The sequence below is a fragment of the Elephas maximus genome, chromosome 11 (assembly GCF_024166365.1).
Source record: "Elephas maximus indicus isolate mEleMax1 chromosome 11, mEleMax1 primary haplotype, whole genome shotgun sequence".
NCBI lineage: Eukaryota > Metazoa > Chordata > Mammalia > Proboscidea > Elephantidae > Elephas > Elephas maximus.
This window is the reverse complement of record NC_064829.1, coordinates 104068692-104341432: the sequence shown is the minus strand read 5'-3', so window position 1 is coordinate 104341432 and position 272741 is coordinate 104068692. Positions and strand designations below refer to the sequence as shown.

At 48.2% G+C, this 272741-nt stretch overlaps 8 protein-coding genes, 1 long non-coding RNA gene and 1 other non-coding gene across 19 annotated transcripts; 4 read left to right on the top strand and 6 right to left on the bottom strand.

Annotated features, from left to right (window-relative positions):
- Positions 1–3970: 3970 nt before the first annotated feature.
- On the bottom strand, positions 3971–23113 carry PPP1R13L (protein phosphatase 1 regulatory subunit 13 like). 4 transcript variants are annotated; one of them, XM_049900033.1, is made up of 13 exons: positions 22942–23113; positions 15713–15789; positions 15469–15611; positions 14585–15095; positions 14396–14494; positions 14213–14304; positions 13483–13981; positions 11353–11810; positions 7868–7999; positions 7642–7775; positions 7367–7533; positions 5496–5695; positions 3971–4555 (listed from the first exon to the last, which is right to left on the bottom strand). In XM_049900033.1, exons 2-13 carry the CDS (start codon positions 15765–15767, stop codon positions 4517–4519), a joined length of 2529 nt encoding a protein of 842 aa, XP_049755990.1. In that variant the 5' UTR covers positions 15768–15789; positions 22942–23113; the 3' UTR covers positions 3971–4516. The 4 variants fall into 4 exon arrangements, with proteins under 4 accessions (XP_049755990.1, XP_049755992.1, XP_049755989.1 ...); XM_049900035.1 differs by lacking the exon at positions 22942–23113 and adding an exon at positions 21541–22146 and having other exon boundaries at positions 14585–15092; XM_049900032.1 differs by lacking the exon at positions 22942–23113 and adding an exon at positions 21541–22145.
- A 159-nt stretch (positions 23114–23272) lies between these two features.
- Positions 23273–25463, top strand: POLR1G (RNA polymerase I subunit G). Its single transcript, XM_049900046.1, has 3 exons — positions 23273–23358; positions 23732–23873; positions 24047–25463. Exons 1-3 carry the CDS (start codon positions 23337–23339, stop codon positions 25461–25463), a joined length of 1581 nt encoding a protein of 526 aa, XP_049756003.1. The 5' UTR covers positions 23273–23336.
- Positions 25464–25561: 98 nt separating this feature from the next.
- Positions 25562–39894, bottom strand: ERCC1 (ERCC excision repair 1, endonuclease non-catalytic subunit). 3 transcript variants are annotated; one of them, XM_049900050.1, is made up of 10 exons: positions 39497–39894; positions 38875–38986; positions 37079–37294; positions 32737–32840; positions 31196–31295; positions 29255–29331; positions 27879–27978; positions 26285–26356; positions 26013–26081; positions 25562–25673 (listed from the first exon to the last, which is right to left on the bottom strand). In XM_049900050.1, exons 1-10 carry the CDS (start codon positions 39745–39747, stop codon positions 25620–25622), a joined length of 1155 nt encoding a protein of 384 aa, XP_049756007.1. In that variant the 5' UTR covers positions 39748–39894; the 3' UTR covers positions 25562–25619. The 3 variants fall into 3 exon arrangements, with proteins under 3 accessions (XP_049756007.1, XP_049756009.1, XP_049756008.1); XM_049900052.1 differs by lacking the exon at positions 39497–39894 and adding an exon at positions 39362–39486; XM_049900051.1 differs by lacking the exon at positions 37079–37294 and having other exon boundaries at positions 39497–39893.
- Positions 39895–103485: 63591 nt separating this feature from the next.
- On the top strand, positions 103486–108522 carry FOSB (FosB proto-oncogene, AP-1 transcription factor subunit). Its single transcript, XM_049900054.1, has 4 exons — positions 103486–104163; positions 106114–106434; positions 106681–106788; positions 107782–108522. The coding sequence occupies exons 1-4, from the start codon at positions 104038–104040 to the stop codon at positions 108241–108243; spliced, it is 1017 nt and encodes a 338-aa protein (XP_049756011.1). The 5' UTR covers positions 103486–104037; the 3' UTR covers positions 108244–108522.
- Positions 108523–117851: 9329 nt separating this feature from the next.
- TRNASTOP-UCA (transfer RNA opal suppressor (anticodon UCA)) lies at positions 117852–117938 on the bottom strand. Its single transcript has one exon. It is a non-coding gene; the product is annotated as a tRNA-Sec (tRNA).
- A 9207-nt stretch (positions 117939–127145) lies between these two features.
- On the bottom strand, positions 127146–137444 carry RTN2 (reticulon 2). The gene is made up of 10 exons (XM_049901530.1): positions 137277–137444; positions 135620–135664; positions 135026–135496; positions 134660–134917; positions 131741–131948; positions 131219–131357; positions 131013–131082; positions 130844–130890; positions 127995–128053; positions 127146–127639 (listed from the first exon to the last, which is right to left on the bottom strand). Exons 1-10 carry the CDS (start codon positions 137308–137310, stop codon positions 127558–127560), a joined length of 1413 nt encoding a protein of 470 aa, XP_049757487.1. The 5' UTR covers positions 137311–137444; the 3' UTR covers positions 127146–127557.
- A 13857-nt stretch (positions 137445–151301) lies between these two features.
- Positions 151302–165427, top strand: VASP (vasodilator stimulated phosphoprotein). 4 transcript variants are annotated; one of them, XM_049899989.1, is made up of 13 exons: positions 151302–151633; positions 158454–158625; positions 158707–158872; positions 160980–161064; positions 161562–161617; positions 161735–161976; positions 162093–162187; positions 163136–163187; positions 163339–163372; positions 163594–163639; positions 163787–163877; positions 164398–164455; positions 164573–165427. In XM_049899989.1, the coding sequence occupies exons 1-13, from the start codon at positions 151629–151631 to the stop codon at positions 164608–164610; spliced, it is 1140 nt and encodes a 379-aa protein (XP_049755946.1). In that variant the 5' UTR covers positions 151302–151628; the 3' UTR covers positions 164611–165427. The 4 variants fall into 4 exon arrangements, with proteins under 4 accessions (XP_049755946.1, XP_049755944.1, XP_049755943.1 ...); XM_049899987.1 differs by having other exon boundaries at positions 163336–163372; XM_049899986.1 differs by having other exon boundaries at positions 151303–151633; positions 162090–162187.
- A 696-nt stretch (positions 165428–166123) lies between these two features.
- LOC126085046 (optic atrophy 3 protein-like) lies at positions 166124–214696 on the bottom strand. Of its 2 annotated transcripts, XM_049899993.1 has the most exons (3): positions 179194–179499; positions 169495–171389; positions 166124–167800 (listed from the first exon to the last, which is right to left on the bottom strand). In XM_049899993.1, exon 3 carries the CDS (start codon positions 167781–167783, stop codon positions 167286–167288), a length of 498 nt encoding a protein of 165 aa, XP_049755950.1. In that variant the 5' UTR covers positions 167784–167800; positions 169495–171389; positions 179194–179499; the 3' UTR covers positions 166124–167285. The 2 variants fall into 2 exon arrangements, with proteins under 2 accessions (XP_049755950.1, XP_049755951.1); XM_049899994.1 differs by lacking the exons at positions 169495–171389; positions 179194–179499 and adding an exon at positions 213455–214696.
- On the top strand, positions 167680–177248 carry LOC126085047 (uncharacterized). The gene is made up of 3 exons (XR_007519164.1): positions 167680–167752; positions 168656–168817; positions 177160–177248. It is a non-coding gene; the product is annotated as an uncharacterized LOC126085047 (long non-coding RNA).
- Positions 214697–217480: 2784 nt separating the features above from the next.
- Positions 217481–272235, bottom strand: LOC126085045 (optic atrophy 3 protein-like). The gene is made up of 2 exons (XM_049899992.1): positions 271329–272235; positions 217481–218432 (listed from the first exon to the last, which is right to left on the bottom strand). Exons 1-2 carry the CDS (start codon positions 271630–271632, stop codon positions 217996–217998), a joined length of 741 nt encoding a protein of 246 aa, XP_049755949.1. The 5' UTR covers positions 271633–272235; the 3' UTR covers positions 217481–217995.
- Positions 272236–272741: the final 506 nt, after the last annotated feature.

Below are 272741 nucleotides of genomic sequence, written 5' to 3'. Positions count from 1 at the left end.
GGTCTTCCTTCTTTTCACTGACCCTTTACTTTACCAAGCACCATATCATTCTTCAGGTACTGGTCCCTCCAGATAACATCTCCAAAGTATATGAGACACAGTCTCGCCATTCTTGCTTCTAATGAGCCTTCTGGCTGTAGGAAACTAAAGTACCTCTGTTGTGTAAGAGATGGATCAGACTAGACTAAACATACAGAATAAAAGAAACCCAGAAGAAAAAGACATAATACAGGAAACAGAAGAAACCTATGAAACAAAAGCATCTATAATAATGCTTTTTAAACATGCTTAGCAAGTTAAAAAACGATAGTGCATCAATAAAACAAAAATCGGAGGCTATGAAAAATGAATAATGAAAGAACAAGAGAAAATTGTTAGGAATTAAAAATAATAATAGCTGAAATGAAAATTTTAATAGAAGAGTTGCCAGATAAAGTCAGGTAAATTTCCTAGAGAACAGGGAACAATTGACAAAAAAAAGGCAAATAGTAGTGAAAAGATAAGAAAATTGGAGGATCAAATCAGAAGGTCCAACATTCAAACAGGAGTTCTAGTAAAAAAGGAGTAAGAGATCAGATTTTCTGGAGCCACAGAGGCTGTATGAACCCCTGAAACTGAGATAAGCTTTAAACCTTAAAAAAAAAAATAACCTGAATTATTCTTAAGCCAAACAATGGTTTAGCTTAACTAGTAAAGAATGGGAAACCCTGGTTGCATAGTGGTTAAGAGCTATGGCTGCTAACCAAAAGGTTGGCAGTTTGAATTCACCAAGCACCCCTTGGAAACCCTATGGAACAGTTCTACTCTGTCCTTTAGGGTCTCTATGAGTCGGAATCGACGCAAAAGCAACAGGTTTGATTTTTTTTGGTAGTAAGAATGTCTGCCTTGAGTATTATGGTCTTTAAGATCTATCTATATGCGATCACATTGACAACAGCAATGCGAAAGATTAGACAGAAAATTGGGGGGGCAGTGAGTTTATATTAAGGGAGGAGGAACAACTCGGAAAAGGAGGATGAGAATGGTTGCACAACTCAAATATAATCAATGTAACTGAATTGTACATGTAGAAATTATTCCATTTGTGTGTGTTCTGCTGTGTATATTCTCAAGAACAACAGAAAAATGAATTATTAAAAACACATAAGTAAAAGTCTTAAAAAAAAAAAAAAAAGAACAAGAAAATGAAGGGGAAATAATTAACACAGAAATAAACAAGAAAATTTTCCAGAACCAAAGGACATGAGTCTCCACATTGAAAAAATAGACTAAGGGTCAGGATGATTAATGAATAAAGACTACACCAAGGCATAACACCATGAAATCTCAGAACTAGATAAAGAGAGAAGACCCCCAAAACCTCCAGAAAAAGAATAGATCAAATGTAAGTTCAAAGGAGAGAAGGATAGAAAAATTTTTCAGGGAAAGTGACAGATACCCCTTGTTATCCAAACTTACATTCCAATTCAGAAACTAAATAGATTTGAATCATAGGAATATTTTATATTTTCCACTTAGAATTTTATATCCAGCCAAACTATAATAAAATGTGAGGGTAGAATGAAGATATATTTAGTTGTGCAAAAACATTTACTTCCCCTTCGCCCTTTTAAGGGAACTACTGGACGATCCGAACAACCGATATGCTCCAGCAAAACAAGGACTCAACTAAGAAAGACAAATGGGATCCAGGAAATAGGATTCAATTTAGGGAAGTCCTAGAATGGAGTCTTGGTGGCATTAGTGGTTAAGAGCTCAGCTGCTAACTCAGCAGTTCAAATCCACCAGCAGCTCCTTGGAAACCCTATAGGGCAGTTCTACTCTGTCCTATAAGGGTTGCTGTGTGTTGGAATTGACTCAATGGCAATGGGTTTGGTTTTTTTAGGCTTACTCTAACCCATTCTTTGTTGTTGTTAGGTACTGTCGAGTCAGTTCCAACTCATAGGACCCTATAGGACAGAGTAGAACTGTCCCATAGGGTTTCCAAGGAGTGGCTGGCTGACAGAGTCGAACTGATGACCTTCTGTTTAGCAGCTGAATGCTTAACCACTGCAGCACCAGGGCCCCGAAGTAAGCCCAGAGAGCAGCTAATTCAGATTCAAGCAGGATAAAAAACCCCACTGCCGTCGAGTCGATTCCGACTCATAGCGACCCTATAGGACAGAGTAGAAGTGCACCATAGAGATTCCAAGGAGCACCTGGCAGATGGATAAAAAAAAAAAAAAAAAAGATGGATAGAGGGCTTCAAAAGGGAGGAAAACAAAACACAACCTTGAATGTATTGTTAAGAGTAAGACAGATCCTAAAGAACATTTGAAAAGTATTAAGAACAGACGCATAAAAAATTGAGAAGTGACAAAGGTAGTTATTAACTCTAGGAAGCATAAACATTTGTATCAGAGAAAATTCTAGTACACTAACTGACTCTGCAGAGAAAGATACTGACATTATCATAATTTTTAACTTTATCCATTGAAATAAAAATTATGATTTTGTTGGAGTAAGGGGGAGTGGAACGAGCATAATAGAGCTAAAGCTTTACCTTCAATACTAGGAAGTCAGTAAAGAATTTCTAAAATTGGTAAATCAATAAATAGCAATGTCATCATATTATTTAGAAACAAGGAAGCAAATAGCAGAAGAAACAGCTGAAGCAGTTGAAAAAGATGGCCTCTGTGGAGCAGATTGGGGAGCAGGGATGGTGGCAATAGATACGCTGTACTTTTTTTTTAATATTATTCCCTTGTACTTTTTTTTTTTTTTACTATTTTTTGTTTTTAAAGTGTATTCATGAAAACTAACTGATGATTATAGAAGTCAGAATTTTTTTCTGTGGTGGTGGTGGGGCGTGTTTCGACAGGAAATGGGCACAATGGAGATTCTGGATTCAGGAAATGTTCTAATTCAGCAGTATCCGGTAGAACTTTCTGAGAGGATGGAAATTTCTTTATCTTCACAGTCCAACCACAGTAGCCATGTGGTTATTGAGCACTTGAACTGTCACTAGGGGACTGAGGAACGGATTTTTTCATTTTGTTTAATTTCAATTAATTGAAATAGCCACAGAGGCTGGTGACTATCATATTGGACATCGCAAGTCTAGACAATGACAATGCTGCAGCTTTACAATTTATCAAAAAATATACAAAAGAGATGCGGACTTGTGAATTGTCAAAGATATTCAAAGAAAAAACCCACTGCTGTCGAGTGGATTCCGACTCATAGCGACCCTACAGGGCAAAATAGAACTGCCCCATAGAGTTTCCAAGAAGTGCCTGGCAGATTCAAACCGCCAGCCTCTTGGTTAGCAGCCATAGCGCTTAACCACTACGCCACTAGAGTTTCCATCCCAAGAAAGGTTTATGAAATAGAAGATGAAAGTGGGGTAGAAGCAAAGGAAAAATCACTGTTCAGGGCCCCATCTTCAACAAGTTCGCATGGATATCCTGTGGAGAAAGCCCTCCTGAAGATGAGCACACAGTCCAACACTTCAAAACACACAAGGAAACAATCCATCATGAGTGAGCATTAGCAGACACACAGACCATAGGATTAGACACCTCTAAATTTCAGATAGAATTATCAGACACATAATAAAAAATAACTAGGCTTTAAAAAATGCTTAGAGACATAAAAAAAAAAAGAACCCAAAGCATGAAAAAAGGTCAAGACACTGGGGATGGCTGAAGAGTAACCCTGTGCAGTCGAGTCGATTCCGACTCATAGCGACCCTATAGCACAGAGTAGAATTGCCCCACAGAGCTTCCAAGGAGCGCCTGGTGGATTCAAACTGCCGACCCTTTGGTTAGCAGCCATAGCACTTACCCACTACGCCACCAGGAGTAAGGATTGGACATATGTGACAGAACTCACTTAGAAAGGGGTAATTTTAGATTGGTTTGCCAAAAATAATAAAAATGACCGTTTATGGAATCAGAACAAAATTAAAAGAGAAGGAAGCCAATTTCTGTGCAAACTACCTTTATTTATAAAGAAAAAGTTTCCCATTTTGTTATAAACATTAAACCAGAGCTGTGTGAAGGCACTTAACTAGGGGGAGGTGAGGCAGAATCCTAGGGGAGGCCAGTGGGTCTCATTCAGTCTCCAAAGCTGCTGGAAGAGGTGGGGTCGGAGGTGACTCCCAGGGAAATGGAGCGGCAATGGCCCATCCCAGGCTCAGCTGAAATTGTGAGGTGGCTTGCTTTGAGGAGCAGTGGCAGCAAGAGTGAGAGGCACTTTGGACGGGGCCTGATTTGGCAAATGGGGGTTCTCCTGAGCCCCTGGGCGATTCCTAGCCCCGCCTCGACCTCCCGTAGCTAAGGCAGATCCCTAAACTTAAGGCTGAGTTCTCCCACATCCCCCCTGGGCTTCCAGGAGAGCAGAGAACTGGTGGCGAGGACTGCGCCCCCTACTGGGCTGGGAGGCGTAGAGCTGCAGCAGTAGTGGAGGGGGAGGTCAGGAGCGAAGGCAGGGCTACTTCCTCCAGTGTCCCTTGGAAAAATGTACTTCTCTCCCGCTAGACCTTATTCCTCTGAGACTTCACCCTGGGGAAGAGCTGCGGAGACAGGAACTTCAGACAGACGCCAGGAGCTCCCACGCCTCAACCCACCCCAACTTTAATGGAATTTCCTAATTCCACCCTCAAGTATGTGGACTGTCTCTAACCTCCCCCCCCATCCCTTCCTAAGGGACTCTTTCAGCATCTTCCAAACCACTTGGGAACCCTCAATTCCCAACACCTCCAAGCACCAGGTGGAACCTTCCAATCACCAGCCCCATTACCAAAGGGACTATTCCCAGTTGTCCCCAGGGCCATAAAGGCCACACCCACCTCTCCCTACTAACACTGCTGTCTGTTTGGGTCTCATTTCCACCTATCGCCAAATTAAAAGAATCTCCCCTCCCAGGAATATAATAGAATCTTCTTGGTCTCCTCTCCTCCACCCTTCTTCAATCCTACCATCATCATTTCAACAATGAGTTCTTTCATACTCTGTCCAAAGTGCTGTAATAAAATCTTCCTCACCACCATGCCCGTTATTTCACAATTCTTTAACTTTTCCTATCACTTCTAATCACTAAAACGAGACTCTTCTTGGTAGTTGCCCATGGTTAAAATGGATTCTTCTTTAAATTCCCCATCAACATGACCAGGGATGATAATCAAAATAATTGATTGGGCACTGACCAAGTAAATAACCAGGGAGCAGTACTGGTTACATACCCCACAAAATATACCCCCCGCCCCGCACAAGTGCCAGTCTTGTAATGGACTTTTCCTCCCCTGCCCTCCTAATGGACTCTCCCTTACTTCCCCCATTACTATCATGGGCTTTTCCTTGTCTCCCCACAATCAATAATGGACCCTTCCGATTTTCTTCATCACTCTAAAGACCTGGTTTCCTCTAGCCCCATTTTTACTGTGGGACCTTCTCCTTCCCAAATGGTCTCCCCATCGTCCATCAGGAGGTTCCCTATATCTCCTCTGGGCTCACCCCAAAGTAGTTACGGGGCACGTAGCCCTCTTGGCCGTGCAGTGTGGCCCACCACCAGTCGTTCTCCTCCGGCCCGTCCTTCCGCAGCACGGTGACCGAGTCGCCCTCGCGGAAGGACAGCTCGTCTCCGAATTCCGCGCTGTAGTCCCAGAGTGCGTACACCGTTCCGTTGTGCATCAATCCCATGCTCTGCTCCACGTCTGAAAGATGCCGGATCATGAGCGCCAGGAACCTCTGGGGACAAGGGGCACTCTGGGGCAGGGACAGGTCCCACAGGTCAGACCTGTTCGGGGGCTGGGGGAGGTACCACCTGGAAGGTTGTACGTGTCCTGTCTGGGGAGTCAGACCTGGCGGCAGATACCGGGACAGGAATTCTCTAGCATGCGACCACATTGGGGTGCATCAAGCTGGGCCATCAACAGTTTAGGCAGGGTCAGTGGCCCCCATTCCCCTCTTGTAGGTTTTTAAATTCCCATGTCGCCCCCAGAGGTATAGTTCTCTGCTCCCGGCTTAGGTGGTACAGTCCCCACAGAGGCTCCAACCCTTTCTTCTGATGGTACAGTCCACACTACCTTCCCCTTCCCCTATATGGTCCCATCAGCACCCTTTCCAGGTGGTGCAACTGGCCGTGCTCAAGTGATAGTCTTCACAGAGGATGTCATTCCTTCTTCAGTTGGTACAGCCCACCCTAACCTCCCCACTAAAGTGGTACAGTCTCCAACAAGGATTTAGCCCCCTTTCGAGATGGTATAGTCCGCCATGCCCCCCCCCCTTTAGTGGTTCAGTCCACTGACTTCCAGTCTCTCCTCCCCTCCCTTCCTGGTGCGTTGTCCAATCTCTGCTTCACCCTCAAAGAACCCTCCTCATCCGAGGCAGGTAACTGTTGCAGTGGAGATTCCGACTCGTACCGACCCTCAGAGGCCAAATCTCATAGGCTTCACCCACCTGTGACAAAGGTGTAATGGGCCAACTCCCTCCCAAAAGGTTCCACCCTTCCCCCTTTCGGTGAATGATCTACCTCCTGCCCGAGTGTACAGTCCCTGTCTGCCCCTGCTCACCTGTGCCACAGGCGTTACAGCGGTTCCAGACTGAACTCCCAAATACCTAACCCTCTGTCCCACCCTCAGGTCCTACAGCCCGACGTCCTCCAACTTTCTGTGAAGTCCCTATCCCCCGCTGAATGGTACAACTTGCCTCTCCAGGTGTGTAGTACAGACCCTCTGCACACCCTCAGGGTACAGCCCACCCTGCCCTCCCATTAGGAAACCAGGTGGCTCAGTATCATGCCTGCACTTCCTTAGGTGATGTAGCTTGCCCCTGGAGACACATGGTACAGCCCCATGTCTTCCCTACAAGTGGAACAGCGACCTCCTGTCTGCTCACCTGCAAGGTGTGTGGTACTGTCTCTCCCACAGGCGACAGAGCCCACCTGCCCAGCCCTGTGTCAGGTAGATGGTATAGTTGCAACAGCCAACTCCCCACCCCCACGGGTGAGAGCGCAGATGAATAGCACAATCTCCATGACCACTCTTCTTCCACAGGTGTCCAGGTCACATGGCACAACCCCAAGTCCCTCTCTCTCAAAAGTAGCAGTCCGCCGCCCCCCACCCCGCTTGCACTTTCCAGGTGGGCAGCCCTCCTCTCCTCCACTATCCCGCCAAGTGAATGGCACAGCCCCCACAGGTGACACAACTGGAGCCCGCCGCCCCCCACCGCACTTGGTGAGTGGTTGGTTCAGACCCCCAAGGCCTCCCTCCTCCTCACGGGTGCAGGCTGCCGGCCCTCCCCCACCTGCACACCCCTCTGCTGGACGGTCCAGTCCCCATGCTCCCCTCCCCGCTTCCGAGAAACGCCCCGGCTCTGCTTCGCACCTGCCAGGTACGTGGCGCAGTCGGTGTAGCCCTCACGGTAGGGGTCGCACTTCTCGATAGCGGTGGCGCCGTCACTGAGCGTGGTGGCGAAGATGGCTGCGCCGTGCTGCACCAGCGCCGTGCAGATGGCTGTGTCGTTGCACGACGCTGCGCAGTGCAATGGTGTCCTGTGCGTGGGTGGCAGGAATGAGAGACCATGCGCGGCAACGGGAGTCCAACCCTCTGCGCCGTCCTCGCCCACGCCCACCCCATGCGGGTCTGGGGTTTGAACTCACCACCCATGGCTGTCTGGAGAGTTGACGTTGGCGCCCGCGGCAATGAGGAAGTCCACGATGGGGTAGTTGGCGCCGCAGATGGCATTGTGCAGGGCCGTGATGCCCTCCTCATTGGGCTGGCTCGGGTCGTTCATCTGCACGAGGTTGGGCAGGGGGCGCTCAGTCCTGCGGCTGCCCCTGCGCTCGTCCCGCCACCCCCAAGCCCAGGCAGCGGGGCAGAGCTCACCTCCTTCACCGCCTGCTGCACTATGTCCAGCTCCCCTGTCAGCGCCGCGTCCAGCAGCAGCACCAGTGGGTTGAGGCGCGCGCGGCGGGCCTTGCGAGGGGAGCCCGCCTTCCGCAGCACCGAGCGCATCTCCTGGAGACAGGGCGGGGGTTCAGCGACTGGGTGGGGGGTGTTAGTATACCCATTACCTAGAGGGGAGAAACAGAGGCCCAGGGACTGGGCGGCTACTGCCCCTGACCACCCAGATAGACAAGGGCAGGGCTGGGACTCGAACCCACACAGGGAGGTCCAGAGTGGTGAGAGTGGTGGTGGTGGGGGGGGGGGTGCCTCAGTTCCCCTACAGCCTCTGGTTCACTACAATGATCAGGGAATGCGGTGACTTTGGATTCTTGAGCCCTGAGCCCTGAGAGGAAGCTGGGAGACCACCGAGTTGATGGCGAAGTAATTCTCTGCCTTCCAGGTGGTGATTGTGGAAGCTAGTTATTTAATTCACACAGGGTCATTTCTTTGAGAAGAAATACATGATATGAAGCACATGTGAAAAAGATTGCTGTTGGTGTGTGCCATCGAGTGGATTCGGACTCACAGCTACTCCACAGGACAGAGTAGAACTGCCCCATAGGGTTTCCCAGGCTGTAATCTTTACTGGAGCAGAGGGCCAAGTCTTTTCTCCCAAGGAACAACTGGTGGGTTTGAACCTCCAACCTTTCCGTTAGCAGCCAAGTGCTCAACCATTGTGCCACCAAGGCTACTGACAAAATATTACTAAGCATCAATTCCAGATGTTTGGAATATGAATATTTATCACATTATTCCTTGCTCTTTTTTATTTTTTTCAGTTCTCCCCCTGCAAGATTCATTTATTCTGAGTATGTAGAGTTTGCAATTCTGGCCTTGACTGTCTCCAGAATTTCACGATTCTGGAATTCAGAGATCCTAAGAGCTGCAGCTGCTGATTCCAAGATTCTCGGAGGTTCAGTCATCCGGGTGTTCAGTATACTGTGATTCTATAAATTCTAAGTGGTGCCATTTCAAATTGCTGAGGGTCCAGAGCTTGACAATCCTGAGGTCCTATGATTGAGAGCTTTAAGTTTTACAGATAGAATTTCATTCCAAAAGATGGACAGGATACATTCAAAATGTTAACCATGGCTCTCTCTAAGTATTGTGATTGTGTCCTCTTCATTCTACCTTTGTCTATTTCTCCCAAGTTTTGTACAGTGTTTGTGTATTCCTTTAAAGTGAAAATGTTAATTAAATATAATTCTGTATATTTAACATGGTGCACTAATCTTTTTTGATTTGTATGACTCAAATTACAAGATTCTATACTTCTCAGGTTTGGTGACTTCAAGTACTAGTAATAACCAGGGTCCATGATAAAACAAAAGTTGCTATTGAGTCCCTTCTTACTCATGGCAAACCCATGCGTGTCACAGTAGACCTGTGCTCCATAGGGTTTTCAATGGCTGATTTTTCAGTAAATTGCCAGGCCTTTCTTCTGAGGTACCTCTGGGTAGACTTGAATCTCTAATCTTCCAGTTAGAAGCTGAGTACGTTAACCCTTTGCACCACCCAGGGACTCCAAAGTCCATGATACTAACTTTATAATTCTAAGATCCTATTATTCAAACCCTAAGTACACTCGGATTCTGAAATTTGACCATTCGGACATTGTGGTGCCAGGATTTAATTCCTAAATTCTGTGATTTTTCAAGTTTCTTTGTGCCCAGGATGTGTGAGTCTACCATGAGGCAACTCTACCATTTCAAAATGTTGTCATTTTCCTGTTCCTAATGTCAAGATCCTGACCCTCAACATTCCTTGGCTCCTCCGTCAGAAGAGCCCGGAATCAGATATTTTGGGGTAACCACATGGCTCCAACTTCTCCTCTGTCCACACACATCTGTGTTCAGGATTATTCCAGGTGCCTGCATACACCCACACCCCTCTCCTTGGCCAAGTTCTGGATCAATATCATCGGGAGACCATCCACTAACTGCCAATCAAATGATAACAACAATGACAGCAGCTAGCAGTTATGATGTACCAAACACTATTCGAAGCACTTTAACCAGCTGCCAGTCAATTGATTCTGATTCTCAGCAACTCTATAGGATAGACTAGAACCGCTCCATAAGGTTTCAAGACTGTAAATCCTTATGGAAGCAGACTGCTACATCTTTAAGAAGCCAAGCGCTTAACCATTGCACCACCAGGGCTCCTAGGTACTTTAACTATCTTTATAAATTTAATCATCACAGGAACCCCATGAGGTGGGTACTGTTATTCTCATCCCCACTTCACAGATGCGGAACCTGAGGCCCAGAGAGGCTAAGCGTCTTTCTTAAGGTTGCACAGCTAATAAGTGGTGCAGAGCTGAGATCTGAATCTAGACAGACAAGCTCTGCAGCTGCTGCGCTTTGCCACGACACTCACGGCCTCAGGGACCAGATTTGCTCTTGAAAATTTAAACAGCAGAGGTTTGCAGTGGATTCAGAGACAGCATGGGTTTGAACTAAGAAGTTATTTTGAGTTGGGGCTGGGTGGGGCTTTTTTAGCCATAGGCTTCCTGAGGGGTAAGAGGACAGAGCGGATGGATAGGTGGATAGATAAACAGATAGATAAATTAGATAGAGGAGACAGCAAATCCACAGAGAGGTAGACACTAGAGACCATCTGGCTCCCAGAGAAAGGGAGACGGTAACTGCTTTGATTCCAGATTCCAGAATAATCCCAAGATTCATTTCCAGGTTGTGAGACTGAGATTCCAGAAGGGATGTCCAGGTGGGCAGGTTATTGAAGAGAAGGAGCACAGAAAGTCTCCAGGTGGATGCCCCTCCATACATTCTCCCCTTCTGAACACAGGCACACCTAGTTGAAGACCACATTTCCAGCCTCCCTTGCAGCTAGATTCCTGGCCAGTGGGTTGGAGGCAGAAGTGATGTCTGCAATTCCCAGGTTCTGCCCTAAAACAGGACCACTTCCTCTTCTCTCCCTCTTCTTGGCTAGAATGCAGGCTTGGTGGGAGCCATCGTGGGCCATGAAGGCATGGTAACCCCCAAGGAATGGTGGAACCCCAGGTAAACAGAGCCTGAGTCCTGACTCCATAAAGCTGTCTACCAGCCCTGGACTGCTTACTCCTGGACACTTGCTCAAAAGAGAAATAAACTTCTATCTCACTAAACTGAAAAAACCAAACCCATTGCTGTTGGGTCAGTTCCAGCTCACAGCGACCCCAAGTGTTAGAGTAGGACTGCTCCCTAGGATTTTCTTGGGTGTAATCTTTAAGGAAGCAGATCACCAGGTCTTTCTTCCATGGTGCTGCTGGATGGGTTCGAACTGCCAACCTTTAGGTTATCAGTAGAGTACAAACTGTTTGCACCAACATCTCATTAAAACCATAGCATTTTGGGGTCTCTTTGTTACAGCAGCTGGATCCATATGCAGACTAATATACCCCAGGGTCTTTCTGTATTACTTACCATGTTCTGTGGCTGCTCTGGTGGGCTGCTCTGGGGTGGGGCTGGGGGTGGGATGGAAGCTGGTAGGGCAGGGGCTGGGGGCCCTGCCCTGGCCTCAGATCCCTCAATGATGGCAGACAGCTCAGGCTCCGGCCCCCCAGGCCCTGGCCCCTGACGATGGAAAAGACGGCTAATGATCTGCTGGTACTGCTTCTTGTGGGTCGGGGGCAGGGCCACGGCGGGGCTCTGCTCCATGGAGCCCCTACGTTTGAGGGGCCGTGGGATCTCTGCCAGCACCCGAGCCACCTCCTCCAGCTCAGGCACCGACTGCGCCTCGGGTGGCAGTGCTGGCTGCAGCCGCGTAGGGCTGAGGGGCCGTGTTAGGGTGCCTTCATCCACATCGCCAGCCTCCAGCACCGGCGTCAGGAGCCCCTCCAGCTCCGGCTCAGGCTCCAGCTCGGCAGAGGGCTTGGGGGAGCCTAGCAGGAACAAGAGCCCCATCAGAGGAGACCCCCTCCCCCCCCACCAAGGCTCCTTCTCCACAACTTCCAGGACCTGCAAACAGCACCTGACTTGCTATGCGACCTCAGAGCAGTTCCCTACCCTCTCCGGGCTACACTTACCTGAGCTGTGAATAATATAAAATGACCGCACCTCCCGTTTATCCAACAGTTAGCCCGTGCCTGGCATTTGACATGCCTGTCTTATTGAAGTCTTCCCACTACCTTGTGAGGTAGACACCGCTATCATCACCATATTACGGAAACGGAAACTGAGTCTCAGAGAGGGCAAGTCAGTTGACCAAAGCCACACAGCTGGGATCTTAATTCAGTCCTGACTCCAGAATCTGTGCTCCTACCAGCCAGGACAGACTTGACTTTCTAAGATTCCAAGAAAACTCCTGCTGGGACTGGAATTCTGACAGGCGGTGGTCTTGCTCCTCTGTCTTATTCCCTTCCAGAAATTCTTCTAAAGCATAATAGTAATAAATATTACTCATTTTTACTGGTAATATTATTACACGGTATTAAAATCAAACCAACCAAACCCACTGCTGTTGAATTTGATTCCGACTCATAACAACCCTATAGGACAGAGTAGAACTACCCCCATAAGGTTTCCAAGACTGTAAATCATTATGGAAGCAGACTGCCACATCTTTCTTCTGTGGAGTGGCTGGTGGGTTCGAACTGCCAACCTTTCAGCTGAGCACTTAACCACTGTACCAACAGGCGTCCTTATACAATATTAGTACCAGGTATTAGTAATATTATTACTATTATTAGTAATAGTAACATAATAATATTATATTACTAATATTGTTTATGGGAGCCCTGGTGGTGTAGTGGTTAAGAGCTCAGCTGCTAACCAAAAAGTCAGCAGTTCAAATTCACCAGCCGCTTCTTGGAAATCCTATGGGGCAGTTCTACCCTGTTCTATAGGGTCATTATGAATCGATATCAACTCAATGGCACCTAATAGCAGCAATGAAATATTGTTTATATTATTAGTAAAATAAATATTAATATTAATAATAGTCACTGTCTATACATTAACTCATTGAATCCCCACCACAAGCCTATAAAGCAGATAGCATCAATTTTTTTTCATAGATGAAAAAACTGAGACTCAGAGAGGTTAAGAAATTTATCCCGAGTCACACAGCAAGCCAATGGTGAAGAGGGGCTCAAATCCACTCTCCTTGACTCCAGGTCCTTTACTTGTAACACCACTGATCTTGCACCAAAATACATTAATTATTATTAACAAATATGATAGCTGTTGAGGGCTTACTATGCATCTGGTGCCATCTTAAGGACTTTATATGGATTAAATCATCTAATACAATATTCCAATCAGACAGGTTCTATTGTTACTCTCCTTTTACACTTAAGGCAACTGAGGCTCAGAGAGGTTAAGTGACTTGCCTAAGGTCACACAGCCTGGAGCTAGGCAGTCTGGCTCCAGTGTTCATGCTTAACCACCATGCTCTCCCTGAAACCTGAGCAAATTTCCAAGCTCTTGCGACCTCTCTCTCTGCAGGGACAGTGCCTGGAAAAGGAGTTGGGCCCTGACGGCTCCCCCACCTGGTCTGCCCCCCCATTTGTCCTCCCATCGCCCAGTCACATGGAATCCCTATTGTTGACTCACCTTCACTCACAGGGGGCCAGGTCTGTTGTGGGATTTGGGGGACTGGGGCAGGGGGTTGGGGCTGAGGCTGAGATTGTGGCTGGTGCTGAGGCTGTGGTTGAGGCTGGAGCTGCAGTTGGGGCTGTGGCTGTGGTTGGGACTGGGGGGGACACTGGGGCTGAGGGGGAGGCTGGGACTGGGGGGGCAGCTTAGGCAGGAGGGCCCGGTTGAACATGGGGGAGCCAGGAAGCGTGGCCCTGCTGGCCCCATGCTCCCAGAAGGCATTCTGCAGCTTGAATATCATGCTGAGGGGGATGGGGCGGTGGCGGGGAGCACTGCGGGGTTGGGGGCTGGAAGGGGGCATAGGGATGCGGCTGACGGGCTGCCAGCTTCGGGGCAAAGTGCCTGCAGACCCCGAGGAGCCCAGAGAGCGGCGGTAGCTGCCCACATCCGAACGCCTGTCGTTGGCCAAAGGGGACACTTTGTAATTCCGGGGCAGGGTGGCGCTGGTGAGATTGTCCTGGGGGGAGAGAAGGAGGGAAGAGATTCAGGCGGGAGGAAGATGAGAATAAGGAAAGGATAAGGGAAGAGAGGAAAGCTGGAGGGACTGAGGGCAAGGAAAAAAGGCCTGGGAGGGGGTGGGAGTCCAGGAGACTGTGAAGCAGCCAGGCGAGGGAGACTGGCCCTGACACCCCTTTATCCGTTTCCCATCCCCCAGTTCCCCCCTCCCCCCACTCCCTACCCCCGTCACCTTGCTAGTGGTCCCCAACCCATCCAGGCTGCTCTCTCTCCAGGGCAACAGCTGCAGGCTGGGTGAGGCGGGCCGGGCGAAGACGTCCAAGCCTGCAAGGCGGGGGGATCCTTAGGGTCTGGGGTTGCCACCCCTACTGCCCTCCCTCCCTCCCCCCGCCCCCGCCAGCTTCCCAGCGCTCACGTTCATAGCTGGCGGTCTGCGAAGGCTTCTTCTCATACGCCACGTCCAGGTCGGACTCGTTCCAGGCTTTGGGGGGCCGCCGGCGCAGCGTCAGGTCGTCTGGGAAGAGGGTCCCAATGAGGACGAGGGAGGAGCTGGACCCGGTCCGCACCCTGCACGCGGCTCCCGGCGTCCCACCCCTGCGCTCACCTTGAGCTCGCAAAGGCGGAGCGAAGGCGCTGCCACCGGCGCCCAGCAGGGGGCTCCCGAATGCCGCCTGTGTGTCGTAGGCAGTGGCAGGGGGGCGCGGTGATGGCCCGCGCTCAGGGAAGAACGCCTGGGGCCCCTCCGCCAGAGGGCTGCCACGCGGGGAGCCGGCGCGGCCCAGGAAATCGAAGGGCGTGGGGGGACCCTGCTGGCGCAACGGGCCCGGACTGGGCCGCGGGGAGGGCGCGCGACCCAGGGAACCGCCTGTGCCCTCGAAGGCGCGCTGCCGGGGCGAGGGCGCGCGGTCCAAGGTGCCATAGGCTTCCGGCTGCAGGTAGATTTGGGTGCGCGGCGACGATGGCCGGCCCTTGGGGGACAGCTGGCTGTAGAGCAGCAGGGCCGGGGCACTCTCGGAGCGTCCGAATGAGGTGTCTCCACCGTCGGTGGCCGCCTTCCTGGGGGACCCGCGGCTGCCAAAGGGCTCGGGGACCGGGCTGGAGCTGTACCGGGACTGCTGTGGGAAGACCAGGCCATGGAGGGGCAAAAGGAAACATTAGGAGAGAGGTCGGTAGAGGGTCAAAAAGGTCACCGAAGGTCAACTCAAGGGACTCGGACCCCAGCTGGAGATTCAGAGAGCCCAGGTGAGGGATGTTGGGGAGAGCCCTGAAATCAGAGTTGAGGCTAGCCCATGCACTACCTTTGTGCAGCTTAGGGAAAGACCCCTTTCCTTCTAGGGGTCCTGATTGTCCTCTCATGTGTCTTTGAAAAGCCCCACAACCTGCACAACCGTATGTGACAGCCTTGCTTGAAATCCAGGCCTCTAGCCAAGGGTGTGGGGAGAAGCTGGCTTTGGGGGCCAGAGTGGGGACCAAGGCGGGCAGGCTCACCCTAGAAGGGGCTCCAGTCTGGGGGCCAGGAGGTGCCTGTGAGTCCGACCATAGCGACTCCAGCTGCTTGGTCAGTTCGTCTACCTTGGCCGCAGCGGTGTCCAGCTCCATCTGCTTCAAGTCCATGTGCTTCATGGCCAGCGCTGGAGACCAGTTTGGGGGGGGTAAGGGCGGGGCCTCCTTCAGGGCTCCGCCCCTGCACCTGAAGGCCCCGCCCCAGCAAGCCCCGCCCCCTTCAGCTCACACTGGAAGTTCAGGTCCAGAAGGTTCCGTGCGCTCTGGAACGCCTCGCTGTCCATGGTGCCGGCCGGAGCGGGACGCCTGTGGGGGGGGAGGAGCCTTCTCAAACTCCGCCCCTCCAAACCCTGCGGGCAAGGAACCTGGGGCCGAGAAGCGGGACTTGTCCCGCGGAGAGGCCAGCATCTTTACACTCCTTGTTCCTTCTACTGGAAGAACCTTGCCCCTCCCTTCGCTTCCCGGCTAGGAATTGCCAACTCCTTCAACGCGCAGTTCACACACCACCTAGAAGTCCCATTTTCTCCTACAAGGCTCTGAACAACTCACTCTCTTTACTTGGCTCCTGGTTCATCTCTTTATCTCAGCTCTAATAAGGCTTATAAAAGCCAAACCAAACCCATTGGCATCCAGTCCATTCTGACTCTGCGACCCTACGGGACAGAGCAGAACTGCCCCGCAGATTTTCCAAGGAGAGGCTAGTGGATTGGAACTATTGATCACCTGCTATTTGCCAGGCATTATAGTTGAACCTGTTGTTGTTAGGTGCCTCACGTAGATTTTGACTCATAGGGACCCCATGTGACAGGGTAGAACCGCCCTCACAGGGTTTTCCAGGCTGTAATGTTTACGGGAGCAGACTGCCAAGTCTTTCTCCCAGGGAGCGGCTGGGTGGGTTAGAACCTGCAGCCTCTCAGTTAGTCACAGGGCTCCTTATAGTTAGCCTAGGATGTAATAATAATTAGCTATCAATTATTGAATGCCTACTCTGGACCAGGAAACCCTGGTGGTGTAGTGGTTAAGTGCTACGGCTGCTAACCAAAGGGTCAACAGTCTGAATCTGCCAGGCACTCCTTGGAAACTCTATGGGGCAGTTCTATTCTGTCCTATAGGGTCACTATGAGTCAGAATCGACTCGACGGCACTGGGTTTTGTTTGTTTGTTTGTTTAGTCTGGACCAGACACTGGGCTAGATGCTGGGGATATTTTTTTAAATAATAAAAATGATCACCATTCATTGAAGGCCCACTGCCTTCTAGAATTGTGCACCAAATACTTCATGCAATAGTCAAAACCACCTTAAAAAACCAACTGCCATCAAGTCGATTCTGACTCACAGCAACCCCGTGTGTGTCAGAGCAGAACTGTGCTCCACAGGGTTTTCGGCGGCTGAGTTTTTTGGAAGTAGATCACCAGGCCTTCCTTTCAAGGTGCCTCTGGGTGGACTTGAACCTCCAACTTTTCGGTTAGCAGCCAAGCATGTTAACCATTCCCACCACCCATGGACACCCAAAACCACATTAGGAGGCAAGAAAGTAAGGCTCAGAAGCATGTTGAAGGTCACCTGGTAAGAAGCCATTGGTGCTGGGCTTCATACCCAAATCTTATTTGTTATTCTGGGTCATCTCCACCAGACTGGGGTGGTCCCAGAGAGGAGAAACCGCTCAAATTCCTCTCCCCAGCATCCCTACCCAGGCATGTCTGACACAAACCTAGTGTTAGCAGGAGGATCAGGGAGTAGCCAGGGCAGATGAGTGGCTGTGGTCACTGGCCCAGTGGGAGGGGACCAGGACAGCAGGAACCAGTCAGACCAGTGCTATCCCCATTCTAGCTTCTGCACCTGCCATCCCTGCCACCTCCAGCTGTACCAACTGGTTAGCTTTGGTGATGCAGGCATGGGCAGCAGGGCGGGCTGGGACATGCTAACACTATCCTCTGTCTGGGATGTCACGGGAACAGAACCTATTGGGACTGGTGGCTCCTCCGGGTGTGTTGGGAGTGTGTGACCTTGGGTGAGGAGTCCCCTCCATTCCTCAGGCCTCAGTTTCCCCAGCTGTGAAAGGAGAAGGCAAACAAGCTCTTCTCAGAGGCCCCTGCAATCTCTATGAGGGCTCGATTCTGAAGCTGTAAGAACCTTGAAACTGTGAAGAAAGTTCTAAAAACCAAAAAAAAAAATTCCAATTCATAGTGATCCCATGTGTTACAGGGTAGAACTATTCTATAGGGTTTTCTTGGCTGTAGTCTTTAAGGAAGCAGATCGCCAGCCCTTTCTTCCACAGTGCAGCTGGGTGAGTTCAAACCTCCAACCTTTAAGTTAGTAAAACCAAATCAGATCAAACTCATTGCCACTGAGTCAATTCCAACTCATAGCGACCCTACAGTAGAGTGAAAATCATTTTCACCACCACCCAAACCAAAAACACCCAAACCCACTGCCGTCAAGTGGATTCCGACTCATAGCAGCCCTATAGAGCTGAGCAGAACTGCCCCATAAGGTTTCCAAGGAATGGCTGCTGGATCCAAACTGCTGACCTTTTAGTTAGCCGCCCAGCTCTTAACCACTGTGCCATCAGGGCTCCATTTCACCATCCAGAAATGCCTAATTAAAGTTCTACAGAGCCTAAAATCCTCAGGTTGCTTCTATGGTCGCAAAGTTCTGAGTTCAAGATTCTATTTTTGGAACGTTCTAGAATTCTCTGATTTGGCTATTCCAGAGTCCTAAGTCTTTGTGCACCACCTTCTATCTATTCCAGGCTTCCACTGTCCTCCTCACGGGCCTAGGTGGATGTGTGGTATATAGTGCAGTGAATAAACACAAACAACGGAGTCAGACTTCCAGGGTTTAAATCTGGCCACACCACCTTCCAACCCTAGCAAGAGCCTTAACGTTTGTCCCTCAGTTTCCTGATCTGTAAAAGGGGGATAAATAAGAATCCACCTCACAGGACTTTTGTGAGGATCCAACTGGCCAGAAGGTGCAGGAGAAACTCAGAGCTCTGAGAATCGAGGCCTCAGAATCGAAACTCCGGCCTTTTAGATTCTCAGAAAGAGATACACAGGAAACGCTCTGTGCCTGATAAAACATTAAAATGAACAAGTCTATGCAGCCTCCAATGCCAGCATTCCAGCAGCGGCTGGTTCTTTGGGGGATTTCACGATTCCCAAATTTTTAAGATTCTCAGATTCCAGGCTGACGTCCTCTGGCTCTAAGGAAATGCCAGCCCTGGGCGTGGGGCCGGTCCGGGGGCTCGTGCGCGAGGAGGGGGCGTCCCCGGGTCACGGCCCGACCCCGGGCCGGGCGGTGCCTGAGCTCAGGCCCCTGGAATGCGCTGCGGGCCCAGACAGGTGCGGCACATCCTGCGCCGGTGGAGCGGGACCGGGCGGGGCGTGGGGGCGGTGCCGGACACACCTCTGTTCACAGGCCCCTACCCCCGCCCTCCACCCACAGGTCTCCTCCCCCGGGCTCCCCTCCAACTCCAGCTCTCCCTCCCCTCTACCTCTCCTTTTTCCTTATCTCCTGAACCTCAGCCAGGTTCTTTAGCGCTAAGGTTTCTGAGGTCTTCCTGAAGGAATCACCCTCTGTAGGAGCTGGGTCAGAGCGCCAGGCAAGGCTGGAACACAGAATCTTATAGCTCTGTTGGGGCCGACGGGCCCTGGAACAGATCCCATCCTTGCTGGGACTTGGTTTCCAGTCTGCAGGACGTCTGTGGCTGTATGTGGAAAAGACAAGGGTCTTCCCCTCTCTCAGCCTCCACCTTGGGCTAGTTATTTAGCTTCTCCGTGCCTCCCTCAGTCTCCTCCTGTGTATGAATTAATACCTTCACCTCAAAGAGTTGTGAGGTTTGTGCGACAGAATGTATGTGCTGGGTTTAGAACAGTGCAGGGAATGAAATAAACCTCACACATCTAAAAACCTGTTGCCGTGGACTCATTCCGACTCTTGCTGTTGTTAGGTGCCCTCGAGTAGATTCCTATAGAACAAAGTAGAACTGCCCCATAGGGTTTCCAAGGAGCAGCTGGTGGATTCGAACTGCCGACCTTTTGGTTAGAACCTGGGCTCTTAACCACTGTACCACCAGGGCTCCTTCCGACTCACAGACTTGTAGGGACCCTATAGAACAGAGCAGAACTGCCCCATAGGATTTCCAAGGCTGTAATCTTTCTGGAAGCGCGGACTGCCACATCTTTCTCCTGAGGGGCGGCTGGTGAGTTCCTTCGACCTTTGGGTTAGCAGCCTAGCATTTAACCGCTGCGCTCCTCAAAGCTCACACGTATAGAATTATTGCCTGCCTTCCTCGCCTGTACATTAAGCTTACACAGGATCTGGCACAGAAGGGGGGCTCAAGACCCAAAACATTTATTGTTCTCCCAAAAGACACCTTCACCTTTTTCTGAGATTCTAAAAGTCCGGAGTTTTGACTCCTTGAGTCTCTACTGCTGGCAGATCCTGGGATCTCAGTGCCCCTAATTCCCCCTGTACCTCCCTGAGTTTTGGCCCAGTGATCACCCCCAATAACTTAGGGATGGGGCAGGGAAGATTCCAGATAGGGGGAAGTGGAAGTCCAGGGTGTGGGCTGTGCCTGCTCTCCGGCCTCAGTTTCCCCACCAGAGCAGGGAGGAGTCAGTTCCTGGGGTTAGCAAACCTTAATCATGGTGGACTGTTGGGCAGTTGCCTGAGATGTCGCCTCTGGGCAATGGGAACCATCTTGTCTACCTCTTGGAAACTCATGCCAGCCCAGAGCCTGGCACACCCTGAGCCCTGGCTTGGCAGCCACAGTTATTGTTTTTAATTTCATCTCAGACTATCACCAACTGCCCTTCAAGCCCAGATACTAGGAAGTGCACTGTCTCATCCAAATCTCCTGCCTCTTCCACCCCCTAGTTTAATCCTCCGCATGACACAGAGATGAGGGTGGAGAGAAGGGGCAAACAGAGGGAGGTGCCGGGTCCTGCCCTCCCCCAGCCTCAAGGACAAATAGACACCTCCAGAATTAGCCTCTATCCCTCCCTTATCTCCCACACTACCTCAGGTCAGACAGAGGGGGGTGGAGGTGACATTTCTCACCTCAGGGTCAGGGCAAGGAGCCCTGGGAGGGAGGTTAGTCAGAAAATCTGGTGGGAGTGGATGGAGTTCCGACCACCAGAGAGGAGCAGAAGGGAGGATGCCAAATCCAGACCCCTAACACTGCTGCCTGTGTGAGCGCTCTAAGCCTCAGTTTACCCCTTCCTCTCCGTGTAATGTGTAAGTGCCCAGCCAGACAAGCCTCTCCGAATCCAACTCCGTGTTCTGGAATTCTGCCCTGGGTTCCAGAACGCCCCCTGCAAACCCCATATATTTCCCACTCCCCATGGGGCAATAGGAGGCCCCCGCCCCCGCCAGGGGGCGCCTTGGGGCGGAGGTCCCTCCTCTGGTTAGGCAGGTCTGACGCCCCAGTTAATGACATGTTGGGGTTCGCGCTGCGGCACAGAGGAGGCTGGAGAGCTGCCTTGGCCCGCCCCCCCGTCCCCACCACCAGGCCGGGAAATGGGGGGGGGGGCGCCAGGACACAGCCTTTGAGAGAGATCCCGTGTCCTTGTCCCCTTGAATCTCTGAGACCCAGGCTCCTCTATTTCCACTCACCCCTAATTCTGATGGGGGATCTAAAGACTCAGCAGAGAAGACAGCTGGAGGGCGGGCAGGGATGCCCGCCCGTTCTGGAGCCCCAAGAGTCCAGACCTTCCAATTCTGCCTAAGGTTCAGGCATCCAAGACCCCATTTCTACCCCAGGACTCAGGCTTCCGAGCGCCTCTCACTCCTGGGACTCAGGAATCCCAGCTCCAACGTCTCCCCAGGACCAAGTCGTCCAAGCCTAACATTCTGATAACTCAGGCATCCGAATCCCCTTTCCTTCCACCCAGTAAACCAGGCGTGCGAGTTCTCGCCTTACAGGGACCCAGGTGTCTGCGTACCCCCAATTCCGCCCCAGGACCCGGAGTCCGAGTCCCCTCCCAGTCCTCCCAGGAACCCAAGCGTCTGGCTCCTCTTGGGCCGCTGGACCCCAGGGGAGTGGAACTCACGGATCCGGGGCAGATCCTGGCACCGGGGGACTTCCTCCGGCTCCGGCTGCGGGGAGCGGAGGACGGGGCGGGGCGGGAGTGGGGAACAGGTTAGACGACGTGACTCAGGCTGGAGGGAGGCGGGTCAGGGAGGGGAGTGGGAGCTGGGGTCGCCTCGAGCACCTTGGGACTTGTAGTCCCGGAGGGACAGGTCACAAACTGAAATGTTTCCATTTGGATTCAGCTGGAGTCCATTTCACAGATAGGAAGGGCGAGGCCGAGAGGCCGAGAGCGACCTGGCCAGGGAGAGACAGGAGCGGAGGGCTGAGTCCTACTTCCCTGTGGCTGCAGGAGTTAAGACTCCCGAGCCCCTGTCCCATCCCTAAACCGGTCTCAGTTTCATTCTCCTGAGTGAAGGTCTGGACGCCACCAAAGGAGTAGAAAAAAGGTTGAAAGCTGAGGGAAGCTCACGTGCCCCGCCTCTAAGGCGAGAAAGAGGGCCTGCTAAATCAGTATTCCTTTAGGCCTCTGGGTCTCAATCTCCGCGTCGGTAAAAAAAAGGGCGGGTTGGATAGCACAGCAACGGCGCCCAGAGTGGGAAGCTGGGACTACAATTCCCAGCAGTGTCCGCGACGGACGTAAGGCACGCCCGCCTCAGGTCCTCTGGGAGTTGTAGTCCCAGAGCCCCCATGGGCAGCTCCCCGGTGTTTCGCCCACGCGCGGGAACTGTCTGGAGATTCCGGGCGAAGGAAGCGCCTTCCCGTCCTCTGACCCTCCCTGCGCTCTGGGAGTCTGCCCCCGCCCTGGGGAGGAGGGGGGCGCCCCAATTCTAAAGTAGGATCCGAAATCTCAGCAGAGGGGGCGGGGAGCGACGCTGACACACCGGCCAGGAATGCAGTCGGGTCACCCTGTTTAGCCACCGTCCCGCGGCTCCGCCCGCCGCTCCAGGCGACGCGGTCCCCGTGGGAAGGGGCGTGAGCGGCTGCCCCAAACCCACGTGCACATGGCGCTGTTTACACGGGACCCGGGACAGGTAGAGGGCGCTGGTCAGGGTTTCTACACCCTTCCCAAAGCCGTCGAGAATGTCCCCACGCTCAAGACTAAATCCTCGGGGGCATCTAAGGGTCTCATTTGATCCGCAAGCCCCGCCTCTCAACCGCACGGCCCCACGCGTGTCAGGCTCCCAGGTATGGAGGCTCCGCCCCGGATCCCAGGCTCCACCCCCGGCTCGTCCTTCCCTAGTGTTTCCCGCTCCCTGGAGCCTGAAGGCCCCGCCCCTGGCTGGTACTTTCACACCCTCGGAAGGGATTACCCCCCCATTCCTTCATTTTCCCACCTCCCCCATTCAAGCTCTGAATTTCCGAGACACCTCAGAGAGGGTTTCTAACGCTGGAAAACATTCTCTCTTAACAGGACTCTTACCTGTCCCTTTAAGAATTCCGACTAATCGGTCTTCTTGTCTCTTTAAGTCCTATCAGTGCAGCTACCCCTTTAAGGCGACGTTGGGGCAAACCATGTCTGAGGGACGGTAGGAAGAGGACTGCTGGGAGTGAGACTCGGACTCCCTCAGACAGGGGAACCAGCCGCCTTCGGGAGCACATCTTCAAGAAAAGACATTTATTCGGTTATCTGCTCTGCAGAGATGGGAATTTCCCCCAGCTCTACTCATGGAACAAGCAGACTCCGAGCGACGCCCCCCGCGCGCCTGCGCCACATGGGCGCTCCCGGGCCAGGCCACACCCCTTCGGTTCCACGTGGTCGGCGGCGGGGCTCGAGCTGCCCTAGCCGCTTGATCTGCGTGCGATAAGGGTCTCGGAATGGCGGACGCCGAGTCTGGCGGTGAGCGACCGCGGGGCGAGTTGATGGGGCGCCGAGGGTGGACTGGCGGGAGGAGAAAGGGACATCCAGGAGAGTTAGGGAGGAGAAAAGCAACTCTGGAGACAGGAATGGTGGAAAGAGCTTATCCCTGGGGAGGTGAGGGGTTCCGAGAGAGGGTGTCTTAGGGGCAAAACCAACAGTGAGAAGGGGCCCCCGGGGGCTGGATCGGTGGAGATAAGGACGCCCCTGGGTGACAGGCAAGCTGTTAGAGGGGAAATCAGGTGAGGGGATACGGGCATTCGAAAGATCAGGGCCAGTGGGCCGAGAGACAAGTCCTGGAGGACCAGACCAGTAGGAAAGTGCCAACAGACCCCCACTTTCTCTTCTCCCGCAGGTGCTGCTCGGTTCTCTTGTCCCCCCAACTTTGCCGCAATGCCCCCAACCTCAGAGCTCCCTCGTTTTTCCTTGGAGGCTCTGACGGGCCCAGATACGGAACTGTGGCTCATCCGAGCCCCTGCAGACTTCACCCCAGACTGGTGAGCGGTCCCACCCACGTCCGGGGACTATTCCCCATCCCACAGGCTGAGCTTGGGGGCGGAGTTTAGAGGGGCGTTCCTGAGGCACCTCGGAATGCTGCTTCTAGTCTCCTTTTCCCTTTCCCACCAAAAGAACCTGACCTACCCTCTGCTCTCCCCTTTCCTCCCTGCAGCCTCAATGGGCGGCTCGTGCCTCTCTCTGGCTCCCGGATTGTGAAGGGCAAGTTGGCAGGCAAGCGGCACCGCTACCGGGTCCTCAGCACCAGCGGCCCCCAGGCTGGAGAAGCCACCTTGCTGGCCCCCTCTCCCGAGGCAGATGGTGGACTGATGTGTGCCCCTGCTCCCCAGGGCTGCCTAAGGATCTTCGAAGGACCTCAAGAATCCCTGTCAGGGACCCCTCTGCACCCTATTCCGGCCAGTCCCCCACCCCAGATCCCCGCTGGCCTGAAGCCTCGGTTCTGTGCCTTTGGAGGCAGCCCTCCGGTCACAGGGCCTGGGTCAGCCTTGGCCGGGAAGACATCGGCTTCTGGGAAGAGGAAAAAGAAAAGGCAGGTGCCAGAGGTCTCAGTCCCTCAGGAGGCAGTGAATGGGCACAGGTCCCTGGAGGGGGACATAACTGCGGGGTCCCCAGAGATGAGTGTGGGGAAGAAGCAGCAGCAGCTGAAAGAACTGGAGGTGATGGAGCCACTAGCAACAGAGCCCGAAGCTGAGGTGATGGAGCCCCTGGAAGTGCCGTTCCCGTCCACTACCAAGAGGAGGAAGGAGCTCAGAGGGGCAGAAGTGGTCAAACTAGAAATGGGGATGCCAGAGCCAGAAGAAAAGACAGTGGAGCTGGAACTTGTGGTTAAAACGGAGCCTCTGGAAGAGGCAGTCCCATCCCCCACCAAGAAGAGGAAGAGGCCGAAGGGGACAGAAGGGATAGAGCCAGAGGAGGGGATGACAGTTGATGGTCCACTGCAGGTAAAGGTGGAGCCACAAGAGGGAGCCACCCCACTGCCCTCCATGAGGAAGAGGAAAAAAGCAAAGGAGTACAAAATGATGATGGAGCCAGGGACTGAGGCTGTGGAGCCTGAGGTAAGACCTGCGGAGCTCCACAGCGAGATGATGGAGCCTGAACTGTCGGATGACGTTGAGCCTCCAGCCGAGGCAGCTCCTCTGGCCGAGGCAGCTCTGGCATCTGCGAAAAAGAAGAGGAAGAAAGAAAAGTGGCAGAAAGTGACAATGGAGCCAGGGGCAGAGCCACAAGGCGAGGTGGTGGCACCTGAGCTGCCAGGTGACAATGAGCCTCAGGTGGCTCTGGCATCCACCAAGAAGAGGAAGAAAGAAAGAGGGCATAAGGTGATGGGGCCAGGGACTGAGATGTCTGAGCCCCAAGGGCAGATGGTGGAGCCTGGGCTGCAAGATGAGGGTGAGTCTGAGATCCAGGCAGCTCTGGCATCTACCAAAAAGAAGAAGAAGCGGGGCCAGGAGAGTGGGGGGCCAGAGATGGTGCCCCAGGAGAAGATGCTAGAACCACTGCTGAATTTGGAGTCTGGGGAGGTGGCCACAGGACAGGAGAAGCGGAAGTACCTGCAGCAGGATCCTATGTAGTCTCTCCCCCAGGGAGACTGACGACTGCAACCAGGATGAGCTGAAGGTGGCCCACGGGCCCAAGGACGAACCCCCTTCCCAGCCACACCCAGCAGGAGCCTGGAACGGGCAAATACTTTATTATTATGACACCTGGGGCGTCCTTGGCAGCCGGGATCACTGGGGTGCTTTCAGGAAGGGCTCATGTAAGACATCAAACAGCCTCCGGGCCTGGGTGGGAGGGAAAGAGGGAAACGAGAACCCAGTTATTAAACAAGCTATTTGTTTGGTACATCTGGAGAGTGGGAACGTTTGTTTGCACCATTTTTCTCTCCCAGCTAGGAGGGGCCCTGGGGGCTAAGAGAAGTAGCCCCATCTGGAGTCTATCCCAGACTGGCTGCATAAAGCTGGGCTGCCCTTCCTGCCCCCCCGCCCCGGGCCTCAGTTTTCCTCATCTGTAGAATGGCTACCTTGGGTTTTCCAGCACCTTAGGACTTTGGCGTCTAAGGTCTTATGTATTTGGGGTCCCTATGTACCCGAACCCCTCAAGCCCATTCCGAACACTCTTACCTTCTGGGGCCCCAGGCCTGGGCACAAGGCCAGATCTTCCCATGATGCAGCGATGAGCTGTTCCAGAGACTGAGGAAGGTGGGAGCGAGGCGTCAGGGAAGGTGAACACAAAACTTAACCCTGCCCCAGCTGATCAGGGGCCTAAGATATTCCTGGGGGAAGCGGGGGCTGGGATCGAGTGGGAAAGTGGAAGGAAATTGGGTGGAGGGGGCACTTCCTAGAAAAGGCCAGGGGCTAAAAATGCGTATAGAGGCAGGGGAGTCGCTCCTTACCCCAAAAGTAGCCAGGAGGGTCTGACTGTCTGTTTTGTTGACTGACTTCACCGTGGTCAGACATTCAGTCACCTGGAAGGGCGGGGGAGATAAGTACATTGGCAGAGAGAAGGAATGAGCCCACGAGGGGCAGGGCTGGCTCACTGCTGGGTCCCCAGACTGCCCAGCATAGAGAAACTACCCAGTAAATTTTTTTTTAACTGACTAAACAATCATCTCAGAGGGATTCCCTGATCCCCAACTAGCTGAGGGGGTGTTGGTCACATGGTAAGGTAAATACTGTTGACCTTGAGGCACTGGTTGTGCCCAGGGGGAGACAGCCTCAGGATTGGACCTGGGTTCAAAACCACTCGTTCACTGTAAGATGCAGGGCATAGAAGCTGATCTCTCTGGTACCTTCCTCAAGTGCATTAAGAAGGCCACCCGACCCACAGTGGGTGAAAACAAATCATGCAATGATGGCCAACGTGGACCGTATGTGATGACCTCAGTTCTGTTCTCAGCCCTGCCAGTCCCTGGCTGTGTGACACTGGATGAATGCCTTCATCTTTCTTCCTCCCCCCAGACAGGCTTTCACAGCGATGGACTGTAGACCAGGTGGCTGAGCTGATGTGCCTAGCACAAAGCAAGAGCTTCAGCTGTGGGAGCTGGTGATACAAGGCCTGATGGTATCTAGCTGCCATGTTAGTGCTCCCTGGAAGAACCCCCATGAAAGGCATCGATGAAGTGTCCCTCACCATGACTCCGTCACTGGAGCCCAGATTCAATTCATTCAGTAAGCACTCCTGAGCACCCATGGGGACACAGTAGTAGGTCCCAGTCCAGTAGGGGAGACAGACCTGTCCCCAGACAGTGAGGACCCACAGTGGATGGGGCTGGGATAGGGGAGTTAAGGGGGCTGTGGGACCCAAGGGGGGAACACCTGACCCAGCCTGAGGTCAGGGAGGGCTTCCTGGAGGAGTGGGCATCCAAGCTGAGGTGAGGGATGGAAACAGACAGGTAATCAGCTGGGCAGAGGGAACAGAATGGGCAAATGGCCGGAGGAGCAAGGTAGGTGTGGAAGGATAGTGTAACCAGTGTAAGTAAGGCTGCAAGGGCGCTGAGGAGAATGGGGCTGGCTAGACAGACACCAGTTGCTGTCAAGTTGATTCTGACTCATGGTGACCCTGGTGTTGCAGAGTAGAACTGTGTTCCAAAGGGTTTTCAAGGTTGTAACCTTTCAGAAACAGATTGCCAGGCCTTTCTTCCAAGGTACCTCTGGTGGGTTCGAACCTCCAACCTTTCGGTGAATAGTTGGGCATGTAACTGTTTGAGCCACCAAGGACTCCTGCTAGACAGGTAGAGCATGGTGGGAAGCTTGGGCTTTTGCTAAGGGCACTGGGGAGCCATGGAAGGGTTTAGAGCAGGGGAAGACATGCCAGGTTTGCGCTCAGGAAGAGCCCTCTGGCTGCAATGTGAGCATGAGGCTGGAGAAGAACAGCCTGGGGAATGAATGGACATGACCTGAGAACAGAATGGAAGCTCAACCACCCAGGAGCTGGGGGGAGACCCAGCAGGGTTGTCAGGTGCCTGGGAGAGAGGTGGGCAGCCTCACCCGGGAGACAAAGTCCTGCTCCAGCTTCTCCATTAGCAAGTCCGCCGGCTTCTGCTCGTAGGCCTTGTAGGTTTCCAGGTACCGCCCAGCCTCCTCAGGGCTGGGGTGAGAGGACATGGGTCAGCCGGGGTGAAGGGTAAGAGGGTGTCATGTTTGAGATCAACTTCATTACTCACTGCCATCAAGTCAATAATGACTCAGCGACCCTATAGGACAGAGTAGAACTGTCCCGTAGGGTTTCCAAGGAGTGGCTGGTGGATTCGAACTGCTGACCTTTTGATTAGTAGCCATAGCTCTTAACTACTACGCCACTGGGGCTCCAATAGTTTCATTACAATCATGATTCCTGGTGCTAAAAGTTCCAAACTCTAATGTACAGAAAAATGAACGTTCTCAGCCCTCCCTTCCCCCAAACACCCCTGGGGTAACCTCTGCCAGCTTATCTTTATACCTCTTTTCCAGCTAATAGGGGTCCGGACAGGCCCTGCTTCCCGCCTGAGTGAGACTTGTGTGCCGTCGATTCCGACCCATTTGACATGAGGCAAATAATTTTCCTCTTGGGGCTCAGTTTCTTAGTTTGTCACTTGTCTTTTAACTTTGTAGTATCTTTTACTATCCAGAAGTTTTAAAATTTTTTAAATTTTCTCAAATCAGTCATCTTTTTCCTTTATGGCTTCTGGATTTTGTGTCTTGCTTTGAAAGACCTTTCCTGCCCCATGATGCTAAAATACATCCTCCCGTAAGATTTCTTACAATACTTACGGTAGTCTTTATGTTTAAAGCTGTAATTTGTCAGGATTCAATTTTGCTGATGGTGTGAGGTAGGGATGTATTTTTTTCCAAATGGAAGCCCAACCTAAATAATCCAGAAATCTAGATGTGGAATTAATTATTCAGCCAGATTCATGCCTAACTCAAAAGTGCCTTGTATTGTACGGTCCTGGGAATTTTATCTAAGTCACCTGCTTTTGTGCCTATACCCTTATAAGAAAGCTATTTAAAAAAAAAAAAAAAAGAACAGTTGCTGCCAAGTTGATTCTGACTCATGGCGACTCCACGTGTGTCATAGTAGAAGTGTGCTCCATAGGGTTTTCAATGGCTGTGACATTTTGGAAGTAGACTGCAGGCCTGTCTTCTGAGGCACCTCTGGGTGGATTTGAACCACCAACCTTTCTGTTAATAGCTGAGCACTTAACTGTTTGTGCCACTCAGAGACTCCATAAGAAAGGTATTATGACCCCATTTTACAGATGGGAAAACTGAGGCCCAGAGAGAGGCAGTGCCGGGCCCAGGGTCACAGAGGGAGTTCATGGAAAGAGAAAGAGGAATGATTCATGACAGAGCCTGAATTGGGGGAGATGGGGACTCCATCTCACCTCCAGGCAAGGATCAGGGTGCAGTCTGCCAGGATGCACATCTTAGCCAGCTCTTTGAGGGCCTGCTGAGGGTCTTTCTGGAAAAGAAGAAGAAAATTGGAATTAGAGACCTGAGAGAAAGCAAGGAATAAACTGTCTTGAAGACACAGTAGCTTAGGATGCCAAGAGCCTTTCACTCAGCACACACTCCCTGAGCCCTTAGTGGGTGCTCAGCCTGTGCTGGGGGGTGACTGACACAGTCCTGGCCCTGCCGTCCCAGAACTCAATCCAGTGGGAAGACAGGCAAACCCATCCCCAGACAGTGATGCCCCAGAGTGGGCAGGGCTAAGACGAGGGAGTGCCTGAGTCAGCCTGGGGGATCAGGGAGGGCATCCTGGAGAAGGAGACATCTGAGCTGAGTCCTGAAGGAAAATGAGGAGTAAGGGAGGAAAAGGACAGCAAAAAAGGGAATTCCATGCATAGGGAACAATATGTGCAAAGGATGGGAGGGGATAGAGGTCTTGAGGAATTCACTCCATATGGGATTGTTGTTGCTGTTGCCACCCAGTTGATTCCAACTCATGGCCGCTCCATGTGTGCAGAGTAAAACCGCTCCATAGAGTTTTCAAGGCTATGACATTTTGGAAGCAGATCGCCAGGCCTGTCTTCCGAGGTGCCTGCCAACCTTCGAACTGCCAGCCTTTCAGCTAGTAGTCGAGTGCTGAACTGTTTGCACCACCCAGGGACTCCCCATATGGGATGGAGGTTGTGAAATGAAAGAGTGATTGCTTGGAAGCTTAGAGATGAGCCTGCAGGGGTGGGTGGGGGTCAGGTCAGGTAAGGCCATGGTGGGAAAGGGAGCTTTCTCCTAAGGGCACTAGGGAGCCATAAAAAGTTTTTGAGCAGGGGAGTTGGATCTGTGCTTTAGGAAGATGTTCTGGCTGCTGTAAGGATGGAAGGGATTGCAGCTGGAGGCCCTAAGACCAGGGAGGAAGCTGGGGAACCCAGACAGGAGAGGAGGGGGTCTGGATGGGGCAAGGGCTGTGCAGACAGAGAAGATGAAGCAGATTCAAGAGATATTTAGGTGGTGAAGGGATAGGACTAGTTGAAGGGGGTATAGGGAAAGAACAGACGGATAATTTTACTCTCCTGCCGCCTTCCAGCACTGGTGTCTTGGTGACCTGTGTCAATCTCAGATGTGCAAAATGGGTTCTCACTGAGGTTTTAACTTGCATTTCTCCTTGGAAGGGATTAAACAGGAAGTAATGTAGTCCCCACCACCCATCTGTCACTTTGCTATACTATGTGTAGCAATGCTGCTGGAACTTATACCTCTGGTGTTTCAAATACCATCAAAGTAACCTATGGTGACCGGGTTTCAGCAGAGTTTCCAGACTAAGACTAGGAAGAAAGGCTTGGTGATCTACTTCCAAAAACTAGCCAATGAAATCCTTATGCATCACAACAGAACACTGTCGATATAGTGTTAGAAGATAAGCCCCCTAGGTTGGAATAAAACTGAGCAAGAGCTGCCTCCTCAAAGTAGACCCACTGCCACTGAGTCAATTCTGACTCACAGCAACCCTACAGGACAGAGTAGAACAGCCCCTAGGGTTTCCGAGGCTGTAATCTTTGCAGAAGCAGACTGCCACATCTTTTTCCTGCAGTGCAGTTGCTGGGTTCAAACCGCCAACCTATTGGTTAGCAGCCATGCGCTTAACCACTGTGCCACCAAGGCTCCTTCCTCAAAGTAGAGTTTACCTTAATGACATGGATGGAGTCAAGCATACCAATGATCATGAGGATGGCATGGAATCTGGCAGTATTTTGTTCTGTTGTACCTGGGGGCTCCATGAGTTGAAGCCAACCAAGAACTTAGTCCACTCTGCTACCTCCAAGCCCCAAAATCCCCATTTCACAGATGGAAACAATGAGGCCTGCTGGGAAGTGACCCCTGCTTACCACGTCCACCTGGACGAGCAGGACCCGCAGGGCGAAGTTCTTCCCCAGGCTCTGCAGCCGCTGGTGGATGTAGTCTGGGTGGAGGTTGTGGTAGCGGAGGCTGCCAGGGACAGGGGAGAGGGAGAGATAGGGCGGTCTCAGTCTCCCCGAGAGCCTGGAAGCCCTTCTCCGCCCTCAGCAGAATTCAGAAGGCTCAGACTCCAGCAGCCACAGCATAGCAAAGGCGGAAAAACTTGCTGGAATCTGAGGTTGAGAGAGGTTAAGTGACTGGCCCACGATCACCCTTCCAGGAAGTGGCACAGCGGGGATTTGAACTGAGGGCAGCCTGGCCCTGGTTCCCTGAAGGTTGGACTCCTGGGTTCGTCACTGAGGAGAAGAGACTTGGGCTTCACGTAGAGACCAGGAGCTGGGTTCCAGTGTATGTGGACTGAGGGCCGCTACACAGCTGGTCTTGGAAAACAGGGCCTGGCCAGGACCAGGCCTGCCTGCCTTGGCCTCAGAAGGTGCTGGCAGGGAGGGGGAGGGGTGGCTCCTCTACCTGGGTAACTAGGGGTCATCTCTGCCCAGTGGCCTCCAGGTGAAGGGCAGGAATTGAGAAGTTTCACTTCCCCATCTGACCCTATTTGGAAAGGAACCTCTGGGGCTTGAGGGGCAGGGGAACTTGTTTACCTGCGGCAAGGTTGGAAAGATCCTGGTTCTCTTTGACCCCAGCCTTGGATGTCTGGGACATGAGTCACTCAGTCCCCTCCTCCCTCAGACCCAGGAGTCTGGGATCCCAGCCCCTTCCTCCCTCAGACCCAGGAGTCCAGGCCCCCAGCCCCTTCCTCCTTCAAAACCAGGAGTCCAGGCTCCCAGCCCCTCCTCTCTCAGACCCAGGAGTCCCAGCCCCCAGCTCCCTCCTCCCTCACACCCAGGAGTCTGGGATCCCAGCCCCTTCCTCCCTCAGACCCAGGAGTCCAGGCCCCCAGCCCCTTCCTCCTTCAAAACCAGGAGTCCAGGCTCCCAGCCCCTCCTTTCTCAGACCCAGGAGTCCCAGCCCCCAGCTCCCTCCTCCCTCACACCCAGGAGTCCAGGCCCCAGCCCCTTCTTCCCTCAGACCCAGGACTCCAGACTCCCAGCCCCTCCTCTCTCAGACCCAGGAGTCCAGGCCCCCAGCCCCTCCTCTCTCAGACCTAGGAGTCCAGGCCCCCAGCCCCCTCCTCCCTCAGACCCAGGAGTCCAGGTCCTCAGCCCCCTCCTCGCTCAGACCCAGGAGTCCAGGTCCTCAGCCCCCTCCTCCCTCAGACCCAGGAGTCCAGGTCCTCAGCCCCCTCCTCCCTCAGACCCAGGAGTCCAGGTCCTCAGCCCCCTTGTCTCTCAGAACCCAGCTTTTGTTGCTCCAGACACCTCCAGGCCAAGATCCTCTTCTTCCCACATAGCCCCACACCTAGGCCCAGAGCTAGCACGAGTTCTTCTATGGGACAGCCTAGAACAGCAGAGCACTATACTCCCCAGCCTGGTTGGAAGCCCTTCCTGGAAGGTAGGGCAGCCCCAGAGCTCACCTGAGGAAGAGAGCACAGGTGCTGTGGCCCAGCACGTAGTCCGGGACCACGTCGCCAAATTCCCAGGGCACATTGCGCACAAACTTCAGCACTGGGTTGCCCCTCTAGGGAAGGAGGGAGAAGGTTAGTCCCCACCACAACCTCTTCCAACACCTCTCCGCCCCTCTCCACCCTGGGCCTGGGTCTTCTCCAGCTTCTCTTCCCTCCTCTTCCCAGCCTGGAATGTCCCAGGTCCTGGAAACCCTCCCCGACCCTCCAGCTCTGGGGTTTTACTAAAGCACTCCCAGGTCTGTCTCCAGCTGGCCGCCAACATATGAAACTGAAATCCTAACCCTTGTGCCTGTGGATGTGATCCCATCTGGAAATAGGGTCTTTCTTTTGTCATGTTAATAAGATCAAACCAATGCAAGGTGGGTCCTAAACCTAATCACTTCTGAGTTATAAAAAGAGGCACAGACACAGGTGGAAGACACCATGCGAAGACAGACACACAGGTAGATGCATCTATACGGCTGGGAGCTCCAAGGACTGCCAGCTACTGGAGGCTGAAATGGAGTCCCTGGGTGGTGCAGGTGGTTAACGTACTCGCCTGCTAACTGAAAAACTGCAGGTTCGTGTCCACCCAAATGCACCTTGTAAGAAAGGTCTGATAATCTACTTTCAAAAAACCGGCCACTGGAAACTCTGTGGAGCATAGTTCTACAATGACACACATGAGGTCGCCATGAGTCGGAGTGAACTCCACAGTAACTGGTTTTGTTTGTTTTTGCCAGATGATTTTGATATGTGCTGAAGTTTGAGAAGTATTGATTTCACTCATTTAAATCTTCACAATGACGCTACAAGGTGGATCCTCTTTTTTTTAGTAACAACTTTATTGAGATAGTTCGCATACGGTACAATTCACTCATTTAAAGTGTGTAATTCAATGGTTTTTAATATAATTACTGTGCAGCTAAGGGGCCCTGGTGGCACAATGGTTAAGTACTCAGCCACTAACTGAAAGATCAGCAGTTTGAACCCACCAGCTGTTCCGAGGGAGAAAAGACCTGGCAATCTGCTCCCGTAAAGATTTACAGCACAAAAAGATAGAAACTACCTAAGTGCCCATCAGCAGATGAACAGATAAATTATGGTACATACACTGAATGGAATACCGTGCAATAAATAATGATGACTCCACGAAAGATCTCACTACGTGGATGAATCTGGAGGGCGTCATGCTAAGTGAAATAGGTCAATCACAAAAGGACTAATATTGCATGAGACCCACAATCACAAAAACTCAAGAAAAAGTTTACACACAGGAAAAAAACAATCTTTGATTGTCGCAAGGGAGGGGATTTCCTCTCCCCACTCCTCCCCTAACTAGATAGTAGACAAGTGTTAACTTGGGTGAAGGGAAGGACAACACACAATATAGGGAAAGTCAACACAACTTGACCAAGGGAAAATCATAGAAGCTTCCTAGACACATCTAAACACCTTGAAGGACAGAGTTACTGGAGCTGAAGGCTGGGTACCATAGTCTTGGGGACACCTAGGTTAACTGGCATAATATAGTTCATAAAATGTTCAACATCCTACTTTGGTAAGTAGCATCTGGGGGGGTGATGTGTGAACGGACATCTAAGATACATCTACTGGTCCCATCCTGTCCAGAACAAAGGAGAATGAAAGAAACCAAAGACACAAGGAAAATATTAGCCCAAAGGGCTAATGGACCACATAAACCATAGCCTCCACCAGCCAGAGCCCAGAAGAACCAGATGGTGCCCAGCTACCACACAGAATACTCTGACAGGGATCACAATAGAGGGTCCCAGACAGAGTGGGAGAAAAATGTAGAACAAAATTCAAATTAACAAAAAAAGACCAGACTTACTGGTCTGACAAAGACTGGAGGAACACCCAAGACTATGGCTCCTGGACATTCTACTAACTCAGAGCTGAAGCCACTCCCGAGGTCCACCTTTCAGCCAAAGATTAGAGAAGCCTACAAAACAAAGAATGACAAACACATGAGGAATGTGCTTCTTAGTTCAATCAAGTAGACCAGACCAAATGGGCAACACCTGCCCAAAAGCAAGCAGAAGGCAGAAAGAGACAGGAAAATTGGATGAATGGACATGGGGAATCTGGTGTGGAAAAGGGGAGAGTGCTGACGCATCGTGGGGATTGCAACCAATGTCGCAAAACAATTTGTGTATAAATTTTTGAGTGAGAAACTAATTTGCACTGTAAACTTTTACCTAAAGCACCATGAAAAAAAAAAAAAAAAAGATTACGGCCTAGAAAACCCAATGGGGCAGTTCCATTCTGTTCCATAGGGTTGTTATGAGTCAGAATCGACTCAATGGCACACAACACCATTGTGCGAATCAGTTCAGGGAAACTAAAATCACCCACTTCTGACGCAAAATTGTGTCGTGGATAACAGATCCCACTCCACATGCCAACTGAGTCCTGTAGAAATCCCAGCTTCCCTTCCCTGTTCAGTTCAGACCAGCTGCCCACACTGCCCTTCTCTCTCTCATCCTCAGCCACCTGGGGCTAGGTCAGCAAGTACCAGCCACAAGCTCAGAGGTCCACATGACTCCCTCTGCTTCAGACCAGTTAGCCCCCACTCCTCTTTTAGCATCCTATAATTCAATGTAAAGACTCATATAGGTCACAGGAAACACCATACCTGTGATAACAGCTTTAATATAACAATAAAGGATAGAAATGAAGAGATGCATAGGGCAAGCTTCCAGAGGGATCCCAACATGGATCTTCCACGTCCCAAGGGGATGCACTACCCTCCTGAGAGCACATGTTCACTCTTACCAACCAGGAAGCTCCATCTGAGCCTTAGGGTTCAGGGCTCTTATCGGCCTTACTAGGTGGCCATGTCAGATTATATCATGCCTCCACGTGAAGCTTAGTCAGCCTCGGGCCCCCAGGTGGTGCCTCATGGTCTGGTCAGCCCCCCACTCATTAGCCTCACGTGTTGGTCTGGCTCAAAAGAACAGAGAGCAAAGGCCAAATGGCCTTCTGCAAGGTGATTCCAAACCTCGTAGTCAGAGTTGTGCCATCATCACCACAATTTTGGAACATTTCATCAACTCAAAAAGAAACCCCACACCCTTTAGCAGTCACTCCCCATCCCATAACCCCCTGGCAACCACTAATTTACATTCTGTTTCTATGGATTTGCTTATTCTTAACAGTTCATATACATGAAATCATACGATATATGACCTCTTGTGTCTGGCTTCTTTCACTTGGCATCATGATTTCAAGGTTCATCCACATTGCAGCATGTATCAGTACTTCATTCCTTTTTATTGTCATATAATATTCCATCATATGGCTATAACACATTTTATTCATCCATTCAAGAGCTGACAGACATTTGAGGTTTTTCACTTTGGGACTTCGTGAATAATGCTGCTATAAATGTTTGTGTATAAATTTTTGTGCGAGCATCCGTTCTCATTTCTCTTGGGTATATACCTAAGAGTGGAATTACTGGGTCATATGGTAACTCTGTGTTTCATCCTTTAAGGAGCTGCCACACTGTTTTCCAAAGCTGCTGCCCCATTTTACAATCCCACCAGCAGTGTATGAGGGTTGCAATTTCTCCACGTTCTCATCCACATTTGCTATTGTCTGACTTTTTGATTCTAGCCATCCCACTAGGTGTGAAGTAGTATCTCACTATGGTTTTGATTTGCATTTCCCTGCTGACCAGTGACATTGAGAATTTTTTCATGTGCTTGGGTCCCAGTATATAATCTTTGTACATTGCCTCTTCTCTCCACTAGAATGCCAGCTCCATCTGTGGCAGGGATTTATTCACTCTATCCCCTAGAATGAAAGCACTCTATGCTTTCATTCACTCTATCCCCTAGAGCCTAGAACAGCACCCAGTACCCTCTGTCAATATTTGTGGACTAAATAAATGGATGAATCCCCACTTAAAGATGACCAAACCACAAGATAACCCAAGGCACAGATGGGTTAATTCACTTGTCCAAAATCACATAGCTACTGTGTGTCCGAGCAGGTATTCAAATTCAGATCTGTGTTTAATAGATAGTTTTTGAATGAATGAACAACAATCCTGAGGACAGAAAATATAGCTGCACAAACACAGTCATCTCCCCCACCCCCGCCACAAGAATACCTGGGGTACCCTCAACCTACACACAGCTCTTGTATGAATGAATGAATGAATGGCACTGCATTAGCTAAGTAGGTAGAACTCACATCCCCTTCCACTGCCCAACAGAACCATCCCTATATGGTGTTTCCTCCCAGAATCCTCAAAGCCCCACTTCTCCATCCCCCTCCTCACCTGCCGGGGGCTGACAATGATGCTATTGGATTTTGCCCCTGGTTTGGGGGCCTGGTTGGGAGTTTCTCCTGCCGGGGCATCTGACCCTGTGAGGCACGTGACTGCAGCCCTTCCTGGAGGCCCCGAGATGGTGTACTCAGCATATGTCTGAGGGTTTTCCTGGGCTGGGGTCTCCACAGTGGGAAGGCTCCGTGTGGATTTGAATAAGGGCTTGGCCTGTAGGGACACGGAGGTGGATGAGTGGGGTGTTTATGGCCTGGGGAAGTGGCATGGGAGCCCTTCCCCACTCATCAGTGTCAGCCCACCTTCCATCCTCCCAATGCACCTTCCAGAGGCAAAACTATAAAAGGGCTGGGAACTCAAAATCTGAATCCACCCACTTCTCCCCACCTCTTCAGCTTCCACCCCATCTCAGCCACCATCGTCTCCAATCTGGACCACTGTAGTCACCACCTCAGCAAGCTCCCTGCCTCTACCCCTACCCCTGCTGGCACATTCCACACATACAGCCAAGGGGATCTCTCCTTTGCTCACAGCCCTCCCGTGGCCCTGGCCTCAGAGTAAAAGCCAAAGCTGTCACCATGGCCCAGGAGACTCTAGAAGACCCATCCCTGCCCCCTTGTCTCTGGGGCTTCACCTCCTACCATTTCCCCCTCCTTTTCTCCAGCCCCACGCATTGGCTTCCTTGCTGTGCTCAAACTTGTCAGGTATCTCTGACCTCAGGGCCTTTGCACTGGCTATTCTCTCTCCTCTCAGATGTCTGCATGGCTCACTCCTTCACCTCCTTCATGTCTCTACCAAAATGTCATCTTCCTGTCTAAGGTAGCCCCTCTCCCCCATACACCCTATATCCTTGGCCCAGTTTCTTTTTTTCTTCATAGTCTATAGGTGGCAGCCAAAACCAGGGCTTTGAACCAGTTCGAACTGGTTCATTCATCATCAATGAAGCGAAACCAGAACAGACTCAAAATTTAAAAACCTGAGTTATCTGGAAACATAACCAGAATGGGAAAAATTACAAGTCAAAGCCCTGGAATGGGAGACTTGGAAGAGCCATAGTGAGCCCCTTCAGCAGCCTGATGTGTGATACTGGATTATTGCGAGGACTGAGGAGCGTGGTGATACGCATTCAAAGTGGCCTGGCTGGCCGCCATCTTTTAGCGGGGCACCGTTGTTTCTGACTCTGCACAAAATCCTTCGGGCAAGAGATTTGGTTGCTATGCAATGAGTGTGCTGCTATTTTCTAAGAGGAAGATAAAGTTTCTAGCAGGGCTTCAACCCAGAATTTTCCCATACCAGTTATGATTCCAGTTGACCCAAATTTTAAAATTCAGGTCTGTTCCCGTGTCAGTCCCTCAGCCATTACTGAACCGGGAAGAACCAGTTGGAAGCCCTGGCCAAAACTCTGCTCCAGCAGAATGTTTTCCTGCAGGAATGAGATTTCAGAATTACCAGCCCCTGCAATTTATCAAAAGATGTCAGAAGTGCAGAATTTTCTTTTTAAACTGCAAAACCTTCCAGTTCTTAAATGTCAGCAACATCACAGTGCTGGCTACATAAAACACAACCCAGGACCACCCCACTGGCTGCCAGTTTGCGGCCTTTGCTTTAGCCCTTTCTGAGATCCACCTTGCCATTTTACAGGTGGGGAAAGTGAGGCCTCCAGAGGGCAAAGGATTGTTTGCCCCAGGCAATTCAGGCCCCAACACCTCCTAATCCACACGGGGCTCCACAGACCTCTTCCTGTACTCTTGCCTTCCACCCTGCCTCCCAATGGTCCCATCTCCTCGTCCTACCCCAGAAGGAGGGACCTCATCGTCGTCCAGTGGTATGACGAACTTCTTCCTTTGGGGCGGCCCTGGGGGCTGTGACACCCCCTCCTCATCCTTCCCAGGGTCCATCTGGGATCTGAGAAGGAAGACGTGTCAAAGGGAGAGAACGAGACCTCAGTATCTGCATTCCCATCTCCTACCAGGGACCCTCACTCACAGCCATCTCTCGCCCCCAAAAAAACCCAAGGTTCCAAAGTGTCAAGTCCCAAACACCCCAATTTCTACAAAGCCCCGCCCAGCGCATCGATCCTCCACCTTCTGCTCGCCCAGTCCCTTACGGGCCACACATCCCATTCGCCCCGCCCCTCGAGGGCCCCTAAACTCTATTCGCCCCGCCTCCGGGGTCCTCGGGTTCTACTCTCTCCGCCCTCCCCCGCGGTCCCCCGCCTTCCATTCGACCGGCTCCTCACCGTCCCCAACACCCCGTTAGCCCGGTCCCAGGACGCCCCACCTGGACGCCCCCCCCGCGCCCAGTCTTGTCCATTTCTCAGACTGCGCAGCGATTGGCTTCCGCGGCCATCAATCGCCACCTCGCGGGCTCCACCTCTCTCTCCAGCCTCGCGGTCTCACAGCGGCGAGCACTAACCTCTTGGTTCCGAGGCCACCGGGAAAATATCGGCGGGGAATCGAGGCCTCCCGCGGCCGGGGCGGCCAGCGCGGCCCCAGGATCACCGAACTTCCGGCCTCTCTGGCCCTCAAGCTTCCCGAAGCGGTTGAGCACGGAGAGGGGCGGTCCCTGCGCAGCTCTCTATGGTCTTGGAGGACTGCGGAGGCTTGAGGAGTAGATCTGTGGCCCCCAGAGTGTCTGGCTTCCAAGCAGTCCAATTTCAATGTCATTATTGAGCGCCTTTTGTGTGCCTCGGCTCCGGGCAGACCTCAGGGGAGTAGAGGTGGTGGGAGCTCAAACTAGGGCCCTTCTCTCAGTACAGAGAGACTTGAGTTTGACTCCTGGCTCTGCCATTGACTTGGCCTCAGTTTCCCCATTCATTCATTTATTCCACACATATTCCCAGAGCGCTTCCTCTGTGTCTGGCCCTGTGCGGGGCGGGGCTAGTGAAACGTGAGTGATCAACAACAGCCCCCGCCTTCCTTCCGGGGCTCTCCGTCCTGTGGGAGAGTCCCCAAAGAGTGACGGCCCGGAGTGGGCAGGGCTGGGTTGGGGGAGCCCAGAGGGCTGTAGGACCCAGGGCGGCGCCTGACCCAGCCTCAGGTTAGGAGGGGCTTCCTGGAGGAAAGGACATCTGAGCAGAGGCCTGGTTGATGAGTTACTATTAGTCATTTCCTGAATTCGGAATAGTAATCACACTGTTCTAGCTTGCAACTGTCTGATTACTAAGGAGAGGGAGCATATTTTTTTGAATTTATTGGTCTTTTATCTTCTGTGAATTGCTTGCTCATATCCTTTGCCCATTTTTTAAATGAGGTTGTGTGCCTTTTTTTATTGCTACTAATTTGCAGGAGTACTTTATGAATTCCGGATTCTAATTCTTAGTCAGTCACATGTGCAGCAAATATTTCCTCCTAGTTTGTACTTTGTGTTTTAAATTTATTTATTTTTGTCACACAGACGTTCTTAGTGTTTATTTGCACCTATTTATCAATCTCTTCCGTCCTGACTTTTGCTTTTTGGTGTGTTAAGAGGCTTTCTGGGGCCACAAAAGATGGACCCTGATAGAACGGGAGAAAAACACTGAACAAGACTCAGGTTCATTAAATGCCCAGACTTACTGGACCAGTTGAGACTAGAAGACTCCCTGAAACTATCGCCCTGAGATAACTCTTTAAACCTTGAACCAAAACTATCCCCTGAGGTCACCTTTTAGTGAAATAACAGATTTGCACACAAAATCAAGGATATTACCTGTGAGTATAGTACTCCATTCAAAAACCTGTATGAGACCAAAAGGTCAACAATTACTCTAAAACAAAAACGAGAAGATAAGGGCACAGGGAAACTAGAGCACTGGAAATGGAACACCCAGAGCGCAATTAAAGAAAATGTTGACACATTGTGAAAAATGTAACTAATGTCACTGAACAATTTGTGTACAAATTGTCATATGTGAACCTAATTTGCTGTGTAAACTTTCACTGAAAACACAATAAAATATTATTTAAAAAAAAGAGGCCTTCTTGCCAGCATAGCAGAGGCAGGGGTTTGGGGACCATGGTTTCAGGGGACATCTAAGTCAATTGGCTTAATAAAATCTATTAAGAAAACATTCTGCATCCCACTTTGGAGAATGGCGTCTGGGGTTTTTAATGCTAGCAAGCAGCCATCTAAGATGCATCAATTGGTCTCAACCCACCTAGAGCAAAGGAGAATGAAGGATACCAAAGACACAAGGTAATTATGAGCCCAAGAGAAAGAAAGGGCCACATAAATCAGAGACTACATCAGCCTGAGACCAGAAGAACTAGATGGTGCCTGGCCACAACCAATGATTGCCCTGACAGGGAACACAACGGAGAACCCCTGAGGGAGCAGGAGAGCAGTGGGATGCAGACCTCAAATTCTCATAAAAAGGTCAGACTTAATGGTCTGACTGGGGCTAGAAGGACCCAGGAGATCATGGTCCCCAGACCTTCTGTTAGCCCAAGACAGGAACCATTCCCAAAGCCAACTCTTCAGACAGGAGTTGGACTGGACTATAGGATAGAAAATGACACCAGTGAGAAGTGAGCTTCTTGGATCAAGTATACACATCAGACTATGTGGGCAGCTCCTGTCTGGAGAGGAGATGAGAGGGCAGAGGGGGTCAGAAGCTGGCAGAATGGACACGAAAAGTGAGAGTGGCAGGAAGGAGTGTGCTGTCTCATTAGGGGGAGAGCAACTAGGAGTATATAGCAAGGTGTATATAAATTTTTGTATGAGAGACTGACTTGATTTGTAAACTTTCACTTAAAGCACAATAAAAATTTTAAAAAAGAGGCCTTCTTGGGCTAACATGTTGATGTACATTGAGTCTGCTCTTTTCGGCAAAGCAGTTGATGGGAATGTCACTCTTACTTAAGATCCTGGTGAAGAACCAGATGGTAACCGGTGGAAAACCAGCACGAGTTTAAAGAGCCTGCAATGGCTGCTCTCTAGGAGCTCAATTAAGTCCAGGTATTGATCATCAATATATTATCTCCCATCTCTGATCAAAAGGAGGGAATGATTTAGGAGTTAATATTGGAGCCATTATTCCCTGTCCTAAAATGTGACCCAGCTGGAGCTGGATTCACAAGGACTCTCAAGGACACATCAACTGGGCCCTGAGGTATAAAGACAATACCTAGGACAATCTTGGAAAACATCTTTTAGGAAAAATTTCACAACTCACAAAACACAGCACAAAAGACCTACATACTTTCCACTATTATCTTTTTCTATTGGTACTTAGTGAATAGTAAGATTTGTTGGCCCCATGAGGACCCTCCTGACTGTTGTTACTGAAACCCATACCAATGATTATTAAGAAAGACAATTCAAGATGTAGGATTATGGTGATCTGGCAGTTTCTAGCCAATCTATGAAAAGGTAAAGCTTTCAATATTTTTTCCCTTTTGTACTGTTAATATATAGATGACTGTAACATTCCTCCTTAGACTCAGGCACACATGGCTCTAGCAGCATGCTTGTCCGTTTCCCACTTTTGCCTTTTTGAATACATGCCGAATAAAACGTCTCTTTTTGTTTAAAAAAAAAAGGCCTTCTGCATTCCAAAGTCATAAACACGTATTCCTACCGTTTCTTTTAATATTTTCCTAATTTTAATTTTAAGGTTTCTGTCTTTAATCCAGATGAGATTTAGTTTTGAAGATGCACTAAAGTCGGAATTCATGATGGGTGTAACCAAATGTGTCACAATACTGTTTATTTAAAAAAAAATCTTTTCCCCACTGTTTTGATATTTTACATTTATCACGTACCAAATTCCCATATATAAACAGATCTATTTCTGGCATTTCTATCATGTTCCAGTGATCTCTTTATCCATTCCTTGCATCCATGACACACTGTTTAATTGTTTTATCTTCATATGTTTTGATAACACATAAGGCAAGTCTTCTCTCTCCCCTCCCCCAGTTGAGTTTCAAATCTCTTTACTATTCTTGCAAATTTTCTCTTCTGGATGGATTTTAGCATCTGCTTTTTGAGTTCCATGAAAAGTCCTGACTAAGATCAGAATTAAATTGGATTAATTTCAAGAGAATTGAACTTGTTTTCATATCCATGAATATGGTATTTCTCTCCATTTATTCTGGCTTTATTACTAGCTGATAGTAAAAGTTTTTTCTAATTGATATTTATTTCTACAATTGGTTCATGAGTACCCTCTCTATTACTTTTTACAACCCTCTTCTTCCTCTTGAATTCATTTTACTTCTTTCTGGAGTACATTCCTTACTAATTTACAGGGAGCTCTGGTGGCATGACAGTTAATCACTAGGCTGCTAACAAAAAGGCCAGCAGTTCGAACCACCAGCCTGCTTGTGGGATAAAAGATCAGATGACCTTACTCCCATAAAGATTACAGACTAGGAAACTCTGAGGGACAATTCTACTTTGTCTTATAGGTCTCTGTGAGTCGGAATTGACTCAATGGCACACAACAACATCAGTGGATAGTAACTCTCTGAGTCTTACCCATCTGAAAATGTCTTTATGTCACCCTCACACTTGGAATCTAGAATTCTGGGTTCCTAGCTATTTTTCTTCCAAAGTTAGAAGATGCTTCTCGCCAGTCTTCCCAATCCCACCTCCACTGATGGGAAGTCTTCAGTCTCAGCACTGGGTGTAACTTTTTCCTGTAGTCATTTACAAAGTGTGACCTTGGACCAGTAACTAAGCTTCTCTGTGGATCAATTTGCGAATCTCTAAAATTGGGATAACAATAGCACAAATGTTAAGAGGATTAAATGGGGTAACATATGCAAAAAGCTTAAAATTGTACCTGGCTCACCCATACCCATTACTGTTGATTCCAACTTATAGTGACCCTATAGGGCAGCGTAGAACTGCCCCCAAAGGGTTTCCAAGGAGCACCTGGTGGATTCGAACTGCTGACCTTTTGATTAGCAGCCACAGCTCTTAACCACTGCGCCCACCACACAGTGGGGCTATATTAATCAACCAAAAACAAACCAATTGTCATGAGTCGATTCTGACACGTGGTAACCCCACATGTTGCAGAGTAGAGCAGCAATCCACAGGGTTTTTTAAAAGCTGTGACCTTTCCTAAGCAGACTGCCAGGGCTTTCTTCCGAGGGGCCCCTGAATAGGTTCGAACCACCAACCTGCCAACCTTTTTTAGTAATCAAGTGCTTAATCATTTGGATCATCCAGGGACTCCCAGGGCTATATTGTTGTTGTTGGGTACTGCCCAGTTGATTCCGACTCAAAGTGACCCCATGTGACAAAGTAGTACTGCCCCATAGGGTTTTCTAGGCTGTAGCCTTTACAGGAGCAGATCACCAGGTCTTTTCTCCTGTGGAGTACTGGGTGAGTTCAACCCACTAATCCTTATGTTAGCAGCCAAGTGCTTAACCATTGAGCACCGGGGTCCCCACAGGGCCATCTTAATCTGTTGCTATCGACTCTTTTCTGACTCATAGTCATGACAGGGTAAAACTGCACCATAGATTTTCCAAGGCTGTAATCTTTACTGCTACATCTTTCTCCCACAGAGCAGCTGGTGAGTTCGAACCTCTGGCCTTTCGGTTGGCAGCTGAGCTCTTAACCACTGTACCACCAGGGCCCCTTAGGGCTATATTAGGGTTTGTCAAATAAACTCTAGTCCTGGGCAGGCAGGGTTTGGAGCTGTTGTGGCCAGCACTGTATCGCAGTTCCCCAACACAGGTCCCAGCACCCAGGAGGGGCTACGGAACAGGTGTTGTGTGAATGAGCAACGAAGTCAAGCCCTATGGCAAGCAATTTCACCACTGTGAGCCTCAATTTCTCCATCTCTAACTGCTAGGGTCCTGAGGATTCAATGAGACTGTATACGCTAGAGTAGAGGCCCGTCTTGAAATGGGCTTCTTTCACTCATTCCTTGAACAACTGTGTATTGAGTACCTACTATGTGCCAGGGGACACAGCTCTGAGAATAACAGCTGGTGCCACGGGGGAGACAGATAACAACAAAGAAATAAACACACAAATAAGAGGAAATCATGTGTGCTATGGAGAGTAAACACTGATGTGAAGTGACTGGGCGGGGGTGGAGATCACAAGGTCACAGGAAGGAAGGCTTTATAAACTATAATAACAATAAATAATGACCATCAACTAAAAATAGAGGGAGCACTTATGGGCTAAGCTCATTTGATAGATGAGGGAACCGAGGCCCCAGAGACACAGAAAGAAGGACCATGGAAATGTCGTGTCCCTGAATCCAAGGGCAGAGAGCGTTTCTAGAAGGAGACTGACTCAGGTAGAAAGGCGTGACTCAGTTTCTCCCTTCCAAAACCTAACTCAGTTTCTCCTTTCGGGAATGCAATTGCCAGACTTAAACCTGAGACTCCTGCCTTGTCCGGCAGGGGGCGTCGTCGCCCCACAATAGGATTGGGGGGAGCTGGTGTGCCACGGCGGCGCTGCCAGCACCCGTGGGGGCAAGACCCAAAGAAAGTGACGGGTGGCCCCTTTCCCTCTCTCAGCCTGTTTCCCGGCCGCAAAAGTGCAGCAAAGGCCCCGCCGCCTGAGGTTAATGTAGCTCTGAGCGTGTTCACATTTTAAGGAGGGGAAAAAAAAAAAGTTGCCCTCCGTTCTGCATTATTTCCAAGAGTGCTTTCTACGCTTAGTTCCAGAATTGAACCTTGGCATCCTGGAGTCGAATTTCCACGCTCCCAGAATTGCGAGTTCAAATCTTCCCGCTGTCCTGCAGCCTACTTCCAAACGCCCCAAGTTCAAATTCCAGCCGCGGCCTAAACTTCCCAGGCGATTACCGAACTCTGGTCCTGTTCCACACCCAAACCTGCCCCGGGTCCCAACTTCGAGTCCCTTATGCGTCCCGGAAGAGGGGGTTGGAGATGGAGGACTCGGAGACCCGGAATCCCAATTCCGCCCCAGAGGTTCTAGGCCGGGGTGTGTGTGTTGCGAGGGCGGGGGGACCCGGAGCGGCCGGGCGGAAGGCTCTGGAAGCGCGGGGCGCTGCCGGGGGCGCGGTGACCAGGCGGCGTCCCCACCCACCTCTAAACTTAGCCGCGGTGACGCGCAGCCTGGCGATCGCGGCTGGACCGGGGACGCAGGGGGGCCCGAGCCAAGGGGGGCGGCTTGGCTAGGCGAGCCGCTATTTATAGAGCCCGGAGCCCGAAATAGCGCCAAGCCAAGCGGCCGGGATGACGCGGGAGCCGCCGGGGGCTGACTCACCCGGCCCGGAGCGCAGGCCCCGGGATGGGGGGCAGTGGAGGTGCTGGGCCTTGGCCCGGCGCCCTCCCGGACACCTCTTCTGTTGGGACGTCCCAAGTCTCCACCCGGCAGGCTGTGGCTGGATATGCTGCAAAAAGGAGGATCTGCAGCATGAGGGACTAAGGTGGGATCACAGGTGGGACTTTCCCCAAATAGCCCCGGAACCCAGAAACTATTTGTACAAGAAGAGGGTTTGGGAAGGTGGGGAGATAAACCAGATATGCATACTTGTTTCTCATCAGCAACAGGACGGAGGCCTTTTGGAGGCAGGGGAATGGACACAATGGCCCTGAGTAGTTGCTGGTCCGCGTGCCCCCCTCTGTACTTGCCATGACCCCCATGCATGCTGTTCTTTCCCTGGAATCCCCTTCCCTGCCTTCTCAGTCTTGAAAATTTGTGTCTCTTTAGGGACCTGGTGCTGAGGGTCAATTCTCACTGCCACCGAGTAGATTCCAACTTATAAAGACCCTGCAGGACAGAGTAGAACTGCCCCATAGGGTTTCCAAGGCTGTAATCTTTATGGAAGGAGACTTGGTGGTGCAGTGGTTAAGCACTCGGCTGCTAAGCAAAAGATTTGCCATTCGAACCCAAAAGCCGCTCTGTGGGAGAAAGATGTGGCAGTCTGCTTCATAAAGGTTACAGCTTTAGAAGCCCTATGGGGCAGTTCTATTTCTATAGGGTTGCTATGAGTCAGAAGCGACAGGATGGTAGTGGGTTTTTTTTTTTGTTAATCTTTATGGGAGACAATGCCCTACTGCTATTCATTAGGTTTTCACTGGCTAATACTTTTCAGTAGACTGCCGGGTCCTTCTTCCTAATCTGTCTTAGTCCGGAAGCTCAGCTGAAACCTGTCCTCCGTGGGTGACCCTACTGGTCTCTAAATACCGGTGGCATAGCTTCCAACATCACAGCAACACGCAAGGCCCCACAATACAACAAACTGACAGGCACGTGGGGGTAAATAATCCGCAAATAATCCGAGAAGCCGGACTATATGAAGAAGAACGAGACATCAGGATTGGAGGAAGACTCATTAACAACCTGCATTATGCAGATGACACAACCTTTCTTGCTGAAAGTGAAGAGGACTTGAAGCACTTACTAATGAAGATCAAAGACCACAGGCTTCAGTATGGATTGCACCTCAACATAAAGAAAACAAAAATCCTCACACCTGGACCAATGAGCAACATCATGACAAATGGAGAAAACACTGAAGTTGTCAAGGATTTCATTTGACTTGGATCCACAATCAACAGCCATGGAAGCAGCAGTCAAGAAATGAAAAGACGGATTGCATTGGGCAAATCTGCTGCAAAGGGCCTCTTCAAAGTATTGAAGAGCAAAGATGTCACCCTGAAGACTAAGGTGCGCCTGACCCAAGCCATGGTATTTTCAATCACATCATACGCATGTGAAAGCTGGACAATGAATAAGGAAGACCGAAGAAGAGTTGACACCTTTGAATTGTGGTGTTGGCGAAGAATATTGAATATACCACGGACTGCCAAAAGAACGAGCAAATCTGTCTTTGGAAGAAGTACAACCAGAATGCTCCTTAGAAGCAAGGATGGCGAGACTGTGTCTTACATATTTTGGACATGTTGTCAGGAGGGATCAGTCTCTAGAGAAGGACATCATGCTTGGCAAAGTACAGGGTCAGTGGAAAAGAGGAAGACCCTCAACGAGGTGGATTGACACAGTGGCTGCAACAATGGGCTCAAGCGTAACGATTGTAAGGATGGCGCGGGACCGGGCAGTGTTTAGTTATGTTGTGCATAGGGTCGCTATGAGACAGAACCGACTCGATGGCACCTAACAACAACAACAACAACAACTTTATGGAAACAGACTGCCACATCTTGGCAGTGGGTTTTTTTTTTTTTTTTTGAGGGGGGCGGTTAATCTTTATGAAAGCTGACTGCCACATCTTTCTCCCACCAAGAGGCTGGTGTGTTCTAACCACCAACCTTTTGGTTAGCAGCTGAGCTCTTTAACCACTGCCCATCAGGGCTCCTTGGTGCTGACATTAGTCCCTCATAAGTAAAACCTCTGACCTATGAGACTGTGAGCCTCATGAGGGCAGGTGCCAGCCTGTCCCAGTCTTTAATGTGTCTCCAGCACTGCCCAGCACAAGGCAGGCCTCAGGAGAAATTAATTGTGTGAATAAAAGGTCCTGGTAATAAAATAAATGGCATTTCCCAAATTACAACAGCAAATGTTTATTCTATGCTGCAGTGCCAGGCACAGCTCTGAGATTATCTCCTATGGGCCTCACCACAGGCTACAAGCAGGGGCTTTTATTGTTTTCATCATCACCATCCCCGTGGCAGAGATGAAGCAACCAAGGCTCAGAGAGGCTTTAAGTGTCCAAGTTCATCCTGCAGTAGGGCCAGAGCTAGCTCTTGAACCTGGGTTGCTGGGCTCCAGAGCCATTCAGCTCCCAGGTTATGGCTTCATGGGTCCCATGGAACCCAAAGCTAGGCAGTGGTTCTCCAACTGTGGTCTTTGGAACCCTGAGAGGTTCTCCAGCACACTCCCAAAAGGTCTAAAATGTCCAAATTGTTATTATTATTATAAAATACATCTGCCTTTTCCACTGTCATTCTCTTCAGTCTATGCAGTATAGGCCGCATGCTATCACAACAGACTGAGCACAGGAGCAGATAGGGGATCCTGCTGTCTTCCCTTAAGCTGAATACTGAAGAGATTTGCAAAATGTGAACCAATGTCTCTCTTCTCTCTAAATGCTTTTGTTGTTGGTTTGGAAAATATGGTTATTTTTTGTTAAAAATACATGACTAATGTGAACAAGAAATGGGTTCCTCGTTGTCATTTTAAAACAAGGTAATAAGTAAATATCTTTTAAATGTCTCAGTAATTCTGGATACCGTAAATATCAATAGATATAACCTATATCACCAAAAACTCTTGGGGATCTTCAGTAATTTTTGAGACTATGCTGGCATCTCCTGCGTGGAGGGGAGATGTGTGGGTAGAGGGGCTTAGAAGCTGGCAAAATGGACGCAAAAAGAGAGAGTGGAAGGAGGGGGCGGGCTGTCTCATTGTGGGAAGAGTAATTGGGAGTATGTAGTAAGGTGTATATAAGTTTTTATGTGAGAGACTGATTGATTTGTAAACTTTCACTTAAAGCACGATAAAAATTACTAAAAAAATTTTTTTTGTTGTGGTGAATAATAACCAAAAAATAAATAAATAAATGCCATTTGAACCATTTTAAGTGTACAGTTCAGTGACATTAATTACATTCACCAGGCTGTACAACCATCACCACTGACTTCCAAAAGTTTTACATCAACCCGAACAGAAACTCAGTACCCCTTCAGCAAATCATTTTTAAGAGTGCAAGGAGCCCTGCAACCAAATAGTTTGAGAATCACTGAAATAAAAATCATACAAACTTGGGCTAAGTGCTACCAAGGACAAGAATGTGGGGGTAGGAGGTAGGAGAGGAGGGCAGGCTTCTCTGGAGGAAGAGCCTTTAAGAAGAGTCCTTCTGAGACCATGTGAAAAATGGCTTGGTGGAGGCATCTGACTGCCTTGTCTAACTTCTCCAAGGGAAAGGAGAATCAGGAGCAGTAACCCAAGGCTGATGACTATGAGGCAGAGGTCAGACATGCCTCCTCTCTCCGCCATCTTTACCAATTCTGACACCAGCCGTCCTTCCCACGGCACTCTCTACTTCTCTGCTGGGCTCGATAATTCATTGCAGTGGCCACACAGAACTCCCAGACCATACTCATGACTGTGGGGTTTATTAGGGAAGTAACAGGTTACAATTCAGGTTCAGGAACATTCAGGATACAATTCTCCCATCAGGACAGCCTCTTCCTGGCCTATGCCACAAGCACACCTCCTCTGGCCCTTGGCCTCTTGGTGCCTCGGCCTGGCCTCTACCCTGCTTGGGCAAGCGTTACAAAGCACTTTTAGCTCTGCCAATAAGTGCCCAGAGGCACCCCACTCGACCAATAAGCCTCCACTGAAGGCGCTCAGCTTTAGCTCCATGGCTCAGCAAACCTAGCTCCGCCAAGTACTTGAAGGCACCCTACTCCATCAACAAGGCTTCTGCCCGAAGACACTCAGCTTTCTTGCTCCATGGGCCAGGAAGCCCACCACCCCATCTCATGCCAGTCTTCTGGTTATGTTGCTGCCGTTTCCCTGCCACCACTTCTTACTGTCTTCAGTGTTACAGCCCCCTCACTCTCTCTTGGTCTCCTGGTTCCAGGAGCTTCTCAGCACAAGGATCCTGGGTCCAAAGGACCAGCTCTACTCCTGGCTCTTCTTTCTTGATCCTCTCCTCCTGCCTCTGAGATGGCTCATTTTTTTTTTAATAATTTTTATTGTGCTTTAAGTGAAAGTTTACAAGTCAGTCTCTCACATATAAACTTACATACACCTTACTACATACTCCCATTTACTCTCCCCCTAATGAGTCAGCCCACACCCTCCATCCAGTCTCTCCTTTCATGACCGTTTTGCCAGTTTCTAACCCTCTCTACCCTCCCGTCTCCTCTCCAGACAGGAGATGCCAACACAGTCTCAAGTGTCCACCTGATACAGGTAGCTCACTCTTCATCAGCATCTCTCTCCAACCCATTGTCCAGTCCCTTCCATGTCTGATGAGTTGTCTTCGGGGATGGTTCCTACCCTGGGCCAACAGAAGGTTTGGGGACCATGACTGCCGGGATTCTTTTAGTCTCAGTCAGACCATTAAGTCTGGTCTTTGTATGAGAATTTGGAGTCTGCATCCCACTGTTCTCCTGCTCTCTCAGGGGTTCTCTGTTGTGCTCCCTGTCAGGGCAATCATTGGTTGTGGCTGGGCACCATCTAGTTCTTCTGGTCTCAGGATGATGTAAGTCTCTAGTTCATGTGGCCCTTTCTGTCTCTTGGGGTCATAATTATCTTGTGACCTTGGTGTTCTTCATTCTCCTTTGATCCAGGTGGGTTGAGACCAATTGATGCATCTTAGATGGCCGCTTGTTAGCATTTAAGACCCCAGATGAAATGGCTCATTTTAAGTGTAGTGGGATAAGAAAACTGACCAATCCCTTTGTTAGGGTTCCATAGACCTTGTTTGCATGGTTCCATCCCAACACGGGTGCCATGTACCTTATTTGCATTATTAGTAAGCTATCCAATCCCCTTGGTGGGCCAAAATTACCTTATTTGTATACTCCCACCCAATCACTTGGGTGGGAGTTAGCAGGAATATGACAAGAAAGGCCATATAAAATTGATCCATCCTACTGAAGACTAGAAAAACTAGATGGGGCTCAGCTACCATTAACGATCTTTTCGATCAGGCCCACAACAGATGGATCCTGATGCAAGGGGAGGAAATTGTGAAACAAAACTCAAATTCTTAAAAAGTCCAGACTTAACTGTACCAGTGAAGACTAGAAGATATTTCTCGAGGTCACTTTTTAGCTAAATAACAGATTGGTTCATAAAATATTACCCGCGAGTACTGTGCAACTTTAAAAAATCATCCATATGAAACGAAATGGTCAACAATTACTTCAGAGCAAAAATGAAAGGGTAAGGGGAGAGGGAAACCAGATTACTGGAAGCAAAACATCCAGAATGAAATTAATGACAATGTTGACACATTGTAAAAAATGTAACCAATGTCACTGAACAATTTGTGTAGTGAAATGGGAACCTAATTTGTGTGTAACCGTTCACTGAAAACACAATAAAATATTAAAAAATTTTATTAAAAAAAAATAAGAGAGAGGTCTTCTGTATCCTCTTTTTATATTTCTGGAAACCCTGGTGACATAGCGGTTGAGAGCTACAGCTGCTAACCAAAAGGTCAGCAGTTCAAATCCACCAGGTGCTCCTTGGAAACCCTATGGGGCAGTTCTACTCTGTCTTATAGGGTCACTTTGAGTCAAAACTGACTTGACGGCAATGGGTTGGGTCAGGTCGGGTCTGTATCCCAAGGTCATAAACACGTGTTACTGCCATTATTTTTAATATTTTCCTCATTTTGATTTTATGTTTCTGTCTTTAATCCATAGGAGATTTATTTTTGAAGATGCACTAAAGTAGGAATTCATGATGGATGTAACCATGTCACAATACCATTTATTTAAAAAACCAATCTTTTCCTCACTGTTTTGATATTCTACGTTTATCATGTACCAAATTTCCATATATAAACAGGTCTCTTCCTAAAGGATGACTGGGAATCTGCTTAGGTGATGGAAGAGAGATTCTAAGGCAGAGGAAAAAAGGAAAAGGCATGTGCAAAGGCCCTGTGGTAGGAAATTGCTTGGTGAGTTTGAGACACATAAAGAAGGCCCATGTGGCTAGAGGAGAGGGATTGGGGACAGAGTGGCAACAAATGAGGCTGGTTAACCAAAGGACCAACTCATGTAGGGCCTCGAAGTTCATGGTGTGTATTTTGAGTTTTATTCTGAGTGGAGAATGGGCTATAGGTGGGCAAGGAAGGATGAAGGAAGCCCAGCGAGAGAGTGACTGCAGTCATCTGGGGGAGAACAGACGGTAGCCTGGATTAGGGTGATGTTAGTGGTGATGGGGAGGTAAGAAGAATGGTTAGGTTTGAGGGACTGGTTGAATGAAGGTACTGTGAACCAAAGGAGAAGCGGACTAGGGAAGAAGGTCATGAATTCTGACTGAGTCTTGAAGGTTTGAACCAATCTTTGAGAACATCTGGTGCAGATGTTGAGTAGGCAGGAGGGAGCCCTGGGCTCAGGATTGAAAACAGAGTCATCAGTGTATTTACAGGTAGTATTTTTTTTTTTTTTTTATGTTTTTTTTTTTTTTTTTTTTTATAATAACTTTTATTAAGCTTCAAGTGAACGTTTACAAATCCAATCAGTCTGTCACATATAAGTTTACATACATCTCACTCCCTACTCCCACTTACTCTCCCCGTCTTGAGTCAGCCCTTTCAGTCTCTCCTTTCTTGACCATTTTGCCGGCTTCCCTCTCTCTCTATCCTCCCATCCCCCCTCCAGACAAGAGTTGCCAACACAATCTCAAGTGTACACCTGATATAATTAGCTCACTCTTCATCAGCGTCTCTCTCCCACCCGCTGACCAGTCCCTTTCATGTCTGATGAGTTGTCTTCGGGGATGGTTCCTGTCCTGTGTCAACAGAAGGTCTGGAGAGCATGACCGCCGGGATTCCTCCAGTCTCAGTCAGACCATTAAGTTTGGTCTTCATATGAGAATTTGGGGTCTGCATCCCACTGCTCTCCTGCTCCCTCAGGGGTCCTCTGCTGAGCTCCCTGTCAGGGCAGTCATCGATTGTGGCCGGGCACCAACTAGTTCTTCTGGTCTCAGGATGATGTAGGTCTCTGGTTCATGTGGCCCTTTCTGTCTCTTGGGCTCTTAGTTGTCATGTGGGCTTGGTGTTCTTCATTTTCCTTTGCTCCAGGTGGGTTGAGACCAATTGCTGCATCTTAGATGGCTGCTTGTTAGCATTTAAGACCCCAGACGCCACATTTCAAAGTGGGATGCAGAATGATTTCATAATAGAATTATTTTGCCAATTGACTTAGAAGTCCCCGCAAACCATGTTCCCCAGACCCCCGCGCTTGCTCCGCTGAGCTTTGAAGCATTCATTTTATCCCGGAAACTTCTTTGCTTTTGGTCCAGTCCAATTGAGCTGACCTTCCATGTATTGAGTGTTGTCTTTCCCTTCACCTAAAGCAGTTCTTATCTACTGATTAATCAATAAAAAACCCCCTCCCACCCTCCCTCCCTCCCCCCCTCGTAACCACAAAAGTATGTGTTCTTCTCAGGTTTACTATTTCTCAAGATCTTATAATAGTGGTCTTATACAGTATTTGTCCTTTTGCCTCTGACTCATTTCGCTCAGCATAATGCCTTCCAGGTTCCTCCATGTTATGAAATGTTTCAGAGATTCGTCACTGTTCTTTATCGATGCGTAGTATTCCATTGTGTGAATATACCACAATTTATTTACCCATTCATCCGTTGATGGACACCTTGGTTGCTTCCAACTTTTTGCTATTGTAAACAGAGCTGCAATAAACATGGGTGTGCATATATCTGTTTGTATGAAGGCTCTTGTATCTCTAGGGTATATTCCGAGGAGTGGGATTTCTGGGTTGTATGGTAGTTCTATTTCTAACTGTTTAAGATAACGCCAGATAGATTTCCAAAGTGGTTGTACCATTTTACATTCCCACCAGCAGTGTATGAGAGTTCCAATCTCTCCGCAGCCTCTCCAACATTTATTATTTTGTGTTTTTTGGATTAATGCCAGCCTTGCTGGTGTGAGATGGAATCTCATCGTAGTTTTAATTTGCATTTCTCTAATGGCTAATGATCGAGAGCATTTTCTCATGTATCTGTTGGCTGCCTGAATATCTTCTTCAGAGAAATGTGTGTTCATATCCTTTGCCCACTTCTTGATTGGGTTGTTTGTCTTTTTGTGGTTGAGTTTTGACAGAATCATGTAGATTTTAGAGATCAGGCGCTGGTCGGAGATGTCATAGCTGAAAATTCTTTCCCAATCTGTAGGTGGTCTTTTTACTCTTTTGGTGAAGTCTTTAGATGAGCATAGGTGTTTGATTTTTAGGAGCTCCCAGTTATCGGGTTTCTCTTCATCATTTTTGGTAATGTTTTGTATTCTGTTTATACCATGTATTAGGGCTCCTAGGGTTGTCCCAGTTTTTTCTTCCATGATCTTTATCGTTTTAGTCTTTATGTTTAGGTCTTTGATCCACTTGGAGTTAGTTTTTGTGCATGGTGTGAGGTATGGGTCCTGTTTCATTTTTTTGCAAATGGATATCCAGTTATGCCAGCACCATTTGTTAAAAAGGCTGTCTTTTCCCCAGTTAATTGACACTGGTCCTTTGTCAAATATCAGCTGCTCATACGTGGATGGATCTATGTCTGGGTTCTCAATTCTGTTCCATTGGTCTATGTGTCTGTTGTTGTACCAATACCAGGCTGTTTTGACTACTGTGGCTGTATAATAGGTTCTGAAGTCAGGTAAGGTGAGGCCTCCCACTTTCTTCTTCTTTTTCAGTAGTGCTTTGCTTATCCGGGGCTTCTTTCCCTTCCATATGAAATTGGTGATTTGTTTCTCTATCCCCTTAAAATATGACATTGGAATTTGGATCGGAAGTGCGTTAAATGTATAGATGGCTTTTGGTAGAATAGACATTTTTACTATGTTAAGTCTTCCTATCCATGAGCAAGGTATGTTTTTCCACTTAAGTATGTCCTTTTGAATTTCTTGTAGTAGAGCTTTGTAGTTTTCTTTGTATAGGTCTTTTACATCCTTGGTAAGATTTATTCCTAAGTATCTTATCTTCTTGGGGGCTACCGTGAATGGTATTGATTTGGTTATTTCCTCTTCGGTGTTCTTTTTGTTGATGTAGAGGAATCCAAGTGATTTTTGTATGTTTATTTTATAACCTGAGACTCTGCCAAACTCTTCTATTAGTTTCAGTAGTTTTCTGGAGGATTCCTTAGGGTTTTCTGTGTATATAATCATGTCATCTGCAAATAGTGATAACTTTACTTCTTCCTTGCCAATCCGGATACCTTTTATTTCTTTGTCTAGCCTGATTGCCCTGGCTAAGACTTCCAACACGATGTTGAATAAGAGCGGTGATAAAGGGCATCCTTGTCTGGTTCCCGTTCTCAAGGGAAATGCTTTCAGGTTCTCTCCATTTAGAGTGATATTGGCTGTTGGCTTTGCATAGATGCCCTTTATTATGTTGAGGAATTTTCCTTCAATTCCTATTTTGGTAAGAGTTTTTATCATAAATGGGTGTTGGACTTTGTCAAATGCCTTTTCTGCATCAATTGATAAGATCATGTGGTTTTTGTCTTTTGTTTTATTTATGTGATGGATTACATTAATGGTTTTTCTGATATTAAACCAGCCTTGCATACCTGGTATAAATCCCACTTGATCAGGGTGAATTATTTTTTTGATGTGTTGTTGGATTCTATTGGCTAGAATTTTGTTGAGGATTTTTGCATCAATGTTCATGAGGGATATAGGTCTATAATTTTCTTTTTTTGTAATGTCTTTACCTGGTTTTGGTATCAGGGAGATGGTGGCTTCATAGAATGAGTTGGGTAGTATTCCGTCATTTTCTATGCTTTGGAATACCTTTAGTAGTAGTGGTGTTAACTCTTCTCTGAAAATTTGGTAGAACTCTGCAGTGAAGCCGTCCGGGCCAGGACTTTTTTTTGTTGGGAGTTTTTTGATTACCGTTTCAATCTCTTTTTTTGTTATGGGTCTATTTAGTTGTTCTGCTTCTGAATGTGTTAGTTTAGGTAGGTAGTGTTTTTCAAGGAATTCATCCATTTCTTCTAGGTTTTCAAATTTGTTAGAGTACAATTTTTCATAATAATCTGAAATGATTCTTTTAATTTCATTTGGTTCTGTTGTGATGTGGTCCTTCTCATTTCTTATTCGGGTTATTTGTTTCCTTTCCTGTATTTCTTTAGTCAGTCTAGCCAATGGTTTATCAATTTTGTTAATTTTTTCAAAGAACCAGCTTTTGGCTTTGTTAATTCTTTCAATTGTTTTTCTGTTCTCTAATTCATTTAGTTCAGCTCTAACTTTTATTATTTGTTTTCTTCTGGTGCCTGATGGATTCTTTTGTTGCTCACTTTCTATTTGTTCAAGTTGTAGGGACAGTTCTCTGATTTTGGCTCTTTCTTCTTTTTGTATGTGTGCATTTATTGATATAAATTGACCTCTGAGCACTGCTTTTGCTGTGTCCCAGAGGTTTTGATAGGAAGTATTTTCATTCTCGTTGCTTTCTATGAATTTCCTTATTCCCTCCTTGATGTCTTCTATAACCCAGTCTTTTTTCAGGAGGGTATTGTTCATTTTCCAAGTATTTGATTTCTTTTCCCTCGTTCTTCTGTTATTGATCTCTAGTTTTATTGCCTTGTGGTCTGAGAAGATGCTTTGTAATATTTCGATGTTTTGGACTCTGCAAAGGTTTGTTTTATGACCTAATATGTGGTCTATTCTAGAGAATGTTCCATGTGCGCTAGAAAAAAAAGTATATTTTGCAGCAGTTGGGTGGAGAGTTCTGTATAAGTCAATGAGGTCAAGTTGGTTGATTGTTGTAATTAGATCTTCCGTGTCTCTGTTGAGCTTCTTACTGGATGTCCTGTCCTTCTCCGAAAGTGGTGTGTTGAAGTCTCCTACTATAATTGTGGAGGTATCTATCTCGCTTTTCAGTTCTGTTAAAATTTGATTTATATATCTTGCAGCCCTGTCATTGGGTGCGTAAATATTTAATATGGTTATGTCTTCCTGATCAATTGTCCCTTTTATCATTATATAGTGTCCTTCTTTATCCTTTGTGGTGGATTTAAGTCTAAAGTCTATTTTGTCAGAAATTAATATTGCTACTCCTCTTCTTTTTTGCTTATTGTTTGCTTGATATACTTTTTTCCATCCTTTGAGTTTTAGTTTGTTTGTGTCTCTAAGTCTAAGGTGTGTCTCTTGTAGGCAGCATATAGATGGATCGTGTTTCTTTATCCAGTCTGTGACTCTCTGTCTCTTTATTGGTGCATTTAGTCCATTTACATTCAGGGTAATTATAGATAAATAAGTTTTTAGTGCTGTCATTTTGATGCCTTTTTATGTGTGTTGTTGACAATTTCATTTTTCCACATACTTTTTTGTGCTGAGGCGTTTTTCTTAGTAAATTGTGAGATCCTCACTTTCATAGTGTTTGACTTTATGTTAGTTGAGTCGTTACGTTTTTCTTGGTTTTTGTCTTGAGTTATAGAATTGTTATACCTTTTTGTGGTTACCTCATTATATACCCCTATTTTTCTAAGTAAAAACCTAACTTGTATTGTTCTATATCGCCTTGTATCACTCTCCATATGGCAGTTCAATGCCTCCTGTATTTAGTCCCTCTTTTTGATTATTGTGATCTTTTACCTATTGACTTCCATGATTCCCTGTTATGTGTATTTTTTTTTTTAATTAATCTTAATTTGTTTGTTTTTGTGATTTCCCTATTTGAGTTGATATCAGGACGTTCTGTTTTGTGACCTTGTGTTGTGCTGATATCTGATATTATTGGTTCTCTGACCAAACAATATCCTTTAGTATTTCTTGTAGCTTTGGTTTGGTTTTTGCAAATTCTCTAAACTTGTGTTTGTCTGTAAATATCTTAATTTCGCCTTCATATTTCAGAGAGAGTTTTGCTGGATATATGATCCTTGGTTGGCAGTTCTTCTCCTTCAGTGTTCTGTATATGTCGTCCCATTCCCTTCTTGCCTGCATGGTTTCTGCTGAGTAGTCAGAACATATTCTTATTGATTCTCCCTTGAAGGAAACCTTTCTTTTCTCCCTGGCTGCTTTTAAAATTTTCTGTTTATCTTTGGTTTTGGTGAGTTTGATGATAATATGTCTTGGTGTTTTTCTTTTTGGATCAATCTTAAATGGGGTTCGATGAGCATCTTGGATAGATATCCTTTCGTCTTTCATGATGTCAGGGAAGTTTTCTGTCAGAAGTTCTTCAACTATTTTCTCTGTGTTTTCTGTCCCCCCTCCCTGTTCTGGGACTCCAATCACCCGCAGGTTATCCTTCTTGATAGAGTCCCACATAATTCTTAGGGTTTCTTCATTTTTTTTAATTCTTTTATCTGATTTTTTTTCAGCTATGTTGGTGTTGATTCCCTGGTCCTCCAGATGTCCCAGTCTACATTCTAATTGCTCGAGTCTGCTCCTCTGACTTCCTAGTGTGTTGTCTAATTCTGTTATTTTATTGTTAATCTTTTGGATTTCTACATGTTGTCTCTCTATGGATTCTTGCAACTTATTAATTTTTCCAGTATGTTCTTGAATAATCTTTTTGAGTTCTTCAACAGTTTTATCAGTGTGTTCCTTGGCTTTTTCTGCAGATATCCTAATTTCATTTGTGATATCATTAAGCATTCTGTAAATTAGTTTTTTATATTCTGTATCTGATAATTCCAAAATTGTATCTTCATTTGGGAAAGATTTTGATTCTTTTGTTTGGGGAGTTGGAGAAGCTGTCACGGTCTGCTTCTTTAAGTGGTTTGATATGGATTGTTGTCTCCGAGCCATCACTGGGAAACTAGTTTTTCCAGAAAATCCGCTAAAAAAAAACTGCAGTCAGATCCCTATCAGAGTTCTCCCTCTGGCTCAGGCTATTCAGATGTTAATGAAGCCGCCTGGGGAGGGTGGGGGAGGGAACAGAGAGATAGGAGAGTAGCACCTCAGAATATAGCCAGAGTTGCTTGTCTTGCTTGGAATGACTATTATATCTGAGATTCCCGCGGGCGCGTCGCCTATGTGTGCTGTCTGTGTGGAGATTGCCCCCGGGGGGTCTGGCCCGCTGGAGTCACGGTCAGATCCTCCGCTTCCAGCCCCACGCCCAGCGTCAAGGCTCCCCTACTGGGACGGTGCACTCTCGACTCCAAAATCAGTCGCTGCCTCCCGGGGACTTCTCGTCCCTCCAGCCGCGTGGCCGTGCCGCCCCCGTGAACCAGGTGGGCCCCCTCCCGGGGTTAGTTCAGATGGGTGGAGTAGCTCCCCGTGCTTGTGCCGCGACCGAGTGTCCCGGCTGGAACGCTGTTCTCCCCGCTCCAATACCAGTCGCTGCCTCCCGGGGACTTCTCCTACCGGCTGCGTCTCACGCCGCCCGCGCGACCCGGATGGTCACCTTCCCGGGGTTAGTTCAGGGGGTGGAGCAACTCTCCGTGTTTATGGCGTACCTGCGTGGAGTCCAAATCCCTGCGGGACGGTTCCCCGGCTCGGATGCTGCTCTTTCTGCTCCAAGATCAGTCACTGCCTCCCGGGGACTTCTCCTACCAGCTGCGTCCCACGCCGCCCGTGGAACCGGCTAGTCCCCCTCCCGGGGTTAGTTCAGGGGGGTGGAGCAGGTCTCTGTGCTTGTGCCGTACCTGACTGGTATGCTGGCTCCAGGCTCTGGAAACAATCGCTGCTTCCCCGTATTAGTTCGTTGTCCGTCTCTAAATCGGTGTTTGTTGTTCAGGGTTCGTAGATTGTTATGTATGTGATCGATTCACTTGTTTTTCCGTGTCTTTGTTGTAAGAGGGATCCGAGGTAGCGTCTGCCTAGTCCGCCATCTTGGCTCCGCCTCCCTACAGGTAGTATTTTTTCTAATTTATTTACTCCGTATTTTCTATTATAATGTCTAGTTGACTAATGCTATTAAACAGAGTTCCTGGGTGGCACAAATAGTTGTTGGACTACTAACTGAAAGATTGGCAGTTCAAACCCACCCAGAAATGTCTCGGAAGACAGGCCTGGCAATCTGCTTCTGAAAGTTCACAGCCTTGAAAACCCCGTGGAGCACAGTTCTACTCTGCACACCTGGGGCGCCATGAGGCAGAACTGAGTCAATGGCAACTAACAACAGCGATGGTACTAAATTTTGTGGCTTAATCCTCTAACAGGCAAAATGGCCACTTTCTCCTGTTGAAATAGTTTGTCGATTCAGTTTTTCCTTATGATCCAAATAGCAGTGTTATGTCTTGCCTCCCAGTCTTTTCATCTCGTTTATTTTTCTTGTCTTATAGCATTTGCAAACACTTCCAGGACTATTAAATGGTGCTGGTGATGGATTCTTATTTAATCTTCGTCAAACTGTGTCATTACTGACACCAACTGCATAGCAGTTCTTCCTCTGACCCCAGCAACCCAGTGCTTGGTCACATCTCATAAGTTAAAAACAATCCATCCTTCAGACTGCCAAATAGATAGATGCCAGCCTCAAGTTTGAGAGTTCACACTACACCCTCACTTCTTACCTACTGGCTACAAATCTGGGGTTTTCATGTACCCCTTCAGAATGCCAGTCACAAGTTCAGGGGTCCCCCCAGGTTCCCTCAATTCTGACCTGTTGGCTCCCAATATTCCTCTGAGTTTGATTAATTCATTGTAATGACTCACAGAACTCATGGAAAGTGCTATACTTATAATACAGCTTTATTATAGCAAAAAAAAAAGATACAAATTGAAGAGACACAGAGGGCGAGGTCTGGGAGGGTTTCCAATGCATAGCTTCCATGTCCCAAAGGACACGCTGTCTTCCCACGTGCATGGATGACTTTCATCAACCAGGAAGCCCTTGGAGTGTCCGTGTCTAGAGTCTTTACTGGCACCATTACTTGGTCACGGAGCCCTGGTGGTGCAGTAGTTAAGCATTCGGCTGCTAACCAAAAGGCCAGTGGTTCAATCCCACCAGCCACTTCACGGGAGAAAGACATGGCGGTCTGCTTCCATAAAGATTACAGCCTTGAAAACCCTACGGGGCAGTTCTACTCTATCCTATATGGTCTCTGTGAATCGGAATCAATTCGACAACATGGGTTTTTTTAGCTTTGTCATGATTGATTGAATCAGCCCCCCTCCTCCCCTGAAGTCAGCTGATACCAGGCCACGTGAAGGTCTTTCTGGTCAGGCCAGCCCCCACCTGTTAGCACAAACCCTCAGGTATGAGTTAGCTATCTAGATAACAGAGGCATTTCAAATACTCAGGAAATATCAAGAGTTTCGTGTTCTCTTTCAGGACGCAAGGACAAAGGCCAAATTACCTGAGGTGAAGTAATTCTTTGCCTCACAAACACTCTGAGATGACTTACCACATTATCCGAATTATACACAGGGGGAAACTGAGGTACAGAGAGTTTAATTTCTTGCCCAAGGCCACACAGCAAGTAAGCAGCCAAACCAGGACTCCAGACAAAGCTTGTGTTCTCAACTACTGATGGAAAAGAAAGCTCAAAAAACCTTCTGTGTTTTCTAACAGGCAAAATACCCTGCAAGTTTCCACAGTGATGCCTGGAGTTTGGGTAAGGGGCTGAGAGTCTGAGATACTGTTCCACTCAGCCCTCTCTGTGCCTCAATTGCCTCTTCTATGAGGGAAGAGTGGAAGACACAGGCACCCAAACAGATTGCATTAGTTTCCTGTGGCTGCCGTAACAAATTACCACAGACTGGGTGGCTTATATATAATGGAAATTTATTCCCTCACAGTTCTGGAGGCCAGAAGTCTGAAATCAAGGTGGTGACAGGGCCTTGCTCCCTCCAGAGACGCTAGGGGAGAATCTTTCCTTGCCACTTCCAGGTTCTGTGGCCCCAGGCATTCCTTGGCTTGTAGCTGCATCACTCTAATCTCTGCCCCAACTTTACATGACCTTCTCCATATGCATCTATGTTTCTTACAAGGACACTTGTAATTGGATTTAGGGTCCACCTGAATAATCCAGGGTGATCTCATCTCAAGATCCTCAACTTAATTACATCTTCCAAGACCCTTTTTCCAAATAAGTTTACATTCACAGGTTCTGACTGGGTATATCTTTGGTTAGGGGAGGCACCACTCAACCCACTAAAAAAAAAAAAAAAAAAAAATTGCCATTGAGTTGATTCCAACTTATAGCGACCTATAGAATAGAGTAGAACTGCCCCCTAGGGTTCCAAGGAGTGGCTGGTAGATTCAACCTGCCGACCTTTGGGTTAGCAGCCAAGCTCTTAACTACTGTACCACCAGGGCTACATTCAACCCACGACACAGATCCAAAGAGAAAAGAGAGAAAAGGAAAATAGGTGGCAGAGTTTAGACTAGCAGGGTGGTCTGAAGGTTTGCGATAGCTCATGGTGATGGTTGATTTTATGTGTCAGCTTGGCTCGGCTGTGGTTCCCAGTGGTTTGGCCAAACACTAGTCTAGTTGCTATACCGTAACGTAATGTAAAGTAAGGTAATGTGATGTCATGTAACATGAAGTAACAACGCAAGGTAATGTAAAGTAATACAAAGTAATTCGATCATCTTCCATAATGTAATCTAAAGTAATGTAATCAATCAGCTTGAAAATGGAGTTTCCCTAGGGTGAGTTCTGTTGCCAGACTATAAATGGATATTTTGGCAGAACTCGAGTTCTCTCTCTCCACTCTGCGCCCTTCCTGTCACCTGACTATGAATCTTGGGACACAAGCCTGCGGGAGTCTCCAGCCTGCCACCTGACCTATAGATGAGGAGTAGGCTCCAGTGTAGAATGTTGGCACACACACACTTACAAACCAGAGTGGTCTATGCACCCTACGCATGTCTGTGAGAAGGTGTTTGTGTGCTCTGTTCCGTTGTCCCTGTGTTGTCCTGGGCACCTTCCACATGGAGAATGGAACAGCTTTAAAGGAATTCCTCATTCGTCAACTGCTAACCTGGAGTTGAGAAATTTTCTCTTTCACAATACTGTCAGGGGCTCTGCTGACACCTTGATTTTTTTTTCTTTTTTTCTAATTGTACTTTAGATGAAGGTTTACAGAGCAAATTAGTTTCTAATTAAACAATTAATATACGTATTGTTTTGTGACATTGGTTGCCAACACTGCGACGAGTCAACACTTCCCCCTTCTCTACTTGGGTTCCCCATTACCATGTTTTCTGTCCCCTCCTGCCTTCTCATCCTCACCTCTGGGCTGGTGTGCCCATTTAGTCTTGTTTTGTTTTATGGGCCTGTCTAATCTTTGGCTGAAGGGTGAGCCTCAGGAGTAACTTCAGTACTGAGGTAAAATGGTGTCCAGGGGTCGTACTCTCAGGGTTTCTCCAGTCTCTGTCAGACTAGTAAGTCTGGTCTTTTTTTGTGAGTTAGAATTTTGTTCTACATTTTTCTCTAGCTCTGTCCGGAACCCTCTATTGTGATCCCTGCCAGAGCAGTTGGTCGTGGTTGCCGGGCACCATCTAGTTGTGCTTGACTCAGTCTGGTGGAGCCTGTGGTAGTTTTGGTCCATTAGTCCTTTGGACTAATCTTTCACTTGTGCCTTTGGTTTTCTCCATTCTCCCTTGCGGGAGACCAGTGGAGTACCTTAGATGGCTGCTCACAACCTTTAAGACCCCAGATGCTACACACCAAAGCAGGATGTAGAACATTTTCTTTAAACTGTTATGCCAATTGAGCTCGATGTCCCCCGAGACCATGGTCTCCAGCCCTCAGCCCAGTAATTTGGTCCCTCAGGGAGTTTAGAGGTGACACCTTGATTTCTGCCAGTGAAACTGATTTCAGAATTCTGGCCTCCAGAGCTATAAGAGAATAAATGTACATTTTTAATAGACTTTATTTGTTGGAGAAGTTTTAGATTTGCAGGAAAATTGTGCAGAATGGAGGGTTCCCGTAGTGTCCCTCTCCCCACTGCCTGCTGCTTCTATTATTAAAAGGTTGAACTTGTGTGGTTACATTGGTTATAACTGATGAACCAATACTAATACGTTGTTAGTAACTAACTGGTTGCCTTCCAGTAGATTCAGACTCATGGTGACCCCATGTGTGTCAAAGTAGAATGGTGCTCCGCTGAGTTTTCGGTGGTTGATTTTTTGGAAGTAAGTTGCCAGGTCTTTCTTCTGAGGCACCTCTGGGTGGACTCAAACTGCCAACCTTTCAGTTAGCAGCTGAGCGCCTTAACTGTTTGCACCACCCAGGGACTCATTATTAACTAAAGTCCATAGTTTACATTAGGTTTCACTCTGTTGTACAGTCTCGTGGGGTTTGACAAATGTTTAATGTCATTTGTCCACCATTGCAATATCACATGGAACAGTTTTATTGCCTTTAAAATGCCCTGGGTTCCACCTATTCATCCCTCCTCTTTCCCACTAAGTCCCAGAGAACTACTGATCTTTTCACTGTCTCTATGGTTTTGCGAGCAGGGTTCGTGAAAAGGAGGAAGACCCTTAACGAGATGGATTGACCCAGTGGCTGCAACAATGGGCTCAAGCACAAAAACGATTATGAGGACGGTGCAGGACCGGGCAGTGTTTCGTTCTGTTGTACATCAGGTCACTATGAGTTGGAACTGACTTGATGGCACCTAAAAACAATAATAGTTTTGCCTTTTCCAGAATGTCATATAGTACATATTTTTTTCAGACTGGCTTCTTTCACTTAGCAATATGCATGTAAGCTCCTTCTATGTCTTTTTGTGGCTTAAGAGCTCTTTTTTCTTTTTTTAATAACTTGTTTTATTTTTGTTGTGGTTGAAAATATATACAGCAGAGCATAAACCAACAATTTCTACATGTACAATTCAGTGACATTGACTACATTCTTCAAGTTGTGCCACCATCATCATCCTCCTTTTCTGAGTTGTTCCTCCTCCCTGCCCCCTAAGCTTCCTATCTAATTTTTCAAGTTGCCATTGTCAATGTGACCCCATAGAAATAGTTCTTAAAAGAGCACAGTGCCCACAGCAGACATTCTTTACCTATAAGCTACACTACTGTTAGGCTTTAAGAAGACTTCAGGGGGATAAAAGTTCATGTCATTTTATCTCCAAAAAATACTCCACTGTATGGATGTACCACAGTTTCACTGGCCAATTTTTTTTTCAGAAATAGATTGTCAGGTCCTTCTTCCGAGTCTGTCTTAGTCTGGAAGCTCTGCTGAAGATAATTCAAAAATGGCTGCAGCAGTACATCGACCCGGAACTGCCAGAAATTCAAGACGAATTCAGAAAAGGACATGGAACAAAGGATATCATCGCTGATGTCAAATGGATCTTGGCGGAAACCAGAGAATACCGGAAAGATGTTTACCTGTGTTTTATTGACTATGCAAAGGCATTCAACTGTGTGGATCATAACAAATTTTGGATAACATTTCAAAGAATGCGAATTCCAGAACACTTAACTGTCCTCATGAGGAACCTGTACATAGACCAAGAGGCGGTTGTTTGATCAGAACAAAGGGATACTGCATAGTTTAAAATCAGAAAATGCATGGGTCAAGGTTGTATCCTTCCACCATTCTTAGTCTGTATGCTGAGTAAATAATCCCAGAAGCTGGACTGTAAGAAGAAGAACGAGGCATCAGGATTAGAGGAAGACTCATTAACCACCTGCAATATGCAGATGATACAACCTTGCTTGCTGAAAGTGAAGAAGACTTGAAACACTTACTGATAAAAACCAAATTACACCTCAACTTAAAGAAAACAAAAATCCTCACAACTGGACCAATGAGCAACATCATGAAAAATGGAGAAAAGATTGAACTTGTCAAGGATTTCGTTTTACTTGGATCCACAATCAACAGCCATGGAAGCAGCAGTCAAGAAATCAAACAATGTGTTGCCTTGGGCAAATCTGCTACAAAAGACCTCTTAAAGTGTTAAAAACTAAAAATGTCACTTTGAGGACTAAGGTGCACCTGACCCAAGGGGAAAAAAAAATTTTTTTTTTCATAGGCATGTGAAAGCTGGATAAGGAGTAAGAAAGACCAAAGCAGAATAACAGCCATGGAAGCAGCAGTCAAGAAATCAAACAATGTGTTGCCTTGGGCAAATCTGCTACAAAAGATCTCTTAAAGTGTTAAAAACTAAAAATGTCACTTTGAGGACTAAGGTGCACCTGACCCAAGGGAAAAAAAAAATTTTTTTTCATAGGCATGTGAAAGCTGGATAAGGAGTCAGAAAGACCAAAGAAGAATTGATGCATTTGAATTATGATGTCGGTAAAGAATAGTGAGTATCCCATGGACTTGCAGAATAATGAATAAATCTGTCTTAGAAGAACTACAGCCAGAACATTCCTTAGAAGCAAGGATAGCAAAATTTTGTTTTATGTACTTTGGACATGTTATCAGGCTGGACCAGTCTCTGGAGAAGGACATCATGCTTGGTCAAGTAGAGGTTCAGTGAAAAAGAGGAAGACCCCCAACGAGATGTATTGACACAGTGGCTGCAGCAATGGGCTCAAACACAGCAACAACTGTGAGGAGTGCGCAGGACTGGGCAGTGTTTCGTTCTGTTGTGCATAGGGTTGCTACGAGTTGGAATAGACTTGACGGCACCTAACACCACCACCACCACCACAGTTTTGCCTATTGAAGGACATTTCTGTTGCTTTCAATTTTTGGCAAGGATCAGTAAAGCTGCTATAAATTTTCATGTTGGGTTTTTCTGAGGATATTTATTTTCAGTTCACTTGGAGTGTGATTCCTGGATGCAATGGTAAGCCTATGGTCAGCTCTGTAAGAAAACGCCCGACTGTCTTCCAAAGTGGCATTCACCCCAGCAATGAACAAGAGTTCCTGTTGCTCCACATCCTCATCAGCATTTGATGTTGTCAGTGTTTTGTATTTTAACTATTCTAATGAGTATATGGAGTCCCTGAGAGGTGCATACGGTTAAGCACTCAGCTGCTCAGAGGCCTCTCAGAAGAAAGCCCTGGCAATCTGCTTCCAAAAGATCACAGCCATTGAAAATCCTATGGAGCACAGCTCTACTCTGAAACATGTGAGGTCACCATGAGTTAGAGTCAACTCAATGGCAACTTTTTTTTTAATAGGTACATAGTGGTATCTCATTGTTTTAACTTGGAATTCTCTTATGATACGTAGTGCTGAGCATCTTTTCACGTGCTTATTTGCCACCTTCTCTGTTGACTGTGGTGGTTAGTGTTATGTGTCAACTTGGCTAGGCTATGGTTCTCAGACACTATGTAATCATCCTCCATTTTGTGATCTGATGTGAACAGCCAATCAGTTGGAAGAGGAGGGTCCTTGGGGGTGTGGCCTGTACCCAATATACAAATGGATGTTCTGGCAAAGTTGGCTCTCTCCACCCTACAATCTTCTCAGCACCTGACCTCCAGTTCTTGGGATGTAAGACAGCAGAGGCCTCCAGCCTGTTGCCTGACCTGCAGGTTTTGGGTTCATCAGCCCCTGCAGCCACGTAAGCCAGCAGAGGTCGTCAGCCGGTCCTCTGACCCACAGGTTTTGGACTTCCCGGCCCCCACAATTGCGTGAGCCATTTCCTTGAAGAAAATTTCTCTCTCTTTCTCTAGATGCTTCACTGGTTTTGCTCCTAGAGAATCTAGACTAAGACAATAAGAATGGTATTTGTTTGAAGCCACCAATTCGGGGTAATTTGTTACAGCAGCCACAGGAAATGAATACAATGGAGAAAAGATTTAAACAGGCCCTTCACAAAAGAGCTTCATAAAAGGCAACGTTCACCCAGCACCTACTGTGTGCCAGGCCTCGTTCTAAGTGTTCAACATATATTAACTCATGTAACCCTCACAAGGAATCCCAGAGTGGTGCAAACCTTTAAGCCTTCGACCACTAACTGAAAGGTTGGTGGTTTGAATCCATCCAGAGGCACCGCGGAAGAAAGGCCTGGTGGTCTGCTTCCAAAAGAACACGGCCATGAAAACCCTACAGCTCTACTACTCCGCACAGGTGGAGTCCTCATGAGCTCAAATTGACTCCGCGACAACTGGTTTCATTTTGTTTTGTTTTTTGCTTGTTTTAACCCTGGAGGAGCCCTGGTGGCCCCGTCGTTAAGTGCTCTGCTGCTAACCGAAAGGTCAGCGGTTCAAATCCACCAGCAGCTCTGCAGTTGAAAGATGTGGCAATCTGCTTCTGTAAAGATTACAGCCTCGGAAACCCTGTGGGAGAGTTCTACTCTGTCCTACAGGGTTGCCATCAGTCAGATTCGACTTGACCACAAGTTTCAACTGGACAGGTTTCAACCCTCACAAAAGTCCTATGCGGTAAGTCTTTTGGGGGATTTCCCTTTTACGGATGAGTGAACCAAGGCACAGAGAGGTTGGATGTCCACAGCTTGGAGTTTCAGAGCTGACACTTGAGCCCAGGCAGTGCGTGGTCTCAACCCTGTACCATGCTGCCTCGCGGAGGCACATTGGTGAATGCTGTTAGGTCCGGGCTTCGAGGAGGACGCATCGTCCATTGCTGCACTGTCCAACGTGAGATGCGACGTAAGTACAAAATGCACGCTGGATTTAGGAGACTTCGTGCAACAAAAAGAATGTAAATTGTCTCATTAATCATTACTAATATTGAGTACGGAAATCCTGGTGGTGTAGTGGTTAAGAGCTACAGCTGCAAACCAAAAGGCTGGCAGTTCGAATCCATCAGGCTTTCCTTGGAAACTCTATGGGGCAGTTCTACTCTGTCCTACAGGGTTATTAGAGTCAGAATCGACTCCACGGCAGTGGATAATATTGAGTACATATCAAATAATCATATATCTTGGCTTATTGGGTTAAATAAAAATTACTTTCACCTGTTTTTCTTTTTTGATTTTTTTTTTTCATTTCTCATACAAAAATTCATACACATATTGTTTTGTAACATTAGTTGCAATTCCCACAATATGACAGCACACTCCCCCCTTTCACTCCGGCTTCCTTGTGTTCCTGTCCCTTCCTGCCTTCTCATCCTGCCTCTGGACAGGAGCCCCCCACTTAGTCTCCTGTATCTGATTGACACCTGTTTCTTTTTATGTTTTTTTATGCAGCTACCAGAAAATTTAAAATTATACAGGTGTCTCACATCATATTTATCGTGGACAGTGCTGGTCCAAGGAATTGTCCACCAGGATGTTCTCCCTCTGGGAGGGCAGCAGGAGCTGGGGTGTGATTTTGGTCTGGGGCCACCAACCCTCGGGATCTCTCATGTTGTTCTAGAGCAATTCACATGAGAAATATATGCTCAAGCAAAGCGACTGATACTTGCGTCGAAAACGTGGCCCCTAACGAGATGGAGAAACAGACCACCAACTTCATATGGAAAGGAAAGATGCCCTGGAAAAGTAAAGCATTACTGAAGAAAATAACAAAGTGGGAGGCCTCACACTACCTGGTTTTAGAACCTATTATACCGCCATGGTAGTCAAAACAGCCTGGTACATAGACCGAGGGAACAGAATTGAGAATTCAGAGGTAAATTCATCCCCCTATGAGCAGCTGACATTTGACAAAGCCCCAAAGTTCACCAAATGTTTAACAAATGGTGCTGGCATAACTGGGATATCCATCTGCAAAAAAATGAAACAAGACCCATACCTCACACCATGTGTAAAAACTAACTCTAAATGGATCAAAGACCTAAATATAAAATCTAAAATGATAAAGATCATGGAAGAAAAAATAGGGACAACATTAGGAGCCCTAATACATGGCATAAACACAATACAGACCATAACTACAGACCATAACTAACGATGCACAAACACCAGAAGAGAAACTAGATAACTGGAAGCTCCTTAAAATCAAACACTTAGGCTCATTGAAAGACTTCACCAAAAGAGTAAAAAGACAACCAACAGACTAGGAAAAAAAATTTGGCTGCAGCATATCAGAAAAGAATCTAATCTCTAAAATCTACATGATACTGCAACACCTCAACAACAAAAAGACCAATAACCCAATTAAAAAGTGGGCAAAGGATATGAACAGACACTTAACCAAAGAAGATATTCAGGAGGCTAACAGATACATGAGGAAATGCTCACAATCATTAGCCGTTAGAGAAATGCAAATCAAAACTACAATGAGATTCCATCTCACCCCGACAAAGCTGGCATTAATCCAAAAAACACAAAATAATAAATGTTGGAGAGGTTGTGGAGAGACTGGAACACTCATGCACTGCCAGTGGGAATGTCAAATGGTACAACCACTTTGGAAATCGATTTGGCACTTCCTTAAAAAGCTAGAAATAGAAGTACCATACCATCCAGCAATTCCATTCCTTGGACTATATCCTAGAGAAATAAGAGCCATCAAACAAATAGATACATGCACACCCATGTACCTTGCAGCAATGTACACAATAGCAAAAAGATGGAAACAACTTAGGTGCCCAACCACAGATGAATAGATAAAAAAATTATGGTACATACACACAATGGAATACTACGCAATGATAAAGAACAATGATGAATGCACAAAACATCTCACAACATGGATGAACCTGGAAGGCATTATGCTGAGTGAAATTAGTCAGTCACAAAAGGACAGATATTGTATGAGACCACTATTATAAGAATTCAAGAAAAGGTTTAAACACAGATGAAAACATTCTTTGATGGTTACGATGGTGGGGAGGGAGGGAGAGAGGTATTCACTAACTAGATAGTAGACAAGAATTATCTTAGGTGAAGGGAAGGACAACACACAATACAGGGGAAGTCAGCACAACTGGACTAAACCAAAAGCTAAGAAGTTTCCTGAATACAACCACTTTGAGGAACAGAGTAGCAGGGCTTGGGGTCTGGGGACCACGGTTTCAGGGGACTTCTAGGTCAACTGGCATAACAAAGTGTATTAAGAAAATGTTCTGCATCCCACTTGGGTGAGTGGCATCTGGGGTCTTAAAAGCGTGCGAGTAGCCATTTAAGATGCATCAATTGGTCCCAACCCACATGGAACAAAGGAAAATGAAGAACACCAAAGACTCAAGGAAAATATTAGCCCAAGAGACAAAAGGGCCGCATAAAACCACAGACTCCATCAGCCTGAGACCAGAAGAACTAGATGGTGCCCAGCTACCACCAATGACCACCCTGACAGGGAACAAAACAGAGTCCCTGACAGAACAGGAGAAAAGTGGGCTGCAGAACCCAAATTTAGGCAAGAAGACCAGACTTAATGGTCTGAGTGAGACTGGAGGAACCCCTGAAGCCATGGCCCCAGGAAGCTGTTAACCCAGAACTAAAACCATTCCCAAAGCTCACTCTTCAGACAAAGATTAGACTGGACTATAAAACATAAAATAATACTTGTGAAGGGTGTGCCTCTTAGTTCAAGCAGATACTTGAGACCAGATTGGTGGCTCCTGTTTGGAGGCAGGATGAGAAGGCAGAAAGGGACATGAGCTGGTTGGAGGGACACGGGAAACCCAGAGTGGAAAGGGGGAGTGTGCTATCACATTATAGGGATTGCGAATAGTGTCACGTAACAATATGTGTGTAAATTTTTGTATGAGAAATTAACTTGAGCTCTAAACTTTCACCTAAATCACAATTAAAAAAAAAAAATGTGGCCCCTAGAAAAATGCAGAACAGAATTTCAAATTCTCATGAAATCCAGACTTTCTGGAGCCATGAAGGGTGAATGAAACCCCAAAACTATTGCCCTGAGATAATCTTTAAATCTTAAACCAGAAATGTCCCCTGAAGTCTTCTTAAAACCGAACAGTGGTCAAGCTTAACTAGTAAAGAATGTCTGCCTTGAGCATTGTGTTCTTTTAAGGACTATCTATGTGGGATCAAATTAACAACAGAAACTGGGAAGGTTAGATAGGGAGCTTAGGGGGCAGTGAGTTTATGTTAATGGGGGACAAACAACTCAGAAAAGGAGGGTGAGAATGGCTGCACAACTTGAAGAATGTAATCAGTGTCATTGAATTGCACATGTACAAACTCTTGTGGATAAAAATGTGAACCTTTTTAAAAGATGCTCTGAACACCCTGCCCCCCCATGCCCTGAGGAGGAGACTGCTTACCTGAGAGAGGCCACAGTGCCACACAGAGAATTTTGGGGCCACCCTGTATACGGCGGTTATTTTTTATTTATAAACTATACACATGTGGGACTCCAATTTATGTGTGACTCCAAGAACTTCTGGTTGACATAAACAGTTAAGTGCTCAGCTACTAACCAAAAGGTTGGCGGTTCAAACTCACTCAGAGGGGCCTCTGAAGAAAGGCCTGGTGATCCAGTTCAGAAAGGTCACAGCCGTGACACCCTCACAGAGCACAGTTCCACTCTGACACACGGGGCGTCGCCATGAGTCCCAGTTCACTCAACAGAACTGTTTGCTTTGGTGATTCTACTGAGAATGCCTTAAAACAAAAAGCTTAAAAAACTGAGATGAGTAATAAACATAACTAGACAAGCCAGGCTGCAGTGAGGTCGTGAGTTCAAATCCCGGCTCCGTCCCCTCCTTGGCAGTGATTCCTTGGGTAAGTTATTTGCTGCGGTGCAGTGAATTACCTAATTTGGCCCTTCTAGCGCCATAGTTTTTGTAACTCTCACCAAACGATTGAATGGGACCATGCAAATAAGGTGTATGGAGCCATAATGAGGGGATTGGTCAGCTTTGCCATCCCACTAGGCTTAAAATGAGCCACCCCAGAGGTGGGAAGGGGGATCTCACCACCACCAGTGAAGAAGAGCCTGGAGTGGAGTATGTCCTTTGGACCTAGGATCCCTGCGCTGAGAATTTCCTACATCCAGGAGACAGAGAGAGCTGTACCACTGGAGACAGTGAGAAATGGCGAAAAGCAGCAGCTGAGAAACAGCGACAGCAAAGGCAGCAGAACCAAGAGACCAACAGGAAGTGGCAGGGTGGAATTCCTGGCCCAGGGAGTGAGAAAGCTGAGAACTTTCAGGCAGGAGGCTTGCTGGCAGAGTAGGGTGCCTCCGAGCATCGCAGAGCTAAAGAGCTTTGTAACACTTGCTGGAGCAGGGCAGAGGCCTAAGGCCAGAGAGAGGCGTGCCTTCGGGCACGGCTGAGAAGAGGCTGTCCTGATGGAAGAACTGTATCCTCAGTGTTCCTGAGCCTGAACTGTAACCCGTTCCTTCCCTAATAAACCCCATAATAGTGAGTATGGTCTGTGAGTTCTGTGTGGCCATTGCAATGAATTATCAAACCCAGCAGAGAAGTAGAGGGTGTCGTGGGAGCGCTGGTTGGTGTCAGAATTGGTAAAAAGGTTGGAAGGTGGAGGAGACATGTCTGACCTCTGCCTCATAGCAATCAGCCTTGGGCTGATGTTGATCTTGATTCTCCGTCCTGCCCCACCCCCACCCCCGCCCCCGTGAAGTTAGAGGAAGTCCGACACCCCCACTGGGCCAGTTTTACAGTTGGCCTTGCTGAGCCTCAGTTGCTCCATCCAGAAACTGGGGGCGTTTGTCCCTGTCCCCTGGGGTTGTTGGGAGAAAGGCATGGAAAGAGACTGTGGAAGGAAAAGACTTAGGATATTGCCTGGGAGACAATGAGTGCCCAACACACGTGAATTGGTGTCCTTGAGGGAGGGACAGACACCAGGTTTCTTGCAAGGAGGGGGCCCAGCTTAGGTGGATGGGATCAGAGAAGGTCTCTCGGGGGAGGCGATGGTTGAGTGGGACCTTGAAGGACAGGGGAATGTTCACTAGGTGGATGTCTTACTTATCTAGTGCTGCTGTAACAGAAACATCACAAGTGGGTGGCTTTAATAAATGGAAATTTGTTTTCTCACAGGTTAGGGGGCTAAAAGTTTGAATTCAGGGTGCCGGCTCTAGGGAAGGCTTTCCTTCTCTGTTGGCTCTGGGAAAAGTTCCTTGTATCTTTTCAGCTTCTTCCTTGGCAATCTTCACGTGGCTTGGCATCTATCTTCCCCCATCTCTGCCCCCCTTAATCTGCTCCTTTCATGTGTCAAAAGAGATCGACTCAGAACACACCCTACACTAATACTGCCTCAAAAACATAACTAACATAACAACACCCATTACGTTATAGCCAAAGGTGTAACAGCAACAACAAAAACCTTTGCAGTTGAGTCAATTGAGATTCATAGCAACCCTATAGGACAGAGTAGCACTGCCCTATAGGGTTTCCAAGGCTGTAATCTTTACGGAAGCAGACTGCCACCTCTCCCAGGGAGCGGCTGGAGGGTTAAAGCCGAGCATTTTAACCACTATGCCACCAAGGCTCCTTAACCACAGGTATTGTTGTTGTTAGGTGTCGTGGAGTCGATTCCGACTCATAGCGACCCCATGTACCACAGAACAAAACACTGCCCGGTCCTGCACCATCCTTAAAATCGTTGTTATGCTCGAGCCCATTGTCGTGGCCACTGTGTCAACCCATCTCTTTGAGGGTCTTCCTCTTTTCCGCTGACCCTGTCCTCTGCCAAGCATGATGTCCTTCTCCAGGGACTGATCCCTCCTGACAACATCTCCAAAGTATGTAAGACGCAGTCTCGCCATCCTTGCTTCTAAGGAGCATTCTGGTTGTACTTCTACCAAGACAGATTTGTTCGTTCTTTTGGCAGTCCGTGGTATATTCAATATTCTTCGCCAATACCACAATTCAAAGTCGTCAATTCTTCTTCGGTCTTCCCTATTCATTATCCAGCTTTTACATGCCTATTATGTGACTGAAAATACCATGGCTTGGGTCAGGTGCACCTTAGTCTTCAAGGTGACATCTTTGCTTTTCGACACTTTAAAGCAAGTTCAAGTTGAAACTGAAGAAAATCAGAGCAAGTCCACGAGAGCCAAGGTACAACCTTGAGTATATCCCACCTGAATTTAGAGACCATCTCAAGAATAGATTTGATGCATTGAACACTAATGAAAGAAGACCAAACAAGTTGTGGAAGGACATCATACATGAAGAAAGCAAGAGGTCATTGAAAAAACAGGAAAGACCAAGAAGATGTCAAAGGAGACTCTGAAACTGGCTCTCAAATGTCAAGCTGCTAAAGCAGCTGAACAGAAGATTTCAAAGGGTTGCTCGAGAAGACAAAGTAAAGTATTATAATGACATGTGCAAAGAGCTGGAGATAGAAAACCAAAAGGGAAGAACACGCTTGGTGTTTCTCAAGCTGAACTGAAGCCACAGGTATGAGGGCTAGGATTTACAACACATAGTTTTGGAGACACAATTCAATCTATAACAGTGGGAAAGAGTAGGAAAGGCATTCCGGCCAGAGGAATGCAATGTTCAAGGTCAAGGGTCATGCCAGAACATGGAAAAGACCAGCAGTCTGGGCACTGCCTGCAGGTAAAGTAAATGTGCTTTGGGGAAAAGGAGGCAGGAGATGAGCTTGAACGCAGCAGCAGCGTTCAGGCTGTGTAGGGCCTTGTAGTTCAGCCATCTGGAGCACTGGGGAGCCATAGCAGGTTCTGGGCAGGGGAGGCACCTGACAAGGGCAGCTTTGTGGTTTAGAAAGATCCCTCTGGCTTCTGGGTGTAGAGTGGATAGGAGGGGACGGGACTGAGAAAGGAGACCAGGGAGGAGGCTGGGGCAGGATGGGGTGTATGTGGAAGGGGATTCGAGTAGGCAGCTGGACCAGGGTAGGGTCTCAGCGAGGGGGAGGAGGGAGAATATGTGAATCTTTAAAAGTCACCATAGAGTGGGAGGTAAGGGGAGGGAGTCATTGAGGATGAGGTCCAGGCCTCTGGCCCAGGTGGCGGGTCGACAGCGGGACCATGCCTGAGCTGAGCACCCAGGAGGAAGTACAGGTGTGCAAGGAAGCTGTTCAGGTCAGGGTGAAATCCTGTAAGGCATCCAGGGGGAAGTGTCCGAGAGGTTGCTGGACACCCAGGTCCAGAGCAAAGGAGAGCTGGTGGGGTGAGACTGGAGATCATTAGCACTCAGATGGGGCGGAAGTCCTGACAGTGGGGGAAGGTGGAGGGTGCGGTAAGGTAACCTCACCAGCAGCTAGGGGGGATTGTAGAAGATGGTCCTGCCCAGGAAAGCTGCCTGTGTACCCAGCTTCTTTACTTAGCCCATGCCTGGTGACATGGAGACGAGCAGACCCAGAGCGTGCTCAGCCAGTGGGGGAGCCTGGTTGCACACATTGGAAGGCGTGAATAGTCCCAAGCAGTCCATGTGTGCACGTGGGGGCACGGTGTGTGATGAACAGGGGACTAAAGAGGAGACAGCGATCCATTCCCAAGAACTACGGGCCGTGGGTACTATCAGGGCCAGTTCCTAGAGGACTTGGAGAGGGACAGTGAATTAAGCAGGAGTCTCTCAGCTGCAGGTAATGGAAACTCAATACAAACTGGTTTAGAGAGTACTGGCTCACCTAAGAAAGAATCGAGGGGTAACATTGACTCGGTGGCAACGAGTGCTGGTATTATTTTTTTAAAAAAAATAGTAATCAATGCTATTATTGCCAATGATGAACAGTATCTATATGCTGGGAGGTAATGAACTCCCCGGCACAGGAGGCAACCAAGCTGAAGTTGAACAATGACTCAGTAGAAGCTCATGCAATCTACACTCTGCAAGCTTGACTCCCTCCTGATTCCTCTCCAGGCTTCTGTCTCCAGATCTACGAAATGGGATGGGGGATTGAATGAGGCCAGAAGGTCATTTGTTAAGGTTAAGCATGCCTCGGAGGAGGAGACCTTCCCTGACCACTCTGACCAAAACCAGCTGCCGCCGAGTTGATTCCAACTTACAGTGACCTCACGTGTGTCAGAGTAAAATTATGCTCCCCAGAATTTTCAATTGTGTGTCATAGGATTTTCAAGTAGATCACTAGGCCTTTCTTGTGAGGCACCTTTCAGTGAGTGACCAGGTGTGTCAACTGTTTGCACCACCCAGAGACCCACTCTAACCAAAGTATCTCCTTTATTTTAATAAATCATCCTATTTTGGAGTCCTGGTGATGCAGTGGGTAAGAACTCAGCTGCTAACGGAAAGGTCGGGAGTTGGAATCCACCAGTTGCTCCTTGGAAACCCTGTGGGACAATTCTACTCTGACCTATGGGGTCGCTATGAGTTTTTCGGAATCAACTCGAGGGCAAGGGAGTCATCCTATTTTTTTTTTTTCTTACAGTGCTTACCACAGTCTGAACTCATTTATTTTTGGTTTGTCTCCCCCACTAGCATGTCGGCCCCATGGGGTCAGGAATCTCTGTCTGTCTTGTTCACTGCAGTGTCCCCATCACCTAGCACCATGCCTGGCAGGCAGTAGGCTCTTAATAAGTATTTGTGGAATGACTTAATAAATACTGCTAATAAAAACAAATAGTATCTCGTTTTCTGAGAGGTCCTCATTAAGGGAGGTGTCCAAGATGAAGTTGAATGATAGCGTCTTGCAATTCATGCTGCAAGGCCAGGACCCAGTTCCTCTTCCAGCCTCAGTTTCCTCGTTTATAAAATGGGAGCGGGGAGATGGACTCCTCGCCCAGCCCCTGCCTGCGATCCCCGAGGAGGCCACCAGGGGGCGCAGGGCCCCTGCCCAAAAGTCCGCCATCAGTCGGAGCCAGATGGACGCGTCTCGAGGTTCCTAGAATATTCTCAGCCCCGCCGGCTTCCAGGCTTCCAGAAACCAAGGAGGCTTGATCGGGTGCGGGGTGTCCAGGGCCCCGGGTCTGGGCTTCTCGCCGTCAGGGGGGCGGGAGAGAGGTGATTCAGGCGCGCGCGCGCCCGGTCCCCCAGTTCTTGCGAGGGGGCGCGCACGGCCTCGGGAACCCGCGCGGCGCCGAGTCCATTTTTACCAGAGCGCCGCTAAAAATAGTCGCCGCGCTAGGAGCCCAGCCTGAAATAGCGGCCCCCAGATAAGGCAGGACGACTCAGCGCTTCCGGGGAGCGGAAAGGGGAGGGCGGAGGGGGGAGAGAGGCTGGGCTCAGGCCGGGGCCAAGCGGGCCACGACCGTCCCCACCCCACCCCCAGCCACACTCCCCCATCTGAGACCCCCCCATCCTCCCAACCTGACCTCCACCCTAACACCAGCCACACGCCATCTCTCCTCTCCCCCACATTCTGTCCTTCCCCATCTCCTGTTCCCCACCTCGTCCTCAGATTCGCCCCCATCCCTAACCATAATCCCCCGTTTCCCCATCCGAACTTCATTTTTATCCTTGCCTTCCCAGCTATGTCTCCCTCCACCTGGTGTTCATCCATACCCCCACCCACCCATCCCCTAGACTTGGCCTATTCTCCCTCCTCACCTACAGCTTCAGTCCTGTATTTTTCCGAATCTGACCCCATTCTCAGTCCTCAAGCCCAACCTCTTGGCGGGAGGCGTGGGTCACCGTGGGCAGAAGGAGACCGGAAAGCACAGGGCTGAGGGTGAGGCTCTGGCTCCCTGCCTTGTGTCTGCAGTGCACTTAGGGGTGGACTTAGGTCTGGGTCGGGTGAGGAAGGGGGACTAAGTCTGGGCCAACATCAGAGCTCATCCTGCCACCAAGGTTGGGGTTCAGGCCAGGCCAGAGGCGGGTCTTCTGTCACCGAAGTTGGGGGCCTCTGTGTCACCGGGATCAGGGCTCAGCCTGGGACCCACTGCTTTGTTCCCCAAACATAACTCCACTAAGATTCTCCCCCCTCCCTGCCCCCCTTGCAAGTCAGGGATTAGATAGAAGTGCCCCAGGCTGTGGGAGCAGCCAGACCCTGCTGTCTCTGGACCTAGGAGACACTTGGTTCTCCGCACTTGGCTCTCCTAATAGCTCTTCCCATTCTGAAACCCTGTGTCTCGACTTTTTCAGTACCTTCTCTTGGGCCACATTTTCGAGAAGTTCAAAGGCAGCACTGCCAGCATCTTCTGATCTCTGAAATATTACAGGATAAAGGAATTGCCCTGTTCCTCGGGCCCCGGGATGCAGAGCTGGGGCTGGTGCAGTAGGCAAATGGTTCTATGACAATTCAGGCAGAACCGCTTGGCTCTGCGTGGGAAGCAGGCTCGAGTGGCAGTTAGGGCCCTGCCCCGGAGGACACCATGTGCCAGCCAGGTGCCCAGTTATTGACGTTGTCTGGATGGCTGGAGGACTCAACCACCAGGCAAGAGACTGACCTGGAGGATCATTTAGGGCAAGATGAGCAATGTGCTTGGAATCAAGGGATTATGAAACTGGAAAAATCAGCAAGGACCAGACTACACAGGGCCTCACAGACCATGATAAGGTCTGGGCTTTTCCCCCAAAAGACACTAGGGAACTGTGGCAGATTCTGAGCTGGGGAGGGACAGGGGCAGGTTTATGCTTCAGTGTGACCTCTCTGACTCCTTGTGGAGGCATACTGGGCTGCGGGGAGAGGAGGCGCCTAGGCCTAGGGAGGAGAGTGAGGAGGTTTGAGAGACAGGAGGCAGACGGAGGCCCTGGTTGGTGCAAACGGTTAACCTGCTCAGCTGCTAACCAAAAGGTTGGAGGTTCAAGTCCACCCAGAGGGGCCTTGGAAGAAAGGCCTGGCAATCTACTTCTGAAAATTCAGCCGTGGAAAACCCTGTGGAGTACAGTTCTACTCCGACATACATGGGGCTGCCAGGAGTCAGAGTCAACTTGATGGTAACTTTTTTTTATTTTTCTAGGAGGCAGGAAGGACCAGACTTGGCAGCTAAGAGGCTGGGGGGCACTGAGGATGAGACCAGTTCTCTGACCAGGTGTTGGAGTGGATGGTTAGGTCATCTCTGAGCTGAGACCCAGGAGGAGGAAGGATCAGGTTGGGGGAGGAGGGGTGGGAAGAGGATGCCCAGATCAGTTTGGAAGCCCATCCAGAGATGGTAATTTTTGAATTAAAAAAAATTTATTTTTGGGAAATCTTTTGGTATATTCCAAAAGGTGTACCTTGCAAAAATAAGTTTTTCTTCTCCCTCTGGCCCCTACTTTTTCTTCTCACTGTGAACTACAGTGAAACCTGTGAGAGCCGAAACTTGATGGGACTGCCTTGTTTTTCTGGGTCTTGCAAGTTTTCTGCCTCTGACAGGGTGCAGTCTTACCACTTTTCTGTCGCTCGTTTTGAGGGAAAATATTTGTGCTTTCCGCCTCTGACAGGTTTCTGCCCTTACACAGCTTCCGGGTTTCACAGGTTTTACTGTATTATGTATCTTTCGCGAGATAATCTGTGCAGACACAAATCGACGTCTGCATAGTTTGAGTACATAAATGAAAGCAGAGCATACTCTCGGTTCTGTATTTTGCTTTATTTGAGATAAGAATATACAAAGTGTTGAATCTGGGTGATAGGTACGTGGGGCCTCACTGTACCTCATCTGGTGTAGCTTTGAAACCTTTTTCTAACAACAAAAAAATCAGCCCCTCAATGTCTTGCGTGTCAGTGACCAATAGGATTCACTGAGCTCTCACAAAGCCGCCAGCCAAATCACTCACCAACCAGCGTGTGAGCCAGGCACCATTGCAATGCCCATTTTAGAGAAGGGAAGACAGGTTTGGAGAGGTGCGGAAATGTGTGCTTGTGAGGGACACCTGGTTTTGAAGCCTTTTCAAAGTTGCAGGCAGGGAGTGAATGAAATCAGAGAGCGCGGGTTCAGCAGACCAGGGGAACTGGTGGGGGGCTTCCAGGAAGGCTGCCTGGAGGAGGAGTGAGAGTAACCATGAAGGTACCTTCCAGAACTTTCTTTTTTTTTCAAATTATTTTATTTTTTGTTAGGAGCCCTGGTGGTGCAGTGATTAAACACTCAGCTCCTAACCAAAAGTTCGGCAGTTTGAACCCACCAGTCGCTCCTCTGGAGAAAGATGTGGCTGGCAGTCTGCTTCCATAAAAATTTGCAGCCTTGGAAACCCTGTGGGGTAGTGGCTATGAAAAAAAAAAAGTTTCTTTTTAATTATTTTTTGTTGAAAATGTATTTTGATACTCCAGCAATTTCTACACATCAGAACTTTCTGATGAAGGGCTTGGTTGCAGTAAATCACCCACCTCAGGAGGCTGAGGGACCCCCAGCAGCCGGGCAGCACCCCCTCTTCAGTCCCACAAAACCTGAGGTGTTTATGGGAGGAGAATGAAGCTTCCTGATGACACCTCAGGGACACAGTGACAGCACAGCCAGCTGCTATGACGTCGGGGTGATTCGCCAAACTGACTGTCAGGAATGACATCTCTAGTCATGCCCCTGGTGGGGGGGGACTAGATAGGAAGTGACAGGCCATGGGGGGTGGAATGCAGTCATCCAGAGAGCAAGGACATGGGAGCTGGGCGGTGTGTTCTGCCCTGTGCACTGGGGAAGGGTCCCCCAGAAGGCTCATGTGAGGATCCACCTTCTCTGGAACTTCGTTTGCCATGGGGTCAGTCTGCGCTTGGAATCAGGGGTGTGCCCAGAGGCTGTGGGGATCAGGGACTGTCTTTTGTTCACTGCTGTGTCCCCATTGTGCCCTGGTGGGTGGTGCAGTGGTTAAGCACTTGGCGGCTAACCTAAAGGTTCGCTGTTCAACCCACCAGCTGCTCCACCAGCAGGAAGCTGTGGCAGTGTGCTTTGGTAAAGATTCAGTCTTTGAAGCCCTAAGGGGCAGTTCTACCCTGTGCTATAGGGTCCTTATGAGTCAGAATTGACTCAATGTCAATGGCTTTGGTTTGGTGTCTCCATCACCTAGGACAGTAACAGGGACACAGCAGATGCTCAGTGTAGCTTTGCTGAATTAATGAATCAAATGAAAGGGGTCAACACCGTGGGAGACTGAGTTTACCCTCTTGGCTAACAGCCCTGGCCACTGGGCTGTCTCAGGCAATGGTGTCGCTAGGGCTACCCCACCTTACTCTGGGTCTCAGATCCCACAGTTTCTCCACTGGGGTAGAGGGTAGAGGGTGAACAAAAAAAAGGTCCTCGGACGGACTCTGCCACCCTCTGACATCACACAGCCGATGGGGCATCCCGACCCATCCCCCTCCCCAGGGACCGGGCGCCGGAGAAATCCGGGAGTCCCGACTCGGCCCCTCCCCCGGGTGCAGGGCGGGCCCGGCCACGTTACATAACCAGACTCCGGGTCCCAAGAGACGTTTCCGGATGTCCTGACCGGCCGGGGACAGTGGGCGGGGACAGCCTGTCCCGCCAGGAGGCTGGAAGTGGCAAGGGCAACCCCTCCTCTGATTCACCCCTGCTTCCTGCCCATTTCAGCTTCCTGCTCCCCAGGGATCCTTATCTCTGGCTCCCACAAACTCTCTACACTCACCCCTCTCCTGTACCCCCACAATCCAGCTCCTTCCCCCACCAGCAAATAGCCTTCCTCTCACCCTGCCCCCAGTTAGGCTTCACAAGCTCCCCAAACTCCCTGCCCTCACTTCCATCACTTGTAATTCCCAAATTCCCTAAACTTCTAGTTTCCCATATGGGTCTTCACTCTCTTGTCCCAGGGTCCCCTCTTCTGGCCCCCTCAAGTGACCCCTCACTATCCTGCCCTGACCTCCCTGTTGCCTCCATGGGCTCCCCCAATATCTCATTCTTCCCAAAACCCCTTCCCATCCCCCTCAAACTGCCTCCTAAGATACTCTAAATACTCTTAGATGTTAGGCATCAAAAGAGTCGATTAGTACTTATAGTGACCCCACATGACAGAGTAGATTTGCCCCACAGGGGCAGGGAACTGCCAGAAATTGAGGCCTACTTGGAACTAGAAATATCATTGCTGATTTCAGATGGATCTTGGCTGAAAGCAGCGAATATCAGAAAGATGTTTACCTGTGTTTTATTGATTATGCAAAGGCATTCAACCGTGTGGATCATAACAAATTATGGATAACATTGCAGAGAATGGGAATTCTAGAGCAGTTAATTGTGCCCATGAGGAACCTGTACATAGATCAAGAGGCAGTCGTTCCAACAGAACAAGAGGATATAGTGTGGTTTAAAATCAGGAAAGGTGTGTGTCAGGGTTGTATCCTTTCACCATACCTATCCTATCTGTATGGTAAGCAAATAATCTGAGAAGCTGGACTATATGAAGAAGAACGGGCCATCAGGATCGGAGGAGGACTTGTTAACAACCCGCAATATGCAGATGACACAACCTTGCTTGCTGAAAGTGAAAAGAACTTGAAGCACTTACTATGAAGATCAAAGACCACAGCCTTTGTATGGATTACATTTCAACATAAAACAAAAATCTTTACAACTGGACCAATAAACAGCACATGATAAACAGAAGGTTGAAGTTGTCAAAGATTTCAGTTTACTTGGATCCACAATCAACGCCATGGAAGCAACAGTCAAGAAATCAAATGACGTGTTGCATTGGGCAGAGCCCTGGCTGTGCAGTGGTTAAGAGCTTGGCTACTAACCAAAATGTTCGCAGTTCAAATCCACGAAGCTGCTCTTTGGGAACCCTGTTGGGCAATTCTACTCTGTCCTATAGGGCTGCTATAGGGTCACTGTGAGTTGGCATCGACTTGATGGTAACGGGTTTGGGTTTTTTGGTTGCATTGGGCAAATCTGCTGCAAAAGAACTCTTAAAAGTGTTAAAAAGCAAAGAGTCACCTTGAGGACTAAGGTGGGCCTGACCCAAAGCCATGGTATTTTCTTTCACCATGTGCACATGGAAGGTGGACAATGAATAAGGAAGACTGAAGAAGAATTGATGTATTTGAATTAGGGTCTTGGTGAAGAACATTGAGTATACCACAGACTACCCTAAGAACAAACAAATCTGTCTTGGAAGAAGTACAGCCGGAAAGCTCCTTAGAAGCAAGGATGGTGAGACGTGCCTCAGGTACTTTGGTCATGTTATCACGGGGGATCAGTTCCTGGAGAAGGAGGACATCATGCTTGGTAAAGTACAGTGTCAGTGAAAACGAGGAAGACCCTCAAGGAGAAGGATTGACACAGTGGCTGCAACAATGGGCTCAAACATAGCAACACTTGTGAGGATGGCGCAGGCCTGGGCAGTGTTCCTTTCTATTGTACATAGGGTTGCTATGAATCAGAACCGACTATATGGCACCTAACAACAACAATCTTTAGGGAGCAGGTCTTTCTCCAGGGGAGCTCTTGGGTGGGTTGCAACCACTAACCTTTCAGTTAGCAGTCCCATGCTTAAGCGGTTGTGCCACCGCTTCTCCATAAATCCTGTTTATTGTCCCCTAATCCTAGAATCCCAACCCCAATGCTCCCTCCTGTCTCCTCTCTCTCTCTCTCACGCACACACACACACACACTCACTCACTCACTCACACACTCTCTCTCTCTCCCCTCAAAACAGCGCTCCTCCCTCGGGCCCTCCGGGCACCCAGGCCCGGGGCAGCCCCGCTGGCTCCCACGCCCAGCACGGGTTCCCAGGCCGCCCCCCCGCGGTGGCCCAGAGACCCAGTTTGCGGCGGCAAAACATTGGTCTCCGGGCAACAGGCCCCGCCCCGGCCGGGCGCCCGAGCCAGCCGGCCACGTGGGGGCAGGGCGGGCGCTGGCGGCGGGGCCAGACTGTGCGCGGAGCCAGGTCGGCCACCCAGCCCGGCCTTGGCCTTTCCTTCTGGAGGCCGGGAGGGCGGGGAGACCCAAAGAAACATGGCAACACCGAGATTCAGGGCCCCAAGCAAGAAACCCGAAGATACTCGTGGAGGCTGAAGCCGAGATAGGGAGCTGTAGGGGACCCCGAGATAAGGAGAGACTACGCGATAAAGCCAGGAAGGGGCCCAGAAATCAACACGGAGATAGCGAGATTAAACAAACACACGCCCCAGGCCCTCGGGGACGCCCTTGATGGCAGAATCATCTGCCTCCGGAGGCGTCAGGGCCTTCGTGCTTCTGTCACAGAAACTTCCCCCTCTGACTCTCAGTTTCCGTATCTGTAAAATGGGGATATCCTTAGACAGCGCTTAGCAAATAGCGGTGTTGTGATGATGCGGTGATTTCGCAGACCCGTGGCTTATGTCATTGAGCGTTCATTGATTGAACGACTGTTTACTGGGCACCTACTATGTGCTAGGAAACCCTGGTGATGTAGTGGTTAAGCTCTACAGCTGCTAACCCAAACGGTCGGCAATTTAAATCCACCAGGCGCTCCTTGGAAACTCTATAGGGTCGTGACTGGAGGGCAGCGGGTTTGTTTGTTTACCACATGCTAAAGGAGCCCGCGCAGTGGTTAAAGCGCTGGGCTGCTAGCGGAAATGTGGGTGGTTCGAACCCACCAGCTGCTCTGCAGAAGATTTACAGGCTTGGAAACCCTATAAGGCAGTTCTACTCTCTCCTATAGGATCACCATGAGTCGGAACCAACCCGATGACAGTGGGTTTTGATTTTGGGTTAGTATGTGCTAGACACTGTGGTAATCGCTGGGTATATATAACAGTGAGCAAGACAGCCATCTCTGTCCTCCTGGAGCTCACACGGGTGGAGGGTCAACAATAAATAAACATAAATGAGCAAATTAAGCAGGTTATATAGTACATTGCAGGAGTTTCTGGGTGGCACGAATGGTTAAGAGCTGGGCTACAAATTGAAAAATTGGTATGAATCCACCCAGAGGTGCCTTGGAAGAAAGGCCTGGCAATCTGCTTCTGAAAAACCAGCCATTGAAAACCCTGTGGAGCACAGTTCTACTCTGAAACACATGGGGTCGTCATGAGCTGGAATCCACTTTACTGGCAACTGGTTAGGTTTTTATAGTACATTGGAAGGTAGTAAGTGCAAGGAAGAGAGGGAGTGTTGGGGTTGCCCTTTTAAATAGGTTGGTCAGGGAAGGCCTACACGCAAAGACCAGAAATTGATGAGGGTGAGGTTGTGCAGATAAGGACATCCCAGTCAAGAGCGAACACCAAGTGCAAAGGTCTTAAGATGGAAATATGTCTGGCATGTTGGAGGAATAGAGAGAAGGCCAGTGTGGCTGGGGCACAAAGAACAGGGCGGGGAGTGGCAGGAGATGAGGTCAGGGCAGGCTCAGATGTCGCAGGGCATTATGGGCCATACGAAGTCCCTGGGTGATGCAAATGTTTAAACGCTTGCCTATTAGCTGAAAGGTTGGTTGTTCAAATCCACCCAGAGGTACCACGAAAGAAAGGCCTGCTGATCTGCTTCCAAAAGGTCACAGCCTTGAAAACCCTATGGAGCAGTTTCACTCTGTACACATGGGGTCGCCGTGAGTTGGAATCACTTCAATGGCAACTGGTTTTCATTTTTTTCAGTGGCCTGGTGAATTCTTTGACTTTTATTCTGAGTGAATCGGCAGCTATGGGAGCCAAAAAGATACATGGTGTGATTTAGATTTTAACAGGATCCCTCTGGCTACACGTGGGGAATAGACTTTGGGGGCCAAGCGTGAAGGCGGGGGAGGGGGAGACCAGTGAGGAGCCGACTGCAATGGCGGAGGCAAGAGGTGGTGGTAACAGACTTGGGGGGTAGCAGGGATCAGATTCTGGAGGTGTCTGAACTTAGAGTGGGCAGGGTGTGCTGACAATAGGTGGCAGCAGTACTGTTCTATTAGGTGGTGCTCACACCATTCCCACAGAAGTCGTTGTCATTCCCATTTCAAGGATGCAGAAACTGAGGCCCAAAGGGGTCACTTAACTTGACCCAGAACTCACAGGTCAATCTGGTGCCTTTCTTTTAGTATGGCTGTTCCCAAGTCCACACGCCCAGACGCGAGCCCCTCTGTATGCCCCAGGACCCCGGGAATGGTACCCTTCTCAGCCACACCCAGTGGCTGAGGAAAGTGTGGTAGCCCAACAGGAAGAATGCTGTCTGACAAGTTGTCAGACAGGCACGCAGTCACCCATGCTGGCCCAGGACACATGCTTAGAAACAGGCAGGCACACGCAGACGGGATCCACCCAGAACCTCCCGGCCCAGCATCTGCCTCCCATAGTGGCTGGAGGGAGACACACCCAGTCACAGCACTGGACCCGGCACACCCCAGAGCTGCCTGCAGTGACCTGTTAAACATAGTTACACACACACCCACAGACAGGTACATGGCCTTCCTGGCACTGGGGGGAGGGGGAGTGCATTTTCAGGGGGTGCACAGAAAACACAATTTCTGTCTCTTTATGTCTGTGTTGTCTCTACCTCTGCCTTGCTAACTTTGTCTCTCTCTGACCCTACCCGCACCCCCAGCCCTGTCTCTCTTCCTCTTCCACACTCAGGATCCTCTACTCACAGTGAAATGACACTCGTCCCTCACAGTGTGACTCTGTAAAACCTCACTTATTATGCAGCATCAGAATCTGGCACCGGGACAAGTGTGTGGAGGCCCCAGGCCAGCAGCTCTGGCTGGCTGCTCAAAATCACCCAGGGAACAGGTCACAAATCCTGATCCCTGCAGCTCCTGTCTGAGACTCTGTAGTTCCAGTAATACTCATAGCGCCTGAAGCCCTCTCCCTTTAGGAGGAGGAGAGAGAATCACTGTCAAGGTCAGCTCAAAGCTGATTCCTGTGAGGTGGAAGTCAGACATATCTCCACTCTCCAGCCTTTTTACCAATTCTGACACCACCAGTCCCTCCTAGGCACTCTCTACTTCTTGGCTGGGTTTGATAATCCATTGCAGTGGCCACACAGAACTCACAGACCATACTTACAGTTAAGTGGTTTATTAAGTTTATTGAGGAAGTAACAGGCTACAGCTCAGGATCAGGAAGCCTGTAGGCAAAGTCTGAAAGGCTCCTCCCAGGTGCAGATCACATCCCTCCTTTCTTCAGTGCAGAACGGCTTTCTCTGCTGTGCAAGCAAGCAAGCCCTTCTCTCTGCTGTGTAGGCCCCATCTCAGCCATGCAGGCCTCCTCTCGGCCCCCTCAGGGTAGGCTTCCACCCTTAAAAGCTCCCTGGTGATGGGACCTGTGTCTGCTCACACTAGCATATCCACCTAATTTTGCAAAAAGGGAAGGGCAGCGGCCCAGAGAGCAAAGAGCCCACCCCAACGTCACACAGCAGACAGCTACAAGCCAGGGGTGCTTGCTGCCCAGATCCTCCTTGGAATCCTTTTGGGGACAAGTTTGTGGCAGAGGGAGTGTTAAATTAAAGAACAAAAGAGAATCACAGAGTGAAATAAGCCAGTCGCTAAAGGACAAATACTGTATGATCCCACTTAAATTATTTAGAATAGGCAAGTGTGTAGAGACCAAAATGTATTAGTGATCACCTGGGGTGAGTGGGAGGAAGGGGAAAAGGAGGACTCAAATCTTAGGGGACACTAAGCTTCTGTTAACGGAAATGGAAAAATTTGAGACTGGTTAAGGGTGATGGCTGAACAACACGATGACCATAATTAATGTCACTGAACTGTACATGTGATGATTGTTGAAATGTCCAATATTTTGTTAAACATGTACTTACCACAGGCAGCACAAACAGTTAAGCGCTCAACTACGAACCTAAAGGTTGGTGTTTCAAACCCACCCAGAGGCACCACGAAAGACAGGTCTGGCTATCCACTTCTGTAAAAATAACATCCTGGAAAACCATGTAGAGCAGTTCTACTCTGAAACCCACGAGGTGGCCATGAGTTGGAATCGACTTGACAGCAAAAAAAAAAAAAAATTTTTACCACAATTAGAGAATCACACACACACACACACGGACTCAGAAATGGACAAAGATTCATGCTATAGAGACTGAGAAACAGAAAGAGAGACCCACAAAAGGACTTGGGGGAACAGAGGCAGAGAGTTACAGAGACACTCAGAGATTGTGAGACAGAGCCAGAGAAGAAAAGATACAGGTCAGAAAGGTGTAGAGAGAGACAGAAACACAAGGAAGAGTCAGAGACCGAAATAGATAGCCAGGCATTCAGGGATATAGAGAGACCTCCATGAAGGGAGCATTTTCCTTTGAATGAGACAGTAGATAAATACACGTGGCCCACACTTGATAAGCCCTATTTTCTACAAGCAGCGAGTGCCACAGTTTGGTAATGACATGCTTACCAAGCCAGGTCCCCTCCCTAGCCCGAGATGTAGGATGCACATTAAACACGTTTATATAACTTGCCCTCTGTGCAGAATCTAGGAGCTTTACATAACGTAGCTTCGTGAGTCACAGTACAGACATGGGGCACTGACCCGACAAGCCCAGCAAGAGGGGACCCCCGCCCAAGAACCCCTACCTGCAAGCGACCCTGTGAGGTGCAAGGGATTGTGGATTTCACTGAGGAGAAAGCTGAGTCTGAGAAGACAGGTAATTTCCCTGGTGTCACACAGCCAGGATGCAGCAGAACCAGGATTCCCACCACATCTTCCTGACCCAAGAGCCTTCCTATCCCAAGACACCAAGAAGGACAGTGTCCGCCAGCACTTGATGACACATCACGTGCTCCTTTACTCAGAATAGAGGAAATAATAAAAACACCAGTAATAACGCAACAGCCCCGTGCAGTGAGTGCTTGACACTGCAGTAAGCACTTTACAAACAGATATTTCAAAACCCAGTGAGATAGGAACAGAACTGGTTATTAAATAGCATAATGATGTCTGTTATGTTTGGAGCACTTAAGTGCTTTACCGGACTTCTTACAGTCACAACCCTGGAGGTAAGTGATGTTATCACTTGCGTTTCACAAAGGAAACAGGCTCACAAAGAAAGGAAGTCAGGGGGCAAGGTCACAGAGAGGGTACCTGAACTCAGGTCTCTCCGTGCCCCCCCAAACCCGTGTACGTGCTCAAAAGCGTGCTTAGGCATAAGTGCAATGAATATAACAATAACATCTCAAATACCAACAGCTCCCACCTCATATTCTTTCTCGGCCCCAGGGGACCTAACCCAGCCTCCAATCCCCCAAATCTCCCCGATGCCTGGGGAGCGACTCTCTCCTCTCCAGCAGAGCCTCGCTCGCGGCGCAGCAGGGGTCGCCTCTGATTTAAAAAAAAAAAAGGCTCCTGCCCCTTTAAGAGAGCGAACAGTCAGCCCGGGTTGCCCGGCAGCGCCGCGGCGGTTGCCGGGCAACGTCAACAAACGGTGCGGCCGCCCTCTCCGCGCGTTTCCCCCCCCCCGCCCGCTCAGACGCGGTGACGTGCCAGGCTGTGGAACGCCGTCGCCTAGCAACGCAAGGGTGTTTGTCCCGGGCCAGCCGCGCGGCCGCATAGGACGCAACCAGGACCGGCCCGGGCGGACAGACTGGCCGACCGGGAGCCCGCGGGGGTGGGGGGGAAGGGGCCTGCGGTGATGAGGGCGGGGGAGAACCAGGTCTCCAAATTACCGGTTTCCCTTTAGACAGCCGCCGTCTGCTTGTGTCCCGCTCCTCCTGTCTGACCTGGGACGCCTCCGCTCGGGTATCTGTCCGTCTGCGCCCCCTCCTCCCCGGCATATCTGTCTGTCCAGCGCCTCCTGCGCCGCGGTCGTCTCATATCCCTCAATCAAACCCATAGCCGCCGACCTTTGAGTTAGCTGAGCGCTTAAACACTGCACCACCAGGGGTCCACCTCCAAACAATAACAACCAAAATAGATACAAGCGCACTTCTCTGGTTTGTTCCTTTGCCTTATACTCCCAGCTATCTGGGTGCACTGTTGCACCTGGGGCCCCAGCCAGTGGAGATAGACGCACAGTGAAGAACCTGTACTCTCACACTCACACACACACAGACACACGCACACTCGCGCGCGCACACACACACGTGGAGCCACAGCACTAGAGCTCCTCCCCCTTCCCGCAACCTCTCTTTTCCTCTTCCCGCGGATCCTCTTGCCTGTCTTTCCTAGCCTCTTCCATCACACAGGCAGCCCCGCGGTCATTCTGTCCCGTGTCTGGGCAGTTGTCCACAGCTGGGAGGTTCGAATAACTCATCCCCAACACACACCCTCAACACCCCCCATCCAGTAGCTTCATGTGACCAGGGCTGGGGCGAATCTCAGAGGAGGGAAAGGAAATGGGGTGTGCAACAGTGCGAATGGATGTGACTGTAGGTGAGTGACTCCACCAGTGACAGTGTGCACATCTGGTATTTCCTGTGAGGGCTTCCCCTGTGTGTGAGAGCAACTGCTGGACTGAGCAAGTGATTTCAGCGATTGGCATTAACGTGTCTGGATGTATGGGTCTTTGTAGCCCTGCCGACTGTGTGTACTTGTGTGTACTTATGATTCCCTGAATATGGGCATCTATGTGAACAACCAGCGTGTAAGTACCTATGGATTTGTATGGTTTTGAATCTAGCTGTACATTTCTGAGCTCTGTGTGTGTGTGTAGTTCTGGGTCTCTGCAGCGTGGTAATTTATGTGAAACTGTGAGGCTGTGAAAGTAACACAGTTTGTACTCAACTACTAACCTGAAGTCTGGCAGTTTGAAATCACCCAGCAGCGCCATGAAAGAAAGGCCTGGTAACCAACCTGCTTCCGTAAAGATCACAGGCAAGAAAACCCTATGGAGCAGTTCTACTCTGTAACACACGGGGTGGCCATGAGTCGGAATCGACTCGATTCAACCCAACGGGTTTGGTTTATGAGGCTGTATCTGTGTATGTGTGTGGTTCTGTGTCTGGCTGTGCCTCTTTGGGAGTATGTGTGACTCTCTGTGTGTGTTTCCGGATCTCTGTGTATGATCATTGATGTGTAACCATGAGGGTACCTGTGTTTGTGTGTAGATTTTCTCTCAGTTTCCTCCACAGCATTGATCACAATTTCTAATTATACATGTATTTGTTTATTGTCTGTCTCCCCCACTGGACTATGAGCCCAGTGAAGGCAGGGCCCAGGGCTGTCTTGGTCATCACTGAGTTCCCAGCACTGCCCAACATGCAGTAGGACCTTAGTAGTTATTTGTTGAGTAAATGGATTAATAACTTTTATGTGTTCCCATGCTGAGCACACATGTGTGCCCATCACAGTGCCTGGCATGTAGCAGCACCTCAGTCAATATTTGTGGGCTTGAACTGTGTGGATCTCTCTGTATTAGCATTAAGACCTCTCTGTACCTCTGTTTTTCTTGTCTGTAAAATGGGGATCCTAACTGTACCCACTATCGAGCTATTGAGGGGAGTAAATGAACTCATACAGAGAGCATTTTGAACAATGCCTGACACAAATAAACATTTACAAAATACTAGTTTGGAGTGACACCAGCATTATTACAGTAAAACCTGCGAGAGACAGAACTCTACAGGATTACTGTGCTTTTCCAGGTCTCGCAAGTTTTCTGCCTCCAATGGGATGCGGTCACCACTTTTCTATCGCTATTTTGTGGAAAATATTTTAGTTTTCCTTCTCTGACAGGTTCCCGCCCTACACAGGTTCCGGCTTTCACAGGTTTTGCTGTATTTCTTACATGCCTGTGCCCATATGCTTGTGTCCAAAATCCAGGTTATGGGCTCAGGCTTTAGCTGTGTGCTACTGAGACAGTGGCTTCTTCTTTCTGAGCCTGTTTCCTTCTTATAAAATGGGCATGATAATAGGCCGCCTCCAGGGGCGACTGTGGCTATTCGAAGCTGTATCTGTAAATTCTAAACCTAATGTAAGCGCGAAATGAGCACGCAGCCTCTACAAGGCCAAACCACCATCATCACGCCAGGAGTTCAGGTTCTGGGGAAGGTTGACAAGGGGCGGCCTGGTGTGTGTTGGGGGTGGGCAGTGGAGCTTTCAGTGTTGTTCAAATCACTCAACCAGACTGGGAACGCCAAAGTCAAAGGAGGAAGAGAGAGAGCTCCTGCTGAAGCAGGCTGGCTGGAGGTCAGACTCCAGAAAGGACTTCCCCCAAGGACTGTTTGGAGCCTGGGGATTTAAAGAAGCTGGAGCTCTTTGGAGAGCTGCCTGGAGGAACAGAAACCAGTTTGAGTCTTTCAGGCTGGTGGAATACTAACCATAATAATAAAAACACTCAATGTGTAGATTCTGATAGAAGCTTTGTGACGAATTCTGTCTTTTCTACTCTGTGCCCAGGTCTCGGATGTCCGGAACAGAGGGGCAGCTGAGTAAATATGTTCGATGGTTGATTGAATGAATGAATTCTACCCCATAACAACCTGTGAGTCCTGGGGAAGGTCTGGTGGGCTGCCAGGACTGGCTGGGGCCCTAGGCCCTGGAACCCACCTCCAGCCTGTCCCCCTGCCTTCAGCCCTGCTGTTCCCACAGTTCCTGGCTGCAGAGGGCGTGGAGGGGGCTGGGAAGAGAGCTTCAGGCGGCTGGCCCGCGCCAGAAGCCCTGGTCAGATGCCCGGAGTGTCTACGAGAAGGAGTGAGGTAGCTCAGGCGACTGAGTCACCTCGGAGAAACCCCGGGCCGCATACCTGGCCCCTGACATCACCCGGTCAGGGCACCCCCAGGCGGCCCAGACAAGTGGACTGAATCACAGGCGGAATTCAGCCACCACGGCGCGGGCACGTGGCCCGCTGTCACCCCCACGACACCCCCGCGTGGCCGTCTGGCTTCAGGGGCCGGGCAGGCCGTGGAGGGGTCAGCGAGGAGGGACGGGGCCTGAGTCAGCCCGGTGGCTGCAGCCGGAGACCACCCCGCCATGGGTGTGCTCGTGGTGCAGGCAGGAGAAAGTGTGAGAGGAAGCCGGTGTGGGTGTGACCGGGAGGCTGTGGGTTGTGGGCAGAGGCTGGGTGACGGGTTGGCTGTGGGATGAGGTCTGGGTGTTTGCGCAGAGAGCCTCAGAGGCACAAGACAGCAGGTCAGAGAAGGACAGAATGGCCAGACAAAGCGCACGTAATGCTCACGCAAGGACGTTCGTGGGCACACTCAGAACCTCTGAGTGGGGAGCCCCTGCTCTGTTCACCCCAGGACTCTGGAACCCCACTGCCTGGTTGGCAGCCGGTTCTCACTCTGCATCAGCTTGCAAGTTGGCCAGGTTCTTTAAGGGCTCCAGGCCTCAGTTTTCTCATCTGTTCAGTCCGGGTAACCATTATTGCTGTAATGAGGAGCACTGGTGGGGCAATAGTTAAGCACTGGGCTGCTAATGAAAGGTTGGCAGTTCAAACCCATCCAGAGGCTCCGCTGAAGAAAGGCCTGGTGATCTTTTATAAAGATTGCAGCCCAAGAAACCCTACGGGGCACTTCTGCCCTGTACTACTGGGTCTCTATGAGTCTCCGTCAATCCCAGGGCACTGCACAACAATAACATTAACATTGCTATAATAGGAGTCCCTGGGTGGCACAAACAGTTAAGTGCTGGACTACTAACCAAAAGGTTGGCGGTTCGAACCCACCCAGAGGCACCTCAGAAGAGAGGCCTGGTGATCTGCTTCCGAAAGGTCACAGCCTTGGAAACCCTGTGGAGCACTTCCACTCTGCGCACATCTGATCGCCATGAGTCGGAATTAACTCCATGGCAGCTGACAATATTGCTGTGATACTTTCTGCCAGGCACTATTCTGGGCGTTTTTTGTATTAACTCATTTACTCCTCAAAACAACCCCAGGAGAGAGGTGCGGTTGTCATCCCCACTTTACAGAGGAGGGAATGGAAGCTCAGAGAAGTTACTTGCCCAGACTCACACAGCTAGTGCCATCCTTTCAGTGTTACTGGGAGGGTTAAACGACAAGAACAAAACACATGTGAACTGCAGAGTGTCACTACTGGTTAGTTCTCAAATGACAGACACCTATTATTATTTCTGTTGTTAGTTGTCGTGGAGTCAGTTCCAACTCATGGCGACCCCATGTGTGCAGAGTAGAGCTTTCAGAAACAGATCACCAGGCCTGTCTTCCGAGGTGACTCTGGGTGGGTTTGAATCACCAGCCTTGTGGCGAGTAGTTGAACACTTAATGGTTTGCACCACCCAGGTATTCCTTTATTATTATTACTATTACTGATATTATATTCATCCTTAAATCCAGCTGGGAAGGTCTCCACAGTAGTCACCCCCTACCACCTTAGTCTGCTCCTTCCTCTTAGCTTCCCATAGTCCTTCCTGCCTCCTCTTCTCTGGTCCTGCATGTCCACATTAGGGAGAGCATGTTCATGGGGATTCCTTCCTTATCTGAATCTTCTCAGGATTTGACTAGATGGCTGTCTAGACTCACCTCCACCTGGAAGCCCTCTGGGCTTGCTTCAGCCTCACTGAGCACTCCCACCCTGCCCCAATGTCTGGAGTCAAGTGGTGTCACATGGTGTGGGTCTGAGTTGGGGGTTGATGAGAGCCTGATCCCCACAGTGAGGGAGTCAACAGGACCCCAGACCCAGGGCCTGAAATAAGCCTAAAGTGGACAGTATCCTCTGCTTAGCTCTGGGTCTGTGTCTGTGTGTGCATCTGAGTATGTCTGCTTTGCTCTGTGTCTGTGTGTCTGCATACGTGAAACTGTGTGTGTGAAAGAAAGAGAGAGAGAGACAGTGTGGTCCTGAGCGTGTGTGGGAGAGAGACTACGCAGTGGTGTGAGCCAGCTGTGTGATTCGGTGTACTGGGCGCATAGCAATGCCTTGTTCTGTAGGTTTTTATACAACTCAGCAAATCTGTGGGTCTGTAGAGGCTCTTTGTGCCTGTGTGACTGTGGGTGGACCTCCGCACAAACGTCTGTGCTGATATTGAAGAAATTCTGTGAGTCCACAGCTCTAGGGGTAAAACTGTGGCCATTGGAGTGCCTGGCTCAGCCAGTTTGTGTGTGGAGAGTTGTGTGTCTTTGAAGACAGACAAAGATGTGAGCTTGTCAGTGTCTGTGTGTGATTTGGTGCATGTTTGTGTGTGCCTACCTCTGTGGTATGTATATACATTGTGTGTGTTATTGTGTGCGTGTGCATCATTATCCGTGTGTCTGTGCAGACAAAGGTGTGTCTGTCAGTATCTGTGTGGTTAGGTGTGTATGTACGCATGCGTGTGGTGTGTATGTACAACTGTATGTGTAGCTCTGTCTTTGTTGCTGGTTACTGTTGAGTAGGCTCTGACTCATGTCCACCCTATGCATGCCGGAGTAGAACTGCTCCATAGGGTTTTCAAGGCTGTGAACTTTTGGAAGCAGCTTGCCAGGCCTTCCTTCTGAGGCACCTCTGGGTGGATTTGAACCACTGACCTTTCGGTTAGTAGTCAACCGCTTAACTGTTTGTGCCACCCAGGGACTCCTTAGGTACAGCTCTGTGTACGCTATTGGTGTTTGCATAGTCGTGTGTGTGTGCCTATAAAGGTGAAATGTGTGTGCCTGGTGATATCTGAAAACTGGTGTGTGTGTGTACTCTGTCTGCATGTGTGTCCGTCTGTCTGTCTCCACAGTTTGGGTTCTGTAAACTAAACTTCCTTTTTTCCACCCCTGATAAACATGTCTGCCCCCCAGGAAAACCCACTGACCTCAGCCAAGTATTGCCCCAGCCTACCTTGGGACCAGATGGGAATAACAGGCCTACAGATTGTTCATCAGCACTTGGAGTCAGGCCCCAACACGTAGGCACAGCCTTTCTGTCTATCAGCCACTCTGTCTGTAACATCTTCTGCCCTCAGCCAATGCAACGGCAAAGGAACAGTGGCTCTCAGTGTTTACGAATGAAGGAATATATGAGGATTCATTTACTCAATAAATATTTATTGAACACCTTTGTATGCCTTGGTGAATCAGTTTGTTCTTGGCTACTAACCTAAAGGTTGGATGTTCAAATCCACCCAGCAGCACCATGGAAGAAAGCCCTGGCAAACTGCTTCCATAAAACCTTATGGAGCAGTTCTGCTCTGTCACATGGGGTCACCATGAATCAGAACCAACTCGATGGCAGTGGCTTTTGCATGCCTGGCACTGTGGTGGGGACACAGTGGAGACCAGGACAATTATAGCACAGCTTGCAGGGGGCTCACAGGCCAGTGGGAGAGAAAGACCCATCCCCAGACAGTGATGAATTGACCCAGCCTGGAGGTCAGAGAGGGCTTCCCGGAGGAGGGGACACAGAAGCTGAGACCTGGAGGAGGAGGGTATGAGCCAGAGGACGTGAAAGGAAGAGTGCTCCAGGCAGAGAGAAGAGTAGGTAGAGAGGCTTGAAGACAAGAGGGAGAAGCCGTGTTGCTCAGGAATGTGAGGAGAGTGGGGTGAGATGAGACTGGGGCAGTAGGCATGAGACAGGTCATGCCAGGCCACATGGGCCATGGGGAGGAGTTTGGATGCAGAATGCAGGAATATATGGAGGATCAAGCTGACAGTCCCCAGTCTGGACCACTCTGCTATTCTGAAGCTCCACGGAGACGCCCTCCATTTGGGCTCCTGGATTGCTCAGTGGGGAGCTGGCCTGTCCAGCCAGTAACGCTCACTATTCAAACTGGGCCCTGAGGAGGCATGTTAAATCCACCTGGCCCTACTTAAATAGGCGTTCCACCAAAGAAGATACGCAAATGGCCAACAAGCACACAAAAACATGTTCGACATCATTAGTCGTTCGGGAAATGCACGTCAAAACCATAAGGAGACACCACTTCACATCCACTAGGATGGCTACAATCAGAGAAACAGAAAATAACAAGTACTGGCGAGGATGTGGAGAAATCGGGACCCTCATCCGTTGCTGGTGGGATTGTGAAATGGTGCAGCTGCTGTGGGAAAGGGCTTGCTAGTTCCTCCAAAAGTTAAACATAGAATGACCCTCTGACTCAGCAAGCCCACTCCTAGGTGTATAACCAATAGAATTGAAAGCAGGAATGCAAGAGATATTTGCCCACCAATGTTCATAGCAGCACTCTTTACAAAAGCCAAAAGGTGGAAACAACCCAAGTGTCCATCGACAGATGAATGGGTCAGCAAAATGTGGTACATACGTATACTGGAATATTATTCAGCCATAAAGAGAAATTGAGTCTTGATACATGCTATGAGTTGGATGAACCTTGAAAATATTATGCTGAGTGAAATAAGTCAGTCACGAAAGGACAAATATTGCATGATCCTATTTATATGAAATATTTAAAATATTTCTAATATTAAAATGTATAGAGACCAAGGTTACCAGGGGTGGGAAAGAGGAGGAAAAGTGGACTCTAGGAGGTACTGAATTCTTGTTAATGGCAGTGAAATAATTTGGAAATGAAGAAGGGTGATGGTTGTACCACATGATGACCATAACCAGTATGACTGAATGGTACACGTGAAAAATATTGAAATGGCAATTGTTTTGTTATACATTTTTACCACAATAAAAAAGAGGTCACAGTCACGACAACAGGACACACCCACGCCCACACCTGCACACACATGCTCGCCCCCTCCTGTCACCCTCAGAAACGCTCACAGGCCCTGCTCCTCCCAGGATGATCCTAGGAGCCGCAGGCTGGGTGTCACCAGGAGCTTGTTGCAAGCACAGACGACTGCACTGGAAATTGCATTCTAACTGGGTGATTCCTGTGCACGTTAGCAGTTTAGAAGCACTCCTCACAGGCTTACCCTCCCTGTGCCTCAGTTTCCTCTTCTGCGCAATGGGGATATCACAGAACCCACTCATGGGGCTGGCGTGAGGATTAACAGAGATAATGTGTGTAAAGGCACTAAGCAGAATGCCCAGCATACAGCAAGTGCTTAATAAGCATTTGCTTTCGACGGCCTCCTCCTCCTCCTCCTTTTTATTTTTTAATTTCTCTGCCTCAAAGGACTTTCAGAAACCACGACCTTCAACCTTCCTTCTCTACACACAGGGAAACTGAGGAACAGAGAAGCAGGGGTTTTGCCAAGGGAAGGATGGGAGGATGTGCTGAGGCCTGCCTTTAGCGGCGTCTGCCTGGGGCTGTTTCCAGGATGTTCTGAGCAAGCACAGCACAGCCCTCCCTACACTGCCACCCCACCCGCCAGCCTGTGGGAGCAGGAGGCTGAGCCCCTCCCCATGCAGAGCCAAGGTCTGGGGAGCCAGGGCACAGGGTACTGCCCCTCCCTAACCCCACTCAAGTCCTCCTCCTCCTGGAAGCCCTCGCGATTGAGTGCCACAGAGACATGCTTGCCTTGCCCATGTTCTGTGGGCAGGTCTGCATTTAAGGGCGAGTCTCTGTGTGTGTGCGTGTGTGTGTGTGTGTGTGTGTAGCCCTGGTGGCACAGTGGTTAAAAGCTATGCCTGCTAACCAAAAGCTGGCAGTTCAAAGCCACCAGCTGCTCCTTGGAACCCTATGGAACGGTTCTACTGTTCTATAGGGTCACTATTAGTCAGAATTGACTTGAAATCAACGGGCTTATGGTGTGTGTGCAGCAGTGTGTGTGTGAGTGGTTGGGAGAGTGTGTGCTCGTGTCTGTGCATTTGACGGAGACTGGGTGTGTGAGAGTGTGTGAGTGTGGAAGTGTCTGTGTGTGCATATGACTGTGTGTATGTCAGTGTGTGCATTTGAGAAAGACTATGAGTATGACAGTGTGAGTGAATGTGTGTGCATTTGAGGGAGTCTGTGTGTGTGAACGAGCAAGTGTATGTGTGAGTGAGGAGAGTGTGTGAGAGTGTATGTGAGTATGTGTGTGAGTGAGTGTATGTGTCTCCAAAGCCAACCTTCCCCTTAGGCTCAGGAGGCACATGCCCATGATAGTTTTAGGGTCTGGTGGAAATGTTTGATTTCCTTTAAAAAAAGAAAAAAACGACTGAACTTTTAGGCAAAGACAATGTAGCAATATATATAACATTAATATATTCATCACTGTAGCAAAAAAAAAAAAAGGATGTTTTATGGCTGAAGAGGCCCACAAAGGCAAGCGCGCCCAGGGCCCATGCAAGTCACAACGCGGTCTGGTGTGTCTTTGCCTCTGCGCGATGTCTCATAGGGTCTATGTTTTAATAAAAACCAAGGCTTTGTTTTAATATAAAACTAAGCACCTACAATGTGCCAGGAATGTTCCAGGAGTTTTACTGATGTTGTTCTTCGTTGCTGTTGAGTCAGCTCCAACTGACGGCGTCCTTATGTACCACAGAACAGAACGCTGCTGTCCTGCACCACCTTCACCATTGTCGGCATGCTTGAATCTGTCGTTGCCCTCTAACCTGGGAGGCTCAACCACCAGCGCTGTATCAGACAATATTCTACTGTGGTCCATGAGGTTTTCATTGGCTACTTTTCAGAAGTAGGTCACCAGGCCTTTCTTCCCAGGCTGTCTTAGTCTGGAAGCTCCACTGAAACTTGTCCACCATGGGTGACCCTGCTGGTATTTGATATATTGGTGACAGAGCTTCCAGCATCATAGCAACACGCAAGCCACCACAGTACAAACTGATGGATGAGTAGTGATTAGTGATGTTAACCTCATGTAACCCTCCTACCAGCCCAATGACTGGGCATTATTCCTGCCCTGCTTTTCCAGGTAAGGAAACTGAGACTCCAGGCATCAAGTTCACCCAGCTTCTAAGTGACAAGGCCGGCGCTAAAGTCCAACAAGCTGGTTTCTGGGTTTACCCATGTGGGGTAAATGGCCAGTGTGTCCCTGAGCATGTGTGAATACGTGGACATAGATAAACTCATTGAATCAATACTCTAAAGCACAAGTTCTGGAGCCCAACACCTTGTATGCTTATCCCAGCTCTATCACTTTCTTGCTGTGTGACTCTGGGCAAGTGACTTCCCCTCTCTGTGCCTCTGTTTCTTGGCCTGTGAAATAGTTCTGACCTCATAGGCACACTGTGAAAATTAGGAAAGCTAATATAAAGCTCTCCAGAAGAAGTCACTCTTGTTATTGTCACATGAAGGGCTGTAAGCATGGTTGCCTCTACAGAACGTGTGGTTGTTGGCCTGGTGTGTGTCTGTGACTGTCTCCATCTCTGGGAGTTGCAGATGTGTGTGTGAACATATGCGTACATGTACATGTGTGCTAAAGGTCTGTGTGTGTGATGTGCGTTACATGTATTTCTCCTTGTATGTGTGGATGTGTGTGATGTGGGTCATGTGGACGTCTCCGAGTGTGTGGATGTTCACGATGTTTGTTGTAACTATGTGTCGGTGTATGCTTCTCCACGTGGGTGTGCATCTGTGAAGCTGTTTCTCCCTGTGACCGAGTGTGTTGCTGCTTGTGGGGCAATGTCTGAGTGCCCATGTGTGTGACCTGTGGGCCTGTGAGTGGCTGTGTGGATAGATGTGACACCTATGTCAGTCTGTGAAGGTCTCTGGGCGGCCAGGGTAGGTATTTGGGTTTCTCTGACTATATCTCCCACTGTAGAGTGGGAGAGGAAACGAGGGGCTTGGATGAGACTGGGGGATCATGGGTCACTCCCTGTCTGATGCTGGGGCTAAGTCACTGGCTGATGGTGGCTACGGTCATTCCCTAGTACCTGTCCCTCCCTCCCAACTGGTGGTAGACAGAGGGGGTGGAGGAGGAGTGTAGAGGGAAGGATTTCATCCGGAAACTTCAACCTCCTCTATTGCCCACCTTGTCCCTCCACCCTTTTACTCCCCACAAAAATGGGGCTGGGAACCCAGATTCCTGGGAATCAGGAGCCACCATCTCCTCCCCCTCTGCCTCAGACCTGCGGTGTGACCCTGAGCCAAGTGTCTCCCTCTCTGGGCCTATGGGATTCCACAATTTTAAAGTGCTTGGGGGACTGTGCCTAGCTCTGTGTTGGGAGGGACGTGCCAGGGACTCAGGTTTTTGTCCACAGCTGGAGGCACCCCTCCCAGGGGATGACTAAGAATTCAGTATTGTGGCATCAGAAATACCAGACACTTGAGCCCCATTTCCTAACTGGGTGTCTTCAGGTAAGCGGTCTCAACCCTCTGAGGCTAGGTTACAGTGTACACACTGCGAATAGTCAGGAACGGGTTTACAGACCCCAGCAAAAGGAGCCATTATCATTTAAACAACCCAAGGCCCTGGTTTTCCCGGAAGTTTCATTGAGCCAGGCCACTCTCAGGGATCCAGAAAGAGGTTAGCAAGGGCTCTGGAGTTTGACAATTCCGAGTTTGAGTTTCTCGCGATGCAATATTGAATAAATCATTTAACCTCTTTCCCTGTATCGTTTTCCTCTTTTATAAAATGAAGATTTTCGCCCTCAACCTTCGAAAGCTGTTTTAAGAATTGTAGATCTTGTATTGAAAGGCTTACCTTAGCACAGGACCTTGTACTTGGTCAGTGCTCAATACATAACATGAATAATACCAATTACTATCACGGTGAAATCTGGGAAAGCCCTAACTCCACTCGACCGCCTTGTTTTTCCGGGTCTGGAAAGTTTTCCGCCTTTGGCAGGGTGCAGTCTGACCACGTTCCTGTCGCTCCTTTTAGTGAACATTTGAGTTTTCCTTCTCTGACAGGTTTCCACCTTACACAGGTTCCGGGTTTCACAGGTTTTACTGTTTTATTTTTAATTCCCTCCACATTTTTTTCTGTCTCCAGAATGGATTATAAAGCGAGGAGAGGTCCAAACACCACCAGCAGGGAAGCTTCACCTTAAACTCTTTGCCCAGCTAAGAAAACTGAAGCACAGAGAGAGGAAATATTTCCTAAGCTTGCACAGCGGGTCCGGGCAGAAGCTGGGACGAGCCTCGGCACTCCACCCGCCACCTCCACTTTCACCCAGAGCATCACAGACCCTCCCACTGGGTTCGAGACTCAGTTTCCCCACCTACGTGACTACACAACACTAGCCAGTGTCTTTTTGTGGAGTGGGGGCGCTGCAGTAGTCGAGAGAATGGGAAGAGGGACCCCCCCCCAGAGGTAAGGAGGACCTGCCAGCTGGGGTCTTCCCGGCAGGGGTCAGCAGGGCCTTCCTCCAGCAAGGTTAATCGCCTATTAATACCAGCCCCCGGGCAGCGTGGCACTGCGCAGGCGCGGGTGGGATCCGCAGGCGCGCGGGGTGTGCGCGCGAGCGAGCGAGGGATTCCCTCTGACGTCATTGCTAGGATACCAAACAAACACTCAGCCGGCGCGGCCGAGCTCCTTATATGGCTAATTGCGTCACAGGAACTCCGGGGAGGCGGGGTCGGAATCCCCTCCTGCCGTGCGCCCGGGAACGCGGCCCCAGAGACCCCCGGGGCCACGAAGATCATTCAGATAGCCGGGTCGAGGCTAGGGCAGACCTCTGGCCGGAGGACGCTGGGGTCGGTTGAGCGGGGCCGGAGATTTTAGGAAGTTTGTGGCGCGGGGTGGGGGTGACGTAAGCAGGGGGGCGGGTCCCGGGCATATAAATACAGGCTGGCGGCACAGGGCTTCATTCATAAGTCTGAGAGCTACGGCCACCGTGGGGACACGCGGAACCGGGACTGGGGACTTGAGTGTTGTGGTTCTTCTTCTTGGGAGCTGTGATATCCGGTTTATTATTTTTTTTTCCGAAGAGAAAGTTTTTGGACGAATTCTTCTAGATAATTCTTCATTTTGTTTTGGAGGAGCGAATTACTTTTTCGTCTTCTTCATTGTCCCCCCTCCCCCGTGGGACCTGGCCGACGCGTGGAGGAGACCGCACCCGAAGCGGATTCTGTAAACCGGGACAGCACTTTCCGCCGCTGGGGGAGCGGCCCCCCACGCCCCTGGGTCCTCCAGAGCCTGAACTTTCGGGAGTCACAGAGGCATCCTGTGGGGCCTGGGCACAGCGGAGAAGCTGCACAGAAACTTTGCCTTTGTTGGAGCGGGACGCTGCCCCTTCCCAAGCTTCTCCGCGCAGCGCACTTTGGAGACGCGCTCGGCTCACCTCGGACTCGCACCTTTCTTCCCCACCCGGCTATAGCCTTGGCTTCCCGGCGACCCCAGCGTGGTCACAGGGCCCCCCCTGTGCCCAGGGAAATGTTCCAGGCTTTCCCCGGAGACTACGACTCCGGCTCCCGGTGCAGCTCCTCGCCCTCCGCCGAGTCTCAGTATCTGTCTTCGGTGGATTCCTTTGGCAGTCCACCCACCGCCGCCGCCTCCCAGGTAAGTTCTAGAGAGTTTGGGGTGCTGGTTTGTGGGCTTTTTTTTTAAGTCAAGGGTAGAGCGAGACATGCCCCCCCCCCAAATAAAAACGCGCCAAAACCCACGATCTGAAAGGGAAGGATCTGAAAGGGAATAGGCTGGAAGAGCGGTTTGCAAACTGCGGAGTCGAAAGATGTTTGCAATTGGTTGTGTGTATGTGGAGCGCGGGGAGGGAAAGTATTGGGGTAAGCTTAAGGAGGGGGAGGGAGGATGCGCCGCTCAGTGCAACGTGTATGCGGTAGCAGGGCTGAGAACTTTTAGTCTCTGGGACTGCCTCCAGCTCAGGCCCCCAAACCGAGGTTGGCGCGGTTAGGCAGGTGGGGAAAACCCCGGGGAAGCTTCCAGTAGCCCCCTCCCCTTTCCTCCTCCTTCAGAGCGCCGACTCCCGGCGCTCGCTCGCCCTCCACCCAGCGGGAAAGCGGGCCTCGAACCCTCGGCCGCGCTGCCTCCGCCTCCTGCGCGGAGACGTAACGGGGGACCCGTGCGTAACGGCTGACGCGCTGGAATCCTCCGTCTGACGCGGGGCACGCACGGCGCGCGGCGCCCCCTTCGCCCGCCCCGCCCCTGACGTCCCGGGAGCGTTCTATTTTGGAACGCCGGGGCCACGTTGCTAAGGGAGGGGGCAGTCTGGCGTTCCGATTGGCTGCTGCGGCGCCGGCTTTGGCCAATCAGCTTCCCCTTCCTATTTGTAGGATGCAGTTTCCTTCCCCGGCTCGGTCCCCGGGCCCCGTCGTTCCTAGGAGCTAGGGTCTCTTTTACGGACTTCTCGAGGCAGAGCGAAGGGGTTCCTGTCGCGACTGGAAAGACTTCTGAGACCCGATGGGTCCGCGAGGACCTTGCGGGGATTTGGTGTCCTCGGCTTTCAGGGGCGGGGGGTGTCTGTGTGTGTGGCGGAGTTTCTTCGAGAGACATGGTGACTGTCACCCACTTCTCCAGACACACGCAGACACACTCCCACTCCCTCTGCTTCGGACACCCCGTCGTCCGGTGTGTCCGAAGCTAGGACTAGAACCTGTAACCCGGGGGGTACCGACCAGGTGGTCTCCAGAAGCCCCGCCCCCTTTGAGTTCCCAGCACGCTGATTGGCCAGCCAGGCAGCCCTTCCCTCACCACGCCCCCCGGGAGAGTAGTTAAGCCTTCCGTGCAGGTCTAGGATTCCATTTGCAGGTGGGGGGAGATGAGCACCCACTGGGATTGGGGGGCTCTGGACCTGCAGACATTCCCCTCCGCCAAAGTCTGAGAGAGCACGGGCCGTCACTTTTCTCTACCTGTCGGTCCACCCTAACCTGTCACTTATCAGCCTCACTCTGGGAAAGACAGTTACCTGAAACGTTTGTTCTGAACTCCTAGACCCGTCCCCAACACCCTTTTAACTGGCACCCCCGCCTCTGCACGGGGGTCTCGGGGACCCCCCCCAGCTCCTCATTCCCTCGCACAGAGGGGTGTGTGTGTGTGTGTGTGTGTGTGTGTATAGAAGAAGGCTTGGCCTAAGGCCTCTCCCCCTCCCTCCCCTTGCCTCTGGGGTGGGGGTGGGGTGTTGTGGCTGTGTGTGGCTGTGGCTCCGTCCCGGGTGTTCTGTCACCGGCTGTGTCCAGCCTCCTTCCCACCCCCCCACACCTAAGAGTCACCAACCCGGGGTGTGATTCACCACCCGCTGGAACCGTGCAACCTTTCACCGAGGAAGGAGAAGGAGGAGGGAGAAGCCAGTTAAGCAGAAATCCTCTCATTAACCACTGCGTCACGGTGTAGTGGAAGGGTGGGTGTTGTGGCTTTTTGCCTGTGACACACACATCCACACCCGCTCACCCTGTGCTCACTCACGGGGTCCGTGTGTGTATGTGTGTTGGGCGTGTGTGTGTCGGTGTTTCTGTTTGTGTGTCTACGCCTGTGTGTGTATGTGTCACCCCGTAGGAGTGCGCCGGTCTCGGGGAAATGCCCGGTTCCTTCGTGCCCACGGTCACCGCGATCACAACCAGCCAGGACCTCCAGTGGCTCGTGCAACCCACCCTCATCTCTTCCATGGCCCAGTCCCAGGGGCAGCCACTGGCCTCCCAGCCCCCAGCCATCGACCCCTATGATATGCCGGGAACCAGCTACTCCACACCAGGCATGAGTGGCTACAGCAGTGGCGGAGCTAGTGGCAGTGGTGGGCCTTCCACCAGCGGAACCACCAGCCGACCTGGGCCTTCCCGCCCAGCCCGAGCCCGGCCCAGGAGACCCCCAGAGGAGGCGGTGAGTAGGGGACATGAGAACTTGGCCTGGGGGACAGGAGCAAGAGTGGCAGGAACTTTCTCACAATTGGGGTGGGGGGCCACTAAGGCTTCAACACTGCAGATACCTTATCATTCTTGCTAACACTTAGTGAGGACTAGAGTCCTTTTCTGGCTCCTGGGGGTTCTAGAAGGAAAGGAGGTTCAGGATGGATGGAGGAGGTATGCCCTGTCCCCAAACCTCATGGCCTCTATCTCCCCTACTCAGCTCACACCTGAGGAAGAGGAGAAGCGAAGGGTTCGTCGGGAACGGAACAAGCTGGCAGCAGCCAAATGTCGGAACCGTCGACGGGAGCTGACTGACCGACTGCAGGCGGTGAGGATGGTCCCTGGGATGGGCTGAGGGGATGTTGAAGGAGGCTCTGTCCCTGCTCTCTGCTTCCCCACACCTGTGCCCTGACCTTGGGCTGAGAACCAGAGGTTCACATATGAAACTAGGTGCAGGTGGGGCCAGATGGCCAGATGGGGGTCTGTGACATACACAGACCCCCACATACTTATGTAGGCTCCTGGCCACACCCTGCCTGGACCTACAACCCCTCCAAACACCACTCTCCTGGCCTTTACTTCATCCGAGGGAACATTTGGGGGACTCTCAGTAGAGGGGACCTCCCCTTATTTCTCCCATTTGATCCTGGGCAAGCACTGACCCCATTTTGCCTCGGTTTCTCCAGGTTTATTCAACCCCTTGTCAAGCCCCCCAGGCTCCTTCTACTACCTTTAACATTCTTTAAAACTACTTTTGCCCTATGTCAGTTCCCCCCCCACCTGTCCCCAGCCACCCATAGCTCTCAGACTTTGGGCTGGGGGCATTGACCCCTAGGCCCACTCCCTTTTCACTCCCTACCTCAGTCTGAGAGTTTCCTTCTATATACCTGCAGGATGACCTGTCACCTCTCAGGGAAACCAGGACAATCCTCTGCCTTCCCCTTCTCCTTGGTTGATTGCCTAGGAGGATTATTAGGGAGTAGGGTAGCAGGGAGGGGGGAGGGGGGAATGAAAAACACACATTCATTCATTCATTCATCAAACCTCTGAGCGCAGCCTGTGCACCAGAAACTTCCATATGCACCGGGCCCCTTCCTAACCACCCACTTGACAGATGAGGAAACTGAGGCTCTGACCAGGCAAAACCCTGGCCTGAAGCCCCAGAGTATACCAGGATCCATCTAAAGGGATCTTTCCTCTCGGTCTGGGCCTGGCGGCAAGTGTAGAGAAGAAGGTTCCAGGCATGACCCACCGCCTCTGGTCACTGACGCCTTTTTTCTCCTTCCTCTCCTCCTCGACCTGGCCTCCGGGGGAACCTCAGGAGACAGATCAGCTGGAGGAAGAAAAGGCCGAGCTGGAGTCGGAGATCGCTGAGCTCCAAAAGGAGAAGGAGCGTCTGGAGTTTGTGCTGGTGGCCCACAAACCGGGCTGCAAGATCCCTTTCGAAGAGGGGCCCGGGCCCGGCCCTCTGGCGGAGGTGAGAGATTTGCCGGGGTCAGCCTCCGCTAAGGAAGATGGTTTCGGCTGGCTGCTGCCGCCCCCGCCACCACCGCCCCTGCCCTTCCAGACCAGCCAAGACGCACCCCCCAACCTGACAGCTTCTCTCTTTACACACAGTGAAGTTCAAGTCCTCGGCGACCCTTTCCCCGTTGTTAACCCTTCGTACACTTCCTCGTTTGTCCTCACCTGCCCGGAAGTCTCCGCGTTCGCCGGCGCCCAACGCACCAGCGGCAGTGACCAGCCTTCCGACCCTCTGAACTCGCCCTCCCTTCTTGCTCTGTGAACTCTTTAGACACACAAAACAAACAAACACACAAGGGAGAGAGATTTGGAAGAGGAGAAGGAGGAGAGAGAGGGGAAGAGACAAGTGGGTGTGTGGCCTCCCTGACTCTCCTGTCTGACCCTCTGCCGCCACTGCCATCGGCCAGGACCTCCTTGTGTTTTGTGCCGCCTCTTGTTTCTGTGTCCTGGCGAGCCCGGAGAGCTGGTGACTTTGGGGGCAGGGGGTGGGGAGGGGAAAGACATCCCCGGCCATATGTTGGTTCTCTCACCTCAACTCAACCTCTGAGGATGGGTGAGTGGGGGTGATGCCGCCATTGGGGCGAGCTGCGTGGGGCTGGAGGGGAAGGGGTACGGCGGTGGGCGGTGGGGTGGGCTGGAGTCTACTCCAGAGAAGCCCAACAAGGAAAATGCCACCCTCCTTGCCATCTCTCACAGCCCCCCTTCATGGGGGTGTCCAGGCTGGCACCTTAGCTCCCCGACCTTGGCTTATTTATCTACCATTTCCACGTGGCTAGACCTTCCTTTGTATTGAGTGGCATAATTGAGCCCCCCCTTGGAGGGACGTTGATGTTCCCTCTGAAAATCCCCCCACCCCAAACTTATTCTGAAATGTGAACCGCCCTCGCTGGTTGTGCAGCCGCCCCGTCCCCACAAAACTGGCTCTGATCTGAATTTATCACCTCCTAAGGAGTCCCACAAACTCAGCCCCTAGCCCTCCTTTTTGATTACAGTATTATTCCAAGCCTCCTGCCCCGCAACGTTCCAGCCCTCCGTCCTGGCCTTCCTTGTTGGGCCTTTCTGATTTCAGGCAGCAGGGGGCGCTGTGATGCCTGCCTTGCTGGAGTGTTTTATACTGTGAACTGAGTTGGTCAACTTGTAGGGCGGAGCCAGGGTGGGACAGAGCCCTTTCAGAGGGACTGTGGCCCCCGGCTCCCCAAAGCTTCTTCTTGGTCTCCCTTCAACCATCTGCCTCCTTTCCCCTACAACAGTTGAGTTCGATTCAACGGGGTGACAGAATTGAGAGGGGGTGACAGTTATCCGTGTGGCCTGTCTCTCCTCAGGACCCCTAGCCCCAAGCCCTGACCTTTTTCTTTAAGGCGCCTCATACTCCCCCAGCCTAGGACGCCAACTTCTCTCTCCCCTTCGCACCCCCAAATCCTCTCTGGAAAGGGGACAAGTGGAGGTTGCAAGGAGGCTTGATATTTTTCTGGAGAAGATTTAAGGGCTGAGGCTTTGGCCCCTACCCCCACTCCCCTATATTTTTGGACTGACAGACTCAAAGGGGCTGGGCTCCCACCATCCCAGTTTCCCCTCCCCCAACTCCCTCAATCCCCAAATCTTGGTTTTGGCTCTCCCACCTCGCCTCCCCTTGTGCTTCACCTCATGAGAATTTGATCATGAGGCAAATTTATATTTTTTAATATGAGGGGTGGGCATGCCCTCCCCTGAGCTGCATGGAAGACATTCCACATGCCCGCTCCCGCGTCCCCTGCCCATAACCCCAGACCCCTCCCATAGCTATTTATCCTTTTCTTGGTTACCGAAAAGCACTTATATCTATTATGTATAAATAAAATATATTATATATGGGTGTGTGTGTGGGTGTGTGTGTGAGTATGTGGACGCTTCTGCAAAACCTCAGCCTAGGTCACGTCGGCTCTTAGGAGCATGTTGTCCAATTGGAAATACAGCTTCTGGAGCTTGGAATCAGCCTGTCTCTCTGGGAGTCATGTCTTTTCTCTGGCTATCTCTGTCATTGTTAGTTGCCCTCGAGTTGATTCCAACTCATGGCGACCCCATTCGTGCAGAGTAGAACTGCACTCCGTTGGGTTTTCAAGGCTGTGATCTTTCAGAAGTAAATTGCCAGACCTTTCTTCCGAGGAGCCTCTGGGTGGGTTTGAACTGCCAACCTTTTGGCTAATAGTTGAGCACTTAACCATTTGCACCACCCAGCTAGACTGTCTCTAGCTATTCTCATTCTGATGGTCTGTCTCAACTCCTCTGGTTGTTTCTGACAGTCTGCCTGTCTCCTTTCTGAGTGTGTCTCCCTCCGTCTTTTCTCTGCCTGTTTTTCTCTGGCCATTTCTGCGTGCCTCCTTTCTGACTGCCCCTGACCCTCCAGGTATCTTCTGACTCTGGGCCTGTTGGGGAAATGAGATTTTATTTTTGTGAGCAAGCCTGAGGCATCATAGATTTTGGCCATCTGTATTCGTGAGGAATCTGGGTGCGAGAGTGAGACTGTGAGCGGGGCCTGCCCCTGCTGACCACAATGCGTGGCTTCCCCAAATCCTCCCCCCATACTGTATTTGTGATTCTATTTTTGTATTTTGCACCTGACCCTGGAGCCAGGGCAGGCTGGCTCTGGGCTGCTCCCCTCTCCTCAAGGTTCTGCACTGTCGCCATGTTCCAACCCTCCAATAAAAAGTGCTTAAAACGCACCCACCAAGCATCAGTGTCTCTTTCCTCCTGACGCCCATGACCTATCTTCCTTTCAGCATGAAGGAATGAGGTTAGACTGCTAGGGGGACTATACGCAGGCATGTACACTCTCTGGAACTCTGACTAGTGAAGCAGCTACAGCAGGATGGAGGAAGGCTAGACTGTAAGGAGGACTTCCCATACACACACAGGTTGTGCCTCCTACTAGAAAAAGTAACCCAAAAAAACAAAAAAACCAAACCCATTGCTGTTGAGTTGATTCCAACTCATAGTGACCCTATAAGACAGAGTAGAACTGCCCCATAGAGTTTCCAAGGAGCACCTGGTGGATTCGGACTGCTGACCTTTTGGTTAGCAGCCATAGCTTGAGGCAGAAAATTAGCTGTGAGTTATGGATGTATTGGGAATCCCTGGGTGGGGCTAATGGTTAAGCGCTAGACTACTAGCCAAAAGGTTGGCTGTTCAAGTCCACCTAGAGGTGCCTCAGAAGACAAGCCTCATGATCTACTTTGAAAAAATCAGTCAGGAAAACCCTAGAGAATGCAGTTCTACTCTGACACAAATGGTGTTGCCATGAGTTGGAATTGACTAGACAGCAACAGACAACATGGATGTGTTGAAGAGTTGAGGAATTTTGAGGGAATACCTTGAGCAACAGTATGGGGGCTCGTGAAAGGCAGGTTTAAGGTAAAGAGTGGGGAGTCCCCTCAGGTCCTCAGGTAGGAAAAGGATCTTCAGACTTTGACCTACCCTAAAGATAGCAAGGAAACCCCAGTGGTATAGTGGTTCAGTGCGATGTCTGGTAAACAAAAGGTCAGCAGTTTGAATCCACCAGCTGCTCCGTGGAAACTCAATGGGGGCAGGTCTGCTCTGATCTATAGGGTCGGTATGAGTCGGAATTGCTATGAGTTGGAATCCACTCGATGGCAACGGGTTTAAAGATAGCAAAGTGAGTTATCCTGCCCACCTACCACTTAGGATGACTTGAATGTTTGGCTGCTGGTCAGCAGGGCTCTATGAAATACAAGAGCTGGAATCCCGTCACGCTGAAGATAGATTTCCTTTCTCTTTTCATGCGGCCACTTCTGGGTTACGACCATACTGGGGCAGGTCCAAGGCTAACTCTAAACCAAAGATATTACCATTTTGTCTGTCCATAAATATGGCTGAGCCACCCCCATTGCAAAATCCCAGTTCTCCCTTATTTGTGTGCCAGCAAGCACTCTGTAAACGGAAGTGTGGGTTCAAAGGTCACTCAGACACCTTCAAAAATGAATAAGCAGGAGAAGTTGTCATGGTGGAATCAATTCATTCATTCCTTAATTCAACAAAATTTGCTAAGTTCCTGCTGTATGCTCAGCTCTGTGCTGGGCAGTGTTGGGGACATTACTGGGACCAGGAAAGGCCCAGGCAGTGCCCTCCTAGGGCTCACAGTCCAATGGAGGACGCAGACCCATCCCCAGTCAGGGATGACCCAAAGTGGTCAGGGCTGTGTTGGGGCAGCCCATGGGGTGGAGGGGGGAGTTCAGCAGGGGACACACCTGACCTGGTCTAGGAGCCAAGGGAGGCTTCCTGGAGGAAAGGGCAGCTGAACTTAGTCCTAGAGGATGAATAGAGTATAAAGGGATAAAAAAAGAATGTGAAGACAGTCCAAGGCAAAGGAAACAGCAAAGATATGTTGGTGGGGACAGGGTTTGGTATATTGAGGGGGCTGGAAGTTCACAGTGTCTGGAGCAAAAGGTGTGGAGAGAGAGTAAGCCGGGACCAGATTGTGCAAGCACTTGAACTCCAGGCTATGGAGTTTGGGTCTTGTCTTGAGGGCACTGGGGAGCCATAGCAGATTCTGAGCAGGAAAGGGGCAGGGACAGGTTTGTGCTTCAGGAAGTGCCCTCCAGCAGCAGGGCTGAAGGTGACTGGGAGGGAAAGACTGGGGCAGGAGAAGGGGGAGAAGGCTGGGGTAGGGATTCTGGTGTGTGAAGAGACATCTAAACAAGAGCTGGAGTTATGGGGATGAAGAGGAAGGGAAAGAGTCAACCAACCTTCAGTCCGGAATATGTAAAGAACTACTACAGCTCAACAACAAAAAGACAAGCAACCTTGTTATAAAATGGGCAAAGGACATGAATAAATATTTATACAAGGACGATATGCATATAGTCAATAAAATCAAAACAAACCTGTTGCCATCAAGTCGATTCCAACTCACAGCGACCCTATAGGACAGAGAAGAACTGTCCCATGGTTTCCAAGAAGAGACTGGTGGATTCAAACTGCCAACCTTTTGGTTAGCAGCTGAAGAACTAACCAATACACCACCAGGGCTCCAAACAGCCAATTAGCACATGAAAAGATGCTCAACATTTTTCAAAAACCTGGTGCCATAGAGTCGATTCCGACTCTTAGTGACCCTACAGGACAGAGTAGAACTGCCTCATAGAGTTTCCAAGGAGCACCTGGTGGATTCAAACCATCCACCTTTTGGTTAGCGGCCACAGCTCTTAACCACTACACCACCAGGGTTTCCTCATCATTATTAGTCATTAGGAAAGTACAAATCAAAACCACAATGAGATACCGCTTAACACCCACTAAGATGGCTATTATAAAACTAAAAAAAAAAAGGAAAATAACAAGTGTTATTGAGGGTGTGGAGAAACTGGAACCCTGACACATTGCTGGTGGGAATGTAAGATGGAGCAGCTGCTGTGGAAAACAGTTTGGTGTTTCCTCAAAAAGGTTACACATAAAATTACCACATGACCCAGCAATTCCACCCCTGGGTATATACCCAAAAGACTGGAAAGCAGGGACACAAACAGATACAAGCACACCGGTGTTTATTGCAGCACTACTCACAATAGCCAAAAGGTGGAAACAAGCCAAGTGTCCAATGGATGAGCGAATGAACGAAATGATGTCGATCCATACAGTGGAATATTATTCAACCATAGAAGGGATGAAGGTCTGATACATGCTTTGACGTGGGTAACCTAGAAAACATTGCGCAGATTGACACAGGCCAGACGCAAAAGGACAAATATCGTATCAAATATTGAGATATCTAGAATAGGCATTTACAGAGACTGAGTCCTGGTGGCACAGTGGTTAAGTATTCAGCTGCTAACCAAAAGGTTGGCAGTTTGAATCCACCAGCTGCTCCTTGCAAACCCTATGAGGCAGTTTCTACTCTGTCCTATAGGATCACTATGAGTCGGAATTGACTCAATAGCAACGGGTTTTTTTTAGAGACAGAAAATAGACTAATAGTTACCAGGGGTTGGGAGTAGGAGGGAATGGGAGTTATTGCTTAAGGGGTACAGAGTTTTTGTTTGGGGTGATGAAAAAGTTTTGGAAGTAGCTGGTAGTTATGGTTGTACAACATCGTGAATGTAATTAATGATTAAAGATCATTAAAATGGCAAATGATTAAAATGACAAATCCTACAATATGCACATTTTACCACCTTAAGGTTAAAAGAAAGTGTGTCTTAGTCATCTAGTGCTGCTACAACAGAAATACCACAAGTGGGTGGCTTTAACAGAAATTTATTTTCTCACAGTTTAGGAGGCTGGAAGTCCAAACTCAAGAGTGCCAGCTGCAGGGGAAGGCTTTCTCTGTCGGCTCTGGGGGAGGTCCTTGTTTATTGGCTCCTTGGTGATCTACGTGTGGTATGGCATCTATCTTCCCCCAACTCTCCTGGCTTCTCTATGCGCAATCTGCTCTTTCATATCTCAGGAGAGATTGATTTAAGACCCACCCGACACTGATACTGTCTAATTATCATAACAAAGAAAACCCATTCCCAGATATGAATATAACCACAGGTATTTTTTTTTTTTTTTATAGGTAGGGGTTAGGATTTACAACACATATTTTGGGGGAACACAATTTAATCCATAACGGAGAGAGACAGATCTAGGAAGCAGAATGGACAGGACTTGGTGAGCAGCTAGCTTGGGAAGGACACTACAGGGCAATATTAAAGAGCAAAGGAACTAGAAGTCTAGCAAAGCTGAGTGACTTTGTTTTTTGTTTGTTCATTTGTTTTGGAATTCTCTCTCTCTCTTTTTTAATTGTGCTTTAAATGAAGGTTTACAGAGCAAATTAGTTTCCCATTCAATAGTCTATACACATACCGTTCCATGCCATTGGTCCCTGCCATTGGTTGCAATCCCCACAGTGTGACAGCATTCTCCCCATTGCCACCCTGAGCTCCTCATTTGCATTCAACTGGTTTTCCTGCCCCTTCCTGCCTTCTCATCCTTGCTTTTGAACAGATGTTGTTTTTTTGGTCTCATATAGATGATTGTTTTAAGGAGCACTTTCCCCACAGGTGTTATTATTTATTTTATTGGCCTGTCTGTTATTTGGCTGAAAGGTGATCTCTGGGAATGATTTCAATTCCAAGTTAGAAGGGTGTCTAAGGGCCATAATTTTGGGGGTTCCTCCAGTCTCACTCAGACCAGTAAATTTGGTCTTTTTTTATGAATTTGAATTTAATTAACTTTTTTTTTTCCCACTCTAAGCGGAACTTCCTATTGTGATCCTAGTCAGAGTGGTAGGTAGTGGTAGCCGGGTACCATCTAGTTCTTCTGGTCTCAGGCTAGTGGAGGCTGTGTTTTCTGTGGTCCATTAGTCCTTTGGACTAACTGTTTCCTTGAGTCTTTGGTTTTCTTCACTCCTCTTTGCTATGGATGGAAAGAGACCAATAGTTGTATTTTAGATGGGTGCTGGCAAGCTTTTAAGATCCCAGACGCTACTCACCAAAGTAGAATGTAAAACATTGTCTTTATGAACTAAACTATGCTATGCCAATTGAGACTATGGCCCTTAGCCTTCGAGCCCAGTAACTCAGTCAAAGCTGGGTGACTTTGAACCAGTGACTTCACCTCTCTGAGCCTCAGTTTCCTCATCTGCAGAATGGGGCTGTTGTGAGGAGCTGGAGAGCTTGTGCACACCAGTGCTGAGCACAGAGTGAACCTTGCAGACATTACTATCCCATTGCCACTATTGGGACCGCCCTGATCTCCAGGCTGGAATATTTCCCAACTTCTCCCAGCTGAAAAGAGCCCTAGTGGTGAAGTGGTTAAGCGCTTGGCTGCTAAGCAAAAGGCCAGTGGTTCAAATCCACCAGCCACTTCTCAGAAGAAAGATGTGGCAGTCTACTTCAGTACAGATTACAGCCTTGGAAACCCTATGGGGCAGTTCTACTCTGTCCCATCAGATAGTATGAATCCGAATCGACTTGACAGCAATGGGTTCTTGGTTTTCTCTTGGCTAATCCCTTCTCATGCTCTCATCCTCAGGTCTCTGCTTAAATATCACACTGACCTCCTGCCTCCACCGGGTCAGGTCTCCTTACTAGATGACCTTATAGGCTCTTTACTTTTCTTTCCCAGCAGTTATCACCTTTGTAGTTGTCAATTAAATACGTAATTCATGACTGTTAGTATTTGTCTTGTTCCATGTGGAACAAGGGATATCATTGCTGATGTCAGATGGATCCTGGCTGACAGCAAAAAAATACCAGAAAGATGTTTACCTATATTTTATTGGCTATGCAAAGGCATTTGACTGTGTGGATCATAACAAATTATGGATAACATTGCGAAGAATGGGAATTCCAGAACACTTAACTGTGCTCATGAGGAACCTGTATATAGATTGAGAGGCACTAGTTCGAAAAGAATAAGGGGATACTGTCTTGCTTAAAATCAGGAAAGGCGTGCGTCAGGGTTGTATCCTCTTACCATACTTTATTCAATCTGTATGCTGAGCAAATAAATAATTTGAGAAACTGAACTATATGAAGAAGAAGGCATCAGGATTAGAAGAAGACTCATTAACCACCTGTGATATGCAGGTGACACAACCTAGCTTTCTGAAAGTGAAGAGGACTTGAAGCACTTACTAACGAAGATCAAAGACCACAGCCTTCAGTATGGATTACACCTCAACATAAAGAAAACAAAAATCCTCACAACTGGACCAATGAGCAACATCATGATAAACGGAGAAAAGACTGAAGTTGTCAAGGATTTCATTTTACTTGGATCCACAATCAATGCCCATGGAAGCAACAGTCAAGAAATTAAGCGACATATTCCATTGGGCAAATCTTCTGCAAAAGACCTCTTTAAAATGTTAAAAATCAAAGATGTCACTTTGAGGACTAAGGTGCACCTGACTTAAGCCATGGTGTTTTTAACTGACTCATATGCATGTGAAAACTGGACAATGAGTAAGGAAGACCAAAGAAGAATTGATGTCTTTGAATCATGGTGTTGGTGAAGAATATTGAATGTACATACCATGGACTTCCAGAAGAACCAACAGGTCTGTCTTGGAAGAAGTACAGCCAGAATGCTCTTTAGAAGCAAGGATGGCAAGACCTGTCTCACCTACTTTGGACATGTTATCAGGAGGGACCAGGCCCTGGAGAAGGACATCATGCTTAGTAAAGAAGAGGGTCAAGGAAAGAGATGAAGACCCTCAACGAGAAAGACTGACACCGTTGCTGCAAGAATGGGCTCAAACATAGCAACGATTGTGAGGATGGCACAGGACCGGGCAGTGTTTCGTTCTGTTGTACATGGGGTGGCTATGAGTCGGAATTGACTCTAGGGCACCGAACAACAACAACGTTTGTCTTCCCCACTGGACCGGGAGCCCATTGAGGCCAAGCCCGGGGTTGTTGCGGTTACCGATCTCCACAGCACCGCCCAACGCAGGGTCGGGCACAGAGCAGCCACTCAGCGAATACTTAACGGAATGAATGAAAGAACGAACAGATGACTACCTAAATTTGACTAATTAATAAACCCACGTGTGGTTAATACATGAGTGAGCAAATGAGTGAATGAGTAACCAAGCGAAAGGGAGAAGCCCAGGATGATTTCCAGACTTTAAATACCGTGGGACTGAAAGTGTAGATGAATTTTCCTTCACCTTCCGGAGTTTTTGGAGTCGTCTTTGATGGTTAGAGAAAAAAATGCAACCAAAAGCAAGGAGACCCGCGAGGCGACAGGATACACTGCAAGGTAGAGAAACACTTCTCCAAATGCCATGCATGCAGCGACCTCTCCTGGCACCGACTGGAGGAGCTTCCACTTAAGACAACCTGCACTCCGTGGTCCAGCTTAGGGCGAGAAAAGAAAGCAACAGCCTCTCGCCCGAAAGGTGGAATTGAACCACTCTGTCGCTAGACAGCTACAGGTTTGAAGCCTGCACCCCAGACCACTGAGGATCATCCGGGCGAAACAAAGAGCCACTCTTGAAGCTATATAAAGCACTCTAATTCCAGTATTTTACACTTATGGTAACACAATTTGTGGTTAGTGAGATTGTTGACTTCAAACATGTAAATTTCACCACTCTATTTATCGCAGAAAATATCATATCAAAATGTACCTCTCCCCTGACTCGGCATGAGTCTTTCTCGCTCAGTAGTCCATCTTCATTTGCATACCGCCGCGCATTCTGGGAAGCGGTTCCCCAGATCCCGGCCAAATTGTCTCTAATTGTTAAAGGGCCGGAACTCCTTTTTTTAAAGTTAGAAGTCAGTTTTTTACTGGAAGAGACTCATAATTCTTCACTCATAAGCCCATTCCTTGAAAAATCCGAATTCTTCTCCTGCGGAGGAGTGAGCGAGTTCTTGTTAGACTGTCCAGGTCTGATTTAGCCCGTCTCCAGCTAAGATCCCTCCTTCAGAGGCTCCGGGTAACTGGTGATGGGGCTGGTGCGGCACCTGCTGGCCTTTTTTGGAACTGCAGAGACCTACGGGACCCGTGTTCGTTCAAACGTTTGCCCCGGGCGCCGTCCTAGAAGCTGGGGACGTGCAGTGGCCAAAATGACAGAAATTCTTGTCTTCGTGGAGCTAGCACACTAGAGTTCACCAATTCCTACACCAGCACTTTATATCCGGGAAAGCTGAGGCTCAGAAAAGGATAGTACCATACCCTAGCTCATGCAGCCCGTCCACCTCAGGGAATCAAATCTGTGCCATCGTGATCACCACCAGCATTACTAGCAAAACAAAAGTAAATAAATAAACCAGGTTACTCTAGACTACTAACCTAAAAACTGGAGATTCAAACCCACCCAGCTGCATGGCAGAAGAAAGGCCTGGCAATCTGCTTCTGTAAACATCGCAGCCGAGAAAACCCTATGGAGCAATTCTACTCTGTAACACATGAGGTTGCCATGAAATCCACTTGTTGGCAATGGGTTTGAGTTTTGGTTTATCAAAACCTAAGAGGTCCCTGGGTGGTGCAAATAGTTGGCTCTTGGTTACTTACTAACCTAAATGTTGGTGGTTCATATCCATCCAGAAGAAAGGTCTGGAGACCTCCTTCTGTAACTGTTGCGTGCGCCAAGTCTGTTCTGACTCATGGCCACCTTATAGGACAGAGTCGAACTGCCCCATAGGGTTTCCAAGGCTGTCATCTTTACAGAAAGAGACTGCCACATCCTTCTCCTACAGACCAGCTGGTGGGTTCAAACCACCGACCATTCGGTTAGCAGCCGAGCACCGACTGTGCCACCATGGCTCCTTTCCATAAGATTACAGCCATTGAAAACCCTATGGAGTACAGTTCTATTCTGAAGCACATGGGGTCGCCGTGAGGTGGAATTGACTCAGTGACAATGGGTTTGGTTTGGTTTGTTTATTATAACCTAAGTCAGTGATTCTTTGAAAAGATGTCATTCCCCACATGAAACTCTAATCGCTTCCATCACAGAGTAAAAGCCAGTTTTCACCATGACTGACAAATCCTGTAATCTAGGCCCTTTCACTCCTCTGACCCGGTCTCCTATTCCCCTCCCCTGACATATTCAGCTCTGGCATACAGGTATCCTGCTGCACACAGCAGGCACTTTTCCTCCTCAGGGCCTTTGCGCTTTGCTGATTCCCCTGCCTGGATCTCCTTTCCCTGCATGTTCACGTGACTCCTTGCCTGCCTTCACTCTGGCCTTTGCTCAAATATCACCATTCAGTGAAGTCTTCCCTGACCATCTGGTTTAAAATAGCAAGCCCTGTCACTCTGTCCCCTTACGCTGATGGGCTTTTCTCTACCACAGTGGTTAGCACCTGGCATGTTCTCTATTTGCTTATTGTCTGTCTGCTCCCAGTAGAATAGCAGCTCCATGAAACTATAGACTTTGTTCTCGTTCATTGCTGTATTCTTAGGGCCTGAAGAGTGCCTTGGAGCCCTGGTGGCGCGGTAGTTCAGCATTTGGTTGTTAACGGGAAAGTCAGTGGTTCGAGCTCCACCAGCCGGTCCATGGGAGACAGGTGTGGCAGTCTGCTTCCATAAAGATGACAGCCTAGGAAACCCTATGGGGCAGTTCGACTCAGTCCTGTAGGTTCACTATGAGTCTGAATCTACTCGGTAGCAACGGGTTTGGTTTTTTGGTTTGAAAGAGTGCTTGTCGCATAGCAGAAGCTCCATAAATATTTGTGGGATGGATGAAAGAATATTAGTACTATATTATTTCTATCATTCTCTGATCCTCAGTTTCTCTTTCTGTAAAATGGGATTAGTACAATTGATCTCACTGGCTTATTGGAAACTGTAATGAGCTGATGAATGCAAAAGTCTAGCATAGGGCCAGGCACCTGGGAGGTGCTCAGTAAAGGCCGTTTCAATCTCCAACCTGTTTCCTGCCTCCAGTGGGGGTAGCAAGGATGGGCTTGGGGCTTTAGCCCTTCCTGGCCCTATCATCTCAACTGGTCCCTCTTCCCCCATTCTTTGATCTGGACAAAGGGGCAGATGGCAGAGGGGGTCTGCAGAAGGGGTTCTGTCTTATAAAAACCAAACCCGTTGCCATCGACTTGATTCCGACTCCTAGCGACCCTATAGGACAAACTAGAACAGCCTCATAGAGTTTCCAAGGAGTGCCTGGTGAATTCGGACTGCCAACTTTTTGGTTAGCAACTGTAGCTCTTAACCACCATGCCACCAGGGTTTCCTTCTGTCTTATGGAAAGTGTGGATAAAAGCATCCTTAGGGAATCTTGCCATTTTTTAATTTGGAAATTTAAAATATTCTAACTGCTTAGTATGTTCCGTTGCTATTCATAGGGTTTTCACTGGCTAATTCCCTTCAGAAGTAGACTGCTGGGTCCTTCTTCCTAGTCTGTCTTCCTCTGCAACCTCAGCTGAAACCTGTCTGCCAAGGGTGACTGTGTCAGTCATCTAATGCTGACATAACAGAAGTACGACAAGTGGATGGCTTTAACGAAGAGAAATTTATTTGCTCACAGTCTAGTAGGTTACAAGTCCAAATTCAGGGTGCTGGCTCCAGGGGAAGGCTTTCTCTCTCTGTCGGCTCTGGAGGAAGGCTTCCCCTGGTTGAGGAGCTTCTCAGGCACAGGGACCCCGGGTCCAAAGGATGCACTCTGCTCCTGGTACTTCTTTCTTGGTGGTATGAGGTCCCCCAACTCTCTGCTTACTTCTCTTCCCTTTTATCTCTTAAGAGAGAAAAGGTGGTACAGGCCACAACCCAGGAAAACTCCTTTTACTTTGGATCAGGGAGGTGACCTGAGTAAGCATGGTATTACAATCCCACCCTAATCCTCTCAACATAAAATTAAAATCACAAAATGGAGGACAACCACACAATACTGGGAACCATGGCCTAACCAATTTGATACACACATTTTTGGGGGGACATAATTCTGTCCATGACAGGGACCCTGCTGGTATCTGAATACCAGTGGCACAGCTTCCAGCATCACAGCGACATGCAAGCCCCCATAGTACGACAAACTGACAGATACTTTCTTAGTAATAATTTAAAAAATGAGCCCCTCAGGTTGTAAGGCACTCAAAAGATGACTGGGGAAGAGCTGCCTCCTCAAAGTAGGGTCGACCTTAATGATGTGGATGGAGTCAAGCTTTCAGGACCTTCATTTGCTGATGTGGCAAGACTCAAAATGAGAAGAAACAACTGCAGACATCCATTAATAATCGGAATGTGGAATGTACGAAGTACGAATCTGGAAAAATTGGAAGCTGTCAAAGATGAAATGGGATGCATAAACACTGATATCCTAAGCATTAGTGAGCTGAAAGGGACTGGTATTGGCCATTTTGAATCAGACAATCATATGGTCTACTACGCCAGGAATGACAACTTGAAGAGGAATGGTGTTGCATTCATTATCAAAAAGGACATTTCAAGATCTATCCTGAAGTACAACACTGTCAGTGATAGTATAATATCTATACGCCTACAAGGAAGACCAGTTGATATGACTGTTATTCAAATTTAAGCACCAACCACTAAGGCCAAAGATGAAGAAATTGAAGATTTTTACCAACATCTGCAGTCTTAAATTGATAGAACATGCAATCAGGATGCATTGATAATTACTGGAGATTGGAATGCAGAAGTTGGAAATGAAGGATTGGTAGTTGGAAAACATGCCCATGGTGATAGAAACAATGCTGGAGACTGCATGATAGAATTTTGCAAGGCTAATGACTTCTTCATTGCAAATACCTTTTTTCACCAACATAAATAGCGACTGTACACATGGACCTTGTCAGATGGAATACACAGAAATCAAATCGACTATATCTGTGGAAAGAGACAGTGGAAAAGCTCAATATCATCAGTCAGAACAAGGTCAGGGGCCAACTGGGAACAGACCATCAATTGCTCATATCCAAGTTCAAGGTGAAACTGAGGAAAATTAGAAGAAGTCCATGAGAGCCAAAGTACAACCTTGAGTATATCCCACCTGAATTTAGAGACCATCTCAAGAATAGATTTGATGCATTGAACACTAGTGACCGAAGACCAGACGAGTTGTGGAATGACATCAAGGACATCATACATGAGGAAAGCAAGAGATCATTAAAAAGACAGGCAAGAAAGAAAAGACCAAGATGGATGTCAGAGAAGACTCTGAAACTTGCTCTTGAAAGTCGAGCAGCTAAAGCAAAAGGAAGAAATAATGAAGTAAAAGAACTGAACGGAAGATTTTAAAGGGCGCCTCGAGAAGACAAAGTGAAGTATTATAATGACATGTGCAAAGAGCTGGAGATAGAAAACCAAAAGGGAAGAAGACGCTCAGTATACCAAAAAGAATTGGTCAATGTTCAACCATTTCAAGAGGTGGCATATGATCAGGAACCGATGGTACTGAAGGAAGAAGTCCAAGCTGCTCTGAAGGCACTGGCTAAAAACGAGGCTCCAGGAATTGATGGAATATCAATTGAGGTGTTTCAACAAATGGATGCAGTGCTGGAAGTGCTCACTCATCTATGCCAAGAAATTTGGAAGACAGCTTCCTGGGCAATCAGCTTAAGAAGATCCATATTTATGCTTATTCCCAAGAAAGGTGATCCAACTGAATGCGGAAATTATTGGACAATATCATTAATATCACGTGCAAGTAAAATTTTGCTGAAAATCATTCAAAAACTGCTGCACCAGTATATTGACAGGGAACTGCCGGAAATTCAGGCCTGTTTCAGAAGAGGATGTGGAGCCACGGATATCATTGCTGATGTCAGATGGATCCTGGCTGAAAGCAGAGAATACCAGAAGGATGTTTTCCTGTGTTTTATTGAGTATGCAAAGGATCATAACAAATTACAGATAACATTGCGCTCATGAGAAACCTGTATATATAGATCAAGAGGCAGTTGTTCAGACAGAACAAGGGAATACTGAATGGTTTAAAGTCAGGAAAGGTGTGCGTTAGGGCTGTATCTTTTCACTATACCTATTCAATCTGTATGATAAGCAAATAATCTGAGAAGCTGGACCATATGAAGAAAAAGGGGGCATCGGGATTGGAGGAAGACTTGTTAACAACCTGCGTTATGCAAATGATACAACTTTGCTTGCTGAAAGTGAAGAGGACTTGAAGCAATTACTAATGAAGATCAAAGACCACAGCCTTCAGTATGGATTACACCTCAACATAAAGAAAACAAAGATCCTCACAACTGGACCAATGAGCAACATTATGATAAAGGGAGAAAAGATTGAAGTTGCCAAAGATTTCATTTTACTTGGATCCACAATCAACACCCATGGAAGCAGCAGTCAAGAAATCAAAAGACACATTGCATTGGGCAAATCTGCTGCAAAGGACCTCTTTAAAGTGTTGAAAAGCAAAGATGTCACCTTGAAGACTAAGGTGCACCTGACCAAAGCCGTGGTATTCTCCGTTGCATCTTATACATGCGAAAGCTGAACAATGAATAAGGAAGACCAAAGAAGAATAGATGCCTTTGAATTGTGGTGTTGGTGAAGAATACTGAATATACCATGGACTGCCCAAAGAACAAACAAACCTGTCTTGGAAGAAGTACAACCAGAATGCTCCTTAGAAGCAAGGATGGCGAGACTGCGTCTTACATACTTTGGACACGTTGTCAGGAGGGACCGGTCCCTGGAGAAGGACATCTTGCTTGGTAAAGTACAAGGTCAGCAGAAAAGAGGAAGACCCTCAACGAGATGGATTGACACAGTGGTGCAACGGTGGGCTGAAGCATAACAACGATTGTGAGCATGGCACGAGAGGAGGTAGTGTTTCGTTTGGTGGTACATAGAGTCACTATGAATTGGAACTGACTCGGTGGCTCCTAACAACAGCAACAACAACTGCTTAGTAAATCCAGATTCATGAGAAGTGCTCTGTTAAGGATTGAATTGTGTCCTACCAAAAGTTATGTTGAAGTCCTAACTCCTGTACTTGTGAATGTGACCTTGTATCGACATAGGAAAGATGCTATCAGTTAACATGAGGTCATACTGGAGTAGGGTAGGTCCTGATCCAGTCAGAGTGCTGTCTTTATGAAAGAGGAGAAGAGACAGAGAAAGAGCAAGAGAGGCAGAGGGAGAGAAGACAGATGGCCACAAGAAAATGGAGGCAAAATTGGAGTGATGCGTCTGTAAGGCAAGGAACATCAAAGATCACCAGCCATCACCAGAAGCTGGGAGAAAGGCATGGGATAGATTCTCCGTCAGAAGAAATCAATACAACCAGCACCTCGATTTGGACTTCTAGGCTCCAGAATCGTGTCCTTATAAGCCACCCAGTTTGTGGTATTTTGTTACAGCAGGCTTAGGAAACTAATACACTCTCTAAGCCCTTTCTGTTTTAGTTGGAAACCTGCTGCTGCTAGACCCTGTCTGTACACAAGGTCTACAACTGAAACTACTACTTGGAACATCATCATCTATTTCCTAAAATGTGACATGCGTCGCTGGGGACAAGTGAGATGATTTTAGGTGGTGCACGAACAAACCTTTTAAATGTTAATTGTTTTGTGTTTATTTTTACTGGTATCTTCTATTTCAGGCAAGCAATACTGGTTTCCTTTTATGGTTGTGAAGTAAGATTTCTTCTTAAAAGACTTTAATTTTAGTTTTTTAATAAACCAGTTTAAAGAAAAATATTAGGTAAATTGCAGAACAGGTGGTATAAAGATCAAGAAGGAGGTGAGGAATGACTGAAGTTTGGGAAATAATGTCGTAGCTAATGATAGCAGCTTCTGTTTACTGGGCATTTCTTATGTGCCAGGCCCTGTGCCAAGGTCTTACATGAAGGTATGGTTATGGTGACAGTTTTCTGGTTGGGGAAACAGGTTTTGAGAGGTGAAGTCACTTGCCCAAGGTCACAGGGCCAAGAGGTAGTGGGGCAAGGATTCAAATCAGGTGTATGGGACTTTTTTGTGTGTGTGCTTAGATGCAGGTTCACAGACCAAATTAGTTTCTCATTTAACAATTAATACACATATTGTTTTGTGACATTGGTTGCCAGCCCCACACTGTGTCAACACTCTCCCTTTCTCCACCTTGGATTCCCCATTACCAACTTTCCTGTCCCCTCCTGCCCTCTCATCCTTGGCCCTGGGATGGTGTGCCCATTTAGTCTCGTTCTGTTTTATGGGCCTGTCTAATCTTTGGCTCGAGCCCTGGTGGCACAGCGGTTAAGAGCTTGGCTGCCAACCAAAAAGGTCAGCAGTTCAAATCCACCAGCCACTCCTGGGAAATACTATGAGGTAGTTCTACTCCGTCCTATAGGTCGCTAAGTTGGAATCGACTCAACGGCACTTAAGAACAACACAGTCTTTGGCTGAAGGGCGAACCTCAGGAGTAACTTCAGTACTGTGTTAAAATGGCGTTCAGGGTCCATACTCTCAGGGTTTCTTCAGTCTCTGTCATACCAGTAGGTCTGCTTTTGTGTGTGTGCGTGTGTGCTTTAAGTGAAAGTTTACAAGTCAAGTCAGTTTCTCACACAAAAACTTATATATGCTTTGTTACATACTCCTAGCTGCTCTCCCTCTAATGAGACAGCGCACTCCTTCTCTCCTTCTCTCCACCCTGTATTCCCTATGTCCATTCAACTAGCTCCCGTCCCCCTCTGTCTTCTCATCTTGCCTCCAGACAGGAGCTGCCCACATAGTCTCATGTGTCTACTTCAGCCAAGAAGCTCATTCTTCACCAGTATCATTTTCTTGTCTTATAGTAAGTGTGGTCTTTTTTGTGAATTAGAATTTTGTTCTACATTTTTCTCCAGCTCTGTCCGGGACCTTCTATTGTGATCCTTGTCAGAGCAGTTGGTGGTGGTTGCCGAGCACCATTTAGTTGTGCTGGACTCTGTCTGGTAGAGGCTATAGTAGTTGTGGTTCATTAGTCTCTTTGGACTAATCTTTTCCTTGTGTCTTTGGTTTTCTCCATTCTTCCTTGCTCCAGATGGGGTGGGACCAATGGAGAATCTTAGATGGCCACTCATAAAATTTTAAGACCCCAGATGATACTCACCAAAGTAGAATGCAGAACATTTGCTTTCTAAACTACGTTATGCCAATTGAGCTGGATGTTCCCCACTTGTGGGACTTTAGGTTCATCTCCCCCTGCCGCTCCCTTCCCCGGTTTCCAGCTTTGGCAACTGAGGTTCAGAGAGGCCACTGAGACAACTGGGATGGAGAGAAGTGGATAGATGAGACACGTTTGAGAGACAATGCACAGGGCTTGGTGGCTGATTGGATGTGAAGGGTGAGGGAGTGGAAGGAATCCAGGGCCACACCCAGGTCTCTGGCCCCTTGAGAAAGTAGATAGTTGGGACTTTCCTGAGTTGGATATGAGAAAGGACGAGAAGGAGATTTGGATAGGACACGGAATTCATTTGTCCACAAGGGAGTTGAACACGTGGGTCTGGGGCTCGGGTGAGAGGATTGTGTAACAGGCAGAATGTAGGGCTTGATTAGTGATGCACAGGCATGGAAAAGTGGCTGCCGAGGCTATGCTCGGCTAGCCCTGGGATAGGTGGTCCCTCAGTGTCCTCCCGGTAATCATTCCATAATCTAAACAGGTGGCGGAGGGGGCTTTTGCAGCAGAGATGGGGAAAGTTCCTCCTTGAGAATAACTGAAGCGCTTTTCAGTGCAGGAATGTGAAAAGCTGGAGAAGACTGGAAGCACAGGAGGCCTTGGGTTTTTCACAGGAGTCTTTATTACAGTGTAAATCCAAGCTTAGGCCTCCCCTTGGCCCCATGCAAAGCCCTGGCGCGAGGACCGGTGGCGTCCAGGAAACACCAACAACTCACGGCGCCTCCAGTGGCGGCGTCGTGGAAGTGCAGAGCGAGTGCTCTGTCTAGGCAACTACAAGTCCCAGCAGGCCCCGCAGCCAAGGTGCCTCATCTTTTCTGGACTCTTAGAGCAGAGCCTCTCGGGAAATGTAGTCCTGGCCGCTCAGGCAATTTGCCCGAACTCCCTCGTGTAAGTGAACTTAACACCCACAGGGAGATGGCTCGGGCCAGGGGGAAGAGGGTAGGTATGGGAGGGAGATGAAGGGGGCAGAGGGCTGCTGGGGATGGGGGCAGGCATCCCCCGGGCAGAGACACCCCTCTCATTCAGCTTTGGCTTTGGATCCGGAAACTGCAGCTGCTGCCGAGGCAAGGGCGCCGGTCCCTGGGATCTTAGCTCGGATCCTGAGGGAGAAATGGGTGGGGCAAGAAAAGGGTTATGCATCTGAGAAAAGGAGAGTGCTGGATAAGGAAAACTAGCTGAGTGACCAAAGCCAGCCCAACAACCCCCCCCCCCCCCCCCGGTCTGTGTTGGAACTGCCTCTCACCAGTCTCTCAGAAGGGGGAATTTAGGGAGAGGGCAGTGTGTGGGAATGGATTAGTGATGTCTGCTTTGAACACAGGCAGGGAAAGTGGCTGCCAAGGTTAGGCTCCGCTAGCCCTGGGATGGTCGGTCTCTCAGCATCCAAGGAGACAAGGGGTGTAATATGGAAAAAGCTCCCAAGCTTCCCCCTCCTTCCATCTCCAACCGTGCCCTTACTTAGCTTTGATGTGGCTCAACTGATTTGTCACCAATCCCACATACTGGTCAATCTGGACCTGGGAAGACCAAAAAGGGGTGAAAGGAGGAATTGAAGGGGGTTCTTCCTTTTAATTCCTCTAGGAGGCTGCTTCATCCCCACCTCTGAATTAGGAACTGGGGGAGTGATCCACCACCCACTTTCAACTCTAAACTTAATAGATACCCTTGTGGTGTAGTAATTAAGAGCTATGGCTGCTAACCAAAAGGTCAGGAGTTCGAATCCACCAGGTGAGATCCTATGGGCTGTTCTACTTTGTCCTATAGGGCCACTATGAGTTGGTTTTGGAAGTGCAAGGGTCAAGCTGTAGAGTCAGCTGGTTGGCCACACAGTGTCGGGTGTGAGGAGTGTTGTCAGGCAGACACACAAGTATCTTCCAGCAACTCTGTGTACTAGGCACGGCTGTTAATCTTTGAATGAGTTTGCATTTGTAAGTGTGTGTGTGTGTGTGTGTGTGTGTTTAGGATAGGGTGGGAGCAGAGAGCATTGGTGTTGTTCAGCCAAGTCCATGAATGAATTGATTAATACTTGTTTAATTCACAGGGAGCCCCTAGGTGGTGCAAATGATTAACATAGTCAGCTGTTAATCGAAAGGTTGGAGGTTCGAGTTCACCCAACGTGCCTTGGAAGAAAGTCCTGGCAATCTACTTCCCAAAAATCAGCACTTGAAAACGCTATAGAATGCAGTTCTATTGTGACACACATGGGGTGGCCATGAGTTGAAATCGACTCGGTGGCAACTGTTTTTTTTAATTCCCAGTGTTAGTTGACTTTGTCTCAGTCATTCAGGCATGAGAAGGGGTTAGGGGAGGACTATCTCTCTGGCATGGATCTGTATCGTTTGCTCTCGGCTGTAGTAGAGAAGGGAGTGTCAGTCAGTGTATCTGTGGAGAGGAGGAATGTCAGGCAGCCCTGGCTATGTCCCACCTGATTTCAAACTAGAGGTGAGTCTGTCCCTGATGGCTGTTTCAGGGACTAGGGGCACCAGTTAGTATGCCTGTCTTTGTCTTTGGCTGGGATGGGTGTCAGTCAAGCCCAGGCTATGCTTAGGGAGAAATGGCATCTGTCTGTCTGCATCTGGATGTGTTTGTCAGTCCCTGGTGGAATTGAGTGGAGAGAGCATTAATCAGTCTGCCTGTTTCTGGCTAAGACAAGTGTTGTTCAGCCCAAGCTATGTTAGGGAGAGAAGGCTCTCAGACTGCCTGTCTCTGGCTGGGACATGACAGTCAGAGCTTGGACCCATCATCAGGTAGGAGGACCTATCATCAGGCAGAAGCACCAGTTAGTCCACCTGCCTGGGGCCAGGGCATGTCAGTCGACCTTGGTTCTGTGAGGGGACTCCAATCCAAATGTCCACCTCTGGCTGCTGGAACATATTTGCTAGACTCTAGCTCTATTGCTGGAGCCCTGGTAGTACAATGGTTAAGAGCTTGGCTGCTAACCAAAGGGTCAGCAGTTCGAATCCATCAGCCGCTCCTTGGAAAACCTATGGGGCAGTTCTGCTCTGTCCTATAGGGACATTATGAGTCAGAATCGACTGATGGCAATGGGTTAGGTTAGGCTTAGCTCCTTTTATGCTCAACTGCTATCCTGAAGGCTGGCAGTTTGAACCCACCCAGCAGTATTGCAGAAGAAAAGACCTGGTGATCTGCTTCTGTTAAGATCGTTCTTGTTAGGTGCCACGGAGTCAGTTCTGATTGGTGGCTAACCTACATACAACAGAACGAAATGCTGCCCAGTCCTGCGCCATCCTCACAATCATTGCTGTATCTGAGCCCATTGTTGCAGCCACTGAGCAGCCACTGTATCAATCCACCTCATTGAAAGTCTTTTTTTTTTTTTTTTTTGCTGACCCTCCATTAAGATTACAGCCAAGAAAATTGTATGGAGCAGTTCTACTGTATAACATCTAGGGTCGCCATGAGTTGGAATCAGATCAATGGCAACTAACAATCACAACTCTGTCAAGGAGGGACAGCCATCAGACCACTTGTGTCTGGCTGGGACATCTGTTAATGGGACCCTGGCTCTGGGGGAAGAAGCAGTCAGACCACCCATGTTTAATTGGGGTTCCAGCAATTGAAATCCTTGGGCATTCACCTAAGGAGCACTGGTGGCACAGTGGTTAAGTGCTTGGCTGCTAACCGAAAGGTTGGTGGTTTGAATCCACCAGCTGCTCTGCAGGAGAAAGGTGTGACAGTCTGCTTTGGTAAAGATGGCAGCCTTGGAAACCCTCTGGGGCAGTTCTGTTCTGTCCTGTAGGGTCACTATAAGTTGATTCGATGACCTTGGGCTTTAACTGTATTGCGCTGAGCTGCTAACGTAAATGTTGACAGTTTGAACCCACCTAGCGCTACTGTGGAAGAAAAGACCTAGTGATCTGCTTCTGTTCAGATTACAGCCAAGAGGACCCTGTGGAAAAGTTCTACTCTGTAACACTTGGGGTCACCATGAGTTGGAATCGACTCAATGGCTGCTAACAAGCACAGCTCTATTGAGGAGGGGCAGCAATCAGACCACTTGTGTCTGACTGGGACATCTGTCCGTGGGACCCTGGCTCTAGGGGGGAGGGGTGGTCAGACCACCCATGTTTAGCTGGGGTTCCGGCAATTGACGGCCTCTGGCACTCAGCTGGACCCCTGGTGGTACAGTGGTTAAGAGCTCGGCTGCTAACCAAAAGGTCTGCAGTTCAAAATTCACCAACTGCTCTTTGGAAACCCTACGGGGCAGTTCTACTCTGTCCTATGGGGTTGCTATGAGTTGGAATTGACTCAATGGCAATGGGTTTGGGTTTTTTTCTGGCACTTACCTGGTGCTGCCGGTACAGCAGGGGAAAGGTGAATAAACCAATCACTCCTGTGGGCACGGAGATGGGGGATCAGGCCACGAGATTAAACAATTCTTTCCCTGGGCCTGTCCACCACCAAACCCCAATGACCCACCTCCCCACCCCGCTCTCCACAGCCTTCTCAGCTCACCCAGAATGAGAAGAGTCAAACCATTGAAGAGGGCGCCCACGAAGGTCAAGATGTAGAAGAGGAGGGCCAGCTGGCAGGGAAGGTCAGGGTCAGCAGAGCCACAGGGCACTCTGCAGGCTGTGACCTCACCCAGTGGTAGCCCGCTACCCCCAGGTGAAAGGAGGTGAATGTTGGGCACCCAGGAGGGTGTGGGGACCTGACGGCACCTTGAGGGAGTCCACGAGGTCTTCTACCAGGAAGAAATGCCGCAGCTGTGTGGCTGCAGAGACCACGCGGGACGCAATCTGCTGGGACAAACGTTCTGTCTGCTCCCGGGTCAGGGTCAGGTCCACATCTAGGTAGGCCCTGCAGAGTCAAAGGGGTATGGGGTGACTCAAGGGGTGTTCAGGGCTCAGGCTGGGGGGTATGGCTGGGACAAGGGTAAGAAGCGGAGGTCGGAGTGCAGACCAGGGTCAAGACTGGGGGAAAGTCAAAGGAACCAGGTATTGAGGGGCTGGGGTCATGGTCAGGGTCAGGGAGAGGATCAAGGATTAAGGGTAAAAGGTTAAGATAAGAGGTTAGGTATGGGGGTCGGGGTTCAAACCCCAGTTTAAAGTCAGGTTAGAGTCATAAAAAGGATCCAGAAGGGTTAGGGCCAGGGTGAGAGTTAGTGCTTGACTTGAGGTCATGGGTCATGATTTATGGTCAGCACTGGAGTCTGGACTGGAGTTAGGGTCAGGGGTTCTCACTGGAAGGGGTTGGCGCCGTCCCCCCGGTGCACAGCCTGCAGCACTTTGCGGTAAACCCTGAGAGAGATGGTGCCACAGAGTAGCAACAGGGCCACATGGGCCACCACGGACACGATGCTAAAGTGCAGGAGGCAGAGCAGGGAGACCATGAGGCCCGTGAAGACCACTCCTGACGTCCTTGTATCCTTCCAGTACAGCAAGTCCGCCACTGTGAAGAGGGCGGGGTGTCAGGCCAGGCCGTACCTTGGCCTGGCTGACCCCTAACGTGGGCCCCCACTTCCTATCCCAGTGTGAAACCCTGACCTCTTGACTCATCTGTCTGAGCCTTAAGTCAATTTCCAAATTTTTAGTACCTTCTTTTCTTTTCCCAGGCTTGTCTCCTCTTCAGCCCCCACCCCAAAACCCAAGTTGACCATCTAACAAGTCTCCTTAATCTTGTTGTTGTGTGCTGTTGAGTTGATTTCAACTCATAGCGACCTCATGTGACAGAGTAGAACTGCCCCATAGGGCTTCCTATCCCCACAGGAGCAGATCGCCAAGACTTTCTCCCGGGGAGCCACTGGGTGGGTTCGAACCTCCAACCTTTTGGTTAGCAGCCAAGCACTTAACCACTGTGCCACCAGGGCTCCTTTCCTTAATCTTACTCATATAATTATGTATGGACACACATATACATACCGGTGACTTTCGGTCATTAGTTATGAAAAATGGAAACATATATATGCTTTTCTGTGTCACGATTATCTCACTCCACTTTGCCCTAGAGAAATCCCTCCTGGTCAGCTGGAATTAAGGAATAGCTATTGAATCATTCTTCTCAAGGACTACAGGTAGTTCCTGACTTATTACGTATTGGAGTTACAACAAACCATACTTATGACCGTCTGTTTTTATTGACAGTTTGTGTATTTTTTTATAAATGTATTATTAAAATGTATCTGTAAGTTTATATGTATATTGTTTCCAATCCCCAAAGACAAATAATCAGATTTATAAAGATATTGATAATAAAAGGCAATAATAAAGAAAATTTTAAAATAAGAGCTATTTGGTCAGAAACAACTGATGATGGAGTCGTAGGAAAGGAACCCCATCTTAATGTGGGGACTACCTGTACATGATATTCGGGGGTGTGGCTTTACCATCATTTATTCAACCATGCACCTATGGCTGGGCCACTCACTTTGTCTCCTTTTTGTTTTCTCCACTGCAGTGCTACAAGCAACATCGTTTTACAGAAGCCTTACCTCCTGGAGCTTCTGAGATAGAGTCCCAGGGGAGGAATCATTAGACGAACAGGTTATGTTTTTTTGAACGTTGTAACTGTCGCTAGATTGCTCACTAGCAAGACCAGGAGATGCTCATTTCCTCCAGCAACATATCAGAATGCTCTTTTCCCAACAGCCTGTCCAGCAATGGATGTTACGGATTTTTTTTTTTTTAATTTTTGCCAGGCTGCTAGATGTAAGATGATTTGTCATTGATATCCCTCCCAACATTCTTTTCTGAGTCCTACTAACACCACCACACTCCTTTCTGAGCCCTGTCTCACATTTCTGATCCCTTTCTGTGACCCTAAACTCTCCAGACCTCAATGTTTCATCTCACCCATCTAAACTTTTAACAGCCCTCCCATTAGACCCCTGGATCCTTCTGCCAGGTCCTTTCACTTTCTTTCCAGACCCTCTCCATTCTCCTAACCTCAGTCCAGTCAAACTCTGACCCATCTCGACTGGTCCCCCTCGGAGTCTGACCCTTCTCACTTCTGTATCCTCCTTGTACACATCCTCCCATCCACCTCTAAGTAGGGCAGACCCCCCCCCACCCCAGAATACAGGGCCCTCCCTGCAGGCTCCCCAAGGCTGGCGCCAGTGGGTGGGGGAAGGGCCGGGTCGTCTGAGGCGGGGGCTAAGTTTAGGCACGCTGGGGGGAGGGAGCCTTGCCCACAGCTGTGCGGGCCCGTCCATCCCCTGAGTGACAGCACCGCCTGGGCCCGAGGTTGGGGGAAGGGGACTCCCTGCTCCTGAGCCCCAAGGCCCCGGCTTGGAGGAGAGGGGACCCTAAGCTCCCTCAGCACCCTCCCTACACAACCCTTTAGCCCCTCAAACCCAGCCTGCAGCTCCGGGGAATCAAGACCAACAGGAAACCTGCCCAAGATCTGGGGGAGGTGAGGGCGAATCCAGTCCCCTTTCCTTCGTCCTCCAGCCCCGCTCCCAGTCTGCCCCAAAGGCCCACCTTTACTCCCCATCTTCGCTCGAGTGAGAGGCTGCGGACTCCGCTGCTTCTCGGGGATTTTTGCCCACTTCGGTGGAACCCGGAGGGAGGGAGTATGGGGGCGGGGCCCATATGCACCCAGCCAATGGCCGTCCACAGACTTGGGGACAGTTCCAAAAAGGGACGGGCTGTCTTCGTAAACAGATAAAAGCACTGCTGCGGATAACCAGCCCCTGGCTGTTCATGGAGGCGGAGCATATTGTAAGGTGAGGCGGGGCCAATTAGACAGGCCAAGTCAGGGAAGAGGAGAATTTTTATAGGGCGTGGAGTTTACTTATAAATATTCGATAGCCATATACAGAAGAAATCTTTTTACCTGGGGATCTGAGCTGTCCAAAATCAGCCTCTAGGGAGAGTACTCTAATAGAGGGCGAATTTTTTTTGTTGTTTTTTTTTTAGCTACCAGCCAATCCTAATGCACCAAGCAGGGCCAACGTCTCAAGTGGGCGGGGGAACTACATATAAAGAGCCAGTAGCACCCCTCAGTTAATGGGAAAAAATTTAAGGGGCGGAGTTTATAATGCCAAGAGCATCACCTCCTCTCTTCAGCACTATTCTCCTCCTTTAAAGAGTCTGGTCTCTTTTCAATCCCACCCCTTGCCTTGCTATGTAATTCAACAGAGAACCTTCACTCACACCGCTTACCTAGAAGGTGTGGTTCCGATTTGAATTCTGACTTGTCTGTGCTATCGAGGCACTGCCCCGTGATTGGTTCCTGCTCTGGTTGCCCCCACGGCTCTTCCTCCTTCTGGTCCAGCGAGGGCTCATCAGGCCAAGAGTTCGAATCCCGGGATCTGCACGGGGACGGGGTACGAGCCTGGGGAGTCCCAGACCTCGGGCTGGGCTGGGGAGTCAAGACTTTGGGTGGCGAGGATTGAGCAAGCTGGAGTTGTAGGTCCACTTCTGGGGAGGGGGGTAGGAAGACAAGGCCATGAACTTTCCCTTAGGGGGTGTCTTAAAGAGAGACCACCCACCCCTCATGACCTCCGGTCAGCCCCTCTGACTTCTCACCTTCCCCAGCCTCTCCTGCCTCCGATCCATTGGGCTCCTCGTCTTCCAGCGGAGTGGAGCTGCTAGTGGAGGAGTCCTCCCCGGACCCCGCTCCCTGGGTCACCCAGCCCAGCTGATCCAGACGGAGCCGCAGGTCCTCCAGGGGGCGCTCACCCGGAGAGGCGGCGTCAGGGGCACCGTGGCGTCCGGGCTCAGGGGACTGGCTCAGGCTAGGGATGCTCTCCAAGCTGTCGCCCAGTCCGGACTGAGGGGGTGGGTCTCGAGACTCTGAGACCGAGCGGCTCTGGGGCCGGGGGCGGCGGGCAGCCGAGTCCCGGCGGCCCCCAGAGCTCACCACACCATCGAAGGCGATGTAGGAGAAGGTCAGCTCCCGAGGGGTGCCCCAGTCCTGCGATGTGGTCTCCTCCTCATCATCCTCTGAGAACTCCCGGGCTGTGTGCAGCTCCCGGAAATCAGAGTCCTCGTTCCCTCCTGCAGTGGGCAAAGGAGAGCTGTGAACTTCCCGGAGCAGGACTTCAGAAGACTTTCCCAAAGTCCCTACCAGCTGTGAACACCGTTGAAGCCTCTTCCCTCACACTGCCCCACCTCACTTGCCTTCTGTGGAATCTGGAGTAGAGGAGGCTGTCGAAGGCGCTTCTTCTGCGAGAGGAAAAGAATCGAAGTCTCTTAGAAGCTTAGACTGTCCGAATCACAGAAGTGTGCCAGTCCTGTAATCTCAGATGGTCCAAATTAAGGAATCTTAGAAAGTTGGAATTACAGGACCCTTAGAACATTCTGCATACAGGCCATAAAATCTTAGCATCACTTCCATCAGACTCTCAGAAGTTCAAATTTGGAAATGTAATCTTAGAGTTTTCAGATTAGGCATTTTAGAAGGTTTCAATTCATTCATTCTTTCGACAACCTTTAACTGAGCAACTACTATGTGCCAGGTACTGTTCTAGGACCTGGGGATACAGCAATGAACAAAACAGACACAATCTCTGCCCTCATAGAGCTTACATTCTATGGGGGAGACAGTAAACAAATAAAGATATGATGTTGGGTAAATAGATGATGTGCATGAAAAAATTAAATTGGATAAGGGATTAGAAAGTGATGGGGTGCTGTTTCAGACTGGGTAGTCAGGAAGGCTTCTCTGATAAGGTGACATTTGAGCAAAGACCTGAATGAAGTGAGGAAACCAAGCGAATATCTAGAGAAGAGCATTCTCCAGACACAGGGAACTGCCAATGCAAAGGCCCTGAGGCGGGCACTATGCTTGAGATATAGAACACAGGGATTGAGGAGGAGACGGAAAACGAAGACAAGTAGGTAAGTGGGGAACAGGTCATGCAGGGCCCTTTGTAAGCTGAGTTAAAGACAAGATCTTAGAATGCTGGGATGGTACTCTAGAATATTGAAATAGCAAATTCTTAGAATTTTAGCATCTGGACTCTCAGGACATGTGAGTGGCTGAATCTGAGAATGTTAGAATCCCCAGCTGTCAGAATGCTAAACACAGACTGTTTGAGCCGTGGGATCCTGAGGATTTGACAAAGCGTTTTCAATTTTGGAATCCAGCACCTCAGAGCTAGCTTGGGGCTTGGCACACAGGAGACGCTCAATACCGTTTGGAAATTAAAGTCGGACGCCCTCCACCCCACTTCTCTTCAGCGGGGGAATCAGACCACGGAGGCCTCCTCCAGGGTTACCACTAATCAGTGGCAAACCACGCTACGAATCCAGAAGTCCTGGCCCCAGCCCAGGCATGCTTGCTGCCCTGGGACAGGGAGTTGGGCGATTTGGGCGAGGTCCAGGATGCCTTGGAGTCTAGGCGGAAAAGGGGGGCTGGGTGGGATGAGAAGACAGGTGGTGCAGGGTCAGGCCCCTCTCCTCCATTCTGGCGCTACCCCTCGACTCAGCACCCCCACCTTGCTGCCGGCTGCGGCCAGCACCAGGGCGAGAGGACAGCTCCCCGCGCGCAAGCTCATCCCGGGGCGGGGCCGGCAGCCCATCCGAGGGGCCCACGCGCCGCCCCCACCCCCGCCAGCTATGTCAGCTCCCCCCACCTCCGCCCCGTCTCACCCGGTCCTCCCGGTCGGGCCGCCCTGTCGCCGCCAGAGCGCGGGGGGAGGGGAGCGCTTCCTTTGTCTCCTTCCTCTCCTTCCCCCAGCCCGGCTCTCCCGCGGACCGGCGCAGAGGGGACACCGGAGAGAGCCCCACCCGGGCCTCCGGGCCCCACACCAGGCCCGAGCCTCCCCCTACTCACTGCAATGGGCGAAGACCGGCAGGACCTGCCCCATGGCCCCCCTCGGGCCTGCATCGGGACCCCCGCCCACTCCGGCCGCGCCGCCCTGGGCCCGGGGCCGCGAGCGCTCATCTCCGCCAGGCCCACGCCGCCTCCGCCATCCTCGCCGCCTCCTCCTCCCGGGCTGCTCCAGCCGCCGCCGCCGCCGCCGCCGCCGCCGCCGCCGCCGCCGCCGCCCTCTGCTCGGCGCGGCCAGTGCGGGCGGGGCAGTGGTGGGGAAGGCACTGCAGCGCGGGGCCGGGGGCGGGGCCAGAGGGAGGCGGGGCGGAGCCTGAGGGCCCTCAAGGGGGCGGGGAAGCACGCAGGAGCTATGGTTGCAAGGGCGTGGCTGCTGGCCAGAGAGGCGGAGCTAATAGGCTAGGCAAGGGGCAGGGAAAGAGTGGAAGGGAACAGGTGAGGGGCGGGGCCTAGTGAGTGGGCGTGGTCTTAGCCAAACAGGGGCGGGGCTTTGGTATAGGCTGAGGGATCTGAGGAGAAAACCGAAGAGCCTACTAGGCCGAGAGGATGGGAGAATGGATTTCAGAATGGGTTGGGGCGGAACTAGGCGCAGCAAGAGAAGACAGAGATATCCTAATGCTCTGAGGTAGGGTCCTAACGTAGATTCGCAGAGGGAGAGGGGCCAGGGAAAGGGGGCGGGAAGAAGTGACTCAAAAGTTTTGACGCGAGGGGAGGAGCTCAGAAATGGGTGGGTCTAAACCAATTTAGAATATTCAGATAATTGGGTGGGGTCAGCCCCGAGAGAGCCGAGCTGGAGGTGGGGCCGAGAGGGAATAGGAAAGAACCTGCAAAGGAGGGGGCGGGTCCCAGAAGGTGGACCAAACCTGGAGAGAGGAGGCTAGCTCTGACCAGCCAGGGTGCAGAGGCTCTGCCTGGAGTAGAGGCGAAGCTGGGATTTCCAAGATGACAACCCTCTGAGGCTGTGGGCTTGAGTTGACGGCCGGTAAAGCAACAACAGAAGCTGGGTGTAGGGGTGGAACAACAACAAAAATACTTTTGAAGCTTGGGGCGTGAAGGTGGGCGGAGCTTAGAGCGAGGCTGGGGACCAGAAGCCGAGAGTGTTATGATTAAGAACACGGTTTCTAGAGCTCAATTCCGGGTAACACCAATTACTAGCTACGGGTAGATATTTCTCTGTGACTCGGTGTCCTCTTCTGTAAATTGGAGATAGTGGTATTCAGGCATTCCCCGGGGGTACGAACCTCCAACTTATGAACTACTCATGCTTTCCCTGTAATGTTACGTAAATTTTCACTTTCCAGCCCTTACTCACAACAAATTCTTCATCGCAATTACCTTCACCTGCTGCTCCTGTAGCTTGAAAATCATTGCAAAAGGCTTCGAGCCTTTTCCTGCACTAAAGAAAGGCCAAATAAGAACTGTATGTACCTGTTCCCACTTACCTACAAATTTGATGTATGAATGAGGAAGGGATCTTATCTGTAAACCGGGGACTGTCTGTAAAATAACGTGTGCCACATTGGTAAATTCTACTGATCGTTTATCATTTTCCCTCACCCAGGTCCCAAAGTCCGCTTTGAAGGGCGGGAGAGGAGACCTAGAAGTCCAATCCCTTTTCTTAGCTCGACTTGACCAGTGTATAGGCAGGGAATTTAGGTGGTTTAAAATCAGGTTAATGACTGGGGGCTAGGTTCCTGATCCCAGGGACTAAGGATGGCGGCTTTCGCCCGTCTGCTGGAGCGTCTCCTCAAGCCAGCTCGCAAGTTAGAGGAGGCGCAGGGGGAGGAAGAGAGGGAGGGGAACAAGGCCCCGCGACATGTCTCAGTTCTTCCTACCCCCGCGGCGCTGCTCCCAGCGGCCGCACTCGGGTGCGGCGGCGGCGTGGGGCGTGCGCAGCGCCGAGCTGGCGCGCGCTCTTGGGGAACGCGCAGTGCGCTTGGCTCGTGTTGCTGGGGCTGCCTTCTCACTGGGCCTCCTTCGCTGTCCTGCACTGCCACGACGGGAAGCAATCTGCCCGCTTCGGCGCGCGCCACATGCTCTAGGCGCTGGGCCCTGGACCAGATGAGCCGGAGGGCGTGCGCGGGGCGCTGCGCTGCGCCTTCCGGAGCGCTGGTTCGCGCTCTGGCCCCTAGGCGAGCCCAGGCGTCTCCACCGGCGTGGTGTTGCTAATCTCCTCGCGCTTCCTGTACCTGGCGCCATAGGCATTCCGCACCGAGGATCACAGGGCCCGGAAACAAGAGCTTATCCAAGACGCGGGTGGAAGCGTCCGCTGCCGTTCCATGGCCATGTCGCGGGCGCTGGGTGACTCTGCCTTCAAGGGGGCTTGAGCAAGGCCCCCGAATTGCAAATCTTGTTCCCGGAACCAGAGGTGGACGCTCTGATCCAATCGGATGGAGGATGAGTTCATGTTTCTGGCCTCCAACTGCGTGTTAGACACAAAGTTTGGAGCCACCGGGGCGGGACTGGTGACTTCGCGCCTCTGCTTGGGCCTGGCCCCAGCTTCTTTATGGGCAGCTGTTGTACCTGTGTCAAAACAAGGCACTAGGGGTGGGGCGTGGGAAGGGGCGGGGCTTGGTACAGTGGGAGGGGCGAACGTGGGCTTTAAGGAAGAAGGCTTTGATGGAGAGGCCAACCTAGAAGGCATGAGTTGTTGTTAGGTGCCATTCAGTCCATTTCGACACGTAGCGACCTCATGTGACAGAATAGAACTGCCCCCATAGGGATTTCTAAGCTGTAATCTTTACGTGGGCTTAAAACAAATCCAGGAGTGAAAACATGACCTAGAGCATATTCCATCTGAATCTAGAGACCACGTTAAGAATAATTTTGAAACACTGAACACTAATGACCAAAGACCGGACAATTTGTATGATGACATCAAGGAGACATACAAGAAGAAAACAAAAGGTCATTAAAAAGACGGGAAAGAAAAAAAGACCAAAATGGATGTCAAGAGAGACCCTGAAACTTGCTCTTGAATTTAGAGTAGCTAAATTTAAAGTGAATGGAAGAAATGGATGAAGTAAAAGACCTCGACAGAAGATTCAAAGAGCAGCTCGAGAAGACAAAGTATTATAATCAAATATGCAAAGACCTAAAGTTAGAAAACCAAAAGGGAAGAACATGCTTGGCATTTCTCAAGCTGAAAGAACCAAGTTGCAATATTGAAGGATTCTATGGGGGAAAATACTGTATGACACAGGAAGCATCAAAAGAAGATAGAAGGAATACACAGAGTCACTGTACCAAGAAGAATTGGCCGATGTTCAGCCATTTCAGGAAGTAGCATCTGATCAAGAACTGATGCTACTGAAGGAAGAAATCTAAGCTGCACTGAAGGCATTGGCAAAAAAACGAGGCTACAGGGGTTGACAGAATACCAACTGAGACATTTCAACAAACAGATGCAAGGCTGAAAGCTCTCATTTGTCTATGCCAAGAAATTGGAAGTCAGCTACCTGGCCAACCTACTGGAAGAGGACTATATCTGGGCCCATTCCAAAGAAAGGTAATCCAACAGAGTGCAGAAATTATTGAACAATATCATTAATATCACACGCAAGTAAATTTTGCTGAAGATAATTAAAAAATGGTTCCAGCAGTATATAGACAGGAAACTGCCAGAAATTCAAGCCAGATTCAGAAAAGGATGTGGAACGAGGGATATAATTGTTGATGTCAGATGGATCTTGGCTGAAAGCAGAGAGTACCAGAAAGATGTTTACCTGTGTTTTATTGACTATGCAAGAGCATTCGACTGTGTGCATCATAACAAATTATGGATAACATTTCAAAGAATGCCAATATGAGAACATTTAATTGTGCTCATGAGGAACCTGTATATAGACCAAGAGGGAGTCATTGAAACTGAATAAAGGGATACTGTGTGGCTTAAAATCAGAAAAGGTGCGTGTCAGGGTTGTATCCTTTCACCATAGTTATTCAGTCTGCTTGACGAGCAAATAAATAATCCAGGCTGGACTCTATGAAGAAGAACATGGCATCAGGACTGGAGAAAGACTCATTAACAACCTGTGATACCCAGATGACACAACCTTGCTTGCTGAAAGTGAAGAGAACTTGAAGGACTTACTGGTGAAAAAGAGAGACCACAGCCTTCAGTATAGGTTACACCTCAACATAAAACAAAATCTGCACCACTGGACCTATAAGAAACATCATGATAAACGGAGGAAATACTGAAGTTGTCAAGGATTTAATTTTACTTAGATTCACAATCAATGCCCATGGAAGCAGCAGTCAAGAAATCAAATGACATATTGCATTGGGCAAATCTGCTGCAAAAAAAAACCTCTTTAAAGTGTTAAAAAGCAAAGATGTCATTTTGAGGACCACAGTATTTTTAATGGCCTCATATGCATGCGAAAGCTGGACAGTGAATAAGGGAGACTGAAGAAGAATTGATGCCTTTAAATTATGATGTTGTCAAAACTGAAAATACCACGGCCTGCCAGAAGAAGGAACAAATCTGTCTTGGAAGAGTACAGCCAGAATGCCCCCTAAGAAGGGAAGATGGCAAGACTTGTCTCATGTACTTTAGACAAGTTATCAGGAGGGACCCGTCCTAGGAGAAGGAAGGACATTATGCTTGGTAAAGTACAGGGTCACCAAAAAAGAGGAAGACCCTCAACAAGATGAATTGACACAGGGGCTGCAACAGTGGGGTCAAGCAAAACAATGATTGAGAGGATGGCCTGGGACCCAGCAGTATTTTATTCTGTTGTACACGGATTCACTTTGAGTGGGAACTGACCAGACTGCACCTAACAAAAACAATCTTTACGTGAACAGATCACCACATCTTTCTCACAGAGAGCCGATGGATGGGTTCAAACCGCCAACCTTTCGGTTAATAGCCGAATTTAACCGTTGCACCGTCAGGGCATGAGTAAAACTAGAGAAAGTGGGGAGTGAAACTTCACTAAAGGGCGTGGCCTACTGGAATTATAAAAAAAACATTGCTGTTGGGTCCTTTAAGACTCATAGTGACCTTACAGGACAGAGTAGAACTGCCCCATAGGGTTTCCAAGGAGCAGCTGCTGGATTTGAACTGCCAACCCTTTAGTTTGCAGCCAATACCTTAACCACTAGACCACCAGAGATGCAGAAAGAGTGGTCTTAAGTATACCGTGAGGGACTCTACATAGATAGGTTAGTGGGAGGGACTGAAGGGAAGGGCTCAGTCGTTCGCAAAGGGGCGGGCACTAGGTCTTAGGGGCGGAGCCTGAGGCACCGCTTTGTGTCTGAGAACGCAAGAGCATTAGACAGCAAAGTGGGCAGGGCTTCAGAGGAAGGGCGTGGTTCTCCAGAAGGGGAGAAGATTATTACAGGGAGCCCTGGTGGCGCTGTGGTTTAAGCGTTTGGCTGTTAACCAAAAGGTCAGCAGTTTGAATCCACCAGCCATTCCTTGGAAACCCTGGGGCAGTTCCACTCTGTCCTATAGGGTCACTAGGAGTCGGAGTCGACTCCATGGCAGTGTTTTTTTTTTTTTTTTTTTTTTAATGACAACGAGGAAGGAATCCTTGTTTGCCAGTGGTTACAGCGCCTGGTTGCTAAGCGAAAGTTAGCCTGTTGGATCCTACCAGCCTCTACTGGAGAAAGATGAGGCAGTCTGCTTCTGTTACGATTACAGCCTTGGAGATCTTATGGGGCAGTTCTACTCTGTCCTATAGGATCACTATATGAGTCAGAACCCACTAGCCTGGCAATGGGTTTTTTAATGAGACGACAGTGAGAAGGAGCCCTGGTTGCGCAATGATTAATTGCTCGGCTACTAACCAAAAGGCAGACAGTTGGAGCCCACTAGTAGCTTGGTGAGGAGAAAAGACCTGGCAATCTACTCCTGTAAAGATTACAAGGCTAGGAGACCCTATGGGGCAGTTCTATCCTTCCTCATAGGGTCGCTATGAGTCCAATTGACTCAACGGTGCTCAGTGGCAGGGATAGGGGAGAAAGCGTGGCCTAAGGGGCTGGTCCTGGGGGAAAAGGATTGAGTGCAGTCAGCAGATGGACGGGACTTGGGAAAAGTGAACCTGCCCAGATTGGAGACAGGGAACCGAACCGGAACACCAGGACTGTTTGGAAGCCAGGCTTCCAAGTGCGTGACGCTCCCTGATGGGCTTCGACCCCCTTCCACCCGGCTCCCTTTCCCCCACTGTCTCCAGGGCAGCCTGACAACATGTCCTGCCTCTGGTCTGCTTTTCAGGGGCACCCAAGCCTTGTGAAAAGGCAATCAGGAGGGAGCGAGCCCTGGACACAACCCCGGGCAGCAGGGTCACCGGTGAGCAGGCACCAGAAGCCCAGCGGGAGGGGCGGTAGACGAGCGGGGCTCTCCCACAATCCTCGCCTCCTTCTCAGGGCCCTGTGCCTCTGTCCAGGAGCCCCCCAACCGGAACGCGGCCTTCAGGACCCTGGGCTCTGAGAGCACCCCGGGTTTACCGCCCGAGGGTAGGGCTGGGCTGCCAGTGACAGGGTGGGGTGGGAGGGCAGGAGGAGGGTCCGCTTCTGAGGGCCTCTCTCTGCTCTCCAGGGCCACTGTCATCGCTGAAGCTTATTCTTAGTTCTGCCAGGCTTCAGAAGGGCTCTGGGAGGTAAGGACCCCCTAAACTTTCTTTTGGAAACCCTGGTGGCATAGTGGTTAAGTGCTACAGCTGGTAACCAAAAGGTCAGCAGTTCAAATTCGCCAGGCGCTGCTTGGAAACTCTATGGGTCAGTTCTACTCTGTTCTGTAGGGTCCCTATGAGTCAGAATTGACTCGGTGGCAGTGGGTTTGGCTTGGTTTTTAAAAAAAATTTTTTATGGAGCCCTCTGGTGGTGTAGTGGTTAAGAGCTCGGCTGCCAGCCAAAAAGATCGACAGTTGGAAACCACCAGTCGCTCCTTGGAAACCCTATGAGGCAGTTCTACTTTGTCCTTCTAGGGTCGCCATGACTCAGAATCGACTCATTAGCAACAGGTTTTTTTTTTTTTTTTTTATGGGTGGTGCAGTGGTTAGGAGCTTGGGCTGCTAAACAAAAGGTCGGCAGTTCAAATCCACCAGCCTCTCCTTGGAAACCCTATGAGGGGAGTTCTACTCTGTCCTTCTAGGGTCGCTATGAGTCAGAATCAAGTGAACAGCAATGGGTTTAAATTTTATTTTGTTGTTGAGAATATACACCAAAAAACACACGGATTCACTTCTACATGTACACTGCACGTTTCTACATCTACATTGATTACATTCTTTGAGTTGTGTAACCACTCTCACCCTCCTTTTCTGAGTTGCTCCTCCCTCATTAAGATAAATTCACTGCTCCCTACGGTTCCTATCTAGTCTTTCCAGTTGTTATCGATTTGAGCCCATGTCAATAGTTCTTAAAAGAGCACAATGCTCAAGGCAGGCTTTTCTACTAGTTCGACTGAAGTATTTTCAGTTGTAAGATGACTTCAAGGGATATTTTTGGTTTAGGGTTTAAAGATTATCTCAGGACAATGGTTTCCGGGCTTCGTCCACCCTCCTTGGCTCCAGAAAAGCCTAGAGTCCATGAGAATTTGAAATTCTGTTCTGCATTTTCCCCCTTTTGATCAGGATTCTCCTATGGAATCTTTGACCAAAATGTTCAGTAATGGTAGCGGGGCACCATCCAATCCTTGTGGTCTCATGACAAAGGAGGCAATTGTTCATGGAGGTAATTAGCCACACATTCCATAGCCTCCTCCTATTTTTGATTCTCCTTCTTCCTCTGTTGCTGCAAGTGAATGGACACCAACTGTTGGGCCTTGGATGGCTGCTTGCAAGCTTTTAAGACCCCAGACACTATACAATGAACTAGGAGGTAGAACAGAACTACTAAACACGTTATTAGGCCAATTAACTGAGATAGGACCCTGTGTTTTTGAATGTTTCTTTTAGGAGCTTTCAATCCAACCCCCCTCTCTCTACATATGGAGAAATTGAGGCCGGAAGGGACAAGGGACTTGTCTGTTAAATTAATAAAGTTCCACCCTGAGCCCTGAAGCATCGTGCTAGGCATGGTGAGGCAATATAGAGAAGGAACTTTGTTTCATTTTCAAGGTATGTGCTCCCTGCAAGATGCTATAAAATCCCTGGTGGTGTATGGGGTATGCACTGGAAAGGTTGGCAGTTCGAACTCAGCACCACCACAGAAGAAAGGCCTGGTGATCTGCTTCCATAAAGATTACAGCCAAGAAAACCCTATGGAGCTCAGTTCTACTATGTAATACACGGGGTCACCGTCAATCAGAATCAACTCAATGGCAAGGGGTTCAGTTTTGGGTTTTATTTGCAAGGGCCATCATTGCAAGCACCACTCCCTCCATCCAGGAATCAGGCAGGAAAATTCAGGGAGTCTTAATAATTGGTCTAAAGCAGTCTGCCTCCATAAAGATTGTTGCTGTTAGGTGCCTTCGAGTTGGTTCTGACCCATAGCAACCTATGTACAACAGAATGAAACACTGCCCCAACCTGCACCATCCTCACAATTGTTACTATGTTTGAGCCCATTGTTGCAGCCACTGTGTCAATCCATCTCATTGAGGGCCTTCTTTTTTGCTGACCCTTTGCTTTACCAAGCATGATGTCCTTCTCCAGGGACTGGTCCCTCCTGATAACATGCCCAAAGTACATGAGACAAAGTCTCGCCATCCTTGCTTCTAAGGAACATTTTGGCTGTATCTCTTCCAAGACAGATTTGTTCGTTCTTCTGGCAGTCTGTGGTGTATTCAATATTCTTCACCAACAGCATAATTCAAATGTAATCCATAAAGATTACAGCCTTGGAAACTGTATGGGGAGTTCTACTCTGTCCTATAGGGTCACTATGAATTGGAATTGACTAGATGGCAATGGGTTTATTTGTTTTTGCAAGGCTCTATAAGGCCCATCATCCCAAGCATCAGCCCTCCAACCAGGAATAAGGCAGAAGAATTTGGGGAATGTTAATAACAGTTCCCTAAGGCCTGAATGGAAACCCTGGTGGCATAGTAAAGAGTTCAGCTGCTAACTGAAAGGTCAGCAGTTTGAATCCACCAGGCACTCCTTGGAAACCCTATGGGGCAGTTCTACTCTGTCCTATAAGGTCACTATGAGTCGGGATCAACTTGATGGCAACGGGTTTGGGTTTTTTGGTTTCTAAGGGCTGAACGAAGTGCAGAGACCCCGAGGACAATATCCTTGAGAACCATCTAGGTCTTGGACAGGAGAGTTGTGAGTTGGACTCAGGTAGCTGCAGAAGAGAAGTAGTAGGTAGTGAAGCATAAATTAAGGTGTGGGGGCAGGAGTCAGGGAAGAAATGTGAAGGAGAAAGCTGGAGCCAGAATCCAAAGGTGTTTACCTGGTAGGAAAGGGAGGTTGGTTATTATCTTTTGGATGACGGGGGATTGCTGATAGTTTCTAAGCAATGGAAGGAGGTCTTGATCAGAATTCTTTGGGTTGTAAGTGACAGAAACCCAATTTAACCTGTGACAGCAAAACAGGAAATTTATTGGATCCTGTAATTGAAGCATTCAGGGACTTAAGGTATAGCTGGATCCAGCTCTCAGATGTTGTCATCAGGAGTTGTCTCTTAGCTTTATTTTCTTTGAGTTGGCTTCATTCCCAGGCAGGTCTGGGAGGTAGCAGAGTTGCAGCTTCAGGCTCACATCCCACCATCTTACCATCCCCAGTGGAGAGAGGGCACCAGTTTCCCAGTAGTTCCAGCAGTCCTCCCATAGCAGGTTCTCATTGGCCCAACTGAGTCACATGTCTGATCAGTCTCTGTGTTTCTGATTGGTCTGGCTAGGGTCACATGCCCACCTTTAGCACTTGGGGTTGGGGCTGCTCCAGCCAAACCTCATGGATTGAAAGACTGGGGAATGGTAGACCCTCAAAGGAAATATGAGTGCTGCTTCCAGACGACAGGGAAGTGGATGCTGAGAGGGCGAGAAGGGGGTTCCCATTCACCATTTCCCACATTTTGCATTACAGAAGGGGCACGGTAGGACCGGAAAGCCCACCAGCCTCCATTCAAGTGCTGCCTTGAGCTTGGAGGCCTGACAGCTGTCGTCCTTTGGGGATCCTCCACTCAGCTGGGGGCCCCACGCAACTAAGGAAAAAAACTGACCCCTTCCCCAGCTCAGAGGACCAGCGGAAGGAAGATAGCCCATGGAGGAACTTCAGAGTGCTTATTCTCCTTTCTCCTAGTTCCCTCTGACAGAAAATCTTACATGAGGGGGAAATTCCACACACCATTCAGACCAAAAAAACCCCCCAAAATTTTGAAATATTTACAGCTGAACAGAACCAGAGAAATCACTCAGTTCAATAACCTTCACTTTCCTTCCCATTTTTATCTGTTTAATTTTTTTTTTTAAATTGGGGCTGGTTAGAGTTCTTATTAAATTTTAATTACTTAAGTAACTTCAGACATATTTTCCTTGTAGAAAACATAAACAAGATTTACCTAGTTAGTTGGCAAATCAATGTAGGGCACCTGCTGTGCCTGAGGCCCTGCTTACAACCTTGAGCAAGGCCAGCTGAAAACCCTACCCCCATGGGACTGACCTGTAATAAATAAGGTCATCTTAAACACTGACAAGTATCCCAAGGAAAACAAAACAGAGACGTGATAACAAAATGACTAGGGGCCCTACTTTGGTCTTTAAAATTGTTATTTGTTTTTTGAATGGGTAATCAATTCACTCGGTTCGAAATTCAAAGGATACAAAATGGTGCACAATGAAAAGTCTTTTTCCATCCCCCACCCTCAGCCACTGAATTTTCCACCTCAGGGTAGTGTTTTAGACAGGGGCCTTAGGGAAGGCCTCTGCAGAGGGAAAAGGGGACATTTGAGCAAAGATCTGACAGATAAGGAGCTAGGGGTACAAATACTCCAGGGAAAAGTGTACCAAGCCGAGGGAACAGCCAGTGCAAAGCCCTGTAGGCAGGATCAAACTTGGCATTGCCAGGATGAGGCTTGAGATCTTTATGACCAATGAATTCCTCACATTCCTGCTCCCTATTTCACTGGTAACTGTTATGGATTGAATTGTGTCCCCCCAGAAATGTGTGTCAATTTCGCTAGGCCACAATTCCCAGAATTGTGTTATTTTCCACCATTTTGTCATCTGATGTGATTTTCCTATGTGTTGTAAATCCTGCCTCAATGATGTTAATGAGGCAGGATTAAAGGCAATTATGTTAATGAGGGGAAACCCTGGTGGCATAGTGGTTAAGTGCTACAGCTGGTAACCAAAGGGTCAACAGTTTGAATCTGCCAGGCACTTCCTGGAAACTCTACGGGGCAGTTCTGCTCTGTCCTATAGGGTCGCTATGAGTCGGAGGGCACTGGGTTCAGTTTTTTGTTTTTTTTATGTTAATGGCGTAGGATTCAATCTACAAGATTAGATTGTGTCTTAAGTCAATCTCTTTAGAGATATAAGAGAGAGAAGGGAGGAGAGAGACATGGGGACATCATACCATCAAGAAACAAGAGCCAGGAGGATAACATGTCCTTTGGACCTGGGGTCCCTGTGCTGAGAAGCTTCTCTACTGGGGAAGATTGATGTCAAGGACCTTCCACCAGAGCTGACAAAGAGAGAAAGCCTTCCCTGGAGCTGGCACCCTGAATTCGGACTTCTAGGCTCCTAGGCTGTGAGAGAATAAATTTCTCTTTGTTAAAGCCATCCGCTTGTGGTATTTCTGTTATAACAGCAGCACTAGATAACTAGAATGGTAACCAAAAAGGAGTGAATTTTTCTAGGTCTTTTGCTCTGCATGTTGTTGTAGGTCCTGTGGAGCTGATTTTCGGCTCACAGCAACCCTGTGTGACAGACAGAGTAGAACTCCCCCATAGGGTTTTCTCGACTGTAATCTTTAAGGGGAAGATCGCCAGCTTTCTCCTGAAAAACGACTGAATGGGTTTAAACTGTCAGCATTTTAGTTGCACCCCCACGGCTCCTTCCTCTGCATGTACACACATGTTTATGTTCCTCTCACAAATATATGGCATCTTTGGTATTTCCTTGATTTTTTTCGTACCGGTAACTTGTTTTGTCACTCAACAGCATCATAGAGATCTCTTCCATGCAATTACACACTCCATTCTTTTCAGCTGATGCCCAGAGGAGGGCTATGCAATGGTTTAGCTATCCGTCCCTCCTTTGATGGCCTTTAGGCTGTTTCTAATTTCCTGCTCCGACAGCACTGCTGCCGCAAAGACCACTGAACAGGTTACTTGTGCACATATGCAAGGGTTTCTCTAGTGGAGGGGTCTTGCTACCTATTTTGTAGTGGTACTTGAGCTAAGAATGGAGCCTTGGTGGCTCAGTGGTTAAGAGCTCAGCTGTGCTAACCAAAAGGTTGCAGTTCGAATCCACCAGCTGCTCCTTGGAAGCCCTATGGGGCAGCTGTACTCTGTTCTATGCGGTCACTATGAGTCAGAATCGGGAACGAGTTTGGTTTTGGTTTGAACTGAGAATGGTTTCTATATTTTTAAACGGTTGTAAAGAAAAATATGTGAAAGCGGACTTACGTGGCCCCCAAAGTCTACAAGATTTACTATTTGGATCTTTACAGAAAAAGTCTGCTGACCCCTGGCACCCAGAAATACTCACAGATGGAAAAGCAGAGACCCAGAGAGGAGAAAGGACTTGACCAAGATCCCACGGAACTGAGGTCCTAATTCGATTGCTGCTGAGTCTGGCAGGGCTGGGTGAAGCCTAGAAATCGATCAAGTATAACCCTGCCCCCAAAGAACTCCCACCTGGAGAAGACACACGGAAGAACAATTACAAGCTAGGTGGATCAGGGTTCAGGGTATCCACAGTGGGGTGGAGAAGGGGAGGGGGTTTACTCGGTGCTTCAGAGAATTCCTTTCAGGGCTTGGCCTAGAAGGTGAGGTGCTCCCCAGGTGAAGGAGGGCAGCAACAGGGCATCGTCGAATCTGCTGGGTCCTGAGAAATGTTGGTTTTACACTCACACCCTGGGGCTCCGGCAAGAGGGCCATAGCCCAGATACGTTCCCTGCCTCCAGGCCTCAGTCTACCCATTTGCACGCATCTTAGTGAAGATTTCTCAGGCTCCAGGCCCTCCTGTAAGCACTTCACCCGGACAAGGTGGCACTCTCCGGGGGGCGTGGCCGCGCGGGGTGACGTCACTTGGGCGGGGCCTGCGGGACTCGCTGCGGAAGCCTCGGAAGAGGTCCGGGCGCTGCGTTCTGCCTTGAGCGGGCGCTTGGGAAAGGGGGACCCGAGGAAGGGACACCTGGGCGTCTCCCCGCCTCCGGGCCCCCTAGATTGCTGGGATGATCCCTCCATCCTCCGCAGGAGAAACTGAGTCATGGCGGGGCGTGCGTGGGGAGGGGCCCACACAGGAGCCCGGCGTCGCATCCCTACCCCAGGCTAGCGCCGCTCCCCCCACCCCCGCCCGTCTCCCCAGCCCCCACCCCCCTCCTCACCCCACACCCCGACCCTGCGGCTGTGAGTCATAGGCCGGCCGCGCCCCCTCGGACCACTTCCTCCTCACCTTCCCGGGGCGGGCGGTTAGAAGGGTGGGACCCTAACCACCCATCCCCCTCCTGTACGGGATAGGGGACTCACCCCCCCAGTAACCCCTCTCATAAACAGAGAAGACAGAGACGTTGGGGGCTCCGAAGGTGGGGTTTAAGGGACAAAATTTGAGGGAATCTGTGTTTACCCAGAGGGTCCGAGCCCTCGCCCCCCAAAATTTAGCAACATGGAAAGAAATGGAGAAGTCAATGGGGAGGACGAGAGGGGAAAAATTGTGCCCGTTTCGATCGCCCTAAGAATTTCCATACTGGGGGAGACATAGGGATCGTGAAAGGATCCCTTTCCCTTCTACCGAGCTACCCCCCCAATTTTTGGGTGACCCCCGGAGTGCACCCCTATGCACTCACATTGAGGACAAGGAAAATAGCGGAAGTCAACGGTGCCGCGTTGCCCTTTTAAGCGCCCTCCACCCCCAGCCTTGAGGCAGCCGCGGCCCCTTTAAGGCGCGGGGCATTGTGGGTGCGGGGAGTGGAATTTTGGAACGAAATGTAGCGAAGAGAAGTACAGTAGTAAGAGTAACATTGTAGCCGCTGCCGGCCGAGGGGCGCGCCGGGGAGGGGACGCCGCACCCCCTTTCTGCCGTAGGGACCCCCATCAAACCTCAGGGGGAGAAGGCGACCGAGGACCCGCTTCGGCCCCGGCCACATTCCCCCCAGGAAGCCGGACTCTATGGGGCGGGACCCTGGGGGAGACTGAGCAGAACCTGGAGCCAGCCCCGAACCCCTGAACAGCGAGCCAGGGGCGCCCCGGGAGCCTTCACCCCGTGGGCGCGCCACCCGCCAGTGAGCAGCCATGAGGTGAGCCGCGAACTGCAGCCCGACCCTTCCCCGCCCGGCGCGGGCTCCTCGCCCTGCCTTTGTCCCCCCTCCCCCAGCTCGCTTGGGGCTGGAATTTGGGGACCGGGTGCTAGGAGCCTTAGATTTGGGGCCGAATCCCCTTGGACGAGCTTCAAATACTGGCCACCTCCCCCAGACTCCTAAGGTTCGGGGTGATGCCGGTGAGGTTCTCCTGGGAGCCCTCGCATTTGGGGGCGCTCCGGCGGACTCCCGAATTTTAAAGACTTTTTCAGGGGACCTCTAAGTTGGCGAATTCTCTCCGCAGAGATGCCAGAATTTAGGCAGACCCCAGAATCCCCCCAAACCTCAACTCGGGGTATGGGAGGGATCGGCTTGGGGACTCTGGAGCCTGGGAGAGAGGCAAACACGCAGACCCCTGTTAGCGGGGTCCCCTTTTACGTGGCGCTGGAAAAGTCTCCCCAGTTGGAACCGCGCTTCCTAACTTCAGGGGTACGTCTTAATCCTCTAAATTTTGGGGGGGAGGGACACTAAGATCCTCTTGTGGAGGAGGTCAGTTCGGACGGACTGATGGACCCAGACGCAACCTCGAGGGTCTGGCTGGGACTCCCCTCCCGCGCCTCTCTGCACCCACAGGGTTCCCGAAACAGGCCGTGCCTAGGACAGAGCGAGCGCTCTGTGCGGAGGGCGGTTCCCCGCCCTCAGCCAGCAGGGCGGCCCTTCTCCCCCACCTGCGCGGCCCTAGAGAGGGAGGGGGCGCGGCAGCTGGGGGAAGGGGGGCCTTTGTCTTTCTGACTCACCTGTCGAGACAGCTGGTGTGGGGGGCGGGCAAAGAGCGCGTTGGGCTGGCAGCTCTCCTCACCCCGGTCCCTTACCTACCCCCCCTCTCCCCGCAGCCTTGCCGGGCCCTCGGGAGCTGTGGGGTTGGAGGAAGGGGCGCAAGAAAGCTTCAAGGTCATAGCCTTCTCCCCCTGGGACCTAAGCTTCCCAGAGAGTTCCAGTTATCTTCCCAAGAATTTAATCCTGAGGGTGAGGGGCCAAGGCACCCAGGGATTGTGTCTTCATGAGGCCTCCCCTAAAACTCCCGGGCTCACCTGAGGGTGGGGCTAGTGCGGGAGCTGGGCTAGGGGAAGGGACTCACAACCCTCCATAATCTCTCCATTGGGGCTGGAGCCTGACAATACTATCTCCCTTCCTCCACTCTCTCTGGGACTTCCTGCCCCAAAGCCCCCAGCCTAAGGGGGAAGGCCCCAGGGGACTGCTGGGGATTAACCCCCTGGTGCCCGCACACTCCCACTTCCCCTACACCCCTGCCTCTGATATTCGGGTGGCATTCCTTTCTATGACCATTAGAGAACTCTCTTCCCGATTGTTCCTTCTGCTGGGAAAGGGGTTGTTGGAAAATTCGGAGCAAGGGGGCACCCACAGACATCTTCGAGACTTCCTGTCTAGCTTTCTCCCTGTTATAGCAGTATCCCTTGAGGTCTGCCCTGGAGAGGGGGCAGTTTGCGGTCTTCCTTCACCCTCTTCCCCTGGGACGGGACGCTGCTCTCCCACTGCCCCCCCCAGCCCCGCCTCTTGTCCCCCCCAGGCGCGTTTCCGGTCCCAAGGAAGGCGGATGGCGGATGTCCGAGTTAGTGCTGCCTCACTCGCTGTGAGACCGTAAAAGGGCAGGAGCAGCTTCTGGGCCGGCCTCCCGCCCTACCCCCAGCCCCGAGGCCCTGGCCCTCCCACAGGGCCCCCTCTTGTGATGGCTGTGGCCAAACCTCCCACCTCCTGGGGGGTGGGCAGAAGTTGATCCTATCCCACTAGAGGGTCACTCCCACCTCCTGCAGGGTCTCCCTTTCTGGGCTCTGCCCCCTCTCCAAGGACTAGGATTCAGGAGAACCATGCCTCTATTCCCAGCTGGGGAAACTGAGGCTCAAAGAGAAAACCATAGCATAAAGGCCCCTCAGCAAATCCTAGACAATTTGGGGGTGGTGGAGTAGGGAAATGCTGGGATTCAGTCCTCTGATTAGGCTGGTTAGGCTGGGAACAGTCGATGGGCAGTTGGAAGGAGAGGATATTAACATGGAAAATTACAAGATATATTTCTTTTTCTCCCAGTTTGACAAATATTTGTTGAGTGTCTCCTGTGTGTACAGAACTCTGAGCTGGAATTCTGGGAGGGCCGAGAAGAGGGGAAGTAGTCTGAAAATCTCCAGGCAGAGTGGATTCAGGAAGAATTTGAGCCCATTTTTTCCCTCTTCCAGTAATAGTAGTTGTTATTATTGTTATTTAAGAAAAGAAAGAAACATTTGCTCAAGCATCTGCTCAGTACCAGGCACAGTACTAGGGCCTGATTCAGTTTAATCCTCCTCACAGTTCTAGGAGGTTAATGTCATTACAGCCCTCCCAGTTTACAGATGGTAAAACTGAGGCACAGAGAAGCAAATTTCCTGCTACATCAAACAGTTTGAACCCAGGCTGTCTCCAAATTACTATATGCTATAAAAAAAAAAAAAAAATTTTTTTTTTTTTTTATTAAAGAAGGAGGGACATTAAAAAAAACTTTTTGTAAATACAGGTAACACATTTTCGCTCTAGGGACACTTAAGATGAAGCAGATAAGCAAAACGAATTCAGGCAGGAAGCTTGACCTTTCTGTACATTTATGGGAAACTGAGGCCCTTGGAGGAGAAGGGACTGGAATGAGGCCACACAAAGCACCACAGGCAGGGCTGGGACCCTGGTTCTGGTTCCCTACCCCAGGGTTGCTTCAACTCCAGGGTGGAGTTGAGAGGTCACAAGTTTTATGGTATGAAGTGGCTATGGGATAAGTCGAAGGGGGATGAAGGAAAGGGCAAGACTTCAGTCTGGAAGGTTTGAGTAAACCGGAGTCATTGAAGTGCTTGATTACCCTCAATGATGGGAAGCTCTCTCCCTCCTGTTTTGGCTATCAGTTCCCATGTATGGAGGGTTCTAAATTTATTCCTTACAACCAACCCAGTGCGTTATGGTTTCCAGAGTGAGAAACTGAGGTCCAGACAGGTGAAGCCACAAAGCAAGGAAGTGACTTGAACCCTCTTTCATCCACCAAATACATTTTCTAAAATGTAGGGATTCGGGGGTGGGAGGCGGGTGGTTCCTAGGCTGGCTGAGGTTAAGGCTCTCCCACGTCAGGTTGAGGGGTGCCAGGCCCCAGGAGACCCCTGGAATCAGCTGGACCTAGTTTCAGTCTCCTCCACTTCCGGGCTGTGTGGTCTTCTATTCTGGGTTATGCTTAGTTTATACAGTTTTATTTTTCTGAACTTAAATAACGAATTGGTTTTATATAGCTAATAGTAGCCCAAGGTGAAGGGTATGGAGAGAGAGAGAAAATAATAATCAAGCAGTTCATAGGGGGTAAACTGTGTGAAATTTCCTCCCTCCCTGTACCCTAGTCCTCTCAGAGGCAGCTAGGCAGGACTGCTGCGTAGCAGCCTCAGGCTACGTCACCCCTCTGCGTGCATGTATTTATATCCTCCTCACCTTTTTTTTTTAAAAACCTCTGATACACACCACTTTGTACCTTGTCTTTTTTAAATGTAAAAAACTTAGCTGTTTTCTCATGTTTCAGTGAGGTTAAAAACACCGTGGCGGGGGTGGGGGGAACCTGGGGAGGACTTGGGTTCAAATCTGAGCCCCTCTGCTGACTTGCTGTGTGACATGGGTCAAGTGTCTTTGCCTCTCTGTGCCCTCATTTCCTCATCTCTCAGAAGGATACAGCATCAGTATCCATCTCATAAGGTTGTTGTGAGGTTTCACATGGACATTGGTACAAGGCACCAAAAAATGTCTGGGACACAGGCTAACTGATAATGTCAGCTGCTGTCGTTAATTTTCTTTTTAGAGATGTGTTTGTTGTTAGTTGGTGTCGAGTCAGTTCTGACTCATGGTGACCCCATTGGTGCAGAGTAGAATTATGCTCCCTAGGGTTTTCAAGGCTGTGACCTTTCAGAAGCAGATCGCCAGGCCTTTCTTTCACCTCCAGGTGGGTTTAAACTCCCACACTCTCAGCTAGTAGTCAAGCACTTAATTGTTTGTGCCAACAACTATTAAGTACTTACTATGTGCTGGTTGGAAACCCTGGTGGTGTAGTGGTTAAGTGCTATGGCTGCTAACCAAAAAATGCCAGGAGTTCAAACCCATCAGGCGCTCCTTGGAAACTCTATGGGGCAGTTCTACTCTGTCCTATAGGGTCGCTATGAGTCGGAATCGACTCGATGGCAATGGGTTTGGTTTTTTGGTTTATGTGCTGGTCATCATTCTAGGTTCTGGGGACACACCAGTGAACAAAAGGAACAAAACTCCATGCCCTCGCAGGCCTGGCATTTTGGTCTGGGAGACAGACAGTAATAAATTTTGTGTTATGCAGAGACAAGTGCTATGAAGAAGTGTAACAGGGTGGCCAGGGAGGGCTTCTCGGGTGATTTATAAGCAGAGACCTGAGGGAGGTGAGAATCCGGCCTGAGGAAGAACGTGTGCGCAGGCCCTGAGGCAAGAGCGCAGAAGGCACAGCAAGGGAGTCTGGTGGGGCTGGAACAGATCTGTAGGGCTAGAACAGAGCTAGCTAGGGAGAGAGGGAGAAGAGGAAATCAAAGAGATAATGGGGGTAGATAATGGACTGCCCCTTGAGGACTTGGGTTTGACTCTGCTGGAGCCTGGAGCCAGGAGCCACGAGCCATTGGAGCTTCCAAGAAGGGGAGCTTAAACTGACTTAAACAGGAACCTTCTGGGATGGGGACACTGCAGCCTGGAGAGAGGTGGGACCAGCCCAGGGTTACCCAGCTGGTGCCTGGCTCTCGGGCCAGGCTGGAGGCTCAGCAGGGCAGGGCCACCTGGGAGAGCAAAGTGCACCCAACCAAGGCAGGGCAGCGATGGCAGCCCTGGGCACCTGGCCAGAGTCTGCCCTGGGTGTGGGTGGCAGGTGTGGGTGAGGCCTTAACCCTGCCCTGCTGGGGCACCAGAAGCCAGAAACAGCCCTTGAGGCTGCGCTTGTCTGGAAACAGCAGCTGATGTTTGGGTAGGGCCCACTCAGTGGCCAGTGGTGAAGACTGTGGACTTGGGAGCCAGGTGGTCTGGGTTCACATCCTCCTGTTGCTAACTCACTCACTGTGTGACCTTGGGGAAGTCACTCGACCTCTGTGAGCTTCAGTTTGCAGGCCTCACCTGCAATAATGAGGATGAAATAGTGTCTATCTTTTAGTGAGAGAAAAATGAGTCACTCTGGGTACAGGGCTTAGGAGGGTGCCTGATCCAGCTGAACCCCCTGATAAGGGGAAGGGCTACCATCATTATGTAAACTTGGGGTACAGGGCTCAGCTGCCTGGCCTCGGGTTGCAGAGCTGGGTCTACTAAGGGGCTTTCCCTGCCCTGCCCAAGGGGGAAGAGAGAGAGGCCTTTCACAGCAACAGCAGAGATAGAGCCACTGGGGGTATAATTTCTCTCCCCGGAAACTCCTGACCACTAACTTCCTCTTTTCAGGAAAAAGCAGAGTGGGGGTGGGGGCGGGGAGGAGCACTTCCCCCAGGTCTGTGTATGACCTTGGGCAAGTCACTTCCCCTCTAGGGGAGGGGAGGGTTGAACCTTCCCCGGGGGACTGGTAGGGGGTCCGGAGGGAGGCAGCTGTCTGAAGTGTCAATGGGTGCCCTTGATAGGGATGCTGACAGTGACCGAGTGCTCAGTACATGCCAGGCAGCGCTCTATGTGCCTGACTTGTGTACTACTTCCCACAGTCCTGAGAGTTGGGTACGGTTACTTCCCCAGTTTATAGATGTGGGAAGGTCTCTTGCCTGAGTCACATGGAGTAAGTAGGTGGCTCAGTGGGGATTTGAACCCACGTCTGGTGGACACCAGATCCTGAACTCTGAACCAGTTGATCCCTGAGACTGAGTCAGAGGTCACCCCCTCCAGGAAGCTCTCCCTGACCCCCCAGCTGTCTCCCACACTGGAATGTGAGCCTTGGGAGGGAGGAACAGAAGCTGTCTTGGTCACCGGTGTTTGCTGTCCCCAGCACCAGCCAGCACACCCCAGCAGGGTGTGTCTGCTGAATGGCAGTTAGTGCCCTGAGGAGCTGGAGGGATGGAGTGGGCTAGAGCAAACACCTGACTTCCTCTGGGGGGAGAAGTGGAAGAACCCGGAATCTGGACCTGCCTTGCTGCAGCCTCACACCCTTCCCCTCCCTCAGCCTCAGCTCCTCCTCTGCCAAGCACCCTGGTAGAGAGGGGAAACTGAGTGCACAGAGTGCTCAAGAGGGCAGCCCAGGGCTCCTGCTTCCACCCTCCCCCTTCCTCCAGCCTCACTCTTTCTCTCTTACCTGCATCTCTCTCTCTCTCTCTCTCTGTCTCCACCTCCCTGTCTTTCTCCATCTGTCTGTCTCTCCATTTTTATCTCTTGTGTCTGTCTTTGAGTCTGTTGGTCTCCTTATCTGCAATCTGACCCTCTCACCTCTCCATGTCTGTCTGTCTTTCTCCTCTCTTCCCCCATTTGTGTCTGTCACTTTCTGTCTCCCGTCTCTTCTCTCCTGGTTTTTCTGTGTCTCTTCCTGTAGGTCTTTCTCTGTCTTGCTGTCTTGTTTTCCTCTTCCCAATCACTCTGTCTCTTTGCCAGTCCGTGCCTCCCACCTTTTTTTCCTGTCCTCTGGTCTCCCTGAGCCTCTCTGTGTGGCTTTCTCTACCTCACGCATTCTGTTTTGGTTCCTTTGAATCTCCCAAAGATGGAGGAGGTGACCGGCCCCTGGAGGAGGGCTGGTGCCACCACTTGGCTAACTGGTGCCTCTCCTTCTCTCCCTACTTCCCGGCAGCGAGACAGTCATCTGCTCCAGCCGGGCCACTGTGATGCTTTACGATGACGGCAACAAGCGGTGGCTGCCTGCTGGCACAGGCCCCCAAGCCTTCAGCCGTGTCCAGATCTACCACAACCCCACGGCCAACTCCTTCCGGGTCGTTGGGAGGAAGATGCAGCCGGACCAGCAGGTGAAGCCCCCCTCCCTCCCTCTGGGCTGAGTCCCCCACCCCTGACCCCACAGCCTGTCACCCACCTTCCCCTCCTGCCAGGTGGTCATCAACTGTGCCATCATCCGAGGTGTCAAGTACAACCAGGCCACTCCCAACTTCCATCAGTGGCGCGATGCCCGCCAGGTCTGGGGCCTCAATTTCGGCAGCAAGGAAGATGCAGCGCAGTTTGCCGCAGGCATGGCCAGCGCCCTAGAGGCATTGGAAGGTCAGAAACAGCAGTGGGGCCGGGGTGGTGGGCAGGAGGCGGGCAGAGGGCCTTGGGGCCGCTGCTTCATCACTCTGGGCCTCAGTTTACCAAACCAGACCTGTTGCCGTCAAGTCAATTCCAACTTACGACAACCCTATGTGACAGAGTAGAACTGAGCTCCATAGGGTTTTTTTTTTTTTGGCAGGGGGCGGCTAAAATCCTTACAATAACGGATCACCAGTCCTGCCTTCAGTGGTTCCCGTGGGTGGGTTTGGTTAGTAGTCGAGTGCAAACCACTCCCACCACCCAGGGACCTGCAGCCTCAGTTTATTCATCTGTAAAATGGGGCTTATTCATTGCTACCATGGAGAGTTATGAGGATTTAATGAACTCCTGTGTGCCCCCATGTACAAAATGCACAGTTCATAACTCAATGGATTTTTATACATGCACACTCCTGTGACCGCTTTCCAGATCAAGTTCTAGAACATTCCCTGGCCCTGGAAGTCTCCTTGTGCCCCTTCCCAGTCAGTATCCCCTCCCCAGGTAACATTGTGTCACATCATCATCAATTTTCAGGCATTGAGATGACAAACAAAAAAATCGCCCCAACTGGTGTTTCTTAAAGTAGCTTGTACACCCGAGTCCCCTGAGGGTCTTGTGCAAATGCTAAGCCGGGTTGAGGAGGCTGGGGCGTGGCCTGAGACTGCATTTCTCACAGGCTTCCTGCAGATGGTGAGTCTGCGAGCCACTGACGGACGCACTTTGAGTAGTAAGGCTTTTAGGTGGTTCTGCTATGTGTCCAAGGTGCCCAGGTGGTGCAGTGGTTAAAGAACTTCGCTGCTAAAGAAAGGTCTGTGGTTTGAACCCACCAGCCGCTCTGCAGAAGAAAGATGTAGCGGTCTGCTTCTGTAAAGATCGTTGTTTTTGTTAGGTGCTGTTGAGTCGGTTCTGACTCATAGTGACCCTAGGTACAGTAGAACGAAACACTGCCCAGTCCTGTGCCATGCCCACAATCGTTGCTATGCTTGAGCCCATTTTTGCAGTCACTGTGTCAGTCCATCTCATTGAGGGCCGCCTTCTTTTTCGCTGACCCTTTGCTTTACCAAACATGATGTCTTTCTCTAGGGACTGATCCTTCCTGACATGTCCAAAGTATATAAGACGCAGTCTCGCTATCCTTGCTTCTAAGGAGCATTCTGGCTTTATTTCTTCCGGGACAGATTTGTTTGTTCTTTTGGCAGTCCATGGAATATTCAGTACTCTTCGCTGACACCACAATTCAAAGGCGTCAGTTCTTCTTCTGTCTTCCTTATTCCTTGTCCAGCTTTCACATGCATATGATGTGATTGAAAATACCATGGCTTGGGTCAGGTGCATCTTAGTCTTCAAGGAGACATCTTTGCTTTTCAACATTTTAAAGAGGTTTTTTGCAGCCAATTTGGGCAATGCGTCTTTTGATTTCTTGACTGCAGCTTCCGTGGGCATTGATTGTAAAGATCACAGCCTTGGAAACCCTGTGGGGCAGTTCTCCTATGGGGCAGTTCTCCTCTGTCACATGGAGGCAAAATATGAGTCAAAATCGACTCGACAGCAGTGGGTGTGGTTTGGCTGTGTGTCTGTAGAACTCGAAATCACCAAATGGCGGAGGTGTTTGCTTCTGGGGAAACTTCAGAGCTAGTGGGGAGAGGCTTGCATGCCTGGGAGCACACAGAAATACCAATGGGTCACAAGGGAGCCTAAGGGCCTGGGGGTAGGTTACTTGCTGAGTGGTGTTTAAGAGCCTGGACGCTGCAGTCGGCCTGAAGTTGAGTCTTGTTCCTGGGAATTCCAGGTTGTGGCACTCTGGGCAAGTGACTGCCTTCTGGGCCTTAGCTTCCAAACCTGTCACGTAGACATCATAGCAGCTCCCACTTCACAGCAGCTCCTAAAGGGGAGCTGGTGCTGGAACCCTCATTCCGACAAGCACCCCTGGCCCACACCTCAGCCCGAGTGTCAGAGGAAGAAGGAAGTGAGTGCCTCTGGGCAGGATTCCTGGGAGGCTGAGGCAGGAGAGCGTCAAGGGACAGGCAGGGCAGAGTTCCAGGGCTGACTCATCTCCCTGACTTTCTCCTTTCACCTCCAGGAGGGGCGCCTCCTCCACCCGCAGCACCTCCCACCTGGTCGGTCCAGAATGGCCCGTCCCCAGAGGAGGTGGAGCAGCAGAAAAGGTGAGGCCCTCCCTGGGCAGGGAACTGCACCACGCCCAGAGCTCTAGGATGTTCCAGAACCCCTGACGCTGAAAGTTCGGAACCTGCCAACTTTCCCCGAAGACTAGAAATTCACATCTTTCAGAAAGGCCCAACTCTTGGAGTTCTAGAAACTCTTTTCCTTGGCGGTTCAAAAATCCCTGATGCTCAGAGTAAAACCTCCTGGACGCCAAACCCTAGCCCTCCAGGTTCCCAGAGTCCAGAATCTGGTTAAAGAATCTTGGCCTTTCGTAATTAAGATATTCTTGAAAGTCTGATGACTAGAATGCTAGGAGTTCCTCATACTCCTTGCCCATCCCTTCCTCCATCCCCTTCCTGGACCCTGGGGAAGGAGGGCATGGGTGGGGGGATTAGGAGCCAGCCTCCCCTGATCCCAGTCTGGCTGGAAGCAAAGCAGGGGAGGTCACTGGCCATCCTTGGGGCCCTAAATGACCGTTTCTCTATTGCCCCCTCCCCAGGCAGCAGCCCTCTCAGCCGGAACACGTGGAGCGTGAACGTAGGGCCTCCAGTGCAGGTGATGGTTTGAATGGCCCTGGGGGTTGAGGCCTCCCTGGAGGAGAGGGTGGGCCAGCTGGACAACAAAGGATGAGGCATCTCTCAGCAACACCCCTTTTTTGTGTATATGTTTCAGGAGGCCCGCCTGCCCCCCCAGCTGGGGGGCCACCCCCACCTCCAGGACCGCCCCCTCCTCCTGGTCCCCCTCCACCCCCGGGTCTGCCTCCCTCAGGGGTCTCAGCTGCAGGGCATGGAGCAGGGGCAGGCCCACCTCCTGCGCCCCCTCTGCCCACAGCACAGGGCCCCAGCGGCGGAGGGGCTGGAGCCCCTGGACTGGCCGCAGCCCTTGCTGGTGCCAAACTCAGGAAAGTCAGCAAGGTGAGGGCCCGGGGTGCAGGGTGTGGGGTGACTGGGGCCATGATGGAATAATGGGGTGAGGCCAACCAGGAGGCTACCCCAGAAAGCCCTCTCCCCTTTTTAAATTTTTCTAGCAGGAGGAGGCCTCAGGGGGGCCCGTGGCCCCCAAAGCTGAGAGCGGGAGGAGCACAGGTGGGCTCATGGAAGAGATGAATGCCATGCTGGCCCGTAGGTGAGTGTGATGTCCTGTCGCAGACCCCTCAGTCCGCTCAGAAAAGCTCCAGAGGAAACCCACTAGCCCACCGGTTCCCAAGCCTAACTGAAGCAGAATCACCTGGAGATGTTTTTAAAACAGATCCCTGAAAATTCTAGCTCAGTAGAGCCAGGTGGGAGGAGGGGCCAGATTCCTGTTTTGTTTCTAATTGTTAATGAGCCCTGGTGGCTCCATGGTTAAGCACTCGGCTGCCAATCGACAGGTCAGGAGAACAGACCTGGTGACCTGGTTCCTTAAAGATTACAGCCTAGGAGACCCTACGGGGCAGTTCTACTCTGTCATATAGGATTGCTATAAGTTGGAATCAACTTGATGGCACACAACAACAGTTGTTAATTGCTGTTGACTCATGGGGACCCACGTGTCCGGAGGAGAACTGCTCCATAGAGCTTTCAAGGCTGTGACCTTTCAGAAGCAGATCGGCAGGCTCGTCTCCAGAGGCACCTGCGGATGGGTCCGAGCTGTAAGCATGTAACCATCTGCGCTGCCCAGGGACTGTGGTTTCTTTGGGTGAAAGCTCACCCTGTGATAGCCAGGTTTGGGATACGATGCTGGGGATTGTCATCTCCTGAAACGACTCAGGTTCACAACTGCCAAGGCAGCCTTTAGAATGTTCTGAAACCCAGTGTTGTAGAAACTCAGGAGATCCTGCTGCAGAATTCTGCAAATAGCAATCCCTAGAATTCCAGTATTCTAAAATAGAGCCCCCACCCTTAGAATTTTGTGATCCTAAACACGAGACGTGTGGAACAGCACTCTCTTTGACTTCTCCAACTAAGTCTCCATAGCCTTCAGGAATGCCAGAACTGGACACCACGGGAATCCACGTTTCTAGAACTCTGGGAAGGGGAATTGGGTGACTGGGGGAGGACTGAAGCCATCTGTTTGTGCCTTGCCCTCCTGCAGAAGGAAAGCTACACAGGTTGGGGAGAAACCCCCCAAGGATGAATCAGCCAATGTGAGTTAGGGGCTCTTTCTGTCCAACATACCTTAGGCTGTACCACTGGGGAGGGAAATTGGGGAGGGGGTTTGATAGGGATGGGTTGGGTTTAAACCTGAAAGAATATGAGCAGGGACTGGCTCCTGACAGTTTTATTTCCCACCAGCAGGTGGAGCCAGAGGCCAGAGTCCCAGCCCAGACTGGTGAGTGAGAGCCCAGTCTGGCTACAGGAACTACAAATCCCAGGATGCCTTGTTTTCACATATAAAGCACCCTAAGGAAGGGTTTGTGCAAACACTGCTGGGGATTGTAGTCTCCTGAGGTGGTTCTTTGAACGGAGGTTGATGAGGGAGGCTGGGGGAGAAAAGATTGAAGGGGGTTACTGCTTGTTCCTCATCTTTCTGATTTGTTGCCTGTCCCCCAGAATCTGTGCGAAGACCCTGGGAGAAGAACAGCACAACTTTGCCAAGGTGGGCAGTTAATACCATGGTCTCATCCCAGCAGAAGAGCTGAACTTGCCAAATTTATAGGGAGGAACAAAGTATGATGCCTGGAATGGAAGGCAGGTCCTCTCTCTCTAATCCCATTTTTGTCCCAAACAACCCCAACTCTCTCAGGATGAAGTCGTCTTCTTCAGTGACCACCTCCGAGGCCAATGTCTTTACACCCAGCTCCAGTGATGAGTCAGATCTGGACAGGGTGAAACAGGTAACTTGGCGGGGAGGGAGCTGGGAGTAGGGTTGGGGATAAAAATGGGCCACAGGAAGAGAGGATGTCTGAGTCCAGACTCTGCCCCTGACCTCAGTTTTCCAGCCTGAGAAAGGAGAGATTGTATCAGGTCAGGGATGACACAGACACCAGTACCACCTTTGCCAGTGCCTGTGGCAGACCGTACTAATCCATCACCGCACTCATACTGGATGAGTACCCAGAATCCTTTCCAGCACATGGCCCCAAAACAGACATCCACTACTGATCCGAGTTGGCAGGAGCCTGGAATGTATTTGCCAACCCTGGTACTGGACGTTCTCCAGTACTTTTTTTCTGGCTCCAAGGATCCAGAATTCTTTCCTAAAATCCTCCAGTCATTCTGTGACCTTGCCAGCCATGCCATAGTGGGGAGGAGGATCTTGAACCTCTGTTCTCTGGCCCTTCAGTCAATGAGAAGAGGGGATTTATCTTTGCAATTCCCCCTTCCCCCTGACTGGCTACACTCTTTTATTTTCAGGAACTTATAGAAGAGGTGAGAAAGGAACTGCGAAAAGTGAAAGAGGAAATAATTGAAGGTGAGTTTTTTTTTAACGTTTATTTTGGAGAGATCCTGCACCTTGGAAAGAGCCTTGTTTTGGAAGGAAAGGGGGATAAGACTCTGCCCCTGACCTCTGGCCCTTGTTTCCTTCCAGCGTTTGTCCAGGAGCTGAGGAAGCGGGGTTCCCCCTGACCACAGGGACCCAGACGATCCCGCTTCTCCTTTCTGCACACCCCACCTATCACCCAGCTTTTCCCTGCCTCGACTTGACTTGGAATTGGCTGAAGACTACACAGGAATGCATTTTTCCCACTCCCCATCCCTCTTGGAAAATTCCAAGGAGGTGTGGCTTCCCTGGCGCCATGCCACACCCAAACCGGCTGCTGACTGGCTGGGGAGGCCCCCCCCCTTTGTTCCCTTTGGTCCTTCCCCTCTACCATCCCCTCTGGGCTGGTTCCTCTACTGGGGATGTACCAATTAGCCCCACAGTCAGGGGGAAGGAAGGAGGGAATTACACATTCCCTGGCTCTACATTCACTTTATCGCTTAATGCCTTCAAAAAAAAAATTTTTTTTTTTTTAAGAAAATAAATATATATATATATTTGGGTTTTTTGGAGGGTGGGAAGGGAAATTTTTTTCTCTTTGGTTTTGATAAATGGGGCATGGGGAGTTTTTAAATGCTGTAGCCCCAGGCTCGTCCCATTTGGGGCAGCTATTTAAGTAGGAGCTGTCCTTTCAGGTTGGGGGTCCCTCACCCCAGCCCAGGGACCCCCCCTTCCCCTGGCTCCTTCCCCTTTTCTATGAGGAATTAAGATGCTGTAACTTTTTGGAACCTCAGTTTTTTGGTTTTTTATTTGAGTAGGTTTGGGGGTCCAGGCCATTTTTACCCCCTGGGGAAAATAAGATGAGGGAAAAAGGGTAAGGGGAGGAAACCTCTCCTCTCCCACCTTGACCTTTAGCTTCTTGAAAATGGGCCCCTGCAGAATAAATCTGCTGATTTGTATAAATGGGAAGATCTCTGGTGTGATTTGAAGAGCTGCTCTGATGAGGATAGGAGGGTTGCCCTTCCCTTAGTGCAGCTTATGGGAAGACTTGGTTCTCCCTGGAGCCCAGGAGTGCTTGGCTGCTAACTAGAAGGTCAGCAGTTGGAACCCCCCGGCCGCTCTGAGTGCAAAAGATAGGGTGGTTTACTTCCGTAAGGATGACAGCCTTGGAAATCCTATGGGGCAGTTCGCCTCTGTCTTCTAGGGTCACCATGACTCGAAAGCAGTGGTTTTTTGGTTTTGGTTCTCCACCCTTCCTCCAGTCCTTCCTCCTCCAGTCCCTTACCAGGCAGCTTCCTCCCCCTGCCCCACCTACTTCCCCCACCCTGGAGGAAGGAGCCTGGGCTGCTTCTCATCAGCTATGTGACCTTGGGCAAGTTCTTTTGCCTTCCCTGGGCCTCAGTTTCTCCACTGCGAAAGGGCTCCTAGGAGAACTCTGCCTCCTCTCCACCAGAGCCCACCCAGCTCCTCCCATTTTAATGAGCTTTGTACCCATTTGCAGCCGCACATCTTGGTTCTCAGATACATTTTTAAGATAACTTCTTCACCCCAGTGCTGTTGTAATTATGAAATATTTACAGTCCGGAAAAAACAGAACTCAAAGGGCTCATACGCCCCCCCCCCTTCAGTGGCTCAATAGGTTGGCAGCGGGTGGGGTCAGTAACACTGGCTGGTGGAATATTCCATTTGGGTGGGGTGGGGAGCTCGGAGATTTGCGGCAGGTAGCCCCATTGGAGGCCACTGTTTGAGAAAGGGGGACTGTGGGACCAGTCCAAAGCCAGGAAGGAGGGAAGGGGGATCCCTGAGTAGTCTGAGGAATTGATTTGAATGGAAGATGGGGGGGGTGAGGTGGGGGTGTGTGTGGGGGCAGGTGGGTCCCCATGAAAGATTACTGAAGAGGAGGAGACAAGGAAGGTAGAAAGGTCTAGGGACTTTGGAGACAGGTAAATAGGGAGCTGAGATCGGAAGATAGGAGGGATTAGCCCAAGTCAGGATCAATTTTCCCACCCCAAGGGACCGTGTCCTGCTGGAACAGACCGCGGATGGGAGATGGGGTGGAATCTAGCAGGAAGACCCTGCCATTCCAGTGGACTGTGCCACAGACTAAAGGATGGAGGGAGGATCTTCTGGAATAATCCACTTAGGTAGGGGAGAATCCCAGTTGAGGGTGGATTAGAGGTAGCGCCGCAGAGTGACTCACTGGAGCTAAGGCAGTCCAAGATCTTTGTTTTTGTAATTTTTTTCCACCTAACGAGTTAGGTGGATTGAAGATGACGGGTAGCTAAGTCCATTGGAAGTTTCCGCATTTTCATTACACCGGTCTGTACCAATGAAGAGGAGGAACGGGGTGTTCTTGTGTAACGGATGAGCGTCCTAGGGAAGGGATCACCCCTCAGGTAAATGGGGGGGGGGGATGTGTGTGACAGAATGAAAGATTAGATAAATCCAACGAGAGGATGCAGTTTTGTTTTGCCAAAAGAGTGAGAAGGATGTCCTGCTGGGCCCGAATTTGTGGAGTCAGGTGCACAGGAAGGCACCCTTTCCATTCCAAAGTGCAAAACCAATGGGCTGGGGGAGGGGGTGTCCCTGTTCGAATGTCCTACCAGGGGGAGTGGAGATCTAAGTGGTAACTAGGCAGGTTAGTAGGGAGGTTACCAAATGCCTGTTGGAGCAGCCCCAGTCCTGGGTCGCCTTTGCCCCGAAAGGGACCGGGAGGGGCCATTTGGGTCAGTCTGGGCAGGAGATTTGCAGAGAGAAGGCCAAGTCGGACGTCGCAGCCCAGACAACTGTTGGGTCAAGGCCCAGAGAACCCTGAGGCTTCCTATTTCGCGGGCTCTGCTTGGGGCGCAGGCAGTGCCAGGGGCGTGACCGGGCATGTGGGCGGCGCCGCGGGTGGTGCCGGGGGCGCGGCAGGACATGCAGGCGGTGCCAAGGCTGTGGGTGGTACCAGGGGCAGTGCGGAGGGCGCGGGCGGTGCGTCCCGGGCGCCGAGCTGGGTGCGCACCTCCTGCAGCTGCGCCCGCAGCTCCTCCAGGGCGCTCTGCGACGGCACCGCTTGCACCTGAGCCTGCAGCGCCTCGAGCATGAGCGACAGGTGCTCCACCTCGTCCTGCAGCGCGTCCCAGGCGGCGCTGTGCTCCAGCTGCCTGTGGCGCTGGTGCTTCTGGTGGCGCCAGTACTCCAGCACCAGGCAGCCGCTGGCCAAGAGGAAGATGGTGGCCTCGCCCAGCAGTTCGGCACCCAGCTCGGCGGCCGCCTCCTCGTTCAGCGGCTTGATGGCTGCGCCCTGTAAGCCCATGATGCGCATCTTGGTCCGCATCTCCACCCAGTGGTACACTGCAGGGGAAGACAGGGGTCAGGCCGCGCTCAGGGAGTCCCCTGCAAGCCCCGCCCCTCCGTGCTTCGGTATTCCGGGGGGGGGGGGGAACAATGGGCCGCCGCAGCCAGAATCACCAGGGGTGGGTTGGGGGTGCGGAGGGAGCTTTAAAACAAGACCTGAGCCTGGCCCCACTCCAGGGATATCAAGCCACCCACCCTAGGTTGGCTCCGAGGGCGTCTTTTAAAAGAGCCCAGAAGATTCTGAGGAGCCGCCAGGGATGAAAAACCCAGCTCTGGAGGGGAGGTGCTCAGACTAGGGGCCACGACCCTGGAAGGGTCACAGGACTTCCAGGAGCAAAGTCCACAGAAGGTGTAAAGCTGGCTCTCGCTGCTCCTTCCACAACCCTCTCCCCCGCCACCCCTCCAGCCCAGGGCCAGCCGGGCTTCTCCCTCCTCCCGCGAAGGAGGAGTTGGCAGTTCTGGGCTCCAGAAGCGTGTGCACTGTGCGGGTTTCAGCGCTTACCCCTTCCTCACCTAACCACTTACGTAAACAAGGCTTCTCAGCCTTTGTACCGTTATAAACTCAACAGAGGAGTAGAGTTGATGCTGGACTTCTGGGTGGATTCGAACCGCCAATCTTTATGTTAACCTTTACGTTAGCAGTCAAGGGCAAACTGGTTTAGCACCCAGGGACCTTTTGACTCGCTCCAGGACTCATTAATATTCACCCATGGATTCATGCACTGATTGGGTGGAAAAGTTCCATCCAGCTCATTGCAAATGAATTTCTGATAACGTTTTATATTTCCTCCCCTCCAATTATCCGCCATAGCAACCACACTCTGATCAATAATTACCCTTTCTTCCTTTTAGTTAGAAAACTAAAACTCGTATATGGGGGAAATAGAAGAGAGTAAATTGAAAAACGGAAGTCTGCCTTCCCACCTCCACCTTTCATCCTGCTCCTCAAAGATGAACACACTTTGGATCTTTTCTGCGTTTGTTTCTTCTACTTTAACCTTATGATAACAAATAGTAAGTTTATCCTTCTACTTCTTGCTTGACTAAATTGAATTTTTAAAAATATTGTGTGTTGAAATGGCAAATGTTTTGTTATATATATTTTTACCACAATGAGAAAACATTGTGACTTGATTTTCCACTGCCACCTCCACGATGAAATATATGGAATACTCTATTTCTTTCCCTCCACCTTCCCAACTTTTACAAAAGATTTTTATCTTTATTTTTTACTGTAAACATTTTAAATAACATGCCTATTGCCTCAACTTCCACACCTGTACCTGCGAATATATTAACTGCCCTCCACTCTCTTCCTGCACTTCACCGCCTATGGTCCATCTGCTATATTATTATTTTTACCACATCAAGGTGTCTTAGGTTATAAGTTTTCAGTATTTCTTCCATAAGCTGAGTCTAAAAATAAAAATATAGAGCATGTTTAATATTACGATTATGTAAACACTAATCACCAGGGATCCATAATGAAGATGTAATTTTATTTCACTAAGTCAGTGCTATTTGAAGCATTACCATTAATTGGCAGCTCTAAACATTCACCAGTTGTTTCACTTTGTGGCACATTTTAGTTTTCTCATCTTTAGACCTTGACTTTACTGTATGAAGCTTTCAGTTTTCCCCGAGTGGTGTTTCTCAAACTGCGAGATGTGACCCACAAATGCTTAACTTACCATGTAACCAAGATCATTCAGCATCTTGCTCCTGTTCTTTTTATAAAATAGTTGACTGTGGATACAGTGCCTGCTCTCTAGGCTGAGGTGGGGCTGTCCTCCCAGGATATCTTCAAACTGTTCTCCTTCACACTGTGGGAAACCCATGTCCTCCTCTTAGTCGAATTCTACTCCAGTTTTTCTGAAGTTTATCCTTAAGTACCTTTTTCAGAAAGGATGCTTGGTAGGTAAGTGTTTTGAATCCTTGCATGTTTGAAATATATTTTTCCACCTTCACAATAACCTAGATGATAGTTTCTTGGCCCAGAATTAGAGGTTCAAAATCACATTCCCTCCAAAGTTTGGAGGCCTAGTTCCATTACCCAGAGTGGGGAGAGGTGCTTTTCTTCATCTCTTTGGCACTGACATTGCACTGAGTGAGTCTCTCTCATTTCCCATACTTGCCACTCTTCTATCAGAACCCAGTTCCTCTCTTTAGTCCTAGGAATATTTCTTGTCTTATGCATTTCCTCCTCTTCCTTTTCTCTCTGTACTCTTCTAGAACACTTCCCAGTGAGAGGGTGGCTGTCCTGTACTGACCCTCCATGGGTCTCGACTTTCCTGTTTATCCATCACTCTTCTTTGCTCCATGTTTTGGGCACTGTCACTAATTTTCCTTTCAAAACTTCTACGATTTTTTTTTAGCAACCATGTTTATAATTTTCATTAAGTCTTCCTTTGAAACAAATTTTATTATAAAACATTCCAAACATACAGGCAGGTTTAGAGGCTCCACTTATCTGTATTGGATCTGCATTTTGATAAGTGAATTGATTGCAAATGCTGAGTGTGTGGTCAGTTATGTTAGTCATGCTAACATGAGGCTTTGGAGCAGGGTACCTGGCCAATGCCAAAATCAAGGCAGGACCAACTCTGGGGACCAACTCCCAGGAAGTGTCTCTTCTGGGACCCTCTACTCGTTCCTCTCCTCCCCTACAGCCACTGCCCCAGTCCAGCCTCTCTTCTTCCACCCAGCTGCTGTCCCAGCCTCCTCCCTGGTCTCTCTGCCCCAGTCTTGCCCCCATCAATCCAGCCCCCTGACAGCAGCCAGAGGGATCTATCTAAAGTGAAAATCTGACCCTGACCTTCCTCCTGCTCAGAACTGGCCATGGCTCACAGTGCCCTTGGAATAAAGGCTAAAATTATTAGCATAATTTTGAAGACCCCTGTACATCTCTCCAGACTCATGTCTAGAATGAACTAGCTTCTCCAAGGCTCCCCAAGCCTCTGCTATTTTCATAAAACAAAACCAGACCCACTGCTATCGAGTCCATCACGACTCATAGCAACCCTACAGGGCAGTATAGAGCTACCTCATAGGTTTTCCAAGGCTGTAATCTTTACAGAAGCTGACTGCCACATCTTTCTCCCGAGGAGTGGCTCATGGGTTCAAACCACTGACCTTGCAGTTAGCAGCGGGGTTATCCACTGTGCCGCCAGGGCTCCTTACTATTTTCATAAAAAAAAAAAAATATATAGAGACTGTTTTATTGTCTGTCTGTAATTTATCTAAATGATTCAGCAGACACCACGCAATGGAGCTAAGCTTTGGTTCCTTTGGCACTGCACCCTTGGGGCAGGTACTTAAACAGCAGCAGGACCCAGATCGAGAAGACTTGCCAGAAGGTCAGTCCAATTTGGGAAGACAGGAAGCGGAAGTCCATACTCCAGGGCAGGCCAGGACAAGCTTCCCTTAGATGAATGCGAAGGGTTGAAGAGGTATGTAAAAACATCCCAGTCTCTGGTGTGAGGAGCCCTATTGGCTGCCCCGATGGGCATGGTCAAGGTGAAAACCCTGGGACTGGTTCAACAAGGCAGCTCAGTGCCCAGGTCCTGGGCAGAATCCACACTTCTCCCTGAAAGAAGGTATCACAACCATCATTAAACAGCAGGCAGATGGTCTACTCTAACCTTGACCTGGGAACGAGGCAAACTCAATCTGGGTCAATTTCAGAATCAGTGTATCAATTTACACAAAAGCTTTTGAAATTATAACTGGGATTAACTTGAATCTATAAATCTGTTTGGAGAGATCGGACATCTTTACAATATTGAATCTTCTAATCTGTAAACATGGCTCTCTCTCTTTATTTTGGTCTTTTACATTTTATCTGAATTATGCTTTGTAGTTTTCAGAGTCGAGGTCTTGCATATACCTAGTTCAGTTTGTTCCCATGTATTAGATATTTGTGGATACTATTTTGAATAGCATCATTTTAAAATTTCATTTGTTTGATAATAGGAATGAATTATTTCTCTATATTGACTTTGTATCCAGTGACATTGCCAAGTTAATTTTTATTTTTTATTAGTTCCTGTAGTTTGTAGATTCTTTTAATTGTATATATATAATTTTGTTCCTGTTGGGTGCTGTCTAGTTGATTTTGACTCACAGCAACCCCACGTGACAGAGTAGAACTGCCCCACAGGGTTTTCTTGGCTGGGATTTTCCCAGAAGCAGATCACCAGGTCTTTATCCCACAGAGCCACTGGGTGGGTTTAAACCACCAAACCACCAACCTTTCAGTTAATAGCCAACCCCTTAACCATTGTGCCACCAGGGCTTCTTACATATACAACCTAAACAAAACAAACACAACAAACCCATTGCCATCCAGTTGATTCTGACTCACAGTGACCCTGTAGAACAGAGCAGAACTACCCCATAGGGTTTCCAAGGAGCACCTGGTGGATTTGAACTGCCAGCCTTTTGGTTAGCAGCTGTAGCTCTTAACCACTACGCAACCAACCTAGTCATCTGTAAATAAGAGGTTTTTTTCCTTCCTTTCCAGTTCCTTTGCCCTTTATTCCTTGGCTGCTTTGCAATACCAGAGAAGAAAGTATGATATTGCAGTAGGTTTTTATCAAATTAAGGAAGTCCTGTCTATTCCTAGTTTGCTGAGAGTTTTTATCATGAACGGGTGTCTGTTTTCATCAAACAATTTTTCTGCACCTATCTAAATGATAGTAAGTTTTCTTCTTTTTTTCTTGTAAATATGGTGAATTACACAAATGAATTCTCTTTAAATCCACACTTGGGTTTCTGAAGCGGAGCCTGTTTGTGTGATGTATTTTCCTTTCTATATATCGGTGGATTTGATTTGCTAATATTTTGTTTAGGATATTTGTGCCTGGGTTCATGACAGAGTTGGACTAGAATTTTCCCTTCTTGCAGTCATTGTCACGTTGGGGTGTCAAAGTGAGACTGATTCATAAAAGAGGCTGGGTGTGTTGCCAACTTTTGTAATCTCTATGGGAAGAGTCTATGAAGGGTTCGTAGTGGATTGGAATCAACTGTATTGTAAAAGTATCAATTCATCCACAGATTCATACAACAGCAATGCGAGTCTAAGCAGGTTCCCTTAACTGACTTAAAATGTACATGGATTACAAGGCCAAACTCAGGTTTATCACATGATACAGCAACGGTGCTCCCCAGTATTCACCCAAATGAGTTGAAAATGTGTGTCCACATAAAAATCTGCACATGAATGTTGATAGCAGCTTTGTTCATAATTCCCCAAAACTGGAAGCAAGATGCCCTTCAGTAGGTGAATGGATAAACAAAACAGTGGTACATCCATACAATGCAGTATTATTCACTGATAACTGAAGTTATCAGTGAGCTCTCAAGCCATGAAAATACGTGAAGAACCCAAAATGCATATTGCTAAGTGTAAGGAGCCAGTCTGAGAAAGCTACATACTATATGATTACAACTATATGACATGTTGGAAAAAGCAAAAGTATAGACAGTGAAAAGATCACTGGTTGCCAGGGGCTGCACGGGGCAAAGGATGAACAGGTGGAGCCTAGGGCATTTTAAGGGCAGTGGAACTGTTCTGTGTGATACTGCAATGGTGGACACCTGACATTCTGCATCTGTCAAAACCCACAGGACTGTACAACACGGAGTGAACCCTAATGTAAACTGTGGGCTTTAGGTCATAAAAATATATCAATATTGGTTCATCAGTTGTAACAAATACACCACACAAATGCTAGATGTTAATAATAGGAGCACTGTGCACTGTGATGGGGGGAGAGGGAGGCTATGGGAACTCTGCACTTTCTGCACAATTTTTCTTTAAATCTAAAACTTCGCTAAAAAATAATAAAATATGTTTAAGAAGTAAAAACAAGTGTATGAAAATACAAAGGGCCAAGAACAGCAATACCAAAGAAAAACAAAGCTGAAGTACTTCCACTATCAGATATAAAGCTATTAACATCAAAACTGGGTGGTATTTACACATGAATAGACAGGCCAATGGGAAATAGAGAATCCAGAAACATCCACACACATAAATCTTGATGCCTACATCACATGATACATATAAATCAGTTCCATAGAGATGGTAGATCAAAACATTAAAGGCATAAAAATAACACTTTTAGAAAAAAAGAAATTATCTTCATAATTTTGAGTTCAGCAATATTTGTGAAAGAAAAGATAAAAAGCACTAACCATAAAGGGAAAGTTTGATATATCAAATACATTAAGAATTTTTGTTCCTCAAAAGACACCTTCAAGACAGTGAAAAAGACTGGGGAAAGACATATGGAATACAGTTGACAAAGAAGATTCAGGATATGCAAAGACCTTCTGCAAATCAATAAGAGAAAGACAGATAACCCAACAGAGAAGGGCCCGAATCACAAAAGAGAGCAACAGTCCCTGGGTGGTGCAAATGGTTTGCACTTGGCTGCTAACCTAAAGATTGGCAGCTGGATTTTGATCAAAGAGTCTATAGAAAATCCTGATCAAAAGGGGGGAAATGCAAAACAGAATCTCAAATTCACATGCATGTCAGACTTTCTGGAGCCATGAAGGCTGGATGAATCCCCGAAACTACTGCCCTGAGAAAATCTTTAAACTTTAAACCAAAAATATTTCCTGAAGTTTTCTTAAAACCAAACAATAGTTTAGTAAAAAAATGTCTGCCTTGAGCATTATGCTCTTTTTAGAACTATTTATATGGGATCAAAACTGACAATTGCAACTTGAAAGTTTAGATAGGAACCTTAGGGGGCAGGGAGTTGATGTTAGTGAGAATGGAACAATTTGCTAAAGGAGGGTGAGGATGGTGCACAACTCAAAGAATGATCAATATCACTGAGTTCTACATGTAAAAACTTGAATCGGTGTATATTTTGATGTGTATATTCTTAACAACAACAATAAAATAAAATAATTAAAAAAAATGTTGGCGGTTTGAACCTACCCAGTGGCACCAAGGAAGAAACAGGTCTGGCAATCTGCTGCTTTAAAGACTGCAGCCCAGAAAACCCCATGGAGCAGTTCTACTCTGTAACACATGGGTTCTCCTAAGTCACAAATCAACAACAACAACAACAAAAAAAACAGGCCATCTGAATGGTCAACATACTTCTGAAGAGATGCTGAACTCTGTTACACATCAGGAAGATACAAATTAAAACCACAAAGAGAAAGCACTACACACACATCTGAACGGCTGAAAGAAAAACCCAGACATCCTAAGGACCGCAAAGGATACGGTGCAATCACATTTTGGAGGAGAGTGACTGACAACACTCTTTGGAAGCTGGATGGCGGTATGCAAACACCCTGTGACTCAGCAATTCTGCTCACGAAGGTACATGCAATGGAAACGTGTGCATACGTACCAGACATATACCTGGATGTTCACAGCAGCTCAACGTATAAAAGGTTCAAGACAACCCAATACGATGGGCAAAAGATACATACAATGGAACTCTCGACAGCAATGAGAAGTGAACAGCAACTACACACAACAACCTGGATAAACCAAAAACCAAAACCCAGTGCCGTCGAGTCGATTCCGACTCATAGCGACCCTATAGGACAGAGTAGAACTGCCCGATGGAGTCTCCAAGGAGCGCCTGGTGGATTCAAACTGCCAACCTCTTGGTTAGCAGCCGTAGCACTTAACCACTATGCCACCAGGGTTTCCACAACCTGGATACGTCTCCCATATGTAATGTTAAGTCAGAGAAGCCACACACAAGAGTTCACGCTGTGACGTCCCATTTATGTAAAGTCCCCAAACAGGCAAACTTAATCCACGGGGTTAGAAGTCAGGATGGTGGTTTCCTTGGTGACAGGTGGGAAAGAGGGGACAGTGGCTGGAAGGGGGGTACAACAGGGTTTCTGGGGGTCTGGTTAGGTTCTGTTTCTTGATCTGGGTGACTCCACATTTTGCTCTCACCAAAAAAAAAAAAAAAACCCATTGGCATCGAGTCAATTCTGACTCATAGTGACCCCACAGACAGAGTAGAACTGCCCCACAGGGCTTCCAAGGAGCACCTGGTGGATTTGAACTGCCGACCTTTTGGTTAGCAGCCGTAGCACTTAACCACTATGCCACCAGGGTTTCCACATTTTGCTGTAGGCATATTTCAATGAGAAGTTTTCATTGACTCAAACGAGCCTGACTTCCAAGTTGTCAGCAGCCTTCCAGGTCTGTTCCAGGTGAGTTTCACTTGCAACGACTGGTGAGACTAAAGAGAATCAATGCTGCAGTACAATGCCATTCCACCAGGCTGTCTTCTCTTCCTTGCCCTTGGACTGAACTGTGTCTCCCAAAAATATGTGTTGGAATCCTAACCTCTATACCTGTGGAGGAGTCCCTGGGTGGCACAATCGGTTAAGTGCTTGACTACGAACTAAAAAAGGTTGGCAATGCCAAACCCACCCAGAGGTTCCTCGGAAGAAAGACCTGGCCATCTACTTCCCAACCATCACAGCCATTGAAAACCCTACGGAGCACAGTTCTACTCTGACACAGTCGGGGTTGCTATGAGTTGGAATTGACTCCGTGGCAACTGCAAATGGTTTTGTTTTGTTTTTTATACCTGTGGATGCAGTCCTGTCTGGGATAGGGTTTTCTTTGCTATGTTAATAAGGCCACGTCAGTGTAGGGTGTATCCTAAACCTAATCACTGCTGAGTTATAAAAAGAGATTAGACACAGAGACACGCACACAAAGGTGAAGGCAGATGCCAAGCGAGGACTGTCAGAGAACCACGGAAGGCTGGGGCTGCAGAAGTGTTGGGAAAGACAGGAATCTTCTCCCAGAGGTAAAACCCTGAACTTGAATTTCTAGCCTCCTGAACTGTGAGAAAATAAATATCTGTTCTCTAAAGCCACCCATCTCTGGTATTTCTCATCCTTGCCCTTGGGCAGTGTTATGGATTGAATTGTCTCCCAAAAATATGAGTTGGAATCCTAAACTCTATACCTGTGGAGGAGCCCTGGTGGCACAGTGGTTAAGCATTCATCTGCTACCCAAAATGGTTAGTAGTTCAAATCCACCAGCCACTCCTTGGAAACCCTATGGGGCAGTTCTACTCTGTCCTCTAGGGTTACTATGAATCAGAATTGACTCGACAGCCAAGAATTTTTTTTTTAATACCTGTGGAGGAGGCCCTGGGTGGCACAACCAGTGAAGTGCTTCTTGACTACTAACTAAAAAGGATGGTGGTTTCAAACCCACCCAGAAGCTCCTCCTTATAGCATCACTACAAAACTAATACAGGCAGCCAGGCTTGACCTTGGCACCTTGTCAAACAGGCCTGAGGCTGCTAATTTCAAGGTGTCATGACTGTTTGTTCTCATTCTAGCTTTCTGCCGGAATCAATTTAACCTCCTTCTTGTGAAATAACACCTGAAAGAGAGACTAGCCAAGACTAAGAAATCTTTTCTCCCAGCGACCTAATGATGCTCGCAGACTTCGGCATGGGTGGAGGGAGCATGTCCACAAAGGGACCCTGAACTCACTCCCTACACTCTCTGAGAAGTCACTGAGGGTCAGTTAGAAGGCGAAGAGGATTCAGGGTACAGGACTTGGGGGGCATGGCTATGACTTGTGCTGAGGGAACTCAAAGATGATAACAGCACATTTCTTCCTTATTTTAATGAAGGCCAAAGATAAAGAAACTGAAGATTTTTATCAGCTGCTGCAGTCTGATATTGATTGAACATGCAATCAGGATGCATTGATAATTACTGGCGATTGGAAAAGGAAAATTGGAAACAAAGAAGAAGGCTCGGTAGCTGGAAAATATGACCTTAGTGATAGAAACGATACCAGAGATCACATGATAGAATTTTGCAAGACCAATGACTTCTTCATTGCAAACACCTTTTTCATGAATATGAATGGCCACTATACACGTAGGCATCTCCAGATGGAACACACAGGAATCAAATTGACTACATCTGTGTAAAGAGATGATGGAAAAGCTCAATATCATCAGTCAGAACAAGGCCAGGGGCCGACTGTGGAACAGACTATCAATTGCTCATGTGCAAGTTCAAGCTGATGCTGAAGAAAATTAGAACAAGTCCACAAGGGCCAAAATATGGCCGTAAGTATATCCCACCTGGATTTAGAGACCATCTCAAGAATAAATTTGACACATTGAACACTAATGACCAAAGACCAGACGAGTTGTAGAATGACATCAAGGACATCACATATGAAGAAGGCAAGAGGTCATTAAAAACAGAGGGTTTGGAAAAAGTGAGAAGACAGGGTACAAGGTCAACACACAAGAATCAGTCAGGTTTCTATTTATCATCAGTGAGCAAGCAGAAAGGACATTAAGGAAACATTATCATTTACGATAGTGTCTAAAAGAATAAAAAACCAAAACCCATTGCCATCAAGTCGATTCCAACTCATAGCAATTCTACAGGGCAGAGCAGAACTACCCCATAGGGTTTCCAAGGATCGGCTGGTGGATTTGAACTGCCGACCTTTTGGTTAGCAGCCGAACTCTTAACCACTGCGCCACCAGGGCTTCAAAAGAATAAAGTACCTAGGAATAAATTTAACCAGGAAGGTGAAAGACTTGTACACAGAAAACTAAAAAACATTACTCAAAGAAATGAAAGAAGAACTAAAGAAATGTGGAAGGACATTCTGTGTTGGTGGATTGGAAGGCTTAATATAGTAAAGATGTTAATACAACCCAAAGCGAGCTATAAATTCAATGCAATCCCCATCACAATTTCAACAGCCTTCTTTGCGGAAATGAAAAAGCCAATCCTCAAACTTACATGGAAGGGCAATGGATGCTGAATAGCTAAAGCAATCTTAAAGAAGAATAATTATGTCGGAGGACTCACACTTCCTGATTTCAAAAGATATTATAAAGCCACAGTAATTAAAATAGCCTGGTACTGGTATAATGGGATAGAATTGAGAGTCCAGACATAAATCCATGAATCTATGGTTGGCTGATTTTCAACAAGTGCCAAGTCCATTCCATGTGAAAGGAAAAGCCTCTTCAATAAATGGTGCTGGGAAAACTGGATTTCTGCACGCAGAGGAATGAGCCAGGATCCATGCCTCGCACCATACACAAAACCTAATTCAAAATGGATCAAAGACCTAAATGTCAAGACTCGAACCATAAAATTCTTAGAAGAAAATATAAGGGCATAGCTGCAGAACCTAGTTTTTAATAACTGGTTATCAGATATGACGACAAGAGCATAGGCATCAAAAGACTAAATAGATAAGTGGGACCTCATAAAAAGGAAATGCTTGTCACTGAAGGAGTTTATCAAGAAAGTGAAAAGACACCCTACAGATTAGGAGAAAATTGATTTGTACTGCCAACCATTCGGTTAGCAGCCGAACACGTTACCCATTTGAACCACCCAGGGCCTCTCCATGATCTTCTGGCCTGACCGTGGTCTCCTCTGCTCAGTAAGTTCCTCCTTTCCCAACCAACAGGGGGGCTGGCTGAATTGCTTTTTTTAGCAACTCATTTGCATGAGAAAAAAATGATTATACATGTGGTGGAAACTGTTCTACATGAAGAGATTGAGACATAACCAAACTGTAAACAAACCAACTGTAAAAGGCCATTATTGTGGCAATTGGGCAAATTGGAATATTGATCATATTAAGGAATTAACGTTAAATATTAGGGGTGATAATGGGTTTGTGGGTATGTAATAATTATCCTGATTTTTTTGATACGAATGCTGCATTTGGGGGGCTAGAAGATGATGTATGGCAAACAGAAACCTGTACACCAACGTTCATCTCAGCACTTTGCACAATAGTCCCAAAGTGCAAATAACTGAAATGTCCATCAACGGATGAATGGATAAACAAAATCTGGTACACACATGCAATGGACTCCTACTCAGCCATAAAGAGCAACGCAGGCCTGATGCTTGCCACAACACGAAGGAACCTTGAAAACATCATGCTGAGCAAAACAAGTCAGTCACAAAAGGACAAATACTGTATGATCTCACTTATATGGAATAAGCAAAGACACAGAAACCAAAGACTATTAGTGGTTAGCTGGGGTGGGAGGGCGGGGGGAAGGGGAGTTACTGCTTAGGGGTAGTGAGGTTATGTTAATGGTGGCGGAAGGATTGGAAAAGGGTAGCGAGAATGATTGCACAGCTCAAAGAATGTAATCAATGTCACTGAATTGTACATGTAGAAATTGTTGAATTGGCTGATGTTTTGCTGTGTATATTTTCACCACAGTAAAAGAAATTTAAAGAAGTGAGAAGATAAGCCACAGTCTGGGAGAAAATATTTGCAAATCATACCTCTGATAAAGAATTTGTATCCAGAATATATAAAGAGCTTTTAAAGCTCAACAATAAGAAAATAAACTACCCAATTACCCTGGGCATTCCATCAAAATAGACATTTCACCAAAGAGGATATATAAATGGTAAATAAGCACATGAAAAGATGCTCAACATATTAGCTATTAGAGAAATGCAAATTAAAAGCACAATAAGTTAGTGTTTCACACCCACTAGAATGATTACAGTAATCAAAAATAACAGACGATACCAAGTGGTTAAGAGGTTACAGAGAGTAATGGAAACTCTCATATATTGTTGACATGAATGTAACTTTGGCAGTGTGTGGAGGAGGGCTGCCCTGCCCACCTGTTCACCTGCCTGGCTCTCTTTTAAAAGCCACAAAAAACCAAACCCGTTGCTGTCGAGTTGATTTCAGCTCCTAGTGACCTTATCGGACTGAGTAGGACTGCCCCATAGCCTTTCCAAGGAACAGCTGGTGGATTCCAGCTGCTGACCTTCATGGTTAGCAGCTGAGCTCTTAATCACTGCGCGACCAGGGTTCTGTTATAGGGGCAGGAAATAAACTTGGGTTCCTTTGGCATCATTAATTACACATTTTTAGCTCCTTGGTTACAGCAAAGGAGCCCTGGCAGTGCAGTGGTTAAGTGCCGGGCTGCTAATCACAAGGTCAGTGGTTTGAACCCACCAGCCGCTCTGAGGACCAAAGGTGTGGCAGTCTGCTTCTGAAAAGATCATTGTTGTTGTTAGGTGCCGTCGAGTCGGTTCCAACTCATAGCGACCCCATGCACAACAGAACGAAACGCTGCCTGGTCTTCCGCCATCCTCACAATTGTTGTTATGCTTGAGCCCATTGTTGCAGCCACTGTGTCAATCCACCTCATTGAGGGTCTTCCTCTTTTCCGCTGACCCTGTGCTCTGCCAAGCATGATGTCCTTCTCCCGGGACTGATCCCTCCTGACAACATGTCCAAAGTATGTAAGATGCAGTCTCGCCATCCTTGCTTCTAAGGAGCATTCTGGCTGTACTTCTTCCAAGACAGATTTATTCATTCTTCTGGCAGTCCATGGTATATTCAATATTCTTCGCCAACACCACAATTCAAAGGCGTCAACTCTTCTTCGGTCTTCCTTATTCATTGTCCAGCTTTCACGTGCATAGGATGCGATTGAAAATACCATGGCTTGGGTCAGGCACACCTTAGTCTTCAGGGTGACATCTTTGCTCTTCAACCTCTTTAAAGAGGTCCTTTGTGGCAGATTTACCAAATGCAATGCGTCTTTTGATTTCTTGACTGCTGCTTCACGGCTGTTGATTGTGGATCCAAGTAAAATGAAATCCTTGGCAACTTCAATCTTTTCTCTGTTTATCACGATGTTGCTCGTTGGTCCAGTCGTGAGGATTTTTATCTTCATTAGTGAGTGCTTCAAGTCCTCTTCACTTTCAGCAAGCAAGGTTGTGTCATCTGCATAACGCAGGTTGTTAATCAGTCTTCCTCCAATCCTGATGCCCCGTTCTTCTTCATATAGTCCAGCTTCTCAGATTATTTGCTCAGCATACAGATTGAATAGGTATGATGAAAGAATACGACTCTGACGCACATCTTTCCTGACATTAAACCAATCAGTATCCCCTTGTTCTGTCCGAACAACTGCCTCTTGATCTATGTAAAGGTTCCTCATGAGCACAATTAAGTGTTCTGGAATTCCCATTCTTCGCAGTGTTACCCACAATTTGTTATGATCCACACAGTCGAGTGCCTTTGCGTAGTCAATAAAACACAGGTAAACATCCTTCTGGTATTCTCTGCTGTCAGCCAGGATCCATCTGACATCAGCAATGATATCCCTGGTTCCACGTCCTCTTCTGAAACCAGCCTGAATTTCTGGCAGTTCCCTGTCGATATACTGCTGCAGCAGTTTTTGAATGATCTTCAGCAAAATTTTGCTTGCGTGTGATATTAATGATATTGTTCTACAATTTCCACATTCGGTGGAATTGTGGAAATGGATCACCTTTCTTGGGAATAGGCATAAATATGGATCTCTTCCAGTCAGGTGGCCAGGAAGCTGTCTTCCATATTTCTTAGCATAGACGAGTGAGCACCTCCAGCGCTACATCCATTTGTTGAAACATTTCAATTGATATTCCATCAATTCCTGGAGCCTTGTTTTTCACCAATGCCTTCAAAGCAGCTTGGACTTCTTCCTTCAGTACCATCGGTTCCTGATCATATGCTATCTCTTGAAATGGTTGAATATTGACTAATTCTTTTTGGTATAATGACTCTTGTGTATTTCTTCCATTTTCTCTTGATTCTTCCTGCATCATTTAATATTTTCCCCGTAGAATCCTTCACTGTTGCAACTCGAGGCTTGAATTTTTTCTTCAGTTCTTTCAGCTTGAGAAACACCAAGTGTGTTCTTCCCTTTTGGTTTTCCATCTCCAGCTCTTTGCACATGTCATTATAATACTTTACTTTGTCTTCTCGAGCCGCCTTTTGAAATCTTCTGTTCAGTTCTTTTACTTCATTGATTCTTCCTTTTGCTTTAGCTGCTCGATGTTCGAGAGCAAGTTTCAGAGTCTCCTCTGACATCCATCTTGGTCTTTTCTTTCTTTCCTGTCTTTGCAATGACCTCTTGCTTTCTTCATGTATCATGTCCTTGATGTCATTCCACAACTGATCTGGTCTTCGGTCACTAGTGTTCAATGCATCAAATCTATTCTTCGGATGGTCTCTAAATTCAGGTGGGATATACTCAAGGTCATATGTTGGCTCTCGTGGTCTGATTTTCTTCAGTTTAAGCTTGAACTTGCATATAAGCAATTGATGGTCTGTTCCATAGTCAGCCCCTGGCCTTGTTCTGACTGATGATATTGAGCTTTTCCATCACCTCTTTCCAAAGATGTAGTCAATTTGATTCCTGTGTGTTCCATCTGGCGAAGTCCATGTGTATAGTCACCGTTTACGTTGGTGAAAGAAGGTATTTGCAATGAAGAAGTCGTTGGTCTTGCAAAATTCTATCATTCGATCTCCGGAATTGTTTCTATCACCAAGGCCATATTTTCCAACTACTGATCCTTCTTCTTTGTTTCCAACTTTCACATTCCAATCACCGGTAATTATCAATGCATCTTGATTGCATGTTCGATCAATTTTGGACTGCAGCAGCTGAAACCCTACGGGGCAGTTCTACTCTGTCTTATAGGGTCGCTGTAAGTCGGTATTAACTTGACAGCAATGGATTTTGGTTACGGCATTGATGCCCCAAACTATAGACTTTCCAAGGTTCCTAACTATAGCCTTGGCCTCCAGTGAGCTACCTGCTATCCTTTCAATATATTCTTTGTTTGCTTCTGTTGGCCCAAGACAGTTTCTCTTTCTGGTGAGGCAGTCTTCACCAATGATGGCAAAATGTAATATTTACTGAGGATTTACTCTGTGCCATGAGTCGGAATTGACTGAACAGCAATGAATTTTTTGGTTTTTAGAGGCATCTTCCTAGCAGGAGTCCTGGTGGTGCAATGGTTAAGTGCTCGGCTGCTAACCAAAGGTTGGTGGTTCAAACCCTCTGAGTTGCTCCAAGGGAGAAAGACCTGGTGATCTGGTCCTGTAAAGATTACAGCCTAGAAAGCCCTATGAGGCGGTTCTACTCTGTCACATGGGGTCACTACGAGTTGGAATCAACTCGACGGCACACAACAACAACAGGCACCTTCCTAAGTGTTTTGCCTGAATAACTGAATTCATTCTCATCATACCTATGAGGGAGGTTCTGTTTTCAGGCACAAAAGTACAGTGACTGGCTCAACTTCACCCAACCAGTAATGAGCAAAATGTGGTACATCCATACAATGGAAATATTATTCAACCATTAATAAGGAATGAAATTCTAACCATGGCCTCATCTACCCTGAGACCAGAAGAACTAGATGGTGCCCGGCTACCGCTACCTTCTGTTCTAATCAGAGCCACAATATAGATGGACCTTGATAGAATGGAAGAAAAATGTGGAACAGAACCTCAAATTTCTAAAAAACAAACAAACAAAACCAGACCTACTGGATTGTTGAGACTATTGATTTCCCTGAGATAGTCTTCCAACTTTGAACTGAAACAAACCCGTGAGGTCACCTTGTAGCTAAATAAGAAACTGGCTCAAAAAATAAAATCACCTGTAAGTACTTTGCTCCTTAAAAAAATCACTTATATGAGACCAAACAGTCAATAATTACTTTAAAACAAAGATGAGAACGTAAGGGAACAGGGAAACTAGATTAATGGAAACGGAACAACCAGCATGGAAATAAGAATGTTCACATCTTGTGACGAATGTAACCAATATCACTGATCATCTTGTGTAGGAACTGCTGAATGGGGAACTAAACTGCTGTGTAAAATTTCACCAAAAACACAGTAAAATATATTTTAAAAAAAGGAATGAAGCTCTGACATGCACTACAATATGGAGGGCCCTCAAAAACATGATGCTGAGTGAAAGAAGCCAGACGCAAAAAGTCACGTATTGCACGGTTCCATTTATACGAAGTGTCTACAACAGGTAAATCCATAGAGACAACCTGTAGATAAGTGGTTGCCAGGGGCTGAGCGGAGAAAAGAATGGGGAGTGACTTCTTAATGGGTATGATGGTTAAGGCTGTGTGTCGACTTGGCTAGGCCGTGATTCTCAGTAGTCTGGCAGTTATGATGTAGTCTGGCAGCAATGTAACAACGTAATCACCTCTGTAATGAGATCTGATATAATGTAATCAAATCCATGAAGAGATCTGCTACGAGCGGCCAATCAGTTGAAAGGGATTTTTCTTGGGGGTGTGGCCTGCATCCAATATATATGGACTTTCTGGCAAAGCTCGCCGGTTTTTGCTCACTCTGGATCCTGCGTCTGGCTCATCACCTGACCTCTGGTTCTTGGGCCTTGAACTAGCAGCTTACCTGCTGATCCTGGGATTCACCAGCCCCCGCAGCTACGTGAGTCAGGGGAAGCCTCCAGCCTGGCCCACGGACTTGATACTTTCTAGCCTCTACAACTTCGTGAGTCGTTTCCTTGATATGAGTCTCTCTCTCTCTCTCTTTCTCTCCCTCCCTATGCTTCATTGGCTTTGCTTCTCTAGAGAACCCGGCCTAAGACAATGGGAATGGGATTTTATTTTGGGGTGATGACATTGTTCTGGAATTAGACAGAGGTGGTGGTTGCACAGCATTGTGACTGTACTACATGCCACCGAATTGCCCACTTTAAAATGGTTAAAAAATTTTAAACAAATAAAATGGCTAATTTTATGTGAATTTTACCTCAATTAAAAAAAAAAAAAAAGACTGGGACGCCACACACAAGACTGTGAATGGCCCCACCGTGAAATCGGGGTGGGGGCCTGTGAAGTCAGGACAGGCTGGCCTTGCTCTTTCCCATAACCGGCAGTGACGCCCGCCTCACCAGCCAGCCAGGCACCTCAGCCACAGCTCCTGCTCTCCCTGGCTGCACCCACGGCAGGAAGCCAAAGAGAAAACAAGGGTTTTTGCAGAGGGATTATCCAGCTGTTATGCACCATGCAGAAACCCTGGTGGTGTAGTGGTTAAGAGCTACGGCTGCTAATCAAAAGGTCAGCAGTTCAAAACCACCAGGTGCTCCTTGGAAATCCTACAGGGCAGTTCTACTCTGTCCTATATGGTCAGTATGAGTTGGAATCGACTTGATGGCAATGTGCTTATGGGCCATGCACCCTAGAATTTGTGACCTGCGGTGAGAGACAGCAGATCAGTGGTTGCCTGGGGAAGAACAGTGGGGAGGGATTCCAAACAGGCCTGAGGAGACTTTGGGGGGGGTGTTATGGGTTGAGTTGTGTCCCCCAAAAAGATATGTTGAAGCCCTAACCCCCAGTACCTGTGCACGTGATCTTGTTTGGAAATAGGGTCTTTGAAGGTGTTACCAGTTGAGTTTACATGAGGTCATACTGGAGTGAGGTGGGTCCTAACCCAATATGAGTGGTGTCCTTATAAAAGAGGAGAAGAGACACAGAGGGAGAGACAGACAGAGGGACATGGCCATATGACAATGGAGGCAGAGACTGGAGCTAGAGATCTACAAGCCAAGGAACGCCAAGGATTGCCAGGAACCACCAGAAACTAGGAAGAGGTGAGGAAGGACCTTCCCCATCAAAGAGCCTGCCCACACTTTGATTTTAGACTTCCGGCCTCTAGAACTGAGAGGACAGATAAATCCCTGTTGTTTTAAACCACCCGATTGTGGTGCTTTGTTGGGGCGACCCCAGGACACTAACAGGAGTTGAGGTATGCTCACCATCTTCCCTGTGGTGAGTGTGTCATGGGCATGTACATATGTCACCACATCCCACCACACACTCTATATGTGTGCAGGGCATTGTATATCACTGATACCTCAATAGGAGGCCCTGGGTGGTACAAACGGTTAACACGCTCTTCTGTTAACCCAAAAGATGGAGGCTCAAGTTCACCCAGATGTGCCTCAGAAAAAGGTATCTTAAGTCATCTAGAAACCCTGGTGGTGTAGTGGTTAAGTGCTACGGCTGCTTACCAAGAGGTTCAAATCCACCAGGTGCTCCTTGGAAACTCTATGGAGCAGTTCTACTCTGTCCTGTAGGGTTGCTATGAGTCGGAATCGACTTGATGGCAGTGGGTTTGGTTTTGGGGTTTTTAAGTCATCTAGTGCTGATATAACAGAAATACCACAAGTGGATGGCTTTTAACAAAGAGAAGTTTATTCTCTCACCACCTAGTAAGTTATAGGCCCAAATTCAGGGAGTCCGTTCCAGGGGAAAGCTTTCTCTCTTTGTTGGCTCTGGAGGAAGGTCCTTCTAGTTAGTCTTCCCTTGGTCTGGGAGCATCTCAGTGCAGGAACCTCAGGTCCAAAGGATGCGCTCTGCTCCTGGCACTGCTTTCTTGGTGGTATGAGGTCCCCATGTCTCTCTGCTTGCTTCTCTCTTTTATATCTCAAAAGAGATTGGCTTAAGACACTATCTAATCCTCTAGACCTCATCAATATAACTGCCACTAATTATCATAGTGATAGGATTTAAAACTCATAGGGAAATCACGTCAGAAGATAAAATGGCAGACAACCACACAATCATACAAGGGAATCATGACCTAGCCAAGCTGACAGATATTTTTGGGGAACACAATTCAATCCATGACAAAAGGCCTACTTTCTTTCTACTTCTGAAAGATCAGCCGTTGAAAACCCTGTGGACTCCCCACCACAGTTCTACTCTGACACACGTGGGGTTGCCAGGAGTTGGGATCGACTCAACAGCAACTGGTTTTTTGGGTCTTTTAGACCTCAATAAAGCTGCTTAAAAAAAAAGAAAAAATATGAGGCAAGGCAGGATAAGCACCCACCTAGAAACAAAGAGAAAAAAGGACCCAGAGTGTGTGAAAGGAGAATGGACCCAGGCTGGGTGAGGTGGGGCTGGGAACCGCTGCTTTGCATTATAAACCCAAACCAAACCAAATGCCTTGCTGTCAAGTTGATTCTATCTCATAGCAACCGCGTAGGACAGAGTGGAACTGTCCCATAGGGTTTCCAAGGCTGTAATCGTTAGGGAAGCAGATTGTCACATCTTCCTCCTGGGAAGCAGCTGGTGGGTTCGAACCTGGGCTTTGAACCGGTTTGATCCTGTTCGAATCCCTGCTGAGAATCTGCACTTCTAACAACTTCCCAGGCTATGCTCATGCCGCTGGTGAGGGACCAGTTCTGAGAGCCACTAGCAGAGCAGTGGTTCTCAAAATTTATTACACATAAGAATCACCTGGGGGTCTCGTTAAACTGTAAATTCTGATTCAGTATATCTGGGGTGGAAAGGCAAATTCTCAGGACGCATTCGAAGCCCTGGTCCAGCTGAATCTTTGGTTAGCAGCTGGGAGCTGAGCCACTTAACCAGGGCTCCTTGATTTGCATTACAAGCCTCATCAAAGGATTTCATTCTTCAAACTGAGAATCAAAATAAACATTAATTATACACACACACACAGACACAACACTGGTGGAAGCCTGAGCATTATTATCTTGGGTCCTCACCCCCTCACCTGATTTGTCACCAGGTCTCATATGTCCCAGCCCTGTCCCCAGCTCCCTAGCCCATTCCAGCCTCCCTCTCCCACCAGGATCCTGCCCCCACACCTCCCTGTCACACTGCTGCTTTCCACGAAGCATCCCCAGTCCACACTCCACCCCGAGAACTAATCATTCACAAAATAAAAGTGGACTGAAGCCCAGGCTCTCTCCTGCATCAGGCCCCACAGTAGCCTCTGACTGCTCTCAGGAGGAAGCCTGGACTCCTTAAAATGGCTGCAAGAGCCCATGGGATCCACTCCATTGCTATGTTTCCGGCAGTTTCCAGCTGAACCTCACTCGGTGCTCAGACCCTTTGCCTTCTCTTCCCTCTGGGCCTTTGCACATGCTGTTATGTCTGCCTGCAACGCTTGCTCCCCACTCATCCTGAATTTTCACACTCAGGATGCCTCCTTTTCCAGGAAGTCCTCCCTGACCACCCAGGCTGACTTTGTCTCCCCCTATATGAACCCCACAGTCCCCTAGGCTTCTCCATCCCAGCCCCAATGATTTTGGGTTGTCACCCTCTGGGGATGGTTGTTTCTCCCTCCAGTGGACTGGGAGTCTCAAAGAAGGCAGGGCTGGGGCTGGCTTGGTCACTGCAGTGTCCCCTACACCACCCAGCACAGGACCAGGCACAGAATAAGTTGTCAGGTAATATCTGCTTGCTTGCCATGAACAAATGAATAACCCACTGACTAATTACAAAAGGAGAAAAGACACTTTTACAGAAGAAAGACCTGGTTGTTATCGCCAAAACCAAGCAATCAAACAAAGCACCACTGTCTTCGTTTCCTAGGACTGCTGAAACAAAATAACACAACCTAGATGCTTGGTACAATAGAAGGGCAGCGAAAAAGAGGAAGACCCTCGATGAGATGGACTGACGCAGTAGCTGCAACCATGGGCTCGAGCATAACAACGATCACGAGGATGGCGCAGGGCCGGGCAGTGTTTCGTTCTGTTGTGCATGGGGTCGCTATGAGTCGGAACTGACTCGACGGCACCTAACAACAACAGATGGCTTTGAGGAATAGGAACTTATTCTCTGGAGGCCAGAAGTCTAAATTCAGGGTGTTAACACCATGCTCTGTCTACTCTAGGGAAAGATCCTTGTCTCTTCCAGCTTCCAGTAGACCAGATGTTTCTTGGCATTCCTTGGCTTTTAAATGTATCTTCACATAGTGTTTTCTCCCGTGGGACCCCCCTCTGTGTCGGTTCTCCCCTTTTATAAGACATCACTCCAACTCCAGTATGACCTGGTTAACTTTCTTCAAAAAAAGTTACATTTCCAAAGAAAGATCCTGTTTCCAAACAAGACCACATTCACTGGTACAGGGGCTAGGACTTCCTGAGGACACAATTCAATCTGGTAACGGGACAAATTGACATCGTGTGTCTCAGGATGGAACTGTCATGGGAAAAACATCACTGACAGTTTTCTTGCTGAAGGTGTTTAATCTGAATCCAATCATGGAGGACAAATTGGAGAAGTCCAGAATGTGGGTCCATGGACAGTACAAATGAGTTAGAATTTTTCAAGAAGCCAAAGTCATAAAAATAAAGAACACACACAAACACACGTGCACGCCTGCGTAAGAGTAGAAAACCAAAAAACCAGACCAGTTGCATCAAGTCGACTCCGATTCATGAGAATCCCACGTGTGTCAGAGTAGAACTGTGCTCCACGGGGTTTTCAGTGCCTGATTTTTCTAACTGTTTGCACCACTCAGGGACTCTGCTTAAGAGCAGGGATAGCAGGGGTTCAAGGTGCCCTGGTGGCACAATGGTTAAGCACTCAGCTGCTAACCTCCAGGCTGGTGGTTCGAACTTAACCCATTCGTTTCATGGGAGAAAGACCTGGCGATCTGCTTCCATAAGGACTGCAGCCTAGAAAACGCTATCGGACAGTTCTACTCTGCAAACATGGGATTGACACAAGTCAGAACTGACTCAACTGCAACTAGTTTGTTTTTTTTTTAATCAGATTTCAATAGTCAAAGAAGACACAATTCACCAGCTTTCTTCTGTGCGCTCGTTGGGGTCTCAGGCTATTTTCCAGTGGTTGATGGGAGGGAAATGTAAACTTATCTAAAATAAAAACAATAATGATTACCCTCTGTTCCAGGTACTGTGCAAACTCCTTCATACTCATTGTTGCTGTTGTGGCTAGGTGCCGTCATGTCAGTTCCGACTTACAGTGACCCTAGGTACAACAGAATGAAACACTGTCCGGTCCCGCACCACCCTCACAATCATTGCTATGTTTGAGCCCATTGTTGCAGCCACTGTGTCAATCCATCTTGTTGATGGTCTTCCTCTTTTTCACCGACCCTCTACTCTACCAAGCATGATGTCTTTTTTTCAGGGACTTGTCATTCCTGATAACACGTCCAACGTAAGTGAGACAAAGTCTCACTGTCTTAGTCATCTAGTGCTGCCATAACAGAAATACCACACGTGGATAGATTTAACAAAGAAGTTTATTCTCTCACAGTCTAGTAGGTTACAAGTCCAAATCCAGGGCGTTGGCTCCAGGGGAAGGCTTTCTCTCTCTGTCAGCTCTGGAGGAAAGTCCTTGTCCTCAATCTTCCCCTGGTTGAGGAGCTTGTCAGGTGCAGGGACCCCAGGCCCAGAGGACGCGCTCTGCTCCTGGTGCTGCTTTCTGGCTGGTATGAGGTCCCCAACTCTGTGCTTGCTTCCCCTTCCTTTAATTTCTCATGAGAGATAAAAGGCCACACCCCAGGGAAAACTCCCTTTACCTTGGATCAGGGAGGTGGCCTGAGTAAGGGTGGTGTTACAATCCCATCCTAATTCTCTCAACATAAAATTACAATAACAAAATGGAGGACAGCCACACAATACTGGGGATCATGGCCTAACCAAGTTGATACACACATTTCTGGGGGGACATAATCCATGACGCTCGCCATCCTTGCTTCTAAAAAATATTCTGGCTGTACTTCTTCCAAGACAGATTTATTTGTTCTTCTGGCAATCCATGGTATATTCAATATTCTTCACCAACACCATAATTTAAAGGCATCAATTCTTCTTCAGTCTTCCTTATTCGCTGTCCAACTTTCTCAATGCCTATGAGGTGACTGAAAATACAATGGCTTGGGTCAGGCACACCTTAGTCCTTAAAGCAACATCTTTGCTTTTTAACACTTTAAAGAGGTCTTTTGCAGCAGATTTGCCCAATGCAATACGTCATCTGATTTCTTGACTGCTGCTTCCGTGGGCGTAGATTGTGGATCCAGGTAAAATGAAATCCTTGACAACTTCAATATTTCCTCTGTTTATCATGATGTTGCTTATTGGTCCAGTTGTGAGGACTTTTGTTTCTTTAAGTTGAGGTGTAATCCATAGCTTAAGTGCTTCAAGTCCACTTTGCTTTCGGCAAGGAAGGTTGTATCATCTGCATATCAAAGGTTGTTAATGAGTCTTCCTCCAATCCTGATGCTGTGTTGTTGTTTACACAGTCTAGCTTCTTGGATTATCTGCTCAGCATACAGATTGAACAAGTATGGTGAAAGGATACAACCCTGACACACCTTTCCTGATTTTAAACCACACATTATTCCCTTGTTTTGTTTGAACAACTTCCTCTTGGTCTATGTACAGGTTCCTCGTGAGCACAATTAATTGTTCTGGAATTCCTGTTCTTTGCAATGTTATCCATAATTTGTTATGATCCACACAGTCAAATGCCTTTGCATAGTCAATAAAACACAGGTAAACACCTTTCTGGTATTCTCTGCTTTCAGCCAAAATCCATCTAACATCAGCAATGATACCCTGGTTCCACGTCCTCTTCTCAATCTGTCTTGAATTTCTGGCAGTTCCCTGTCGATGTACTATTGCAACCAGTTTTGAATTTCCTTCAGCAAAGTTTTACTTGTGTGTGATATTAAGTGATATTGTTGAATAATTTTCACATTCTATTGGATCACCTTTCTTTGGAATGGGCATGTATATGTATCTCTTCCAGTGAGTTGGCCAGGTAGCTGTCTTCCAAATTTCTTGGCATCCATTTGTTGAAACATCTCAGTTGGTATTCTGTCAACTTCTGCAGTCTTGTTTTTCATCAATGCTTTCAGTGCAGCTTGGACTTCTTCCTGCAGTACCATCGGTTCTCAATCATTTGCTACCTCCCGAAATGGTTGGAAGTTGACCGATTTTTTTTGGTACAGTGACTCTATGTGTTCCTTCCATTTTCTTTTGATGCCTCCTGCAGCGTTCAGTATTTTGCCCATAGAATCCTTCAATATTGCAACTTGAGGCCTGAATTTTTTCTTCAGTTCTTTCAGCTCGAGAAGTGCTGAGCATATTCTTCCCTTCTGGTTTTCTAACTCCAGTTCTTTGCACATTTCATTATAATACTTTATTTTTTCTTCCTTGAGCCACCCACTGAAATCTTCTGTTCAGCTCTTTTACTTCATCATTCCTTCTGTTCACTTTAGCTACTATAAGTTCAAGAGCAACTTTCAGAGTCTTTTCTGACATCCCCTTTGGTCTTTTCTTTCTTTATGTATGATGTCCTGAATGTCACCTCACAACTCATCTGGTCTTCGGTCATTAGTGTTCACTGTGTCACATCTATTCTTTAGATGGTCTCTATATTTAGGTGGGATATATTCAAGGTTGTGCTTTCTCTCTCCTGGACTTGTTTTAATTTTCTTCAGCTTCAACTTGAACTTGCATATGAGCAACTGATGGTCTGTTCCACAGTTGGCCCTTGGCGTTGTTCTGACTGATGATATTGAGCTGCTCCATCGTCTCTTTCAACAGATATAGTCGATTTGATTCTTGCGTATTCCATCCGGTTAGGTCTATTAATGTTGTTCAAAAAAAGGTACTTCCAATGACTCAGTCGTTGGTCTTGCAAAATTCCATTATGCAATCTCCTGGGTCTTTTCTATCACCAAGACCATATTTTCCAACTTCTTTCTTCTTTGCTTCGGACTTTTGGATTCCATTACCATTCTGTTATACTCATTAGCTCTTTCTATCTTTGTTATAAGGAGCTCTGGTGGCCCGGGAGTTTAGCTCTAGGTTGCTATGCTAAATGAAATGTTGCTGGTTTGAACCCACCCAGGCGTTCTATGGGAATAAGACCTGGTGATCTGCTCCCATAAAGGTTACCCTGTGGGGCAGTTCTACCCTGTCACACAGGGTCGCTATGAGTCAAAATCTCATGATAACAACAGCAGCGATTCATTTTCATTGTAGTCATTTTCTGAAGATAAGACACTGTATTTGTAGCAACAAAAGGTAACTTGGTAACAAGAGAAGTTAGCTTAGGTTTGAAGGGAGGTACTTAATACATAGTAGATGCAGGCCGCAGCCCAGAACAGCTCCTGATGGAAGGCCAACTCCTCATCTTCACAGGTAAGGGGCCCCTCTGCTCTCCCCACCCCTAACCAGGCCCAGGCTTCCCCCTCACCCCCTCTCTCCCCCCTGCAGCTCTCTTCCTCCTGCTGTCCCCATTTGTGCATGATGGCTCCATCCCTCCAAAGGTGAGCATGGGTGGGCATGGAGGTGTGACCCCTCTTGGGTGGCTGTGCAGCAGGGGTGGAGGCTGGAATAGCATCTCCAGGGAAGTCTGAGAGGGAAACAGCAAGTATCAGCCAGTTCAAGGGAGACACTGAATGGGTGGAGCTGGGGGCCCCAGATGGAGCTGGGGGCCCCAGATGGAGCTGGGGGCTCTGGGTGGAGCTGGGCACCCCAACTCTCACAGAAGCATGGGCCACCTGCACTGGAGGAAAGCCAGCTCTGCAGAGGCCCCGTGTGTCCACAGGTAAAGATCGGTGGGATCAAGCTCACAGGAAGACTCTATGAGTGGGAGTCCCAGAGGCGACAGGACTAGAGATCATGCAAGCCTAAAACAGAGAGCACAAGGCAGACTGTCCTAGGACAGAGCTGAAGTTGGGGGGATGCCACCCGTACTTCTGTTAAACTCCAGGAGATGAATAACATAAGGACAGCTGGCGCTTGGGGCTGGGGGCTCAATCCTGGGCTGCAGCGTCCTCTGTGGCAGAGGGTCCCGGACCCCCTCTCCTGGGGAGATAGTGCTGTGCTAGGAAAGAAGAGGACAGAGGTGTGAAGGGAAAGAAGAGGACCCCAGACCCCAGCAGTTGGGGTGAGCTGCTCTTGGGCTACCTTCAGAGCCCAGAGAGGGAGGGCATGGGGCCGTCTTCCACTGTAGGGAGCAGAGCCTCCACCTCCAGGCTTTTGCTCAGCTGAAGTTCCATCCTCAGGTGGAATTTGGCCCCATCTCCCACCCCGCGGGGCTCTGGGGCAGCCTCCCTGAGGATTCCTCACCTTAGGCCCTCGTGCTAAATGTGGGTGCTAGGGACACGGAGCAGAATTGGAGCATCTTCTGGGCCCTGAGAAAGAAGGGGAGCATTTGTCTGAGTCAAGATTCCAGTCCCTACATTAGGCACAGCTGTAAATTTTCTATGAAAATTCACTTACTCCAACCCCTCTTGACACCAGTTGCCTGACAACCAGTTTCAATCTGCGAGACGCTCACAGGAGGCAGAAAATTCTATTTTAGAGATGAGAAAAATGATGAGGCTCAGAGTGGTAAAGTCAGTTGCCTGAGGCCACCCAGCAGGAGCAGGAGGAACAGGGAAACCGTGACCTGGCTGACTCCAGGGCATCACTGCCTATGTTTTTCTAAGCAAATTCCTAACATGTCGTGGCATTAGTTTAAGTTCGACCAGGAGCCCAAGGACCAGGTATGTGTGCAGTGAGGGGTTGAGCCAAAAAGAAACCTTGCAGTGAGTTGATTCCAATTCATAACGACCCCGTAAGCCAGAGTAGAACTGACCCATAGGGTTTCCAAGGCTGTAATCTTTATAGAAGCAGACTGCCACATCTTGCTCCTGAGAGCGACTGGTGGGTTTGAACCACTGACCTTTCAGTCAGCAGCTGAGCACTTAACCACTATGCCATCTGGACTCCTTGAGGGGTTGAGCAGATGTTATAAAAACAGAAAAGGCCAAAAGTGATCTCCTTTCTTTTTTTAACTGAGGTGAAATTCATAGACCATACGATTAACTACTTGAGAGGCACAATTCAGGGGGGCATTCGTCGTATTCATCAAGTTGTGTGAACACCACCTCTCTCTAGTCTTCTGCTTTCTGAGGTGAGGGAGTGAGGGATGAAAGGAGTAGGGAGTTAACCAAAAACCGAAGCTAACAAATTGATCATGAGTCAGCTGCAATGTGCCCAATCCAAATCCCAGAACTCCTGGGGTGGGAGGAAGATGACACTATGATTCTGTTATTTCACGATTCTGTTATTTCACTAAATGGTGACCTCAGGGAATAGTTTCAACTCAAGGGATTAAAGAGTATCTCAGGGCGATAGTCTCAGGGAGTCCTCTGGTCCCAAAGGGTCCAGTAAGCCTGCACATTTTAAGAATTTGAGTCCTGTTCTGTGTTTTTCTCCTGCTCTACTGGGGTCCGTCTATGTGGCCATGATCAGAACAGTTGGTAGTGGTAGATGGGCACCATCTAGTTCTTCTGGTCTCAGGGTAAATGAAGCCTTGCTTGTGTAGGCTATTAGCCCTATAAACTACTGTAGTTTTGTAGCTGGGTGGAAACCCCATGTTCTGCTTGGCACAACTCATCTCAGACTGAAGTGGGAGAGTAGAAAGGTATCTTTATTGCATTGTGCAAGGAAAGGAAACAGTCGGGGCTGCCGCCGCCAAGACTGCTCAGCGAGGGCCAGGAGGAAGATTATTTTTACGGAGTTTACAAGTAGGAAGTTCACACAAGTTGTATCAGCAACGTTCTTAATCATATTAGGCAGGTGTGATGGATTTTACATATTACTTCATGCATCAAGTTTTCCGCAAATGGTGGTTACACTCCACCCAGAGACAGGGAAGTTACTATGTATGAGGTCTAAAAGGTTATCCTGAATGTCAACATAGAGCTGAAACCTGTTTCCACCAATTTCCTCTAGTTTTGGGGCAGCAGTTGACGGGAACCAGGATTTTAATGTAAAGCTGCAGAGCGTGCTAAGCAAGCCGCTGAAGGCGATGGAATTTTCCACAGCCTGGGGACCTCTGTCTTATTTTCTTCTGTCAGACTGTCCTTCTTTCTCTTTCGCTCCTGACAAGTAGAGACCAATAGTTGTTTCTTAGACCACTCTCATTCTTCAATCTGCTGGAGGTTGAGCATCCCTTTACACAGCCACTTTTTAGTTACCGTTGGGTTGACTCCGGCTCAGAGCGAGCCCGTGTGTGTCAGAGTAGAACTGTGTTCCATAGGGTTGTCAGTGGCTGATTTTCCAGAAGTAGATCACCAGGCCTTTCTCCTGAGGCACCTCTGGGTGGACTCGAGCCTCCACCCTTTTGACTAGCAGCCAAGAGAGGTAACCATTTGCACCACCCAAGAAGGCCCAACAACCACTAGCTATTTGCATAAAAAAATTTGCATGCCTTTGTTTTAACTGGGCACACATGGGTGAGCGGTCAGTAACCCTGCCCGTGAGGTCTGGGGCCCACTGAGGGTCTGGGGTCTCAGTCAGTCAGATTAGCAAAGCCCCTCACCACCCCTTATCCCTCCATGCACCCCAGGAAGAAGGTGCTGAGAGAAGAGGCAGCCAGGGAAAAGTGGACAGAGGAGAAATGGACATCAGGACAAGGCTGTGAAAAAGATGAATGGATGCAGGCCAATGCAAATCAAAACCACAATAACAGGGGCAGGTGGAAGGGAGAAAGGGGGAAATATTGCTTCAGGGGTATTGAGACTGTCGAGTGATGAAAAAGTTTGGGAACAATGGTAATAGTTGAACAGCATGGTGAATGTAATTAATGTCACTGAACTGTGCATGGAAAAAAAAAAAGGATGAAATGGTAAATGTTTTATTATATATGTTTTTACTACCAAAAAAAACCACAGTGAGATCCTACTTCACACCCACTAGGATGGCAACAATAAAGAAGTCAGACGATAACAAGTGTTGCTGAGGTTGTGAAGAAATTGGAACCCTCGTACAGTGCTGGTGGGATTGTAAAATTGTGCAGCTGCTGTGGAGAACATTCTGGTGGTCCCTCAAAATGCTAAACACAGAATGACCATATGACCCACCAATTCCGCACATACCCAAGAGAAATGAACGCATACGTCCACACAAAGACTTGTCCATGGATGTTCACAGAAGCACTGTTCACAATAGTCACAGGCATACACAACCCAAGTGTCCAACAACAGATGACTGGATAAACAAAATGTGGTCCATCAATGCAATGAACTACTAAAAAAACTACTCAGCCATAAAAAGGGATAAAGTACTAATAAGTGCTACAACACGGGTGAACCTTGAAATCATGCTGAGTCAAACAGGCCAGATGAGAAAGATCACACCTTGTATGATTCTGTTGAGACGAAATTTCCAGAACAGGCAAATCCATAGGCTAGAAAGTAGATTAGAGGTTTCCAGGGCCTTGGGGTACGGGAGTCACTGCTTATTGGGTTCCAGGTTTCTTTGTGAGGTAATGTTCTAAAATCGACTGTGCTGATGGTTGTACAGCCCTGTGAATGTAGTGAAACCCATTGAACTGGAAACTGAACGGGTGACTTGCGTGGTATGTGAACTGTAGCTCAGTAAAGCTATTTTTAACAAAAAGATGAAGGGATGAGCCGACTCCCCCGGAGAACTGCAGCGGCCACAGGCTGAGCTGTCTCTGGCCCCCAGGTGAGGTGTTGGTGGTCGGATATGGGAGGTGGTACCCCGAATGGCTGCTGCCGAGCCCTCTCCCCCTTCCACTGCCCCACATGGAAGAGCTGCCAAACCTAGCAGACAGCCTTTGTCATTCCCACGGACCCCAAGAAGATAGTTTGAAGACTGCTGGACAGGCATTATAGCTAGGGCCTGGCCCGGCCCCCTGCTCCGTGGGAGCCCACGGAGGCCCTTCCTTCTCTCCCTCCTTCCTGGGAGCTCTGCCCTCCATGGAGGGACCTGTTGGCTACTAAACAGGGGTCGGGGTCGGGTACAGTCAGTGATGGCCCGTCCCTCACCCCCACCCTGTCTATGCAGATCACTCTGAGCTGGGTCCCAGCCTCCCCCTGTGTGACCTTGGACAAGTGTCCTGCCCTCTCCTGACCCAGTCTACCTGTCACCAGGTGAGGGATGTGCTAAGGAACTCCTGACCCAGAGGGAGGTGCAGCTATCAGGGTCCCCTCCTACAAACCCACAGTGACTTTGGGGGAGAGGAGGGGGCAGCCCCTCTGTGTTTTCCCTTCTCTGAGCCTCTCCCCGCCAAGCCCCAGACCCCATATGTGTGTGATGGAAGTCCCCTGGATGCCGCACAAGAAACCTGGACTCTGTATGTCCTGGAGGAGTCAGGGCGGGGAGGGGAGCAAAGAATAGAGGCTTATCTCCTGGCTGTTGGAAGTCATGAAGAAAAACCAAACCAGCTGCCATAGCGTGGACTCTGACTCATGGCAACGCCATGTGTGTTAGAATAGAACTGTGCTCCATAGGGTTTTATTTTGTTTTTTTAATTCGGTGAAAATATGCACACCAAAACATTCGCCAACATGACAGCTTCCATATTTACTATTCAGTGACGTTGTCCATACGGTCTCTAATTTTTCTGAAGTAGATTGCCAGGCCTTTCTTTGGAGGGGGACTCGAACTTCCAACCTTTTGGTTAGCAGCCAAGCGTTGATACCACCTGGGACTGTTGGAAGTTATGAGCAGGCGGAAACTGAGGGTCACCCCGATGGGCCAGCACAAAAGCACCTGCTGCCCCTTCAGGGGGTAACACAGAGGGGTATCCGAGGTCAGATGATGCCCTACCCCTGAACTTGGACTGGTCATGATGGAACCTTCATTCTCTGCATGTTGGGCTCCCTCCTCTCTGTACTACAGAATAAAACAAAAAGTGAGGCTACATTTCTGTTAACAGTGGTGGAACGACTTTGGAAAAGGATAATGGTGATGGTGGCACAACTTGCAGAAAGTACCCAATGTCACTGAATTGTACAGGCAATCGAATCGGCAAATGCTTTGTTATATAGATTTTTACCAAGAAAAAAAATGATAAAAAAAAAAAACCACAGATATGTGAGAATCCACCTGCAAGGCTGTCCTTGGCAGAATAAGCAGGCTGAGAAAGGGCAGACATTAGGGTCAGTTTCTGATGAAAAGCAAATCCCGTTACGAACAGGCTGGAAATCTGGGACTTTCTTCTTTATCCTTTCCCTGGGCCCTTCCGAGATCTCAGGTGGAATCAGCTCTGCTGGGATCAGCATCCCTCCCTGGATCCCTTCACCCCACCCACACCCACCCGCACTGTTGCCCACAGCTACCCGCACTGCCCACGTTGTCACTCACGCCTGCCCACACTTAACCACACTGTCGTCCACACCCGCTCACACCCACCCACACCTGTCCACACTGTCGTCCACAGCTGTCCACACCCACCCACACCCGCCCATACCACTGCTCTGAATTAAATGATCTGGAACAAACACCACCAGCAAAGCAAACCAGCAGAAGACCCCTGCACGGCTCCCTAGGGCTCTCAGGGCCCCTGAGTGTGGCATTCAAGGTGCCCTACACACCAGGACTCCCCAGCCTCGGCCTACCTGGAAAGCGGAGGGAGTAGGTGTAGCAGCCTGGGAACCTGTCTGCCTTCGTGGAGGATAACGACCAGGAGCATCCCAAAGCTGATTCCCGTGAGTTGGAGGTCAGACATACTTCCAACCTCCCATCTTTTTTTTTTTTTAATTTTTATTGTGCTTTAAGTGAAAGTTTACAAATCAAGTCAGTCTCTCATATAAAAATTTATATACACCTTGCTGTATACTCCTTGAGACAGCACACTCCTTTCCTCCACTCTCTATTTTCATGTCCATTCAGCCAGTTTCTGGCCCCCTCTGCCCTCTCCTCTCCCCTCCAGACAGGAGATGCCCACGTAGTCTCATGTGTCTGCTTGATCAAGAAGCTCACTCCTCACCAGTATCATTTTCTATCCCATAGTTCAGTCCAATCCCTGTCTGAAGAGTTGGCTTTGGGAATGGTTCCTGTCTTGGGGTAACAGAAGGTCTGGGGACCATGACCTCCAGGGTCCTTCTAGTCTCAGTCAGACCATTAAGTCTGGTCTTTTTACGAGAATTTCAACCTCCCATCTTTTTACCAATTCTGACACCAGCCGTCCCTCCCATGGCACTCTCTACTTCTCTACTGGGTTAGCTAATGCACTGCAGTGGCCACACAGACCTCAGAGGCCATACTTACAATTAAGTGGTTTATTAAGGAAGTAACAGGGTACAACTCAGGATCAGGAAGCATGTAGGCGAAGTCTTGATTCTTCAGTGCAGGACAGCTCTCTCAGCCATGCAAGTCTTCTCTCAGCCCCTAAGGACAGGCCTCCTCTTGGCCCTGCCATCTGTCACCACTGATTCTGCCACTGGGCCCCTTCCAGGCCTGTCACTACCAACTCCGTCACTGGGCCCCTTCTGGGCCTCTCACTGTCTTCAGTGTTAACGACCCTCAACCTGTATTACAGCTCTTTCAGGAGATCCCTTGCCTCCTCTCCCTACTTCTTGTTGCTTTTCTTCCAGCTTTCTGTCTGAAAAACCTCTGTGGGGTTGGCTGCGTATATACACAAACTCCTAGTCAATTTCAAGGCGTGGCTCTCCCTGCAAGGCCACAAACCGACTAATCCTCTTTAGGTAAGTCACAGACACTTCATTTGCATAGTAGGATACAGACACTTCATTTGCACAGTCTACTGACCAATCCCTGCAAGGTGCATACCAACCACTGGGCAGGCTGCCACCCAGGACCAGACCAAAGTATGAAACCACAAGTTATTTACAGCTTACCTAGGAAATATCAATCAACCTGGACAAGAGGAACAAACCCTCTGGGGTAGAAAACTAGGGCAAACTTTACTCCTCAGGGCTTAGGGGAAAAACCCCTCAAGCTGTTTTTCCAAAGAGCCCAGGCAAGAGGCCACATAAAGAAACTCACTTCAGCACACGGCCCCTCACCTGCCTGACTCCAGCCACTCCAACCAGTCCCTGGACAGGCTCCCTACAGCTGCCAAGTATTTGCACACGAGGCACACTCTGCCCGGCATGCCCTCCCTTCCTCCCTCTGACTGGGGGGCCAGCCGAAACGCCTCTGGGAAGCAGCGCATCAATAGGCTCTCACGTGGCCCAGTGTGATGCCCTCCTGTCCGTCATTCCACGCTGGCTATTTTAAAAGGCGGACAGAGAACACTGTGTCTAGGAGATCCCCAATGGGGTGGGTTAGTTTGTGTGCCCCAAAAAGATATGTTCAAGTCCTAACCTCCGGTACCTGTGAACGTGACCTTGTTTGGAAATAGGGCCTTTGCAAATGTAATTCAAAAAACAACCTGTTGCTGTTGAGGCGATTCTGACTCATTTTGACCCCATATGACAGAGTAGAACTGCCCCACAGGGTTTCCAAGGCTGTGATCTTGAGAGAAGCAGACTGCCACATCTTTCTCCCGTGGAGCGACTGGTGGGTTCAAACCCTTTGGTTAGCAAATGAGTGCTTAAGCACTGCACCACCAGGGCTCCTTACAGATGTAATTCGTTAATATGAAATCAGACTAGAGTGGGGTGGGTCCTGATCCAATATGAGTGGTATCCCTAGAAGAGATACAGAGAAAAAGAGAGAGAGAAACATGAGATTGGAAGGATGCTGCCACAAGCCAAGGACACCTGGGGCCACCAGAAGCTGAAGTCAACAAAGTGGCATCTTCCATTACAGACTTCACAGGGAGCGGGGCCTTGCTTGACCCCTTGATTTCAGACTTCTGGTCTCCAGAACGGTGAGACAATACATTTCTGTTGTCTTAAGATACCCACTTTGTGGTACTTTGTTATGTCCACCCTAGAAAATGGATACACCCACTTGGCACACATTTATTTATCTACCAGGATATTTAAAGAGCCCTGGAGGTGCAGTGGGTAAGCATTTGGCTGTTAATCAAAAGGTCAGTGGTTTGAACCCACCAGCCACTCCTCAGGAGAAAGACATGGCACTTCTGCTTCCGTCAAGATTACAGCCTTGCCTCAAATTCTCATGAAAAGACCAGACTTAATGGTCTGACTGAGACTGGAAGGGCCCCAGAGGTCATGGTCTCCAGACCTTCTATTAGCCCAAGGCAGGAACCACTCCTGAAGCCAACTCTTCAGACAGGGATTGGACTGGACTATGGGATAGAAAATCATACTGGTGAGGAGTGAGCTTCTTGGCTCAAGTAGACACTTGAGACTATGTGGACAGCACCTGTCTGGAGGGGAGACGAGAGGGCAGGGGGGTCAGAAGCTGGCTGAATGGACATGGAAATAGAGAGTGGAAAGAAGGAGTGTGCTGTCTCATTGGGGGGAGAGCAGCTGGGAGTATGTACCAAGGTGTATATAAATTTTTGTATGTGAGGCTGATTTGATACATAAACTTTCACTTAAGACACAATAAAAATTAAAAAAAAAAAAAAAGATTACAGCCTTGGATACTCTATGGGGCAGTTCTACTCTGTCCTATAGGGTCACTGTGAATCGGAATCAGCTGGCCAGCAACGTGACCAAGATATATACATTTCTTTTTTTCCTCTCTCTCTCCACACACACACACATTTAGGACATGAAACACAACTAAAAGTTAACGATGATCATCTCTGGGTTGTGAAATTACAGATGATTTTTTTCTTTCCATTTTATGCTTTTCAGTGTTTGCCAAGTTTTCTGTGGTGAGGCTGCTATGCTGTGAAATATGAAGAAATGAATGTTTGAGACACAAAGAAATGACTGAGATGGAATCTCTTCCCATCACTGAAATCTTCTCCAACCCCTGGTGCTCAGGACAAAGTCCACACCCTCCTCTCCACGGCCCCAGGCCCTGCGTGACCTGGTCATCTGCCTCCTCCCCATTCCTGTGCCACTATGCTGCGCACTCTACGTGCCAGAGATGGGGCGTTTTTCCACTTCTTTGCAAGTACCCTTCTCACTCTTATCTCTGGGCCTTTGCACATGCTATTGCCTCTGCCTCAAACACCTTTCCCCCTCTCTGCACGTCTTAGTTTCCTATGTTCTATAACAGAAATATCACGAGTGGGTGGCTTTAATCGACAGAACCTTATTTTCTCACAGTTCAGGAGGCTGGGTTGTTGTCAGGTGCTGTCAAGTTGCTTCCGACTCATAGCGACCCCACATACAAGAGAATGAAACCCTGCCCGGTCCTGCACCATCGTCACAATTGTTGTTATATCTGAGCCCACTGTTGCAGCCACCGTGTCAATCCATCTCATCAAAGGTGTTCCCCATTTTCACTGACCCTGTACTTTACCAAGCATGATGTCCTTCTCCAGGGACTGATCCCTCCTGATAACATGTCCAAAGTATGTGAGACCATTCTGGCTGAACTTCTTCCAAGACAGGTCTGTTCGTTCTTCTGTCAGTCCGTGGTATATTCTATGTTCTTCGCCAACACCGTAATTCAAAGGCATCAATTCTTCTTCGGTCTTCCTTATTCATTGTCCAGCTTTCACATGCATATGAGGTGACTGACAACACCATGGCTTGAGTCAGGCTCACCTTAGTCCTCGAGGTGACATCTTTGCTTTGTAATGCTTTAAAGAAGTCTTCTGCAGCAGATTTGCCCAATGCAATAAGTCATTCAATTTTGTGACAGCAACTTCCTTGGGTGTTGATTGTGGATCCAAAGTAAAATGAAATCCTTGACAAGTTCAGTATTTCCTCCATTTACCATGACATTGCTTATTAGTCCAGCTGGGAGGGTTTTTGTTTCCTTTAGGAGGCTAGAAGTGCAAATTCAGAGTGCTAGCTCTAGGGGAAGCCTCTCTTTCTGTCTATCCTGGGAGAAGGTCTTTGTCTCTTTTTAGCTTCTATTCCTGGGTTCCTTAGCAATCACATGGTGCGTATCTTCCCCTCTGTTTGTACTTGCTTGCTGAATCTGCTCTTTTATATCTCAAAAGAGATTGATTTAAGAAACACCCTATGCTAATACTGCCTCATTAATGTAACAAAGAACACCCATTCCCAAATGGGATTATAACCACAGTTACAAAAAAAATACATTGCATTGAATCCATTCTGAATCATAGCAACCCTATAGGACAGAGTAGAACCACCCCCTAGGGTTTCCAAGGAGTGGCTGGTGGATTCGAACTGCTGACCTTTTGGTTAGCAGCCGAGCTCTTAACCACTGTGCCACTGGGGCTCCATCACAGGTATAGGGGTTAGGATTTACAACACATATTTCTTGGGGGATACAATTCAATCCATAACACTGTACCTGGCTCATCCTAAAGATCTCAGTTGGACTCACCTCCTCCAGAAAGCTCTCCTTGAATGCCCTCTGGGTTCCCCCAGCCCCTGCACCCCCTGTCCCAGCTCACTCTCTCTCTGGAGCACTGCCTGTTTGCTGCAGTCAGTGTGACAAGTGGGGAGGAAGCTCCAATTCCTCCTGACTTTCTGGCCCTGAACCAAGACTCGATGTCTCTGTGCCTCAGTTTCCTCATCTGCAAAATGAGGGACATGACAACACCTACCCATGCAGAAAGGAGCCCTGGAGGCACAGTGGTTAAATGTTCGGCTACTAACTGAAAGGTCAGTGGTTCGAACCCACCAGCCGCTCTGTGGGAGAAAGATGTGGCAGTCTGCTTCCCTAATGATTACAGCCTTGGAAAGCCTATGGGGCAGTTCTACTCTGTCCTACAGGGTTGCCATGAGTTAGAATCGACTCAAACGCGCTGGGTACCCATGCGGGGAGAGTGCAGGGAAGGGTTAACTCAGCAGGCCTGGGCTGCTCAAACACTGCACAGCCCAGTTTCCAGTTTCCAGGACTGGCCCTTACTTGGCTCCTGAGAGAGAACCCTTGAGCCCGAGGAATATGCTGCCTGATAGGGATGTTTTTGTGTGCCTGAGGCCTTGGCCCCACCCTATCAGTCTGATCTCTAGGGGGCTGGAGACCGAGCAGCTGAGCTCAGTCACGCAGGCCGTCCATGTCTATGTGACTGACCCCAGTAAACAGCCTGGACACCAGGCTCCAGTGAACCTCCCTCTGGGCTTGTTACTGGGAGAATTAGCCACTGTCTGAGCAACTCCACTGGGGGGACACCTGGGAGCTGGTGCCCGGTTTCTCCTGCACTTTGCCCACGTGCCGGTTCCCTATGCTGATTTTAATCTTTATCTTTTTGAAGTAATAAATCACATCTATGAGTGGCACAAATGGTTAGGCACTGGAATACTAACCGAAAGGTGGGCGGTTCAAACCCACCCAGAGGCTCCTTGGAAGACAAGCCTGACGACCTGCTTCGGAAGGGTCGCAGCCCTGAGAAACCTATGGAGCAGTTCTACTCTGCACACATTTGGGGACCCCATGAGTTAGAACCCACTCAACACAACTAACAACAATAACAAGAATACAACAGCTTTTCTGAGACCTGTGAGACCTGTTAGCAAATCGCTGGGTCTGAGGGTAGTCTTGGCGGCCCCCAACACAAGGAGTTACAAGGATTCAAAGATATGATTCATGCAAGATCCTCCACACAATGCCTAGAACCCAAGAAATGTACAATAGAAGAGATTAATTTTCTCTGTGCCTCAGTTTCCCCCACTACAAAGTGTGGAGTCCCTGGGTGGTGCGAACAGTTAATGTGCTTGGCTGCTAACTGAAAGGTTGGAGTTTGCAGTCCACCCAGTGGTACCTCGGATGAAAGTCCTGGCAATCTACTTCCAAAAAAAATCACCCACTGAAAACTCTATGGGGCCTGTCTGCCTTGAGCATTGTGTTCTATTAAAGAATTATCTATATGACATTGGTGTTAGGTGTCATTGAGTCGATTCTGACTCATAGTGACCCTGTGTACAACAGAACGAAACACTGCCTGGTCCTGTGCCATCCTCACACTCATTGTTATACTTAAGCCCATTGCTGCAACCACTGTGTAAATCCAATTCATTGAGGGTCTTCCTCTTTTTTGCTGACCCACTACTTTACCAAGCATAATGTCCTTCTCCAGGGACTGATCCCTCCCGATAACATGTCCAAAGTATTTGAAATGTAGTCTCACCATCCTTGCTTCTATGGAGCATTCTGGTTGTACTTCTTCCAGGGCAGATGTGTTCATTCTTTTGGCAGTCCATGGTATATTCAACATTCTTCGCCAACACCAAAATTCAAAGGCATCAACTCTTCTTCGGTCTTCCTTATTCCTTGTCCAGCTTTCACATGCATATGAGGCGACTGAAAACACAATGGCTTTGGTCAGGCGTGCCTTAGTCTTCAAGGTGACATCTTTGCTCTTCAACACTTTAAAGAGGTCTTTTGCAGCAGATTTGCCCAATGCAATGTGTCTTTTGATTTCTTGACTGCTGCTTCCATGGCTGTTGATTGTGGATCCAAGTAAAATGAAATCCTTGACGACTTCAATCTTTCCCCACTTATCACGATGTTGCTCATTGGTCCAGTTGTGAGGGTTTTTGTTTCCTTTATGTTGAGGTATAATCCATAGTGAAGGCCGTGGTCTTTGATCTTCTTCAGTAAATGCTTCAAGTCCTCTTCACTTTCAGCAAACAGGTTGTGTCATCTGCATAAAGCAGGTTGTTAATGAGTCTTCCTCCAATCCTGATGCCCCGTTCTTCTTCATATAGTCCAGCTTCTCGGATTATCTGCTCAGCATACAGACTGAATAGGTATGGTGACAGTATCTATATGATACTCAAGATCAAATGGGCAGCTCCTGTCCAGAGTCAGGATGAGAACACAGGAAGGGACAAGAACAGGTAGAATGGACACGGGAAACCCAGGGTGGAAAGGGGGAGTGTGCTGTCACATTGTAGGGATTGCAGCTAATGTCAATAACGATATGTCCATACATTTTTGTATGGGAAATTAACTTGAACTGTAAACTTTTACCCAAAGCACAATAAGAAGAAAGGAAGAATTATCTATATGAGATCAAATTGACAACAGTAATGCAAAAGGTTAAACGAGAAGCTTAGGGGGCAGTGAGTTTATGCTAACGGGGGAGGACAACTCAGAAAAATAAGGGTGGGGATGGTTGCACAACTTGAAGAGTGTAACCAACGCCACTGAATTGTTTATGTAGAAATTTGTTAACCTGATGTACGTTTTGCTGTGTGTATCCTCACCAAAAATTAAAAAAAAAGAAAACCCTCTGGAGCCAGCTCTACTCTGACACACCTGGGGTCACCATGAGTCGGGGTAGACTGGACGGCAACTGTGCTCTTAGGGTGGAGGTGCTTATAAGTTAGGGTGAAGAAGTCTTTCCCAAACAAGCCAGGAGAAGTAAGAGCCATCAAGGTGAAGATGGAAAAATCTAATTTATTAAACTCGAAAAAACCTTTGTAGGTCAAAAGACACCACAAATAAACAACGAGGACAAGAGAAGCAGGCGTTTCTCGCAAGAAATTCAAATGTTCAAAGAACTGAAAATACACTCAACTCACTAGGGATTACCAGAGAAGTGCAGTCCACATCCCACGTGCTAAGGCTCTCACCTCACAGGCCAGACAGTATCCCCACCTTAAATTAAGGGGTTCTTGTTATCGTTAGCTGCCGTTGTCAGCCTGACTCAGGGTGACCCCATGCACAAGAGAACAAAATGCTGCATGGTCTTGCACCATCCCCGTGATGGGTTTTGGATCGGACTGTTGCGATCCATGGGGTTTTCATTGGCTAACTTTTGGCAATAGATTGCCAGGCCTTTCTTCCTAGTCTATCTTAGTCTGCAAGCTCTGCTGAAAGCTATATTCAGCATCATAGTAACAAGTAAACCTCCACTGACAGACAGGTGGTGGCTGCTCATAAAGTGCACTGGTTGGGAATTGAACCAGGGTCTCCCGCATAGAAGGCAATATGAAGAACACCTACAAATCGCTATGAAAAAAGACTGAACAACCTCATATAAAAATGGATGTGCTAATGGTTAGATGCTAAAAAATAGAAATTTTAAGTAAAAAAAAAAAATGGATCCAGTAGCTTAAATAATGGTCCCTGTTATGGATTTTTTAAATTGCGTCCCCCCAAAATACATGTTGTAAATCCTAAGGTCTCTATTTCTGGTTACAACCCCATTTGGGAATGGATTTTCTTTGTTATGTTAATGAGGCAGTATTAGTGTAGGATGTATCTTAAATCAATCTCTTTAGAGATATGAAAAGAGCACATGAGAGACAGAAGCAAGCAGAGACCTGGGGGAGGAAAGACGCCATGACACATGAAGATCACCAAGGAACCAAGGAACAAGAGCCGGGGCCCTGAATTCAGACTTCTAGCCTCCTAAACCGTGAGAAAATAAATTTGTTAAAGCCACCCACTCGTGGTGTTTCTGTTACAGCAGCGCTAGACGGCTAAGGCATCATTCAAAACGCGATGGTGCTGACACAGGATGGACAAATGGATCACGGAACTGGACTGAGGCAGACGCTCCCGGGTGGAGGGGACGTGGGGGACGCTAGTGCACCGGCCTGGGTGTGGAGGGGTAAAGACGCCATGTACCCCGCTGGCCAAAGGGCGCACACATCTGCGCCATCTTTCTAAGTGCTCAGAACAAAACCCTCCAAGTCATCAGTAAGTTTCTGCAGTAAATCCTGTCTGATCCAACGTTGAGATATTGATAGACTCAATCCCACTTCTCCCCAACTCTAATGTCTCCACCATCACCTCCTACCTGGACCACTGCATTGGTCACCTCCTCCCTGAGCTCCCTGCTTCGGTCCTCGCCCCCACAGTCTGTTCCCCATACCGCCACCAGGGGGCGCCCGTTAGAAATAAATCAGCTCACGTCCTGCTGCTCAAAGCCCTCCTTGGCTCCCTCATCACTCAGAGTAAAAGCTGCTGTCCTCCCTGTACCCACTTTATATATATATATATATATATATGTATATATGTATATATGTATATATGTATATATGTATATATATATATGTATGTATCATACACAAACCAGTTGCCATTGAATCAACGCCGACTCATGGCAACCCTGTGTGTGTCACAGTACAACTATGCTTCGTAGGGTTTTCAATGGTTGACTTTTTAGCAGATCGCCAAGCCTTTCTTCCTAGGCACCTCTGGGTGGACTTGAACCTCCAACCTTTCAGTTAGCAGCCGAGTATGTTAATTGTTTCCACTACCCAGGGACTCCATCTAATACATATATACGTATAAACTTTTCTTTATGAAATAGAATAAAGAATAGAAAGTGTTTAACAGTACATTGTACATGGTCAGGACAATTATTGTTTATCGAAGCTTTTCCTCCAATAAGATATAAAATATGTTTCCAAGAAGTGGCTGGTGGATTCAAACTGCCGACGTTTTGGTTAGCAGCCAAGCTTTAAACCGCTGCTCCACCAGGGCTCCAATGATATATATACATACACATATAGGATATTACATCGTGTTACGTATTACATAAAATATATAGTCTATCATATACTTTGTAGCAATACATATATACTATACGATATTTATAATACATATATAGAGTGGCGCCCTGGCAGCGCAGTAGTTAAGAGCTCAGCCGCTAACCAAAAGGTCAGCAGTTCAAATCCACTGGCTGCTCGTTAGAAACCCTATGGGGGAGTTCTACTCAGTCCTATAGGGTTGCTACGGGTCAGAATCGACTACTTGATGGCAACAGGTTTTTCAGTTTTTATATAGGGTGGCTATAAGGGTTGCTATAAGTCAGAATGTACTTGATGGCAGTGGAGTTTTTTTTTTTAATAAACACATCAAAATTTAATACGGAAACATTAATACTGTTAGTTTCCAAGCACAGATGACACTCCCCATTAACTCTGTATTTTGTCAAAGAAACAATTCCAAGTCCCGTCTGCCCCCTGTTACTCTCCCCTAGCCCAACAGGATCTAGCCTATAGATTTTTATAGTGAGCTAAATTAAATTCTAGTATCTTCACTATTACTAGAATCTTTTGAGATTAAAGTCATTTACACAACTGCATATATTACGTGCCCTTCAGGGGCGCACAGACGTATAGAAGAAATACAACTGCTGATGGTGGACAGCAGTTGTACAAACACTACAGATGCTGTCTTCAGGCACAAGTGACCTTTCCCACTCAGTGCACCTTTATGGAGATGTGTTTCATAGCCTCTGTTGCTTCTGTGGCACCCTGCTTATGTCGTCGTCTTTTTCAGGTGTCCAGCACAATGCTGCAGAACCGCCACATTTTAAAGACCTTCACTGCGCTCACACGGATTTTCTGGTCCAGGATACGCACTCGCTCATTCATCAAAGTGTTTAATTCTTGGTGAACTCTTAACATGCTACTGTTTACTTTTGATTTGCTCCTTATTTTTGTTTCCAACTTAGCACTGAAATAACTTTTAAGATCTGAGCTCTCTAGATCTCCTCACATTGTTTCACTTCATCTAAGCTCAGTCTAGTTCCTGACCTCTTGGCTGCCCTCTTTTCTGTTCCTGTTTTGTCCGGGAATCAATTGCTTCAGCTCATGGAAAAGAATACGCATTTGCTGAACGTGGACAGCTCTCTGTTCTGATCCTGGTTCGGTTTGCTGCCTCTTCGTGACCTGGCTGACTACATGGGAACCTTGGTTGAATACCTGGTCACTTCCCCTGTTCGTTTCCTAGACTGCTTCCTAGGGGTTTACTACTGGTTTCCAGGATTCATGAAATGTCACACAGAAATCTGGAGGTTTGCCATCTGCAATGGGCTACTTACTACGCCCTTGCTTAGCAAAAGCAGACTGAAAACCAAACACTGAGAGTTTGTGACTCTTCTTTTCTGAAAAGCGACAGGGTGAAGCACTTAGAAACGAGAAAGCCAGCAGAGGTCGCTACGCGGACGGCTAGAGGATTAAACCGATTGCCTTTATTTTGTTTCAGTAAATACAGTTCAATAAAACAATACCCAGCGGCTGTCGAATTGACTCTGACTCATGGCGACCCCACGTGTGTCACAGTAGAACTGTGCTCCATGGGCTTTTCAGTGGCTGATTTTTTTTTTTTTAATTTGTGCTTTAAGTGAAAGCTTACCAATCGAGTCAGTCTCTCACACAAAAATTTATATACACCTTGCTATGTACTCCTAGTTGCTCTCCCCCTAATGAGACAGCACACTCCTCCTCTCCACCCTGTATTCCCCGTGTCCATCCAGCCAGCTCCTGGCCCCCTCTGCCTTCTTATCACCCCTCCAGACAGGAGCTGCCCACATAGTCTCATGTGTCCACTTGAGCCAAGAAGCTCACTCCTCACCAGTATCATTTTCTGTCTTATAGTCCAGTCCAATCCCTGTCTGAAAAGTTGGCTTTGGGAATGGTTGGAAATGGATTTTTTAAGGAGCTGTGGTGTCGCAAGGATTAAGCACTCAGCTACTAACTGAAAGAAAGGTTGTCAGTTCAGACCCACCCAGCAGCTGCTCCGCAGAAGACAGACTTGGCGATCTGCTCCTGTAAAGATTACAGCCTAGAAAACCCTATGGGGTAGTTCTACTCTGTCACATGGGGTCACTATGAGTCAGAATCAACATGATGGCACCTAACAAAATTAGCGATCCCTGGTGGCACAGTAGTTAAGGTGCTCGACTGCTAACCAAAAGGTCAGTGGTTCGAAACCCCCAGCGGCTCCACAGGAGAAAGATGTCGCAGTCAGCTTCCACAGAGACTTACAGCCTTGGAAACCCTACAGGGTTGTCATGAGTCAGAATTGACTTGATGATGGTGGGTTTTTTGGGTTACAACAACATAGAGTGAATTATGAATTATTATACAGATACATAAGGTGGATTATATGAACTATATTTTTTATTGTGGCTTGTTATAGACTGAGATCCAGATGCTGAGATTTGCATACAGGGGTTGGGGAGCACTCCCGGGACAGCTCCCGTGGGGAGGCAGGACTAGGCAGGGAAGCTGAGAGGCCTCAGCTCTGGGGAGCTCTGGAGCGGGTAGGGCCCTGCCGAGTTGTGTCAGCTAAGGCATGGGGGCCAGGCCTTCGGCCATCTGACTCTTTTGCCCACCCCTCTCTCCTCACTTATTCTATTCCAGGGGTCAGCAAGCTTTTTCTGTACAGGGCTAAATATTTTCGACTTCACTGTGATTTCTGTTGCAGCTACTCAACTCTGCCCCTACAACCCCAAAGCAGCCATAGAAAACATGGGAACAAATGAGCATGATTGTGTTGCAATAAAACTTCACTTATAAAGATGGGAAGGGGGGGTAGGGGCTGGCTGGATTTGGCCCGAGGGCCACGGTTTGCTAACTCCTGCTCAATTCTGATAGCTGCAGCCTCTTGCTGTTCTAGAAGTAGGCCACCCCACCTGCCTCAGAGCCTCTGCAGTTACTAATATCCTTCCTCTATTGCTCTTGTTCCATTGCTGCTGCCTTCTTGGTTCATCTCAGGTGGCACCTCCTCTCGCAGCCCTCCCTGACCCCGTGATCTAAATCAGCCATCTCCGTCACTCCAACCCCTCCCTGCTTTATTTCCCTCCTCAGCACCCCATCACTGGTCACCTCTTTACTTCTCTAATGTCCGTCTCCTACACTGAAATGGCAGCTCTGTGACAGCAGGGCCTGTCTCCTTCAGGGCTGACTGAGCCCTGAACAGCTCTAGAATGGAGCCGGGCACACAGTAGGTGCTCAGCCATTTGTCCAGTGAACGGCTGGATGATGCCCACCCCGAGTCTCCTTGGGGCATGCCTCCCCACCTCCTCTGTCCATGCTGACTCCTGCCCCAAGCCCTTTAGAATGGGGGACCAAGGCCTGGTGTAAAAACAGGGGGCGGGGGTGAGAGACAGTGTCTGACTTCCTCTAAGTTCACAACCCACCCAAACCAAACCCACTGCCGTCGAGTAGATTCTGACTCCTAGCAACCCTATAGAACAGAGTAGAACTGCCCCATAGACTTTCCAAGGTGCCCCCGGTGGATTTGAACTGCCGACCTCTTGGTTAGCAGCCATAGCACTTAACCACTACGCCACCAGGGTTTCCAAGTTCACAACAGGGAAGGGAAATCAAGATCAACAGCCCAAGTCTGATTCGTATGAGGCGGAGGTCAGACATGCTTCCTCTCTGCACCATCTTTACCAATTCTGACACCAATCAGCCCTCCCACGGCACTCTATACTTCTCTGCTGGGTTGGATAATTCATTGCAGTGGCCACACAGAGCTCACAGACCATACTCACGATTCCGGGGTTTATGAGCGAAGAACAGGTTACAGTTCAAGGTTCAGGAACACTCAGGATACAGTTCTTCCATCAGGACAGCCTCTTCCCAGTCATGCTCGCTGGCACACTTCTCTCTGGCTCTAGGCCTCTGCCCAAAGGCACTCAGCTTTCTCAATCCGTGGGCCAGGAAGTCCACCATGCTGTCTCCTGATGTGGGGTCTCTCCTGCCACCACTTCTCACCGTCTTCAGAGTTACAGTTCTCTCTCTCTCTCTGTCTCCTGGTTCCAGGAGCTTAGCACAGGGACCCCAGGTCCAAAGGACATGCTGGCTCCTGGCTGTTTTCCCTTGGTGGTGGTGGGATCTTCTCTCTCCCACCTCTGGGGTGGCTCATTTCAAACCCAGCAGGATGGCAAAGCTGACCAATCCCCTTGGTGGGCCACCATTCCCCTATCACACAGTCCCACCCAGTCACTTGGGTGGGAGTTACAAGACCACAGCTAGAAAGCCCACACAAGAGTGATCCATTGCACTGCACCAGCTGGGCCAATGGAGCAGGCAGGAACTTAGATGAAGTCCGTTTCACTTGGTGGCTCTCAGCCTTCTTGACATTTGCTAGGCAAGGGCCTGCCAGAGAGAGGCCAGCACAGGGGACAGCAGGGCTGTAGGCTAGGAGCGGGAGAGGCAGAGCCCTGGGACTATGTTCCATTTGTCCTGAGACAGTGAGAACGGGTTTCTGTTCCTAACACCCCAAAGTCTTGAGTCACTCAGGAAGGAAGGAGTCTGGATTCAGGCCCACCTCATCATCCCAAATAACGGTAAAGGACTTGCGTGTGTATGTGTGTGCATGTATCTGTGTGTTTATGGGCTTGTGTGAGTGTTAGGAACCACTGGAAAACACATGTCTACATGTGCCTTGAGTCTTCCCCCCAGACTGTGAGCCTCGTGAGGACAGGATCAGGGCTGCCTCAGTGACCCCTGTCTCCAAGCACATAGCGAGCAATTTGGTGAAAGTTTGTTGACTAAAAAAATGAACGAAGGACATTTTTCTAAGGTTAATAAGGATTTTTTAAATATGGACGAACATACATAAACTTGAAGATGGCCAAATTCATTTCTACAAATTTATTGTAGCCCCCTCCCCAAATATCACAAGTGTACACAAACACTTAGCCAGTAGGACAGGGAACGATGAGCCACCCTGTGCAGCGGCTACAAGCGTCCTCAGGAGGTTCTTTCCACTTTAACGCCCCCCCACCCACACCCCTGCCCCTGTGGGTGGAGCTGTGACTCTGGATCCCACAAGGGCTGGCCAAGTATGAAGACATAGCGGGGCTGAGTTTTAAGTGACAGATGTAAGAACAGGTCCCCCCACCGGCCCCCGCCATGGCACAGTGAGAAGGAGCTTTGGGGCTCTGGCCCAGACTGCCCGCCCCCACATCCCACTTCTGCAGTGAACCTGCCTGTGCAACCTGGGGCAAGTGACTTTCCGTCTCTGTGCCTCAGTTTCCTCATTAATGAAATGGAGAAAACCACGTGGGGATTATGTAAAGCACTTTAGAACAGTGCCTGGCACCTAGCCAGAGGCAATCAGTTTTAGCTGTTTAAGACTACGACTGCTATTTGTTGACATGATGGGGGGCGAGGGATCATAGCCCCTCACTTCCAGCTCCCCAGGCTCCAGAAAAATGAGTTGGTGTCAGAGTGGGCCCCCCAGGGGTAACCATGGACACCAGGCACTGAGCCTGCTCCCCTGGCTCCATCCCTCCCCCCACTTCATGCAGTGGCATTTCTTTCCTTCCTCCCCTCATCATTTCACCCACTCAGGTCACTCCCAGTCTTGGGGGACATTTATACCTCAGCTCCTCCACACAAGCTTCCCTCCCTCTTCTAGAAGCAATTAAGATTCTGTTTCAGAACCCCCATTCTTAGGTTTTCTATTTGGGTAGGTCTTCTGCCCCAGGTCATTTTTAACCCCCCAACCCCAAGAAGTAAGGTGAAGGGGAAAGGAAATGGGGGACAGCCCCGCCCCACCCATCTTCACCTGGAGCTTCTCAGGAATCTGGTTTACTAAGTGCCAACATCTCTGGCACCAGAGAAAGATGTGGCAGTCTACTTCTGTAAAGATGACAGCCTTGGTAACCCTCTGGGGCAGTTATATACAGCTGCTGTGAGTCGAAATCAACTCGATGCCAACTGGTAAGATCTCTGGTATGATGGGGTCCTCTGGTAGGGGAGTGAGGAGCCCCCATTCTCACCGCTTCCGCTGGGATGCCCTGGGCCAGTGTAGAGAACCCTCCCCCTAGCAACCTGCCTTCCTCTAATCTTCTTCCTTCTTGCCTGAAACAGCACCCTCAGGCACCCGCACCCAGGATAACCCGGCCCTCCTGTCAGCCTCTCTCCCTTGAGCCTCACACTCTGCTCCTACCGCTGCCCTGCCCTGGAGGAAGGTGCCAGGGGCAGTCCTTCATCTGTGGGGCATTGGGCAAGTCTCCTTGCTTTCACTGGGCCTTGGTTTCCCCATCTGGGAAAGGGCTCATAGGATGGCTCTGCCCCTACTCCCATCATAATCCTCCCAGCTTCTCCCCTAATTTTAAGGAGCCTCGTACCCATTTTGGAAGCCTGCAGAAGGATGTGTTCTCAGACATGCCCTTAAGATGACTTCTCACCCCTGGGCTCCTTTCATTAGGACACATTTGCTTAACTGCAAACAGAGTTCAGACTAGGGGAGCTCCCACGCCTCCCCCAATCCTGGAAGAGATCCCAAGTGGGAGGGAAGTGGATCTCGGAAGTAGACTGTTCCTCTCACCATGTGAGAAAACCCCAATGCCCCACAGGGTTGGCGGGGATACTTTTCCCTTCCTGGGGTCCTGGAGTACTCTTGGGTGGGAGGTGTAGTGGTTTGAACAGTGGCCCCCAAAAAGACAGGTCCCCGTCCTAAGCTCCAGAACCTGTGAATGTGAGCCTATTCAGAAAACGGGTCTTTGCAGGTACGATTAAGTGAATGATCTTAAGAGGAGAACACCCTGGATTTAGGGTGGGCCTAACTCCAACGAAAGGAGCCCTGGTGACACAGTGGGTAAGTGCGCAGCTGCTAACCGAAATGTCAGTGGTTTGAAACCACCAGCGGCTCCATGGGAGAAAGACGTGGCAGTCTGCTTCTCAAAAGATTACAGCCTTGGAGACCCTATGAGGCAGTTCTACTGTGTCCTGTAGGATTGCCATGAGTTGCAATCGACTTGAGGGCAACGGGTTCAACTTCAATGGCAGGTGTTTGTGAGAGACAGGAGAGGAGATGGCCATATGAAGACGGAGGCAGAGATTGGCGTTATGCAGCCAAGAGCCAAGAGACGCCTAGCACCACCAGAAGGTAGCGGAGGCGAGGAAGGACCCTCCCCTAGAGCCTGTAGAGTGAGCCCAGTCTTGAACTTCTGGCCTCCAGAACTGTAAGAAACTAAATTCCTCTTGTTCTAAGTCACCAAGTTTGCAGTGATTTGGGAGGGCGGCCCCAGGACACTCACACAGAGGTCAGAACAACTGGAAGAGTGTCCTGGGTGGGGGTGGGGCTCTGGGGCTGTGGTGGTGGGTGGGCACCACTGCATGAAGGGGGCGGTGGGACCAGCCCAGCCCTGAGGCAGGGAAGAGAGCTCACAGATCAATGTACTTGGATGGAAGATGGGAGGATGTGACAATCTACTTCACGCTGTCGGGGAAGGGGCTGGCAGGCCCCTGAGAAAGGCCACTGAAGAGGATGGCGTGGGAGGAAGGTGGGAAAGGACGGTCAGACAGTACAAGGTCTAGGGGCTTTGGGACAGGTAAGCGGGGCTGAGATTAACACACTGCAGGGATGAGGCCTAATCAGGCTCTAATTTCCCACCCCAAAGGGCCATGTCCTGCTAGAATGGATCACAGAAGGGGTACTTATGGGGGGAGAGGATTGTGCCAGACTGAAGAACGAGGAGGCCCGTTGGAACAATCCACCATCCCAGTGGAAGGTGCCATGGGTCAGGTTAACGGAGAAGACATAATGGCTCGGTGGAGGGTGCTGCCCAGCTGGAGCCCACCTTAGAAGATGAGGTGAGAGAAGGTAATTGAAAGACAGTGCATTTTCTTACAATGGCCTGTACCAGTGGACCAAAGGAAGGGGCGTTCTGCGGTAATGAGAACGACCTAGAAATAGGTAACGCTGATCATGTAAACGGGGGTGTGCTAACTTAATGACTGGTTGATTAGGCTCTACTCCTACTCCTGGGTTCCATTTTTCTTTCGCCAGAAGAGGGAGCGCAACGTCCTGGGGGCTGGGACCTTGTAGGTCTGGTGGTTTAGGGTGGATGGGGGGAGGTGCACTGTGGACGGTACCACTCAGCCAGATGTTGGGGGCTGGTCCCAGGGGAAGATACCACTGGTCTGGTCACTAGGGGGGTGGCCGAATGCCAAGTTGAATCAGCCTCAGTCCAAGATCCTGGTGGTTTCCGCTGGGCCAGTGCAGGCAGGGGTGGTATGGGGGAGAAGGCCACGTGGAGCGCCCGGCACAAGTCCAAGTCTAGGTTCTAACTGTCTCCTATTTCTCGCACGTGGTTGCTGCTTGGGTTGCAGGTGCTGCCCGGGTACCAGGCGCTTTCTGCGTCGAGGGAGGTCTGTCCGGGGAGCAGACCTGGGGGTGCACCTCCTGCAGCTGGGCCCGCAGCTCCTCCACGGCGCCCTGCGATGGCACCGCCTGCATTTGCGCCTGCAGCGCCTCGAGGGTGAGCGCCAGGCGGCCCACCTCGTCCTGCAGCGCGTTCCAGGCGGCGCGCTGCTCCTCCTCTTTGTTGCGCTGTTGCATCTGGTGGCGCCAATACTCCAGCACCAGGCAGCCGCCGCCCACAATGAAGATGGTGGCCTCGCCCAGCAGCTCGGCACCCAGCTCGGCGGCCGCCTCCTCATTCAACGGCTTGACGGCTGCGCCCCGGAAGCCCATGATGCGCATCTTGGTCCGCATCTCCACCCAGTGGTACACTGCAGGGGAAGACAGGGGTCAGGCTGCGCTCGGGGAGTCCCTGCAAGCCCCGCCCCTCCGTGCTTAGGTATTCCGGGGGGAACAGTGGGCCGCGACAGCCAAAATTGCCAGGTCCCTTAAAACAAGACGGGTGCCCGGCCCCACACAGGTGATTAGAAGTCACTAGCCTGGGGTGGCCCCGAGGCCGTCTTAAAAGTGGCCAGAAGATCCTAGCGAGCAGCCAGGGATGAGAAACCCAGCTCTGGATGGGAAGTTCTTAGACTCGGGCTGTGAGGGTAGGGGGTGGGGTAGGGGGGAGGTGTCACAGGTGCTCCCGGAGCAAAGTCCACCGAAGGTGTGGAAGACTGAACTGCTAGCTGCTCCGCTCCCTCTACTCCTCCCTCAAACCACTGCCACGGCCACCTGCGGGCCAGCGGCTGTGTCCCTCCTCTGTCCCCCTCACTCCCGTCGCCCCTCCCACTTCCCTGGCGAAAACCGACCCCTTCCCGAATCTTCCCGAAAGGCAGAGTGGGGGCCATGGTGGAGGGGCACCTCCTGGCTCCAAAGAATGGGCAGTTGAAATGTGGGAGTCATGCAGGACAACCCTGAAGCCGGTTACCAATCCTTTTGAAAGTCTGGTGACTCCAATTCTGTAAACTTTTCACCAACCCTGCATGCGGAGCTAACCGCTGTGGGCTCCAGCCTGTGATGTTTCTGGCACTTACCTTTGGAAAAGCTCTAGAGTTGAGTGGTGCTGACGATGCAAAAACTCCTTCCCTGCCTAACCAAAAACCAGGTTCCTGCAGTCAACTCTGGCTCTCCTGGGGACCCCATGTGTGTCTGAGTAGAACTGTGTGCTCCATAGGGTTTTCCATGGCTGTGCTCTTTAGGAAGATGATTGCCAGGCCTTTCTTCTGAGATACCTCTGGATGGATCCGAACTGCCAGCCTCTAGGTGGATTTGAACCACCAACCTTTTGGCTAGTGCTTTACCGTTTGCACCACCCAGGGATGCCCCTCCCTTGCCCAGCTGCTTCTTATGTGAAGAAGGATTCTTAACACTTGAGTCTTCAAAGCTAAAACAGAATTGATGCTGAACCCTGACTTACTCCTGTAATAATTAATATTCATCCAGGGATGCATGAAATTATTGGGGAGTGGGGGGTAAGCCCTGAGTAGCTCATTTAGAGATTAATTTCCAGCATACCACTTTCTTTTAATGTTTAATAATTATGAAAATGTATAATCTATGAATGTTTAAAATTAATTGTGTGCTAATAAGTTTAAAAGCAGTTCAATTTGGAAGTGTGGTACATACACACAATGGAATATTACTCAGCCATAAAGAGAAATGAAGTCCTGATACATGCTGCAACATGCGGTGCCATGGATCACTTTGTGTGGCCTTTCTCACCATGGTCTTGTAACTCCCACCCAAGTGACTGGGCAGGACTGTGTGATAGGGAAACTGTGACCCACCAAAGGGACCGGTCAGTTTTGGTATCCCACTGGGCTGGAAATGAGATACCCCAGAGGCAGGAGAGAGAGGATCCCAACACTACCAAGGAAGAACAGTCAGGAGCAAAGAGCGCATCCTTTGGACCTGGATCCCTGCGCTGAGAAGCTCCTGGGACCAGGAGACTGAGAGAGAGAGCAAACTGTAACCTTGAAGACGGTGAGAAGTGGTGGCAGGAAAGACCACACAGTGGGCTTCAGGGCACACGAAGTGAGAAAGCTGCGTGCCTTTGGGCAGAGACTGAGGGCCAGGGAGAGGCGTGCCTGCAAACACAGCTGAGAAGAGGCTGTCCTGATGGAAGAACTGTATCCTGAGCGTTCCTGGCCCTAAACTGTAACCTGTTACTTCCCTAATAAACCCCATAATCATGAGTATCTTCTGAGTCTTGTGTGGCCATTGCAGCGAATTATCAAACCCAACAGAGAAGTAGAGAGTGCTGTGGGCGGGACAGCTGATGTCAGAATCAGTAAAAATGGCAAAGAGAGGAGGCATGTCTGACCTCTACCTCATAGGAATCAGCCTTGGGCTGTTGATCTTGATTCTCCTTCTGCCTTATGAAGTTAGAGGAGGTCAGACGCCACCCCCACGCCATTTTTACAAACATGTATGAAACTTGAAATCATGATGCCAAATGAAAGAAGTTAATCACAAAAAGGACATATTGTATGATCCCACTTATACAAAACATCTAGAATAGGTAAATGTATAGAGACCAAATTTTTATTAGTGTTTACCAGGGGCAGGAGGGAGGAGGTAAGGGGGAGTCATTGTTTAGGAAGCCATGGGTTTCGGTTTATGGTGATGGAAAACTTGGCAATGATTATTGGTAATGGTTGCAGAATATGATTAATGTAATTGATTATAAGTTGTACATGTGAAAAATATTGAGTTGGCCAATGTTGTGTTATATATAATGTTACAACCATAAAAAAAGAAAAGGGCAATTCAATCCAGAAGAAAATATTTTAGCATTTAGAACCTTATGGTCACAGGAAATTGAACAAAATTAAAATTACAACTTCTGTACATATTTTTGTTGCTAAGCATTATGGATCAAATTGTGTCCTTCCCCCCAAATGTTGTAAATTCTAACCTCAATGCCTGTGGTGATAATCCCATTTGGGAATGGGTTGTCTTTGTTATGTTAATGAGACAGGATTAGAGTAGGGTGTACCTTGAGTCAATCTCTTTTGAGATACAAAAGAGATCCAACAAGCAAGCTAGGAGACAGAGACAAGGGGAAGAGATGCCAAGCCACGTGAAGATCAGAAGGAACAGAGAAAGAAGAAACAAGGACCTTCCCCCTAGAGCCAACAGAGAGAGAAAGCCTTGCCCGAGAACTGGCACTCTGGATTCGAACTTCTAGCCTCCTAAACTGTGAGAAAATAAATTTTTGTTTGTTAAAGCCATCCACTTGTGGTATTTCTGTTACAGCAGCACTAGATGACTAAGACAGAATTTGGTACCAAGAAGTGGGAGTGCTGCTCTAACAGATACCTAAAATGTGGAAGTGGTTTTGGAAACAGGTCAGGTAATGGGTACAAGCTGGAAGATTTTTAAGACACCTAATAGTAAAAGCCTAGACTCCATTGAAAAGACTATTGATAGAATTCGTGGACATCAAAGGCAATTCTGGTGAGAGCTCAGAAGTGAGGAGAGCTATAGAGAAAGTCTCTGTTGTCTTAGAGAATACATATGGCGCCAGCAACAGAACGTTGCTAGAAATGTGGATATTAAATGTGCTTCTGGTGAGGCTTCAAAAGAAAATGATAAGCATGTGATTAGACAATGGAGGAAGGGTGGTGCTTTTTATCCAGTGGCAAAGAACTTGTCTGAATTATGTTCAAATGTTTGGTGGAAAACAGAATTTTTAAGTGATGAACTTGGATATCTGGCTGATGAGATTTCTAAGCAAGATCTAAAACGGGCCGTGTGGTTTCTCCTTGCCACTTATAGTAAAATGCAAGAGAAAAGAGAAAGACTTAAAAATAAACTGTGCAAAATGAAAACAAAACTTAGAGATTTGAAAATTTTGTTGTACAAACTTAGGACAGATTAAGCCTGTGTGACCCTAATACCTCACAACATGTTTTCTCCTTTTCAAAATAGGTGATTGAGAGCCTGACATAACTAACACCATAATGATACTCTAAGTATAATTTGTAAGCGTTTTTTTATTGCACCTGCTGTACTGGTCTCTTTCCAAAGGGGTGGTCTTGGTCTCTCTCCTCTTCTTCTCTTGAGAACTGGCCTTCAGCCTGCAAGAGGGCAGTTAGGGAGGCTGCCTGGTGCTTTTGGTCTGCAACTCTCTTGCTCCTTAACTCAGTCACGGTGGACTTGGCAGGCCAATTCCACTAGCTGAGAGACTCTTATGTAAGTTTTTTCACACTGTTACCAACATACAGATTAGGGTCCAGGTATCCGACATCCATATCTTTAGTTTAATAAACAGTCTGTTGTAGTTGTTTTGTGATGTATATGACCATCTGTGGTCTTTGTCCTGAAAAACATTAGGTAATCCTTGCCAAAATGATATATAAGCTCTGATGTAAAAATGGCTTTTGGGGGGACTCCATAAAGGAAAGCTTGGATTACTGTTGGGGCCCCTCCATTGGTGTCACCTCCTAATAAACTTTCTCTGACTTGGAGTACGTTTCATTGGCTCAACTGCTCCAGGGCACAGACCCCAATCGGGTAACACCTGTGACTGATGGCTCTAACCAAGTACCACAGGCAGGAAACCCCATCAGCTTAGACTGAAAAGGACAGGGAAAGAACAAGAGAATGCAGTCTGCCTCTTAGAATTCTACAGGCAGGGAACAGGCCAGAGGAGCTACATGTGTTGTCCTCCAAGAAAAGAAAAGGACTATCCCTGGAGCAGCTCAGAGATCAGCTAAACTGTTGGAAGGAGCGTGGGAAGCAGGGCTTCTTGGTTTCAAAGAGTCTGATCTTCGCCAACATCGGTTCGCATGTGGGGCTGCCATGAACGTGTGCCAGCCAGATGGGGCCACTGCCCAAAGATAAGGGGGCGGCACTGCCGTGTCCAAGGAGCAGAAGAATGGGGCCTGCTGGCGCCAAAGAAGTGGGGTCACCACTCAGATGGACTAGGAGAATGGGGCCACCCAAAGCCGAGAGAGCAGTGTTGCCAGTGAGCCTGGAAGGTGGAGCTGAAGCCCAGGGTCGAGGGGCCTCTACCCAGAATCCAGAGAGCATGGCCAACATCCAGAGTCTGGAGAGCAGGGTCATGGTCCAGATGGCCTCAGAGAACAGAGGATTATTTTCAAGTTTTGAGAGCGCATATAATTTGTTCCGCTGAGTTTTAGACTTGCTTGCTCTCTGTTATCGCTTCTTTCACTCCAATTTCTCCTGTTTGTAATGGAAATGTCTACCTTATGCCTGTTCTACCACTGTACATTTTTTTTTATTGTACTTTAGATGAAGGTTTACAGAACAAACTAGTTTCTCATTAAACAGTTAGTACACATATTCTTTTGTGACATTGGTTAACGACCCCATGACACGTCGACACTCTCCCTTCTCACCTTCGGTTCCCTATTACCAGCTTTCCTGTCCCCTCCGGCCTTGTAGTCCTTGCCCCTGGGGTGGTGTGCCCCTTTAGTCTCATTTTGTTTTATGGGCTGAATCTTTGGCTGAAGGGCAAACCTCAGGAGTGACTTCAGTTCTAAGCTAAAAGGGTGTCCGGGGGCCATACTCTCGGGGTTTCTCCAGTTTCTGTCCAGCCACTAAGTCTGGTCTTTTTTTTCTGAGTTAGAATTTTGTTCTACATTTTTCTCCAGCTCTGTCCAGGACCCCCTACTGTGATCCCTGTCAGAGCAGTCAGTGGTGGTAGCCGAGCACCGTCTAGTTGTACTGGACTCAGTCTGGTAGAAGCCATGGTAGATGTGGTCCCTTAGTCCTCTGGACTAATCCTTCCCTTGTATCTTTAGTTTTCTTCTTTCTTCCTTGCTCCTGAAGGGATAAGACCAGTGGAGTATCTCAGATGGCCGCTCACAGGCTTTTAAGGTGCCAGACGCGACTTACCAAAGTAGAATGTAGAACATTTTCTTTATAAACTATGTTATGCCAATTGAGCTAGATGTTCCCCGAGACCATGGTGCCCACAGCCCTCAGACCAGCAATTCAGTTCCTCAGGGAGTCTGGATGTGTCTATACAGCTTCTATGACCTTGCCCTGTTACACCATTACTTTCAATGATCTTCCATCTTTTCCTCCACTCCTCCTTCTTCCAATTTTTACAGGTGATTTATATGATGTTTTTATTCTTGTATTATATTCTTTTCACTGTTTCCCTCAGCCCTCAACACGGCCAGGGAGGAAGTAAGGGGCCTTCCTCTCCCTGCTTCTCTTTTTCCCCCTTTTCTCTTTCTACCCTCCGCAAGTCCCCCAGCTGCCAGGTCATCCTTTCACATTATCAGCATGTAGCCCGCAAGCTCTTCTGTAGTAGCTGTACTAAGGGCCCTCATATTCTATGCATCGGCAAAGTCAGAAAAGTGAAAATAAGCAGTATGTACAATGAGATGTGTGTACTGCCAGTTTGTTGTACTGTGGTGGTTTGTGTGTTGCTGTGATGCTGGAAGCTATGCCACCGATATTTCAAATACCAGCAGACTAGGAAGAAAGGCCTGGCTATCTACTTCCAAAAACCAGCCAATCAAAACCCTATGGATCACAACGGTCTGATCCCGCAACTGATCATGGGGATGGTGCAGGACCATACCTGGGGTCACCATGAATCAGGGGCAGAATTGACCACAGCTGCTAACAACAACAGCAAGACAAGGATGCCTCCCCCTCCACAATGGGGGGCCAGGGGCCTCAGGAATTTATGGGCAGAAGATAGGACAAAAGGCCTCTCCTCCGTTATTGCAAACCTACCCATGCACACACACAACGCGGCTTCCTTATAAAGTACAGGAAATCTATTCTTGATATGGGCTGGCTATCCCAGGATTGTAAGGAATGGGAAAGTCACCACAACTACGCACTGTACTGACGCAGCCCAGGAAGATGAAAGAGCCACGGGAAGGAAATGGGAACACTAAAAGCAGCCTTCACCGACAGACAGTGGAGACTGAACTACTGAAAGGGGAGCACTCTGTTAACGTGGGAGGCAGAAAGTTAAAGCACCAGCCCCTGATCTTCCCTATGAGGAGGAAGTAAACAGGTGATAAGACACGGACAGCACTGAGAACTAAGAGGCCAAAACCAAACCAAACCAAACCCATTGCCATCGAGTAGAACGGCCCCATGGGGTTTCAGAGGAGCACCTGGTGGATTCCAAGTGCCGACCTTTTGGTTAGCAGCTGTAGCTCTTAACCACTGCACCACCAGGACTCTGAGAACTAAGAGTAAAAAAGAGTAGAAGTACCTTATTTTGACACATGGTGGTAAACACCATAAATAAATAAAGCCAGCTGAAAGTGTTGAGGTGGTTTCCTGTGGGGATCAGAAATTGAAGCTGGAAAGGCGATGGCTGGGTTTTTTTGTTGTTGTTTATTCTTTTTATCATAAATCGAAGAAGAGTGTGACTCTTTAAATTAAACGAAGGACCATCAACTGTTTTGACGAAACTAGGAATGAATGTTAATTTTGAAAACATATAAACACATTTTTTTTTCTAATTGTCCAAGCCAGAAACAAACGTGTTACCCAGGAAGGGCAGAGTAGTGGCAGTTAGGAGTGGTAAGCCTTCAACACCTGTGTTCTTTTTTTTTTTTAATTATTTTATTTTGTGGTTGTTGTTGAGAATATACCCAGCAAAACATACATCCAGTCAACACTTTCTACATATACCATTTAGTGACACTGATTACATTCTTTGAGCCAGGCAACCGTTCTCACCCTCCTTTTCTGAGTTGTTCATCTACTGTGTTCTTATTGAAACTGGTTGCGGGATGAGGCATAGGATTTTCCAGGAAGGAAACCCTATGTAACAGTTCTACTCTGTAACACATGTGGTTGCCATGAGTTGGAATCGACTTGATGGCAGTAGGTTTGGTGTTTTGGTTTGCCCTGCTGTAGCCCTGGTGGTGCAGTGGTTAAGAGCTAGGCTGTTAACCAAAAGGTCAGCAGTTCGAATCCACCAGCTGCTCCTTGGAAGCCCCGTGGAGCAGTTTTACTCTGTCCTATAGGGTTGCTATGAGTCGGAATTGACTCAACGGCAATGGGTTTAGCCCCCTGCCAGATCTCTTGGCCCTGTCTTGCTGGTGCCCACCCACTTCCCATATTAAAGATCAGATCAAGGTACTCTCCCACTTACAATTCCTCAGTAGCTTCTACTGACTTCAGAATAAACTCCAGACTTCTTAAACACCCTAAAGGCTCTATGTTGTCATGTGCCAAAAGTTGATTTCCGACTCGCAGAGACCCTATGTGACAGAGCAGAACCGCCCCACAGGGTTTTCTAGGCTGTAGTCTTTACTGGAGCTGGTTGCTAGGTCTTTCTCTGGTGGAGCAGCTGGGGGGTTCAAACAGCCTTCAGTTAGCAATTGAACTCTTAATCATTGTGCCACCAAAACCAAGCAAACCAAACCTGTTGCCATCAAGTCAAATGCGACTCAGCGACCCTATAAGACAGAGTAGAACTGCCCCCCCCCCACAGAGTTTCCAAGGAGCGCCTGGTGGATTCGAACTGCCGACCTTTTGGTTAGCAGCCGTAGCTCTTAACCACTATGCCACCAGGGTTGCCATTGTGCCACTAGGGCTCCTTAAAGACTCTGTATGATCAGCATATTCTGCACACACACAGAATCATTTTCAGTGTTTAAAACATGCTGTGCCTAATAAAATCTATTAAAAAAACATTCTGCATCCCACTTTAGGAGAGTGGCATCTGGGGTCTTAAATGCTAGTAAGCAGCCATCTAAGATGCATCAATTGGTCTTAACCCACCTGGAGCAAAGGAGAATGAAGAACACCAAAGACACAAGGTAATTATGAGCCCAAGAGACAGAAACGGCCACATAAACCAGAGACCACATCAGCCTGAGACCAGAAGAACTAGATGGTACCCGGCTACAACCGATGACTGCCCTGACAGGGAGCACAACAGAGAACCCCTGAGGGAGCAGGAGAGCAGTGGGATGCAGACCCTAAATTCTGGTAAAAAGATCAGACTTAATGATCTGACTGAGACTAGAAGGGCCCCGAAGGTCATGGTCCCCAGACCTTCTGTTAGCCCAAGACAGGAACCATTCCCAAAGCCAACTCTTCAGACAGGGATTGGACTGGACTATAGGATAGAAAATGATACTGGTGAAGAGTGAGCTGCTTGGACCACGTAGACATATGAGACTATGTGGGCATCTCCTGTCTGGAGGGGAGATGAGAGGGCAGAGGGGATCAGAAACTGGCCGAATAGACACAAAAAGAGAGAGTGGAGGGAAGGAGTGTGCTGTCTCATTAGGGGGAGAGCAACTAGGAGTATACAGCAAGGTGTATATAAATTTTTGTATGAGAGACCGTCTTGATTTATAAACTTTCACTTAAAGCACAATAAATATTAAAAAAAAAAAAAAAGGCAAAAAACATGCTGTGCCCTCTTTATACATGAATTCCCTTGGCCACAAGGCTCAGCTCAATGGCCCCTCCTCCAGAAAGTGCTCCCTGACCTCCAGGCTGAGTCAGGCGTCCCCTCTGCCCCCTCTAGTCCCTGCCCCACCCACTCTCAGTCTTCACTGTCTGGGGCAGGATCTGTGTCCCCCACTGGACTCTGAGCCCCACGATGGCACCTCTGGCTGTCCTGGTCAATGCTTGTGTCCCCGGCACCTGGCAGAGGACTGGTCACACAGCAGATACTCAGGGTTGGGGGGGGTTGGCAAATGAGGGAATAATGAAAGAAACACACCCAAAATTCACTTTTGGTTATTACACTGAATGCTGGGATTTCAGGCAGTTCTTTTTTTTTTCCCCCTTATCTGTATTTTTAAAGTTTTAATAAGAAAAAAAAAGTTCACTGCATATACTTGGAACCACAGTTCTGATTCTAGGAACATATCACCTGCACCCCCATGAAAGGAAGTCGTGGATTTATAAAAAGATCAGGACGCCAGGCGGAAGTGCCTCTGCGCCCACCACGCCTAGTCTTAGGGGGGCTTCCTTCAGCTCCCAGGCCAGGGGCCTGCTCTGCACTCAGCCATCGGGGGTGCACCCTGGAGGGCTCTGATCCGCATGACCGACAGGACTCACAAGGTGAGGGGCTCTCTTCAATCTCTGTGTGAGGACTGGTTTATGGAAGACCTCTAGGAGGTGAGTGACGGATGATGTGATTTGGTGGCAAATTTCATGGCCACCAGGCAGGTCAATTTGACAGATGACCTTTGGCAGGATGATGGGCTCTTGGAAAGCTCATCGGGAAGTATTTAAGTTGGGAGCTGAGGGGCCTTTGGATCTTTCTCAGGAAACCACTACGGAGTGTGTGTCAGCCGGAGAATTCTCACAGGAGGCACTGCCAGCAGCCAGTGTCATGGGGCCAAAGGTTCGTTCCAGCTGGAGGACTCAACTCCTCACTTTCTCAGGTACCACAGCCCCCTGGCTTTCCCCCCAAGCCTTCTGTCCTGGCCCCTTGCCCACAGCCCTGCACCCAGCCCTCATGCCCCTCTCTCTCTCTCAGCCCTCTGCCTCCTGCTGTGGCCATTCTGGAATGGACAGTCCATGCCCCTCACATTCACCCTGAGCCCACAGTCCAGGGGTGAGTACAGAGCTGAGATGGGTGAAGGCTGGGCTCTCCTGAGGGGAGGCGCCAAGCGGGGTGGGCTGGGGGCATGGTGGCCTTCCAGCAGGACTTTTGAGACTGCAGGTCTCTGACTGTGAACTGCAGAATCAGTTAGCGAATCCTCACTTGTTATTGGTGTGTGCCGTCCAGTCGAATCCAACTCATAGCGACCCTACAGGACAGAGTAGAACTGCCCCATAGAATTTCCAAGGAGCGCCCGGTAGATTCGAACTGCTGACCTTTTAGTTAGCAGCCGTAGCACTTAACCACTATGCCACCAGGGTTTCCAATACTCCAATAAAGCCATAAAAAGTAAAAATAGAAGAGAAGAGAATGACATAGAGCAGGATAGACTAAACCCATCAAGAAGGAAGGTGAGTAGGTGTTAGCCAGGTGAGGAAGAGTACGGTGAGAGACAGAGGTGCAGTCCTGCAAAGAGAGAAAAGATGAACTAGGGTAAGGCATAGAGGTCTCTGGGTGGCACAAATGGTCTGCACTGAACTACTGACGATTGCCAGTTCAGACTCACCCAGTGGCGCTGTGGAAGAAAGGCCTGGTGATCTGCTTAGAGCCAAGGTCTGATTATAGCCAAGAACACACTATTGAGCCGTTCTACTATGTAACACGTGGGGCAACCATGAGTTGGAATTGACTTGACAGTGTCAGGCTTGGTTTTTTGGTTTCGGGTGAGGCATAAGAGGGAGGGGGTCCGTGAGGCCCCAGGCTATGATCCCCACCTCCCCCAGTGAGCTCTTTCCGGCCCGCAGACAAGGTGGTGACGATCACTGTGGAGACCTGGAAGCGCTGTGGCAGCGTGGCCTTGGACCCCAGGGACAACAAGTGGAGCTGCTGTGGGCCCCACTACCCCTTCCATCGCGACTCCCAGAGGTGCTGCCCCTCAGTGTCCAAGAAGTTCTTTGTCATCCCCAAGAACAGTACCAAGTCGGAATATGAAGAATGCAAGAAATATGACCAGATATAGAGACCAAAGATTCTTAACGGTTATAGGGTGGGGGTGGGGGTTTTGTTTGCAGGGCAATGAGTTTATGTTAAAGGTGGCGGAATATTTTGGAAGAGACAGCGAGAATGGTCACACTACATGCAAAACGTAATCAGTGTCTCTGAGTTGTAAATGTGGAAGTTGTTGTGCTTGCAAATATTTTGGTGTGTATGTTTTTACCACAATAAAAAAAGAGAAGAAATAGGACCAGATGAACTTGTAGACCTTGGAGGGCACGCTCTACTGCTTTAGCCATCCTGTTCTCTGGGTAAAGCCGGGAGACCCTGCCCCTCTCTCTCCCTCCTAGATTGCCTACTTGAGGACTCTGGAGTCACCCAGTGGCCCCTTCTTTCCAAGGATCTAAGTTACGGGCCTTAGGTTCCCACAGTGCAGCCTGGAGCAAGTCACCTCAGATTTCCAGGCTTTAGGCTCCTTGTCTGCAAAGCTGACCTAGCCAGAGAAGCTTCTAGCTCAGGCTGGGGGGAGAAAGATGATGGCCCAATCACCATGCAACATACATAGTTCCGGCCGGAATTCCTTACCCAGACCTCTTCCTGATGACCTGTCTTACAATAGGGGAGATTTTGTCCTTGGCAAATGAATAGGCTGAGCTGAAGGTCCCAGTTGCTGAGTTCCCCCAGATGGCATACGAACTTCCTCTGTGCCTTCTTCCTAGAAATTCTCCCGAGCTGGCAGACTCTCCCCTGCTGGTCCCCAAGCACCTGAGAGGCAACAGGCCCAAGAGGGGAACGACAGGAATTCAAGGACATTCACAGCAGTGTGGTTTCCAGAGAGAGAAATGGGAAATCTATCAACTACCTGGTATAGACAATTCCTGGTTTGTGCCTATGACAGTCCCTGTGCCGCAAGCCTGCTGAGCTGTAAAGGACACTTCCCCGAGTGCACTGCGACATGGCCCGGGATGTGAGTGAGGGTCTGCTGGTTAGCCGCATCTCTCAGGACCTGGAAGGTGGGAATGAGTGAAATGGGTCCTCCCCCACTGCAGCTGCAGCTGGGTTCTGCTGGTGGGTGAGTGGAGATGCTGGGGTTTTCCAAGGTGGAGCACCCTGTCCTATCACTTAACTTCAAGAGTGTCATGGCTTCTTGGCCCTTAAAACCAAAAACACCAAACATGTTCCTGTCGAGTTGATTCTGACTCATAGCGACCCTGTAGGACAGAGCAGAACTGCCCCTGTAGGGCTTCCAAGGAGCGGCTGGTGGATTCAAACTGCCAACATTTTGGTTAGCAGCTGAGCTCTCAACCACTACGCCACCAGGGCTCCTCCTGGCCCCAGGAGGCCACTAAGTCGGTGTGTTAGACAATACAACGTTGGCGTGGGCAGCCTCAGAGGCAGCAGCCCCCTGGTGGGTGTGTTCTGTGGTGTCACTCCTGGGGGCCCAGTCCAGAGCCCGTTTCTCAGCCCTTCCCATGGTTGTGAAGCCTAATTCCCCGTATGAAACTGCTTCTGCTTAATTTACTTTGAAATACACTGAAAATAAGATGGATTGATGGATGGATAGAGAGATGGACTGACGGACAGAGAATGGATGAAGCAAGTACAGTAAAATGTTAGTGTAGTGTCTACGTGGTAGCTATATGGGTGCTAGACTGTAAAATTCTTTCGAATTTGCTCTTTGTTTGAAATTTGCCATAATAAAATGCTGGGGGAAATCCCTTTCTTCCTAAAAGAGCTGGAGAGCTTCTTTCCTGCAACTGAACCCTAATGGTGCAGTGGGCTTCAGAAACGAGGGAAACATTCTATGATTTGGGTGTGGAAAGGGGTCCTGGACACAGTAAGTGAAAAAAGCAGGTCCTAACAGGATCCTATTTTTCTGATGATAAAATTACAACACAATAAGTAAAAATCCTATTTTAAAAACTCAACATATTTCACAGCACTAATGTCATCAAGGAGCCCTGGTGGCACAGTGGTTAAGCACTCGGCTGCTAACCAAAAGGTTGGCGGTCCGAACCCGCCAGCTGTTCCACTGGAGAAAGATGTGGCAGTCTGCTTCCGTAAAGATTACAGCCTTGGAAACCTCTGGGGCAGTTCTATCCTGCCCTACAGGGTCGCTATGAGTTGGAATTGACTTGAAGGCAACGGTTTCTTTTTAAGATGTCATCAAGTAACTGTAACATACTTCATTGATTTAAGTCCACAAAGAAAGAAAAAAACACTGCCAACTGAACTGACATGCCTTCCATTGTAGGGTGCACTCCAACTTCAAAGACAGAACAATTTCCAAATGTGCATCTTAGAAATAATTAAACACATATTTGCATTTAAATACATACGTTTATGTATTTTTTATGGAAAAGTATCAAAATGTTCTAGGAGCTTTCTGTGGAAGGAGAGAATGGGATGATTTTGTTTACTATTTTATATTCCTCTATCTGGTCTTGATTTTTTTTCTACAATAAGTATATACCATTTTTATAATTAGAAAAACAAAAGTGGTTTCGTTCCCAAGGAATAATGGTTTCCTTTAAGGGGGGGAAAAAAAAGCTCTGCATGGTTAAAATAAATTCTGTCAGCTCCTCCCCTAACTGGTTCCTGCATCCATGACGACACCCTTCACTCTAACCCGCCAAGAGAAGCCTTTCACATCCTCATGACCCACATCAAATCACTAAGTCTGACCTATCTGCCCCCTAGATCTTACTGACTCCAGCCTCTTTTCTATCCCTCTGCCAAGCCTAACTGGGCCCTTTCTTTTCACCGAAGTGGACATGACCATCTCGGATAAAGACTGCATTTCCCAGCCTCCCCTGCAGCTAGGTCTGGTGATTTTAAAACATGTAGACAAATTCTTTGATATGCCTCCCTTCAAAAGATGGACCCGAATTTCCCTCCCCTTGAGTGTGGGCCAGACTTAGTGACTTGCTACTAACAAACAGAATAAAGTGAAGTGACGGTCGTGTCTGACTTCCGGGACTAGGTCATGAAAGGCATTGTGGCTTCCTCCATGCTCTCTCTCTTGGATCACTCGCTCTGAGGGAAAAAGCTGCCATATTGTGACGGCTCTCAAGGACCCTTATGGAGAGGCCCATGTGATAAGGAACTGAAGCCTCCTGCCAACAGCCACGTGAGCGAGCCATCTTGGAAGCAGATCCTCCAGCCCCAGTCAAGACTTTGGGTGACTGCAGCCCTGGCCAACATCCTGACTAAAAGCTCATCAGAGATTCTGGGCCAGAACTACCCAGCTAAGTTGCTCCTGAATCCCTGAGCTATAGAAACTATGGGATAATAAATGTCTGTCATTTTAAGCCGTTAAATTTTGAGGGTAATTTGTTACACAGCAGTAGGTAACTGATACACTAGGTGTGGCCATATACGCTCTACTTCCATAAGGTTACAGTCATTGAAAACCATATGGGACACAGTTCTACTCTGACACATATGGGATTGCCATGAGTCAGAATCGACTCAATGGCGATGGGTTTGGTTTTTGGTTTGGTGGCCATATGGCCATGTTCTGGCCAAGTGGATGTGAGCAGAAGTCAGGTGGGCAAGGTCTGGGTCCCGCCCATAGGGAAAGGGCGTGTCCTTCCTTCCCTCTTCCTCTCCCCCAAAGGCTGCAGTGAGGACCTAGTGGGGAGCCACCTGGATCATGTAGACAAGGCCACACCCCTGCGATGATGAAAGGAGCCTGGGTCTCTGCACAGCCCCGTGAAGCAGAGCTTCTAAGGCAGCCCTGAACTATATCTCTCCGGAAAGTCACGGGAGGACAGAGAGAGAAACTTCCCTATAGTTTGAGTGCTGTTATTTTGGGTCTTGGGTAGAGCAGCCCAATGCATATGCTAACAAAGATACTTCTCTCCACCCTGGGGCCCACTCTAGCCCCAATGACTGCTCATCATTCCTGGAACAAGCTGGCACTAGCTACCTCTGTGCCTTTGCCCATGCTGTTCCCTCTGCCCAGAAGGCCATTCTCTTGCTCTCCTCAGTTCCAGCTTGAACAGACGCCATCCCGCTCAGCAGAGCAAGCTGTGCCCGCTTCTGTGGTCCCGCATTGCTAATTATTTTTTAAAGGCTACAAAACAGTGCTCTCGTAAGATCCTAAGTATGTAAAAAATTAAATGTTTACGATACATACTCACTCAGAAAAGAGGCTAGAACTTTCACCAAAAATGCTAAGAGTCGGAGTAGATTAGAGCAATTTTTATTTCATTCTTTCCTCGTTTCTGTGTTTTCCAAGTCGTATACACTGAGCATGTATTACTTTTAAAAATAAGTGTTAATCAGTGTACCAGTCTAATGAATTAACTGGCTTAATTTCTGTGACAGGTTCACTGGCATCTGAGAGCACATACAGGGTCCTTGGGCTCAACGCCAGGCCCCTGCCCATGGTCAACAAGATCTACATGATCCAGCCTCTGCCAATGTCTCTAGTCTCAGTTCACACAGTGGACATCAAACTAAGCTTAAAACATAATGACCTTTCTGTTTCCCAGATGTGCCATGCTCCATCTACCATCAGGATTTTCACATGCTCCTCCCTCAATCTAGAATATCCTCTCCTCCTTCCTTCTTCCCCTGCTTCTCTCCTCCTCATCCTTCAGGTCTCAGCTTCAATTTCCCCCTCCTCCAGGAAGTCCTCCCTGACCTCTAGGAGGTTCCTCCACGCCTGTCCCGCCCACTCTGTGTCTACGAGCCACAGGAGAGCAGAGCCGAGGGAAGACAGTGGAGAAGTAGGGGGTTTTGAGGGAATTAAGGGGAGAACCGTGTACAATGCTAAGGGCAGCCTCCGAGGTTAGGAGCCTTGAGGGCCACTGAGTCTCCAAGCCCAGGGATGGATGCCCCGCAGGCTCCCTCAGGCTCTGTGATGCAGAGAACCACAGGGTGAAAGCCAGCAATGTGTGGTCAGGGGTTCCCAGGCTGGAGTCCCAGCTCTGTCTCTTGCACACTCTGTGACCTGGGCAGGTGACGCTCCGTCTCCAAGCCTCAGTTTCTTCCTCTAGCAAATGGGTATGACAATAATCCCAACCATAAGGGCTATGGCGAGACCCAACAAGACTGCACCTCACTCCATCCCAGGGCTTCCATTAAAGACAAGTGTTGTTGTTTTTAATTAGGCCCAGAGTGAGGTCAGTGAATCTCAAAGTGGAAAGCTTTTATTGGGAAGGATCAGGGGCGGGCAATGAAAGAAAATATACCGGGGAGTACAGGGGCCCCCGAGACAGACCCCCATTAGCAATTTCCAAAGCTTCCTCTTCCTCCTGCGGATGCCAAGGCCACGGGCTTGGGGTCAGGCAAGGTCTCAACTCAAGGTCTAGTCTCCACTTCCTCCAAGAGCCTTGCCACCCTCACTAGAGGAAGAGATGTTAAAAACAACCCCCCAGCTCTTTGAGGAATACATGGTCTCCACTGCAGGGTGTGCCCAGTCTGCTGGCACCTGCTTCTGACTCACCACTTCGGCCCTCAGGGGGGAACAAGTCAGTCAGGGAGCGGCACCACAGCCACAGCATTTAAAGACACCAGAAAGACACTTATGGAACCAAGGTGGTCATTTGCTGGGATTAGAATTACTCTAACAGCCACAACATAAAAGCCCTGGAAAAGGTGGATGCTGACTTGATCAGAGGTGCAAATGAGAAGAACCTCAAAGAGAAGGGACTGGTCTGGATGCTGTCATGGATTGAACTGTGTGCCCCAAAAATGTGTGCATCAATTTGGCTGGGCCATGATTTCCGGTATTGTGTGACTGTCCACCATTTTGTCACCTGATGTGATTTTCCTATGTGTTATAAATCCTGCCTCTATGATCTCAGTGAGGTAGGATGGGCAGCAGTTGCGTTGATGAGGCAGGACTCAATCAACGGGATTGGACTGTGTCTTGAGGTGGTTTCTTTTCAGATACAAAAGAGAGATGTGAGCAGAGAGACAGGGGGACCTCATACTACCAAGAAAGCAGTGCCAGCAGCAGAGCGTGTCCTTTGGACCCAGGGTCCCTGCACAGAGAAGCTCCTAGTCCAGGGGAAGACTAATGAGAAAGACCTCCCTCCAGAGCCAATAGAGAGAGAAAGCCTTCCCCTGGAGCTGACGCCCTGAATTTGGACTCCTAGCCTACTTTACCGTGAGGGAGCAAATTTTTATTTGTTACAGCCATCCACTTGTGGTATTTCTGTTATAGCAGCGCTAGGTAACTAAGACAGACGGCTACCAAGACACTGAGAATCACAAGGAGGAAAATGCCTTGTGGCAGAGGTACTAAGACCTGGGGTCATCTCCAGGTGAGAATCTACCAGCGACTCATTGACTTATACAGTCTCTCCTAAATCGTTAAGCAATCACATCTGTCAATACTGAGCCAGGAGGAGAGGCTGAAGTCGCCATTGCAAGGGTTTAAATCAACTGTTTTAATAAACTGCTTATCGGTTGTTAAAAAAATAAAATAAAAATGTAAAAAGAGACAGCTCTCCTTACAGTGGGATTCCAGTGAATAAATGGGGAAGGAAAGAGGGAAACAGAAAATCACCATGAGACAAACAGCATAGTAGTAACTGCTGCAGATTAGATCCAGTAACCCAAGCCATGGTGTTTTCAATCACCTCGTACACATGCGAAAGCTGGACAATGAGTAAGGAAGACCAAAGAAGAACTGACACCTTTGAATTAGGTGTTGGCAAAGAATAATTAACACACCATGGACTGCCAGAAGAATGAACAAGTCTGTCTTGGAGGAAGTATAGCCAGAATGCTCCTTGGAAGGCAGGATGGTGAGACTTCGTCTCACATTCTTTGGGCATGTTAGCAGGAGGGACCGGTCTCTGGAGGAGGACATCATGCTTGGTAAAGTAGAGGGTCAGTGAAAAAAAAGATGACACTCAACGTGATGGATTAACATAGTAGCTGCAACAGTGGGCTCGAGCATAGCAATGATTGTGAGGATGGCGCAGGACCTGGCCATGTTTTGTCCTGTTGTACATTGGGTCGCTATGAATCAGAGCCAACTCGATGGCACCTAACAACAACAGATCCACTGATAAATGCTAACACAGGTCGCCAAAAGTTTGAGAACAGGATTGGCATAGTCTCAAAGTGTCTCCCTCAAGATATTTGTTAACTACAAATAAAAGACAGTGACTTTACAGAGGACAAGCCAGCAGACAGCACCTTAACCGAGTGATCAAGGTCCACCGCACTCACAGTAAGACATACTGACATCACGAACCCCGTTATGGTGCTCTGAGAAGGACACAACGTCATTTCTGTCATATTTCTGCCACAAATGTGTACCTCCCACTCAGACAAACCCAAACAGAAAGACCTTATACAAATTAACTGACCAGTACTCTTCAAAAGGGCCTAGGCTATGAAAGGCAAAGAAAGACTGAAAAACTGCCACAGATTAAAAGAGACTAAAGAGACAAGACAACTAAATGCTACATGGGATAAAGGATGAAATGCCAGACCAGAAAACAAACACCACTGTAAAAACCAGTGAAATCTGAATTAGGTCTGTGCCTATGAGCAGGAATCGACTCAACAGCAACAGGTTTGGTTTTTGGTTTAGCTGGTAGTACTGTGCCAATGTTAACTTCCTGGTCTTTGTCACTGTACTGTGGTTATCCACCACCTTTCTGTGGTATCATAGTGGCCTGCATGTTGCTGTGATACCAGAAGCTATGCTACCAGTATTTCCAATACCAGCAGGGAAACCCATGATAGACAGGTTTCAGTGGAATTTCCAGACTGACAGGCTAGGAACGCCTGGCGATTTACTTCCAAAAATCAGCCAATGAAAATCTTATGGATCTCAACTTTTTTTTTTTTTTAATTTATTGTACCTTAGATGAACTTTTACAGAACAACCTAGTTTCTCATTAAACAGTACATATATTGTTTTATGACACTGGTTAACCACCCCAAGACAGATCAACACACTCCCTTCTCAGCCTTGGGCTTCCTACTGCCAGCTTTCCTGTCCCCTCCTGCCTTCTAGTGCTTGTCCCTAGGCTGGTGTTCCCCTTTAGTCTCGTTTTGTTTTATGGGCCTGTCCAATCTTTGGCTGAAGGGTGAACCTCAAGAGTGACTTCATTACTGAGCTAAAAGGGTGTCTGGGGGCCATATTCTCAGGGTGTCTCTGGTCTCTGTCAGGCCAGTAAGTCTGGTCTTTTTTTGTGAGTTAGAATTTTGTTCTATGTTTTTCTCCACCTCTGTCCGAGACCCTCTACTGTGATCCTTGTCAGAGCAGTCCGTGGTGGTAGCCAGGCACCATCTCATTGTACTGGACTCAGTCCGGTGGAGGCCATGGTAGATGTGGTCCATTAGTCCCTTGGACTAATCTCTCCCTTGTATCTTTAGTTTTCTTCATTCTCCCTTGTTCCTGAAAGGGTGAGACCAGTGGAGTATCTTAGATGGGCGCTCACAGGCTCTTAAGACCCCAGATGCTACCCACCGAAGTAGAATGTAGAACATTTTCTCCATGAACTATGTTATGCCAACTGAGCTAGATGTTCCCCAAGACCACGGTGCCCACAGCCCTCAGCCCAGCAATTCGTTCCCTCAGGGAGTTTGGATGTATCTATGGAGCTTCCATGACCTTGCCTTGGACAAGTTGTGCTGGCTTCCCAGTATTGTGTACTGTCTTACCCTTCACCAGAGTTACCACTTATCTACTGTCTATTTAGTGTTTTTCCATCCCTACCCCTCCCTTCCCTCGTAACCATCAAAGATTGTTTCTTTTTGTGTGTAAACCTTTTCATGAGTTTTTACAGTCGTGGTCTCATGCAATATTTGTCCTTTTGTGATTGACTTATTTCACTCAGCATAACGCCCTCCAGATGCATCCATGTTGGACATGCTCCGCGGATTTATCATTGCTCTTTATCGTAGTGTAGTACTCCACTGTGTGCAAGTACCAGTTTGTTTATCCATTCATCTGTAGATGGGCATCTAGGTTGTTTCCATCTTTTTGCTATTCACACACCATCAGGAGGGATCAGTCACTAGAGGAGGACATCATGTTTGGTGAAACAGAGGGCCAGCGAGGGTGAGGGAAACCCTCAGTGAGACGGGCTGGCACAACAGCCGCGATGATGGACTCAAACATGCCAGCAATTGTGAGGATGACACAGGACCTGGCAACATTTCGTTCCGTTGTTCATGAAGTCGCCATGAATGGAAGTCGACTCAACTGCAGCTAGCTAACTAGCTACCAAGTATGGTTACATTAAAATGGTACCATGGGAAAGGGAGCTGGGTGAAGGGCATGCAGGAACTCTATACTATTTTTGCAGCTTTTCTGTAAGTTTAAAATTAGCTCAAAAGAAAACGATAAAAAAAAAACAACAAACAGTCCCCCGGGGGCCAGATTGAGGAAATGGGCTCTCTCAAACATTTGTGCAAGCGTAGTTCGGCACACAACCTTTGAGTCAGTGATTCCACTTCTGGGAACTTAGGCCAGAGTTTAGGTCTCGCCTGCTTCATCAATCATGCAACGCTGTTTATAAAAACCATTGAAAAGCCAGGAAAGACATTACACGCTACCCACAGTCTGATTAAAAAAAAAAAAAAAACCTGTCGCTATTTGAGTTGATTCTGACTCCTCGCAATTCCATGTGCATCAGAGTAGTTGTGCTCCATAAGGTTTTCAATGCTGTGGTCTTACGGAAGCTGATTTCCAGGCCTTTCTTCCAAGGTACTGCCGGGTGGATTCAAACCACCAGCCTTTTGGTTAGCAGCCAAGTGCTTAACCACTGTACCACTGGGATTCAGCCTGGGAAACACTATGTGACAGTTCTACTCTGTCATACAGGGTCACTGAGTCAGAATCCACTTGACAGCACACAACAACAAATTTGTTAAGCGTGTATACTCCTTGTTGCTCATGTACACACTCAACAAATTTTAAAGAACTATGCACACTATAACACTCTCAACTTGTCATAGCAATTTTTTCATCCTGACTTTAAATAACTGCAAGGATCATAATTTCTGGCCTGTGACAGATACTGACATTTAAAAATAAATCTGAGGTCTCTACTCACCTGGAACAAAAGAGGGAAGAAAGAGAACCAGGAACAGGAAGAGGAAATGGAATGCGTGGCTAATTGCCTCCATGAACAACTGCCTCCTTTGCCGTGAGACCAGAAGAACTGTGTGGTGCCTGGCTCCCCATTACTGAACATTTTGATCAAAGATTCCATAAAAGAATCCTTATCAAAAGGGAGAAAATGTAGAACGGAATTTCAAATTCTCATGGGCTCCAGACTTTCTGGAGCCATGGAGGCTGGATGAACCCCTGAAATTATTGCCCTCAGATAATGTTTACACCTTAAGCCAAAAATATCCCCTGAAGTCTTCTTAAAACCAAACAATAATCTAGCTTAACTAGTAAAAAATGTCTGCTTCGAGCATTATGTTCTTTTAGGAACTATCTATATGGGATTAAATGGACAACGGCAACTCAAAAGATTGGGTGCGAATCTCAGAATGCAGTGAGTTTATGTTAATGGGGGAGGAACAACTCAGAAAAGGAGGGTGAGAATGGTTGTAAAACTCGAAGAATGTCATCGGTGTCACTAAATGGTACATGTAGAAACTGTTGAACTGGTCTATGTTTTGCTGTATATATTCTCAAACAACAACAAAATAAAATTATGTATTAAAATTAATTCATTAAAATAAATAAATAAATCTCATAAGTTTTGAAATGACAAATGTTTTCTTATATATGTATTTACCACAACAAAAATAATAAATCCATTGCATCACTGGTAAACGTATGCTGAGGGCTAAAGACGCCACAGAAAATCAATACCTTCCATCACTTCTTCTTAAAAGGCATGAACCAGCTCTTCTTTAACAAAGGGTTTGCACTGTTCCTTATTCTCCCTGAAGTTCAACCTACATTCTATTTCCTCGACAAAGTGTTATCCTAATGTAGTATATTTTTATGCTCAAACGTCCTATCATGTCTCTGAAACAAAAATGTCTACAAACTAAAATTAAAATTTTTATATCTTGTGATCTTAGTTTAACATTTTCTCAGACTGAGTTATGGTTAGAATTGTTATTAGTATACCATCGATAAAAACAGCACATGTTTCACAATCTGATGCATAACTGTTCAGCCTAAGAAGCAGATTTTAACTGGAAGTGCCTGCCTTCAGAGCCCACTTGACAGCAACTGGTTTGGGGGGCAGTAGCGGGTCAGGGGTAGAATCCTCATCTTCTACGCAGGCGACCCGCGTTTGATTCCCAGCCAATGCACCTCGTGCATAGCCACCACCCGTCCATCAGTGGAAGCTTGTGTGTTTCTGTGACACTGAACAGGTTTCGGTGGTGCTTCCTGACTAAGACAGACTAGGAAGAAAGGCCTGGCAAGCTACTTCTGAAAATCAGCCAGTGACAACCGTATGGAGCGCAACAGTCCGATACTGTTGTGCATGGGGTCTATGAGTCAGGGCCCGTTACACAGCTGTGAAGGACAACGGCAACAATGAGGTGGCCTGAGGAAGACTTCCTGCCATCAACATTTCAAACTGTTCCTTTGTCATCTGGAGGTTTTTACACCTGAGGCGATGATTAGGAGGGGGAAAGAGGTCTGCCTTTCTATTCATATTTTACCTCACCCAGAGTTTTACTGGGAGCAGGGCCGCTGGAAAAGGAAGAAAGGAAGGGAGGCCCAGCATTTTCCTCAGGCAGCTCAGGTGAAGGAGATCTAGAAGGTTCTCTTAAAAGGCTCCCTGTCATATACTCAGCATGAAGGCTGCCTGCTAAGTATCGCGTGGGCTGGGATACTGATGGCAGCGTGCTTTTCGATAACATAACCTGGAAATAACCTAAACGTCCGCCCACAGGGGGGCCTGGAACACTCACATGATGTACCAGTCGGCCATGAAACAGAACAAGGGAGCTCTACGTGTATGTCACAGAAGGATTTTTAAGGAACACTGTAAAGAGAGAAAAGATAAGGCACAAAACAGAAAGAACGGTGAGGCTGCTGTTTATGTGAATTAAAAATAGACATGTCCTCTTTCGGCTTGATAATGCACAGAGCACCTCCGGAAGGCAACTGGTGGTTGCCTTTGGCGGCTCCCTCTCTGACCTTCCTCCTCCCACTCTCCTGCTCATGCTCTCTGCTCTGGCATAACTGCTCCTGAAACCCACAGGGCCTTTGCACTCACCCTGCCTTCTGCCTGAAACACTCTTCTCCAAATATCCACTCTAAACTCTGGTGGCGCTGTGGTTAAGCATTTGATTGCTAACCTGGACATGGATCAAGAGGCAGTTGTTCAAACAGAACAAGGGGCTCCCGCGTAAAGTCAAGAAAGGTGTGCATTGGGGTTGTATCCTTTTGCCGTATTTATTCAATCTGTACGCTGAGCAAATAATTCAAGAAGCTGGACTATATGAAGAAGAACGGGGCATCAGGATTGAAGGAAGACTCATTAACAACCTGCGTTATGCAGATGACACAACCTGTTTGCTGAAAAGTGAAGAGGACTTGAAGCACTTACTGAAGAAGATCAAAGACCACAGCCTTCAGTATGGATTACACCTCAACATGAAGAAAACACAAATCCTCACAACGTGACCAATAAACGTCACGATAAATGGAAAAAAGATCGAAGTTGTCAAGGATTTCATTTTACTTGGATCCACAATCAACACCCATGGAAGCAGCAGTCAAGAAATCAAAACACACACTGGACAAATCTGCAGCAAAGGACCTCTCTGAAGTGTTGAAAAGCAAAGATGTCACCTGGAGGACTAAGGTCCGGCTGACCCAAGCCATGGTGTTTTCAATCGCCTCATATGCATGCGAAAGCTGGATGATTAATAAGGAAGACCAAAGAAGAACTGATGCCTTTGAATTGTGGTGTCGGCAAAGAATACTGAATATACCATGGACTGCCAAAAGAATGAACAAATCTGTCCTGGAAGAAGTACAACCAGAATGCTCCTTAGAAACAAGGATGGTGAGACTATGCCTCACACGCTTATCAGGAAGGATCAGTCCCTAGAGAACGACATCATGCTTGGTAAAGTAGAGGGTCAGTGAAAAAGAGGAAGACCCTCAATGTGACGGACTGACACAGTGGCTGCAACAATGGGCTCAAGCATAGTAAGAATTGTGAGGATGGCGCTGGACCTGGCAGTGTTTCGTTCTGTTGTGCGTAAGGTTGCTATGAGTCGGAACCGACTCGACAGCACCTAACAACAACAACAACAACAACAATAGTATCATTTTCTATCCTATTGTCCAGTCTAATCCCTGTCTGAAGAGTTGGCTCTGGGAATGGTTCCAGTTTGGGGATAAGAGAAGGTCTGGGTACCATGACCTCTGGGGTCCTTCTAGTCTCAGTCAGACCATTAAAAAAAAAAAGTCTGGTCTTTTTATGAGAATTTGAGGTCTGCACCCCATTGCTCTCCTGCTCCATCAAGCATTCTCTGTTGTATTCCCTGTCAGGGCAGTCATCGGTTGTAGCTGGGCTCCATCTAGTTCTTCTGGTCTCAGGCTGATGTAGTCTCTGATTTATGTGGCCCTTTCTGTCTCTTGGGCTCCTAATACCTTATGTCTTTGGTGCTCTCCATGCTCCTTTGTTCCAGGTGGGTTGAGACCAACTGATGGATCTTAGATGGCCGCTTGCTAGCATTTAAGACCCCAGATCAGTAAACAATTCTTAATGAACAAAGAAATAAAGGCAGGCAGGCTGTGATGAGAAACGTGTACCTTTCAGCATACTCCCTTCTGTATCATCTGTACTGTTATACAATGTCATTACTAACCATACATAATTGAATTAGAAATCAATATCAGTAAGATATCTAGAAAAGCACCAACATTTGGAGTTTAGACAACACACTTCTAAATAATCCATGGATCAAAGGAGAACTCACAAGGGAAACCAGAAAATACATGGAACCCAACGACCATGAAGAAGCAACACGTTAAATTTTATGAGCTATAGTAAAGCAGTGCTTAGAGAAAAATTCATATTTAAATGCTTATATAAGAAAGAAAGGTTTAAAATTAATTATCTAAGATCTACCTGAAGAAGCTAGAAAACAGCAAACTAAACCCATAGGAAATAGATGGAAAGAAATATTAAGGATACAAGCAGAAATGAATGAAATAGAGAACAGACGATAGAGAAGAAAATAACAAAGACAAAAAATTGGTTCTTTGAAAAGACACATTGCTAAACCACCAGCAGGACTGATATTTAAAAAAAAGAAAACATAAATCACCAGTAACAGGGATGGAAGCAGGAACATCACTATATACCCTACAGATAATAAAAGGTCACCAAAGGAAAATTATGAACAACTTTATGCCAATAAATTCAACAATTTATATGAAATTGACATACCATATTTTTACTCAAATAACGCATGCCTTCTGCGTTTGTCTGCTGGCCACACTCTCCCCACCCCTGCGAGGTATTGTTGTAAGCATGCTAATTTTCTTTTACAGCAACATCTGGAAGAGGATTGGCATGGTGGCACTTGTGAGGGTGCCTCCCGGGGAAGGGAGAAGGTGCGGCCCCGGCCAGCAAACAAATGTAGAAAGTGTATATTATTTGCATTAAAATATGGTATGTCTTGAAAAACATAATTTATGAAAACCAACGCAAGAAGAAATAGAAAATGTGAATAGCCCTTTAGCTACTAAGGAAATTGAATTTGTCATTAAAAATCATTTCTTAAAGGAAATTGCTAGACTAAGTGGATGAAGAATTATATCAAATAATTAAGAAAGAAATAATTTCAATCTTATACAAAATCTTGCAGAAAATAGAGAAGAGGGAATGGCTTCCTAACCTGTTTTATGAGGTCAGCAACACTGTGATATTAAAACCTGACAAAGACATTACAAGAAAATAATTTTATGGAATGTATCACTCATGACCACAGATGTAAAAATCTTCAGGAAAGTATCAGCAAACCAAACTCAGCAATATATAAAAAGAATAATATATGATGACCAAATGGAGTTCATCTAAGGAATACAAATTGGTTCAATATTCTAAAAAATCCAGTAATTGTAATTCACGGTAGGAAGAGAAGTATGATAGCCAGCCTCCAAGGCGGCCCCTAACGATCTGTCTCCTGGTACTTGCACCCTGTATAGCCCCTCTGGGAGTCCTTGGGTGGTAGAAATGGTTAACTCACTTGGCTTCTAACTGAAAGGTTGGAGGGTTGAGTCCACCCAGAGGTGCCTGGTAAAAAAAAGGCCTGGCCATCTACCTCTGAAACATCATCCATAGAAAACCCTATGGAGCACAATTCTACGCTTACACACATGGGGTCACTGTGAGCTGGAATACGCTCAATAGCAACTGGTTTGGTTTGGGGTTATACCCTTCCACATGGTTGAGGTTTGGTCTGTGTGGCCAATAAATGACCTAACTGACAGTAGGCCACTTTCAAAATTAGGTTATAAAAGATATTGCCTCTTCCATCTTGGTCACTCTCAATCTCGGACACTCTCTCTGGGGGAAGTGGGCTGCCAGGTGGGTGTGAGTAGCTTTAAGGAGAGGCTGATGTAGAAAGCAACAGCCAGCAAGGAACTGAGGTCTTCTGCCAACAATCATGTGAGTGAGTCATCCTGGGAGCAAATCTCTAGCCCTAATGAAGACTTCGGTTTGACTGCACTAAAGAGAGACCCAGAGCCAGAGACACTCTGAGTTAGGGCCACCTAGCTAAGTAGCTCCCAAATTCCTGATCCTTAGGAACTATGGGAGATAAGAAATGTTTGTTATCACATGAAAAAGGACCCAACATCACTAGGCACTGGAGAAAAGCAAATGAGTTATTTTACACCCACTAGAATTTTTTTAGAATGGCTTCAATTAAACTCTGACAACATTAAATGTTGACAAGGATGTGGAGCAACCGGAATGACATTAGAAAAGTTTTTGGCAGTTTCTTATAAAGTTAGATACTGCCTTAGCATATAAACCAGAAATTTTACTCCTACAAATTTACCTGAGAGAAATAAAATTAGAAATGAAAAATATTTTTAAAACACATGAAACACGTGCCCACATACAGACTTGTACAAGAATGTACACAGCAGCTTTACTCAGAAAGTAAAAAGAAAACACTGAAAACAACCTGGATGTCCATCACCAGGGGAGTGGATAAACAAATCCTGGTCTATTCATATGTTAGAATACTGCTGTTGTTAGTTGCTACCGAGTTGATTCTGGCTCGAGGCAACCCCGTGTGTGCAGAGTAGAACTTCTCCATCAGGTTTTCAAGGCCATGACCTTTCAGAAGCAGATCGCCGGGCTTGTCTTCCAAGTCACCTCTGGGTGGGTTCAAACCGCCAACTTTTCAAGTAGTGGAGCTCTTAACCATTTGTGCCACGCAGGGACTCCACTGGAATACTACTTAGCAACAAAAGACACAAACTACTGAGACATACACAGCGACAAGGAAGTATCTCAAAAACATCATGAGAACAGAAGCTAGACATGTAGTAAATACTGTGTGATTCCATGTACATGACGTTTAAGAATAGGCAGAAAAAACCTATGATGAGAAAAATCAGACGAGGTGACAGAAAGGGGGAAAAGTGACCTTTCTGGAGTGATGGACATGTTTTCTATCTTGGATGTTGGTTACAGGGGTATCTGCACTTCTCAATATTCATTGAACTATACACTTCATTATTTTTTAAACAATATTTTATTGTGTTTTTGGAAAAAGTTTACACAGCAAGTTAGGTTCCCATGTGGCAAGTTCCACACAAAGTGTTCAGTGCCATTAGTTATATTTTTTGCAACGTGTCAACATTCTCTGTAATTGTGTTCTGGTTGTTCCCTTCCACCTATATACTTTAGATCTGTAAGCTGCAGTTGTATAGGCATTTTACCTCAGTAAAAAAGATACAAAAAAATCAACTGCTAATAATTAAATACAAGAGGAGGCGTGTGGGAGCCAGTGGGACTTGACCACTTACCCTGTGTGGCCTCAGGTAACTCTTTGCTCTCTCTAACATATTTCCTCATTCATAAAACCAGGATAATCATAAACTCCATAATAAGGTGATGAGGATAATATATTAAGATAATGGAAAGCATGATAAAGGAAAGCTGTCAATACGAAAACTAATAAACGACTACATAGAGTAAACAAGCTTCCAGCCAGTCACTGCCCCGCCTGCCCCGAGTTTAAAGCTTGCCCAGCGAAGTTCCAGGTGCGAACAGGATTGTGGGAGCTGTGGCCGCTGCAACAGCGGGTGGAATGGCAGGGTGGAAAGCCTCCTGCAGACCTGGCCTGACCCCTCCAAGGTTATGTCCCAAGACAGCAGTGACGCACAGTGCATCAGTTACCCGAGGGGGACACTGATTGGTTCTGTCTGTCAAGCATCTTGGGGCATCTCATTTCCCCCACTCTTGGTCCAAGGGGTTCAGCAGGGGCTAACCTTCAAAACCCAAAATCAAATTCACTGCCACTGATTCTCACTCACGGTGACCATACGCTGCACCAGCACAACTGCTCCATATGGTTTTCTCGGTAGTCTTTACAGAAGCAGATCACCAGGCCTTTCTTCTATAGCACCACTGGGTGGGTTTGAACCACCAACCTTTAGGTTAGTACCAAACCCACTCCAAACCAAAGCCACTGCCGTCAAGTCGATTCCGACTCATAGCGACCCTACAGGACGGAGCAGAACTGCCCCACAGAGTTTCCGAGGAGCGCCTAGCGGATTCGAACCGCCGACCTTTTGGGTGGCAGCAGTAGTACTTAACCACTATGCCACCAGGGTTTTCAACAGAATAGAACTGCCCCATAGGGCTTACAAGGAGCAGCTAGCTGGGGGATTTAAACTGCCGATCTTTTGGTTGGCAGCCATATCTCTTAACCACTCCACCACCGGATCGTCCATAGGTTAACAGCAGGGTACAAACCATTTGTGCCACCCAGGGGCCCTTTTCTCTACCCATCAGCCTGGACCATTAGAGCATGTCATTCCCTGGGCCACGTGATGTAGTCAGGCATAGGGCTGTGAGCCAAGCTGGGCCACGGAGATTCAGCCTGGGAATTTGGCTGGAAATAATGGAGTCCTGGTAGTGCAGTGGTTAAGAGCTTGGCTGCTAACCAAAAGGTCGGCAGTTCGAATCCACCAGCCACTCCTTGGAAACCCTACGGGGCAGTTCTACTCTGTCCTATAGGGTCACTATGAGGTGGAATCCACTCGACGGCAACAGGTTTGGAGATAAGGACCTCTTTGTGCCCTAGGTTACCAAGTGGTAAGATGTTATGCCTAGAGCTGTTTGGGCCAACTTGTCACCACAGAGAAAAGCAAAGCCAAGAGATGCAGACAGATTCCTGACAACATCAACTGAACCCCTGGATCCAGCCACGCCTGAAGATAGCTTGTCTCCGGAGGCAACGAAGCTTTTTTTTTTTTGCTTAAACTAGCTGGAGTTAGGCTGGCAACCAAAGTTATTCTGCCTAATACCCTCATATATGAGCTCCACAAAAGCGGGGATTTTTGTCTCTTTTGTTGACTACTGTAGCCATAGCAGATGCGCTAGGTGAGAAAATTATACAGCTTCCTAACGGACTGCGGCATGCCTACACTCCAGAATATAATCATTGTCTCTGCTTCCCACGCCCCCTAGGCCGGCAGAGACTTAGAACAGAGGGCATTTGGGAATTTAAGAGACACAGTGGAAGTAGCTAACAGGGAGGCTAAGAGTTTAGTGAGCTCTGGAGTCGGGCAGTCCTGAGTTTAAGTCTTTGCTCTGCTACTTACTTGCTTTGAGACCTTGGGAAAGTTCCTCAAGCTCTCTGCATCTCCATTTCCTCTTATGCAAGAGGGGAGTCATGATCCCTGGCTTAGAGGGATGATAACTGTTAAGGCTCGCATGTGACTTGAAAGGGTCTGCTGGGAGACTCAGCACAGCTGCCTGCAGGGACTGGGTTTCAGAGGTGAGCCAGAGAGCCATGTGGTTAAGGATGAAAACTGGAGCCAGACTGTCTGGGCTGGAATCCTAGCTCCACTTCTTACTACCCAAGTGCCCTTGGGCAAATTACTTACGGGCTATACTCAGTTTCTTCATCTGTAAAGTAGTGGTAATGACAACCTTGTGAGGTTGTGGTGAGAACTCATACATGTGAAGACTTTAGAACAGCCTTAGTGCTTATGATTCTTAGTACTACTTTATATTATTCTCTGTGGAAACCCTGGTGATGTTAATAGTTAAGAGCTACATCTGCTAACCAAAAGGTCAGCAGTTTGAATCCACCAGATGCTCCTTGGAAGCTCTATGGGGCAGTTCTACCCTGTCCTATAGGGTCGCTATGAGTCGGAATCGACCCAACGGCAACGGGTTTGGTTTTTCTGTTTTTTTATATTATTTGCTACTGTCTCATTAACTCTATCCTCCCCTGCCTCCATTAGAGTCTAGAAGCCAATACTCACCACCCTGACTTCCCATACAGCAAGGGGTGGTATGTGACTCAGTTCTGGCCAATCAGCAGTGAAGGGAGTCTCCTGGGGGCTTCTGGGAAAGGATTTTCCTTCTTGAGAAGCTCTCTGTCTCATTTCCCTGGCTACCCCCTGCTTCTCCCTGCCCATACTTTTCCTACCTTTGAATACTACAGTATAAAGTCATGATGCCTGGCTCTCTGGCAGCCCTTTTGAGGCCATAAGGGCAGTTATTGCCTGAACCCAAAGATGGCATGGACAGAAAAGTGTTCTCAGATCCCTGATGACAGCACCAAGCCACCTCCCTCAGGGCTTACTGTAAGGCCAACAATAAATATCCTTTTGATTTAAGTCACTATTGGTTGGGTTTTCCATTACTTGCAGATGAATACAAACTGATTTGTGTCTTGCTCTTTCTTTCACAATAAGTATACATTACTTCTGTAATTTAGACAGCTTCCCAAGAATGTCAGAAGAAAAAAAACTTAAAAACCAAAAGTAAAATAAAATTCGACTCAGTTTTAAAAAGACAAAAGATCATACATGGCAACACATTTAGCATGGAGTTTGGCACACAGTAGCTCCTCAGTAGAGGTAATTGCTACTGTTCTCTGCTCATCAAAGGCAGGGTCAAGGTGAGTCTGGAAGCTGGAGGATGGCTTAGGAAAGAGTGAGAGAGCTCTGTGGAAATTACCAGTCATATGGAGGCTTAGGGGTCTCAGATGGGGTTGCTAGAGCTCAAAGGACAGGAAAAGAAGAGGAGCCAAGAGCTGGAAGTGGGAGTAAGACCCAGTGAGGGGCTGAAGCATATTCCAGGGAGCCAGGAAATCAGGGTAAGACTTTAAGGAACTGACCATGGAGTCTCAAAAAGGGGCAGACAAAGAAGGGTGGATGGGGTGCTTCTTTGGGGCACAGGAAGAAATTATCAGAACTTCTGGTTATTTTTGTTTTGATGAAGGAAAAGGAAGGGGAGGAAGAAAAGAAGAAATTAAGTTTTCCTAGGAGTGTAGAGATGTACTCTATATAGATGGTCTCGGGAGCCCTCTTGGAGCACCTGTCAGCCAGGTGCCATCCACAGGGTGCAGGACCCAGATGTAGAAGGGATGACACGGGCGCCCTCTACCATCCACTTTGGGTATTGCAGTCCAGGCAAGTAGATTGCTGGGGATTATTCTGCGGTGGCAAATTAACCAGCCCTCACATTTTTTTTTTTTTTTTCACATTAACCCCAAACCAAATCAAACCCACTGCCGTGGAGTCGATTCAACCTCACAGAGGCCCTGTAGGACAGAGTAGAACCACCTCCTAGGGTTTCTAAGGCTGAAATCTTTACGGAAGTGAAACATAACATTTTTCTCCCCCGGAGCCGCTAGTGGGTTCGAGCTGCCAATCTTTCAGTTAGCAGCCTAGCGCTTTAACCACTCTGCCACCAGGGCTCCTAACCCCTCACACCACAGGCTTCTCAAAAAGACTCCTGCTCAGGAGAGCAGTGGGATGCAGACTCCAAATTCTCAAAGGCCAGACTTAATGGTCTGACTGACACTAGAAGGACCCCGGTGGTCATGGCCCCCAGACCTTCTGTTGGCCCAGGACAGGAACCATTCCCAAAGCCAACTCTTCAGACATGGATTGGACTGGATAATGGGTTGGAGAGGGGTGCTAGTGAGGAGTGACCTTCTTGGATCAGGTGGACACTTGAGACTATGCTGGCATCTCCTGCCTGGAGAGGAGATGAGAGGGTGGAGGGGGTTAGAAGCTGGCAAAATGGACACGAAAAGAGAGAGTGGGGGGAGAGAGCGGGCTGTCTCATTAGGGGGAGAGTAATTGGATTGGGAGTGTGTAGCAAGGTGTATATGGGTTTTTGTGTGAGAGACTGACTTGATTTGTAAACTTTCACTTAAAGCACAATAAAAATTATTAAAAAAAAAAAAAAGACTTCTCAGACACTGCGGAGTGATGACTTAAGAATGCCAGCATGAGCGAATTCCAACAAATGCCTTTGCATAATTAAGGGTAGGAGTAAAAAAAAAGTGCAGCCTGCAACGCACTTCTCCCATTTGGGTCTGGCATTGCAGTTCTAGAGCTCTGCCAGCTGTGCCTGTCATGAACAGAGGATGTCAGAACTGGACTCTCACTGAGGGTTACCAAGAGTTTCAAAGTCACTTAACCATGTCTGTAGAAGAAAATATTTTTAGTGAGAGCAGGAATATTGGGGGGGCCATGAATAAAAGGGAAACCCTGGTGGCACAGTGGTTAAGAACTACATCCGCTAACCAAAAGGTCGGCAGTTCAAATCCACCTTACGCTCCTTGGAAACCTTCTGGGGCAGTTCTACTCTGTCCTACAGGGTTCCTATAAGTCAGAATCGACTCGGCGGGAACGAACTTTTTTTTTTTATGTAGTAGCACTGTATATAACTGATAAATAATTTTACACACAGACACATACACTCAGGGAAAATGTTTCCTTGATAAAAACTATGGTTGCCACGGAGTCAGTTCCAACCCATGGTGGCCTCGTGTGTGTCAGAGTAGAACTGTGCTCCTTAGGGTTTTCAGTGGCTGATATCTGGAAGTAGATTGCCAGGCCTTTCTTCCGAGGCACCTCTGAGTGAACTTGAAACACAAACCAAGAACCTTTTGGTTAGCGGCTGAGCACGTTATCTGTGTGCACCACCCAGGAACTCCTTTCCTTGATAGGATAGCATGATAAAAAACGTTTGGAGGCTATGCAACAATAAAATATAATGACGAATCTGGGAAACATAACATGGATGAATTTGGAGGACATTATGCTGAGTAAAATAAGTCAATTACAAAAAGATAAATATTTTAAGACACCACTATTATAAAGTAACAACGAAAGGTTCACACATGGGGAAAAAAAAACAAACCATTCTCTTACAGTTACAAGAGATGGGAGAAGGAGGGAGGGAAAGTTCCCAAGTAGCTATAGGACAGGTGTTGGTGAAGGGAAAGGCAATACACAATATGGGAGAAGTCAGCCCAATGTGACCAAGGGAAGAGAGGGCGCCGAGAGGAACACAAGAATAAAGGGCAACAGTAACTAAGAGAGCATGCCCATCAGTAGATAAGGGTTTGGTGGGGGACGTTTCTACATATATGACTGTAGGAGCTCTTCATATGTTAATAGAGACAAGAGAGCACACAAGGGGCACAGTCAGGGGAACCTTTTAGATACAACCAGACAGCTCATGGGATGAAATTCCTAGGCTTAAAGGTGAAGGACCACAGGCTTGAGGGACAGCTGCGTCAAATGGCACAACGTAGTTCATAAAGACAGCGTTCTGTATTCCACTTTGGTGAGTAGCATCTGGGGTCTTAAAAACTTGCGAGCGGCCACCTAAGATAAACTATCGATCTCGTCCCGTCCAGAGCAAAGGAGAGTGAAGAAAACCAAAGATTCAAGGGAGCAATTAGTCTGAAGGACTAATGGACCACATGAACTACAGCCTACATGACCCCAAGACCCAAAGAACTAAATGGTGCCCGGCTAACACTACCGACTTCTCTGACTGGGATCACAACAGAGGGTTTCAGACAAAGCAGGAGAAAACTGTAAAACGAAAAATCAAATTCACAAAAAAGCCCAGACTTACTGGTCTGACAGAGACTGGAGGAACCCCTGAGACTATGGCCCTTCTGACCTGGAACTGAAGCCATTCCTGGAGACCACCTTCCAGCCAAACAATAGACAAGCCCTTAAAATAAACAATAACACCTGAGAGGAGGTGCTCTTTAGAACAATCAATTATACAAGATCAAATGAGGAATATTTGCCCAAAAGCAAAGATGAAAAGGCAGGAAGGGGTAAAAACTTGGACGAAAGGTAACGTGAACCCAGGGCGGAACTGGGGAGAGTGCTCACACAGTGTGGGGAATGAAACCAAGGCCATGAAACACTTTACGTACAAACTATAGAATGGGGATCTAATTTGCTCTGTAAATGTGCACCTAATACATAAGAAAAAAAAGAGTTTGGAGGTCACCAGCAGCTCTAGAGATTATAAATAAACTTCAGGGAAGTGACTTGTCAAATGTTGGTACACGTGAGAATCCTCTCTGGAGATTGTTAAAAATAACGTCCAGCCCTTTCCCAGGGGCATTTAAGGAGAGCACCCCACCCCCACTACTTGCAGGACACTCACTTTTGTTTTTGTTTTTTTTTTGCTTTGGATCTTCTATCTTCCTGCTCACCAATCTTCTCAACAGCTGTGTTTAATCTGGCCCTCCTATTGAGTTCTGAATGTCAATTATTGTATTTGTTGTTTCTAGAAGTTCTATTTGGTTCTTTTTTGAACTTCCTGGCACTTCTTTATTTTACTAGTGTTTTAACATCCTTCTTGGACTCTTAACATACAAACATCCGGTTATTCCAATATCTGTAACTTCTGGCAGGTCTCTGTCTGCCATGTTTTGTTTCTGCTGACTCTCGCTCATGGTGCCTGCTCCTCTGTATGGTATGTAATTTTCTATTGTGAACCCATATGAGCTATAACTCCAAGGCCGGGCCAGAGGATGCTCCTTCTGGGTCTATTCCCACCCTGCTGTTTCTAGAACCACTCCGAGAGTATTATTCAGGCCCCAAGCCCACATGATGGACAGTCAGTGGCCACAAATTCTCAGAGACTTATTAAATCTCCACCCAGAGCTAAGGCTGTGTGCGTTCGTGGTGGGTTTTTTCCGGTTCCCCCTGTCCATCAGGGGTACCTTTGCTGCTGCCTGGCTCTACTCGAGACTGTCTCCCATCCAGCTTTCCCACACCACAGTCCCCAGCCCCTCAGACACATAGATCTGTAAATGTCCCCAGTGTATCTGGTGGCTTCAGTGCTCACTCCCCTCTCTGCTCTTTGCTCCTGCTTTCTCCAGGATCTCAGAGGCTTCCCCTTTCTTCCTTGCTGGCACAGGCATTCATTTAAAAGGATGCTTTAAATATTTTATGGAGGCTTAGATGTTTTGTGGTGGGAGGCTCTCAGCCATATTGCCCTCTCTCTGTTTGACTTCCCCACTTTTCTTTCCCCAGAGATACAACTCCCATCCCCAGCTCCTGATTAAACAAACATTATCATCTCTAGGATGCTCGTCAGAAATGGTTCATGAGAAAGCCCAGACCCTCATGCCTCTGGGAAGCCCGTGAGGAGGAGGTACCCACGCTATTTAGATGCTTGAGGTACTGGCCACTGGGGTATGCAGGCAACCAGGCAATGCAGACTAAGAAGGATGGCACTAGAAGTTTTAACATTAAGATGATGATGATGATGGTAAAATGATGATATGTGACATTTTTATACATTCAACAAGTGTTTATATAGCACTTAAGGGTCAGATACTATCTAGTGCCTTATGGATATTAACTCATGTAGCTGCCATAAAAACCCAATTTACACCCCAGACTCTCTTTTAACCCAGAACTAAAACCATTCCCGAAGCCAACTTTTGAGACAAAGATTACACTGGACTATAAGACATAAAACGATACTCACGAAGAGTGTGCTTTTTAGTTCAAGCAGATACACGAGACCAAAAGGGCGGCTCCTGTCCGGAGGCAGGATGAGAAGACAGAAAGGGACAGGAGCTGGTTGGATGGACATGGGAAACACCGGAGTGGAAAGGGTGCTGTCACATTATAGGGATTGCAACTAGTATCACAGGACAACATGTGTATAAATTTTTGTATGAGAAATTAACTTGAGCTATAAACTTTCATCTAAAGCACACACACACAAAAAAAATACATTAACTTAAAAAAAAACCCAATTTATAGACAACAAAACTGAGGCCCAGAGAGGTTAAATAACTTGCCGGAGGGCAGTGACAGCACAGGCAGCCCAGCTCCAGAGGCCCTCTTCTGGCCACTCAGCCACACTGCAGCTTCTGAACTGAAACATGCCAGGCCTTGGGAGCACACTGAATGCTGAACAGCAGAGGAGACTGAGGCATAGAAAGGCAAAGTGACTTGCCCAGGTGTGCTGAAACGACTTCCTTTTTGTGGCCTTTTGCCTTCATTCTTTGGAAAAACAGCTTGAGAGATTTTTCCTCTAAACCCCAAAGGGTTTATTATTTTTATCCAGGTTGACTGACATTTCCTGGGTACAGCTATAAACAACTTGAGGTTTGATGCTTTTTGTCTGGCCTTGGGCTGCAGCCTGCCCTAAAACTTGTATGCACTTTGCGGGTAATGGTGAATAGATTATGCAAATGCGTGACTATAGCCTACTATGCAAATGAAGTGTCTATGATCTGTGGAGCGGTTCAGTTTGTGCCCCTGGTGGGAGGGCCGTGCCTTGAAATCAGCCAGGAATTTGCCTATATATAAGGAGCCTTGGTAGCACGGTGGTTAAAGCACTTGACTGCTAACCAAAAAGTCAGCAGTTCAAACCCACCAGCTGCTCTGAGGGAGAAAGAGATGGCAATCTACTTCCATAAAGATTTACAGCCTTGGAAACCCTACAGGGCAGTTCTACCCTGGACTATAGGGTCACTATGAGTCAGATTAATCCAACAGCAATGGGTTTGGTTTCTTTTTCGGTTTTGCTTATATATGCAGCCAACCCCACAGAGGTTGGCAGACAGGAGAAAGAAGAGAGACGAAGCAAAGAGAGATAAGGCAAAGAAGCTCCTAAAAGAGCTGTAAGTTGGGTTGAGGGCTGTAACACCGAAGACATCAGGAGTCCCAGGGGGGCCCTGTGGCAGAGCCGGTGGTGAGAGGCTCTGAAAGGGCCCTGTGGTAGAGTTGGTGGTGATAGCAGAGGCCTGTTGCTAGGAATTCAGGCAGCTAAAAGAGCTTAACAGAACTGCTACACTGGTTATCAGCTGGGTCAGATATCAGTGGAGAGGCAGAAGGCAGAGAGGCCTGTCCTCTGGAGGCCCAGAGGGTGCCTGTACTGAGGGGACCGAGAAGAGACCTGTATGGCAGAGAGGGGGCATGCATGGCAGAGAGAAGGGCCTTCTTGCTTGCTTGCACAGCTGAGAAGAGCTGAGAGAGCTATCCTGCACTGAAGAAGGAAGAGAGATGCCCTCCACTCTGGGGGAGCCTTCCAGACTTTGGCTACATCTTCCTGATCCCAAGTTGTACCCTGTTACTTCCTTAATAAGCCACTTAACTGTAAGTATGGTCCGTGAGTTCTATGTGGCCATTGCAATGAATTATGGAACCCAGCAGAGAAGCAGAGAGTGGGAAGGATGGCTGGTGTCAGAATTGGTGAGAAGGTTGGAGAGTGGAGGTATGTTTGACCTCTAGCTCATGGGAATCAGCTTTGGGCTGATCCTAGTCATCATCCCCCATGAAGTTAGATAGACTCTGATGCTGCTATTACTCCCACCGTTTTACACTAGGACACACAGCAGAGCAGGGATTTGAGTGCAGTAAGCCTTTATCCTAAAGTCGAGTTTTTAGCCACCAGGCAGTAACTCCCACACATCAGGTATTACACTGGTAGAAGAAGATTCTACATGCGCTCGTAGCCAGCACTATCAACCATATACCATGCTGTGAAATTTTTGAGTACCCACCATCTTGCTGGATTCTCACGAGAATCCTAGGAGGTGAATTCTGTTACTCTCATTTGATAAATAAAGAAATGGAAGCTCAGAGAGGCCAAGCTACTTGCCCAGTGTCACACAGCTAATAAATGGTAGTGTTGAGATTCAAGCCCAAGAGTGTCTACTCTGTGGTGTCCTGAGCCTTGGGTCAGCCCCTGTATCAGGGTGTGCAGGCCTCCACACACTCTGGTTTGTGCCTGGGGCTGCTGAGACTGACAGAGTGTGGTGCAGATGGCACTCAGTTCTGGGATATGCCTATAGCTTCTGTTTCTTCCCTTGTGGAAATCTGGTTATTGAGCAACCAGGTAAGAAATCTGGCTACCCTGCTGGAGAGACTGCATGGAGAAGAGAGGCCCTGAGGCTACACAGAGAGGGTGAGAGGAGACTTGCCGTTTCAGCATCCCAGCATCCCTACTCGAGCCTCTAGATGACTCCAGCCCTGCAGGGCCCTCTGAATGCATGCACATGAGAGACCGCCAGGCAAGACCAGCAGAACTGCCTGGCTGAGTCCAGTCAAACCAGAAAACTGTGAGCAATAATAAAAGCGTTACTGTTTGAAGCCACTAAGATTTTTGGGTCAAATTTTTATGAAATGATTCCAAGGACACAAAAGAGCTTCTGAAAAAATCATCCCAGCAACCTCAATGAATTAGCATGGTGCACTAGTTTCCCTAGGGCTGCTGTAACGAGTATTACTACAAACTCAGTGACTTAAAGCAACACAGATTTAGTATTTTACAGTTCCAGAGCTGAGAAATCCAAAATGGGTCTCACTAGCTCAGAGGCACCTCGGAAGAAAGGCCTGGCGATCTACTTCCAAAAACATCAACCACTGAAAACCCTATGGAGCACAGTTCTACTCTGAGCACCGATGCCACGAGTCGGCGTCAACTGAACAGCAACTGGTAGGTCAAACTCAAAGTACAGGAAGGGCTGCGTTCCTTCAGGAGGTTCTAGGGGAAAATCCATTTCCTTGCCTTTTCCAGCTTCTAGAGGTTGTATTCCTTGGTTTCTGAGCCCATCCTCCATCTTCAAAGCCATGAGTGTAGCATCTTCAAATCTCTGTGGCTCTCCTGCCTCCTCTTTCACATATAAGGACCTTTGTGAAAACCCTGGAGGCTTGCTGGCACAGTAATTTAGAGTTTGGCTGTTAATCAAAAGGTTGGCAGTTCAAACCCACCAGCTGCTTCTTGGAAGCTCTATGGAGCAGCTCTACTTTGTCCTATAGGGTAGTTACGAGTTGGAACCGACTCACTGGCAACGGGTTTGGTTTGTTTGGTGAAAACCCTATGGGGTGCAGTTCTACTCTGACACACATGGGGTTGCCGTGAGTCAGAACTGAGTGGACAGCAACAGGTTTGGTTCGGTTTGGTGACTACACTGGGCCCACCCAGATAATCAGGATAATCTCCCCATCTCAAAATCCTTAACTTAATCACACCTGCCAAGTCCCCTTTGCCACTTAAGCACAGGTTCTGGGATGAGGACATGGGCGCTTTGAGAGGTTATTATGCTGCCTACCACACCTGGTGAGCTAGAAACAAACTGGAATTCTCCTACTGCCCAGAGCCACCCCACAACCCCCTGGAAGCATCAGCAGTGCGCAAGAGGGGCCCAACCTGCCTGGCATCACCAACGCATTTTATTTTTTCTCCCCCAGGACCTCTTTGTTTAAAAAGACTTTGCCTCTCCAACACAGGGCATCACTGCCATTTGTGCTCCTTGCTTGCCTTGTTCTTTCCTCCTGCAGACACACCTACCTCTCTAGCCTCAGCTGTGAGAAGACCCAGTTGGGAAAGTCAATGCTGAGTCAGAAGAATCCAAGCCCAAGGCACGGGGGCTAGACGTGCTGGTCAGCCTGGGAGGCCTGACCCGGGAGAACGCATGGCCACCCCGCAGCTCTGCGAAATTTCAATCACAGTCTGGGGCCGCGGCAAAGGGCGTTAGCCGTGTGAAGGCAGTAACAACACAGTCAAAAAAAAAAAAATATGTAACTATAATTAGTCAGTGCACTCCAATATCTAAGAGCATCTCAAACTAACCAAACCTAACCCACTGCCGTCGAGTCGGTTCTGACTCAGAGAGATCCTATAAGACACAGTAGTAGGGTTTCCAAAGCTACAATGTTTATGGAGCCCTGGTGGCGAAGTGGTTAAGAGACTGGCTGCTAACCAAAAGGTTGGCAGTTTGAATCCACCAGCTGTCCCTTGGAAACCCTATGGGGCAGTTCTACCCTGTCCTATAGGGTCACTATGAGTCGGAATCAGCTCGACAGCAACAAGTTTAATGTTTACAGAAGCCAACTGCCACAACTTTGTCCTGCAGAGCGGCTGGTGGGTTCAAATTGCTGAACTTTTGGTTAGCAACCGAGCACTTAACCACTGCGCCACCAGGGCTCCCATCTCAAACTAAAGTTGTCCCAAACTGGGCTCTCGATCCTTCCTATCTAACCGGCCTCTCCCCCACTCTGCCATGGCGTCCCCATGCAATCCACGGGAAATCCTGCCAGCTCTACCTTCAAAACAAACCTAGTTATTTATTACCGAGGGGAAAAGGTTCCGTTACAGTGGAGACCTGATAGTCACCGCCTTAACCAAGGGATCCAAGTGACCATTACAAACGAGGGAACAAACAGACAACAGGGGCCCTTTGAGGTGACAACCATAGCAGGACATGCCATCATGTCTGTGATGTGTGTTCCTGCCAAAGCCGCTCAGCATGAATCTAATCAGTGGAAGCAGTCAGAAAACTTCAGATTGTGGAACGCTCCACGGGGCAGCTGGCTTAGCCTCTTCCAAATGTTAATTTCATGAAAAAGCAAGAAAGGGCAGGGAGACTGTCCTAGAGCAGGGGCCAGCAAATAAATTCTGTAAAGGTCCAGGGAGTAAATACTTTGTGGCCCATACAAACTCAACTGTGCAACTGTAGACAATGTAGTGGGATGGCTGTGTTCTAATAAAACTTTATTCATAAGCACAGGCAGTGGGCCAGATTGCCAAACCCTGTTGCAGATTAAAGGGGACTAAAGAGGCATGAATGCAGCTCTGACGGTGCAGTACTCAGCTGCTAACCAAAAGGTCGGCGATCGAGTTCACTGGCCGCTCTGCAGGAGAAAGATGTGGCAGTCTGCTCTGGTAAAGATTACAGCCCTGGAAACCCTATGGGGCAGTTCCACCCTGTCCTACAGGGTCACTGTAAAAATGATATGGTGGAGGCATCTGGCCTCCTCTAACGTCACCAAGCGGGAGAAGAATCAACATCAACAGCCCAAGGCTGATTCCTATGAGGCAGAGACATACCTCCTCTCTCCAACCTTTTTACCAATTCTGACACCAGCCATCCCTCCCACAGCACTCTCTACATCTCTGCTGGATACGATAATTCATTGCAATGGCCACACCGAACTCACAGACAATACTCATGATTATGGGGTTTATTAGGGAAATAACAGGGTACAACTCAGGGTCAGGAATGACTCAGGATACAGTTCTTCACTCAGGACAGCCTCTTCTCAGCTATGCCCACAGGTAGGCCCCTCTCTGGCCCTTGGCCTCTCAGCCCCTTGGACTGGCCTCTGCCCTCCAAGTCTTACAAAGCTATTTAGCTCTGCCACTAAGTGCTCGAGGGCATCCTCTCCACCAGCAAGCCTCAGTCCAAAGGCGGCACTCAGCTCTCTTGCTCCATGAGTTGGTACACCTACCACAACTGCCTTACTCCATGAGCCGCGAAGCCCACTGTGCCATCTTGTGCCAGTCTCCTGGTTCTGCTACCGCCGTTTCTCTGCTACCACTTCTCGCCATCTTACACAGTGTCCAGTGTTACAGCTCTCTCTGTCTCCGGGGTCTAGCAGGTTCTCAGTGCAGGGACCCTGGGTCCAAAGGGTGCGCTGTATACCCGTCTCTTCTTCTTAGCAGTAGTAAGGTCTCCCTGTCCGCCTCTGGGATGGCTCACTTTAAGCCTAGCAGGATGGCGAAACTGACCAAGCCCCTTGTTAGGGTTCCATACGCCTTATTTGCATGGTCTCACCCCTACAAGAGTCCCATGCATCTTATCGGCATTATTAACAAGCTACCCAATTGCCTTGGTGGGCCACAAGAACCTCATTTGCATAGTCCCACCCAATTATTTGGTGGGAGGAGTTACAAGACCATGGTTGGAAAGGCCATATAAAAGCAATCCATCACACCACAGCTGCTGAGTTAGCAATGACTCGACAGCAATTGGTTTGGTTTTGGTTTAAAGAGGCACGATAACCACATGCAGTGCATGATCCTTGTTCAGATTCTAGACTGAAACAGAGAGAGAGAGAGAGAAAATCTAAAAGGGACATCTGGGGGACAATTGGAGAAATTAGAATATGAGCTACATGTTAAATATAAGCTATATATTAAATAATATTGTTACTAAGGTTAAACTTCTCAGGCATGATATCCATATTGTGTTATGTAGGAGAATGTCGAATGCAGGAGATACAGGCTGAAATATTTAGGAGTGAAGTATCACATCTGTAACTTGTTTTCAAATAGTTCATTAAAAAAAAGAGCATGTGTGTATACACACACACACACACAGATATGAGACAGAAGATAAAGCAAATCTGTCAAAGTATAACGATTGCTAAATTAGGTGGTGAGGGATATATGAGTGATAACTATACTATTCCTTCAATTTTTTTGAGGGTTTGAAATTTAATAAAATAAGCCACTCTCCCCTCCTGCCTGGACTACTGCAGGCACCTCTTCACTGGGTTCCCTTCCACCCTCACCCCACTATTGCCAAAAGGATCCATCCTATGAAAATGTGAATCAGGGACAACTGGATCTCCACGTGCAAAAGCATGAAGTTGGACCCTTACCTCACACCATATCTGAAAAATAACTAAAAATGGATCAACGACCTAAACACAAGAACTGAGACCACAAAACTCTTAGAAGAAATTATAAGGGTAAAGCGTCAAGATCTTGTTAGTGACAGTGGGTTCTTAGATATGACACCAAAAGCACAAGCAACAAAAGACAAAATAGGTAAGCTGGACTTCACCAAAATTAAAAATTTTTGCACATCAAAGGACTTTATTATGAAAGTGAAGGGACGACCTACAGAATAGGAGAAAATATTTGATAACTATATATCTGATAAGGGTTTAATATCTAAAATCTATAAAAGAACTCCTATAGCTTAACAAATATAACAACCCAATTAAAAAATGGGCAAAGGGCCTGAATATTTATCCAAAGAAGATATACAAATGACCAATAAGCACATGAAAAGATGCTCAAAGTCATTACCGTGTTTTTTTTCAAATAAGCAAATACACTCTTTTTTGTCAGCTACGCAACCCCCCACGTGTTATTTTCATAAGCACGCTATGCCAATTTTTTTTTACATGTTGCTGGCTTTAATTGGCAATAAAAAGACATAAGTAACCTATGAAATGAGCAGGCCTAACATAACCTAATGGTTTCACTTAAGACAATTTGACAAGGTTTTCACATTCATAACTAATGTGCTATAATTATCAAACGTATAGCTTTGATTGTTTATTTTCCAATTACTGGGGGACTACCAAACTAAATCCATGGTTTCTTGACCATGGCTTATCCTTTTATTATAAAATTATGATCAAAAACAACATTTTCGGCTTATTTTTTTACACATAAGCAGGAGATTAAAGAAAATGAACAGAATGAAAGAATATGAACAGAATGATATGATTTACCTGTAATACTGGAAGATGGGTGAATGTGGCCAAAATTCACTTCTGGAAATGTCACAAGACACGTATGGTATATGCGTGGGCCCCTTTGCCAGAACTGTTTTACTTAATTTCATCATTTCCACGTGTTATGTGTGTGGGTGTGTTATTTACATGGGCATGTTATTTGTGGAAAAATACAGTAGTCATGAAGGAAATACGAGTCAAAACCACAAGGAGATACCACTCCATACCCACTAGGATGGCTATTATCAGCTGCTGTGGAAAACAGTTTGGCGGTTCCTCAAAAGTTAAACATAGAATTACCAGTAATACCACCCCTAAATATCTAAAAGAACTGAAAACAACCGTTGAAAGAAATACTTGTACACAAATGTTTACTGTAGCACTATTTACAATAACCAAGAGGTGGAAACCACCCAAGTGTCCATCAGCAAATGAATAGAGAAACAAAATGTGGCCATAAAGGGAAATGAAAAGTTCTGACACACGCTACCACATGGTTGAGCCTTGAAAAGATTATGCTGAGTGAAGTAAGCCAGACACAAACAAATATTGTATGATCCCACTTATACGAAATATCTAGAATAGGCAAATGCATAGAGACAAAAGTTTATTAGTGGTTACCAGGGGCTAGGGAGAGAGGGAAATGGGAGTTACTGCTTAGGGGGTTGTTATGGATTGAACTGTGTCCCCCAAAAATATGTGTTGTAAATTCTAACCTCTATGCCTGTGATTATAATCCCATTTGGGAATGGGTTTTGTCATGTTAATGAGACAATATTAGAATAGGATATGTCTTCAATCAATCTCCTTTGAGATATAACAGAGATTAAACAAGCAAGCAAGCAGGGAGAATGGGGGAAAATGGAAGCCAAGCCACATGAGGATTACCCAGGAGCAGAAGCTCAGAGACGAGAACCTTCCCCCAGAGCCGACCAAGAGAGAAAGCCTTCCCCTAGAGCCAGCACCCTGAATTAAGACTTCTGGCCTCCTAAACTCTGAGAAAATAAATTTCTGTTTCTTAAAGCCACCCGCTTGTGGTATTTCTGTTATAGTAGCACTAGATAACTAACACAGAGGTCCTGAGTTTGTTTAAAACTGAAAGCCAAACCCACTGCAGTCAAGTGGATCCCAACTCATAGTGATCCTATAGGACTAAGTAGAACTGTCCCATAGGGTTTCCTAGCCCACAAACTTTATAGAAGCTGGTGGGTTTCAACCACTGACCTTTTGGTTAGCAACTGAGTGCTTAACGACTGCACCACCAGGGCTCCTTAATTTCTGTTTAAAAAACAAACTCTGCCACGCATTCAATTCTGACTCATAGCAACCCTATGGGACAAAGCAGAACTGCCCCATAGGGTTTCCAAAGAGTGGCTGGTGGATTTGAATTGCTGACCTTTTGGTGAGCTGCCACAGCTCTTAACCACTGCGCCACCAGAGCTCCAGTTTCTGTTTAGAAGAATGAAAAATTTCTGGAAACAGGCAGTAGTGATGGGTGCACAACATGGTGAATTTAATTAATGTCATTGAATTGTACTTACAATGGTTAAAACAGCAATGTTTTTGTTTTATGTTTTACCACAATAAAATTATTTTTAAAAATACATGCATATTTGTATGTATTATACATTGTTAATTCTTTTCTTTCTTTTCCAGATTCGCTGGAACTTACGCTTGGGCAAATTCACTCCAGAGGCCTCACATACAAAAACTTCTGTCTCCTTTGACCTTCTTTTTTTTTTTAATTAATTTTTATTAAGCTTCAAGTGAACATTTACCATTCCAATCAGTCTGTCACATGTAGGTTTACATACATCTTACTCCCTTCTCCCACTTGCTCTCCCCCTATTGAGTCAGCCCTTTCAGTCTCTCGTTTCGTGCCAATTTTGCCATCTTCCCTCTCTCTCTCTATCTTCCCATCCCCCCTCCAGTCAAGAGTTGCCAACACACTCTCCAGTGTCCACCTGATTTAATTAGCTCACTCTTCATCAGCATCTCTCTCCCCCCCACTGACCAGTCCTTTTCATGCCTGATGATTTGTCTTCGGGGATGGTTCCTGTCCTGTGCCATCAGAAGTTCTGGGGAGCATTGTCTCTGGGATTCCTCTAGTCGCAGTCATACCATTAGGTATGGTCTTTTCATGAGAATTTGGGGTCTGTATCCCATTGGTCTCCTGCTCCCTCAGGAGTTGTCTGTTGTGCTCCCTGACAGGGCAGACATCGATTGTGGCCGGGCACCAACTAGTTCTTCTGGTCTCAGGATAATGTAGGTCTCTGGTTCATGTGGCCCTTTCTGTCTCTTGGGTTCTTAGTTGTCGTGTGACCTTGGTGTTCTTCCTTTGCCTTTGCTCCAGGTGGGTTGAGACCAATTGATGTATCTTAGATGGCCGCTTGTTGGCATTTAGGACCCCAGGCGCCACAATTCAAAGTGGGATGCAGAATGTTTTCATAATAGAATTATTTTGCCCATTGACTTAGAAGTCCCCTCAAACCAAGTTCCCCAGACCCCAGCCCCTGCTCCGCTGACCTTTGAAGCTTTCATTTTATCCTGGAAACCTCTTTGCTCTTAGTCCAGTCCAATTAGGCTGACCTTCCTTGTATTGAGTGTTGTCTTTCCCTTCACCCAAAGCAGTTCTTATCTACAGATTGATCAATAAAAAGCCCTCTCCCTCCCTCCCTCCCTCCCCCCTTTGCAACCACAAAAGTATGTGTTCTTCTCCGTTTTTTCTATTTCTCAAGATCTTATAATAGTGGTCTTATACAATATTTGTCCTTTTGCCTCTGACTCATTTCACTCAGCATAATGCCTTCCAGATTCCTCCATGTTATGAAATGTTTCAGAGATTCGTCACTGTTCTTTATCGATGCGTAGTATTCCATTGTGTGAATATACCACAATTTATTTACCCATTCATCCGTTGACGGACATCTTGGTTGCTTCCAGCTTTTTGCTATTGTAAACAGAGCTGCAATAAACATGGGTGTGCATATATCTGTTTGTGTGAAGGCTCTTGTATCTCTAGGGTATCCGAGGAGTGGGATTTCTGGGTTGTATGGTAGTTCTATTTCTAACTGTTTAAGATAACGCCAGGTGGATTTCCAAAGTGGTTGTACCATTTTACAATCCCACCAGCAGTTCCTTTGACCTTCTTGATATACACAAAACATTTCGGCTGACACACAGCTTTAATCTATATATATGTTCAAATGTTCTAAACTGACATTCGACAGATTCTCTGCTTCTTCTGACAAGCTTAACTTTTAATTGCTCTGTATACCTTGCCTTTTGCCTGACTTGATAGAAAGATAAAATTAATAGCCAGCTACAACTTCAAAGTATAGGAAAAAAATGCTTTGTTCTTCAAGAAAAGGTTTAAACACAGAAGAAAACATTCTTTGATGGTTACGAGGGTGTGGAGGGAGGGAGAGGGGAATTCACTAACTAGATAGTAGACAAGAAGTATGTTAGGTGAAGGGAAGGACAACTCACAATACAGGGGAAGTCAGCACAACTGGACTAAACCAAAAGCTAAGAAGTTCCCTGAACACAAGCAAACACTTCGAGGGACAGTGTAGCAGGGGCAGGGGTCTGGGGACCATGGTTTCAGGGGACAGCTAGGTTAACTGGCATAACAAAGGTTATTAAATAAATAGTCTGCATCCCACTTTGGTGCGTGGAGTCTAGGCTCTTAAAAGCTAGCGAGTGGCCATCTAAGATGCATCAATTGGTCCCAACCCACCTGGAGCAAAGGAAAATGAAGAACACCAAAGATACAAGGAAAACATTAGCCCAAGAGACAGAAAGGGCCACATAAACCAGAGACTCCATCAGTCTGAAACCAGAAGAACTAGATGGTGCCCAGCAACCACCAATGACTGCCCTGACAGGAACACAACAGAGAGTCCCTGACGGAGCAGGAGAAAAGTGGGGTACAGAACTTAAATTCTAGTAAAAAGACCAGACTTAATGGTCTGACTGAGACTGGAGGGACCCCAGAAGACATGGCCCCTGGTCTCTCTGTTAGCCTAAAACTAAAACCATTCCCGAAGCCAACTCTTAAAAGATTAGACTGGACTGTAAGACCTAAAATGATACTTGTGAAGAGGGCGCTTCTTAGCTCGAGTAGATACATGCCACTAAATGGGCAGCTCCTGTCTGGAGGCAAGATGAGAAGGCAGAGGGGGACAGGAGCCGGCTGAATGGACACAGGAAATCGGAGGTGCAAAGGAGGAGCGTGCTGTCACATTATAGGCAGAGCAACTAGGGTCACATAACAATGTGTGTATAAATTTTTATATGAGAAACTAACTTGAGTTGTAAACTTTCGCTTAAAGCATAATAAAAAAAAAATGCCTTGTTCTATGTTTTTCCCTATTTTCTGTTATTAAAATAAACCCCTTGCTTGATCTTTGTTGGGGGAGCACATTCCTTAGTTACTAGTAAGGTGCCACCCATCCACGATCTATAAAACAAACAAAACTTTAAATTATAACATTGGTTGGATTTACTTTTTTGACATATATTTTCCCCCAACTTACAATGGGGTTCCATTCTCATGACTGTCATAAGTCGGTTCTGACGTAAGCGGAAAACTTTTTTTTTTTAGTTTTCATTATTATTGCCTTTTATTATTAGTATCTTTATAAATCTGATCTTTGAACATCTTTGAGTTCGATAACATCTCTGAGAACGATAACATCAGAGTGATGCACTGCAAGACTGTATGTAGTACATATTATTAACAACAAGACGCACAAGAAAAAAGCACAGACGGTCGTAAGTGCAGTTGGTGGTAACGCGAGTACGTTGTAAATCGGGGACTACCTGTATATGTATACACATTCTCCTCTGCAGAGAACACTCCAGCAGCAAAGCCAAACACTGGCCATGGCCCACAGGCCTTGCATGTTCTGCCCTTCTTCCCCACCACCATCGGTTTCCTCTGTCAATCTCCACTCAGTCTGTCCCCTCCTGCCCCACTGACCTCCTCGATGTTCTTCCAGTGTGCCATGCATGCTCCCCCGGGGGTCTTCACATGTGCAGTTCCTTTGGGCTGGAATGCCTTCCCCAGATGCCCACATTGCCGGGTCCCTCACCACCTTTGGGTCTATTCAGTGAGGTCTCCCCATAACCCCATCTAAGCATACAACCTTCCTCCAGATATTCTTGCTGTTGCCGCAAATCGCGGGTTCGAGCTGCCTGCCGCAAAGCCAATACTGAGACAGGAGGAGGTAAGAAGGCTTTATTGAATACCGGTATTCAAGAGACAGAGGGGGTTAAATTCTTCTCAAATCCTATCTACCCTAAAGGGTTGATGGGAGGGTTTTATATGGGGAAGATCAGGGTTACCTAATGTTCTGAGCATGTAATCCACAGATGGTCTTATACATCACAAAACTAAAAAACTCTTTATTAAACTAAAGATAAACATGTCAGGCATCCGGACTCTAATCGGTATATTTGTAACAGGCTGAAAAACTCTCATAAGAATCTCTCGGCTAGTGGAGCTGTTTTACCAAGTCCACTGTGGCTGAGATAGGGAGCAAGAAAGCCTTCCTGTCGGTTTTCAAGAGAAGAAAGAAAGAAGAAAAGAGACCAAGGCCACAGGAGCTCAGATAGCTCCGCACCCCTTTGGAAGAGACCGGTGCAGCTGGTGAAAAAATGTTTAGAGATTACTTAGAGCGTCATTATGGCATTAGTCATGTCAAGCTCTCAATCACCCATTTTGAATAGGGGAAAACATGTTGTAAGGTATTACGGTGTTTAAGAGTGGAACAGGCTGCTCAGCTATATTTTGAACAGAGCCTGCACCCTTTTCCAAGGACTGGAGATTAATCACAGCTTACACAGCTATACTAAAACGAATGAGAAAATATATTCTCTCTAATATTAAAACACTAAAGAAAATGCATTTTCGCTACTTCATTGCTTCTGCTTTTCTGGGTTTTTCTCCATAGTAATCATTGCTCTTTAATGTACTTCATATTTTAACTATTTGTTTTGTTTATTGTCTGGCTTCCCCACAAGTAAGATCACCCCGGGGCAGGGGAAACCTTTTGCCTCTTTCTTCTGCTGTATCCACAACATCTGCAGAAGCCACAACTCGGCACTAGGCACTGACTCAACATTTTATACACATTTAATCCTCACAGCAACGCGGTATCATTTATAGTATAAATACATAAAATGGGGATTACAGTAGCATCTACCTCACAATAATTTCTGAAGCTTCAATGCTGTAACAACTGTGAAGTGCTCAGCACACTGCCTGGCACAAAGTAAGTGCTCAATTAATGTTATATAACACCCAAGAGCTTGGCTGCTTGGCAGTTCAAATTCAGCAGCCACTCCTCGGAAACCCTATGGGGCAGTTCTACTCTGTCCCACACAGTCACTACGAGTAAGAATCGACTCGACGGCAATGGGTTTAAGGGGTTATACAGACGTGGAAGGAGCCCTGGTAGCACAGTGGTTAAGTGCTAAGGTACTAACTGAAAGTAGGCTGTTCGTACCAACCAGCTGCTCAGTAGGAGAAAGATGAGGCAATCTAAAAAAAAAAAAAAAGACCAGGCTTATTGGTCTCACAGAGGCTGGAGGAACCCCAAGAGTATGGTTCCCAGACACCCTGTTAACTCAGTACTGAGGCTCACCCATCAGCCACAGACAGGTCTATAGCGCCAAAAATAACACACGAGACATATGCTTCATAGTTCATTCATGTATGAGACTAATGGGCACATCAGCCCCAGTGCAAAGACAAGAAGGCAGAAAGGGACAGGAAAACTGGACAAATGGAAACAGGTAACCTGGGGTGATGAAGAGGAGAGTGCTGACACATCGTGGGGTTGGCAACCAACATTACAAAACAATTTGTGTATTAACTGTTTAATGAGAAACTAATTTGCTCTGTAAACTTTCACCTATGTCACAATTGAAAAAAAAAAAAAAAAGATGTGGCAACCTGCTTCCCCTAAAGGTTACAGCTTTGAAAACCCTATGGGCAGTTCCACTATGTCTTATAGTGTCACTATGAATTGGAATCCACTTAACGGCAATGGGTTTGGTTTTGGGTTTATACAGAAGTGGGAACTGAGGGGTTAAATGACCTGCCCAAAGTCACTGAACTGGAAAGAGGTGGAGATCAGATTCAAACCCATGTCAATATGATTCCAGAAGTTACTTTCTAAACCACAGTGCTAAGACATATTACAGTGTTTGGAAGAAAGGCAGTGGCAGGATACAGAGAGCAGGTCTGGGAGTCCAAAGTGCAGGGTTCAAGTCCTGCCTCTGACACAAATCCCATGTGTGACCTCAGGAGTTCACTTCTGCCCTCATGGCCTCAGTTTTCCTTATGAAAACTGGGGAAGTCATTCCTTCCCTGACAAGAGAATAAAATGTTTATGAGGGTCAAATGAGCTGGCTGAAATGAAAGCACTTTGGAAACTGAAATCCAAAATGTTTCCATTCTAAGATCTGCAGCCTTGACAGAGGCCTCACCAAATACCAAAGGACCAAGAACTCTACCTGGGAAAACCAAATGTCCAGAACCCAAACTTACAGGAAAGAAAAAGGGAGCTTCCTTAGCCACTTGGCCTTTGTACACGCTGCTCCCTCTGTCTCAACATCACCCCGTCTCTGTGTTGTCTGATGAGGTCCTCTTCACCTTGCAGGTCTCAGCTCAGATGTCCCCTCTGCCAGGAAGCCGCCCCTGAATCCCAACTGGGTCAGATACCCAGTGGGGCTTCCCATTCCAGGCCTGCCCACTCTGAGCAGTCGCTGTCTGGGGATGGGTCTATCTTCCCCACTGGACCATGAGTTCCTAGAGGGCAGGGACTGGGGCTGGCTCGGTCCCTGCTGTTTCACCAGCCCTGGCCAGCACAGGGCCTGGCACAAAGCAGGTGATCAGAAAATACTAAGTGAAAAGGATGGGCAAATCAATTTATGGGGTTCCCCGACCCAGCAGATTACCTTAAATCCTCTTGTTCTATGCTTCCACAGGCCTATAGTACGTAGTATTTTTTCAGTAGCTCATATTTTGAATGTTTGCACTCGGCTCAGAAGGCCCCACCCTCCTGATCCCTTGCTCTGGGAGCTCACGACCGCCCTGGCCACTCGGCATTGACAATGCGGGATCACTACACAATCCACTGAATGAGTGAATGAACGGCCAAATACAGTATAGGGATGGATTTATGAATAGACGGATGAATCTCCACTCTGGAATTAAAATGCTCCTTTTGCTAGATTCCCAAGCCACACCCCAAACCCAAACCTATTCCCCGGAGTAAAACCGGGGCAAACCAGTGTCCTAAACAGGTGATGTTCAAGAACCCCCATGGGCAGGAGGTAAACTGAGGCACGGAGGGGAGTTCTGGAAACGAGGCCGCCCAAGGACGGCCTGGCAAAGGACCCCGCCGGGTCTCTTCCCGGCTCCGCCCCCAGATTGTCTCATTCCCGGCACTAACCAAAACCTAAACCCATTGCCAGCGAGCTGATTCCAACTCATGGCGACTCTACAGGACAGAGTAGAGCTGCCCCATAGGCTTTCCAAGGCTGTAATCTTTATGGAAGCAGATTTCCACATCTTTCTGCCGCGGAGCCGCTGGTGGGTTCGAACCGTTGACCTTTCAGTTGGCAGCCGAGGACTTTAGCCACCGCACCACCAGAGTTTCACCATTCTGGGCAAATCCCACCCAAAGCACTCCCTCCCCCAACACTATTGGCTCTCTTCGGACGTCAGTCGGCACGTATTCTCTTCACCTATTGGCTGGCATTTTTTTTTACGCTGCGAGAAGCCCTACCTCACGCCCGTCCTCTCCATTGGGCTACCCACATGCCCCTCTCCCAGGAACCCTCCCTACTGGCTGCAGGACTTTGTCGGTTAGCGTTCTAATTGGTCATGGACGGATGTCCATCCCCAGAGCAACCAGCTGAGACGGGTCGGAGAATGGAAAGGTTGGAGGGACGTGGGGTCAGACTCACGCTGGGCCGGCGGAAGGCAGATGTAGTTCTTGAAGAACTCGCTTCGGCGGGCGGCTTCCTTAATGCGATTGGCGAGCGGCTTGCTGACCTGCCGGATGCCCAGATAGATCAGCTTCGCCATCGGGAACGCGCCCACCACCATCTTGGCGGTCGCACAGAGCACGCGCAACCTTCCTGACTGGGCGGGGCGCCTCTCACTCTCTCCACTCCTCCCCCGCCCGCCCGTGTTCGTGCGTGCGTGCGTGCGTGGTACGTAGGGGTGCGTACGCTCGGGGGGAGCTCTAGGGGCGCGTCCTGACGTCATCTCGTCGACGCGTACGTCCCGTTGTCGTTCCCTGAGTATGCAAATAACCCAGCGGAAATGGGGCGGTTCTGCGGGCGGTACCGTTAAACGGCTGCCCGCGAGAGTGGATGCATTCCCACGCCCGCCGAGGCTGACGTCACCGCGCTCTTTCGTGACGTCACGCACCGACTTGGAGCTTAATTATTCCTAATTAGGTGTAATAAGTCCCAAGTACACCTTACACCACTGGCTAGAGTTTTCACTGGGAATAAAGAGGAAACTGGCTGTGTAGTCATACAGACCTGAGTTGAAATCCCCACCCAAAATGCAGTGCCGTCGAGTCGATTCCGATTCATAGCGACCCTGTAGACTCTATAGTTGAAATCCCAGCCTCTCCATTTGCTAGCTGTATGATGTTAGACAGGTGACTTAACCTCTCTGGGCAAAGGTTTTCCCTACTACAAAAGCAGAGTAATAATAGCACTTACTTCATTGGGTTGTTGCGAGGCTTTCTTGTGAATCTTGACTGTAAAAATATAATCAAAGGCTGGGTGCTTAGAATGGTGCCACGCACGTAGTAAGCACTCAGTGTTGTTGCTAGGTGCCATGGAGCCAATTTCGACTCATAGCGACCCTATGTACAACAGAAGGAAACACCGCCCAGTCCTTCGCCACAACTCTTGCTATTGTTGCAGCCACTGTGTCAGTCCATCTCGTTGAGGGTCTTCCTCTTTTTCACTGACCCGCTACCAAGCATGATGTCTTTCTCTAGGGACTGGTCCCTCCTGATAACACATCCAATGTGAAGGGCTTGAGGCGGGTCTAGGAAACTTCCAAATTTGCACATAATTTTTTATTATGTATAATGCGCTTCTGTTTCCTCAGTTCCTACAACAGTGCCTGGCACACAGCAGGTGTTCAAAAAATATGTATTGATTGAATGGGAGTCTTGGTGGCACAGTGGTTAAGTGCTTGGCTGCGCACTGAAAAGTTGGCAGTTTGAGCCCACCCAGCGGCTCTGTGGGAAAAAAGACACTTGGCTCCCACAAAGATTTCAGCCTAGGAAACCCTGTGGGGCAGTTCTAGTCAGTCACATAGGGTGGCTATGAGTCAGAATCGACTTGTCAATA

Coding starts and splice junctions, on each gene's coding strand:
- LOC126085046 (XM_049899994.1), bottom strand. CDS start 167,783: ATGCGGACCAAGATGCGCATCATGGGCTTACAGGGCGCAGCCATCAAG.
- FOSB (XM_049900054.1), top strand. CDS start 104,038: ATGTTCCAGGCTTTCCCCGGAGACTACGACTCCGGCTCCCGGTGCAGC. Junction 106,435..106,680: donor GGAGACCCCCAGAGGAGGCG/GTGAGTAGGGGA, acceptor TCCCCTACTCAG/CTCACACCTGAGGAAGAGGA. Junction 106,789..107,781: donor TGACTGACCGACTGCAGGCG/GTGAGGATGGTC, acceptor GGGGAACCTCAG/GAGACAGATCAGCTGGAGGA.
- VASP (XM_049899985.1), top strand. Junction 161,977..162,089: donor AACTCAGGAAAGTCAGCAAG/GTGAGGGCCCGG, acceptor AAATTTTTCTAG/CAGGAGGAGGCCTCAGGGGG. Junction 163,878..164,397: donor ATCTGGACAGGGTGAAACAG/GTAACTTGGCGG, acceptor TTTTATTTTCAG/GAACTTATAGAAGAGGTGAG.
- POLR1G (XM_049900046.1), top strand. CDS start 23,337: ATGGCGGACGCCGAGTCTGGCG. Junction 23,359..23,731: donor GGCGGACGCCGAGTCTGGCG/GTGAGCGACCGC, acceptor CTTCTCCCGCAG/GTGCTGCTCGGTTCTCTTGT. Junction 23,874..24,046: donor GCAGACTTCACCCCAGACTG/GTGAGCGGTCCC, acceptor TCCTCCCTGCAG/CCTCAATGGGCGGCTCGTGC.
- LOC126085045 (XM_049899992.1), bottom strand. CDS start 271,632: ATGACGTCAGGACGCGCCCCTAGAGCTCCCCCCGAGCGTACGCACCCC. Junction 218,433..271,328: donor CTGCCTTCCGCCGGCCCAGC/GTGAGTCTGACC, acceptor CTTCCCCTGCAG/TGTACCACTGGGTGGAGATG.
- RTN2 (XM_049901530.1), bottom strand. CDS start 137,310: ATGGGGCAGGTCCTGCCGGTCTTCGCCCATTGCA. Junction 135,665..137,276: donor GCCGGTCTTCGCCCATTGCA/GTGAGTAGGGGG, acceptor TTCCTCTCGCAG/AAGAAGCGCCTTCGACAGCC. Junction 134,918..135,025: donor GGCAGGAGAGGCTGGGGAAG/GTGAGAAGTCAG, acceptor CCCCCTCCCCAG/AAGTGGACCTACAACTCCAG.
- ERCC1 (XM_049900050.1), bottom strand. CDS start 39,747: ATGACATTGAAATTGGACTGCTTGGAAGCCAGACACTCTGGGGGCCAC. Junction 38,987..39,496: donor GGTGGCCTCGGAACCAAGAG/GTTAGTGCTCGC, acceptor CTTCCTTCTCAG/ATCCCAGATGGACCCTGGGA. Junction 27,979..29,254: donor ACCCTGATCCTTGCCTGGAG/GTGAGATGGAGT, acceptor CTCTCACCCCAG/CCCTGAGGAGGCTGGGCGGT.
- PPP1R13L (XM_049900033.1), bottom strand. CDS start 15,767: ATGGACAGCGAGGCGTTCCAGAGCGCACGGAACCTTCTGGACCTGAAC. Junction 13,982..14,212: donor GGTTGGGGACCACTAGCAAG/GTGACGGGGGTA, acceptor CTCTCCCCCCAG/GACAATCTCACCAGCGCCAC. Junction 4,556..5,495: donor TGCCCCGTAACTACTTTGGG/GTGAGCCCAGAG, acceptor CTGTCTCCGCAG/CTCTTCCCCAGGGTGAAGTC.